At 39.1% G+C, this 263,544-nt stretch overlaps 3 protein-coding genes and 2 long non-coding RNA genes across 18 annotated transcripts; 2 read left to right on the top strand and 3 right to left on the bottom strand.

Annotated features, from left to right (window-relative positions):
* Positions 1 to 4,288: 4,288 nt before the first annotated feature.
* LOC308056910 lies at positions 4,289 to 9,091 on the bottom strand. The gene is made up of 2 exons (XR_013925017.1): positions 5,323 to 9,091; positions 4,289 to 5,103 (listed from the first exon to the last, which is right to left on the bottom strand). It is a non-coding gene; the product is annotated as an uncharacterized lncRNA (long non-coding RNA).
* Positions 9,092 to 9,370: 279 nt separating this feature from the next.
* ERBIN (erbb2 interacting protein) lies at positions 9,371 to 131,762 on the top strand. 11 transcript variants are annotated; one of them, XM_080372802.1, is made up of 29 exons: positions 9,696 to 9,933; positions 10,088 to 10,360; positions 33,345 to 33,457; positions 55,100 to 55,156; positions 63,585 to 63,782; positions 68,042 to 68,159; positions 81,561 to 81,639; positions 82,407 to 82,496; positions 89,049 to 89,105; positions 95,074 to 95,137; positions 97,528 to 97,602; positions 98,946 to 99,090; positions 99,527 to 99,599; positions 100,657 to 100,786; positions 101,137 to 101,252; positions 102,252 to 102,321; positions 103,329 to 103,428; positions 105,416 to 105,537; positions 106,135 to 106,305; positions 107,059 to 107,241; positions 110,037 to 110,154; positions 111,749 to 111,932; positions 112,738 to 114,256; positions 120,576 to 120,719; positions 121,559 to 121,690; positions 123,428 to 123,637; positions 124,824 to 124,916; positions 125,535 to 125,609; positions 128,532 to 131,762. In XM_080372802.1, the coding sequence occupies exons 5-29, from the start codon at positions 63,594 to 63,596 to the stop codon at positions 128,637 to 128,639; spliced, it is 4,365 nt and encodes a 1,454-aa protein (XP_080228928.1). In that variant the 5' UTR covers positions 9,696 to 9,933; positions 10,088 to 10,360; positions 33,345 to 33,457; positions 55,100 to 55,156; positions 63,585 to 63,593; the 3' UTR covers positions 128,640 to 131,762. The 11 variants fall into 11 exon arrangements, with proteins under 11 accessions (XP_080228931.1, XP_080228934.1, XP_080228933.1 ...); XM_080372807.1 differs by lacking the exon at positions 33,345 to 33,457 and having other exon boundaries at positions 9,684 to 9,933; positions 106,135 to 106,299; XM_080372798.1 differs by lacking the exon at positions 33,345 to 33,457.
* A 5,530-nt stretch (positions 131,763 to 137,292) lies between these two features.
* Positions 137,293 to 155,619, bottom strand: LOC308056909. Its single transcript, XR_013925016.1, has 2 exons — positions 155,083 to 155,619; positions 137,293 to 145,100 (listed from the first exon to the last, which is right to left on the bottom strand). It is a non-coding gene; the product is annotated as an uncharacterized lncRNA (long non-coding RNA).
* Positions 155,620 to 155,880: 261 nt separating this feature from the next.
* Positions 155,881 to 195,929, top strand: SREK1 (splicing regulatory glutamic acid and lysine rich protein 1). Of its 4 annotated transcripts, XM_080372826.1 has the most exons (13): positions 166,335 to 166,468; positions 169,177 to 170,277; positions 173,772 to 173,895; positions 174,186 to 174,301; positions 175,684 to 175,848; positions 176,844 to 177,022; positions 177,621 to 177,751; positions 179,215 to 179,329; positions 181,907 to 182,026; positions 184,346 to 184,879; positions 189,225 to 189,320; positions 189,803 to 189,938; positions 191,010 to 195,929. In XM_080372826.1, exons 4-13 carry the CDS (start codon positions 174,239 to 174,241, stop codon positions 191,160 to 191,162), a joined length of 1,692 nt encoding a protein of 563 aa, XP_080228952.1. In that variant the 5' UTR covers positions 166,335 to 166,468; positions 169,177 to 170,277; positions 173,772 to 173,895; positions 174,186 to 174,238; the 3' UTR covers positions 191,163 to 195,929. The 4 variants fall into 4 exon arrangements, 3 of the variants coding, with proteins under 3 accessions (XP_080228951.1, XP_080228952.1, XP_080228953.1); XM_080372825.1 differs by lacking the exons at positions 169,177 to 170,277; positions 173,772 to 173,895 and adding an exon at positions 155,881 to 156,224; XM_080372827.1 differs by lacking the exon at positions 169,177 to 170,277.
* Positions 195,930 to 205,954: 10,025 nt separating this feature from the next.
* On the bottom strand, positions 205,955 to 235,832 carry LOC308056893 (interleukin-6 receptor subunit beta-like). The gene is made up of 15 exons (XM_080372830.1): positions 235,755 to 235,832; positions 235,509 to 235,559; positions 231,449 to 231,560; positions 228,045 to 228,211; positions 226,816 to 226,955; positions 224,261 to 224,402; positions 224,022 to 224,104; positions 221,286 to 221,496; positions 218,934 to 219,092; positions 217,784 to 217,906; positions 217,127 to 217,279; positions 215,673 to 215,816; positions 213,343 to 213,439; positions 210,746 to 210,809; positions 205,955 to 207,356 (listed from the first exon to the last, which is right to left on the bottom strand). The coding sequence occupies exons 1-15, from the start codon at positions 235,795 to 235,797 to the stop codon at positions 206,871 to 206,873; spliced, it is 2,175 nt and encodes a 724-aa protein (XP_080228956.1). The 5' UTR covers positions 235,798 to 235,832; the 3' UTR covers positions 205,955 to 206,870.
* Between the last annotated feature and the right edge of the window lie 27,712 nt (positions 235,833 to 263,544).

Consider the following 263,544-nt stretch of genomic DNA (forward strand, 5'->3'; position numbering starts at 1 on the left):
GTCCTCACTGAACACACTAGTGTCAACACTGTCTGCAGCAAACTGGCTTCAATATGTCTTCCCATGACAAAATCCAGTCAAGCTTTTCCTAACATATGCAGGTGGAAGGAGGATTGCTGGTTATCTACTTTTCGTTCTCCTGCAGTGGAATAGGATACTTCATTTGGCATGGAGAAGTGTAGCTAGCTGTCTATGGCAGTCAGAGATGGATGTGGTCCTCATTTCAGCAAGGTCTGAGCTCCTTCCACACTGCACTGAACAAGGGCAGAGTTTGTCACGAGGGTCAGTAAGTGCTGTCTGAAGCTCTGTATCTGATTTTTGCTGAGCAAGCAGGTGGAAAGAGCTTGAAGTTCTGTATTGTGAGTCTCTGATGTTATAATGAGGCAACAGAACTCAGGTGCAAATAGGGACTTTCGTACCTTCCTAACCCCTCCAGCATATTGTCAGCTTGGGATGGGTGGAAAGGTGAGTAGCTCAGTAAAACATTACACATGTCACATTTTGTAAGCTTCAAATGGGTATATAGGCTTTCTGTTATCTCAACAGCTAGTACGTACTAAAACTGCATCACATGAAATTAAGGTGTGTCAATCAAGTAGATTTAGTGTACTTTTCTGATTCAATGTAAACAAACCCTTAGGTCACAGATCTAGACTGAGGTGCACAACTCCATTTCTATTAGCAATCATAGTGAAGTCAATAAGCTTACTCATATGAAAAGTATATCTGCATTTGAAAAAGCAGATCTTTACATTTTAAATCTCTGTGGTGGTAGCATGTCTGTTGAATTACTTAAATTTCTGGCCATCATTCATATTTTCCAAACTTATGTGTAATTCACATAGCTTTCATGTCCATACATTTTTATTGACATTTATTTGCCTTAAAATTAAAGAGTAATTAAACTTATGCCGTAGGCATTTTACAGTATAAGGGTGAATGCTTACCACTTAAATACTTGTGCACATATATATATATACACCACATATATGATTTATATACATACATGTCCTACATATCGTATGTCAGCTTTAGGCTTTAGCAGGTTAATGTGTGTGTGTTTATCTCCAGAATTCTATTTATTAGCAGGTGTATTGAAACATAAGTAGCTCATGTAGTAAAAATGGATATGTGATGGAAAAGAACGCAACCATACCTTGGCAATTTCCTGTTTCTTCAGAGCTGGCATAAGAAAGTATTTGTGCAGATCTAAAACACTGAACAGGCTGACAAGGACAGTGTCATTTAACATATGAATGAATGTCTTAAAAAGCAGTTTATGAGTATTCACATCTTTGAGGATTTCTCTCCCCAAAGCCTCTTGGTTTCACAGTGGCTTAATTCAAGACGGTTTCTGTCAAAGGTAAAGAAAGAACTGAAAAAGAGTACACTTGTTTCTCTCGTTTGAAACAATGCTGATACACCTAAATCAATGGTTTTCAGATGAAGGTAGCTGCTACTTGCAAAGAATTGTGCAGATCAGTAGGGTGGGGCAAGCAAAGTCAGAAAATATTTTAAACCCTGTCCCTCATGCCAGTAACAGCAGCGTGTTCATGAACTGCTCACGGGAAGGTGCTTGAGAGAACTGTGCCACCAAACTTACTCTGTATCTGAAAGATACACATTTTTATCACCTCAGCCGCTCCCCTGATTTCCACTGCTAATTTGGTATTTACTGCCCTTCCCATATTAGAATATGAACATCACCTTTCTAGATCACATGGCTGACAAACAGTGACAATACAAATTACCCTGTGGAGGAAACCACAATAAACAAACTCTTCAGAAAGTCAGTCACCATGCAAAACACAATAGGAAAAATGGAACTGCCCTGCAAGGAGCAGGCTCTGTGATTGAAATAACCACGCAAATACACCTATGAACCTAATAATGCAAAAAGGAACCCTCAATGACAGCATCTTCCTTTCTATTACATACTACTTGATGCTGGTATATATACAGAAAACCATTAAATAAATACAGCGTCTACTAAAACACACGCTTGAGGGTTCTTCCTGGAGCTCTTTTCCACCTCTTTTTAAGTAACAGTTCTAGTATTAAACTCACAATCCAGAGCAGATTTCTCCTGTACTAACAAGCACTCATTAGAACCAAACCTTGCTGGCACAGCAAATGCAAAATTCATGAATACTGACATATTTAACATAATTGATGTCAACACCCAAAAGAACTACTAATTTCCATGAGTCTTCCTCATAAACTTTAAAAATTTGATGTATTACACTAAACACAACACATACTCTCATGAGAATTTTGTGCATGAAACCAATCAACCATTATTCACTACAATGAACTCACATAAATAACTGATCAAGAACAAAACACAGCAATGGATAGAATATTTTTTCCATAAAGAGAATATTCCATCTCTTGCATAGTCCATGTGCTCACAGGGGACCTACAAGTCATGTTTAAAAAATAATCCTGGGAACTAAATTTTTAAATTCGGTGGATAAACGAATTGTGGTCTCAGTAGTGACATTGTTTTTAAAGCTTACGGTTTTCTTGCTGATTCATCTTTGTACATTCCTGTTAGCTACAGTTTTCTCTCCAGTGATTTAATTGATTAAGATAATTTTATTATACTAAGAACAATCATGTCCCACTTGTATTTAGTTTGGATTTTGCTACTTGTCAGATCTGATTAATGAATGTCAGTCAAGTCAAAATGTCTGTTTGTTTTCTCTAGTTCCATCAGTTGATCTAATTAAAGATATTGCCTCTTCTACAAATCTTGTCTCATTTGTATCACACTGTAATAGACATGGCATCATAACTGTACTCTCAAAATGCACAGAAGTGAGATAATACTTTAATTGAAACACTTCTATCCCACTTTTACAGCAAACAGAATGGGTATGGGTGGAGGAGGGAAATAATACAATAAATTTTAACTTCAGGTAAAGACAGACCACTACATGAAGGTTGGAAAGCAGTGCCCTGAAGGCTCTGAACAGTAACTGTGTTTTACTCTGAACATTTTTGCATTAGTTGATAGGTTTATGTGCCACCTGCATTTAGGTTATATGTGGGTTTGTCTCACCAACAGCAAAGAATGAGGTTATGTTTTTCCTTCATGAAATCTTTTCTGTGCAAATCCAAAGGGAGTCTTTCTAGCCAGAGTTGTGTGTCTGTTTAGTCTGAATGTATGCCAATACAGTACTTTGAAATGTGTTCATGAAAAACTGTTGACTTGATGCTGTCATGATGCTCAGTTGTAAACGCTGCTATGTTGCTAACAGCATGGTTAATCAGAATCTATGCATTTTTGCAACCTTAGTTTAACAAAGTAAAAAATTTTCAGTATTTTACTTGTAGAAATCATAATAAAGAGTAATTACAGGTCTAAAGTGTACTTCTTAAAGCTTTGGTAAAGCCACCTTCTCTCTTGAGAGCTTTTGTTTGTTTGCAGGCATGGAAATGAGTTAACACACAACTTTTTAACATTTCTGGCCCAGAAAGTCACTATTTCCTTACTGATATAGCATAATACTCATACCTGCAATGTAAGGCTTTTGATGGAGAAAACAATAAAAATATTAGTTTTACTGTTTGCAACTAACATGCCTTAGAACTTAAGACAGATATAAATGAAAAAATGTCTATTTTAGATTTTAAAAAGCTACTCTGAAAACATTCTTTCCAAAGTGAAATTAAAAATGTCTATAATGGTTTTCAGTTATGCTAGTCATACAAGTGCCATCTTTTGTATTTTGCTTGTTCAAAGAAGAAGGGATAAAATACTTAAAAGAGGAGACTATTTCTTATCACTTGAAGGAGAATATTTCTTAGCACCTAGAACTATGTCTTTTATGTTTGTCAGGTGGGGAGAAGAAAGGGAAGAAATAACTAAAAGAACTGAAGACTTCATAAAGAAGAGAAATGGAGAAGACAAGCTGATTCTTGTTTAACTGCACTTGAACTTCTTATATGATGAAAAAAATGGGCAACTGTTTTAACAGATGCTGAAAAAGTAATTATTTGCCCCAAACTAATCTTTTATCATGAACCCTAACTGCAGATGGAGGACAATCAAAAGGACTGTTTTTTGAACTCTCTTGAAAATGTTCCACAGTAGCTTTTCTACGAATCGAAGAGTCTTTGCTTAAGGTGCAATCTGTTAGTGTAACAGGCCTGGAGACAGGATAGTTGATCTCACTGGACTGTCTGGATCTCCTTGCTTCAAAATGGTTTCACCTGTGGTTCCAAACATGATGGTCCCTGAGAAAATCAGCTTCTAATATTGAGACAACACTGAAGCCAGGAAGTCACATAGCTTTAGTCTTTATTTTTACATGACTGACATTATTCACAGAAAATGACAAGGAAAAAGTAAGGAATTTGTTAACTGTGCACATATACGACAGTGCTGCTAAAATCTCCTAAGAGATTGGTATTAACAGCATAACAACCTTCTAATAAAACTTAATGGCCAGAACAGAGATGTAAAATAAAAGTGATTCATCCTACAATTAGAGAAATCTGGATTTATTTAATGGTTAGCATAACTGATATCATCATAAATGTGCCTATAGAGAATAATTTTGGAATGATATTTGTGGTAACATTTACAGTGTCTACACATGACCTGCTCACCAGCTTGTTATGCCAGAACACATTCTGTCTGGTTTTCACTAGATTAAAAAACCCACCATAACCAATTTTAAACAAAGTTGCCACAGAAATTCGTCTTTCCTACCAGTGGAGAGAGAGTGAGGAGTGATGGTTTTCCTGCAGGGTGCAGCACTAATTATTAACCTTAGCAAAGCAATATAACCAGTAGAGAGCTACTATAGAGCTAGCATGACTGATTTTCTATAGGAAAGCTATGCCAGATCTGATTAGAAGCTGTACAGTGTTCTTTTATGGTTGGTTTCCAGACACAAGTATCCTCAGCTGCACTCACTGTTACCCTTTTTGGATCCAAGAACCTTATCAAAGGCAGTCCAAACCCACTGTCGGTACATAGGCAAAATACTGAGTGCATGGCTTGTTTTAGGCAACTTCATAGTTGGCTCTTTCTGCAAACTTCATGTTTAACTCTTTGTTAACTCAGTGTGGCCAGAAGGAGATCTGCAGGACCTGGTGAGCAAAGGATTGATGGTTACAATCCGCAGATGTCTGTTTCCTCACATGGCATGGCTTCATTTTCATTCCTTTCAGTTTGTTTTGACCAGCACAAGATTTATGTGGGGGCATCAGATGTCAAAACAGACTCTTAGGCTAAGAGGCAGCTGCATAGCTTAAAGTCAGGAGCAAAGCAGTCCAAATCAGGCAAGAATAAAGGTGCCTTAATATTACCTTTTTGTCTTTTCTCCTCCATGTGAAAGGTTCAGCCAAATGTTCCTCAGAGTCCAGGAGCTCACCCATGGTAACCAAGGAAAAGAAATACAAACAAAAAGACACAATAAAATGTTTAAAAATAACTCTAAAACATTCCTAATAATTTCTAGAACACAGCATATACAAAATACGTTGTGGTGTTACAAAGGTTTTCTATTGGTACTTGCATAATACTCCAAAACTTAGTCACACAACAGATTTACTTTCATTACTTCTGTTTACTGTTTGAAAAATAAGACAACCAAATACAGGAAAAAACTTCTTCATATGGTGTAATGCAACATTTAACCAGTGTAAATTTGGGATTGTATCACAGTTAGACCAAGCAGAGGTTGTTTACTTAGCTTGTCTTTAAGTGTACCAGATAGGCATTATGCATTTAGGAATTCATAACAATATACTTCTAAGACTTAATTGCCACTGAATGAAATCAGTTTTGTGTTGATTTCACCAGCGTAAATGTAGTGTAATCCAGCTGTGAATCAGATCAATTCAGACAATGTTACAGTAAGACATTCTGGACAGATCATGTGCAAATTTAAATTATGGAGTATCTAAAATAAACTCCAATATATACTTGTTAAAGGAAAGATTACTTATTGTCTCTTTATGTCTTTCAGGTAGCTATTACTTTCAGTAATTATTATTTAATATTTATATTGTAATGGTGTCCAGAAGTCCCAATTCAAATCAAGATACAATCCACCATTCAAGTCACTACTTGAGCATTTAATAAGCAGAAGCGCTTAGCCTGGGGGCCTTTCAGTCTAGCTCTTGGAAAAGTGGAAATGCACAAATGTAATGAACAACAGTATTAACAGGGAAAAGCATCAATTAAACCCTGTTACTGTGAAAAACTGTGTATACTTTGTTTAGACCACTGAACTCCTGAAAGGGACAAACAGAGGTGGCTGGTTCACCGACTGTTCTTTCAGTTTAGCTGCATGTTGTTGCAGTATTTACAAGCATTCCTGTTCAAATATAAAAATAGAAGTTTGAACGAGAGGAGTTTGGACTTGGTGTCTGCTGTGAAATCATGGTTTAAATTTTCAGTGGGATCAGTTGCATGGCCTCACTTGAAAGACTCATTATCTAACTCTGTGTTTTTTACTTTGTGCACTTAATCTGTAATTATTTGGTAACTGGGATACCAACACTGGGAATTAACGTTGCTGGGGACTCTGTTGAAGCTGTAATCGAAATACTTTCTTGATATTTATAGCACTTTTAAATCCCTGGGATAACTCCTGGTATTTTCTTAATTTGTATAGATAGTTGTATCTTGTCTGTATAACATCTTCAGGAGCTGTGTTCTAGCTAGCTAGCTAAAGTTTCAGTAGTCTTTGACTAGGCTTTGATTTTTGATGGCTAAAACGGTAAGTGAAATAGTATCTCAGACTGAAACTAACATTACTACCGTAGATTAACCATGGGAGCAACAGTTGCTATAAATTTCCCACACCCATCTATCACCCTGCTGCATTAACAAATGCATTGGGCAATCTGCAGTAAACATTGCCACAGAACATTTTCATGTTTAAAAAATTGTGATAATTCATGCATAAAAGAGGTGCCTGGAAGAGTTCATGATGGAAGACATCAGTCACAGACAGCCATTCGCATTAATTATGGTAAGGATACATTACTGCGTATTAGGAACGATCAATTGTTCGCATGAGATAAAAAAATCAGTAATTTTATTATAGCACCAGTGTAGTGCACTACAGTGAGAAATTAAAAATCTGTTGTGAGTGGGGGTGAAGTTCTCATATTGGCCTTAGTCCAACGCTGACTCATTTGAAGAAAAATGGCTTACCTGAATGGGAAGAAATGGAAGTGATTTAATGTTTTGGGAAATACATATACATATATAATTTTGTTTTACAAACTCTGATGGTTGCATTTAATTTAGTTTAATTATTTAATCCTAGGCATAGATGTAGTCTCCAAAGAAGGCTGTATGTGAAAATGGAGAGATTTGTAGAAAAGTAAAGAAACAATGAGCAAGTATTATTACCCTAGTAAAAATGCATGCTTATTTTCTGTATCTGCATACAAATTGGATACTTGAACACACAATTCCCATACACAGATAAGAAGTTTTAAATAAAGAACAGTATTGTTAAATGTAGTGGACTTTTACAAATGTGATCAACAGTATGTTTTGCTGCTAAAGATCAAAGCTTCTTCATCCAAAGCCCTGTAAGAAACTGGATGAAGTAAATGATGGTCCTGAACAGGAAATATCAACTGGAGTTACTTTCAGGGACTGGTTAGAGTTTAAAGGACTTTTCACATCTAGTTGTATGCTAAAATCAGTGGCAGGTCATCACTAACCTGACATAACATTTTCCTTTGCTGTTCAATGGCTCATGTAAAATGGCATTTTTTAGCATTTTGTTCATCTCTCAGTAAACAGATTACCATAATAAAATGATATCATAATAACTATCCCACCTGAGCTGGTGGCAGTCCCAGCAGAGGAGCCAGGGATTAAACAGGCATGAAGATAAAACTACCTCTGTTTTAGACGTTGTCTCTGTGGAACACAATTAAGGAGCATAAGGTGAGCAGCATGTAGAAATCCACCCTGCTGTCAGCTTTGTGTGCCGTTTTGTGGCTGAGCAGAACTCCAGGCTCCAGGACTGTTAAAATGGCATATTGTGTACACAATAGGTTATCAAATACTCATTTCAAACAATCAAGGAAATTAAACAGAAAAACATTTCCATCAACATACTGTCATGATCCAACAAACACCAATACCCAAGTCGTGTGACCTACAGTAAACCCACTGTCTGCTTTTCAAACGTATTTGCGCGTGACTGTGTTACAGCTAACAGCATTTTCGGTACCATCGTCTTGTACCGAGGGTGCTGAAATACTCGGAGAGGAAACACAGCCGTATGCCGGGGTTTCTGTGAAACGGTGTGACCATGTATGCGGCACTGTTTTACTTGTTGTTTGGATCGCCATTTAATATCACGTATCATAATATCAGTTAATATCATCATGTCTGGGTGGAGGTTGTTAGTTTTCCCCGCGATGTGCTCGTTTCCGCAGATCCCGATAACCGAAACGCCGGGAGCGCCAGGTGCAGCCCGGCAGCGCCCAGGGTGGCCGCGGACACCGGGCAGCCGACAGCCGTGCCGTGCCAAGCGCAGTGGCCCATCGTTCGGGGCCGAATGCGCCCAGGCAGCCAACGCGCCCCTGCAGAAGGCAAGCTGCGCCAACACCGCGCGGGAAAACCAGCGACGCCCGCTCCCTGCTGCGTTACCGGGCCGGGAAGGGCCTCCCCAGCCGCGCCGGCCCCATCCCAGTTCCCGGAGTGGGCCGCACGTCAGGCGGAGGCGCGAGGTCCCGTTCTGCGGCCGCTGGACGCGTCCCCGCCGCAGCGCCCCCGCCCCGGCCCCCGCTCGGCTCGGCCCCGCCTCAGCGCCCCCGGCCGCCCCGCGCCCTCACTGCCCCGGCCCCGCCCTGCAGTCCCGGCCCCAGCCCCCGGCCCCACCGCGCCCCATTCCTCCACAACCCCCTCCCGCCCCCTGCCGAGCCCGATTGGACGCGGCGGCCCGTCTCTCATGACGCCCCTGGCTCGCGATTGGCTGCGGCGCGGCATCCCGCTCTCAGCCCCACACCGGTGGCGGGGGAGGGGAGGCCCGCGGGAGCCGGCGGCGGCGGCGGCGTAGCCCGCCCGTCCCCTTCCCCCTCCCGCCGCGGCCTGTGGGGGCGCGGGCGCCGCGCCTCCTGGTCCCGCTCCCGCCTCCACCCGGTCCCGACCCAGCTCCCGCTCCGCCCGCCGCCGCTGCGGTGCCTCCCCCGGCCTGGGCGGCAGTGCGCGGCGCCGGCAGCCGCAGGGGCGCGGCGTCGTCCCCCCGGTTACGCCCCTCTGCTCCCCATCGCGCGTCCCCGCCGGGGCATTCCCCTCGCCACAGCTCCGCCGCCTCCCCGGACCCCCCGCTGCCCAGGCCGGGGAGGGGGGGCGGGAGGCTGAAGCGGCGGGAGAAGAGGGAAGTGTGCGAAAGGAGGCGGGGAGAGAGGGCGGCGGCGGCGGCGGGCGGGCAGGTGAGGCTGGCAGCCATCCCGCTCCCCTCCTGCCCTTGGCGGCGGCGGGGGCGTGCGGGGCGGCGGCCGCGCTCGGTCGGCGCGGCCGGGGGTGAGGAGCTGGCGGCGGAGCGGCGGCGCCGGGGACGCAGGCCGGCGGGCGAGGCCGCGCCGCCGGGGCCGGCCGGGTGGCGCGGGGCGCTGCGGTCTCGCCGCCGGGCGTCGTTCCTGCCGGGCGGGGCCGGCGCGGCTGGGGGCCGCCCGCGGGGCAGAGCGGGGCGTGGCCGGCGGTGCGGGAGGGGCCCGGCGCCGCCGCCGCCCTCCCCACGCGCGCACGCACGTCGCACGCGCCGCGCCCGCCCCCGTGCCCGGTGAAAGCTGTTGCATTTCTCCCCCCGCCCGGCGCTCGCCGCACTCCTCTGCCCCTTCCCCCTCGAACGGGAGGAAACTCGGTGGGCTCTAGCGCGTCCCCGCGGGGCCGGAGGAAGCCCCGCCTGCCGGAGCGGCGCGGGGCGCCCGACAGACAAGGTAAATCGAACGGGGACGGCTCGGGGAGCAGCGGCGGCAGCCACGGCAAAACCCTCCCTCTGCTGAAGGGGGTGGGGAAGGAGGAAGGAGTTCACGCTTCATCTCGATATCCTGTTTTTGGCCTTTATATTTCTGTGTTTTCCGCCTCGCGTAGGGCAGCTGCCCTTTGTGTTTCCCCCTCTCTGGTCGAAATGCCGTGGGCATGAGCGGGGCCGCTGGTCGCGTGGAGGCTGAGGAAGGCGTCGGGGGGGACCGAAAGTTCTTGAGTTCCTCGGGCACAGAAGTTTCTTTGTTCGGCTGGAGAAGGTACTGAACTGAAGCTGCTCGACACCGTGATTCTGCCGCTTCAGCTCCTTCCTCCCCGAAATGATTGCTGGCCCTGCGAGTGTAATCTAACTTCTCGGGAAATAAGAAAGTCCTAGAGGAGGTAGTAATCTTTTATTTAATCGAAAGATCTCGAGGCTTGGTGCTGCCCGTGTCTGCCTTTGCTTGTCTGTCACCTTGTTTACTGGAATGTCGGTTAACGTCTGGCCGGGCTTCTGGAAGATAGCTGTTAAATTGCTGTATAAAAACGTGCCCTCGTAGTCCTCTGTAATTGCTTGTGTCAGTTTTTCCCCTCGACTGCTGCCGCCACCTCTTCCTCCCCTCCGCCCCCTCTCTGTCCTCAAGATGACGAATTGGACTGCATATTTTTCAGCTTGTATAGCAGAGGTCTGTATTGCGTCTTGATCCTTGAAAAGTTTATGTTAAGAACCTCAGGGTTGTTTTTTTTTTTAAAAAGTCTGACTTTTTAAAAGTGTGTGCAGTTGAACCTACAAGCTTATGTAGCCTTGTTCGGTTTTGATGACTACTTTCTCCTTTATTGTTTTTGAAAGGAGTCCCGTTTGAAGCTGTTGGAGGGAAAACAAAATGTGAAGTTTTGGTGTAAGGTTTTGTACTGCTGGTGTCTGTTAAGTTATGCCAACTAACTAGTTGCATGTAGTGAAAGCAGTATTGCTCACCACCAGATGCATTTCACATACCTCAAAGAGGCAGTTATTGCTTAGTTCTTTCATGAAGGCAAGGAATTTCTCGTAGTATGAATGTTCAAAATGAGCTAGAAGCCATAGCTCTGTACTGGCTTATCTAAATTTTTGTTCCTGTTTGTCCAACTGGGAAGGAGCATGCTGGTCAGATAGGATGTGTGCGCTTCGGTCTCTCAGGTGTCTGAGATGTGTTGGTATTTGTGAGGCTTGGACAAAGTAATTTCTGCACAAAATTTAAAATACTCCAACTATATAGTTCTTTAACAGCATCAAGTCATGTAGTGTTTGAGGAAAAAGTTACTAATCCAACTCCATCTGTTTTGGTATGCCGTGAGGAAAAATGTTAACATTTAGCTGACCTGAAGTGGCTTTTATGACAGATCACAAGGAAATGTTTTGGCTTGGAATTTATAGACCTACCTTTCCAGGCGGCAGTAAGGGTTATTCTTGGGCATCAGAAAGCGCTGAACAAAATAAATGGCAGTGAACTTTGGTTTCCTTATATGGCTGATGCTTGGCAGAAAAGCAATGAGGTCTAAATAGAGTAATCCTTTTACAAAGAGCCATCACTTCCCAAAGCAGTGTTTCAGCCCCAATAATGACTTAAGATTCTTGGGGGGGGGGGGCGGGGGGCAGGGGCAGGGGTTGTAGCAGTGCATGACAAATTTAGTTGTAAACCACTGTGTTGGTAATGCATGCAATTTTGTTTCTTTTCAGACCTTTTGTGTTTCTCATGATGCACTTGATATTTTTCAATGCCATGTCGAAGAATAGATCCTTGTAGTGGAGCCACAACTTTTTACGTTGGTGTTTTGTCACCATGGTAGCTATAGATAAGGCCCTTTTTAATGAGGAAAGTGTAATTCAGTACAGCTTATAGTTAATCATTATATCGTAGAATGCCGTTCATATTGTTAACATAGTTTAGGAGTTATCAAGAAGTGTTTTCTTTCTTGAGATCATCAGTCTCAACTAAAAATCAGTCTGACACTGATAATTCATGTTGTGAGTTATGTAAGTATACACATGGTAGCTCATGTTGCTTGACACAACACTTTCATAGGTATGTGTCGATGGCTTGGGGAAACATTATTTTGGCCTGGCTGTGTTTTGCTTAGGCATTAAATTAAAATGAAGTAAACATCAGTCATTTTAGGTTGGTATGCTTACAGTCAGAGAGCTGTAAGTTACAGCATACGTCATACAATGGAATGTGATTTTCATTAGGATAATTATCATATTAGTAAAAATATGAATAGATTTGTCTGATGAATAAGCTGCCCAGTAGATAATGTTTGGTATAAATGTAGTGCTCTTATAGGGCACATCACATTTGTATGGAATTGAGGGGGCTCTGCAGAGAATTTATTATTAATTGAAAGTTGCATAGTGTGTTAAGCTGGTGGTGTAAGAAAACAGTGTTACAAATTGTCATCAGTGAAATTCTTTCTGAGTCTGTAGTCCCAAGGATAAAGAGCCATGGTTGGAACATCAAAGCGAAGGAGAGGCTTGCACAGATGTAACATACATTATACGTAGCATGTTAGCAGTAGTTTCTAGAAATAGAAGGGGATGGGAGCAAATTCCTCAACTCAGCTTTCCTGTAGGGGTGTAATGAATCAATCACTGGCAGTCCGCTTTGTTTTCTTGTTTTGTTTTTGTCCTTCCTGCTCCCCAGCAAAAGGAAAATCTTCTAGGGAAAATGTTACGTAAAGATCAAATGGTTGAGATGTCATCTCTTCAGCAGATCTCCCTATAGAATAACCTGATCTGCTAAAGGATGGTCTGGCATTTACTACACATAGAGGAATTACAAATCTAACCTTTTCCGAATGCATAACTAGTTGAGTTGACAGAAAAGCTACTGTTATGGATATGAAAAAAGTAGACACTATTCCTATGTAAGCATGCAAATGTTGATGGTGACAGTTGGTGTAGGTGGTTAAATGTGAAAAATGTGGAAAACAAAGATTTAGAAACATCACCGTTTTGCCTTGTGAGCTTTTGAGTAAGTAAAATGATGTCAGAAAACACTTCAAATTGGAATGAAAACATTGCAGGTACAATATTTATCAGTTTCTGTAGTAAGTAATCTATAGATACACCCTACACACCCCTCCGTTCAGAAGGTGCAGTGTCTTTTGGTAACCTTTTACGTTGCTAGCTTAGTGTCTTGGAACAGCTGTGCAGGCCAATGCACGCTTGTGAGGTATAGGTTATGTCTTCTATAACTTCCAAAAGTGTAATTGACTTTGGGAGTTTTGCATAATGTTTTGAATGCATAGGGGTTATCTTTTTGTTCGTGCTGTGGGTAACTTGTGAACAATTCTGTGGTGAGTCACATGACAGACTCTGGTCCATTTCTGGACAAGAAGTACTTCTTTGGTGGGATGAGGGCTTGTGAAAGCGTGTAATACGGATTTCATGCAGTCCTTACAGTTCTCTTCATCTCTTGGGGAGCAGCTGCAGTGTACCACTGCAGTTTCCAGCTGTGAAGGTGACATGCAGAACCCACTGTATCAGCACAGCTGGCATGCTTGTCTCCTGCTGAGTAAATATTGGTAAAAATTAGTGGGCCTAAACAACACTGCCTAGTGCACTTTAGCAATAATTAATTGTTAAGCAGTTCTGTTGAGTTTTAAGATTATAAGAGGACAGGTAATCGAGAGATAAACTCGACTGCTTTAATGACAGGCTGGGTATAGTTGTTTTTGAAGGATTGTTTTAAAAATTACTTTATTGAACTACTTCTTTATTTCTAATTAATACAGTATTCATGTATTGTGAGTAAAACCTTATAAATGTTAAGGTTTGAAAGTAAGGATGCTGATTTAGGAGAGATCTATAAATCTCATCTGCCTAAGAAAAATGAAAATGTGAAGATTGCTATGCTGGAATTGGTAGTATTTATATTATATAGTAGCCTTTGGATAACTCTACTTGTCCTGCTGTGTAACCTCATTAGTTACTAGTTCTTTTAAAGATACTTGTTTCTCTGATGCCCAAATTTCAATATGGCTATTTGGCTTATTGCTCTGTTTAGTTACACCTGTACTTCCCCTGAAGGTAATGCAGAAGCATGATGTTGCAACACTAATTGCACCTTCCACCTTTTAAAATACATCCTGACTTTGTATAAGAGAGAAATAAAGTTAAACAAACCTCTTCATTGTGTCTGAATTAGACCAGACTAAAGTGTACTTACACTGGAGAACATCAGCATTGTGACTAGCTTCTCTAGGGTAGTTTAAGTCAAAAAGTAGGCTAGTTCTTTCGGTATCTGGAACTAATTTGTAGATGACTTGATACCAAGCGATCATTATACATAGGAACAAAAAGTGATGATTGAGCGGAGTCTGAGGACAATGTGAGTGATCATGGCTGCTGTGGCTGTCCTGGAGGTTGTAATAAGATCAGAAGGTAGCTAAGCCTTCGGAGATTCTTTCATTTGAAGGCTTGATCTTATTAGATAAGATATTACGTACTCTTCTCCCCTTTTTGTCCACTTCAGTAGCAATGAATGGGATGGTCGTACTGTTCTATTTTTTGGCATGGCCAGGAAAACATTAGATAACAAGATTTGTACATAAATTTGATTAGGAAGGTGGGGGAATGCTTTGTGCCTTGATTACTTATGATAGTAAGGACAACTGCTGTCCCTGTAAGAGAAAACTTATCAGAAAGAGGGTAAGTGATTCCAAAATGCGTGACTTTTTTCACAGCTCTCATTTTTTAAATAGCGAATATTATACACTCTTGCATCTTTTGTAAATAAAGTATGGTTTCTCAAACTTCTGTTTCACACTTCTGTAATTTAATTCTGCAAGCATAAGGCTATATTATGTATGCAAAGTAAAACAACTGCTAAAAACAAACATTCTTTTAAGATTCCCTTGCTTAGATGCACATTGTGAGAATAGTAACTGCTAGAAACTGTAGGTCAGTATCTTCAGAGTGATCAGTTTGGAATTCACTGGGTGCATGAGCTCCTTTTCAAAAAAAAAAAAAAAAAGTCTAAGTGCACTGAATTCTCCAAGTTTGTATAGTCCAATACATACAGTGCTGTGCTTCATGTCTCGTAGACCCTGTCATGAAGTTGGCTGGGGAGGAATAAACATAGATAGATAGGTATGGTCCAAGTAGTGAATTTTCTGACTATTCTGGACTATCACACCCTTCCAGTGGGAGAGACTGCACCTGTTGGAGTAGGTATTTCCTTTCTAGGAACGAACAGGTAGGGAGGAAATACTTGTTCTAGGAGTGCTGAGTTTTATGTTCTCTTGAACTTAAAATTGCACTTGTGAAGTAGATGGTTGGGGGTATAATTGTCTTCCTGTGAGCTCCTAGCACTCCGTGGCTACTTCTTGTGTCAGTTGTCTGGGGCTATCTTTCGGAGCAGAAGCAGCTTTAAAGTGGTTTGAAGTGTTAGTAAAAGTTACAAATACTGGAAATAAAACACTTGTAATTTTACCCTTAATTTGGAAAGGGTGATATCTCCCTGTGAGGTAGCCAGGGCCTTATTCTCCTTGGTGGGGAAAGCTCCAGTGTTAATAATTAAATCAAAAATATCTGAAATTCGGTTAGTATTTTACAGGTAGCAGCAGAACAGTGTTCTTGGTGTCCGAAGGTGCTGTGCTTTGAGTTTCACTGCTGCCTTAGGAGCCTTCTCATCAGCTTTCAACTTGAGTTGGCATGAGAAGTTCCTGAAGTAGCTGCACAGGGGGCCCTGTCTTCCCAGGTGGTTCTGGAAGAAAAAAATTCATGTTCTTCCATAGTCTGCTGTCCCATAATGCGGGTTTTAAGTTTAGTGTAGTTGCAGAAATTTCTTCATCCTTCCTTGTTACTCAAAATCATAACAAAGAAGACTCTCTAAACCAAATGATAGTTTAAAAAGCCGACATTGGTTTACTGCAGCACTGGGTGATGGAGGATTTTTTCCTCCTAATATACACACCAAGCTACTCTAGGGTACACATTATACACCACAGAGTATTTGCATATTCATAGTACATAGCGTGTTCATTGTCATTCACACACAGGATTGGTTACAAGTTTCTGGTTTCTAGTGTAAATCGGTACGCATCCTCAGACAGCACCACTGAAGCTTTTTGTGAACTAGTGTAGTCCCCAAATGGGGTGTTGCCCTCTGTCAGGGGACTATTTGAGTCGGAGGTCCTGACTTCCCACTGCTACAACCACAATTACTTCTGTCGTACTTTAAACTAATTTTCTGTTGTTTGTGGATTGCAACGCTATCAGCTGGTCTCCTCTTAGGGCCAGAACTTCCTCACTTGAAGGCTTCTTTTGCATAACACAGGTGTTCTTTTCACCATCTTTTTTTTTTTGTTTTCCAACCTCGTGACATCAGCAAAAGGTGTGTGTGTGTATACGTGGGGGCTTGTTTCCTCTAAGTAAATTGCTTAAGTCTTTGGTATCAGGTTCAGCCATCCAAAATAACTGTGGATGTCATCTTAAGTGTTTGGGTGGTGGAAAGTGTTTCTAGGCTTGTCTGGAAAACTTCTGGTAGGCTGCTTAGGAACTTTTTGAAAACTTGTGGCTTTTCTCCCCACATGTGACTGTAGTCATCCTGGCATTACCTTCCTTGAGGGGAAAAAATGATTGTTTAGAAGAACAACTCAGTTGTCGGCAATTTGATCCAATTACTGCAGGTCTTCCGTCTTTACTTTACAGGTAACCCTGAGGATAAGATGGAGGTTTATATTTGAAACTGGATATTAGAGAACTCTTAAATAATGATGCTAATGCAAATTATAGGGGTTTTTCCCCTCTGTGGAAGCATTATGCTTAATATTCTGTGCTTATGCACGCTTGTGGCGAAAACAAAAAAACTCATCTGCAGAAGTATTTACAATGTTGAGGTCTGCATTTTCTTTAAAAATAAACCAAAAAGTATGGTAGTGTAGTGGTCTAAATGTTTCGTGACTTAAATGCTGTGTAAATACTTGCTTTCCGTGCTCATGCTACAGAGTATAATATGGAGGTGTTGAACTTATTTATTTTCCACTGTGGCCTGCAAGGTGGGTGTACCTGAAGGAGTACGTGTATGTGAGGGAGGAGATGAATGTGCAGGCAGCTGTTGATGTGCACTTGATAATCCTGCTGCTGGTACGTTTGCTTGCTGTGGCAAGTTAGTCTCTGGTGACCTGGAATGTCAGCTTGATAGTTAGCTCCTTTTAGGAGAACATGCTCATTTTGGGTTACTTCTGGTCACATAATCATATGTGATGTTAACCCTGAAGCTGCAGATCATTTAATTTCTGAGGTATTCTATATTTTTGGGGGGTTGACAAACTTTATCACTGAGGGAGAAAAATCTCAGAAGTTCACAACTTTCTGATTCATAGCTATCCAGCCTTTATACCATTTGTTTCAGTTGTGCTTTATTAAGCTTATCCAAGGTGATTTATTGTAAGTAATTAATGAATTCTTTAGTAGATCTCTTTCTGGGAGGAATTACAGGTGGAGTGTAGAATGCTAGAAAATAGTATTTGGAGCAAGCCTAGAATTTTACTTGTAAGGTCACTTTTGTTGGTTCACATATGGGTGTAGGCAAACTATTAAAAACAAGGTAACAATTAAGTAAGGACTCTACCAAGAGGAGAAAAAGATGATTAAACTTGTGTGTTTCCATCTTTGCTGGGAATGTGACAGGAAGGGAAAATAAATTTGAACTCTGAATTTGGCAAGCTGTCTGGCTCTGATTCTGATGGATAAGATCAGAAATGTTGATACGGGGGAGGGAGAAACTATGAGAGCATTACTGTTATACTATACTATTGTTTAACTATGGTGCATCTTATTTGTGTCTTTTAGGAGACTTCTTTTTTCTGAACAACATTTTGTGAGGGAGGGAGATTTCTGTGGGTATTAGGAAATAGTGTGCTTCCAGTGCATTATTCTTTCTTAATCTAGACATTAATGCTTTGGATCCAGTACCAGAGATGACATCTAAATAAGTGAAAATATAAACAGTACAAGTACTAGAAAAGCAAGATAGACTTAACATGGATTTTAATAGACTTGGGTTAGAATAATTTACTCATCTTAGTCATCTGGGTAGGCTCCTCTGTTTTTCAGGAGCACTTATTTTAAATGTCTTGCTTTACTGAAGCAAAGCAGGAAGTGCTGAGGATCATGGCATTCCTGTGTGTTTTTTGCATTGCTACTTCCTAGAGAAAGACAGTGGAACAGACAGACATTTCTGTGGGATTTTCCTGTGGGAAATCTGTGGGATCCGTGGGAGAGATACTGTCAAATTTTCAAATGTCCTGTAGTCTTTCATGACGTTAGTGCTACTGAATTGGTTTTGCAAGCAGTAGGCTGTGATGCTGCGAAGGAAAGAGTGTGGCCCTGTCAATGGAGCAGATTAAAAGAAGTTGTTAGATGGAAGATGAAGAGATGTGTCTTTACTCAATTTTTTTTTCCTCAGCCTCTTTCTTACTTCTCTTCTCCCTCTACATAAAGCAACTAATCAAGAACCAACAAATTGCTCCTTAAACTTTAAAAAATTGTGTTTGCTTTCTCTCATCTGCCCCAGATGGAGTGCCAATTTCCACTGAATTCAAATACATATTTGCTCATTTTAGATCCATAGATCACCATCATTCCGTTTTGTTAAGTCCTGTGAAAGTTTTAAATTTCCACTTCAAGAGGATGAAATATCTACAGGGGAATAACCTTCACTCAAAATCAGATTGTTACTCATTTTCCCCAAATGTGTATTAACTTGCTTTTAATTTTTGAAAAGTCTGAAGGGAAGTATGCATTGGACAATTCAAATTATTTGAAATCACAGTTATGAAATTTTCTGAAATTCTAACATTGAGCTATTCAATTCTGTTTTCCTATTCTGAGAAAGAGGCTGACATGTTAATAGCAAATCAGCACAGCACTGTCCCACTTTTAACTTCAATAGTGTCAAAGTAGTATTGTATGTCTCTCTTTTTTTTTTTTTTTTTTTTTTTCCCTTGCTAGAAAGGATGTCAGGAGTTAACTAACACTTTAAGCTATTATTAAATCAACTTTGAATTCAGTTTTGAGACTATAATTTGCACTGTGATGGGAGGGAAGAATCTTAGTTCTACTTAAATATTCTGTCAGGTGAAAAACTTATTTTTTACTTTAGATAGTGAATTATCATCTATGGAGATGTCACAAAAGGAGCAGTTAGGTCAGGTCACCTAAAGAATTGCCACCAAGGAGTTTAAGTGAAGCAGGTTTAATATGAAGTTGTGGAAATGTGACTGCACAAGATTCAGTGGTAAGGGTCACTCTGTTACTTATTACATGGAGTAAATACAGAGAGAAATTAAGTTGACATCATAGAATCATTTAGGTTGGTAAAGACCTCTGAGATCACCAAGTCCAGCTGTTAACCCAGGACTGCCAAGTCCATCACCAAACCATGTCACTAAGCACCACATCTGCATGCTTTTTAAATACCTGCAGGGATGGTGATTCCAGCACCTCCCTGGGCAGCCTGTTCCAATGCTTGACCACCCTTTCAGTAAAGATTTTTTTCCTACTACCCAACCTAAACCTGCCATGGCACAATTTGAGGCCATTGTCTCTTGTCCTGTTGCTTGTGATCTGGGAGAAGAGACTGACCCCCACCTGCCTACAGCCTCCTCTCAGGCAGTAGTAGAGAGTGATAGGGTCCCCCATGAGCCTCCTTTTCTCCAGTCTAAGCAATTCCAGTTGCCCTCAGCCGCTTCTGGTAAGACTTATTGTGTAGACCTTTCAGCAACTTTGTGGCTGGACATGCTTCATCACCTCTGCATCCCTCCTGTAGTGAGGGGCCGCCAAATAAAGTCAGAATACAGTTGGAAACAGTTTATAGAGATCAAAGGTATAAAAGGGTAAAGGAGATCCTCCCGTTGACTCACAAGGTTCAGAGTAGATCCCCTGGCTTTCTAAAATCTCGTAGAACCTAGGTGCAGCTGGATCTATTCCTAGGCTCAGACTTGGACAATGGCTTAGATTAAAGGGGAGAGTGAGAGAAAGAGAAAGCTTGTTCATAGTTCAAGATTATTACTAAGATTTTAGCAGCAAATCAATAAAATCTGTTTTAAATCACAAAAGTTACATAATAAACCTTCTTCAAGGTTTATCGAGCTTCAAGCTTGCAATACATATTACAGCAAAGGTGTATTTACTACAAGTTTGCCCTTGAGTTCAGTGAAATACTCAGGGTTTTAGGGGTTTGCATTCCTCAACAGCCAGAGGAGTTGAGCCTTGAGGAGCAGGAGTATCAGCCCAGGCCCCATCATCACTTTTCCGTGATGGCCCCCCTAGTATTGCAAACTTAGCAGTTTGTGAGCTCTGAGCAGTGTCCTCCTGCTCAGAGGGAGATGCTGGTTACAGCCCACAGTGGTCCAGGAGAGCTCAGAAGGGTCTCACTTTGGGAGTACTGTTTATAACGTTGTGAGATGGTTGGCTTTAGTCATCAGCAAATTTCCTTCACACCTGCAACCTGGATTGGTAATTTTCTCAAAAATTCTAGGAACAATATATAATTCTACTTGGTTACAACTCAGGCTGTGATCTGGCAGGAGCATTATGAGGTTGTTAGGGAGTAACTGGTTATTTTCATTCTTCTTCCCTCCTTGTACCAGTCAACAGGAGTTCCAGTACAGACGGTGCCATTCTCTGCCTGAGCAGAGTAGGAGTAACTGGTACAGTCAAGGGGTGCTTAACCACCCAACTCATTACTCAAGGCATGGCGGCCTAACCGGTACCTCCTGGGGTCATAGGATAGCCCAGAGAAGGGGGAGTAGTGCACCACTGCAGGTGGTAACAGCATTTTAAGAGAAACTGTACTTCAATATAATTGTCTAAATTTGAAGTAATTATTAAAAATTTTACTGTAAGCAGTAAACTGTCATTCTTCCCTATCTAAAAGGGCAAAAATACTTTGGAAGCCATTCAAGAATAACCTTCTGTTAATTTTGTTACAACAGTTGCTTATCTGATCTCCAAAATGACTGATGTGGTAAAATAAAAATGACATAACAGCTCTTCTTTTTTTTTTTCTGTAATCATCATCTGTTGGCTTAGAGAAACACAACACTAAAGAGAAAAATAATTTAATACAAAAAACATTAGCTTAAATGTTTCATTACTGTGTTGGGAGTGAAAAGAGATTGTAAGGTGGCAAAAATCAGATGTGCATTGTGAGAACAAAGCTAAGTAAACAGAGGATAATGTTTGGCTGCATGGGAGATGTGAAGAGTCTCATAGTTAGAACCACAGGTAATGCACAGGAGAACAATACTTGTGCATTGCAATTGCAAGCAACTAATCGGAGTGGATAGAGATTGTGTTACAGTTGTAAAATACATGTAGAAGGAAACAATAGACAGAGGTACAATTCAGGGATTCCTTCATTTGCCCAGGGTAGTAACTCTTAAAACTGCTGAGAATAATGTTGAGCTAATATGTGTCATAATTGTTATATAAACTAGACAGAGAAAATGCTTAGAATCTAGAAAATAGTGGTGTTGGGTTTTTTTAATTTTGCTCGTTATAGAAATAATGGCTACTCTTTACCACAGCAGTGAAAAAAGTGTATTACAGTAAAACTCTTTAAAGCTGCATTATAAATAAAAGCTTACTGGTTTTAGTACTACATTTGATGCTAAACAAATGTAAAAGTGAAAAACAAACCAGCTTGTTGAGGTGGGTAACACAAAACAGAGATAGAAATGTTCTTTAAGGAGGGGAAGTATTCTAGAGTAAATTGGAAGTCCAGTTCTGTGTGCTATTTCTTGCAGTAGTGACTTTCATTAGGGCACTACATAGTGTTTTTACATGTTAGAGTGCATCATTGTGTGTGTGTTTTCGTAGGATATTTTGTCTTTAAAATGTAACGATCCCAAAATGGGCGATGAATGCACATAAGTACATGCACTCCTCTTTTTTTGAACTCTGATCTATGAATGTGTTTCCACTTGTGTTCCTGTTACCACCGACTGTATTGTGTAACCTGTCTAGTTTTAGTGCAGCAGTTTATCACGTCTTATTAGCTGCAGTTTTGGCTGGTTCCTCCTCCTTCCATGTACGTCAGCTGTTGCTTGCTTTGAATCACTAAGTCTCATGTTGTTTCGGGCCTGCTGGGTTCTTCTGACCTCTGTTGTTTGATCCGTTCTAGTTGTAGCTAAGAATTCTGGCAGTTGCTTTTTTGGTGGGAGTGCATGTGAATCGGAGTGTCAGGGTCTGTTTTAATATATGGACCGCAGAATTTATAAAACAAAAGAATTAGAGCAACCAGAGTTACTCTGGTAGGAAATAGTTTCATTCCTGCACAGTGCCCCTCCCACCCCTTTCTGGTGTGTGTGTTTGGTTTTTTGGGGTTTTTTTTGGTGCTGAACTACTAGGTGTTGCAGATTGCCTGAATTTATCTGCAAGCAGTCAGATGGAGAGTCTCGTTAATAGATGAGAACTTGTGTATTGAAGTACTACGTATTTAGAGCAGTGCAGCTTGCTTGTTTAAAAACCTTTGGTATCTGCTGCAGATGGCTGCATAGTCTAAGGAGTGGCTTCCTGGCTGCATTGTACATGAAGTGCCAAACACCATGAGAGCAGTTTTGTCCTGGAATGCCAAAATGCATTGAATCCGTTCAGGAAGCAACATATGTCAAATGAATAAAAATATCACACTCATGTAAAACAGAATGTGATAGTTGTGTTTTCCAAATCTGGTCTCTTTCCTGAATTAAGGGGTTAAAAAGGACTTTTTGTACTGAAGGTAGTATTAAGTGCCATTAGCTCACAATTGCTGCTGTTCCCCACCGTTGGTTTCCCCATACCCTATTTTTTCTTTTGATTAACATATCCCATAGATGGAAATTGAAGCAAGAAGGGTATCAGTAGGGGTGTTGTATAGGAAAGACAGTATTGTTTTCCTTCTTGAGTATTTAGGCCTGTGCGCAGTATACAGGGGTTTTGGTAGTTGTTTTTTCTGTGAGTATTGGGTGTTGGTTTTGTCTTGCCTTTTTTTTTTTTTTAATAAGACTTGCAGTTTATGTGTTTCTTTACATCCCTACGAGAGTTCTATGTAACTGTCTGATACTTCAGGTAGAAAGCCAGGGTTGATGAAAATAAAAATGGGCAGTGAAGGTTGTTGCTTCTGCCCCACCTCTTAATTCCAGCAGGTTCTCAAGACAGATAGTGGGAACACTTACAACTAACAGCTCCAAATACTGCAGGATTTTATTATGATAAAGAAACAAGCCCAGGGCAGAGTGGGTTTTGTTTTGTATTGTTCCTTGTTTGCAAAGGATTCCCCCTAGTTGGAAGGCAAAGATACTAAAAATTGCATTGACAAAAAAATCCATGTCTTTCTAGAAGCTGTATTTCCATCTGGTCAGTTTCTAACTAATATTTTGCATGATTTTTCTTATCTGAAATAATTTGAAAGCATTGATTTTATAGCTTTCTTAAACTCAGAAGAATGAATTATGTATCTTTAAAGCAATTCTTCTTGTCCTTTCTGAATGTTGTTCTTTTTTTCTTTTCCATCAGTATGATTAGGCATACAGTTAAAAATTAACTTCAGTGAATTGTTAATGTGATGTCCTTATTGTTCTGTCTTGTGTAAGGAGTGGTAAGTCTCTGAAAGAGGAGAGAGACAAGCATTTTCTTTTTGTAGCTGTGGAAGGCATGGATGAAATGCTTAATAAAGAAGCTTCATCTGGAGCCTGGCTGTAACAGAGGCAACACTACCATCATTTCTATGCGCTTTTTTTTTGGTGATAGTAAGAGCTCAGTTGTGAAGCAAAGGTAGAAGCTTGATACGCTTCTGTCACCTGGATTGAAAGAGGAGACGCTGGTGTTTCTTTTTTTTGTTCTAAATTCTACCTTTCCAGCTCTCTGAAATTTTTAGCTGTCCCATGGTAATGATACTACCAGCTAAGGATGTGCTCATCTGCTGAGAAATGAGGCATACAGTCCAATACAACTACTGGTTGTTTCTCTCTAGATCTGCATCAGATGGGTTCTCATGTGCTTTTGTGTTTGTTCTGGCTGTCCACCTGTCTTGCCTGATTGTGATGTGTGTTGGCTTGTTTGGTTTCAGCCTTCTTTGAGATGTGAGAAAATCCGTAGAAACATGTTCAGGTATACAAGCACTTTCGTCCTTCTCAGCTTTTATTCTTCTGCGAGGTGAGGTGTTTATCTTCACAACTTATTCCAGTGTTTCTACTCATCTCCCAGATAATTGGTGGCTACAGCACTGCTCTGTAGCTATTGAATTGTAGGAAGTACCAGAAATAGTAGTGCGAAGAAATGTTCCATCAGGCCTGTGTTTTCATTCCGTCGTTTTGCGTTTTTAAAGTGTAGTTCTAGTGTGCTATAGCAAGTATCTGTGTGTGTCCCCCTCCTCCCCACGCTTAGAGGTATCTGCTATTTCTCTAGAGTCTGGCCTGGTTTGCTGTCATTTTCATTGTGAAATAGCAAGTTAAAAACTTATTCCTAGTTCAGTTCTTGTCATCACTAGTAACAAGCATTCATTTTTACATGGACTTGGAAATCAGTTCACACGTAGGTGTTCAGGTTGCGCTTGCTGTTATTGTGTTAATGCAGTTCCACAAAACCCTGAACACAAGGTTGGGTTTTGCTGCTCAGAACCTGTAAATGATGACAAATTGCAGTATACTTGCAACAGTTATAATATGTTGTCTTTTCTCACTGTTTGACCAGCTTTAACTGTCATCAAGGCTGTTGCCATTTCTAGTTTTAATAGACAAGGAAGGCTATGGAGTCTGCTGATTGATTTTTTATTTTTTTTTTTTATTTTTTTTTTTTTTTTTTTCTCTTTGGAGTTCATTCCAAATTTTCTGCTAACATATTTCTGTGGTGTTGATAGCATTGTAGAACCAACTTTATGGATTTACACAGTATAACTTCTGTTACCTGTCCTTTAAACAGTTATATTGATTTTTTTTAAGGTGTTTTGCAACTTAATTCTACTCTGTGATTTAATTAATATACATGGCATATATCTGTTGTGACTTAGAAAAGCATATTGGTTGTTACACTTTGTGTAATCCTTGTGTTTTTTCCCTGAACGTGCCCTTTCTCCTTGGGCTCCCCAAGACATTGATAATGTTGACTTGGGAGCAGACCAGAAGACAGCATCCATGGAAGGATTTTTTTTTATTAAAAAAAAGCTCTTTCCATTTCTTCCTATCAGGATTTACTGTTAAGTGTGATTTTCAGGTACGTGATGTGGGTGGGTCTTAGTTAATCAGTTAATAGGAGAGGCAGTAGAATAGGAATTTGGATGAGAAGCTTGTGTGCATGCAGAGATTGGTTTTTTCCATATCAGTTATTAGTTTTGCTTTAAATCCAGACAGCTACAGCATGACACAAACTGTCTGGCTACGTGGACTTCATGTGGGAGAAAATTGTCTTTCTTGTTAAGATTGGAAGTAGGGTACATTCTGATCTTAAGTATTGGGCATCACCTGCTGTAAAGTGGCAGCTTCTGATGCCATAGGAGGCTTGAGGTGCATCTTGTGTGTCTTCAGTTGCTTTTTAAGAGCACTGGGGCAGGTAAAAGTTGCATCTGGGAGATCAGTGGCACTGTTGTGTATTTCAAATCTCAATTTTTCTTTTTACGAATCTGTTCAGTATTCAGGGTTCGAATTACAGGTTGATATTCACTGTAATATTAAAGTTAAAAAAAACTGTAGAAAAATACTCAATTAGCCCCAGCTGAACAAATAAAAGTCTTTATCATGAGCACTTCTTGACAGGGGCACCTTCTTGTATTGGTGACTTCGTAATTTAAGAGGGGTTTTCCTTTGGTTAAAAGAAAGTAAGTGTAAGTAAATTTTTAACTTATGTTGGGGATGGTGGTCTGTTTTGTATACTTTAGTTTCATTCCCTCAAGCCTTTTATAAATGTAAAGCATTGCTTTGTAGGCAAGTAGTTGACTTTTTATTGTAAAAAGTATGCAACACTTGTTTGTGGAAGGGTGTCTTGCAGTTAAAAAGACCACATCCTGTAAACACTTCTTTCAGTTCTGAACTCAGAGTGTAGAACATGATCTGCTAATATAGTCACTCTCTGGAACAGGCGTCCTCAAACTGTTTAACCAGGGGGCCGGCGCGCGGATGCAGTGGCAGGCAGTCATCTGCGGCTGCTTGGTTCCCCCCCGACCCCCAGTGGGGGGGGCAGGGGGGTCTGTAAATACCGGGGGCTGGATTGAGGACCCTGGGGGGCCGTATCCAGCCCGTGGGCTGTAGTTTGAGGACCCCTGGTCTGGACTATAACTATTTACTGACGTGACTGACTGTTGTTACTTCTTGGTTGCCTGTTGATTTTGACATGGTAATTTTTCTTTTTTAAGTTACTCCCCCTTGTCCCCTCCCTGAACTGCTTGTCTTCACTGGTTGATTCTGTCAGGAAAAAACCCACCAAAATGATGAATCCAAGGCAGACTGAATTATAAAATGGGACCCACATGAATGAATGCTCACAACAGCACATGCTGGTAGCAAAATTCAAATATGCTTGCGTTAACGTTTCTTGATACATCTTTTTCATGTTAAGAAAAATACTGGTAATAATGAAGTTACCACCTTCACTTTAAAGGAGTCTTAATTTAGAAAGCCTGTACTGAATGTATAGTCTTACATTCTGCTGCATCTCCTCTGACAGTAGGCAGTACGCTTCCTCTTTCCTTCCTGTGCGGGTCCTTTGCTTCGTATGTGAAGAGGTGGTATTGAAGGTCAGTAGTTGATGAGCAAGCTTATCTAATTAGAAAAAAATTCCCCTGATACCTTGCAGGTTTAGGCTTTTTGGGTCTGTTACTAATTGGACTCATGGCATGGTTATGCAAATCCTAGACATAATAAAAGGCAGGTATGATGGGAAAGCAGGGCTTACTCTTAGCAGTCTGTAGTTTGAATTAAGCACAATGGGAATTCACTTGTCTTTTGATTTCCAGTTGCTGGTTTGGAATAGTCTTTCACTTGGTCATGGTAAATGTAAATGTTGGTCTTCATCATCACTGATTTGATCCTCAATAATCCTTCCTTAAAAGTCAGAAGTGTGTTAAAATCTGGAATACTTGCTCAGTTATATCTCTTTTGGGGCAGATTTAGTCTACCATGTCCTATCTTTCCTGCTTTTTTGCCATATGCCGGTTGACTTTCTAGACCAGGGGTCCTCAAACTACGGCCCGTGGGCTGGATATGGCCCTCCAGGGTCCTCAATTGGGCCCCCAGTATTTACAGACCCCCCTGCCCCCCCCCCCCCCCCCCCCCCAGCCCCTTCCGCTGGGGGTTGGGGGGAAACCAAGCAGCCGCAGATGACTGCCTGCCACTGCGTCCGCGCGCCGGCCCCCTGGTTAAACAGTTTGAGGACCCCTGGTCTAGACTTTGGTCAGTAGGCTGGGAACTTCATGCCTGTCTGTAACATGGTTGGTAATTGCTGCAGGGGTGGAGAGTAACTTAACAGCAGTAAGAACTGAAATTGTAAAAGGAGAAGCAGCAATGAAGGTCTTATGAAAGCTACTTTGCAGAGGACTTACTCTTGAGACTAGAAATTTCTGGTGGCTGTTTTTCGTTGTCTGGAGGGATCTCCTGATTGACATGTGTAGGTTAACAGTATTTTATTGTGGGATGCTCTGCTTTCAAATTAGGCCCCAAGGCTAGTGTTGTTATCAAAATCTCGGAATGAAGAACTTACTGACACCAATGTGATGTAGGTAAGCAGACATTTCTTCATTAACGGTCAGGTGCGTGAGTGAGTTTTCTCACGATCAACGCACACCAAGTTTCAAAATCAGACACCATATGTAGAACTTATTCATGCATATTCATTAAGTATTCATGCATAATCATGCTATTTCCCCAAAATCATTAACATATTCTCCTCCCATATCCGATTCTGCACAGTAAAGGTTAGAAAGGTCCAGAAATGGGTCTGGGGTATGATTTGGGTAGGTGGTATATGAGTCGGTGGTCGCAATCTCCCCCTGCCGGAATTACCTTTTACTAAAGTTCACGGTTTCTTGGCAGGTGACTACAAGCTGTTCCAGTCGACTCTTCCCAGTTCCCATTAATCCTACATTCTGACATTTCAGTACACTTTCTACATACGGAAGACTAGTTAACTACAAAGAAACCTTTCAAACCCTAAATTTATTACCTAAGTTTTAAACACTGATTCTAGCCCATTCTTCTGGCCTTGGTACGAGACTCTACAAAGGATTTCATAACAGCTTTTACTGTGCAACTATAAGTTTCATTAAAATATATTTCTTATCCCTCTATATTTCTATTAAAAATTATTTTATAAAACCAAATAAAGTCATTAATCTTAACTTATTAACAAATCTGTAACAGTGTGAGTGGACAACTAACAGGTGATGGGCAGTCAGTACGATTAGTAAACAAGTTCATATGTATTATCACTGGTAGAATGATGGACTCGGAAATGCCTGTCACTGGTAGTGTGGGATGCCATTACTGTATTTTACTTTTTTTCTCAGATGGGCGATGTAGAGGAATTAAAAGTGCAGCATAATTTAGGGAAAGAATAGAAAGCATTTGGCTTCATCATTCTAAAACCTTGTGGGAATTTGCCACCCAGGTGTGAAGGTGCTGTGTGACCATAGTGTGGGGCCATGTATAGTAGTCTCACTTGGCTGTCCTGCACTCATGCAGCGCAGGCAGCAAAGCTTCTGATATTTCTCTCCTTTCTCTCAGAAGAGCCAAGCCCATACAGTAGGGAGGAGGTGACATTGACGGGATTGAGGTAAACAGAAACACATTTTTCCTGTGTTGGTGCCAGCTTTTTAAGAGACACTGATACTGTGCTTATCTCTGCTTCTCTGGAGAGGCTAGAGCGGAGTGATGTGGGAAAGCACTCATGAGCTTTTGTCCCTTTTCTAACAGAAGGCGGGAAAAGTATCCTAGTTCCTGTTGTCCCACATAAAATTAGTTTCCTGATATCTGACTTTTTAATGTTGTTCCCTGCAACACATTTCTTAGAGCCACTACATGAGAAACATTTAGGTTCATTTTTGTGGACTTTCTCCTTCTTCAGTCAGGCTGACGTTAGCAACAATTACTTCTGCAAGAGAGCTTAGCTGGATGTTGTTTGCTTACTGGAACAGTAACATGTCTGGTGGATAGTTTTGAAAATATCCTTAAGCAGATAAGATATTTTTTTATGCCAGTAGATGTCTGTTTGTATGTCCTGCTATTTAATCTGCAAAATAACTATGTATCTTCTGATTGATAAGTATTTCCTATAGCACATCAGAGAAAACACTGATTGCTGGAAGGTAATTTCTTTTGCTAGGATGGAAACAAAGCTCAGCAGAATATATGAAGTCCCAAAATATTTTGAAAGTTATGTTTGAGATAACTTACGTGTTATTTTTTCTTTCAAATTATGTAGTAACAAGGATTAACCTGTGCAGGATTTGGAGATAGTGAATTCTTTCCTTTATGTAGTTTCAGAATGGTTGTCTTCTGCACACTTGAGAGGAACTACTGTAATGATACTAAATTCCCTGGGACTGAAATTTTGTCTTGGGAAAGTAAGATTTCGTTTTCCAAGACAAAATGTGCTGCAGAGTCTTTTTCTTTTTCCTTCCCCTACCACTCGGATTCAAAATATACTAGGACTTTTCTTCAAAAATGCATTCACAGTCTAGTTAGGAAATACAAAATGAAATGTCTGTTGACCTTGCAAATGAGCATGAAAAAATTTTACATTCTTTCATGTTTCCTTCATGGGTCTACTTCATTTGTGAGAGTCTACATGTAATAGGAATTTAGAGCATTGCAAATAGGAGTTGGCTCTGAAGCTGAGGGTGTGTATATCTTTTTTTGGCATAACTTCATATTTGTGTTCATCCCTCCCCATCTGAGTGAGTATGTGATTGAAATATCATGATCTGTATTAACTTTTTCTGTTTTTAAAGGTCTTTCTGCTGTGTTTTTCCCACTTAAATAATGAAGTAGTGTTTGTTTGTTTGGGTTTTTTTGATACTCTAGTCATGTCTGTTTTGGAAGTCAGTCCCATTTGAGGGACTGGAGTCTAGTTTCAGTGCATCTGTCATGTCTTAAAACACTGGGCAGAAAAGGTTCATGAAAGATAACTGTAGATATTTTTGAATTTTTTTATTCTGCTGTATGATTAGAATACAAATTGGACACTGCTGTTGGGGTATATGTGTATCTATTTATATCTATGTATCTTGAAATGGAAAAATAGATATTTTAAGGTCCCTTAATTTTAAGAAACAAAATAGAAATTGCTCTCTTTGCTAAGATGATACATTTTTTGGTATCAAACCTGATACTTGGATATGAACTGTGAGTCTTGCATGCTAAAATTTCAGGCTGGGCTTGCTGAGATTAACATACACAGCTAAAGTGTGTTCCTTTCTTCCGCTCCCCTCAAGTCATTCATCTGGAGAAGAATTTAGGATCCAGTGTCAAATTCATGTGTTCAAGTTGTGTAAAAACAAGTCCAGCTACAAAATGGAAAGTACTTAAGCTCACAAAATACCTGCAAGTTGATGCTCTCTCCTGTCAATCACCTTGCTTCCAGCAATCTTCCAGCAAAATTTCATATAGCTAGGTAGACCCTAACCTTTCGTGTCATAGGGTTATTGAAAAAGAAGGAACAACAGTTACAGAGGCCTAGAAACCAGAGTACAATGAGAAAATGTTCTTCTGGATTTTAATTCACAACTTTTTTTGAAAGGCAACATGATTTTCTCAGGTGTGGTAGTAAAGTAAAATCCTAGTTGATTGTTCTCATAATTGTCTTTGCAGCCACAAAAATACTGTCAGATGTTGGCTGCAAGGGAAGATTTTGTGCAACAAAAAATCAACAGCACAAATTGTCTAGTTCTGAAAAGTCCTGGTTGTTCACAATTCTCTGAAATGAATTTATAACTCAAATGTAATATGGGTGCTTTTTCATACAATGACCTGCTCATCAGGGGTTTGAGTTGGAATGGGTTCTTGATGTTAATTAGGTAACACGTGTTTTAATTAAAAAATTAGGAGTATGTGATAATGAAAAAGCTAGAAGTAGACCGTAGCCTTAGTTATACTTAATTTCCAAGTTATCATGTTGTGGGGAGAACTTGTGTTAGGGGAAGAAGTGCCAGAGCAAGTGATCTTTCTTTTAAAGATGAGTAAAATGCTTATTTTCGTGTTCCTCCTCAACTCTTTAACTTTTGGGTCTAGCTTAACACTGAGCACATGTAGCATGTATGCCAGGGTAGTCAATCTTTTATTAGTGGAAAAAAATTACTAAATTTTTTACTTAGTACCAAGAAGGTGGTTAATGTTCTTGGGAAATGCATTGCAGTTGCCAGTGGAGTAAACGGTCTTTGTAACTTTTGTAACAACATCTTGTCAACAGTGGCAGAGAACAGAGAATGAAGGAGTGTTCCAGTCCTCTTTCTCAGTCCTTAGATAATGCATAGGTAATGATCTTTTATGTAATGATAAGTACAATTGTCCATTGTTTGTATAGCCCTACAGTTACTGTATTCTTTCTCTTGCTACCTGGGATAGAGTGGAAGGGTCAGTGATTGAAGCAGTAATGGAGGGTGCTGCAGAACTCAAGACTCGATCTATCGAGTTGTCGTAGACCTGAACACATAATCTGAAGGAGTCGGTATGTTCAATAGTCCACCGTCTATCTGTAAGGATGCCCCTTACGTCTCAAATTGAACTGAAAATTCACCCTGTGGGAGACGGCAGGGTAAGGGAGAGGGAAGGGAGAGCTTTTCTTAGTTAGGAGCCGGGAAAGCTTTTGCAGTCTATGTTTACATCATAGAACAGCAGTTCCTAAGTGGGGTGTGTATAAAGGGAGTTGCTGGCCAGAAACATGATTTAATAGAATACTTATATTTATATATTTTTAGTCATGCAAAAATTTTGGCTGTAGGTGGGAAAGCAGTAGGAGAATTGCAGAAGGAAGGTTCCAGAGCCACCACTATAAGGGACAGCAACCCAATTTTTTTATTCCTGAGCAAGCCAGGAAAGTAGCAATACAATCATCAACCCTGGCATCCTTCAGAGTTTCTAGCTGTGCTGGCCATTGCACCATGGGGAGCGAATATTAGCAATGTTTTGGAAAAGGTAGCTGAGATCTGTTGAACAGTTGTATTAGTATGGAGGTTTTAGAGTTTGTTAAATCTCAGAGTGTTCAGGAAGTGGCAAAACCAGTTATTTTAATGATGATTCTGTTGCTGCTATCTTAGAAACTTTAGGAATCATGAAACACCATTTTGCAAATGTATATTGAATGCTTTATGAAAACCAGTATGTTAATCAGGATCTGATATCCTGAAGAATCTATCTTTCAGAAAAGATTCTAGTTTTCAGCTTAGAAACCTAGATGTATTAGACATTTATATATATATCCCACTAAAATATATATATATATATTTGCTGTGTAAAAGCAGATGACAAGGCCATTTTTCTGTCATTTATCATCTTGTTTCTTACGTATTTTGGCACCTTATTTGAACTGGCTTCAACAAATTTTGTCAAGATGAGGCTATGGGTGTGCTCCATGTGCATCTTGGACTTACTGCATTATTCCGGCCTACTAGCCAGGACCACATAATAAAACTTTGTATCCTGAACATTCAGAGTATATGGCAGTACTCTACAAAAGCTCATCAGACAGAACAAGCTTCTCGGTAATAGATCCAACTACTTGTAAGCAACTGTCTCTGTTCTTGCCAATGGCTGTGGCTGCAGACTTTCAGTAAAAACTAAATGAAAGGCAGCTGGCAGGTCCAATTAAAATAATTACAGCTTTTTTAAAGCCTCATCTATTGCAAGGAGATGTATTTCCCCATGAGGGCTGTGGAAGTATTAGTGGCAGTGTGGGTGGTACAGATTCTCTTTCAGAGAATGTGCTTGAGACTCAGCGGAACAGCAGTGTTTGATGAGGAAGTGGAGGTCCTGCACCTGACTTCTTATTAGTTTTGGTTACATTTTGTTAACCTGATAACTGCATGAAAACTCCATTCATACAAGTCAACAAGAAAGGGAGCTGTTTTGAGCTCAGGCTTGCTAGCAATGCATATGTTTTGGTTTTGCCTGCCGTGGAAGGAGATTATAATAATTTCTACCTTTTTTGTGTTTTGGCACACTGCTTTCTCTGTTTGCATGACTTTGAGACTTGGCAGAGGACAAAAATGAGTAATGGCAGAATGGTGGTTGTGGTGTTAAGTTACAAGTTACCACTTCTGTGTCTTGTGTTTAACTGGTGTAAAACAAAGTTGGTGTGTGGATTTGAAACTTAGTTTTTCTGCAAGACCCCTTTATACCTGTCATCTTGAAAACACTCCTTAATTCTTTTTCACAGATGCATGTGGATGGTTTAGTAAACTGTTCTGCATTTTGGTGAATCTGTGGCCCAAGCTGAGAAACTGATTCAGACTCCCTACAGTGTGAATCGGCAGTAGTGGAGTGTTTCGGGTAGGTGATTGTCCAGATATGTTGAAGGAGATAAGGGAAAGAAATATTTTCGGTGAACTTCCGTTTCAGTTACTCGACAACGTATTTCTTCACACTCATAGGTGTAAGGACGAAAACCTTCTGTTTTACCTGCTGAATTTGTATTACCATAGCTTGTAGGGAAGATGAGTAAGAACTGTGAATTGTGGTTGTGTTGGGTCAGTAAGTGCTAGTGGCTGGTCACTGCAGTGGCATGGTCTGTCATGCTTGGGCCACAGAACATGCTCTGTGTGTGTCTGTAGCCGCACCATGTTGATACAGCTCTGTGAGCATTTGTGGAGAGGCAAACCTGGCTTCCTTGCTTCTGCTATAATTTTCTGCATTATTTGTTTGAGTGCTACATAAGGTATGCAAGGTAGTAACCGGTTTTATGGTGATGTATTCAGGTAGCTCTGTGCAAAAAATAAAAGCAGTTTCAAACACGCACTTCTGCCCCAAGTAGTAACTTAAATGCTATTATCCTATGTAGAGAAAGGTCAATATGATAATTGATAATTGATACATGATAAATGAAAATAAAGGGGTTTTTTATTATGGTGGGTTTTTGTTTGTTTGTGCTGGGGGGGGTGGCTTTGAGGTTTTTTTTCAGTTGCAAACCCCTAGTCTTTGTGTTCTGTATGCTTGTTACATTGTTAGTGGTATGTTTTGGGGTAGGTGAGAAGGAAGGGTGTGTGTTTTGTTGTGTGTGGGGTTTTTTTGTGTGTGTTTTTGTTTAAAATTGGTTTTAATCCTGTAACTCACCAGTAAATACAAGTAGTTCCTTGTAAAAAAATACAGCTACAATATAACCAGAATAATGTACCATTTATTTTGGTAAGTATATACCATATTGAAGTGCCATAAAAATCTTCAGTAGAACACTGTATGTTTCAATCTTAATATACTGAAGCAGGATCTCCGGTAGGGTAGGTTTGAGGTTAATACACTGTCTTAATCCTAATTGGGACCATTGAGCAAACATGTTTTTCACTCTGTTCTCTCCATCTTTTGCTGTGATTCAAGAATGTAGGTAGAATACACTTGCAAGTATCTGTAACTACCCACAAAAAATGTTTGACTTCTGAGAGGGGAAATATTTTAATAGCAAAAGTACTGTTTTAAATGCTTAAGGGTGTTGTAGAAATGATGTGCTTGGAAATGCAGGTGTCTTAACCAAATTTAAATTAGGAGCCATTATGAAAAGGTAGTATAAGTATTGGAACTTCTGCTTAAAAAATAATTTGCAGGGAAAGAGTGGATTTTTATAAAAAAGGTTAGTAAAGAGAACAGGCGAAACTATTTTGAGGAGCAGTTTGGTTTTTTGAGAGGAAAATCCTAATTTTATTTGAAGTGCTGAATATTCTGTGTGAGGGCTTCAGAATTATTTTTTCTGTAAATTCTTGGTTACAGAAAATGGTATAAAGTGCCGTTTTTCTCTGTTAAACTTCCGAGATGTCTTTCACAGTTATCTGACAAGCGAGTTATACTGTAAAGAAATCATCACAAAAGAGGAACAATTTTACCATGTGAATAGGCGGAGACTTCTAATAAGCTATTACTGTCTTGTTTACTGCCAAGCTAACAATAACAAAGCAGGGAGTTCAGGCAACAGTGCACAGCTTGGATTTAGAAGAGGTCCTTTCCTTTGTTATGCTATTTATATTGTTCAATAACATTCCCTATATGTGTAAGGGAACAGGCTTATCCAAGTTTGAATGTTAAGAATAATTTTGTGCTGAATTAGAATCTTGTATTCTAGTTTCACTGTGGATCTGCTTGAATCTGCTTGTTTTCATATTGAAATGTTGTAAGTCTTACTGAGATAATTCAAATGGAATGATTAATCCAAAGTTTATTTTTTGTTGCTGTGCAGTTGTTTGTTCTTATTTTATGTCTAGTCCCCTTTTCACTCCTAACTGTTGGTTCATTAGCAGACTTGATTAATGAGCCTTTATTGGGAGAAGGTCTTTACTAGCTAGGAATAGCAGGATTGGGAAGCGAATTCTGGCTTTGCAATAGGCTTGTGGCTGCAGGCAGATCTTAAATAGTTGAATTGTAAAGCATGCTATGATGAAGTATTTACTAGTTCTCTTGTGATACGTACTGTAACTGTTCCTGGTATTTTGTGATCCTCTTAGAGGCTTCTTAATGCCAATTGAGTCTGTGTTCTACAGCTTATCAAAGTTTTGTAATGAGTAAAGTTTCTGGAAAAGGTGCTGTAATTTGTCAGGCTGCTAAATCCATGAGTGCACTGCTAAATGCTTAGGTCAAATGTGAAGGTGTGTATCGATGTGTATTTGCAGGTACTGAAATACATGGTTAACATACAGACCATAAATGAGTTCTTACTTGTGTATAGCTGACATACACGAAAAAGTTAAGACCAGAGGTTAAACATGAAAATTTGTCAGATTTTTCCTTTTTTTTTTTCCTTTTGTAATCCAGAGTCCACCTAATAGATGAATTTGACAGCTCCCTAAAATCTTCACTTATACAGAATGTTGCACCTTCTTTTGAAATGGAGTATATTTGATCTTCTGACTATGCTATAAGGATGTAGTTCTGAAGCTGTGTGTAATAGAAATTAGTTAAGGAAAGTCCTGTTTCATTGTCTTGCCATCAAGACTTCCATCTCAATAAAGAAATCAACATTAGTCAGAGAGGGCCCCCTGTATCCCATCCCTTCAGTATTCTTGTGGTTCCATTATTTCAATAGGTTTTGGACATACTCCAGGCTTCTTACGTAAGCTTTGGTTTGCATATTTACTCAGTGAACCCTCATAACTTGCTGATTCATTTCTCCTTGTAGCAATAAATGCTGGTCCAAATCTCCCCTCTATTGACAAGTTCTGGCATGAAGTGCCTGCTTAAACATATCTCAGGTGGTTCAGATTTGAAGGTTAATCCAGTCAGCAGCAGATCTGTGTTTATCTTGGCAATGCAATTCGGGAACTCCATTCTGTCAGCCTGGTGTTCCCTGTAATGCAGAAGAGGTATGGACAAGCTGTCTTGATAGGTGAAATGATTCTCAGGCCCATGGCCATTTCAACATTAAAATATCTTAGATTGCTCTGCTGAATGTTATTTTAGTTTAAGAATTTATGAAGGGTAGTAGTTTGTAACTTAATGTGTGCACTGCAAGTCTGTCTGAAAACAAGGTTAGATTATCAGAAGGCTGGCTTGTATGGTAAACTTCCTGGTTGTCACATGGCCAGAATTGGATATTCTAAGGAAAACAGTGTTTACCCTCACTGCATCTAGGCAAATCTGTTTAATACTATGCAAAGGCTGGGTGTTGGGAAACTCCCTCTTTAATTGCATAAGCAGCTCCTGAATCCTATTTGTCAATTCAGCAACTAGGAAATAAAAAAAATTATTACACAGTACCATAAATGTATGTGGTGGTTTCAGAGGAAATGCATGTGGAGAATACTTATTTAAATAGCATGGTGCATTCTGCCTTCCTCTTCCTCTTTCCTTTCTTGTGTTGTTTTCCAGCTACATTGTTCAATCAATACAGAATTAAATGCTAACTAATGTGTGCAAGCAAACTTCCTTTTGACAGTTGTCCTTGAAGGTCTTGGCCAATGCAGTTTGCTGGTTCAAGAATGTCAGTGTCTCTTCCTTCAGTTAAGATATGGCTTCCCTGTCACTCACAGACCTCACTGTTTCCTCCTTTTCTTTTGTTTGTTGTTTCCTCCCCCCCCCCCCCCCCCCCCCCCCCCCGCCCCCAGATGTTTTCCCTAATGATGTAGTTGTGTCCATTATAATATGAAACTGTTTTCCTAGTGATGAGAAGAAATGATGACAAGGCAGAAATGCCTAGTAAAATGCTTTACTTCCAGTGATGCCTTAAGCAGAACTGGGGAGAAGCTGTAGTGGATATGCCATAGTTTGTTTTTCTGCCAAAATACTTTCTTTTCTATGAAGAACAAATTGTATACATTTACAAATTAAATTGCGCAAGTTTATATGGAGTACAGATTTCTTCCAGTACTGTTACTGTCTCTGGAGGACCATATAACAATGGTGTGGAGAGCTGCACAAGTAGAAGTCTACAACAGTATGAGGAAATACTGGCTGTCACTAAAGAGCGGAAAATGGAGCAGGCTAGTTTGCAGCTAGCCAGCCTGCAGCAAGCTCAGGCCAAAGAAGCCTTGTACACAGAAAGCAAAAAGAATGAATTGCTTTTGATTTGTAGTGAAGGGGTAGTATGGGATGAGTGCTGTGTATTTAGGAATATCCAATTGCCATCAAATTGTTATCCTGCAGATTTCATGTCCATAGAGTTCTTTAGCCAATCCAAATTCTCATTCTGGGGGAATTTACACCAGAACAGTTGGAAGACAATAACGTATGAATGGTCCACAGTGTTTCTGGAGATCCCGGTGGTTTGACAGTTCTCCTGCTGCAGAGCCAATGAGTACAAAAGCAGATGGTAAGAGTGAACTTGCTGACTAGGTAAATGGTACAAAAGGGGTGAGGTTTCTTATTATGAAGCAGTAGCTTTTTTTTAGGGCAAAAAGACATGAGAGATTTTTCTCCAAAGAAACTGACTTGAAGTGATTATCACTTATGAAGGAGAGGCAAATAGAATAGCTAATAAAACATGCAGAAAGAGGAAAACCTTTATTCTAATACAAAACTAAGATATTGAAAATACCACTCACCAAGGACTGATGAAAAATATGGAACTTCTTTATAAAGAAGTGTTAGATACTCACTTTGGAGGAGGAAAAAAAGCTTATGGTTGGTCTGTTTAGTATCACTGGCCCTTGGTAGGAATGGTTTGATGGTTAAAATAGCTGCCTGTAATATAGGAAGGGCAAAGTGAGGGAAAATGATAGTGCTATTTTGATTGCTAGCTTTACCTATTTACCTATTTTTGACATGTGACAACTGAAAAACCCTAATGCTTATTAACTGGTATTCACTTTGGTAAGCTACAGCATAAATAGCTTGCTATAGACCATCAAATTGCATTCACGCGCAAGATGACTAACTCCTTAAGTACAGGAAAATTAATTGAGGTGGTCTCGTGCTGCTAATATTGAAATGTTCATTAAAAAAGGTGATGGATGCAATATTCTTAGAAGCCAGTGTAGAAGGAGGATTTGGAGTTGCACCTGACATTAAAAGGTGCACAGTAACTCTATCATGTATTTCAAACCTCTTTGTTTTTGATAAAGTATAAATTACTATGAATTTATTTTGGTTGTATGTTGTATGTAATAAATACAAACTTTTTATGTCATATAAATTTAATATACATATATTATTTATGTAAAGCAGAATTTGTCTGTTTTTCAAAAAAACACTTGGAAGCCATTCACAGAAACACAGAATGGCCAGGGATGGAAGGGACCTCTGGAGATCATCTAGTGCAACCCCCTGCTACAGCAGGCTCACCTAGAGCAGGTCACACAGGATCACATCCAGGCAGGGTTTGAGTGTGTCCAGAGAAGGAGACTCCACAGCCTCTCTGGGAGGCCTGTTCCAGGGCACGGTCACCCTCAAGGTAAGGACGTTCTGCCTCATATTCAGGTGGAACTTCCTGTGTTGCAGTTTGTGCCCGTTGCCCCTTGTCCTGTCACTGGGCACCACTGAAAAGAGCCTGGCCCCAGCCTCTTCACACTCACCCTTAAGGTATTTGTAGACATTGATAAGATCCCCTCCCAGTCTTCTTTTCTCCAGGCGAAGCAGGCCCAGCTCCCTCAGCCTTTCCTCAGAAGGGAGATGGCTCCAGCCACCTCACCATCTCTGTAGCCCTCACTGGACCCTCTCCAGTAGTTCCCTGTCTCTCTTGAACTGGGGAGCCCAGAACTGGACACAGCACTCCAGATGCAGCCTCACCAGGGCAGAGCAGAGGGGGAGGATCACCTCCCTCGACCTGCTGGCCATGCTCCTCCTGATCCCCCCAGGATCCCACTGGCCGCCTTGGCCACCAGGGCACACTGCTGGCTCATGGGCACCTTGCTGTGCTCCAGCACTCCCAGGCCCTTCTCTGCAGAGCTGCCTTCCAGCAGGTCAGCCCCAGCCTGTGCTGGTGTGTGGGGTTGTCCCTCCCCAGGTGCAGGACCCTACACTTGCCTCTGCTGAACTTCATCAGGTTCCTCCTCACCCAACTCTCCAGCCTATCTAGGTCTCGCTGAATGGCAGTGCAGCCTGCTGGGGTTATCATTCAGCCAAATCATCTGTATAGAAATTCTTTTTCTACTTCAGTTGTAAAGGGAAAATTAGTTAAAGGATGTTTTACCAGATGCTTGGAAAACAAGAGATCTAGAACAGAATAATGTCATAGTGGTGAAATGTCCACCTGTTTATTAAATGAAGAGAAAAAAGCTACAGCGATGAACTAAGTGTTAGAAGCCGAAGACCGCAAAAAGTGGGGGATGCAGGAGGTCCACTTAAATGTATTGGATGCTAATGTTAAGACCACTAAGGTGCTTGAGATAAAGTGTAGCAACCATTTGTTTCTAATATACTGAAGAGATGTTTCAGTTGCTTGGCAAAATAGGAGAATTTCATGATTGAGAGAACTAATTAGTTGGTGATCAAACGGACTCCTTTGTAGGCTTGTTCAACAGACAAGTGGCTCACACTTTAGATTTCTTGATCACTCAGGAAATTATTGGATTATGCTCCTGTAATTAATTTGGTTTAATCTGGTTTTAGTTTGGAAGACTCGTATCTTCTCCAGTGTATCATGTGAAATGATATTTTATTCTTATGCTCCCTTACTCTCCCCCTTGAACTAGTTGCATATGTGAGAATGGAATACTCTTTATCTTTTGCATGTAGATGTTGGTGTTTGAGGATGTGAAACTGCTCGATCTGCCTGTCATTCTTGGCGGGATGAAGAAGCATCTGTGGTCTTTTTGCTAGTACCGGGCCATTCTTTTGCTCAACGTAGGTGCTTATGTGGTTGCTCGTGGTCCTTCATTCCTTCCCTACCTTTTGTGTTAAAATGCAGACTTCAAGTAAAAAGTATTTTGACTTATTCTAAATCTTTTTTCACAGTTACAAATGTGTTTGTTTATTTAGGAGCTGAAAGACCTCCCTTCTAATCCAGAGGAGGAGCTCTGATAGTATAAACCTGCTCGAGTGGTCCAGATTAGGGCCATGAAGGGGGTCAGGGGGCTGGAGCACCTCTCCTGTGAGAGCAGCCTGAGAGAGCTGGGGTTGTTCTGCCTGGAGAACAGAAGGCTCTGAAGAGCCGCCATAGCAACTGTCCAGTACTTAAAAGGTGCCTGCAGGAAGGATGGGGAGGGACTCTTATCAGGGAGTGTCGTGAGGGGTAATGATACTGAACTGAAAGAAGGTAGATTTATATAGATATTAGGAAGAAACTATTTACTGTGAGGGTGGTGAGATGTTGAAACAGGTTGTCCAGAGAAGTTGTGGATGCCCCCTCCTAGACTGGATGTAGCTTGGAGCAACCTGGTCTGGTGGAAGCTGTCCCTGCCCATGGCAGGGGTGTTGGGACTAGATCATCTTTAGGGAGTTGGAACTAGGTGATACTTACAGTCCCTTCCAACCCAAACCATTTTGCAATGAGGCATGAAGGTAGTTTCTACAGCTGTAATGAGCTAATGAGAACACAAAGGGGGGAAAAAACACCTTCTGTCAGATATCAAGGAAATTGCTTGAAAACTGCCTTATTTTGTTGCTTTTAGCACATATAAAAGCAGAATTGCGGTCAGATTCCTGCAGTTCATTCTTCTCCTGGTTATACTGGAAGACAGTCAGGACTTAGTGTATTTCTCCTCCTGGATTTTATGTTCTTTCTACACTTCATGTTTATTTTTGCTTGCTGCTATTTGGGACAGTAAAGAATTTTATATATCTGTGTGGGGATGCTGTCAAATGTTGTTTTGAAAAGTGGATGGTGGTGATAGAAGCTAACATTTATTGACTGAATACGAGTCTTCGTGTTGATTTTGAATAAGTAGCTTGGAAAAATAAGCGAGAGTAAGCTGCTTATCTAATAGAAAAGGGGGAGAACAGGGGTACTTAAACCAGCAACATTAGCACTATCCTAGAAATTATTTTTGTAGTAAGTGGTGTAAGTTTGTGTGGTTAAGGTTTTGTTTTGGGTGTTTGGGGAGCGGGGAGAGGTGTGACTACAGGAACTCAAGGCAGAAACAACTGCTGAGTTGTGGGTCAGAGTAATGGGCAGGATACTGGTGATTTCCATAGAAGTGATCAAAACAAGTGACAATAACAGTTGTTGCTGGTGTTTAAGTTCTGGTTTTATATGTACTGAATTTAAGTAGTCCGTGCCCAGAGGTGCTCATCATGTGGAGCTTTCCTGTGAGATGGAAGAATGTCAGGGATATTGTAGTGTTAGACAGGTGGGGGAAGCAACTCAGGGTGGGAAAGAACATTCTGAAAAAGAGGAATAAGCACAAGAGCGGGGAGGAATGAGCTAACCGACAGCACAAGAAATCACAGTGGAATGAATGAGGCAGCAACAGGGATGACTCTTCAGGAGCTGTCACCATTATTGAGGGCTTGCACTGGAGGGATCACCTGTAGAACAGTACCAGGTCTCTGAGAAACCTTGAACTGATAGGAGATGTTAACGCCCAACCAAGATTTTTTTTTTTTTCACTTTTTTGTATGTCTATCTGTATCTTCCTTTTTATTCCCATACCTCTTTAAGAGAGGAAATTTTGATCGAGAGTAAAGGCTTCTCCTTTTTTAAATTTCCCTCCTTTTGAAGCATGTCAGCTTTAGTTTTCTTTCATGTGCGTTTAAAGCAAACAATAATCAATTTGGAGATATAGATGAGGTTCCTATAGGGAGCGATTACCCAGGCATTCTTAAATCGAGCAGGATTTATGTTTCAGAGTCGGTCTTAAACTAGTGGGTATCAAATAAATTGGTTAACCTCTATCTCGGTGTATGGTCGTTTGGGTTTAGATACTGGCCTGCCAGGTCTGTCTGAGGCTGGTGAGAATGTTTCTTTTTAACTGAAGTGCTAATAGTGCTACTACTGTCTAACTGCTAGCTCTCATTATGTTCTCTATTTTTATAGATCATGCTGTTAAAATTTATTCTCATCCCAATCTCTTATTGGTGTGTACACCAGACAACTATTAACTTCAAATGTGTTATATTCTAGATTTGTGTAGTTGTATGGGAAAACTGGGCTCTGTTTGTTGCCATAGAGCGCATGCATTAGAACTGTGTTGAATGATTTTATCCGTGACATTATCAGACTGTCTCAGTTCTGATCCCTTAAGGGTATTAAAATGAAAGCTGGTATCTAGAATGGAATTAGTCCATTAATCTCACTACTGATCTTTGCTACTGAGATTTTTCCACAGTAAGAAAAATCTTAGTGCTTTTTCAGCTGTAAATAAAGATGACATGTTAAAAGTCAACATGTTGGAAAAGGTTGATTTTTATTTTTATTTTTTTAGTTTCAATGTCTTACTGCTAGATAGATTATTACAGAGATGTCATATAATGCAGTTTAGTAAATGTCCATTTTTCCTCACTTAAGAATTTAGAATTCAGTTATGTAAGGTAAACAGGTGATTTGCTTTATTGCTATGAAAGCTTTAAATATAGAGTTGATTGTTTTGTCAGGGTCTTACATTGTTCCAGAAGATCTGGAAGGTCTAGAAGAATTTATTTTAGATTAGATTAAACAGATATCAGGTTGTTTTTAGGGCTCACATCTAATTGTTTCCTTCTTCACTCAGATGTGAGAATGGAGCTGTATCTAAAAACCAAAAACATTCAGTTCTTGGCTATAAGATTGAATAAAGCATTTCACGTTACTGGAAGATACTGTGAACAGGAATGGACAACTTCAGTAAAAAAGATTTTGGAAGATGGATACATACAATCTTCAAAATGCATTTTGAGGCATACAATTTGGTAGCATTTCTATCAATATATGAAGGGCATGTTCCTTCAGGTAGTATATTTCTCCAAGACAACCCTTCAAAGAATGAGAAATTAGGATTGAAGAGAAACCTACCGGTGATTTGCAGACTACTCACAGTTGTATGTGTATGTTACACTTACGCTCTGTTAGTTTAGATTGTTTAATAAAAAGCCATTAAGAACTGAGGCAAAACAACCCTTGCTATAACCTCATTATCAGAGGGAACACAGCAAACTTGTATCCCATCCTTTTCCAGACACTGCCTGTCTTCTACCCAGGGTTTTGAACAAATGTGTTCTTGTGTTTTCAGATTCAGATGCTACCTCTGCATTGGTTGCTTCAAGTTCCCTCTGCAGCGGGTTTTTGTTTAGACAGAAAAAAACAGGAATGTTTTCCAATCAGTTTAATTTGGCATATTAGTTTCCTTAAATTTTCTTGTGAGCTAGGGATTAATTACCTTGCAGCTCTGTGATTTCAAATGACAAAATCTTATTAACTTAATGAACTGTTTGCCTTCTAGTTCAGGTAGTTTATGATCCTGGATTATTTTTGTGTTAGGATTGTTATCCTGTTACATGTGAGATCCCCCCCTGGATTTTTACTAGCTTCATTCCATCCATGAAACAAATCACTCCTAGAATAGTGTTTATGGATGTCAGTTAGCTTGCAACGGGGGTTTTGTTAGCTTTAAGTTTTATGGTAAAAAGTGTCAATCTGCTCCTTCGTCATTGATCCTCATAGTGAGGAGATCTGACAGAAAGCCAAGGCTTAGTGTTTAGAAATTGGCTCAAACTATGAGATTAAGCAGCAACATTAGTCTTTTCAGGAGTAATGTGATAATGTCATGGAGAAGCGGATCATACTTCAGTGGCAGATGGCGCATGCCTGTGTGAAGTGTAATAGAGTAAAAATACATTTTGGTTTGATGTTGTATGTGTTTAGTCACAATCAGTAGCTGTTGTGGTTAGTTACGAATTTAGTATCGATTCAAACAGGAAACTTCAATTTCCAGTAAGACACCTGTTCAATTGTTCATAGCTTACCAAAAAGTTTTAATACCGGACACTTGAGACACTTAGTACTTGCCTTGAGTATGTCACTGTTTCAGATCAGTGCATTTTTAAAAACTGGCAACTAATTCTGCTTTGTTCCTCTTCCACGCTATCTAATTCCTGATTATTTCCTCTAATATCTTCCTTTGTTATTGGTTATAAAGAACATTCAAGACATTCAAGAATTGATCTTTATAATGTGTGTATGGGGTGAGTTAATGATACAGTGTTATGACAGTTGATGTACACAATGATCGGCAGTTGAAACTATAAAAAGTACTGAGTTCTTTTTTTTTTTTTCTTTAAATGCATTCAAACGATCAATAACACCCTAATATTTTGTGTCTTTTGGTATGTTAAGAGCATAGCTGAGGTTAATTTCATTCGTAGCTGTGAATGTTTAGCAATTTCACAAGCAAATTCTCAGATTGCTAATTGTATCTGTAATCAAACTGGTCAGTGATGTCTCCTAATTCAACTCTGTATAGCAGTGAGGAACAAAATAAATGCAGAAGGAAGTAAAAAGTTCATAATAACAATTGTTAATTAGAAAGTTATGCCTGTACACATGTTGGGGGAAAATGACAACTAAAAACAGATTTAAGCATTGCTTGACTAGCACTGCTTACCCTTGCCCTGGAAGGAAAGGGAACTCAAGAGTTTACATACCTTAACAATGACTTGGCTGGTAGAATGAGATCTATAATTAAGTATACAATTATAGCAATTGTTTGCTGTTAGTTTCTGCTGTTTTTGAAACAATTTTAATTTGAACTCTCCATTGTGTTATAAAATTGTGTTTCTAAAATATGGGAAATCTGGAAGATTCGTCCAGTTCCTAATACCAATTTTCTAGCCTATTTCAGACAACTACTAGGTGTTTACTGGTTCTAACAATTTAGTATTTTATGTATAATTTGTTTAATTCAAATATAAAACTTCAGCTGGTTAGCAGCTCAGACTGTTGTTGCAGAATCTCTTGAACTAGTCAGTAGCAATAAAAAGCCACAGACACAAGACAAATCCATGCATTCAGAGTGCCGCAAACATTCACAGAATCTCCAGAATTTGCACTCAGAATGATTTCTGTCTGTGCCTAGGTTTCTGCTGCAGCATGTATCCACAGCTTTCTGTATTTTAATAATGTGATGCAGCTCTAGGATTCAGTTTTGTGCATAAGCTGTGGCATAACTGACAAAATGTCTGCCATGGTGTATCAGGAGTGTATCTGCCTGCCTAGGTTTTAAATGGAGAGAAGATACCACCTTTATTGTTCTTATTAATGGGATATAAGTAATAGGCTGTTCATCTGGAGTGTTGGAAACCTATACTTAATGTTGTCCAAGAGGACTTGAATATCAGGTCATTTGTATTTTAGGACCGGAGTCCACACTCTGTGACAATCTTGGGGTTTTTCAGATGGGTGACTCATCCTGGGACTTGTCCGATAAAGTTTCACAAATTGCTATTTGAAAATTCAGTATACAGTTAAATATTGTGCCCAAAATCTTTGCCAAAGGTTCTTATTTCCTGTGCTTTCTCTTTCTTTCATGCTTGGTAGTCATACTTACTTCAGTATGTAGATCACTTCTGTCTTCCTCATACTAAGTAGTTAAGGGTTTATCAGTATTGGTGAGTCGACATCTATTTAATGCAACATTTAGCCGGGCACTCCTTGCTTACAGAAGTGTGGGTGTTGGGTGCCACCAGCATTTTATACACGCCTATGGTCCCTGTAAGACATGATGCCATATTTTTTAAGTACCGTGCAAATACAATTGGGTATGTCCCTCCCTGAAGTATTTCAATGTCTAAAAAAAGAAGTGGGTGTGATGAAGTAGAGGAGGGAAAATGGTTGAAGTGACAAATGGCAGTAGGGAAAAGGACATAAGGGTCATGACAATAGCATCACACAAGTTAACCACCTATTTAATTTAGTCAAATGTGTCCTTTCTAGAAATGGGGCTATATATTCTGGTGTGCTTTTTTGTGTGTGACTGTTTCATGATTTTAATTACAAACCTTACTACTGGTTAAATTGGTATATTCCATCTCTTAAGTATTCTTATTCTCTTAGTCATTTGTTTCCCAAACCTTTCACATTCCTCCTCTTTCCCATCATCAGTCTGTCTTGTGCTTCTGTGAAAGAAGGCTGAGGTCTGAGTACATTTGCTGTGACTAACAATAATAGGCCTGAAAAAGTTCTGACCATTAGTTACTCTAGGATCCATGTGCTGATGGGAAACTCTTTAAGGATGGATGGGGGGGAAAAGGGTAAAAAGGAACAGGGTTGCATAGGAGCAAAGGGTGAGCACACCAGATCTAAATAGTTTTATAATGGGTTTGCTGTCTTGTTATCCTGAGTGCTCATATCACATTGTTTATGGTGCTAATTGGCCTCCTGATGTGACACAGGTATTTCCAGTCAGTCCCCTCTGAAGTTGTGAATTCTGTAGCAGCAGTGGGAATCTTAGAAATGGCTGAAGCTTGGATGAGAGTTGTCATAACTTACAAATAATAGGGGAGTTATTTGCTTTTTCTTTTTAATTCCTTGATTGAGTCAAGTTGGATTCTTTGTGTTACCGCTAACAACAAAGCTTCCCCATGGTTAACTAGACCTTGGTGTGTAGCTTGGCACAGCTACTCAGTTCTGGTCAGTGAGTCAGCACAAACATATCTGAGAGAAAGGTAACTAGGTAAGATATTGTGACAGTGCATGGAATGCAGACTGTTGCTGTGCCGAGGTGTCCTGGTTTGGTGGTCCAGGAAGCCATGTCTCCTTGACTGAAGACCTCGGGTAGTTTTCTGTTCTGCATGGTGTTAAAGTTCAGATGCTGCTGTACTGTGTATTTCAGAGACAAGAAACAGATCACTAAACGTGCTTGTTCAACGATGTGTTCAAGGATGCCGGGTATATTAGTATTTCAAATACTTGGTTTTAAAACCTTCCTAAAATTCTTAATTTCTAGGGTTGGTTAAGTTTGGAGTATAAAATCATTATTGTGTTTTGCTTTTCTACGTTTTCATTCCTGGCTTGGTCTCTGGTTATTTGAGCTTACGCAATGGCATCACAGTAACAGAGCCAGTGAACATAAAAGTCTTAAGCAGAATTATTAGCAACAGTATACAGTAACTATTTAATCCTCATCTTTACTGTTCTGCAAAGCAACATTGGTTTTAAAAACTTAATAATTTGCAAGTCTGTGGACACTGGAACTACTTTAGTGAATGTATTTGTTACCTCCTGTAAAATAGAAATAAATTCCAATTAAACAGTGATTTCTCTAGTTTAATTTCTGTCCATTGCTATAAGCCATCTTGGTTCTATAAATGGATTTTCCTGATACTTTTATTTTCACAGTAGGAAAGGATACTGGGAATACTGCGAGATGAAGCATTGTATATCATGAATTCATGAATGATTGAATCAATGTTGGATTGTTCAGCTGCTTTAGTAAGACTTGGAAAAAGAATACCTCAAATAGCAATTATGTAGACTAGATAATTTTGCTAGAGCAGAGGCACAGAAACAAGTTATCTCCATCATTCATGAAGAGCACTAAATTTCAACTTTCTCCCCTGGAAATGTTTCCAAATAAGCCAACTGACATGCTTCCTTTTGCACATACTGACATTGACCTTAACTGAAAAGTAGCTTTTGACTTTGTTGGGTCTAATGTTGAAGTTTGGTTGAAGGCCCTAATTTGGTAGTGGTGTTGGTGGGTTGGACCATATGACCTGGAGAGTCATTCCAACCACCATCATTCTGCAGTCCTAATCACTTGGGGCAGACAGTGGAAAATAATGTATCTTGCTGCTTTTAGGGGGAATATTTGGTTTAAAGATAATTAAAAGTAGTGGCATGATTGCTTATCTGCAACAGCTGGGTCTTCTGATGGTGTTGTAGATAAAATTGTTTATGCTTAATAGCAACCCTATAGTTCATTCTTATTACAGAAGAACTTTTCAGAGCATATGTGCTGAGGCTGATGCTTTTGAGAAACAAGGCATCTCGATTCATAAATGACTCCTTGCAGTTTTAAGAGTTGAGAAACTCCTCCCATCTGATGCCTGTGCATTATAGCCATTTTCCACTGATGAAATCAAACTCAGCCTTATTGGTCACTTCTGCACTAGTTGCACTACTGTAAAGGAGGATGTTGTAGCCCAGGCAGCTTTTCTAAATTTAGGTATGTTTATTTTGTTGCAAAACTGCACTTTGCACTCAGAACACTTACGCAGTGATAGTTTTTGCAGCTATATCCACACAGGTGAGAGAAATAATATGGAAATAGTTTCTTTTAAAAAATAGAGGTAAAATTTGAAATCTTCATTTATGTCTTGGAGATCCTTCTTTGACCAGCTTCCCTGAGGGAAAGCAGTCGACAACAAAATTCAGCAGCTCTGATTTATCTGCATATGTGCAGGTATTAATGTATTTCCTTAACTCTCTTGTCCAAAAGTGCTGTTACGGTATTGAAAATAATGAACAAGATTTCATTTCACTGGACATTTCATTCAATTTTAAGATAATTAGAAATATCTCCAATAGAATAGTAGATCCTCTGGCAAAACAATGCAACTCTTGCTATACAAATTATATTTTGATACTAAGTTAGCCAGTCAGAGACTTGTAACAGTGCCTTTTCCATTCCAGTGTTGCTGATAGGCATACCCATATCCCTTGGCAGAACACTTTGCAACTGTGTGTCCTCTGCAGTATATCAACAGTGTTGCCAAATACAGGCTATTCTGGGGCATGCTGGAAGTGAATGTGAATCTTCCATGTGCTCACTGGGAATGCTCCATCAGCTGTCCTCTTCCTGTGTTGAAGGGTTCTGGTTGTCAGCAGCTGTAACAGCATTGGCACTAGGAGGTACAAATCCTCAAGTAGGTCAGTCTCATGCCACTTAAGGTCGTGTATCATAATTGACATTTTAGACTTGTCCACCCAAGATCAGTGTAAAGATAGTGCTGCTCCTGAAACTTGTCAGGTTTTTGTCAGTGAGACAATCCACGCAGCAGAGATTGTTTCTTTTCTTCACTCTAAATGTCTGACTTTGGTTTTTCATTCAGACACCGAACTAATGAGTGACTAAACTGAGACAGGGTGACAGGATCTGCTTCCAGGGAAAACAAAATGCATTCTTGCTTGAGAATGGTCTCTGAATCCTCTGTATCTCCCTGGTCCTCCCCTCCCACCCCTCCCGGTTCCCCAGTGTGGGAATCCAAGCTTGATTAAACTTTCTGTGGTCTGCAGACCTTCCTACTTTGTGCAGAATGTCTGTTTGATTTCAAAAGGTAGGCTATCTAAAGATAAATATTTTTCCAGCTGTGTTTATCTTTCATTTGCTTAATCAAAATCATATGTTACTTTTTTTCAAATCTAGCTTACTGTAAGGCAAGCATTTCTCACCTATGTGGCAGGCTGTGATTGAGAAAGAATCGTGCGAATAATCACTGACAGTAAACTTCTTTATTATTGTTGTGTGTGAAATGATTATGTGCGTCTGTATACACCTCCCTGACACCCATAAACAGAATATTTTTATTAAGTATCATTGTGCAGGCAAAACCTGCTTCATTTGAGGACAGTGATACTGATTGTGCATTACAGTTGCACTTCCTTGGTTTGCTTCAGAACCCCTCATCTTCCTGGTCTCCATTTCAAAAATAAAAAAATATAACTAATCTCATTGCCCTAAAATCATTCTTGCTTTTACAAGATGGGTTTTAGTGCTGCAGCATGGGATCTCTTTCTGCTTAATGTGTGTCTCTGCTATGGGCAATCTCGATAATTCTGAAGTCTTTTTAGGAAAACATAGTTTCTCACTGAATGTGAGTGGATGTTTAAGGGCAAGCATAAGTAACACAGCTTCTGCAATGCTTTCCTGGAATTACATAAAGAATTCACTGTATGGAGGTTGTTATAGGCAGAGGGCTGCCTGAAATGTCTCTGAAGCAAGCAATTTTTAGGATACTGATTTCCAACATAAAAAGTATAAGTATTGTGATTCCCTCATCCTCCTTTTTCTTTCCTTTTTTGATTTTTTTTTTTTTTTTTTAAAAAAAAAAAAAACAGACCAGGGAAAGTAAGAAATGCTTGGAGGTTCTTCATTGTCACTTCAGTAAGATGAATATAATCGTATTTCCTGATCTGTTGTGTGAAACTTTGCCACTAGTGTTCTGGGTGCGTCAATATCTGTTCGAAGTCCTCCAATAATCATTGAAAAAATGACAAGGACTTGAGGTGAAATGTATTTGTGTGAAAATTCTAGTAAGAAAGGTGTTTGAGTCGATTGTAGGCCTCACTCATTGAAAATCATATGGTTGTCATAGAATGGTTTGGGTTGGAAGGGACCTTAAAGATCATCTAGTTCCAACGCCCTGCCATGGGCAGGGACACCTTCCATGAGACCAGGTTGCTCCAAGCCCCATCCAGCCTGGCCTCGAACACTTCCAGGGATGGGGCATCCACAGCTTCTCTGGGAAGTCTGTTCCAGTGTCTCGCCATCCTCACAGTAACGAATGTCTTCCTAACATCTAATCTAAATTTACTCTCTTTCAGTTTAGAACCATTACCCCTTGTCCCATCAGCACATGCTCTAATAAAAAATCCCTCTCCGGCTTTCTTGTAGGCCCCCTTTAGGTGCTGGAGGGCTGCTATAAGTTTTTCTTGGAGCCTTCTCTTCTCCAGGCTGAGCAACTCCAACTCGCTCAGCCTGTGGTCATAGGAGGAGGGCTCCAGCCCTCTGATCATCTTTGTGGTCCTCCTCTGGACTTGCTACAACAGATCTGTGCCTTTCTTATGTTGGGGACCCCAGAGCTGAACGCAGTGTTCCAGGTGGGGTCTCACAAGAGTAAAGTGGCACGATCACCTCCCTTAACCTGCTGGCCATGCTTCTTTTGATGATGCGCATTGTTGGGCCATGTTGAGCTTTTCATCCACCAGCACCCCCAAGTCTTTCTCCTCAGGGCTGCTCTCAACCTGTTCTTTGCCCAGCCTGTATTTGTGCTTGGGATTGCCCCAACACATGTACCAGACCTTGTAGTTGGCCTTGTTGAACTCTATGAGATTTGCTTGGGGCCACCTCTCAAGCCTGTCAAGGTCCATTTGGATGGCATCCCTTCCATCCAGCATGTTGGCTGCACCACACAGCTTGATGTCATTAGCAAACTTGCTGAGGGTGCACCCAGTCCCACTCTGTGTCACAAATATGTTGAACAGTGTCAGTGCCAGTATGGACCCCTGAGGGATGCCACTTGTCACCAGCCAACACTTGACATTGAGCCATTGACCACAACTCTTTGAGTGTGACCATACAGCCAATTTCTTTTCCACCGAGTGGTCCATCCATCAAATCCGTGTCTTTCCAGTTTAGAGACAAGGATGTCACGTGGGACAGCGTCAAAAGCTTTGCACAAGTCTAGGTAGATGACATAATTTGTTCCTTCCTCATCCACCAACACTGTAGCCCCATCATAGAAAGCAACCAGATTCCAGATTTGTCAGGCACAACCTGCCCTTAGTCAAGCCATGTTGGCTGTACCCAGTCGCCTTGTTATTTTCCATGTGCCTTAGCACAGTTTCCAGGAGGATCTGCTCCTGATCTTGCCAGTTCCCTGGATTTTCCTTTTTTCCATTCTTTTATAAATGAGGGGTTTGTTTCCCCTTTTCCAGTCACTAAGAACTTCACCACATTGCCATGGCTTTTCAATTGTGGTGGAGAGTGGCTTAGCCACTTCATCTGCCACTTCCCTTAGGACCTGCAGATATATCTCATCAGGCTCCATGGACTTGTGCACCTTCAGCTTCCTTAGATGGTCTCAGACTTGATCATTTCCTGCAGTGTGTGGTTCTTCATTCTCCCAGTCCCTGCCGTAGCCTTCTGCAACTTGCGTGGTATGGCTGGAGCACTTGCAAATGAAGGCTGGGGCAAAAAAATCATTGAGAACCTCAGTCTGCTTCCTATTGCAGGTAACCAGATCTCCAATTTCCTTCCAGAGAGGGCCCACATTTTCCTCAGTCCTCCTTTTATCAACAGCGTACCTGTAGAAGCGTTTCTTGTTGCCCTTGAGGTCCCTGGCCAGACTTAATTCTGTCAGGGCTTTAGTTTTCCTAACCTGATCCCTGGCTGCTTGGACTATTTCTCTGTGTTCTTCTGAGGCTACCTGTCCTTGCTTCCACCTGCTGTAGGCTAAAACCAGTAAGCTGGAACTGAAGTACTGGGAGATGTGAGCAGCCTCCAGGGCACAGCGAAGTGATCAGAACAGCAGTACTGGAGCAGACTGGCAGTCCGTCTGGCAAGCATTTTCTAGCAGCAGTTGGTTATACCCAAGGAAGAGTAAGAACAGGATGAGCACACATAATAGTTTGCCCCAAGTACTCCCCGTACTTCAAGCTGAGTGCTAGGAGTCTTCTGCTGTGCCTTTTTGGTTGGAGGAACCTGACAGATATGGAGACTCAGTCTGACATGTTTGATAGCATGTGCTAGAGTGGGGTAAATGAGATTTTCATTAGGTATTTTTACCCTGAGGGTAATTTATCACTAGTCATCTAAAGCACCTGTTACCCTTTCTGCAAAACAAGTGGAAAGTGGTGATCCAAGCTAGTCGAGGTCCTGGTGCCTGGTTACCTTGAGCTCCTCCAAATACCCACGTCTGTTTTCTTTGAGAGTTTGTTGTGCTTTCATGCAAACTGGACCTGGCAGTATGATGGATGTGTGGCAGCCTGGGGGGTTCACACTATTGGAGACTCATCAGTGCTTACAGTTGTAGTTGGAGCATATTCTTGGCTGTTCTCTTCCGATACAGGTTAAGATTAGTGTCACAGTTTTGGGTGACGTTAAGGTAATATTGGTTGCAGTGAGTCCATTGTTGTTGTCTGATTCTGTAACTGCTGTCTGTTGTTCAATGTACAGCTGTTTAATCTCCGAAGCAGAGTGACCTGCAGTATCCAGGTGGTGGTGTGTATTCCTGCCCCCATGCGCACACATCCCACCTGCTGTATTACCTCCTTTGGATGATTTGGATCACATAAGTTCCTTGTGCTTCATTTGGAAGTCTGCAAACAGTTCATTATTTTGTAGTGGCTCCCTACCACTGGATTTTATTCTTTTGGGCATTTCAACAGAGGCAGCCTAAGAGGTGTCAGGAAATGATGCAAGAGTAATCCCTTTTTGTTCATTGTTTTTGTGATGATTGTGGGGCTAGCTGTGTCTTTGATCATTTTTCTAGTCTGAATACTCTGCCTCCTAAGTCTGGACCTTACGCCTTTTTCTTTCAGAGGCACAGTCATCTGGCTGTCCTGTCGTCAGATCTAGCCTTGTGCTATCGTGTTCTCTAGATTAATTCTGTTTATCCTAGCAGAGCTGTTGCAAACCTGCATTTCTTCTGTTCGGGAGCTTGTGTACAGTGCCTCTGAATAGCTTTTGTAAAAACTAAATAGTTTAGAAGTGCTATGGGAAAGGAAAGAAGCATGCAGCCATGGCAGTTTGACAGACTGTATCTTAAGACCCCAGGTTTCAGAATCTGGTTTGATCCTTGCTGTCTTGATTTTTGTCTTTTCAGTTATCTTGAGCACTGCTGGTTTGTATTTCTGAGGCTGACTATAAACTGAGAAGAGTCTCTTTTTCAGTAGGAAGCTTGAAAGACCTGGGGCTTTAATGTTACCTTTAGCTATATTACTTCCCCGTGCTGTTCACATGCCCATGTTGTCCTTCTGTTGAGAATAAATGAACAGATTTATGCAGGTTAGTGCATTGGAGTCTGTTTGGTACAAATGCAGAAGCTAGCACCAGTGACTCCTGAATGAGGAAACATAACATGTAGCATGTGAAAGGTGGTTGTAGCCCAGTCCTGGTGTGGCAATCCTGACTGCCGAAGGAGGTCATTGTTCTGTAATTGTACTGCTGCTTGTTTCTTGCCCCAAACCAAGGGGTTTTCATTCCTCCTGGAACAATTTTCACAGACTCAGCTGTTCTACATGACTTCATACTCGGTTAGATGATCTGTCTGACCATAGTAATGTTTAATCCCTCTGAAGATATGTTCTGTTTCTGTCTTTGTTGGAGACAAGATTTATCCTTTCTGTAGATCCAGCCGGTAACTCTGAATGCGTTCAATTGAATGCGCTGGATGTTTTTGTTTGTTTCAAATTTTTCTACTTCAGTGAAGATGGCGTCAGTGATCTCATAATGCTGTATTAAATGTGTTGCAACTTTCTAAAAAAGTCCTAAAGTTAATAAAACAGAAGCATGCTCTTTCCATGTTCTGTTAATTTCAGATGCATTTTTTCTTTTCTTCAGAATTGCATGTAAGAGATGTCCAATACAAGAGATTTAATACAGCAATTAAAAATGGAGTAGAAGTGAAATAACTTTGTAGACAGAATGCTATAAAATTTAAATCAGGATGAAAGCAATGTTTTGTACTATGTTATGTGCACAGAACAATCTCCCCCAAAAGTATATATCCAAGTTCTACTGTCTTAAGTCTTGCAAGTTCTCTGATATCTTCATACCCATGTACAAACATATTTGTTTTCTCCGTTTAAAAAACAAACCCAAAACTCTGAAAGCAAAATAAATATCCAATACAATGAAATATCGATTTGTTATTACCTAGTAGGGACAGTGTTGACTAAAACTTTTGTACCTTTGTCTTAAACAGAATGTTGGCTTTGAAAGCTCAGGGAAGAAGCAGCAGGGAGAAAAAAGTAACACAGTGGTAAGTACGTTATTTTCTTTCCTCTGGATCAGATGCACAATATATTAAAATAGAAATTATCTTCTTTGTTCATATGTTGTAATAATCACCTCCAAAGCACTAGAATTTTATTCTGCATCATCTTTGTGTTATTCTGAAGGCAGTTATTTTTAGTTATAAATATCTGTTGAAGTGGCAAATGAATGGAAGAGCCAAATGAATGATATGTATTTATATAGCATTGTGTGCATATATAGAAAGGGTAATATGTGGAAAACTAAGTTGCAGGAAAATAATTCTGTTTTATGTCTTGATGTCCATTATTAAATGTTTTAGCTTGTGAAGCTTTAGCTTTTATACTGTTTTTATAAATTATTTTTTTTAGTTCTCTGGAAAGATAAGCATGTTTAGAAAAGCCTGGAGAAAAAAGATGCTTGAAAAAATGCTTTGAATGCTTGTTGGGCCTCTTGCTGTCTGTCTTTCTGGTTTGCTGATCCTAAAGCCTAGGTGAACATCGCATCATCATTTCTCTTACTGGTGTACCAACTTCCTTTAGCTAGAGACCATACTTAAGAACATGAAGCTTAGTAAAGTTCAATTTTCTATTCAAAGCTTTATGGAAAAGCAATACATGTTGAGAATCAGCTTTTTTCTTTATTAAATGATGCCAGTGCAGATGGCACTGAGTTGCTTTTGCCTCGTATTGTAAGGATTTCTAGAAGCATGTATTGCTCATGAATAGAAAGAATGTCAAATAGAATATTTTGTCTTCAGAACTTCTCTCTGAATTTCTGTGGAGGAGTCGTTATTGTGTATCCCCTCCACAAAAAACCACCACCCAACAACATATGACAGCCGCTTCCATCTGTTCTGATTTTATTGTGTTGCTCTGATTGTGGAAATGCTAATAAATATGAACACTCGAGTGACTGTAATTTAGAGACTTGATATAAAATATCAGTTTAAAACATACAAAATCTTCTGCGTATTTTATCTGGTATTGCTATAAAGAACAGAGAAGCATGTGCACACGTTCGCATTTTCCAGCCTTTTGTGTAGCCTGGAAGGCTGTGGGCTCTGTGTGCTTTCACATTCTCCACTGAGCAAGGAAACTGCTGTTGCAGCACTGCCTCAGCTGTGCTTGCTGCTCCTTCAGGTTTGTTGCTTGCTATAGGCCAGTGACTAGTGATGCCTCCTCCCTTCACTTTCCCAATGCTGGTTCATCTCTTTTGACTATGTTGTTTTAACTGGAAGAATTAAGACAGTATCTCTTCCTTTCTGCTTCAGTAATGTTGACAGTATGTGATACAGAGCGTTTACTCATACAGTAGATCCAGACATAATCCCTCACAGGACTAAAGCTGAAGCATAAGCAGTTTAATATGGTTTTATATCTCTTCCAGAGGCTTACCATCTCTTAGTCTGGTGCTCTGTGTATTTAATTTTCATTGTTTTCTTTGAATAGAAAGTCAGGAACTTGTCCTGTTTGTTTTGATGGATCTTTTTCACAGCAACAGTGAAAGAAAATGGAGTTATTTAATGTATAAATTAGTGGATTCTGGAAACAAAGCAGTTCTGAAGTAGCTTGGTACAGCTAGCTGTACCAAATAGCTGTGATTGTACCCCATTTTTTTTTTTGGGGGTGGAGGGTGGGGGAAGAGGGCAGGATGCAATGGATAGTGGGGGGTGGAATTCACTTCAGTGTCCTATTGGGATAAATATTTCATATTCCTCGCTATGTATTAACTTAAAAGTGACAGACACACAAACTCAAACTTATCGGTCCTAGAATGGAAAGGAATTCTTCAGCCATTTGAAAGCATCAGTGTTGAAATACAGAAATATCATCATGGCTTTTTTTTAAAAAAAAGCTGGTTTTAAAATATTCCATGAATGTTTGAGGGGCTTCTGCAATTTCCTTCAAAATTCCATTTGTCATAGTAAATATCCTTGAATAATGTATGTGGCTTTTTCTGATTTGAGGAGGAGAGTCTCAAGCACAGTGATTTTAAAACTCAATTTATTCCTCTTAATGTTTTCTTAGTAACACTACAAATACGTATCCAAAGAATATGCAATCAAGTTGAACATCAGAAGCGAAGCTCGGATCTAATGGTAATCTCGGCAGCATTGTTAATGGTATACAATTAGAAACCATTCTGCAGATGAAATGTTATAGTGGCACTTACTTGGATAGACTGGCTGTCCAGATGGAAGTTAGTTTCTAGGGCTGCCTCAGTAAAACAGCGAGAGGAAATGTATGAGATTGAAGTTGCAACTATTGGGGCTATGGTTGTGTAATGATGGGAGGTGTGTGTATTAAAGTCAATATAAATATTTTAAATAAGCGAAAATTATGATATTTTCTTTTGTATAGACATCTTAAAATTTATTTTTTACCATAAATGTTACCTGTAATTTTTTTTTCATTCTTTTTTTTTAAGGATGTTTCTATAATGAGTTTTGCCTTAAATTATAGATCTACTGTCATACACCTGTGCCTTACTGCCCTGGTCTAGGATTATTAGAATGTTAACGATTACTGCATTTCATTTAAAGGCTACACTTGAAGTAGAATATTTTGTTTTGTAGGTATTTTCCAAGAGGGTTTTTTTGCTGCTTTTCTCTGTTTAAAAATACTTTATTGTTTTGGCAAAATCAGTCTGGTTTGGCATGATAAGGCCAAGTACTGACTGCTTTGCTGTATTGGTGCTTTTTTACAGTTACAGAAATGAATAGAAATAAATATTCCAAATATTGCTTTTGATACACTTACGGGTTGGGGGGTGTGTGTTTACTTGTCATAATAACTCTTCAGGATTGTTTTAACATAGGCAGTTTAGCTAAATTTCTAAGCTGGAAAATAACTTGCAACAAATATCTGGTTAGATAGTATGTAGTTTCAGTAAAGCAGGAGAATGCTGTGTTGAGCCAAGAATATGTTATTAATACCATCAACACCATTAGAACTAAGTAAAGAGGCTTTATAAAATAAGTTGATGAAGAACTTCAGATCTTAATTGTGTAAAGGATTTCTGAATATTTTAACGCAAAACAAAATAGAAGTAGTGATTTGAAATCTGCTTGGTATTTACTTCATAGAATACAAAACCCAGGTAATTTAACCAAACACCTCCAGAATTCATACCTGGCATTGCTCTTCTGGAAGCTGTGTGAAATTATTGTGCTGCTTTGGTCCTTGGGGGTGTGTGCACTTTTGTTTCTTTGTGGGTTTTGTAAACAGGCATCAAGAGCTTAGAAAGTAGTTTAACCTGGAGAGAAGCTTTGAGTTTTGTTACCAGCTTTGAGTTTTGTATTTCAGCAGGCTTAGGAATAGAGTATCACTGGTTTTGCTTATATCCTAGCAGCTGTTGAATCACTAAAAGCAAAATGGATTTCTTTCTCAAAAGATGTGTCAAGCATCCTTCGTATTTTTGCATTTAACAACTGTTTATTATTTACTGTATTTACTAACATATTCCTCCTCCTGTTGTTACCATTCACCATTGTTGTTTCATGAGTAATGCCTTTTATTTCTTTTGATCTGAATGTTGTATGTGAGCAAGTACAGCGTGTTTTTCAGTGTTCCCGGTCTGCATGAGGACATCCAGCCATGGATGCAGTTGAGCATTGTTTTTGTATTGGGAGTGGGAAGGCTCAGACTATAGCTTCACATTTAAAATGGTGAAATGGTTCCAAAATCCCCTGTTATTTCCTACCACTTGTTGTCTCCCCCAGAGTGCGGCACTGCGGTTCATTGGTTTGTACTGACCTGAGTGTCTGCCAGTCTCATTCAGTAAAATGAATGACATAACCGATCCAGTTTTGCGAATTTTTTTTTTTTCTAGAAGAGAAATAGCTTGGATGAGAGGGAGGAGGAGGTGATAATACCTTAACTTGGCATTGTCGCCCAACGAGGTTTCCACACCTCAACCAGACAATACCATGGCACTTAAGAGGCAGTCTCTTCACAGTATGTGCTGTCTTTTCGTGCTTCAGCTCCTTGTCAGTGCCCATCAGGTTTGAGTCACGCTTTCCTCTCCTAAAACCACAAGGAAAAGAATTGCAGAGAAACAAAGTTCCAAGTTGGGATTTGCAAGGTGCTGGTTGCTGTCTGTTAAATTAAGACCTTGCCATGTCCCATCCAAGAAGATTGGATTGATTTTAGAAGCCTGAAACAGCCCTTACCACTGCCCGCCAGCTTCTTTACGTGATCTGTTGATGAGCAAGAGGTGCCAAGTCATTTCTGAGATTAAAGAATGAAGGATAATGGTGTTCTTACTTTACTGTAAGAGCTGAGGATGTTGTGCATTCCCTGAACTACTAAGATGTTTACAGTTTCCCCAAATTCTTGAGGAGTAGTGCTGCTGTTAGCCAAAAGAGATTAATATAAATTGTGCTGTGAGTTTTCACAATACAGCATCTTGCATGAGCAAGCCAAATAGCCTGTGTCTTGCAGTGCATGTTGCTGCTATAGGAATAGAAAACTGTTTAACATCTCCAAAGGCAGACTGGTTCATGTTTTCATGTCCAGTGTAATACGCTTAATTTCCTACTGATTTTTTTAATGTAGAGGAAGTAATCAACTCTACTGTGCTTTGGTTTTTTTAGTGGATTAAGTAACATTCATAATGAATATTTTTTTCTTTTTCTCCCCCTATTATTCATTGTTTTAACAGGAGTGTGTTGGGACTTCTGTCAGCCTTGTTCTGTTTGTCAGGTTACATATTAGGTATGTGCTTCCTGACCCAGTATTTCCCTTTCTTGTGTTTACATGTCCTCAGCTCCATAGTTCTGCACTTCTTCATAGACAGTGGAGAGCCTGAGCAGATACTTCTGTGCCTAGTTGTTCATGCCTTTCTGTATAAACATCTCATAGCTGGTTTCATTTTCAGCTTTGCTGCTGATGTAACTGGTAAACACCCTTTTGAAAGCCTTGGGGGGATGGGGGGGAAGTGCTTTCACCAGCTTAGAGCATGAGCAGTCACATCCTGTTAGCATCAGACAGGAAATTTAAGGGACTAATGGTATAGTGAAACGATTGCTTTTAGCACAAGTTAACAGAGATTAGGAACGAAATACTATGAACTTAAATTCTACTTGCAACAAGCCTGAGTTCAGAGTTTTCAGAGAAATGTGATACTTGGGGGCTGTGTTTTAACATTGTGGTGAGGGGTTTTTTTGGTGTTTTGGTTTATTTTTTAATGCTCATTGAAACGTGGGTAGACATGTGGTTAAACAAAAGTGTCCCATGGGGTTCTGGCAGATCTGCAGGTGCTTTTGGGCTGTCAGAAGCTTGGATGATGGGGTTGTGCAGGGAATCAGCAGAGTTCCAGGAAGGAGTGATGGTTCACTGGGTGATGCTGTTTCCTCTGGATTAATACTTAGTGTGTATCCAGGCTTGCTGCTGATCTTACTTTCATTGGTCATGGTGTTTCAAACGAATGCTTTGCTTTTCTGCTTCCAGTAATGTTATTCAGTAAAAATGTTTCGCCATTTATAGATTGGATTGGGTGTAGTGGTAAGGTTTTGGTACTGGGGGGCCTGCAGGTATGCAGTCTGTGAGGAGCTGCCAGAAGCTGCCCCTGTGTCAGATGGAGCCAGTTCCAGCCAGCTGTGAGATGGACCCACTACTGGCCAAAGCTGTCAGTCAGCGATCTTGATAGTACCTCTGTGATAACATATTTAAGAAAAGAGTAAAAAACTGCTGCACTACAACATCCAGGAAAGAGGAGTGAGACTGTGTGAGAGCAACAACCCTGCAGACCCCCAGGGCAGTGCAGAAGGAGGGCAGGAGGTGCTCCAGGCGCCAGAGCCGAGATTCCCCTGCAGCCCATGGGGAAGCCCATGGTGAGGCAGGCTGTGCCCCTGCAGCCTTTATCCATGTTTAAGTGCTGTGAATGCATGCAATCTTTTAAAAAGACCTTCCTCCCTACTGTCTCCCAAAAACTCAAGATCTCTCTTACAAAGTAAAGGAGTAAGTTAGCAAAAGTGGATATGGGTGTTTTGCATTGTTAGGCCTCATGAGTGTTGTTGCTCCAGAAACTTCTGAGACTTGAGCAAGTAAGACTAGATGTGAAGAGAACAGCCACATATTTCACGTTTTTGTGAAAAAGAGGGAACAAACAATGTAATAACGTATGCTCTTTTTAAGGGTTTTGAATGAAAAACAGTACCTTACTTTGTTATTTATATGAACCATGTAGTGAACTTTTTAATATTCTGGAAACTGAAGTGTAATTGTCAGAAGATGAAATGACTGGACGAAGTGAACTTGCTTATGGCTGTAGCTAGTCTTACGTAGGTGTGCCTTCCCCTGCCAGATGTGTGGCAATCAGCTCACAGGTACAATCTTTGCTTACAGTCCCTGTTGTTCCCAAGGCATACGTTCTTCTGTTTATGCTCCTGTTTGAAGAGACTGCTGTTGGTGCTTCTTTCTGAAGTTGCGTGTCTTTCCACAGCTCTGCGGATCTCTGAAACAGTAACAAAGTGAGGCACTAATTAGTTTTGCAAAAGGCTTTTTCGTTGGTTAATGTTGGCTGTGGAATTCCTCTTGTGTCTTCACGTGTGGCCTCTGAGGCTTGGAGAAGGTGTGGGTAGCTCTGACCCAGTGAGCATATCAGCTTCCATGGCATCTTTGGCATCTGACTGTGGGTGGCAAGAGGATGTCATGCTGGAGCCTGTCCCTGTGGAAGAAGCAGGAGGTTATGCTGTCTCTTTTGCGGACTTTCCCATTCTGTGGAAATCCCCGGTGTGGAATTTGAAGTTTCTAAACTCTTTGCATTGCAACACAGTTAAATATTTTTATTTTTAGATCACTTTTTAAGTAACTTGGCTGTAGTTTTATGGGAAGCGTGAAGTGTTCTGATAGTCAACATTGTAACAAAATCCTAGCAACATGGAAGCACTATTAAAAAAGGAAGTCTTGACATCCCACTATTCTAATGTAGGTTATTTCTGTCTTTTTAATAAATAGATGTAGAATCTGTTTAGTGAAAACATTAATGTATGGCAGTCCCTTGACCTGTTGTGTAAATTAAACATACTGTGAAGTACTTGGCAAGCTAGCTGTTCATAGAAGAAAATCTAAGTACGTGAATTTTTTTTTTTAGTTAGAAGAGGGGTTGTGCAGCCTGTGACTTCATGTAGTGTAGTGACCATGGTATTTTATTTTCTTCCTGTATTACTAACATACTGTCTGAAAGTTGAAGTGCAGTCTGCTGAATGTGTCTGAAGGACTTTTTTGGCCTTTGGAAAAGAAAGTTTCCTGTCACAAATCCAGAAGTTGAAATACAATTTCTGCAATTCCAAAACAAATGCAGATTAAAAAAAAGCCTATTTTAATTTGGTGTGTTGGCAGTTTGATTGAGAAAATAAATACACAGTGCTGTTTTGGAAAAGTGTGTATTTTTAGACCAATTTCCTGAGGAAATGAAGCTTGCACGATAGTGTTGTCTGTCTGCGCATGTTGGTCCTTCCTGAAAAATTGTTTAAGACTGTCATCTGATTCCAGCCAAACTTGAAACTTGAGGTGACATTTTGAAGATCTTTTTTTCTGAATTTTGTGAAAAATCATTGCTAGTTAGAGGAAAGAACCCTAAACTTGTGCTTTTGCTGAGAAGAGAGGCAGAACATGGCTGGTGTATGCCATCAGCTAGTCAGTTTGCACCATTTAGGTTTGCTGTCTCCTGCTGAGCAGCGATCCATCGAGAGCAGAGGGAATTGTTGTAGTGATGATTGAGTTTAAAGGGAGAAAGGTGAGTTTCCATAGCAAGGTGGAGTTTCCTTAGTTTCAGTGTGCACAGCAAAATATGCTGAAGTTTTCCAAACTGGAGTTGCCAAAAGAAGTCACTTCTTCATCTGTGCACTTGGAAACCTTTCCTTTTAAACTGTAGATAGGACAGCTGGTAGAAACAATGCTGGTTCTTTCTGTCGTGTTCTGTCTTCTAATTTCAAATCCCTCATTTAGGTACACTAAATTTAATCTCATGCATCACCAAAAAAAATATTTAGCTTTCCTATAGCTACATTTTATTGCTCTGTAGAGGGTGGATTTTATTATATTTAGCAAAATATCATCTCAGTAACCTTTGTAAAAGTAGGGATAAGCTATGTTGTAAAAACTCAATTGACACTTCATAACTGCTGCTTCAATATTCTCTGCTTGTCTGCAATGTAAGGTTGTGTTAGCAGTGACAAATTACAGGCTAAATTTTGGCTTCGTCTTCTGGGATCTGTAGGTGTTCTAACCACATTTAATGCTGCTACGGATCTGTTGAGTTTAAAAGAGATACTTTTTCCTGCCTCTCTCTCATACATGTGTATACACACACATGCAGATATGTAGACACATCTTTCAAGTACATAGCAGGCAGTGGAAGTTTGAGAAGCTGCCCAGTGAGTAGTTAAGTTGTCTTGGTTTTTCAGTTGACCAGTTTCTGTTTTGCAGTGCCTGAAAATGACAACAAAGCGGAATTTGTTTGTGCGGCTGGTGCCATGCCGCTGTCTGCGTGGAGAGGAGGAAACAGTCACTACGCTTGATTATTCTCACTGCAGCCTGGAACAGGTGCCTAAGGAGATTTTTACTTTTGAAAAGACCTTGGAAGAACTCTATTTAGATGCTAATCAGATTGAAGAGCTTCCAAAGGTATGTTGGGTCGTTTTCTTTTAACTCTGTTACTTCATTAGCATTGCAGAAGCTGATGGTGTCTAGCTTCCCGATCCAGCTTTTAGGCTGCAGTTTGCCAAATATTTTAAAGTAAATGTTGGTCCGAGAAGAAGCAGCCCTGGTAGAAGGAATGTTCCTGCATTCCAGTTTGACTTGTTTGCTATATGAATTGGGATGAAACTGCTTAAGCAGCTGATCCAGCCCAAGTGAGGTACATAGTAGAAGAGGCTGGCTACATTATTTCTGTGGTGGTATCCGTTCAAACTGACTTAACTGTATTCAATGAACTGCGGCATTATTTTGAATCTGTGATAACACAGGAATATTAGAAGAAGCAAGATTAACGTCTTCAGATCTTGTGCCCGTGAAAGGTAGCTACAATCCAAAGTATATATTCACTTGAAGTCCTGCTTTCTTCTTCAGTATGTGACTCAAGACTTTCTGAAGTGCTTCAGATTACTTAAATTCAAAAACTAAAGAGCTGGTATGCCACTTTGATTAGATCTTTTTTATAGAAATTAATATTCGTTGTTTGTTCTGAAATCTGAAGACAAACTGCATGCTGAATTAGCCATATATTAGAGAAAAGTGAAAATTTTTGCCAGTGAGACTTTTGAGAAGTAGAAAGTGGTCATTGCAATAAACTTGTTTCCATTACTAGATTTTATTGTGGTGCTATTAAAAACTTAGTAGTTAATGACAGATGTAATATTTAAAATTGTTTTGTCACAATTGTGTGCAAATCTTTACTGTCAGGCAGGACAACTGTAGAATGCTCTTGTTAGATTTTTTGGAAAGTTTGCTATAACCGCTTTGGGTTTTGCTGGTTAGATTTTTTTGAAAGATAAATGAAACCACTAAGGAAATAACTGCCAAGTTACTGTCCTGAAATTGTTTTATCAGAAGCCCTGAATTCCAGTAAAGCTGACTTAAACCAGCTGAGTGGTTTTGAAAATCTGAACTTAAATGCTCCTGAGAAGCCATCAATGAAAATTTCTATGTAGATGTTGAACAGAACTAGTTATGTGTAACTTAAAACTAGACATTTTGTCAAAGTTGGTTATCTTTTAGAACTTGCACTATTTTATTTTTGTCCCTTCCCAAGCAGATATTTCTTTATTCTAGAGTTGGTTACTTTAGGTTTTAGTAGTTTGCATTAAAAGACTTTGTGTAAGCCATTGAGGGTTTTTTCAGATGATTTCAGAACTTAATTACTCTCATTTTTTATTGGAGAAGAGTAAAATAAAATGCTTAAGAAACCAGAATAAATCACTTTTCTTAGGGGAAAAAAAAAGACATTTTCTGCACTCTTCTTCCATTAAATTCCTATTTCCCAAATCATAAGGACTAAGCCTTTCTCTTTCTCTCTAAAAAATCCCTTTTAGTAGTATTAAAAGAATAAGAAAGACTGTACTGAAGTGATGAATGGATGCATGTTGATGTTTTAGACTGTTTAGGCGATTAGGTCATTTTGTCTTACTTTTTTGTTACATGCCATTTGATTTCATTAGCCAGTTACTATATGAAATCGAGTTTTAATACATAGGTAAGTTGAGGTGGGCAGTCTACCGCTTGCCTTGGTCTAGTCAAAGATTAAATTATCCATGCAATTAAAAAGACTGCTTGAACATTAGTTTTCCTTTTTGCTTTTCTTCGCTGAACTGCAGGGACCTGTAATAGTCTACGCTTGTTTCATGTTAATGTGTTTGTACATTATAATAAGTCATCCTTATAGGCATATTTTTGAGAAACTAAGCATTTTTTTCACCTTTTAAGTTATTTTGGTCATCATTTTTTACAACCCTTTCCATTTTCAAAACAACCCCCACACACATATAAACTCAAATACTGTAAAGGAAACAAGCAGAGAGATCTGGGAGTAGTGAAGACATAGTAAAAGTGTTTCACGTAATCATTTGACAGAAATTGTAATCTTAAAACTATCCAGAGTACCTATAAGGGAAGGCCTGTAACATTTGAAGTGATACTAGTCCATTTGGAGCCAGGGTTTCAAGCTGAGTATGCCTTCTCCCTCACCCAAGCTTTTTAGTCCTTTAACTGAAAAAGGCTTCTAATTAAGCCATCTCAGATGAAGGGTGCGGTACTTATTAGGCTGTCTCCAGCTTTCTGAAGCCTGGTTAAGACATTCCCAATCTTCCCCTCTCTTTTTTTGTCCCTGGTGGTGTGCTTTTATCCCTGTTTTACCGTCTGCTGCCCTTTGTATGCCACAACACTACTGGTTTGGGGATGTCTTGTCAGCCTCGTCGCTCGAATAGCCTGTCAGTGTGTGTGGCTTTTTTTTTTTTTTTCTCTCCTTAATTGCCTCCAATCTTCTCAGAATTCCAGCACACTTCAAGAATCAGTTCTTATAGTATAGCTCCTTAATTTAGTTAACTGGACAAGGGCACAGCATGAGCAAACTGCAGTGGAGAGAAAGATGGTGGTAGAGAAGGACTTTGCTTTACACAAAGTGCTGTGTGTAAGGTATGTAATCCCAGTTTTTCAAAAGTGACAAGGCATTTGAAATGCTTTTATCTTGTGTGCTAAATCACATTGGAAAAGGTACCCTGTTTATCCCAGCTGCCACGGTGTTCATTTGAGCTGAAAAGTAGAAACTGTAGCAGTTGTAGTTTTCCTTCTCACTTTGCTGTACAGGAGAAACTGAAGTTCTGCAGTAAAATAGTCCTTAATTATATGACTTCTGGTGTTTACTAACAGTAATGATGGCCTACTGAATCACTGAATATGCAAACATTAAAAAAGAACAACAACAAAAGGAACATCTACAAAGTCAACACCATGTAAAACTCCCCTCCTCCCCATTTTCCTTTAGGGACTTGGCAATTATTTGTGCTGCATTTGTTTTTGCCTGCCTGATCTGTGAAATTTCTAATGATTCCAAGAGTCCAAGATTAATGTTTTCAGGGACGAGTTTTAAGTATATATTCTTGCTTGAAGTACTGAAATAAGGGAATGGCTCCAAAACATATGGGCTCATCAAAGTTCTCCTTTGCTTATAGTATGCTAAGTAACTTCTAACTCTTCAAAGCCTTAATGGTATCAACTAGTTCTAACAGGTGCACGTTTCTGAGGAATTGAAAACATCAGTAGGCAAGTTAAAGCTCGTTCCTTGAACTGTCAATCTTGCTGATTTATGTCTACTTTTGTTCTGGGGTGGTATATGAAAACGTTATGTGAATGGGGCTTATTCCAGCAGTCTGTGGCTGAAGTAATGGCCTCATAATTGAGAAAGAACCAAGGCATTTTGAATGAACTAAGCCCATTCCTATGATGTTGATCGGGATAAATGTTTTTAGTCATAGAATGCTTCCTGGGTTTGTATGATCTTTTCTCGGAATTCCAAAAAAAAGAACACTAATCCAGGTATTTATGAATGATCTTATCCAAAATGTTTGGGAAAGGAGTATTTGTCATAAATTTGTTCAGATGAACCTTTTCAACCATTTTTCTTAGAGATATGTTTTGTACTACCTATAAGCTTTCTACATATAATTTGAGGAGTTTTCTTCCATCACACTAGTACTACTCACCCTATTTTGTCAATTTGTAAAGTTTTTGGGTAAGAACCTTAAGGTACGTTGTATGTAGGAAGAGATCTGGCTCTGAGCTTTATATTCGATACAAATTATAATGCATGTATACAGAAGAGATATACAGTTTTCTGTGTCCTTAGATCAGACTGTCCTAGTTTTCATCATAATTTTGTTGGATTTTTGTGTACTTGAGCTAGGAAACATAGAAAGGAAAAAAATATTGTAGGATATAACAATGAAATTTAAACATTGATAGAGAGTATCAATACCTACTCAAATACTGTTACAGAATTATTTGACTTTAAAAAATGCATCTATGAATTTATTATTTTTTGAAGAAAATTGAATTACCAGTGGGGTATCACATGGCACATCTATTATGGAAAATATTTTGTGATGTTTCTGGGACTACAGGTCACAATTTCTGAGGTACTGGAAGGAATTTGTAGGAAGTGTTAAGCATAGCTGCTGGCTTGTTGTGGCAGCTGGTAGTGTTCTGCTTTCCTGAGCATTGTAAACTTAGTCAATTTTGAACAAAACTAGTTAATTTTTTTTTTGTAATCAAAGACTCTAAATAGTCCGGCCTTCAAGCTGTGAGGTCAGAGGTTTGTAGGGTTTAAACCCAAAAGTGATACAGAGGAAACTAAGAGAAAATCGCATTCACTTTTTTCTTTGTTTCAACAGCAACTTTTTAACTGCCAGTCTCTGCACAAGCTGAGTTTGCCAGACAATGATCTAACCACATTGCCAGCATCCATTGCAAATCTCATTAATCTCAGGGAACTGGATGTCAGCAAGAATGGTAAGTCATTTCACTTATATTGGGGTAACTAAAAGGCAAACCACCATTGACTGTACAAAGACACTAGTGAAAGTATAATTTCTGCAAGCTACACAGCTTGTAAATTTAAAATTATTACTCTAAATCACTAGTTAACATAAAATATGTTCTTTTATGGTCTGGTTGTGGTATTTAATTATCTCTCAAATTGATTGGTTTGCACTTTGAGATTAATTACTGAAAACTGATATTGTGAAGTATTTCATATTCTCTCAAAATACATATGTTAAAATTTATTACGTTTAGTGGCTTTCCTCATGTTTCACTATATTGAAGAGTTTGCACATGAATTTGTAAAATTTTGCTGGATTCTATTGCTATACTTTGTTTCATAGGAAATTGTTTTCAGTTTATTTCAATGAGCTGTCTGAAAATTGTAGTAGGACTTGGCAGCTGTGCTGTCCTCTGTGGGGGATGGTAACCTCTGTCACATGGGGGAAAGTATCTATGGACAATGACTGTTTCACTTGTCTGACTTGTTAAAAATCCATCATTCTGTGTGAGTCAGCCTTTTATAAATTATGAAGCACTGTCAGCCAAGTATTATATATGTGGCATTTTATTAATGGTGCTGCTTTGGCAAGCTGGCAGATGTGTGCAACTGTGAGAAAATTGAAATAACTTGTATTGTCATCAGACTTAGTTGTGTGGCTTATTTGAGAGAGGAAAAAAAGTTCATTCATGCTAATTGATGAGAATATAGTAGTCTTACCAATTCAAAGTGAAGTAAGAGGACCTCTCCTTGAAATCGTATGTGAAAATAAGAATTACATAAATATGTCAAAGATTTTATCATACTAAATTCACTGTTTTATTTGGACAGCTAGCTAATTATGATTCCACAAAGTTAAGTTCTGCTTTATTAAGGAAGTATTCTAGTTGTTTAGGTTATGGTATTCTCCTTCATTATCCAATGTAGCCCTATCTGTACTTAAACTGTTACTTTATTATTTCTGCCTAATGAGTGCAGCATTGAGTGTGATAAATTGACCTGATTGTCACTGCTGTGTTCCTGGTACAAGTGGATTTATAGTTTTTCTTAAAAAAACGCTGGCCTTAAACTTCATAGTGACAAACAACAGAGAAAGAATCATCTTTTTGTTCTAGGCTGAACTGTTGAAAGGATTAACTGTTTCCAACACAAGTTCTCAATGCAGAAGACTTAAAGGCAGCAAAAGGGCATTTGAGTTCTAGTACTGGCAAATTCCTTAGCTTATGTACCTCAGTAGGCAGCTGGTCACTTACCAGCTAGAGAGTTACTTGAATGTTCAAAATGACATAACCTTTAGCTAAGCCTTCGGAGAGCTGCTGAAAGAGCACTTGTTGCTCTGAGGCTTATAGGGAATTTAATGAGGCAATAGCTGAACGATGTGCTAGCCAAGTAAACTGGTGTTTTTAAAGCTCTGTTTTCTAGAGGTTGTTGTGTTTTGTTTTAACACCTTTAGAGAAATGACAGGGCACGAGCTTAGTTAACTATTCTCATGTGCCTGTTCTCGATCTTATCACAGTTTGGATAGCTTCTCTGCCTACTGTTGCACACCAAAAATAGTACTTAGGTCACACTCTTGTTTACTTGGGACATCTTGTCTCCAGCTATTACTGAAAGCTCTGTAAAATTCAAAAAACCAAATCACAGTCGCTGTTTGTCCCTGTTGGGTGAGTCAAGAAATAGTGCCGTTTATTCGATAATAAATTTGGTATTATTTGAGACTTCAGTTTGTTGGCTTAAGTGCTTTTCCCTTTCTGTTTCCCTGTCTGCTGTTGCATCCATGGAACATTTTTCTCTTGATAACTGCGAGTCTATTCTCTTCCCTTGTGCTTGCTTTTCTCTTGGTAAGAATTCACTGCTAAGTTTCCCACTGCCCACAATTGTTACAATGTATATCTATAATAGAGCAAATTTAGTTTTCCAAGACTAGCAAAACCGATCAAAATCTCTGATTCTTCCTTTTTCTTTGTTAGATATTGAAAGAATACAGTGTTGAAGCAGTGGATTTTGTGGGAAGCACAGGGTTTGCTTTCCCTTAATAAAATAAAAATAAAATTACTGGAGATAATCACCAATCTTAGTGCAGGATGATGAGAGATACCAAGTTCTAAAATAACTCTGCTTTTCACATTCCTGTGCTTATGGCAAATGAAGGTGGAAGTTCCTGTATTTTTCTTGTAGTATAGATATATGGTGTTTTCTTCTGGTATGGATGTATCTAAATCATGGAGTGCAGATGCCTTTAGATCAAATATGCATTTAGTTTTAGAGGCTGCATTTTAGAAGGGTACGTAGTTACACTCTAGTTTTCAAATACCAACATACATGAAATATGTTAGGATTTTCATGTAAGATAGTTGACTTGTTTGTGGCATAAGCATAATTGAATGCATTGACCAAAGAGGCTTTTAGTTTTCTAAAGAGCTGATTAAAAAAAAAATGAAGAATGTAGCTTCACTTTTAAAATGTGTTCAAGTTACCTCATGAATTGTGGAGTCTGGCTCACAGAGGGAGACCTGTTGCACAGGAGAGCATCCAGCTTTCCAAGTAGTACCATATACATATATATGTGTATGCATAATATTTGATGTTTAGATGAAAGGTCAAAACTGCAGAAATTCTTCAAGGTTGCAGATTTGTTACATAAAATATGTTAGTCCAAGAAAGCAATCTTTGCATGTTTTAATAGCTTGTAAAATATCTAGCCTTTTCAATTTCAGATTTAAGTGTGTCTCATTTCATACATACAGTACAGAAAACTGTGTAACAGAGACACGGCAGATGTGCAAATGCAGATACTTATGAATGTTTACAAATATTTAATGAGAATAAGAATTAATCTAGTCTAGTGACCAAATGCAGAAGCCTCGGGAAGATTTAGTAAAGTACAGGAAGTCAGGAGGCGCACGTGTTTCCCTGTATGTTGCCAGTGTCCAGTGCCTTTTGTTATTGGACCTTCTTGAGCCAGACAGCATGGGGTTTTTATTTAGGAGTCTTCACTTGACTCCTCTGTCAATATATCTAATCTTTGCATGAAGTGATGTACGTTTCAAGGCATGTACTGAGATACGGAGTACAAGCCTTTAATGGTTGTGTATTATGGAGCGTACAGAAGCCTTTGTAGAAGCGTTTGGTTTGGAATATATTCTTTGTGACTGCTGAAGAGGTCATGGAATAGACTTGGCCTAAAATATCAAACTGCTGCTGTATGTGCAGCAAGCATGGAATAGAATTAGTTTTAACTCTAACTTTAGTCTTGGTAGCAGTAGGCAATAAATTCTGATTTTTTTTTTGGTGTGGCTACATCAGTTGTCCTTTTACGGCATTGTAGCCTGATTCCCAAGGTTATTATGAATCTTTAATATCAAAGGTATTCCATTGCTTCTTTCCAGGTATGCTTGAGCTTTGTAACTTTTACCTGAAGCTTGGTGCTGTCCTAGTCACAAAGATGAAATGGTACTTGAATAAACGGTACAATAAATAAACTGCATTTCTATACTGGAAATTACATCCTGCTCTGTAGAAAGCATCAAGAGATGACCTTTTCTCCCAGTCCTGCTGGGTTACACCCTAAAGAGAAGTTGTAGCGTACAGGATGTGAGACCTACCTAGAAATATGAGTGTTTAATTTATGAAGCTGAAGGAAAATTTAAAATTTTTAATCCTCTATGGCCAAATTATTTATGTATTGACAGTTGTAAAGGAAAAAAAAAAACCCCACCCACCAAAAAAATCCACACCACCACTCTTCACCCCTAAATCTGTCTCTGTCAATGTCTATTAACGTTTAGGGGATGATCATTTATTTCCTCTGGCTCCAGGATGCCAGTCTTAACCTGCATCTAGAACAATGTGGAAGGCTATCACGGAAATATTTTTACCTATTCTTTGAAGAACAGGAAAGCATTCACGTACAGTGAGTGTATGATGACACGTGTATATAAATGGACAGAAGGGTTAGCTTTACAAGTTCAAGTGATTTGAACGGCCAGAGCTGTGATGAGGTGACTGCCAGGGAAGTCAGGCTTTCCTGAAGCCTGGGAAGTGGGCTTGGAATCACTTGTGCCTGTGGAGTTATCGTAGTGGGAAACTATGAGAGTACTTGTGAGAGGAAAAAGATTGAAATTTTAAGTTCTGTATAATTCAGGCTTTTGGAGAATTAAATATCGAGATTAGACAAGTAACTAGCAAGAACAAAAGAAACAGGGTGTTTTGGAAATAAGAGTATCTTAGCAGTAGTAGTCTCTTAGATGTTAAGGAGTGGTTCTCTTTCACTGTGGTGTTAACAGTGAATTGAAATGTGTCAGTTTTTTAGTCTACATTGCAAGGGATCTTCATGGAAAAATGCACAAACTAAGCCCAAGAAAACAAACACACACACATGCCTCCAGGCATATTGGCCTTTAGAGTTATTTTAAATAACTTTAAATTATTTTGTTAACAGATGCAAATGTAGATCAAATATGTTTTCTTCAGTGTTCTAAAATCATCTGCTGATTTGGCAAACTAGCTTTAGTAAACTGTGTGCCAGAAGTTGGGGAGTTGGGACAGTGGGATTTCAGGAGTGTATCTAGTCTTCTATTGTCCCCCTGGTGCATTTAGGAATATGTTTTTTCAAGGAATAGAGAATTATTTGTAGTTAATAGGGGAAGGTGGATCCAAATTTTACTTTCTGCAGGGAGAAGTAAGAGAGAAAGATCTTGACTACAAAAATAACTTGCTGTAAATTTGCTATCTCTCTGCTTGTACTTGAGGAGGACAGGGCAGATGGGAGCAGGGTCTTATATCATCTATGATAGTGAAATAGAAGAGAATTTAACTGCTGCTGACTTGACTGCTGAGCATGTAGGTTTACTATAAATTACCATCATATAGAGGTCATAAATTTATCCTGAATGTTGGCATCTATTCTATTTGGCATTCTCTAGTCAAGTGTTTTTTCTTAAATACGTTGTCTCTGTTAGTAAAGGTACCAAATAGGATCTGTCTCTGCAGAACAGAACAATCTCTGTGTTGAAGAGGATGGGAACAGAGTGAAAATTTCAGTGCAGTTAAGGTCTTGAATGTGGAATTTGAGTGTACATATCTCAAATTCTGAAATAAGTTAAATACAAATATCTTCCTGCACCCAAAGAAGTCTTTGTAACACAGAAAAGGCACTGCAGAAATAATTAAGGGGTTTTTTTAGATGTGGTTTTGCAGGTAAAGGCAGAATGTACCTTCATTTTTGTAAAGGGATGTTCTTTGAGTAACAGTCATCATGTATTAACCAAAAATGACTGGACAGATGACACTGAATTTGCAGCTCAGGGTGGTAGGGGATGGGGGGAAAAAAACCAAGCAGCTTTACCTGTTTACGTTATGCTTTGATTTTAGGTTACTCTGGGGGCTTGACAACATTCTAGCCATGAATTAGATACAGTTGAAAACCACCTGAGCCTTGGTAATTGTCCAAGACAGTGTTATGAACAGAACTGCTGCCCATAACCTTCTTAATGTTCCACATTTTTTAATTTTACCCTGCCCTGGAATGTTTATGTAAATTAGTGTGTCAGGCATGTCTTCAAGAAACAACATTATTGGCTATCTTTTTTTTTTCCAGAGAAAAGGCATTTAGGAACCTGTCTTGCTGCGCACACTCCTTCTCTTTTACATTGCATAAGGATCGTGGCTAGAGCAATCCTAGAGATACCTTACTCTAAAAATTAAGTTCTTCCAAACAGTTTGAGGATGAATGATTGGAATAGTCTAGTGGGCTTGCTGGGGTATCCTGGCTGTACCAGTACATGTGTATAAAAGGAATAAAACCCCAAAACCCACAAAAAAACCCACTAAACAATTTTCTTGTTTGCACTGCCTGTATTAGCTCTGGTAATTTTGCTTTTCAAGTTGTTATTGGCAAAAGTGATGGGGAGGCATTATCCATTTAAACAGATCAAGAGGCTGACATACAGTGTAGAATAGTATTCATTACTGTCTGGACCTCACAGAACTGGTGTGAGTTCTTAGCTTTCAGATTAAAAACTTAAAATTTTGAATTTCACGGTCTTAAACCAAAATTTTGGAACTACTAAACCTGACTCAGACTTATAATGGGTTCAAAGCTATAAAAAAGCAGTTTACATCTTAATGCTGCTGCTTTTTCCACATGTGGACACTTACTCTGCCAAAGAGCCTTTTGTCTTAATTGTGAATATTTTATTACTATATAAATGTATGTAGTTAAGTACCCACTTCATTAACAAAATGAGCAGCAAATACATTGCCAATATTGTATTTTATTGGAAATCTAATTATATTATAATAGTTATCACAACCAATAAGAGTACATTTTTCTTTAAAACTCACTAGAAAAGCTTAAAAATCTCCCTATGGAAGTATTTAATGTGGCTGGGTTTTTTCTTTTTCATTTTTTAAAAATGAAAACACTGTTAAACATGTGTTCCTGTTGGATTGGTAGCTTGACTGACATTTTTGCATTAATTATTATGTGGACTGTACAGATGTTACCTACTTCCCCTTACAAGGAACCACCAAACATACATTCAACTTCAGTTTTTCATTGTGTAAACTTAAGGAAGAACCTCCCCCCCAGCACAGTCGTAGCATACAACCCTGCAAGTGACAGTTGGTAAAGGTGAGGACAAATGGGAAAGGAAACTTTAAAACTTTCAGAGTGTGTAGAACTGGAGGAAAGGACTTTGTGAAATTAAGATGGAGAGGTGAATCAGCTTACTAAACTATAGGTAGATATATGTCAAGCAAAATCACTTCAATGAAAAATCAAGAAATCCAATGGAGTTTCTTTTCAGAATTTTGTCATGATTTTGTATGACTTTTAGATTAGTAATTTCCTTGATAAAAGTTTTTCTCAGAAGTGAACTTTTCTGCATAAACAAAGTGGAGAGAGTGGAGAATGAAAAGCTTATATAACTGTGTTTAAATTGGTGTTTTATTAAATCTGTAATAAGTTTAACGATGAAAGGTTAAACCTATTACAGATTGATTTTTTGAGTTTTACTTCTTGAGAAGTGTAGGTCTCTTCCATAGGTCTCCAAGCTTATATATTTTTGCTTTTAGCAAGGCTTCTGTAAAGCTCGTATACAAGGAAAACCAAGCTGCAAAGAATTTTACAGTTCTGACACTGGGAGTGCAGGGCAACTGATGTGACATATAGGAGATTTCAAAAGCTTTGGGATGTCTGTTTGCAGAGCTAGACTAATGCATATTTGCCACAGTTCCTCCTTTTTCTTGAAAAGATGGATTTTTTGGGGATAGGTTTTCACTAAATAAGCCAGAGGCTTCTAAGCTGCTTGGCAACAACTAGAGTGCTGAGTACCACCTTATGCACAGGTACACGGATGCTAACCTTGTGCTGAGCTGCAACTTCAGCTCTGAGCAGGCAGGTGTTATAGCAGGCCTGGCCTTGGAAACCTGAGATCCTGGTTAATCTGAAGTCAGCTGCGGCAAGGGATCCTCTAAGAATGTTCGAAAGAGGAATGAACGTTCAAAAGGAAGGATGGATAGGTTAGCATTGTGCAGTGGATTGACTGGGCTCTAACACTCTGCTTCGAATAATGAAAAGTGCTGCTTTTAATTCAGAAGGTATGCAGAAATCCCAAATTTAAACAAATTATATAAATATGTAAGAATACAGACTGTAACTGATAGTTTAAGCTTTCAGCTTGAAATTTCAGTTTTTGCAAACAAATTTTACGTAATCTTTGGGAGAGTTATGGTGTATATTCTTGAGTTGTGAAAATATTTTGATTGGCAAGTTCGATCTGTATTGGCTGGAAGGACAGTTGTAGCAGAGGCCTGAGTGGAACAATAAACTAAAGGTACGCTTTTTGTGATAGTGGAGCTGCTTTCCGGCAGGTCTTAATAGCTGCTTGTCCAGAAGTTGAGACCAGGATGAATGAGAGAAGAGCGTATGTAATTAATATTGCATTCGTATTCATGCAAACTGAGCCTATATATTTGCCTCTGTCTTCTATACTTGTAAGGGTCCAGAGTGGGATGGGAGCGCAGTGGGCTGTACTTTCTATTACTTTGCAAGGGCTTTTTGGTTTGCCTGTTTGGAGAGAATTTTTTTTTTTCTCACATTTCCCACAAACTGAGAGATCTAGCTGTAAACAAACTCATTCCTTTAGGAACATCACCCGTAGGGCTTCCACAGGTCCTTGTGTATGCATTAGTGATTTTTCTATGCTTTTTAGGAACTGAAAGGAATTGAACCAATACTCTTCCCCCCAACCCCCCAGCCCCATTTAAAACATTTCTGTATGAGAAGAGGTGGAACTTGATTTGGAGGCACTGCTACTGTCATGTAGCAGTAATCATTTCAGTAACTGAAGCCTGAGCATATTAGTTTAATTTAAGCATTTGATTGTGAAGAGAGATATAACCACATGACTGGAGTACAGAGAGCAGAGCAAGCCCCCATCTGCAGTGGGGCTGGAACAGGAGCATATGGGCATTTCAGCTCAGGGATCCACTGCAGTGAAGGATTCTGACAGCAGCAGATGTGATCTGCACAATTTTCTGTAAATCCAGAACTTCCAGAATTTCTGAGTGAAAAAGTGTTATCCAATAGAGAGAGAGAAAGTCAGCCTAGTTTTCTGTTCTGCTCAGCAAGTTGTGCTGACCCTGGTGATAGGAAAGGATTATGTTATGTATGGGAGGAGTTGGGTGGAACTCAACATGGTGAGTAGGACCCCAGTTATACTTACAGTTGCCTTAATCCAGTCTAAACAGAGGGACATTTGTGCACATTTGCTCTGACAAGCTGTGCCAAAACAATCATTGCTCTCTGGGGAGTTGGAGATCAGGCAAAATTCCATATATATATCAGTCATGTTATGTGATCCAAAACTGAAGCTGATTACCTTCAGATTTGTGGCCATTGACCCGAAATGCCTATATGACCTTTTTGGTATGCCCTTTGGGCATGTGCCACAGTTGGACTTGGACTGTGTTTAAACACCACTTTCTAGGTTAGGCTGGTAAAGCTGGTGAGTTTTTGCAAAGTGGAGTTCTGAATGATGAGTGCTTTCTGCTTTTGGCTTAGTCCAGACAAGAATTTTATATTACTTATATTCCTTTTCATTACCTTACTGCCAAATTTTTCTTAACAATCTTCCAGTCCTGCCTGCCCTCTCTCTCTCTTTTTTTTTTTTTCCCTTTTCTTTTCCAATAAGTGTTGGTTCTAGTAGAAACTGGCCAGTGAGTTTAAAAGTGCCTGAACTTTGGGAAAACAGGGAGGAAGGAACACAGAAGTAAATACTAAAAGCTGTTATGTAAATCTCACTTCTGTGGAAAACTACACTACCAGAAGAACTTTGCTCTCAATTCAGTTTGGGTCTGGTGGTTAGAATTAAAGATTACCAACAAACTGTATCTTCTCCTGTTGTGCTCTGCAAATGGTCATAGTCCACAAGTGCAATGGTTTGTGTGTTTTTGGAGAACAGTAAGTGTCATCTGTAAATCAGTTAACAGCACTGAAATGGGTTGGGGATGACAAGTGGTTATCATGTAAATAGGAAGCATTGGGAGAAAAAACCTGTCCATATGATGCTTTTCAAGGAAAGTGGGATAAGGTTGCAACAGACTAGGTAACCCCCAAGTAATCTGTTCCAGTGTCTTCTATAATCTTTTGCTATCAGTGTATAAAGGAAGCAGTAAAAAATTCAGAAGAAAAATGAGATTTAGAAAGCAATGTGGATCTCACTTGCAGTGCGCGTTTGATCAGATGCTCATGGAGGGTGGGGTTGGCTATCAAATGGATTAATTAGCACAGTGTTACAGAAGGAGTGTGGAAGGATGTTATCATGGAGACCCTCGAGGTTTGCTGATCTTCCTTAATGGGCAAGAAGATTCATGACACTAATATAGCTAGAAAGCAAAGAAACAGATCCTCTTTAAAAGTGTTCTTTACAGTCCTTTATCCTTCTCTCCTATCTTTTTCTGGTGTTTCTCTGCCTTCTTACTCCTGTTTCTTACTTGCTTTTTGAATTTGCTTTCTTGATGGGACAACTGGAAGAATACTAACCCAACAGTAACTGCATGTTTCTAGCATGCAGGAGGAGTATAGCTGAGGAAAAGCGAGTGAATGTGGTTGTATAGACAGTTAGTAAGCAGCTTCCTATCACATGGTAGAGGGGAGCAGTCTCCTGGTTTTTTTCTGTCTTCTGAATGTGTGCTACAAACATTAGGTATATTTCACGCAGTCATTCCCAATTTACTGCTCTTTTGTATGATGGCTACCATTTACCCATACTAAAGTGTTGAGTGAGGCTGATCAAGATGGTGTGTACCATAACGGTACTGGCTCTCAGCAAAATTAATTTCAGGGGCTCCTTCACTGTTAGTTTTCCCCTATCAGTTGAATTCCTGTTGTTGCCCAAGGCATAGTTAAGCAGGAGACTACTGTAGAGTCCTCGGATTATGTACAAAAGCATGCTGATCTAACATGCCTGTATTTGGATAGCTAATATTTTATTTGGCTGTTCTTGGGAGAGTAAGTTTACATTGACATTCTCTTCTCTAGCAGATGTGCTGTGTGTTTTGTTTTCTAGGTGGTTATCACAGATTTAAGTCTTCTGTGCTTCACTGAATTCTTGACACAGGCAGTGGAAACTAATACTAATATTAAAAACATGAGGTTTAATATGTTGAACCAGAGCAGTCTTTCATCCGAGGACCAAGCCAAGGCCAGTAGTATGACCGTCTTTCAGAAAAACTAAGTTTAGGGAATCTGTGTGATTCAAACAGCAACACTAATGGCACAGAGTGAGTCTGAAACATAATTCTGCCTTGAAGGAAGAGCTTAGTGGTGGTTTACTCTGGTTAATGCAAACACTTATTTTAAGAAGGTAAAGCTGTATCATCAGAGTAAAGAGGTCCTGATGTGGTTTTTAGACAGTAGATCACTTCATGCAAGTCATCCATAACTTCATCTGTACGGGCCTCTTATGTGTTAGGTATTTGTTTGTCTGCCATGGCCTAGGATACTGTGTCATGTTAGATACTTTCCATCTGTATGTTTGGACATTCTTGTTTGGTGGAAGAGGTTTCTTGCTACAACTGGAAGAACATGTGTATTTACATTTTTTGGAAGTGTGTTTCTCTTAATACAAAGATTATATGACAGCAATATATTAATAGTCTTTCTATGTTAGTTTTCTAATCTTTCTTTAAACCTATCTTTGTACTTGAAAATACCACTGCTGCTTTCCAGAAATAAAGCTTTGTTACATTATGTATTACCTTTTTAGTTTTATTTTTTAACTGTGGGAATGATAAAGTGAATTGAATCAGTATGCCCTGCTGTCATTTTCTGCTTCGAGTCCATTCACCACCCCAGTAAACTTCACATGGCTGAAGCCATATATACGTAATGGTATATTTTTATTTACATGTGTGCATATACGTGAACACACACAGTAAACCAGAAGTGTCAGAAATCTTTGTCTGTATTACAGTTGATGGTTCAATTCTTCCTGGTCCCCTCTGCTTCTGTATGTTATTGTTCTGGAGTTCAACAAGGTATTTCCCAAAAGGATCCATGATACTCCAGAGGTATTTAAACACCTGGTTTAACTTTGTGGCTTAGTGTGCTTTTCTTGCCTTTCACCTCTCCGTAACAGAGTACAACTCATGGTATGAGTTAAAAGAAACAGTTTCAACCATTTAGTATGACAAGTTCCTGTCAAGAAAGACCTAAAAGTCTACTTTGACAGAAATGGTGTTTGTACTTAAGTTGAATTTGTGGAACAATCAGCATGGTGACTTGGCCACTCAACATCACCAGTTAACTTGATGTGAAAGTATGTGTTTTGTGACTGCTTTCCTTGTCAGGTGATACTGCCATCTCTTAAGTCCTAATACACTGGCTCAATCTTGTTACTACACAAACATAGAAAAAAACAACTCTAAGCTAGCATCAGAAATTTTGTGATTTCTTATGTAAGTAAAAACATGACTTAGCAGTTGATGCTCTGCCATGTATTTTCTGCTTCGTTTCTGCTCCAGTATTCTCAGAACAGATATATGGAGAGACATAACCAAGTACCACCTGCCAATCTGAATGAGAAGGCATACTGTCCTTGTCTTTCCCTCTGCAGCTGAACTGTAAGAGAGTTATGTTGCTTGGAGCAGCATGAAATTTCACACTTTCACTAGCCTAAAAGCAAGCATCCACAGAGTACAGTTCCTTCTTAATGGTTCATTTTTTGAATGGAACATTATTCCCTGGGTTCAGGCTGCTGTCTCCACACACCTGATAAAGCACTCTAGAAGAGACACAATTACATGCATTAATTAAAAGACAAAGAGCTGAGATTTCTGTTACCTGAAAAAACCCAGTTCTTTTAAACTAACTTTATTTTACTAGCATATGAATTTTTCTTGAAAAAATAATGTGTTTTTAATCCAAGTAGAAGGATTGCAGTATGAATCATTGCTATACTTGGGACAAGTTTATTTAAAATAAAAACACCTGTCCCGGGCTATAAGAAGAATGTAGTGATACACTGCAAATGCAACTGCAGTTGTGATAACTGTGGTTTTATTTGGTTTTATGGTGTAGTAAAGACTGAGGAGAAAGTCTTGGGCAGTAGAATGATTCACTACTATTTTCCTGTTGATGTAGTGGATACCTGTCTTTTTTTTTTTTTTTTTTTTTTTTTTTTTTTTTTTTTTTTTTTTCCAAGGCCTGTTTTATCAGTTTCTGACAAATATGAATTTGGCAGATACGTGGGTTGGAAGTATACTCTGGTGTTTCTGGAGTCCATCTTGTAAAAAGAGGAGGCTCATTATTTTTACAGTTTTCAGACATGAGTGTGTCTGCAGCAGTTTTGTCCTTCTCTGAATAATCTGAAGCTAACAGCAAACATGTGTCACGTTTTGGGATATCTGTTCAGAACCATGAATGCTGTAAACATACTTCAAGATTTGAAGGCTAACCATTTTGCCTGGATGTCATAAAAGCCACACATCTGACAAACTGATCCTGTTGGAAACTTTGTTCTACCATGTGTATGAATGTGACTGAGGGCCTGATCTTAAGTACATTGCAAAGTACAGGTACTTTAATATTTGGTAATGTAAAGTGAAATGTGGAATCTGAGTGGAAATTGTTCGTTTACTGTGTCTCTGTTACGCTGCTTGGTGAGCTGCCTGCTAAGCTGCAGTATGAAATGCTTTAGGAATTGAGAGCTGTATCTGAAATTAAATATGAGAGAAACAGTCCACTGGTTGCTAAATGAATTAAAGTTTTTATGGCTAGTAATTTTCATGTGTATCATTTTTATGCCTGTGATGGAGTCTAATAATTTAAGACTTATTTCCCTACTTCTCCCTGTATCTTGCAGGCATACAGGAGTTTCCAGAAAATATAAAAAACTGTAAAGTCTTGACAGTTGTTGAGGCCAGCGTAAATCCAATTTCAAAGTAAGTTTGTAAATTTTTTTTGATGTTTTATATTTTGTGCAAACACTGCTGAGTATCCGGTTTGCCCCAGACATGTGCCAGCCTTTGAAGGCAAGGAACAGAGTTACCCGAGAAGTATCTTCATTAATTTCATTGCACTGTGATAAAGTATAGCTATGTCATTATAGTATTTTTCCCAAGTTAATAGGCTGTGTGAGCAGTCCTGCATTGTACCATGTAGCTTTCAGCTTTAAGCTCGTCACTTCTCTGTGAATGTAGAGAAGGATGCAAAAAAGTTTTTTTTCTTAATAACAGAATTAATTTTACGCTAAAGCCTGTACCATTGTTTTTCAAGCTTAGCTTATATATTTCCCTGTCACCTTCTATAGTGACAAAATTTGCCCCAAGTAGCACTGCCAGAGATACAAACTTTGTACATTGTAACTCTTTTTTCCCCCAAAAGGTGTTGGATAGGTTTTTATCTGATTTATTGTCTCTGAATAAATACCTCCTCCATGTTAGGTGCCAGGAGATCACAAATACTTAGCAAGACTACATGTGGTGTTTGTAATTTTTATTGCTTGTAGATATCGTTCTCAATACTTAAAAATAATTTTGAAACTAATCTTACAGAGAACAAGTATCTAGTACAATTTTGTAGAAATTCTAGTGCCACCTTAATGTTATCAATATGTAGGACTTAAATGCTATACTGTTCTTTAAGAAAATACGATATAATGCACTGACTACAACTGAAACAAGCGCCACGTTATTTTACTTCTGTATAGGCTTCCAGATGGATTTTCCCAACTGTTAAACCTAACGCAGCTGTACCTGAATGATGCTTTTCTTGAGTTTTTGCCAGCCAATTTTGGCAGGTAAGTTAAATTTGAAACTTGGTATGTACGTTTAGTTTTAAATTCACGCAGAGCAGTTTCTGCTGCTTCTCAAGCAAAGTATGAACTGGAGGAAGGGAAGAAGTGCACGTTACCAATCAATATATGGGACATATTAGTTATAGTAAAAACCCCTGAATCTTTATCACCATTTTTCAACTGGGCTTTTGAAGGACAGACAGAATGATTATGAAATATCAAGAAATAACTCATGTAAACACTTGCTTCTTTTACAATGCAGTTCTGGTAAGTACAGCAGACTAGTTTTTCTGAAGTACAGGTTTGTCACTTAGTAATTGGAGTGAAGCAAATAATGGCGTCTGTAATGCCACTAGTCCTTTCCTGGATGCACTGACGGTCCTCTCCTTCGTGCATGTCTGTAATTCTCAAGTGCCTTGTTGTTAGGAATCTTTCTGAAGGACTTAGCGTATTTACAGTGTGCTGACTAAGCAAGATTGTTCCACATAGTAACTTACATACAAGAAAAATACTAAACCCTTACCTCTTTAAAAAGGATTAAATCTTGGGAGCAAAAGTGAAAGGATAATATTTTTAAAAGGAAGAGTCCTAGATTAGGATAGTTCATCCTGTTTTCCTTATCATGCTGATTTAGCCATTTTTGCTTTTTCCTCCCTCTCATCACTCTTATTTTATGCTAGCTTCCTAGATTGTCACTGTCCTGCCCCATCCCATGTCCAGCAATCCTCTCTTTCTGGGCTGTTAGTTAACCATGCACATTGCTGTGTGAAAGCAGTTGCCTTAAGCTGTGTGGTTATAGTAGGGTCAGCACAGTTCATAAGAGATTAGAAAAGCCCCCAAATACAGTGCTGCAGAATTTTGGCAGATTAGGAGATTTACAATGAAAGAATGAGCAAAGATGCAGTTTTTAGTGACCATTAGTTTTAGTCATCTGTGATGGGAGCTGTTGGCCTGTTCTTCTCTGTCCAATTATTAGTCCTTCCCTGATGAACGATTAAAAGCACCCGATCTGTTACACACTCAGCTAACAAAAAAGCTGCTTATGATGCAGGAGCATTAATTATTGTGCTTGCTTCTTGTACACAAAGTTTGCATTTCAAAAGCCCTCATTAAAGTTGAAGAAGAAATATCTGGAAGATGTGTAGTCTTTGCTTGTTGGCATTTTCATGATTGCCTATACATTTTTCTGTACTGCTTTTTAATAGTGTAATGAAATGGCAAGATTTTCTTAGTAAAAAGATAAGCACTATGGATGAAACTGAGGACTTCAGGTTGATGCAGTTGGTCTTACAAGTAGTTAATCTTACACATAACATAGCTTTAGAAAGCCTAATTATAATTCTTTCTTCGTCACTATCTACTTCTATAATGCTTAATGGTTACGGAAATAGTGAAGTCATTAATTACTAACAACATAAGAATAAATCAGTTACTGAAGGCAGCTTGAAAGCCAGTTCTCCAGTGTAGTGTTTATCTTAATAGCTATGAAGGATTCTGCCTTGGTTTTTAAAATATAGTGACTTGCAGCATCCTAGCTTGTAGCTAGGAGAATGAAACTGAAGTTAAGACTTTTCGCATCAGCTGTAGTTAAAATTAATTCAAAATATTCATATGAGTTTGCCTGCTGATGTATTGCACAGAATAAATACTATTCTCTAAGAAGTTACTGTTTAGATCAAATAAACTAGAAAACAGTGAATTAGTATAATATTTAGAAGTAAGGTTCAGACCCCTTTGACGTTTAGTGCTTCTGTGAGTAATGAGACTGCTCTGCCACTCCGGAACTTTACAACTAGGTATAAACCAGGGGTCCTCAAACTGTTTAACCAGGGGGCCGGCGCGCGGATGCAGTGGCAGGCAGTCATCTGCGTCTGCTTGGTTTCCCCCCCAAACCCCCGGCGGGGGGGGCAGGGGGGTCTGTAAATACCGGGGCCGGATTGAGGACCCTGGGGGGCCATGTCCAGCCTGCGGGCCGTAGTTCGAGGACCCCTGCCGCAAACACTTGCTAGTGCAGATGGTCTTTTAACTTGTACTTCGCAATATGGGAATACTTATTTTAAAAACAAACAAACAAAAAAGCTCTGGTAGAATCTTTTGGAATATTTAGAGCATTGTTGGTTATTCCCATAAAGGACAAGCCTTCAGCTTCCTACAGTTTGGTGCATTAATTGTTTTGTGTATGGCTTATAGCTGCTAGTTTTTGTTACATGAGAACACATGAAGTAACTTGAGTTTTGTTGCCTGCCTTATTGACAACTATAGGCTATAATGTCTCTTAAAAACAGAACCAATGCTGTGTTAAAGCTGACATGGTTTTTATGTTCCATGTGTCAGGGTCTCTGTTCCAGCAGTTCAGGTTAGAAAAGTAGTTTCAGTTTCTGACTGTTCATATTGATTTGTTCCACAGTTTAATTGCTATCATGTCTCATGAGAGTTGTCCCCCGTTCTCTCACTTGCTGCTATTATAGTGTTCTCACATCTCTTTTTTAGTTTGTTAGACTAAACAAAATTCTTTTTCCCTCTGGCATGGCAGGTTTTCCTTTATGCCTGATTATATTAATATATCTTGGAACGAGCTTCAGTTTGAATTAATTTTCTTTTTGACAGGGAATGATGATATATAGCTATATTTAGATTTCAAATGAGGTCTCTTCATGGCTTGTACAGTGTCATGATTATTTTCTTGTTTTCTTCTTGTAAATGTCTGTGGTTATGCTCTAGTGTTCTACTAGCCCTTTTTGGCAGCCGCCAAGTGTTGTTTCCCACATGATCGACTAATGCATTGGACAGCTCAGAAATGGTTGATGACTCTACAAGGAAATCATGAGTGCTTGGCTTGGTGCTATGGCGTGTTGTCACTTGTCTATTTTTTTTCAGTCCTTAAGGTTGTACAGGTTTTTTTCCCCCTACAGTGTCCTAATAATTCCTTGTATTGTCTGTGACTATCTTTTGTGGCATCAAACAACTTAAACTTTTTTCCTATCATTTAAGATTGCTGTTAAAAAGCATTAAAGAGGATAGTCCCAAAATGGGTCTTTGAGCACCTCTGTCAGTAACATTAAGCCTGATGCTTAGCAAAGAAAACCTTGTGTAATGCAAGCTACTTTTAATATATCCATGCAGCATTTCATTAAGTTTACTTCCATGCATTGTTCTCACCTTCAAAATTTGTGCTAAAGCTTTGCATGCTATTGAGGCCAAGATTATCCAATCTTTGAGTGTTACATACTCGGTGTCCTTCAAAGATGTTGTACCAGCCCAGCCTGTTAGGCTTATTAAAAGTCACCAGACTTTTGGCAAAATGTGCCAGTTTCTTTGGAATTCTGAGGTGAGAAAATGAGGGTTTTTTCTCCACTCCCGAATTCTGATTTGAATTATATCAGTGCATCAATATTGGCACAGATCCTGGAGTTAGCCTTTATGCCTGTGCACAGAAGTCTTGAGAATTGCTTACGTTTACTGAAGAAAACCATCTGTTGTATCTAAATACATCAAGTATATTTACATTTAAATATACATAATGCAAAACACCATCAAAAAACACATAAGCAAAGCATTCTAAACTTGAAGCTCACTACATGCTAATTTTTAGACTGGGCTTTAAAAGGGTGATGTTATTTACTGATAGGTGTTTAAGATAATCAAGGTGTTGCTCTTCTATAGAAAAATATTCTACATTTTTATATCTATATATATAGATATAGATCTATATAAGATAGAATGACATCTTACCCATGGCATTCAAAAAATTCTGAGAATGTCATCTAGGATGGGATATTGCTTCCAGAGGCTGTGATGTTGCAATTAATTTACTTCTAATCTTCTTTCTCAACAACTTGCCAGTAGTATTTGCAGTAGTAGATATTTTTAGTAGTATCCACTTTCGGATAATTTTTTAAATAAATGTACAAGGATAATTGAATTTGGGACTTAACTGAGTTACATATTTGCAATTTTGCTGAAACTTTTGCAAATGCAGCCTGCTATAGGATACGAATATTAGTTCTCTTGCCTTTGTATTTTAGTTACAATTAAAAACAAATAATTCTGCACTAGCAAAACTGCAAAGGGGGTGAAAAATAAAGAGCATCTCTCTATGAAATATTTCTAGTTTTCCAAGATGACTGCTGTTGAACAGCAAGTTTGTAAGCATACCTGCTATGTATTTCTTTTACATTTTTTACAGATTGTATAGTTCAAGAAATCAGATTTAGGAAGAATATTGATCTTATCCTAGCAAGAGATATATTTTTTAAAAAAAATTATTTAAAAGTTGGGCTGCACTTTAAAAGCAAGCTAAGTTGGTGACATTCAATAACAATACTGCAACAACAATTTTGTTGAGACTATTCCACCAGGTACGCTTAAAGTTGAATAATGCTCTGTTACACTGTTGTGTTTAGGTGATGTGTCAATATTTCTGTGGGTACGGGTTTTTCAAGTCGAGAAATAAAATATTTCCACAGGAGTGTGATAGATCTTTGTGACAGAATGGCACAGGAAATCATATATTTCTGCCGCTGTGACTTCTGTTTTTTTCTTTAGTATGGGTGGACTAGTTCTCTGTATTTCTTCTCCAGATTAAACGCGTCTTTCTGTTCCATTGTAGCAGTTGAGATGCTTAGCATGGGTGTTTACACCAGCAATTTAAAGAGCAGCTAGGCTGACTGATACGTATTTTTACATTAAGCTTGAATTAACCCTTCCAGTCATAATAGAAGAAGTGACAACTGCTTCAGTCCAGTATTTCACACCAACTACTGCAGTAAAGTTACTAGTTTAGAAACAGCCTAAATCCCCCAGCCAGTAGAGGCTGAAAATATTTCCAGAGTAGCCCCTGTGTAGCTCTACATGTAAGAAATTTGGTATTCTTATCTCCCAGTTTCTCAGGGTCAGCTGAAGAAAGAGTAGAATGTGAAACAAGGTCACACAAAGCTATGAACCTTTCTATCACTAAAGGCAGTCTTTAACTTCACAGAATTAGCTTCTTAGAAGTGCAGTACAGTCAGTTCTGGCTAAAATCAACAGTGTGGGTGTGCATATGTATAGTTTAGCATATGAATGGAGATTTGCTTCTACTGCATTCAACTGAGAAATTTGACTGCATACACATAAGAAAAGCTACAAACGGCGTAGCTCTTTTGACTATCATCAAAGCAAAATACCAACTGGAGCCTGATGCAGTGTTTGATTGTTCTAGAGTTCAGAAGTCCAAGCCCAAAATGGCCATTCAAATCTGAAGGTGCTTAAACAAGCAAGTTCTGTTTTGTCACAGACGGGTATCTTAGGATGCAGGTAGGGTAAGAAGGCTAGGAAGTCATTTGCAAGTTGTGCGCTAGATCGACAGCAGTGATATTGCTGTGAACTGGATTTTTTATTAGGGTATTCTTTCAGTACTGTTAGAGTGTTGGTTTTTCTTTGAGTAGCTGGGGGGAGAGGGTTCCCCTCCAGCAGCTGCTGCCAGATGTCAAGTACTGCTTGCAGTGCTGGGCTTTGTTGGCCTCTGCTCTGTTCCAAGGTGACTGCTGTATTCTTAGGCTATTCATAGGCGTGGCAGATTGCTACTTTCAAATTCATCCAAAAATGAGCAAATGTCTAGAGGAAAAATAAGTACTGTTTTCAGCTTTCTGTTTTTACTTTTAGTTCTTACTACTTAATTTCCATTAAGGTTTTTGTCTCTGTCCTTACAGCATACTCAGTTAAACACCTTCAGGAAAGACCAGTCACTAAGCTCCTTTTTGATTCAGGGAGCTTAATAACCCTATTTTGTGTTGTGTAAAGGCCGTTCATGCGTCACGTGTAGAACTCTTGCCTTTACAATCGTGTCTGTATTCTGCATTTCATTTAACAAAGAGATAGTCCTGGTGCTGCTGTCCTGATGCAGAAAATTCCACTGGGGATGGTAATTGCTTGAATGTCGAGACTGCTTTGAACTTAACTTGGCCAAGCAGTTGAGCTTGGGATTTAGAGGTTATTTATCTATCTTGCAACCAAGGATATCCTGAAAGAAAGGTCAAACTGCCTTCTAACAGAAATATCAAAATGGATTAAGCAGCTGACTAGAAAGAGAATATGGGAGGAAATACAAGATTAATGTAAAGGTTGTTTTTACCATGTGGAAGACCACAGGTATTCCTGTGATGAGGCTTTTTATATGAAATGGTTTGATACATTGCCAGTATTAGAAATTCAGCATCGTAGCTCGTGTGGACTGATACTACTTTTCTTCTATTACTTCCTGTGTATTTCTGTATATGTTGATAACATGTACCCATAATGAATCCAATGAAGTGCTTTAAAATCTTTGGGAGGAAGGAAAACAAATGTGTTCAAACAGGCACAGAAAAGCAGGCAAGAGCTTGTTTGCTGCTTTACCAAAACCAAACACCAATGAATAAATGAATTTAAAAAAACATGCATATTTTTCCACAAAACATGTTTGTATTCTTACAAAAAATATTTTAAACTTGTAGATTTCTTTGAGATTCAGCAATGTAATAAGTTCAGATTATAAAATACAGTATTTTGTGATAAATTCTTTTGCTTTTGTTACAGATTAACTAAACTCCAGATATTGGAACTTAGAGAAAACCAGTTAAAAATATTGCCAAAGTAAGTATAGATGACATTTATATAAAACTATTTTGGAGAGGATTTTTTCTGTAGTTATACTAATAATGTAGTGCTTATTGAAAAGTAGATCACAGCTTAAAACGTTAAGTAACTGGACTAAGTTGTCACAAGAAACTTTCCCTTCATACAGGTGAAATTGTGTCTCCTTTCAAACTGCCTGGTCTGCCTATTCAAAGATATGCATATGCAGAGATATTTATTTTTTTTTCACTTCTTCTGTCCCTTTCCAGCTCTGTGGATTTCTGATCCACCTGTTGAGCTTTTCAGTCAGCATGGGCACCTCAGGATGATTTCTGAGATGTCTGATGCTTCTTGCTTACAGTATTATATGGCTACCCAGATGCCTGTCTGGGTACAGTTCTGATGGCTGTGTATCTGAAGCTTAGGATTGGTAATTAAAGATGATTATTTCTAAATCAAATGTGGAGTTTGAAATGTGTATTCAGAATGACTGAAGGAATGCAATTCACACGACTTGGACTCTTTTTTTTTTTTTTTTTTTTTTTTTACTTCAGTATAGTTCAGGGCTGAAGAAAATAACTCATTACTGTGCTGCATGGAATCTGTTATGCCATACCTATTTCACAACGCAATAGGCTTGTTTAATATAGTGGCAGCATATTCCTTAGATGTGTTTTCTGTAATAGTAAAATAGTTCTGGAAATTCTTACAGCATTTGTTCTAACAACAAATCTGATCCTCTCTCTTAAAATCTAGCATCTTTCTAAACCCTGCCTTGCAATTCTCACTCATTTCATCAAACAAGCCCAGGCTGATGATGATGCAGTTCCTGCTGTTTCTATGAGCTAGAGCAACGCACTGAATTTTCTGACTTGGACCCTGGAGGTCTTAAGTGGGTTAACAGAGGTATAAAAGGTCCATAAAGTGGGAAACAGAGTTCCCAAAGATGGGATATGAATAAGCAGCTGTGAAGTCCTGAACTCGTTGCAAGGTAGCATAAAATGGGTCCCCCTCTGGCAGCAGAAACTGTTAAGGAGAGGTACTGGTTTTGGTGGATGTAAGATGTTTTCCTGGAGGAGGAGCTAACAATTGAATATTCACTCTGTCCAGCTCATATGCTAGCAGAGACTTGCATGCAGTAGGCTGAAGTGTGAATTGCAAGCCCTTCAAGTACAACAGCCGGTTTTCCTAGTGACTGGAGCTAATAATATGCCTAAGACATGGTCAAGGGGTACGTTCGATTGGGATTGCCTTGTTGTATGCCTAGATGCTGTGCTGTGGTCTGTTGTACAAAAATGCCAGAGCTCGTATATGGAATGAAATCTGTAGCATCAGAAACTGTGAATTTAAATTTTTTAATTTATAAAATTTAATGAATTAATTTAATTTTTCCAAAGCATTTTATTCATTCATATCATACAGATACTGTCTCTCCTCCTTTGTTCTTTGTGCTATTATTGATTTTCAGTGGGAAAGAAGCAGAGGACATGTAATTTGGGGTAGTAGCTCTGCAAATTAAGTTACTACCAACTGAGGAACAGTAGCTATAATGAAACTTATAGCTAATATAGCTTTTGTTTATGAAATTACCCTGACCTTAATTGCCATAATTAACACTAATAGCATGAATTACATGCAATATTTTAAAAAGCATAGTTTACAGCGGTCTCTTGTAGTGATAAGAGACATTTAAACAAATGCTGTAATACACTTCAGCCAAATACAACTTCTGCTGAAGTTGCTGGGAATTTTTTTTGTTGTTGTTGTTAACTTTCATGTTTTCAGGGTTTCACCCTTGCTGGAAAACTAAACAGCCACTGTCATCAGGGTATCCTCTGCAGAACCTCCATAATGATCTACAGTACATGCTAAGCTGCCACCTTTATTTCTTCTGGTGATCTTGTAGTTCAATTAAGGAAGATTAAAGCTATTGAGACTACTTATTTTTTTAATTTAAGAACATTTAATAGGCATTTTGCTACAGTGAGACACTAGAAACATACATTGTTATGTATGATGTACACTGGAGAGAAAAAGTTCATTATGATGTCCATAGTATGCAAGAGGTGAATCTGCCTTTCATGACAATGCAATCATGCAGCCGTGGACCTGGTCAACAAAGGCGTCCATGGCCTGGTTTTAACTATTATGTTAGAACAGAAGTTGAAGTGGAATTTGAACTTACAGTTTTCCAAACCTAAGTATGTGTTTGAAAAGGAACATGCTATATACAGCTTTAAACAGTGTAGAAAACCCAAAGGGGTTTTTATGAAGCTAATAAGATGTAGCAATACATGCTAATAATTTTGCTATAGGATACAACTATCTTTTCATGTTTCCCTGTCAGTCCCACCTTTTTAATATTTTCATACTTACAGTGAATTCTTTTCTATTTGTAATGATAAATGTATTTGGTTAAATTCCTACAAAATCAGCTAGCCCACCTGCTGAATTGAACATGCACATATTTTTTTAACACTAAATCATGAAGCACTTGAAAGCCAGTTAAGCAAAATGGGTAATTAATGCCAACACACTAAATCAACTTTGCTTTGTGCCAAATGGATCATTTTGCTTGGAGCTTGTCTGTAGCCAGAGACTGCAAAAGAGGCAGTATTATAATGCAAAACAGCTCAGTGAAAATAATTCTGTTGAAAGGAAAGCAAAACCATGATGACTGTTGCAGAGGCATTTATCTGATAGGTAAGTTGGGAAAATGGTCCAGTGGAAATATAAAAAAATTATTTACTTTTTTTTAAGCTTGTCTGTTGCCTAATTGTCAATAAAAAGAGTAAACTCTTTAGAAAGAAGCAAGTTATTTGAGAGTGTAATTACAATGATTGAGGGCCCAATCTTGCTGTCACACATACCTCTTGATTTTTATGCTACTTGAAGTAACCTGTAGTGTTAACCTTAGTGAAACTGACTATTGACAGCATTGGAATCTGAGGCATATTTTAGACTACCTGATCCCTTAGTGTTGGATGGATTTGACAGCAAGTTCAATAATACGCATTATGAAACAGATTTTTTCAGTTTGTGGGAGAGGATTACACAGTGCCATGGCAAAGACAGAAGTAGATCTAACTCAGTGATATTGTTTTTCAGTCCTATATTCTTCTTTCTTTAGCATTGAATTTTCCTGTTACTTTAACATTATTGGAAACTTCGTTGGTATACCTTCAGACAACATGCAATACAGAAAAGCAAGAGATGTTAGTCGTAGAGTAGCTGAACGTGCTATGGATGAGGTGGGGGATGGGAGGGAGAGGGGAATGTGGGATGTGGTGCGGATAGATAACTTGAAGCCCTGGTCTTGCAGATACATTTGTGTCTGCTTTACAGTTGTGGGTACATTTGCTAGATTAAAAGAAATTTCACAAGATAAAAAAAAAAGGGCCCCAAATCAGTGAAGTTACTTTGTTTTATACGGTCAGAGTTGCCTAACATTAATTTTGCAGATACTTGAGAGAGGTTTTCAGATATTTGCTCTGGTTCCAAATGGTAATGCCAAGACCCTTGATGAAAAACTGTAACAGCATTTTTATTTTACTTTATTTTTAGTAAAACAGTAAAGATTAAAGGAACTTTGGGTTGCCTTAGAACCATTAAGGGTGTAGCACTAGCAGGATGGGAAAGGAGCACCTAGATGTTGGGTTGGAGTGAAATTTGTGTATCTAGTGTAACTTAGCAATGAGGAGAAGAGGAGCTTTATTGCTTAGATTTTGTGAATCTGGTGCTAGCTCTGTAAACATTTTGGCCTCAGAGCTGAATGGTGTACAGGGGGAAGAGGGGGTGAAAATCACTTGGACCTTGGAATGTAGTGGTCTGGAGACTGTTTTGTTTTTACCATTAAAATAAGAGTTCACGTTGAACTAAAAGACCAAATTCATCTCAAACCACAGTAAAAACTATGTGTGTCAATTCAGCCTCATCAAAAATTCACTTAAATGAGTTTGAGCTTTTTTCATTTTGTAGGTATTACCTCTTTTTTTCCTTCATTCTTAAAATTTGTGTTTCTTTCTAAGCTGAAAATTCAGTTCAAATAAAAATCAAGGCACTGTCTCAAAGACTCTTGAAAGGACTATAAAAATATTAAAATAAGCCATTTTTGTCAAATAACTTATTGATGTTATCTTCATTATTTTTATTATTTAATTTATTATTGAAACTAATCAAAATCAATTCTACATAGCTGTGATCTCCCATAGTCTACTTATTGAAGCTGAAATTTAGGTCATCGTTGGGGTTCTGGACTGCTCTTTAGTAACCCACACTCTAGCTAACATAGCTTGAAAACGGGAGAAATCTAAAACCTTTTTAAATTGAAACCATTGGTAGGAGTACAGTGTGGTGTTGCCCATGAAGTTTTGAAAGCTGCTGAATGATATACTAGATCCTCTGAGTCTTCAGCTGCGGGAGATGCACTGGGGCAAATTTTTTAGTAACATACAGCAAGATTTTTATTGCCATGATCTCATAAGAGCTTTGAGAAATTCAGGTTACTCAGTATTTCAGAAAGACTTAAATAATTTGTTAGAATTGGAAAATGAATTCTAGCAGTTGTCTAACTGATAATCATCTTGTTCATTAGCTTCCAGAAATGAAGGGGAAATGTTTCTCAGGTTATTCTGGAAGTAGCTTTTTCTTTTTCTTCTTTGAGACAGTGGGAATGTGAGTTAAAGGCTTTCCCCTAAAACTTGTACATACTATCTTGCAGTGCAAAAAATGGTTCTGCTTTTGTTTTGATCATGTCTTTACCTGCTTATGCTAAATTCGTAGTTTGTCCCCCATACTTACTATAATAAAAATCAAATCTATAGACAGAATTTGAGTGTAATTATCTTTGGAGATTATTTAATGAATAATATTAATAATCACATTATCAATAAAGAAGGCATTTTTCAATAGAATGTAATTTTTGAATTGTATATTCGGAATTACTAGCAGTGTATTTGAAGAACAACTGAAACTTTGAATAGCTGCATAGAGCATCTTGTGCTCATGAAGGTGTTTAAGTATACTAGTGTTCATAAAAATATTCTGGTAATACGAAAGACTACCATTTGGAAGCTCTTGTATTTGTTTTTTCCAGAATTTTGGAGTATGTACACACATAAGGTTTATGTGTCAAAGTTTTAGATGTTGTTAATTGCTCTGTGGAAATCTAATACTAAATAAATATAGAACATAATTCCATGTGAGAGATTTGCAGCCCCTTTGAAAATATTTTTAGGTAGTACTGCCGTTGACTGGAGTACTGGTTGCGTAGACCACCTCGTACAGTGGTAGGTAATCTCTGTGGGGTCCCCAAAGTAAGCTTAAATAGAGGAAAAATGTTGCCAAAACACAGCTTGAAAAAACAGATTTTACTTTATTTCAGTCATTGATTTAATCTTTGCCATAAGTTGGCTTAAGGAGTATTGATATGTCACAAAATCCAATTTAAGAATCTGATTTGTTGTAGGACTAGAGAAATAATTAGGATACCATATCCTATGGAAGACACTTTTTCAGCAGCCTGGAGGGGGGAGAAAGGTGTTGTTGGTTTCTGTGATTGAACAGTGGTCTTCCCAGATTTAGGTGATCATTAGGCAATGGTCTGTCTGTCTTTGAGAGGAGAACAGGTAGTTGACCAGTCTTTGGCTGCTGAGAAGACTTAATGTGACTGTAGGTGAAAAGGAAGTGCTCAGAAGAAGAGTAATGTCACTGAGTTACTCAAAGATTACTCTAGTAGTCTTTAGTTGTTCTAAACTAACGTGTAGGTGAGTTGCTTTGTAGATGTAGATGAGTACTTTGTGTGACTGATCATTAGCATGTGCCTGTTTAAACAGCACATGAAAATTTGACCTTATTTAGGTGTAATTCAGTTACAGAACAGCATCACTACTTAATACTGATTAAAATATTTGTTTGAATACAGGAATATTGGATGTAACTGGTATTTTCTTAAATCTAATTCCTTATTAATCCCCTTCCTGTGCAGAACCATGTCCAGACTGACTCAGCTGGAGAGACTGGACTTGGGAAGTAATGAATTCACAGAAGTGGTGAGTTTTGCATTAGTAACAGAGCTTGGTACCTTTTATAAATTTCTTTATCCTTTAATCTGTTAATAGTCAATATGAAAATGTAAACATCAGCTTGAGAGTTCTGCTGCTGAGCAAATATTAGGTGTACCTTACACTACTTTATGGAGCCTGTTATAAAAATTATGTGCATATTCTGATGAATATGAGTACATTTTTCCTCAACTTGAAAATAGCACTCTGTGGTATAGTGTGGTTACTGTACTGTTAAAAAATTAACAGTAGCGTGTTTGAATTATAAACATAATTGTTTGCTTATAATAAATTCCAAACACTTACTGGTTATCATGTATTTAATGTTGCAAGTTCTGTATAAGCTGTGCGTAACCTGCTTTTATTGTCTACAAACCCTTTAGATCCAAGGGAAACTGTATTAATTTTAAGTTTGAATGTTGTTCAAAGCAGTATTTATGGTCAAGGTGCTCAGATTTTTCTTTCGGCATGGATCAACTTGTTTTCTGTTCATGATCTCACAAATACATCTTACATCTACAATCACTTCACGTATCTCTGCTTCTACAGATATTTGCCTGGATAAAGGAATTGGAATAGAAGTATAGTGGGACATGCTGACCTGCTATATAATAAAATCAAGCCTTTGTGTGCCACCAGCAGGTTGTGCAGAGCTGAACACTTGCCTAGTTGTATGGCAGATAGGGATGTGTATTTTAGGAATTGTTCATTAGTTTAAGGCTCTGATACTAATATCTACATTGTGATGAGAATATGGCAGTAAAGGTAATGGCTAGAGGTGTAATAACACTAATGTGCCCAGGCCCATGTTAAGCCATAACAACCAGGAGCTAAGTACAGGCTGCAAAATTACCTGTTTGGGTCTGGGTTTGGCCATTTGCTTCATCTCTCCCAGCCTTTTAGCTACAATGGTCAACTACCGGTAATTTCCCTGATTAAGATGTTTTGGTAAAAGCCCAGAAAGGTTTGACTCTGCTTTTTTGGATAAAGATCTGTCTGAAAGGTAGTCTTCAGTTAAGATTTTTTTCTTGGAAAATGAATTATTGGGAGGCAGGACTTCAATTTATGTGGGAATTCTACATATTTACGGTGTCACAAAATTGAGTTTTGAATTTTAACTTAACTTAGTTGTAGCTGTTAAGGTGCTGTAGCACCTGTTTTGTATTATTTTCTTAAGAGAGAAGTTTAAATAGGAAGCATATGCAATGTCAATGTTTACCAAGAAGTGGTCTTTCCCTGATATGTAAGATACTTTTAAAGTAAGTTGTAATGGAAGCACAATCCTGCACTTCAGTTTATGGGTGGAGTGGTTTGTTCATATCATGCAGATGCACCCTTTGCTGCCAGAAAATAAGAAATTGTTTTCCTTTTTCCCCAAACCACAAAGTCATTGTGGTTTTTGACAAACAGATCCTCTCAGTTGATGGAATTTGTTATTAGATATCATCCATGGAGGAGGAAATTACACATGTAACACGTATTTGTTTGTTCCCTTTGAGGAAAAAAAAATACTTTTTATAAAAAATTCTGAAATGATTACTTAGTGCTGTGATCAAGTTTTTAAAAGATTTTTGTATACCTAGTATATATTCACATTTCAAAAAGTGAATGTCATGTTTTCACTCCAGCCAGCAGCTAAGTACCACACAGCTGCTTGCTCACTCCCACCCCCCGTGGGATGGGGAGAAGAATCAGAAAAAGGTAAAACTCACGGGTTGAGGCAAGAACAGTTTAATAACTGAAATAAAGTAAATAAATAATGACAATGATAATTGTAATAAACAGGAGAGGGAGAGAGAGGAATAACACCCAAGAGGAAAAAAAAAATCACCAAAAAATCAAGTGATGCACAATATAACTGCTCACCACCTGTTACTGACACCCAGCCAATCCCTGAGCAGTGATAGAGGTCTCCTAGCCAGCTCCCCCCAGTTTATATACTGAGCATGACAATCTATGGTATGGAATACCCCTTTGGCTAGTTAGGATCAGCTGTCCTGGCTCTGCTCCCTCCCAGCTTCTCATGTGCCTGCTTGCTGGCAGAGCACAGGAGCATCCTTGGTTTGGAGTAAGCACTACTTAGCAACAGCGAAATGTGTGTTATCAAGTATGTTATCGATTTATCAAGTGTTAACATAATTTTCATACTAAATCCAAAACACAGCACTGTATCAGCTACTAAGAAGAAAATTAACTCTGTCCCAGCCGAAATCAGGACAGTGAATGATCTGGATTTTCATTGATGACCCAATGAAAGAAGTGTATGCAACAGCTATAACAAGACACTGCTTAAAGTTGCAGTAGATGGATCGCTGGAGTTGTGCTTGCCTTTCACTGTTTTTTATATGAAGTTTTTAACAAATGGCTTCCCTTTACAGCCTGAAGTACTTGAACAACTGAGTGGGTTAAAGGAATTTTGGATGGATGGTAATAGACTAACACTTATTCCAGGGGTAAGTTCTTTTACTGTGTTAAACATTTAGTATTTTAATTTACAGTAGTATTTGCTTTGTCAGTCATCATACATGTTAAAAGTCACTACTTTTATGTTTAGTTTTGTATTAACATTAATTGTTAATACAAACAATTTTTTTGTTTGTATTTTTACTTAAAGTCAAAAGGCTAAATGCCACTTAAATGCTTAACTAGTCCACTTAAGAATTGTCACTGATTGGGTGAGCTGGGTATACAGCTTTTCTTCCATTGGAAGTTGTATACTTCTCATCTAAAAATTATGTTCTGGTTCAGAAAAGAGTAAAAATCCTAGATCAAATCCTGGATCAAATTTAGGGTTGAGTAGCCCTTCCAAAAAGGGATTATTTTGTGTTAGAAAGCAGGAATTTACAGGATAAATATTGTGTGAATTTTTAATGGTCATGGCTATAAAACAAGCAGTGCCTGTTCAGGTGCTGCATATCCAGGGGGCATAGCCAGTTCCCGAGAAAATGTTCTGTTAACTTTATCTGGGTTCCTGACATCTCTCAGAATTACATGGGGTCCAAGCTGCCCTCTTGTTGGTAGTACTTGTGAACCTGTACTTGTAGTAAGCTAGTAAATGAGTATTTGAAACTTGGGAAGCAGCTGGTCTGTTTTCAGACTTAAACTCACTAAGCAGTCTTCTGACATGAGGCTTTCTTGCCCGATCAGTAGTCTTCTCTACTGTCTTTCCTCACTTCAGCTAATTATTCCTTGAATTGTTGAGTGGGTGTATTAACTTTACAGTAAAAGTAAAAATTTGTGAAAGTGACTGCATCTTCCCTCTGAAGATTTTAGTACAGTATTGTGCAGAAATCTTCAAGCTTATTCTTGGTTTGTATGGAGAGGTAATACAAGCTTGTATTTTGGCTTGTTTCTTTAGTTTAGTGCAATTAGGCATTCATTGTTGTTGGTTTTGAGGTTCAGTAGGATAGAGTTTTACACAAAAGGCAAAAATAAGCATTAAAAGACTTTCACTGGAGCCTTATGATGTCCTTACATTACCTACCTCTGAAGTCTGTTCGAAAGTTTGTTACTTGATTTATAGTAATTGATCAAACCATTGAATTTGCAGACTGATTTTAGAGACCTGCAGAATTACTGTGGTGTATCTGTGTGTGTGGAAAAGCATCAATTGTGGATCCACACAAAATATTTCAATATAAAGCTTGAATATTGTGCTTGAAATTGTATGTCAGCACTATAAATAAGTTTTCTCCTTTCCTCTAGCATTACACTTGAGAGACAGTTTGTCAAATCTGCTGGATATTTTGTTTAGAACTTGCACTTTCAAAAATGTCTTATTTTCTCTTGCTTATAGTTCATAGGCACTTTGAAACAACTGACCTACTTGGATGTTTCTAAAAACAACATTGAAGTAGTTGAAGAAGGTATTTCTGGTTGTGAAAGCCTGCAAGACCTACTGTTATCCAGTAATTCACTTCAGCAGCTGCCAGAATCTATTGGTTTGTATTTTCAATTAATTCATGTTCTTTAAAAGCTTACAGTTTAGACACAGAACACTTGAAAATACACAAATGGCATTTTAGATCTAAGTTGCAGTTGATTAAAAGCACAGTTTCGGATAAAGCTGTAATGCGTAACTGAATAATAAAACTTGTATTTGTTTTGGAGCGTTCTTGACTTTATACAGTGGTTTGTAAATGGATGAGAAACCGTTGACTATAACAAAGTAAAAACATTATTCCCCCCTCCTTTTGCTAGCAAGCAAGTTCTGTAAGCTTGTCTGCTTATTTCCTTAGGTATATAGCACTGTAAGCGTACCAGGGAATACAGATGTGGTTACTTACAGAGTTTTTTGTGCCCCCTTAATTTAAAATTAAAATTAAGCTTAATGAACTCAAAGTGTCCTTTTTGATTTTCTTGTTCACTTTGTTACAGGTTCCCTGAAGAAGGTAACAACACTTAAAATTGATGAAAACCAGTTAATTTATTTGCCAGATTCTATAGGAGGGTAGGTATTTCACCAGAATAAAAGGTTGAATTGCCTTTCTGTGTGCTTTTCTGCAACAGTGGCTCCACTATTGAATGTTTTTACACCGGCTTGATTTGATTTCTTCTACATGTTAATGTCATAATAGAATTGAAAGCATTTTCTTATCTTCTAGTTTGCAGCATATATGTTCTTCATGTATTATTTAATATAAAAACATACATGTTCCTAGTGTATTAATGCAGCCACCAATCTGTAAAAGAGAAATTGAATGTGGGAGAAAACAAGATGTTTAAAAAGGCAGTCAGCTGCCTGAAACTGTTTTTTGGCAATAACATAGCTGTGGCTGTGGTAGATACTGGAAATGATTGAACCTTTATCAAAAAGCTTGTGAAAAAGTGAATCTGAACACACATGTTTACCTTTTTTTATGTTACAAGCAGAATTTTCACCTGTTCTTCAGCAGGTTTTTTTAATGTAGAACTTGGTGTTCAGCAGTTTAGTTTAAAACTCACAAATGACAGCAAAAATAATTGGTTCAGAATCAAGTTCTGTACAAATGAAGGGTATTTGTTTCAATTTGTTTTCTCCTATTATAATTAATGTAGGTTATCTTTTGTTGTTGTCAGAATTTAGAAAATACTACTTCACTGCCAGATGCTTAGGTTCACTCTCTCTAACTCTTGAAATTCTTTTCTTGTTCAGAAACTGCACTCAGCTCCTGTTTGGCTATGATCTGTCCCATTCTGAATATTTTCAGTGCCTTGTACTAGCACTTTTTCATGTTGCTGACTCCCCTATTTTCACTGAATGTTCTCTTAGAAAGAAAGTATAAAGAAGATTTAAAAAAAAATAAAACCAAAACCCCCACAACCAACCAACAAAAAAAACCCCAAAATATTTTAGGCTATTAGTAAGGGATTTTTTTGGATTTGAATTCCCGTGGATCTCACAGTTCTACTTTGAATTAAATTTCAGATTTGTAATTAGTAGAGTTAATAACTTCATTTAACTTAGTGTGCAATTATAGTTGGATTAATTAACCTTTGTAGAGAAGTAATTTGGGGTTTTTTTGCAGGTTAATATCTGTAGAAGAACTGGACTGTAGTTTCAATGAGATTGAAACATTGCCTTCATCTGTTGGGCAGCTCTCTAATATAAGGACATTTGCTGCAGATCATAACTTTTTAACAGAGCTGCCATCAGAGGTATGTATTTAATTACAAAACTGTAAAGTGAATTTTTTAGTGTATTTTAAACTGTTTGTACAACTTTGGGATAACAAATCAGCAATTCTTGAGTATGTTGTCTTTCTGTATGTTTTTAAAGGAGGATATACACAAATACACAAGTTTCCAAATAATGAAGTTCTGAATTTTTTAAGCAAGAAGCAGAGATTTTTTGCTAGTGTATTGAAACTAGGAAGTTTTAATATGTAAGAATAAATCTAATTATACTTTACAGGCAACAATAACTGTAATATTAATTGTTTTAAAACACTACAAATTTGCATATTTAGAGTTGTGAAGATGAATTAATTCTTTGGGTTTTTTTTCAGATTGGAAACTGGAAGCATGTAACAGTGTTGTTTCTGCATTCTAATAAGCTTGAATTTCTCCCTGAAGAAATGGGTGATATGCAGAAATTAAAAGTCATCAATCTGAGTGACAATAGGTTTGTGAAGGCATTTATTCAAGTGGAAGTTGTATAAAATGCAACAATAATGTAGAGGTGTTGTTACAAATATGCTATCTTTCCTTATTTCACACCCGGCTTAGAAGCTGACTGAGATGCATGTATTTAATGTTTTTGTTGTGTTCTGGATCTTGCAGTTCTGTTCTGCTAAGCTGTTTTTATTTTAATGACTTGGCATGTGCATTGAAGCACGACTTCAATACATTCATGATTGTTAGCATGTATTTTTCTAGAGAATTAGTTTGGTTCCTTACATAAAACTCTTGATTCTTTCTTAAAAGTTAATAGCTAGCTTCCTGTATTGCATATGGAGGAAATGAAACAGCATCACAGTGTAGTGTAAAACAACCGAGTGTTCTGGGGAAGGGGGCAAAGAGGGTTGTGTTTTATTAGAGCTGGTCATTAAAAATGGACAAAACATTTCTCTTTTGGGAATTGCCAATCTGGAGAATTGAAATATATTGGGAGAGATAAGTTTGAGCTTTCCCTCCTGTCCTGCCAGTCCAGCTTCTCTGTACTCCGTCTGTATCTTGATTTATCCATTAATGCCAGAGCTTCCGTTATCCGGGGCAGCCACTTTCCCAACATGTATCTTGGAAAAAAACAGTTTTCAGGTGTAGCATTTTTTTCTTAATTGGCTGGCATGTATCTTGAAAGATAAAATGCTGAGGATTCAGATTAATTAATTCAGGCTAATTGTCTTCAAAATTGTATTAAAGTCATTGAACTGAGTTAAATTCAAGTTACATTGTCACTTTTTTTTAAGCTGCTTGCTAATCTGGGGAGAAACGCGGGTTTTTGTTTTTCCAGATATAGCTTTGAATTAATATAAATGCTGTTGCTTTTCAAATGTCCATAGTTATTAACTAGATCTGTAAATGTCCTTTTAAAACATTTTTACAGGCTAATGCAGGATTGATTCTTAACAAGCTTAACAGTATTGATAAATGTTCTGACATAAACTCTTGTACTTTACAGACTGAAGAATTTGCCATTTACCTTTACAAAACTGCAACAGCTCACTGCTATGTGGCTATCGGACAACCAGGTGAACTTTTTAAAAATTAAAAATAGAAGATGGTTGACTTTATTCCTAATGGAATTGACACGAATAGGGCCATCTGTTAAATAGTGAGACCTGGTATACATCGGTGCTTCCTTGACGCTACTATGTTGGTTCTTCTGAAATAAACAACACTGAGCCTACCTGTCTTTGGACACTTTCATACTTCTAGCAAAGTTCTGTACTGTTAGGAAATGCAATTTAACAGATGTCAGGGTTTTTTTGGTTTTGTTTGTCTTAATTCAGACTTGGTTATACTGGAGAGTTACTGCTTGCTAAGCTAGTACTTGAATGTGTAGCATGTAGTTTCTTCCACAGCTAAACTATTGGGGAAACTTAACATGCCTGGTTTTTTTGAGCTAGATTTCTTGTCACACCTTTGAACTTTGTGACTGTCCAAGTTCCAAGCTATGAAGCAGAAACTCATGCACTTGTAGCTTGTATTTTTGCTGTGTATTGAAGCCATCTGTAGATTTCCTGAATGGCATTAAGGAGTACAGGGCTGCCCAAAATACAGTCCCAGAAGTGGTATAATGAAAGCACTTTTACTAATACAGTAATTTCAAGAAATCCCTTCTCTTTTTTGTAAGCGGTGAACAATATTCAATGTGGTGACAATATAAAAAACAGTATGAGCTTTTTCTCTTTACATGATTGAGGTTTGAAAGGCCAGATGTGTCTGTGTATTCCAGATCAGCCTGCTTCGGGATAGTAATAAGTCCTAGCAAGAAACTGGGTTATTATTTTTAACGTGCAGTGTTTGCCTTTCTCTTAAAGCTATTACTGAACTTCAGTTCTTGGTCAAAGCCAGTTGTCAAAGACAGGCATGTTAGTAACTTCATTTTGTGAAAATTATACAGAGGAGAAATGGTTTGATACAAGACAGAGAGTAGTCTTCAAAGTAATGGGACAGGTGTGCTCTGTGATATGTAGATCATATTACTTTTTCATATGTTTTCTCATAACATGTGCTTCTTTCATTTGCTTCCTAGTCTAAACCGCTTATTCCTCTTCAAAAAGAAGCTGACCCTGACACACAGAAAACAGTGCTTACTAATTACATGTTCCCCCAGCAACCAAGGGCTGAGGATGGTAAGAATTTCTGAAATACCCTGTCAGAATGCTCACTTTTGAAAATAATAATAGGAAGACTGTCCAGCTAAAATGATTTTCACTAGCTAATACTTAATATAAATATAAAAATACAAGTTTGAAGTAAACTTCTAAGTGGTGAAGAGCTACATCTGAAGAATGAGAACAGTAACTTAATGTGGTCTACATATTGATGAATTCTAGGTAAAACTGTTTCACCGAGTGAGGTTAAGAATGAACCAGCGAGATCACATTCTGCGATGGTTACCACTTTACAGTGTGACACCCTATGTCATTCTGACAGAGCTTAATGGCTTGGGGTGAAATTCTCCCTAGCAGATGTCTGCTTCAGGCTGACAGAATGTTAGACAAAATTTTTCCTCTTACCAAGTATATATTTTTTGAAAAGTACATAGCATTCTGTGTTTTATTTTAAAAGAAAAGAAACTGGTCCAGAAAAATCCATATTGTTCATATTTAGTTTGAACTGCTATATAAAAGGTTAGGCCCAAGATATTAAGACCTTGCCAGAAAATTATTTCTGCACAGTTATAAGTAGCATTCCATGAGTAACCCCATGAGGAGTTAGGGAAAGAGAGTTAAATCTCTTTTATTTTTCTACCTTCTTTCCCCTGAGGGCAAAAGGAGGATGGTTGTGCTGCTTTAACAGAAATGGGGGCTGGGGGTGTGGGTGCACTTATCAATGGAAATAATTGAAAACTGACAAGAGGCAACATTTGCTGTTCCCTAGCACAAGTGTATAGTACACTGAGGGAAGTGTGATCAAAAATACCAGCAAAACCAATAAATTGTGCATCACTTTTAGTGCCTTCTGATGCAGATAATGTATCTGCAATACCTCTGATAGAATGTGAGAATTATAAAATTATTTGGAGATTCAGTGAAGTTGAAGATTGTTCCTGAAAGCGTTCCCATTTGAACTTTTTCACCCAGATGCTGGGGTTCCTTTTTGTAGATAAGGAAAGGGCTGCTTGCTTGGCTGTAGTTGACAGAATACATGCCTCTGAGGCTGTCATTCCAAACAGAAGATTTAAAGTTCAATAGGTAGTAGTTTTAAGAGTTAAAAAATTTAAAATTCTATGATCAAGTTCTTTTTTTGGTCAGGAACAGTTTTGGGGATATCAAGGTCTAATAGACTTCACATGTATCAAAATCCTAAGTTTAACCAAAAAGTGCAGAGTAACAAATATTCCTATGCACTTGTTGAGCCCTATAATTAAGTATTTTTCTCTGTCTGCTGTAGAAGTAGTTAATATGAACAGTCTTGGCATTGCTAGAGGATATACATTTTGGTGAGGTGGTGGTGACGGATTTGTTAGACTGTTTGGCATACTGAAGTACAGCCTGGCTGATGTAACACAAGGAGATATGCTGCAATAAGGGACAGTGGGTACCCAAAACATTTTTTTTATCCCTTGTTAAATCAAACGAGAAACACTTTGTGAAAATTCATGTGTTTGCTTTGTTTTAGATGTTTTAGGTTTATTACAGGATTAGCAATAATGCAGGCTTTTGTCACTAAGTAGTTCTTATTCTTGATTTTCAAATTTTCATTACATGAAATCAGGTGAATGCTGTTATGTGCTTAATGAGACCTCACTGAAGTCAGGCTATATAAATCTATATAAGTAAATCTACATTTATATATATACAAACACATACTTTTGTATTTATACATATATATGAATGAAAATACTTCACAGCAGAATTCTGAAAATTTTCAAGTGTGTTAAACTTACTGTACAGCTGTGTCTATGAAGTTTTTTAACTTTACAGATAGGGATTTTACTATTATGAAAAAATGGCCAAGTTTATAAAGCAATGGCAGTGCAGCTAGTCTTCAATTAATGGTGCTGCTAATCTCTTCTCTTTCAAGAATGCATAAAATCCCATCCAGGAGAAAGAAAATGAGGATTTTTATTTTTCATAATGTATCCTAGTCTTACGACAGTCTCTCTTTTTTTAGTTATGTTCATATCTGATAATGAAAGTTTCAATCCATCTCTGTGGGAGGAACAGCGGAAACAGCGTGCTCAGGTGGCATTTGAGTGTGATGAAGACAAAGATGAGAGAGAGGCACCACCTCGGGTTAGTATTGAATTCATTTTTTAATACTTGGTGCTTCCTTTCCTCTTATCCCCACACCTGAATCCCACCCTTTTACTTGCTTTGTCTGTCAGTTTCACTCTGCTGAGGAAATTGAGTCTTCAGTTATTAAGAGTATCTAACAGGGTGAAACACTGTAATTTGGGGCACTTCGTTTTGTGTTTTTTTTTATTTTCTTTCTGGCCCTATCATTTCAAGTGGAGCACAAGGGAAAAACACTCAGCAGATGAAAGGTAATGTGGGGCATAATTAGGAGACTACCTGACTGGTGATGACATGGAGAAGTATAGTGGCAAAACAATGATTAATCCTATTTTTTTCTTTAAGTAAACTACAATTGTCATAATTCTTCTTGCTTGCAATGAATGGACACATTTGGGGGGTGGGAAGGTGGAGAGGGCTGTGATTCATAATCCTGTTGGGTCTTGTAAGTCTGCATCAGTGGAGGTAGACTAGAACAGCAAAGTGGAGATGCTGGATTATTTGGTGTTTTGTCCTAATTCATTGTCTGTTTTAAAGCTGATATTTTAATCATGGCATTTAATAAAATGTAGAACACTATTGCTTTTTGTTACACAGGAAGGCAACCTAAAGAGATACCCAACTCCATATCCTGATGAACTGAAGAATATGGTCAAAACAGTCCAGACAATTGTACATAGGCTAAAGGATGAAGAATCTACTGAAGATACTGCCAAGGAGTCAAAACGAGAAGGCCAGACAGTTTCTGTAAAAGATGTGGGGGTAAAGGTTAGAGATAATATACTCTTCTGACTTTGCAAGAACTTCCAAAGATCTAGAGTGCCATTGATTCCTTTTAATTCTCTTCTTCGTCCCCACTAATGCTTTAGCAAGAAAAATTTTTAGATTAAAGAAGAGAACTTACCTCTTCACTGGCTAAAGAAGTCTGTAATAAAAGTCTGGTTCGCAGTAGCAGTTTACTTCTGACAGAACAAGGAAAGTGATTTGATTCTCAGGCAAATACAAGCTATGGGTTGAAGATCTGGCTTCTTCAGTTTCTGGAGGATGGCATCTTTGTCATCCTCTGATCTTTATCTGTGAGACTTCACAATGAAATTCAGGGTAATCTCTAAGAATTTTATTGCTCCCTTGTGACTAGAGGTTTTACATGAGAAGCTGGAAAGAGAATCATAGCAAGTTAGCATAGGAGTCAGTCTTAACATGATGATGATGGGCAGTAGGACTGCTGTTTGGTGCTGACATGTCTCATTGTAGGTATTCTTGGGCTTTTTTTTTTTTTTAATGTAACTGGAAATTTAATGGTACAGATTTACCCCAATAAGGAGGAGAGTCAAACAATGGGTAGGGACTGTACCTCTGTAATCTGCAGAGATTTCATACCTCCTGCATTTCATACTTCATAATTTCAAAGCTGAGATTTTCCGTTCCATAGCTTCCCAAAATATAAAATGCCAACTCTAAATACCACGTTACTGAAAACGTTTCAGGATGTTTTTTCTGCTAATGTTCTTAATCCTGTAGACTTCAGAAATTGCTTCAATAAAGAACAAAGGAGATGAGAGAAAGCAATATTCAGCAGGAGGCTCTCTGCAGAAGCCTGCTGAACCAGAAGCTGAGCACAGCACCGCAAATTCACAGATGACTGCACTTGTTAAAACCTTGCAGAACACGAAAACAATTGTCAACCACCAAGACATGCTTGAGGTATAACATTGTGATGAACATTGTAGCAGTCAAAGAATTGTGCTGGTGTTGTATTGAATTTGTAACTCGGGGAAATGAAAATTTACATTGACAATAGCATAAAATTGCCATTCACAAGCATTTAAATACAGATGGTTTGCAATGCCATTTTTTTTTCACTTCAGATTATACTAAGTAAAAGTTAAAATAGCTAATAAAAGGCTCATAATGAAAGATGTATGCATTTAAAGAAAAACAAAGCAAGCTGAGTGAAAAGTGGACCTAAGTATCAAACTTTGAAAAGACTCAGTTTCCAGGTTTTGCTTGATTGTCAGTTATTCCTTAAATAATCAATTTTAATTGTCACTGAAACGATGAACTATCTGATTAGTGGCAGCAATCAAAAACTTGTATATCCCAGTGACTATGCACATTCATTTAAATTGAAAAGTGAAAGGTGGGTTTAAAAATATTATTCCTCTGTTTATTAGTGAGCTGTTACGAATATGATTCGGTTTATATTTACCTCTTATAAAGAATCACAGATTTTAAATGTCTGAACTCTTTGTACATCTCTGACAAACACCATGCATTCATTTATGTAGAATGTTTCAGACTTAACAACAAATTTTGGAATTTGTCACTTACCAGTTGCCAGTCACAACCTGTAAAATGCTTTTCTCGTAGTTTCAGAAGCAAATTATTTTTGCCTGTGTTGTGTAAGCAGTGGAACATGCATATATCATACTTTTGCTGAACAGGTTTTGTGACACGCAGTTGTAGCTGCATTGACATTATCCTTTAGTTTAAAAATACAGTTGCAGAAAATTGTGTTAGTTGTCTAACAACAGTGACAGCGATTCTTTGTAGCTGGCTGTATGCCAGTAAGTAAATGGAGGCAGCAGTGTGTGGTCCGTCGGCGATAGTGAATTCCTTCCATGTAATAACCTGCTGGTAGCTCTTGCAGTTGAATACAGATATCTAAGCTTTGCATGTGTGCAAGTTTTTCATTTAAACATTGATTTACACTTGTATGTCACGTCCAAGAGGGAAGGCCAGTGTGATAGAAGCAGCGAAAAGGTTGTCTGTTCCAATTACAGAGAAAAACAGCTGGATTTTTATTTTTAATTAAGACTATTATAGCTTGTTTATTAACATCTTGGTCAGGTTTGTCCTCCCTGCAGTCGAAGAACTGGCCAGGTAGTTAGTGTCATGGGAAAGGTGGTGTTCCAGTAGGTTGCACACATTAAACCTTCTGAAAGTTGTAAGAAATGAACATTGACAGAGTATTTTTGCAATCTGCAACATGGATTTTATAGCATTTGTAGCATGTTCATTAGAAAGAAATTTCCACTTTAGGGAAGGAAGGTTTTCTCCCCTTCAAAATATTACTGGAAACAATTGTTTTTTGAAGATGATGGGAATATAGGGTTGGCATTAGGATACTGAATCAGCCATGTGGCTGCTTTTGCAGCACTTTATCAGTTTGTTGTCCTGTAGACAGGCTTATTAGCCAGTGCCGTTTCACACACTTAGTCAAGGTATTTCTATTCTTTTATTCTAGTTTGCTGAAAGTAGGGAGCTGGGTGGCCACCCACAAATGCCTAGTTCTCCAATTGTCAGAACTTTACACTATTTCATATTACAGTTCAGCAAGCAAAAAGTATCAGCCTTCATGGGTTACAAGTTGCATAATTCCTTCATTACTTAGTATTAATTTTCCTATTTGTCAAGTAATTCTCTTGCTTCTCATGTTAGTTAGTTCACATGCTCAGTCTCTAGTTTTTGTATCTGGGGGGTTTCTTCAGTCGGTGGTCAATGAGTCAGTGAGTCGGTGGTCGCTATCTCCCCCTGCCGGAATTACCTTTCCCCTGTTTAGTGAAACTTCCAGTCAGCTCATTCATCTTGTGGTGGTACTTCCCTGGTTTAAACAAAGAGTTTGCTGGTGCTTAATGAAGCCCTTAGTAGTACGTACAAAAATGTTTCTATCTTAACTTAACCATTAATATTTCATTTGTTAGGATTGTCTTAAAGTCAAACCTTGAACGGTACATTTGATTTTTTTAATCAATCCCTTGATCATTTGATGTCAGGTTAATTTTCATAAGTGCACTGAGTTATGATAACTGAGTTCTATGTTATGGTTAGGAACTAGAAATTTCTAGCTTAAATGTCTTCAGCATTGCTTTATTCCTCTGCCATTGTTTTTGAAGTTAAATAACTTTACTTCCTTTTTGGAATTTACGCCCTGTGTAAATTTAAGGATACAAACCCAAGCTACACTTGCTCATTTTTTGCTAGACTAGACAAGCCAACCACATTCAGTCTTTTCTCACAGCGTAGCTCTCCATTCCTAAGATTATCTTGGTCATCTTACTCTATAGCTGTTCTAGTTTGAGCTCTTTTCTGTAAAACCAATACCCAGCTAATCAGTCAGGGGTGTTTGCTGGTTCAGTGATAACTTTCTGACTTGAACTCAGCTGGAGGTTCTCTCCAGTGGTGGAACAGAGGCTGCAGCTGCTTCCTCCAAGTAGGTTTTTGCAACTAAAGTTACTGGTTTGAGTGTCATTCCCATGGAGTTCATCAGTGACTATTGAAGTCTGCATGTGCTGCTTGTTAAAGATAATTGTGGCAAATATTACTAAGTTCAGTTGAGTTGCAGTACAAATGCACAGAACAGTTGTCATGTTATGCCTGTGTTATGTTGCTTGTCTATTTTTTCCCCTTTATTGTTCAGTGGGTGACAATTTGGATAGCATTTACTTAATCTTTAAGCAGTTCTTTAAAATGCACAGCATAAAGCTGTTTTTCTTTAGCAGGAGTCAGAAGAACTCTCCTCTGATGAAGAGATGAAAATGGCAGAAATGCGACCACCGCTGATAGAAACCTCCATAAACCAACCAAAAGTGGTAGCTCTTAGCAGTAACAAAAAAGGTTAGACACCATAAAAAGCAATAGAAGTGTTGTGTAATTCTGATTATTTCTTCTCTCAAAGTGGCTAATTTTCAAATTACATTATGTAAAATTAGATTTAATTTGTATGTTTTTAAAGCAAGATGATCAATTCTCTAGTTAAGTAATGAAAGCAGAAAAAAATTCTGGAATATCTTGAGTGTGGCAGAGAAAGCTGTGTTGACATCCTGATTTTTCTTGATGCTTGTCATCAGTTGAAAAGTGGAGAGGAGAAGCTAATGCATGTGGATGTTTAAGAAAAGCATTGCAGAAAGTGATATTTGGCTTGGAAATACTCCATATTTCCTCCCTCCCCCAGATTTTCTGGATTAATGCTGCTATAGGCAGCAACATCACTTGTTTAAATTTCTTAGAGGAGCTGTGCTGTCTTCCAAAGGTTTAAGAATAAACTTCTCATGTGGCAACTCTTTCTTCCTTTCTGCTAACAGGAAACTTCAGAACATTGTTTTTTGTTACCTAAGTTTTATATTCTCTGAACGATAATTTTGGTCTGAGTAACCATTTCCTTAAGAGTAAGGAATAACCTAGGATTCAGAGAAAACATAATTTAGAAGTTGGAGAGCAAATTGTGTTTTGCTGCATATGATGTCCTAGTCCTGTACTTTCCAGGACAAAGGGCTTTCCCAGAAAGGGTGAGATTTAGTGGGGATGAAGGAAAACCACGTGGAGGTAGCGGAAAGAGTCTGCTGAATATCACATGCAGGTGAAAAGACTGAGGTCTGTCACTGCTGTCTTTGCGGTGTTGTGCCTGACTAAAGTATTTTCTTGACTCTAGAGACAGACATTAATTTCACAAAATTTATGCTTTTGGGACCTATAACTATGTCTTGAAGCAAAAATTTAAATGTATTTGTTCATACACTTAAAATCATAGCTGGCTTCAAGTCCCACAGAAATTATTTTTGTATGGTTATAGTATGTAAGTATGCATACATTATGCAAGAATCAATGTGCACAGGTGTAAATTACTCTGAAAACGTTGTCCTAAGTTTTCTGCAAAGCATGGGAATGCATTGAATTCCAACTCTGTAGAAAAACATTTCTCTTTGCTGTTTTTTTACACCTGTTTAACTGTATAGAGCTATCCAGTGATCTAGCTCTTTCCAGAGTGCTTGATCTAATAAATACCTCTTTAACAGCGATACAATGTTTGAAATCAGGATCTGTGAAACATGTGAACTTCATTTTCATAGAAGCTAACAGAGCATGTAATGCAAAACTTTGAAATCATTCCAAAAAACAGAAGTATGATTTGATGGATATTTTGGGGAAGTATTTTATAATGTAGTACTAGCTTATACCAAGGAAACTTGGAATAAAGCAACAAGTTACATTTCATTAACTGGTGAGGGCTGTTTACATTGAGCTGAAAAATAGGAACTGTTGCCAGCAGTCTGTTGTAACTTCAAGTGTCCAAAGGTGTTAGCTTACATTTTAGTTTCCAGTAGTAAGAATTACTGAAGAACAATAAACAGTTTCTAAGTACTGTAACATAAACACATTTAATGGCTGTTAAACAGATACATGTGTCTAAGTTGGCAAATTTTTATTTCAGATGATTCAAAAGATGCTGATTCCTTATCAGATGAAGCTACCCACAACAGCAATCAAAATAACAGTAACTGTTCCTCTCCTTCTCGAATGTCAGATTCTGTTTCCTTAAATACTGATAGTAGCCAAGATATTTCCCTCTGTTCTCCAGACAAAGAAACACATGCTGCTGTTTTATCCAAGATCAGGTTTGTAAGATAGTCTACCACTGAGCAAATACAATAGAAAAATGGTACTTAATCTTTCATATTATGTCTCCATTCTTTTAATTCATTAATTTATCATTCATGAAATTTACCTTTTAATGTTTTAAATTAAGGTTAGATAATGGAATAGCTCTCTTTGAATTTTATTGCCCTCGTGGTTTTTTTTTTAGAGGCTAATTTTCATATACAAGAGATGGTTTCCATCTGTTTTAATAACAGGATATAATAACTTCATCCTTATAATTTTTTTATTCCTGCAAAACAGTTCAATACACCATTTTACAAGCATCTGCATCACTTTGAAGGTAAAATTGATTACTAACGTTACTATAAAAGGCTTTTAGAAACTTACAAAGAATGGACTTATACGTTGCTGCTTTTCTTGAGGTTTTAGTTAGAAGGTGCCATTTTTTAAAGAGATTTTCCTTACCTTACATTGGACAAGAATTTGTTCAAAATTGTCATGGAACTTGCAAGTATTTGATTTTAAAAATTAAGTTGTTATCACTTCGTAATTTTGACATCTTTAAACTGTCTTTAATAATTCCTGTTGAATTTAAACAAGCTTCTGAACTCAGATGACACAAATATTGCCAAAATGAGCCCTCCCTATATTTCTGTAACGGTGAGACAGCAAGTCACAAATCTGGTTGTATATTGGTCTTTGTCCTGTTTTCTGTGCACAGTATGGCAGTGTTGCATGTTAATGATTCTCTTCTAAAACAGTTCTTAAAAGAGTATGTTGGTTCCTTTTGGAATTTATTTTAAGAGCCATCTTTTTTTCCAGGCGAGAAGATGAAAATCTGAATAATCTTTTGCACAATGGAGGTGAATTGAGCCTTACAGTAGAAGGAAAAATAAATGTGCAAGACAAGGTTGCAGATTTGTCTGAATATGAATTAAGCATTGAAGAAAGATTATGCCTCGTAGGAAAAAGTGTTGATCTAAGCACTTCTACAGAGGAGTCTCACAAATTAGACCAAATAAACATGAATATCAATAAACTGGCTAGGGAGGAGGCACTGCCAGTTCCTGTAGAAGGGTTACAAACAGAGGAAATAATTTCAGTAAAGGGCTTTTTGAATAAAAACATGAAAGAAGAAAGTGAGTGCTTGGAAAATGGAAATAAATACCCTATAAATAAAGTAAATGGACATCCTGAGGGCGCAGTACAATCTCCCAGTAAAGACAAACTAGCAAGAAGCGCTACAGTTGATGGTGATTCTGCTGAGCTGCCTGTTTCGAGGAGTACTGAAGATTTGTCCCCACAGAGAAGTGGTCCTGTGATGAAATCTCACAGCGTCACCAGTATGGACACTGGTGGTCTGAAAATCTGTGATAGTGTAAATGAGAATGGATCTCAACAGTCAAACTCAGTAGTAAAATCAGCATCTGATAGTGCAGATGGAAAAAACATAGTCCGAAGTAAATCTGCTACTCTTCTGTATGATCGACCTTTGCAGGTTTTTCCTGGGTCGTCGTCATCATCTGATTTAATTTCTGCAAAAACTGTGTTCAAGTTTGACTCAAATCACAATCCTGAAGGCACTAATGTAGCGAGAGGATCGGTGACAAGTGGTGCGCAGGTGTTCTGCACTCCCCAGTATAATATTCAGTACAGTAGCAGTGCAATGGCGAAAGACACCTTGTGGCCACAGAAACAAAACACCCAGGTAGAACAAGGCAGCTTACCTCCTTCACGTCTGCATAGGTCTGACAGTACAGAAGCCCCCAGCTATGTAAAGCATTCTGCCAATATGAATTTCTCCAATCATAACAACGTCCGAGCCAGTGCTGTGTATAACACTCATCAACGGATGGCTGGGAGACACACAGATTTGTGGGCTGTTCCACCAAATGATAGACTGCTCCCAGGAGCAACCAGACATACTCTTCAAAGGCAGAGCAGCGTGTCTTCTACAGCTTCTATAAATGTTGGGGATACTGGACCTTCAAGGTGGACCCAGGGTCCTGAAGGGGACTACTTAACGTACAGAGATTTGCATTCAATGGGAAGAGTTTCACAATTAATGTCTGGGCAACAGAGACCTCTTTCTGCCAGGACTTACAGCATTGATGGTCCAAATGTACCCCGACCACAGAGTGCTCGGCCATTGGTGAATGAAATACCAGAAAGAACTATGTCAGTTAGTGACTTCAATTACTCGCGGACTAGCCCTTCAAAGAGATCAAACCCAAGAGTGAACTCTGAGCACTCTTTATTAGATCCTCCAGGAAAAAGTAAAGTCCCTCATGACTGGAGGGAACAGGTGCTGCGACATATTGAGGCTAAAAAGCTAGAAAAGGTAAAAATAATAATTTAAAAACTCCTCTACCTTTCTGTTACCTGGATATGGAATAAGTTAAAACACTCTGCATTTTGAACCGCTTTTAATTACCAGTGAAAATGTACTTCTGATACTGCCTTAAAAAGGGTGAATGTGTTTGTGATGAATATTGGAGAAACAGTCAAGTGGTAGACTGTAAATGAATTTTTCCCCCAAAGAAAAAAGTCCACGTAGTTTTTACATCATACTTCCCAGCTTAGTCCAGTTTCTTTAGAATACATTAATGTCACATTGACCTGCTGGAATGCAAGGCCAGCTCTTTTAGGCCAGGTAATTTTTATTGTAGCGTCCTATTTGTATTATACCGAAATATTCCCTTATACTTCTCTTATCCCTTCTGTTCTGCCTTTTTTCCCCTATTTATTCTCTTTAAGAACAAGGAAAAGAAAACCAGTAAAATCCGTTTGGAAGTATAGGTCTACAGCTTCAGTTGCTGAAGAATTCAAAAGCCATAATTAGCATGTATTTGCCTCCAAGCCAGTTGTCTTTTGAAGTTGGATATCCAACAGATTGTTGAATGAATATTTATCACTGTGAGATGAGAACACTTAAAAATGTTGTTCAATTCAGGAAATCACAGGAGGTTTTGATATAACTGGAGATGATGAACAAGATTACGTACTGTAAATGCTATCAAGAATTTGAGCTGATATGTAGAGCTGAACAATTATGTCTTCAAAAAATTTGCGCAGAGACTGGAGGAGTGTAGTCTATGCTGTCCAGCTAAACCAGATTAAAATATCATCACTAAATAATGGGTAGAATGTCATTAGCCTGATCCTGTTTCCTTGGAGGGGAAGTGATTAAAGCAGCCAAAATACATTCCAATTATGCCAGCTAGATGGATCTTCTTTTCTAATTTCTCTTGAAAGAACATAGTTTGGTTTGTGGTTATTGTGCTAAATACTTCAATATCCATGATAGCTAAAGAAATTTAATTGGAGATGGTTGAAAAAATTACTTTTAACTATAATTTTTCTTTGAAAATCCAAGTGTTTGGAGGGATGGGTTTGTTTTTCTTTGTTTTAAGTTGAATAACTTCTGGTGATAGAAAGGGATGGGGTCTGTTTGTTTTGTAAAGAAGCCTGCACAACAGCTGCACCTGTTCTTCTGATCCAGTTTGTCATGTACAATATAAAATATTTTAAGGCTTTCACAGTACTGTGCTATACCATGGGGACCTTTTGTCCCACAAGACAGTCACAAACCACACCATGTTCCAATCCTAATAAAAGGTGTATTCTCTGATCTTCTGTTCTCCTGGATGCATATATCAAATCTTACATGAAACAACAGTGAAGCAAAAACCCAGCAATCCCTGAATGCAAAGGGAAACAAAACTTCAGAGCACTGATGATGCAGTTATTCTAGCTCATTCTTGTCATCTACATTTGAAATGTTAGGAATAACGTTTAATACACCAGTGATACCTGTTCAGGTACCATGGCAGTTTAGTCACCTCTACTGAAATGAAATTGATTGCCTGGCTTGATTCCCTGTATATGTGCCCATGCTTTCTGTCATGCTTAATTTTTGTTTCCTACTACAGCGACGTGGGATAGCAGCTATTGAGATCTTAGCTGTGCATCCAATTTAACAGATTTAGAAGTCTGTTTTGTATGTGCGTGTTTCTTTTGTTCTGGCCTTGAACCATTTTAAAGAAGCTTTTATTTAGCAATCTGAGACTTATTTATGGGTTTAAAAGTGAATGTGTATAATTTTCTACTTTATGTTCTCTAGGATACAGCTAACTTAAAAAGAAAAATCTGAACTGTGAAACATGTAGATATGATCCTCTATGGCAGCTGGCAAATATGATAATGTGGAAATTCTAGAAATTTACTGGGTATTTCTTCTTTTAAAGTAATGTTTTTGGTATTTCTGTTTGTAATTAAAAAATAGGTGGGCAGGTTGGGTCTTAATCTATAAAATAGACTTCTGAAATGTTTTGAAGTCTGCAAAAAACCTCAGTAATTACAGAACTCATTTAAGGAACAAGTTCAATTACAGAGTTCATGTAAGGAACATTTATTGGAAATTGCTTTGACAAAACTTTCATGGATTTAAAATAGTATTTGATTTTTTAAAGCATAAGACACAATACTGACAAAACCAGGTATACACAATTAAGCCTTATGATGAATATTTAATGCCTGTGGTTATACGCAACAGTATGGGTTAATATTATTACTTTTGCTGTGACTCTTCTGAGTCTGTTAATGAATTTAATCATGTTTACTATTTCTATCCTGTGCTTATTAGGAAAGAGAGTGCAGTGGGGTTTGGGGGGTTGGTTTTGTTGGGGGGCTGGTTTGTTGGTTTTTTACTTTTTTGCTAAGGTCCTGAAGTACTTATTTTGTTTCTATAAGATTTAGTAACTGGAGGGAGAGAGAGGGGGGAGAGTGAACCCATTTAAATAGTGTCTGCTTGTTGGACAAATGGGAGAAGCTAGTTCTTGTTTTGTTAGCCTTTTTTACCTGATATAGGTAGGAAAAAAAACTTAAAAGAGTTTAATTTGCGTGGGGAGAGATAGAGGATTGCTTTAAGTCCAGCAAAAATGATTAACAATGGATTCTAGCCAAGTAACCAGCATTTCTAATCCCTTTGACAAGTTGTCAGGGGCATGCACTGTTCAACTAAAATTGTCCATCTGGTTGAAGGAAGGTGAAAACAGTTCATGAGGCCACTTGTAAACAGAAATTTTGCATATATTCAGGAGAAACAGTTTGCTCACCTGATACAAAGCATATTTTAGTGTGGGATAAAGAAAAGAACTTAATTAAATGCCAAGCTGCTCTCTAGTGGTTATATATGTAAGCAGTTGGAAAGCATGTAGGCAGTTCTGCCCCACCCCCAACCTCACACACTTAGTGCACAGGTGACTTTTTAAGAACAGTAATGTTTTTCAGTGTATTTTCCTTTTTGATTGTGACCTGCCAGTTTTACTACTGGATATGTCACAGTAGTCTCCTATAGTAGTCTTGTTGAAAGTTTTCATTTAGGAATTTAAAATACTGCCTCTGTAAAAACACTAGTCTCACACATTTGAATCTGTGGTAAAGGAATTTCTTATCCATAAACTGCAATAATAAATACTGCAACAGTTATCTGCAAATACCTATTATATGTATATGTGCTGAGTAGGCAGAAACAGTTACTGGGCCTGATTCTGTCCTTTCCTTATGGATGTATATTTTCTTTTTTTGTTATGGATCTCTTGGGAGTTCATCAGGTGCATGTTTCCTTTCAATTCTAATTTCATCTGGAATTAAGTCCTCTGGGTTTTATCTACTTAATCTACTATTTAAGTAAAACAGCAGAGCATCAGAGAAGAAGTCACAAACTTTGATTCCTACTTTCTAATTCAGAAATCAGAATAAGTGGTTTATTCTTGAAGTTGCCAGTGTAATGTCCAAGTGTTACAGTATTGTTACAGAATTGCAGTTTTGGTCAGTTTGATTTCATTTTTTATGCTACATACATAACATGCAAAAATATTTTAATTGATGTGGCTTCAGGTTTTCTCCAAGTTAAAACTTGCTTCAATATGTCAAGGAACATAAGTTCAGTGGGTCTGTGCACACATAAAATTAAGTGCTTCAATGTTTATAAGATCATAGCCTGAAGAATATGTTGACACTGAAAAATTAAAGGAATGCTATCCATTTGTTAATTTTTTTTATTTTAGTTTGATGTTTTTCTCCGTTTTGAATGACCTACAGAAACATTAATGTGTGACAGTATTTTGTGGAGTACAGAAGCCGATATATCACACTTTAAAAGGAGTAAAATTCTTGTGCATTTGGAATGTAAACAACAAAAGTTCTGACCCTGCAAACATTTTATGACAGTATAACTTAAATTTAATGTAATTTTCCATAGGTAACGCTTCAATAGGAATGCTGTCATATACAGAAGATACTCCACCCACCCCCCAAAAAAACCCAAACACCCACATACCTAAATTCATGCCTTTTTTTTTTTCCCCCTTTTCATGACTGAAGAATAGTTTCGTAATGTTTAAGGTCACACTCTAAACGCCTCAGTTTCTCTCTTCCCAGCCCAAAACAGAGGAAAAATACCTCCTAGATTTGCCACTAGCCATCTCCACTTGTGTTAGTCTAAAGCTTTCTTACAACTCCAGGTAATTTTAAATAGTGTTTGTACTTGTAGGTTCCATTTAATTTAGTGTTGATACACTGTGCCCAATGTAGAGAGGGAGAAAAATGGTGTTTGCAGTACTTCTTCTGTCTTTGCTACATCAATTGCACAATCATCTTTTGTACTTCAGAAAGGAGATTTTGTAAACCCTTGAGTAAAACTACTCTCAGGCTGTGTAATCACCTTGAAAGCTCACTAAACCGAGTTAACTGAAATCTTAATTCCTGATGGACAAGTTCATGCCTCGACAATTTTTAGGAAAGTTCCACCTCCTATTGCAGATCTATCTTAGACTGTAAATACAAATCTGGATTTAGATTGTCACTATTTATTGACTATCTGTTTGGGCCCTTCTAAGAGAAGAGGGAATCTTGTGGATCTAGGGATCTTTATAAGTAAGACAGTCTGCTAGAGGCACTTTAAGAAGATAACTTATTAGTCTCATCATGCGTTCCTTCTATTTTTATCTGTCTTTTTGCTACCTATAGAAGATGGAGAGATACAGGAACCTCTGAGATAAGCTTCCTGTAAGGAGACTTCAGGGAGTTGCCTGTACAAGTGGGGGAAGGCCACCTGGCTAATTAAAGAGGCTATTTTGGAGAAGAGTTGTAAGAAGATTCTTTGAGGTGCTAAGGAAAACTGGCTTTGGCAGTTTTGTCTGGGTGTTTGGCCTGAAACTTAGAGGAGCAGTAAGCTCACGTCAAGGGTTTAGTAAGGAGAGTTGAATGCAAAGTAGATTCTTCCCCTCCCAAGCAGGGAAGGCTTCTGGAGACTTGTCTGGAAGCCTGAAAAATCCGTTGACTAGAGAACAGTGTAGGTGTAGAAGAGGAGCATGAAGAAAGCTCACTATGCCATTGAGAGCTTATCCAAGAGCCTTGGCCAAGAAGAGCCAAGTATTATCAGTAAATACTGTTTTCCAAGGGAGTTTACAGTGACTGTGCTACCAGAGCATCTGGGAGCAAGGCATATGACTTTGATTATTAAACTAGTTTTAGTTTCACAAGATAAACCTAGTAGAAAGAGCAATTGTCTGCTTGAGGACTAGTGACTATTTTGAAAATTAGGTTAGTATATGTAGTCAACAGGCAAACACCAAAATGTATATATTTACTAATCTAAGAGTTGTTGCAGTATCTTAATCAAATGATACATGTCTTGAACTTTTTTTTTACTTGGAAAAATTAGAAACTTCATGAAAATCCAGCAACTGTTAATTTGCTGGGTTTTGATACTTTGTGGTATATCTTACATGATCAAATTTTTTTATGGGTCTTTGTCACTTTTTCAAGATGGGTTTGTTTCATTTCATCATGAGTCATGGAGGATTCTTCTTTTCTTTTATGCAGTCTTTTTATTTTGTTCTTGAAACTACCAAAAAAAAACCCCTCCATGGTGGCAAGACAGTAATGTCTACTGTTTTCTTTCTGTTATCCTTGCCAATATTGTAGAGGTCAGGTTTTGTAAGGTCATGAAGCCCAAAACCAAACCACTATCACTTCTGTCTTAGAGCTCGTGGTTTTTGTTTGATTACCTATGGTAACACAGGGGTGGACTCCAAGGTTCCTTTCAAACCTCTTTTTCTTTAAATGAGGCTTGGTCGCATTTCTTGAATGAAGTGATATTAGAATGCATTTTGGATCACTGCAAAAACCAGAAAACCCAGTCAAACAGTCAAACCTCTGTCTCTGTGTAACTTTTTATTTGTACTGTGCCAGTAAGAGGGGGGGGAATGAGACAAAACAACTGGTAATTAAATGGGTTTCCACAGGTGTTTATCTTAACTGCCAGCTTCTCTTCCTACAACATAACTGATAAAACTAGAAGTTTTTATAAGCTGTGCACCTTTGTTGTTTTTCCAGGCACATAAACATTTTAATGACTTTATTTACCTGTAATTCTGCATGTTAACTGCTGATTGCATGCTGATTTACGGTAAATAAAGGTAAATAGGGGTCACTGAGTTGTGCTTTATACACCACAGTGGTATGAACATTCTTGCATGGTTTTTATCTTGCATGACAATGGAATATGTTTGTATTAGTCTATGTATAACATGTCTTGTGGTTTATGCATGCTGCACTAATCTCTGTGTTAAATCTGTCCCCTCTTTATTCAGAGCATGCTGTCTAGGTCCTTTAATTCCAATTATGCTGCAGTTAGCAGCTTTCACTATGGCAGCTCTAGGGATCTGCATGGCAGCCAGGGTAGTGTTGCCTTGAGTGTTGCAGACGGAAGAGGTTCTGGTGTGCACATTGTCCGAGTGAGTACCTACAGGAGGCTATTGCAATATAGCAATATATAGAGGGGGAGAGAAAAAACTGAAAGGCATCCTTAAATTGATAGTTATCCTTTTTACATATAGACAATGCTTTCAATAAAAAAGAATATAATTTACATGCTGGAATCTTTTTATAGGCATTAAATCAAATACTTTGCCTTCACTTCATGTGCTTTAAACTTATTGCAAGGCTTTTCAATTTAATGTCATGAAGTTGAGTTTTCTAATTGGCTTTTATAGACGGTTGAACATAAGTAAAACTGTCTGGGTTTTTTTGTACTTGTGTGAACAAGAGATTACCATTCTGAATTTAACCTAGGTTGATAAATAAAAAACCAAAATCTCATCATGATTTTTCCTCTCCCAAACAATTCTGATGATTTAAACTGTACTGTAAGATACTGTAGGCATTCAAGAAAATGAATATTTTAGTTTGTAAGGAAATGTGAGGAAATTAACTCTGAGCATATTGAATAATGTTATGGTATTCATACTGAGCAGAATAAAGCCAACAGAAGACTTCTTTAACCAAATGGATCCTTGAATAGGCAATTTAGTACAATTAGTATTTGTTGACTTTTCTTACCAGTTTATTGTGATCAAAGACACCTCTGCAGTTGCTAGTTTTTGTAAATACCTATCAATATTTTGTGGGTGTGGTGTCTTGGCTAGTAAGATTTTCTACGTAAACAATGTAGTAGTTAATCAAAGAAGATAAAGAACAATAAAGCCCTTAAAATGTTATTCTTGGCTTCTTATGAGAATTTTTTAGTTTGAATTGTGTGAAGACAGTCATCTTTACTGCTGCGTTCTATTTAAAGCATCCCCAGGCTTCTACTCCAGCAGACCAATGCCAGGATGAAGTACTCATTTCAGGACAGCAGAATTACTCAACTGCCACACTTTGTCTCAAAGATGTTCCTCCGGATAGCATGAAGAAAATAGCTGTGCAGGTAATTATCTACATGACACCTTTGATCGGATATATTTATTGTTATTTGTAAGGATATGGGGGGGTTTATTAGCAGTAGAAACAGATGTTGGGATAGCAATTTTGAACTGTGGCTTCTTTAAAATGTAATACCCAGGTATCAAAGGTGGCATAAATGAAATGGTATCTTCTTTTTGGAAGACAGAATAGTTGACTATATGAAGAGGGGTAGTTCTTATTTTTCTTCAGCAGGGACTCTAAAAGAAGAAATTGGCAGCAGAAGGCATAATTGCAAGTGAAAATTGGAATACAGCAGATGATTTCAGGAAAGCAATTTGAAGCTGATTAAACCTTCTAAAGAACAAACTTGAATTCTGTTGTGATGAAATTGTGATGATAAACTAGAATTTTGAGGAGATGTTCTGTATACATCTCTAAGGGCCTTCTATACGGACAGAACTTACTACAATGAAACTGAATGAGTGCTCATAAATTACTACATGCAGCAATTGATTTTCTTTTTATAACTTAAGTAATTTCAGTTGCATTTCTATAGACACGTGGTATTGGGAATTTCCATAACTGTTGATACATGTTGCCTATGTAAACTCTACCTCTGGCAGTACAACAAAAAATAATTTTCCTGTCATGCTTTAGGCTTTCAGAAGAGGCAGTGGAAAATCGTGTAAATTGAATACATCTCATCTGTAAATAAGCTAAAAAATGTTTGTATATACACACATTAACATTTCTCAGAATCACTTCAAAATAAAAAACTCACCTTAACAGAGTAGATTCTGATACATGTCCATTCACATAGCATGTTTAAAGTTTGGAATTTGCACGCTGCAGTTATTTATAATAGAGAGAATTTTAATACCTTCATATCCTATAACTAATGAGATAATGGTGACACGCAGAAAAAATCTGTAACTCAAGCCTGTAGCTTTTTTGGCATGTGGGAATCGTATAAACAGATGAGTGACTACCTAAGCTGAGTAAGAGCGTGTGGGCAAGGAGGGACAAGGCTTCCTATCTCAGTGCAGAGCTGAACAGTAACTGAGGCTTCAGTAAGAAACATCTCCAGCATCATTCCTAGGGACATGGTTTGAATGCAGTATATGTTTTGACAGTTGTGTACTTTGCTGCTGTTTGTCATCATTATACCTATCAAATCAGTGACAGATGTGTTAACAAAAGAGTACCATTTATTGGAAATATCATTACAGTTTTGATATCAAAATCTTGAGCTTGTGTGTGAATTTGCTCAAAAGGTTTTTATAATAAAGTGGTCACCAAAGATGGTCGGAGAGTATCTAACTTCTGTTTGCTAGCTGTGTGGGATTTTTATTTTGTGTATGATTTACTGGGAATTGTTACAAAATCTCTGAATTTTATGCAATAAAAGTGCAAGCTATAATGATGTCAACCAAGTGCCAATACTGTCAGTTGCACTGCTAGAAAATAACAGTTGGGAAAACTCCATTAATCAAGTGTTAAAAGCAAAGATGTCTGTCTAATCTGTTCTAGTAGATTAGCATTCAAAATAAGTTTTTTGTTTTCAGGTTTGTTCTCAGTAGGCCAAAGCTGATGACTATAAAGAAAATAGAGTATAATTCTGCATGACCCGGAAAAGTAGTTTCAGTAACGTTCCTGCAATTAAAAGTGGTCAAGTATGAGAAATATTGAAATAATAAAGAAAGAATTGAGGATTGCTGCTTATAAAATGTATGATATTGAGTATTCATGTTTTATTCAGATACCTTTGACAAATGGGCAGATGTGCCAGCCTCAAAGACCTCAGGCAAACTACAGCCAAGTCCATCATCTCCCTCCTCAATCATCAGTAGCAAGACATCCATCTAGAGAACAATTAATTGATTACCTGATGTTGAAAGTTGCTCACCAGCCTCCCTATACCCAGTCCCAGTGTTCTTCCAGACAAAGCCATGAACTGGCAAAGCAAGAGGTAAGAATAAAATCTAACTTTACAATCTGACATCTGTCTGTCAGTGGTGGTGAATTGTTAGATTGTTTTTACTACCATTTCTCTGTAGGTGATGGCAGAAACCATATAGGAAGTTATCTCCAGCAGAAGACAGCGTTACCTTAGTGCAGTTCTACTACTGAAATCACACATCCCTTCTGGTTTTGAGCTCTTTTTACTTTTTATGTGAACAGGTTAAGAGAGAAATGTGGTAGACTTTTAACGGAATGTACCAGAAACTTAAACTTGCATCACTTTTACTGATCTAGAAATTTATCCTCAACTACGCTTACTAAGATCACCAACTCATTATTTATCTAGTAACTGAAAAAATATGAAGTAGCAGTACAACTTAAAGTACTTTGCATCTATTCATTGCTATCCAGAACGGTTTAAAGACCTGCAAATGTAGAAATGTGTACCAATAAACAAAAGCCAGGATAAAAAAAAATGTGAGCATCTGGTGCATGCCTTATAATTATCTGTTTTATTTATGATAGATGAGGTTAAGACATTCTCACACAATGTTGCAGCTTTTTTAATTGTGGCAACCTTCTTTCTGCTCTTGGACATAAGATGTTTACTCTGTATTGTTTTGGGATTTGGGGGAAAATACAGAGAATGATGTTTTAATTCTGTACTAGAATAAGAATATCCATTTCTTGTATAAAATAAGTTTTCTAGTCAACTGTTCTGGCAAAAGAAAGGGAATGCAGTTTGGGCTACACAGAACTTAGAGTGAAAGTAGGAATGAGGTTTGATTTTTTTTTTTTATTATTATTTTTTTTTTATTTTTTTAATTCAGGTGGAGGTAGCAAAGAAATAGGAGGAACAGGTTCTTTCATAGGAACATGTATGTTTGCTGGGGGCATTAAATTCATTTACATAATACCAAAATACCTCTGAATTTAAAGCCACATGAACTATAATTATAATAATAGTGGTACTGGAGTAAAACTTACGTACAATGATGTGTGATGCTGTTGTATTGGAATCTTGTTCTGAATTAATATTATGAGATATAAACCCCTTGACCTATGATAAATGCTTTTTTTGAATTGTTTGGGTTTTTTTTTTTAAAGCTTTTGTTCACCTGAATTCCTTAGTAATAATTTCATTACTGTAGCTTTGAATGCCAGTTCATCTAACTTTGGTTGTAACTAATTAGATTCGAGTGAGAATTGACAAGGATCCAGAACTTGGATTTAGTATCTCGGGAGGAGTTGGTGGCAGAGGGAATCCTTTTAGACCTGAAGATGATGTGAGTATTTTATACTACTGCATCTTAAAATCATTCTGATTAATGATGTAATTGATTAGTGTGTAGGAAAGGTGGGGGGAGGGGGGAAAGGTGTATATATACTCCCCTCTAGTCTTGGAGTTTAGTGGTTTGGGTTAAAAATTGGGGACAAATGATAAGGAAAATCAAAGTGGTAGGTGACCACAGTGGTCACATGACAACAGAGGATTTAGTCTAGCTGAGTGGTTCTTGCACAGTTCCAGATATCAGTCAACAGATTTGAGATAGTGAATTTTTACACTTATATTTACAATTAGGAAGCCTCTTAAAAAAGATGATTATTTAGTCTACAGCCTTTTTTCTGGTGGTTGAGCATTCATCTTGACATATACATCTGCCAAATTAAACAAAGGCAAATTCTGATCTACCCTTCACTACTCCTTTAAAGACAATTCTCCTGGATTTAACATCAGAAAAGGAAGGCAGTCACGAAAGCCAGTAGATCTAGAAAATAATATTGCATTCTTTTCTACTTAGGGTAGAAAATTGAAAACATATTTTGAATTACATCTGTTTCATGCTATCCCATTATTCATGAAACAAGTTGTCAAAAATGTTTTCCATCTCTGTTTTTTCAAGGGTATATTTGTAACCAGAGTGCAACCAGAAGGACCAGCATCTAAGTTGTTGCAGCCTGGAGATAAAATAATTCAGGTACTGTGATCATCTAATTAGCTAGTATATATAATATAACAGTTCATTTTTAGTTTGCATCTTTTCTAAGAGCAGAATGTTTAGTTTTTAGATCAATTACCAGTGTCTTTTCCAGAAGTTTTCCAGAAGCATTCTTATATTCTGAGATGATGCTTTTGGTTGTGTTCCATCTAACATTAGGATAGGTGATACAGGCTGAAGCATTAATCAGTTGGATCGTTTTATCAAACTCTGAACATTTTTCACACTTTTAAAAACAAAAAAACAGGCCTAATGTCATTCAGAATGAAATGTGAGCATTTCATTAGGCTTTACTATCATCCAGTTATTTAACTTGCAGTCATTCACATGCAGTGTTCTGAATAATGTGTTGTCTGAACACCAGCAGTTGCTCCTCATGGCCCCTCTCCACAGCTGCACATTGCTGTTACATCCCTTTCCACCCTACAGCCACTGCCAGTCTTTGCGTCCTCTCCCCTGGCTGGCAGGCTGGACATGCACAAGTGTGAGCAGAAGCTGCCCCGTGGCTGGCTTGATACCAGGCTGGTCACAGCACCTACCTCCTGGCTGCCCCATCTGCTGCAGGGCGAGCCACGTAGGTTGCTTCAGGAACCATGGCTTCTGGACTGCTGGTGTGCAGTTCTTTTTTGCAGGAAGTGAGTACCTTTCAGACCTCTTCTGTATCAGATTTGTTGGAAGTTGTCTAATGAGCTCATAAGCTGAGGAGGCGTCCGGCAATATGGGCAATGGGATTATATAGGCCTTACTTTCTTAGGGAAATGGGATAACAGGGCATTTGAACAGTGTTTTAGCCACCCTTAAAGTTGCAAAGCTTGTTAGAAATTATTGATTATTCGCCACATTACTGATTTGAAAATATTGATAGAGTTGACTCTGCTGCATTTCAGTTTTCTAAAAACAAACAAACAAAAAACCTGTTAGTGTCTCAATTAAACCACAACATCCTGTTTTCTAAAACAAAACCAAACTAAAAACACAGCCTAATGCTTTGAATAAAGCCAAAAAGCACACAAGAAAACTAAACTGAGATCAAGTTGTTCCAACTTAAAGATGGCTTGGTTTTGAGCATGGTGAATAATTCTGTGCTGCTGCCTCTTCCTCACTGGGGTGAGAAAGGTCCTAGTTCTCTTCCTGATGTAGGCAACTTTAAGGAATTGGAGTAACCTTCCAACACACCATACAGGAGCAAGAAGCATGTTAAGCCTTTGAAAATACAGGTAGCGTATTTGTTAGGTTTTGATAGTGGACCATGTGTGACAGGTGACTTTTGTTTTAATGGTTTGCTCTTGTCTTTATGGAATTTAATTTGTCTGCGTGACATTTATAATGAAGTTACCCTTTGTCGTGTTGGCACTGCTTGGGATTTGCTTTTTGTTTAGTGAGGAATTCACAGTTTAAAAGAGCTGAAAGAGAAGTTGCATTTGCATGCTTAGGCCGTTACAGACTGTTTCATTTCTCATAACTAAGAATATTTTTTTTTGTGTAACAGCACATTCTTTATACCTGTAATAATCCCAGCGATGATGTAATGACAGTCCCACTCTCTCTTGTGGCTGCTTAGACAACTTTGCAGTTGTTGACTGAATATCATAATTCCCAAAATGACTTTGCTATGTTTTTGATTTTTCAGTGTTCTTCAAATCATGCATCAGGCAGACATATGTCTAATCCAAATATTCTACATGACCAGAGACTAGATAAGTGCACATCAGTCCTAAGATACTGTTGCATATTAGGTTAGGGCTAGAATATTCTGTGTGGATGATGATTTGGAAAGTTTATTGCCTCTTTGGCTCTCTGAACAGTCTATATGTAAATCTCTCTGCAACCCTAGACAGATTTAAAAACCACTGCCTTTACAACAAAGGATTCAGCTGGTAGCAAGCCACAAGTGTTTGTTGATGGGGTAAGGAAATGCAACTCCAAAATGGCACAGCTAGGGCTCAGAGCATGCTACCAGTTCTCTCTCTCACCATGTAAAGGGCAGTAGCTCAGGGAGAAAGGTGGGATGCACAGCTGGAAGCAGTAAGAGTTTAAACTGGCTGAGTCTGTCATTCTGCAATATTTTACCACCCAGACTGAGCATGAATTTGCAGTAGTGTGATCTGAGAAGTTGAACAGTAGCCGTTTTCCCCCCGTCTTCTGTCGGCCACTTAGGCCTGCCTCTGTTTGCCAAGCCAAACCTGTCCCAAGAATGACAGTGTTTAGAGTCATAGGAAGATGCAAGCAGGGGGTGACCTCAGGAGGTCTCACACCCTAAAATGGCTCCCAGTGCCATTAATGTTTTTTGCTAAAGGCTTCAACAGTTTTAATTTATGACAAATGCCATTTCTAATCTGATATTTATACCGGAACATCTCATTTGTACTGTATTTGGAGGTTTTGGTGTGGCTATATTAATGCTGATGAATTACATGTCTGATGTTAATAGTTAAAGGTTCAGTTTTCTCTTTTGGTTGTTTGGGGTCCTGTCCTGTAGCTGTTTATTGCCTTTATTTTTATTCACCAGAAGTTAATGGATTATGCTGAAACCACTTCTGTAGATATGGACAGCAGATAACGAAATGTTGGCTTTGCTGTGTGCACATTGTATAGATGAATGGGTAGATGGAAGGTGGTGCTGGTTGGGCAGAATAAAAGTCAAGTGAGACAACTGTGAAACAACACCTTTGGAGCAAAATTCTTCTAAGGCTACCACAGTACTTTAATTTCTTGTAGCGTACAGGTACATGTTGAGTTCACAACAACATAATCTGCAAATTTGCAGTGCTTTGTCTGCGTTCATGTAGAATATGGCTATTTTAAACCTTAAAGCTTAAATAAACTAACATGAAATAGGAGATGTGTTGACTAACTTGGCATATGAGACTGTCATTTTTAATTTTAAATATTTCTTTTTAGGCTAATGGATACAGCTTCATCAATATTGATCATGGACAAGCAGTATCTTTGCTAAAAACTTTTCAGAATGCAGTAGAACTCATCATTGTGCGAGAAGTTTCTTCATAAATACTGTGGATTAGGGGAAAAGTCAGCAGGATTCATTAAAGGACTTATGGGAAACTGAATATTTTGCCTATTTTTATACATGAAAGGAACTCAAAAAGAATTATCATCAAAATTTGTACAGGAAATACTGAACTTGTGGTTAAAGGGGGAAAAACCACTGTATAGAACGTACAGGAAATAATTTTGGAAATGCATATGGTGAATAAACTTGTTTTTAAGCATTATAGCAATCTAAGGATCATTCCTCCAAGAACAAACCTGTGTTGTTTTTTTGTACAGATGGTAGGTTTATTTTTGGATAATTCATATACATTACTAAACCTTTTGCAAGGCTTTGCGAAGCCTCAGTTGTAGCCAATGGACAGATGGCAGGGCTGTCTGTCCTGTAGCTGTTTATTGCCTTTATTTTTATTCACCAGAAATTAATGGGTTATACTGAAACCACTTCTGTAGATATGGACAGCAGATAACGAAATGTTGGCTTTGCTATGTGCACATTGTATAGATGAATGGGTAGATGGAGGGTGGTGCTGGTTGGGCAGAATAAAGGTCAGGTGAAACAACTATCTGCTATCTAAATCTGGAATCAGGAAGGAAGAAAAAGTGTTTAGTTCTGGAGTGTACGTCTACCAATAGAAAATGCAATAAAAGCTTATGGTGTTTTTTAGGAAGACTAACTACAAATCTGTGATATCCTACAGGATTTATTCTTAATGTAGTCATTGAATATTCATTTGCCACAAATGATTCATGTTTGGTTGGGTTTTCTTGCATACATAGTTTTTTTTCAATTGTACTGTGGAAATGTGCCCAGAGGTTTTTCTCTGCTGTGGAAATCCTCGATTTTGTGCAAAAGGTGATACTTCTATCTTTATAAAAAATATTCCATTATAACCTTACAGATTTTAAAAATGAAACTGAAATGGCCAGTTTTTAAGGTTGTTGCCTGTAATATACATTTAAACACACACAAAGTAAATGATGCAGAAGGGTTATGAAAGACATCTCAATTTGGTTTGGCCTTTGCATTGCCTTGTTAATCAAAACGGAAACCATACGCATGGAGCTAGCTAACCAAAGCAAGTTTGTGAAACTTTGAACAGTGATGGAGAATTGCTGTGGTGAGATGGAGAGCAAAGGGAGGGAGGGTGTACTTACAACCCACCAGTTCGTACTGACGGTTGTTAAAGGGCTGTTCCTACAGGTAACATTAAATGTGAACTAGACACTTCAGAGTCATTAAAGGGTTTCTAACTATATTAATGTAATAGTGATTTACCACAGACTGCCTTTGTTCCTTATTACTGTATAAAATATTCAATTATGCTTCTATTAATTTTGTTTAACAGAAACATTAACTTTATTTTTCTCTTTCTGCTTTGTAATTGAATAGAGACTGCATAATCTGCAGTGATAATTAATACACGGTTGTTGTGGACCAGGGAAAAGTGCCATAGAAGACCAATAACTGTTTTTAATTGGGGATAATGGTTAGCCTGTCGTTGGAGCAATATTCAGTTACTGCAATTCATTTTCAATTACATGTAAGTTGGTAGCATGAGACAGGTATAAGTTGCTTTTTTCAACGCATGTGTACAAAAGCAAATGCTTTTAATAAAGCTAGCAAAAACACCAGCCTCCTTTAGTTTCAAGACAGTTAGCCAGAAGAGAGAGGAATTATACATAGCTAGTAGTAATAAACAGGCAGTACTTTTTGAATAAGTGAACTCCAATATTATTGCACTTCTTTCAAAGATGTTAACTATTGCTTATCGTACTGTGTATAGTTCTAATAACTTTAATTGAAACCCTTTAACAACTCTTTGTATATTTTTTTTTTTAGTTTATTTTCAGTAATATTTACATAGTAAATGATTTTTTTGATATATTAGCAGAAATGTGCTGTATTTTGATAAAATTCACTTATTTTCTGTGTGCTGTTGATCTTCAAAGAAAAGAATGAGAAACATAGCTATATAATGGCAGGCTTCAGTGTTCCCCTTTTAAGATGTGTTTTGTTGTTTAGTTTCTGGTTTGTTATTGAAAATGCAAAATGTTCACATCACATGTTCATTTCTTTTAATCATGTTATTTTTATCGCACCCTGCCTTATAAAGGGAATGCATAGAGACAAGTCCTTGGTCTTCTACATAACCTGTATCTTTGAGAAGGGAAAAGTCCAAAAAGCAGAACTGATTCTTTACTGATCTTGGACTGACTTTGTATACATTTTGCAGTACATTTAAATATGTCACTGAGGAATTGTACTGTATTGTATTTTGCTTTAATGGTAACAGAAGTTTTAAATGTTGTTGTGTCACATAATTTTCAGATTTATGTATCACAGGAAAATTCTACCAAAAACTGTTTGGCTGTGGTAGAACTATAGAAGTAGAAGTTTATAGCAAGAAGTTTAGTACTTCTTGTGTAAATGCTTGGCCAAAGCTTGTCTTCAGTAAATTTAGCCAATTAATCATCTAATAAAACATGGATTATGCTGATTTTACTCAGTAAATGTTGGAGTTTTCAGTGGCTTGAAATGTGTTTGTTCCTTCAGTGTCTGTGTGCAAAGGTAAACACATGTCAAACTAGATGATTTTGTAGACAGTGGGAGAAAGATGTCTCCTGAACTCGTCCAGCCAGGATTCAGCAGGAGAAGAGACAGTATCAGCACTCTTCATTTTGAATGCATCTTAAACTACATTTTGAATAGAATAAAATGCATCAGCAGCTGAAGTTACTCAGCATGGCAATGAGTTGATGCAAACTCTGTTAGTTTTTTTCTGTTCTTAATAGTTCATTAAAGAATCAGTTCAACTGATGTAATGAAAAGATGAGTTCTCCCACATATTTATTATGTAAATATTTTTTAGTTTCTTTGACTGGAGTTAAAAAAAAATGTGTATATACTTGAAAGCATTCTATGAACACAAACATAGCAATAAGCAACACACAATCAAACCTTTATGATTATTTCGCTTTTGTTTAGAAATATTCCCTTGTCAACAGCTAAGAAATGTTTTTATTGATCAACATTTATTCAACATTCCAAATTTTTGTATATAATTAGACTGTTTCTGAGGTAACACATGGAGAATAGATAATAAACTAATGCTCTTTAAAGCTGTGTGTAATTGACTTATTTAAGTTCTAGGAAATTCTCCATAATACTATTTTATTCTTCTTATTATTTCTGTAGACCTTAGTATGCTATCACTATACATCAGTAAAGTCTTACTTGTGTTTGTATCTCTCTGCATCTTACTGCCTAGAGGTCTGTTGTGGGTGATTTCGTTGCAAAAGTAGGTTATTCACAGTAACTACTTAGTGAATAACCCAGTCTTGCAATGAAATCAGCTAGGGCAGCCAGTGGCTTCTAAAGAAATGAATGGTCTTTATCTGATGCAAACCAAGTAGTTTCAATAGCAAAGAGGGTGACTAAATCAAGGACCAATGTTAAAATTTGAAAGTGTTCTGAGTGTGCTCTGAGATGCACAAGGATTATGTGTTAAAGAGTGTGAAGAACTAGGCACAGAATTCCACAGGAGACATAAATGCAGGTTTACATCCAGTTTTTTGGAAACCACCTGACAATGCAGTAACACAAACTGTTTAGTCCTTTTTCCTGTATATGTGGATCTGGCATATCAATATCCTTTACTGCTTGACTTCCCACCTCCTGTACACAGAAAACAGATTCTAACTATAACAGGTTACAGCCCTCATGACCCTGGCATATTGGGCCCCTCATTATTTAAGGTCTTCTGTGTCTGCTTCCCTACTTTGGACTTTGGACTTTTTCCACCCCTTCATTTTTTCATTATGAGCTCTCTTTGTGAAGACTTTTTTGTTGTCTTTTCTGCCTTTTATGCATCAGAATTCACATTTATTCTTTCCCATTTAACAGTTATTATTTGTTCGGTATGTGTCATTCCTGTGCCACTGAGACTTTGGTCTTCTGCTTTATTTAATAACTCAACAGTTTACTTTTTCATCAAGCACCTGAGAATTCTGGGTCCAACTTGTGCTCTTCTCACTGGGGGCACTGTTTCAGAGAGGAAGTGTGGTTTTGGTGTGTTAACTTCTGTTGCCATGGTTTAAATTCAGTTTTGGAATGTGTCAAGATCCTGTTGCAGCATGTATGAGACTACCTCGAAATTGGGGTTCCACTCCACCAAACGCTACAACTGCACTATAAGATTGCCCCTGTCTAAAAGAGTTGTTAGATGAAAAACTGATATAGCCAAAGTAAGAGAAGCGAAAATTTCTGCTTAAGACCATACACTGATCAACTGAAGTCAGCAGAAAAAATCTCAGACTCAGTGATTGTCACTCCCTTAGGCAATATGCTACCTGTGGTCTTGCAGCATGGATGAATTCTTGGCTGGCGTGTATACAGTTTGACTAGAAATTGATTGTTTTCTATAGCATCTGAATCTTCCTTGGCCATTTTTGTATGATTCTGTGACTTCTCACAGTCTGTAATCAGAACCATATTATATCATGAACAAGGACACTATTTCAGTAAGTTTTCCCTATGACATTATCAGAAAACAAAACAAAAAGATCGAATAGTAGAAGAGACATCTTTCTCAAAATCTTCCTTCATCCAATTTTTGCTACTCAGTTGGGTACAAGCTGATTTTAGAAAACATTCTTTGAGTTACGGTATGAAATCATAGAATCATGTAGGTTGGAAAAGACCTTTGAGATCACCGTGTCCAACCATTAACCCAGGACTGCCAAGTCCATCACTAAACCATGTCCCTAAGTGCCACATCTATGTGCTTTTTAAATACCCCCAGGGATGATGATTCCACCACCTCCCTGGGCAGCCTGTCATACCTGCTGTTCTGCCATCAAGAATTATCTTTCCCAGAGGCCCACCTGAATAAGTTAATTTAAAACATTTTTTAGTGTCTCAGAGCAGATCACTTGTTCTGAATGGTCTTATATAGAAAATTAAAGAACTACTAGGCCATTCTCTATAGTTTTCATTTTAAAAGACAAATCTGCATCTGCCCTCTGAAAATGGATGTTGGAATGTGTTCCAGCCAGAACAAGTATAGTTTCTGAAGTAAAACTTCACTTTTATTAAGGAAACTAGACTTGTTTTAGAGGATTGTTTTGGGTCAGAGGCTTCCTCGTGAACAGCTGATACTGCACATTTTTTTAAAAAAGCCTATCGTTAGTTACGGGCTTCGGTTCTTTCCTTGGAAAACCGTGAGCCTAAGAACCTATCCTGTAAGATAAAAAAAAGAGAAACCATAATTTGAATAACTGATGTATATAGATAGCTCTATGTGAATAACTTCTGGTTTTATTCCTTTATTGTTCTTTAAGTTTGGGCCCTGACTTCGCAGGGAGAGTAAGCTTTTTTAATGATGAGCTAAGAAAAAAAGCCACTGGAAACTGATAAAAATCATATCATATTTCACATCATACTTCTGTCTTGGTTTTTTTTTTTTTATTTATTTTAGAAATTAAGCTTTCTACACCTATCCGTGCTATTCATTCAGTAGCTGGGGCTTTCAGGTTACTCAGGGGAGATGCACACACAGTTTCTGTATAAATGTATGTTCTGGTAGTGAAAATATTTTTAATTTCTAGACTTGACACATCTTTGAAAGTGATATCTAGAGCTGACATGATTACTTAACTATGTGAATCTTAAGGGTTAAAGGGTTACTACATCCCCACTACTCCTTAGTGAGGTGGATCCCATCTCTCCAAGCTGGCATTTGTTCTCAGAGAGGTTCCCGTGGTGACAGAAACCAAATCGCTGTTCCAACCCCAGCTCTGCACCCAATTGTTGGTGCTCAGGCCCAGTTCCCCCCTCCTTGTGCCCTCACCCCTGACAAGCAGGACCAAGGAGAAGAGCACTTGGGACTGCACACCTCTGATTGTCCCCCCAGAGACTGATTGCCCCTGGAGGTATTGCTGGTGCCCACGTGGGAGAAGGGCAGGGATTCAGAGGAGCTTTGCCAGTCTCTCCACAGCATGCTGGACCTGGGTTCCCAGCAGGCAGCAAACCCGTGCAGCCGGCGGGTGCCCGTGTGCCCTGCCGCGGAGAGCTGCCCACCGCACTGCTTGCTGCTTCCTCCGCGAGGCCTGGCGCTGCGCACGGCCAGTCTGTACAGATGCTTTGCTTGAAAGCACCCTCGGGTCCTCCTCAGCTCTCAGGAGGGTGAACCTCAGGTGGAGCAGAAAACTTACACACGGTGTTGGAAGACGGCAGCTTCCAGCCGTTGCCTTCATCTGATAACACTGCTTGCCATTCCGCTGGTGACGGACTCTGCCCAGGTCTGCACTGCAGTGGGGTCCAGGGCTCTGGAAGCTGTGGGGTCTCTGAGATCCCGTCTACCGGGTGCTGCGCAGCCTGCTGAGCTCTGCACCACCTCTGTTTGGCAATCAGCTCTCCAACAGCAAGGCACCTCCTGGGGAAGGTGCCGGAGGGGCCCTGGGCACCCCTGTGGAGCTCTGACAGGGGCCTCCCCCTGGCATCAGCTAGAAGGGCGGCAGCATCACTGTCCCAAAGCAGGGCTGCTGCCACGAAGGCTCTGTGCACTCTGTGTCGAGAGCTGCTGACCACCCTTGCCAGAAGCTGCAAGAGCTTCCCCAGGCCTGCAGCCCCATGGCTGCCTCTGCCATGCACCTGCCATCAGCAGGCACCCTCAGGTTTCTCAGAGGGTTCCCAGGAGTCCCCCTCTTCCACTGTCCAAGGCTTTCTAAGAGCCCCGTTTCAAGCACAGCATCACCCCTTCTTGCAGTCCAGCCCCGCCCCATCACACTCCCCAGTTTCCAGCTCTCTGCCTTCCTGTGTTTGCTTTTCCTGGTACTGTCTGCGAGAACATGACTTGTATTTCTGTACTGCGAGATCTGAAACACTGCTTTGTATTAAGGATAAGAGTTACATGTGGAAAAAGAAGCAGCTGTTCGGCCTAAAGGAAGATAAAGTAGGAAATAAGCATTACAACCTACATGTTTTAGACTACATCAGAAATACTCTGCACAGAGTTTTATGTATTTCAAAAGTAGGTTGCAATTATCCCACTTAAGGGAATAATCTTTTAAGTAGCTATGGATAAACGTTACTGAGCTGTGAAGGATTCACTGAACATGTAGCTTGTAATGGCTGAGTGAGGACATTTTCAGCCACTCACATTTATACGAATACCTGACTAAAAGTTCTAGAGGTGTAATAAGAAGGTGCGACAGAACAAGTATCATGACTGGGCTGACAAGGTTCCCAAGACAGCTGAGAACAGTTCCCCATGAAAGGTCACACTGCTGAAATGCCATAGCTTTTCTGCATGGCCTGAGCTTTTGAGCATCAGGAAACCCACCATCTATTTTTACAGCCGCATAACACAAAGGGGAATGTGGTTCTGCACTGCATGCACTTCATGAGGTATGGTTGGATGTCGCAAATTGCTGAACTCTTCCTGTTTCAACATTGTCCAAATTAATGAGAAAACTGTAAAGAATATTCACTCTTGTTTGTCAGACCTGTGAAATTATTGATTTGGACAAACATCTCAAGGACTCTGTCTTAATAAGAAACCAGCAGCAGATGAACCAGATGCTCTGCAGCAAAATCCACATTCAATTGCTAATGTCAATGATTTGTGAAGGAAACTTTGGAGGAAAAACCCAAACCAACAAAAAGGGGGAAAAGCTTTCTGCTGAATTATAAGTATGCACTGGCAAAATACACGATTTGAAAGTATTGTGCCAAGGCTCCTAACATCATAATGTTTCAGCATATTTGATTGATTTTTTTCTGCAACAACTTCCACTCATAATAGAATAATCAACAACTGGTTTTGAATATGGAGAAGGTATTTTTGCTAGAATATTTCTGTCAGAAGTACTTCAGCTCAAAGCCATGGTTCCTCTACTGAGAAAATGAGTTTTACTAATAAATATTGAAATAGATACTAACATCTTGTTAGCTGACTTAATACTAAGTCCTGTGAAAAAATAATGAAAAATTGTCTCATTTGCTAACGGTAATGAGAAATGGCTGATGAGGTTGGAGCCGATGCATACAAGGGTCAGAGATCATGCTGAAAAGTCTCCAAACAAATAAAACCCCCAAACAACTTATTTCCTGCTGCTTTTTAATTTAAAAAGCTATGAAAATACACTTACTGATTTGAATAATGGGACTGACTCTCCAGTTAAGTGATATATGGGGTTTTTTTCGTTGTAGATTATAATTATTCTATTATAGCATTAACCATGATGTGCTGTCATGAATGAGTGGTTTAGATGAAGTTGCTTAAAGAATCACTATCAAAGGTATGAGCAAAGTACTTTTTATAGGAATTTGTGGGGGTGCGACTTCACAAAGTGGTGGCGAGGTTCACTCTATTACTACATAGTTAAATCATGCAGAGGAATAAAATTTAAAATTAAGCTGGAATGATTTACACAGAGCCTAAAGATGTAAAACGGTAAGGTAGACACACACACCACCACCCCCACACCACCCCCCATTGAGCGATGAGGTTGAGTGGACCCCCTTGCTTTCTAAATTCTTAATAGAGCTTAGGTGAGGCTAGATCCAACCTTAGTCTCAGACTTGGTCAACGGGTTCTATCTAAACAACATCTAAGGTTTGTTCAGAGTTCAAGGTTGACCACAGGACTCTAGCAGCACTTAATCATTGCCAATTTATTATTTGAAAAGTGAGTCAAACAAGATTTACTACAATCACAATAGTAAATTATGAATCTGAGATGTGATCAGCTTTCAGCAGCAGTCCCCCAGTACTGCAGGCTTATGAGTTCACGAGCTCTGAGAGGCATCCTACTCAGAGGGAGATGCTGTTTACAGTCTGCTGCAGTCAGAAGAGTTCAAAGTGTCTAACTTAGAATGCTTCTTTATTGGGTTAGAGATGATTGGCTTTAGTCATCAGTAATTTTCCATACTGCCCCAATCCAGGTTGATAATTAGTGAAATTTTTCAAAATTCCAGTGATGGTGATACCAGTGATACGCAGTTTAATGTATAACCCTAGTATATATAAAGCCTTAGTATAATTATTAGATTGAGACCAAGAAGTCCTTGTATCAGTATAATTATTAGATTGTGATCAAGAAGACCTGATATTGTATGGATGAGATTTATGATCTAACTTGAAAGGAACATCTAGGATGAAAGGAAAGAACTGATTGAATCTTATGAAAACCTACCAGGTTTTGCCAAAAAAACACTGTGAGAAGACTGAGATGACCAGGTCAAGAAGTATCTAGAAATGGATTTGGGTTGGTGGTCACAAAAGCAGCACTTCGACTCAATTCAGATGAAAGCTACACATGTGCAAAGGAGGAAGGGACTAATGTAAATGAATTCCAGGAAATAATTGAATAGGTGTGGATTTGGGGGGGGAAATGCATATGTATGATTATACAGAATATAAGGAACATGTATTCAAGGATAAGGTGGGCTTGTTAAGAGGAGATATCCCCCACTCCCCAGCACTGTAATAAAGAATACCTGCTTCATAAACTTCAGAGCAAGCCTTAGAAAGTTTCTTCAACTGATTTTTCAGTAACAACGGTAGTACCATACCACTTGGATTCAGATAGTGTTCCCAGACTTGTTATGGTTCAGATAAGGAATGTCCCAAAGCTGTCAGGTGTTGGTTTGGTTCATCTAAGGAATGTTTCTGGTACAGCCAGTGCAGTTTCCCACCTCAGCTGTGCGAGAGTTGCTGGTACTGTCAAGGGATGCTTAGACACCCAACTCATTACACAGACGCTAAGGCCTAATGGGGATTCCTGATTGTAGAGTGGCCCAGGGGAGATGATGAGATGCACCACCACATGTGCTTTTATTTTAAGACATCTTAGGATACCAAAAAGAATTTTCAGTCTTAGTACTCATTGAACTAAACTCGTTTTGCAATAATGCCTATTTTATGCCACTTTAAAATAAAAGTTATAAATAAAATGTCAATGTTTATTTGCATTGTATTACACTCCAGTATGTTTTCAAACTTCACAATTTTAAAGGTTCTAATCCTTTTACTGCCAGTGGAAGTCTGTATTCTGATGCCATGAAGGAGGCTAGGAACTAGAAGTACTGGCAAAGGGTGACCAGCCCAGACCAAATCATCTTGTCATGCAGCAGGACACATGGTTAGATTTTTAAGTGTGCAACTTACTATTATTCATATAATTTTCTGTGTTGCAGGTAAGAAGAATTTGGTTGACTGATATGAACAAAGCTGGTATCATTTTTCCAACTTAAGGCGAAAGAATTATACTTAGAAATTCAGCATGTGAGAGCAAATGAAAGCAGTCACTTTGGCTGCAACACCACCTGGACTGTCATCCTTCAAAACAGTATCTCCAAACCAAAAACTCAGTACTGTTCTGATTTTTTCAGTTCTGATACCAAAAAATCAGATATAAAACTCTCTAATACTCATTTTTACAAAGCAGGCATTCTTTATTTTTGGCACTGGACGCACAGGGGATAAGTTCCACCCAAATTGCATGCTGATTTCACTGTTTGTCTGTGGCCGTTCTATACATATTAATGACATTTCTGAGAAAATATTAGCGTACTCATTACAATTCCAAGAACTACTTACCATATCTACACACTTACTATGCATGTGTAGTCTAATGGGTTGGGGGTCCTCTGGTGGTCATTTGGGCCATCTTCATCCTCTTCTTCATTATCTTCCTCTTCTTCTCAACCTTCTCATGACCTTCTCTTCTTCTGGCTGTGTTTCAGCACTCTTGGCTTATGTCTTGGTTTCAGACCGGTTCTTGTCTACTAGTAGCTAAAGTACACAATGCAGTGTTGTACAGCTCAGCAATGTTGTAGATAGCTTAGCTGCAACATTTACAGTTAAGCACACTGGTAAAATTCCTCTGGTATCAATCCCTCCTTTTCTTTTGATGATTTGTATAAAACAAATTATCATCTCTTTGACAATTACTCTATTTTAAACTACTCAATTATATCTGTACCTCCAACACAATTCTGTCATATAATTACAGCGTTGAATCACAACACAAGAGAAACAGCAGATTCCCAGTATTAGAATAATTAGGATGAACAAATTCTTTAACCAGGACAAATTAGGTAGCCATGAGATGAGTCTGTTCCAAATATCTTTGAATCCCCAATCAGTGTCATCTTTACTTGTTTCACATAAAATTTTATTTTGTTCCCAAACGTTCTGTAAATTAGTATAAATTCTGCCATTCTGATCCATATACATATAACAACTTGTATTAATAACTGTACAAACACCTCCCTGTGAGGCTAACAATAAATCAAGAGTCATTCGGTTCTGTAGAGCCACCTTTGATAAACTGGATACTTTGACTTTAATGCCTGTATTGCATCCATGGTCCTGTCTTCAATATTTTCTATTACCGCTGGTTTATTCACTATTTTCTTCTGTAGTTCACCTAGGTTCTCAACTGCTAACCATGGAAGAAACCATCTAGCAAAGCTATGGAAGGCTGTGGGTTTGTCTGCAATAGCATTTTGGCTTCTTGTCATTCATTTGAAAAAGGTTCTGACCCAATTATCTTGGGTATATAGTGGATCTACTGTTGTGAGATTAGGAGCTAAGGCTCCCAGGGTACATGCTCCTTGCCAGTTGAGGGATAATGTTTTATGAGCTGTATCTCCACATAGCCAGTAGCAACCACTTCCTGCTGGGACTGAGAGACCAAAATAATTTGTTCTGTCCACGTGGCTTAATGTAGGTCTCCAAAATTACCTGGTTCTATCACACCCGGGGAAGCTATCTATAAAGGTTTTGTAGTTTCTGTTATTTGTATGATTACCACACTTGTCATCCCCAAATTTTAATTCACTAGCACTTACAGAATCATTGCCTGGTCCGAATAGACAAAGGGCCATCTAGCAACATTGTAACTTGTATTTCCCTATTGTCTTTCTTTTGAAAGTTATTCAGCCACCATGGTTTCTTAGGGTGTCCTTTGCCATATTTTGGATTGTTAATTTGAGGTTCATTGACTGGTATGGGCACCCCTATTAAAGGCAGGTCTTGCCCCCTCCCTGAAGTTGGCAGTTGGGTACTCTAACTCTTAACAGAGCATTCAGTAAGGCCTGAACCCATACATCATTTCAAAGGGGCTTATTTTAATTTTTCCTCTGGGCTGTACTCTAAATCTTAACAGAGCATTCAGTAAGGCCTGAACCCAATTTAAATCTATTTCTTGACATATTTTTCCAAGTTGTAGTTGTAGTGTATAATTCATTCTTTCTACCATTCCACTCGATTGTGGGTGGTATAGGACATGAAGTTCCCAAGTAGTTCTTAAAAATTTGGTTACTTGCTCTACAATTTTTGCAACATGGTGTGGTCCCCTGTCTGATGATAAGCTTTGCGGGTCTCCAAATCAAGGAACAATTTCTTTTAATAATACTTTAACTACTAGCCTAGCTTTACTGGTGCAACTGGGAAAGGCTTCTGGCCACCCAGAAAAGGTATCCACTAAAACCAGTGGATGCCTGTAATTTTCCTTTCAGGGTAGCACAGTAAAATTGATTTACCAGCAGTCCCCAGGAGAATGTCCTTGCCTGGTAACTCCAAATTGAATTCAGTTTTCTGTCTTTGGTTTGTTTCTTTGGCATATTTCACATAGTTTGGTGATTGACGTCAAGACGTTCCACACATTTTTACTCAAAACTGATCTTGGTAAATATTTAACTAAATTTTCAGTTCCCCAGTGTGTCTGTAAGTCTTTTCTCCAGGTCAATTCAGTCATTATTGGTTGTGGAAGAACAATTCTATTATCTTCATTAATGGCCCACCTATTTTCTTTTATTGTGGCCCTTAGGGTCATTGTGGAGATTTTAAGGGAACCAAGACTATCAAGGATGGATTACTTTCTTCTTCTGCAGACTGTGCTGCTAGGTCTGTCTGCTTTCTGATTTCCCCTGTCTATCATGTTGAACATAAACCGTGATTCTTTGTCCCAAAGTAAATTTTTGATCTGTCTGGATAATCAGAACAGTGGCAGTCATGGCTTTCAAACATCCAGGCCAGCCTTTGCTCATGTTGTCCTGTTATTTAGAAAAACATCCCGCAGGCCTCTTGAAGAAGCCCAATCTCTGCATCCATACCCCCATTGCAAAGGCTTTTCTCTCATAAACAAACAAGTCAAAAGGTTTCTCTAGGTCTGGAAGCCCAAGAGCCAGAGTCTTCATGAGGGACTGTTTAGCTGCTTCGAAGGCTGCCCTTTCTTCTGCATTCCACTCCAAATGTGATCCCATTGAGCTGTTCAAGAGTCCACATAAAGGTTTTACTAATAGCCCATAGTCAGTCATCCATAATCAGCACCATTCCAGCATTCCCAGAAACAGTGTCAGTTCATGAGCAGTCTGTGGTTCTGGGAGTTGGCAAACTGCTTCTTTTCACCTGACATTGAGAGCTTGTTGTCCTTGGGAAATACGAAACCCCAGGTACTTCTTGATCCACTTTTCAACCTGGGCTTTGTTTCTTGACACTCAATACCCGGCTAGCCTGGCTTGGCCTGGTCTCTCTCCAGCCCAGACCAGGGAATCACTGCATCCTCCACTTCTGTTAGGATCTCCCCTTTCTCTTTTTTCTCTTTTCCATCCTCCTGTAAAGACAGTACTAGCACACAGACATAGTTACCTTCAGGAATCATCATTTTAACATCTTCACCCTCAAGTTCAGCTGTTGCTTGTAAAGGTCTGGGGGCTCCTGGCAAATACAAAACCTGACGAGGTACCCATTGTTTCCCTATTATAGATGATACTGGTTTGAAAAACAAGGCTTCTTCGGCTTTCCCTGTTGCACCAACAATTCCAATACTATTGTTTACTGAATACATTGCCCTGGTATCCACCAAAAACTCAATTATTCCCTGATCTTCCCCCAGCCTATATACTCAGCATGACGTCATATGGTATGGAACATCCCTTTGGCTAGTTCAGGCCAGCTGTCCTGGCTGTGTCCCCTCCCAGTTTCCTGTTCCCCTCCAGCATTCTTGCTGGCAGGGCCCGAGAAACTGAGAAGTCCCTGACTTTATATCATCATCACTGTTCTCACACCAAATCCTAAAATCAATTATATTCCAGCTGAAACTAGGACAGCATGCCCCCCTTATTCCATACCATCTATGTCATGCTACACTTTCCAATACAACCTCATTAACCAGCACCACCATTCCCATCCTTTGATATAACACACAGATGTCATTCCCCTGGTCTGTGGAACACCCCTGTAAAAACATCTATCTACAGATGTCATTTAGTCAATGATTTTGGGCTCCATCTGTGATGGTGGTCAATCAGAAGTGGAGAGGTGGTGCGTTGTATGGGGTTACTGGGCACCAAAGCCAACTCAGGTTGGGTCACCGCTACACTGGCACTGCTTCTGGTAAGGCTTGTCCTCCACTGGTTCAGGTGGTTCCTGTCACACTGGAGTTCCAGCCTGTCCAGTCCAGCAGCACAGACACAGCAGCGATGCCCTGGCCATCTGCCAGCACAGGCATGTCACCATGGCTGTTATCAGAATGTTGCCGGGCACTGCACAGTGAGGTGATAAGTGGTACAGCAAGCAGCTAAAGCAAAAAGCAGCCACTAACGAGTGCTAAGCCTCTGCAGCAAGCGAGCCCCATGGCAAGCACAGAAGCCACACAGAAACCTGATGATTAAAGCAAAAGAACAGTAACAGCTATAAAATTCAAACTAGCACATTCCATTCAAATCTGTCGTTATCTCAAACCCTTTGTGCCCCTCGCCGGGCTACAAAAATGACTGTCATGGTTTAATCCCAGCTGGCGAGTAAGCACCACGCAGCCACTCCTCACTCCCCCTGCAACGGGATGGGGAGAGGACTGGAAAAGAAAAAGTAAGAAAACTCGTGGGTTGAGATAAATACAGTTTATTAGGTAAAGCAAAAGCCACATGTGAAAGCAAAGCAAAACAAGGAATTCACTCACCACTTCCCATGGACAGGCAGGTTCTCGGCCATCCCCAGGGAAGCCGGGCTCCATCACGCATGACGGTTACTTGGGAAGGGAAACGCCATAATGTTGAATCTCCCCCCCTTTCTTTTCTCCCCCTGGTTTTCAATTCTAAACACCTCCATCATATATCACAAGATGAACAACACCTCATTGGAGGTCTCTCGTTCTGACAAATTTTCTCATCCTCTCTAATGACCGCACTAAAGGATCACTGGTGCCAAATTAATTCCACACTCTTTCTGCCACCCAGGATGATTCCGTAAGGTGAAAAACATATTCAGTGTATATCACCTCGCCCCATTTTCCTTCCCTTCTTAAAAATAACATCAATTATAACAAAGTATCATAATCTAAAGTTCCATTATTTGTCTACCTGCAGCTGTTTTTTAACTTATGAAGTGGCCACCACTGATTATCATATTTAATCAAGTCCACTCACCAGGCACTATCTCCCAGTGGTCCTGCAGTTGTTCTCCATTGTTGTATGATACACTCCAAAGGGGTTTTCCTTACTATATCATTCTCTACCTTAGACACGTTGGATCCCATTCTATCTTAGACTATTATGTCCAACCCAGATTCACAAATACGGATATCACAAATAACAACACAACAGCCAAGTAACACAAATGCAAGATAAGTAACAGAATGCAGGCACAGACTCAGACCAAGACTGTAATACAAGTACCTGTGTCACTCACCCAAACGCAGGCACCGACTCAAACAGACAACAGTCTAATTCAAGTGCACGTCACAAATGAGAGTCTAATTCGGGTACCAGTGTCACGCAATCACAGGCACAGACTCTACTGAATTCAGAGATGCATCTAAACCACCCCATGAGATGTCTTACGACACCAGGAATGCATCTTGACTTATAAGTAGGACGTCAAATCAAAATTCAAAATCAAAAGAATGCCTTTATCTTACTAGTGAAGTTCTGCTCATGAGACCAGTGGAACCAGGATGGGGGTGTCCCCAGGAAATCCTTACAGTGCCAGCCAGCTGTCCCTTGATCCCATACTTGGTCTGAGCTCAGAAGCAGGATCCCATCCTCACAGCCAATTTGATACTGAAAAATCTGTAATACGCATTTTTGAGTTTCAGAAAGCAGGCATTCTTTATTTTTGGTGTCAGATGGGCGGGGGATAAGTTCCACCCAACTTGCATGCCAACTTTTTTCACTGTCTTTATATGGCCGATCTATACATATTAATGACATTTCTGAGAAATTATTAGCATACTCATTACAATTCCAAGAACTACTTATATCTACACGCTTACTATGCATATGTGGTCTAATGGGTTGGGGGTCCTCTGGTGGTCATTTGGGCCATCTTCATCCTCTTCTTCATCATCTTCCTCTTCTTCTCAACCTTCTCATGACCTTCTCTTCTGGCTCTGTTTCAGCACTCTTGGCTTACGTCTTGGTTTTGGACTGGTTCTTGTCTACTAGTAGCTAAAGTACACAATGCAGCGTTGTACAGCTCAGCAATGTTGTGGATACATATACTGCAACATTTACAATTAAGCACACTGGTAACCCCCCCCCAGCATCAGTTCCAGGTGATACTATCCAGCTGAAGATGATACTCTATGAACTCCAGTTTATCAGATCAATACGTACGATGATGGCAATTCAACTACTGTATGAGAAAAGAAAATTTCACATCTAATGGGTAGAATGGAGTTGTGTTTGTGCCTCAGAGTCAGGCACTAAAACAGAAAGGTCCATTTCTGCAGTTTCTCCGTTACATGTGAAATTATTTGGCTTTAGAGGAATGAAACTTTTGTGTCCTGAATGTATTCAATTTGCTTGCCCTGCTTCTACAAACTTTGGCAGGAAGGCAGTGGAAACTCTTCCCAGTGAATTAATGAATTTTCTATCCAGTGCCTATGAACTATCTTCTTCAGACAGGTATTTTAGAGATTTAAAAACATCTTCCCTTTACGTAGAGCTACATGCTGTGACTCACAGCAGGATGGACCTCAAAGCATAGAAAAAATATGGGTTTTTTTCTCTAGAAATACCAGGGACCTACCTGAACAGTTCCAGTAGTATGTCCTGCCAGAAAAATAGCAAGTAGCAGGTCTCTTAGCAGACAAATAAATAAATAAATAAATAAGCTGAATTTTACCATTTTGATTTCCTTCTCCTCCACATACTTATTCATATATACTGATATTAAAAGTGTATCATAGATTTTTAGTTTAATATAAACTTACAAAATTGATATGTAAAATTTTATACAGTTTTCTAAAAATCCCTTTTGAAGAAGAAATACTTCCGTAATCCAATGTTGTCTGGAAAACAGATACTATTTTTCATAAGTGACTGAAAAAATGCTGCCCTGAAATGACAACTGGATGCAGAATCTGTTCTCAGATCTCTTTCTTACCGCTTTGGTGCTTTTTCCCAGTCTGCAAATGGTGGTGATAATCTTCCTTTGTTAATATACACTTGAAGATTCCAAGATAAAAATACTATCTAGACACTACTGGTTGTCAGCTAAGTCCCTCGTCTTATTTCAGAGTAAGTTTAAAAAGAATTGAAATTGAATGAATCCAGAGGGACCTTGAGAGGTTGAGAGGGGAACCTCATGAAGTCCAACAAGGCCAAGTGCAAGGTCCTGCATGTGGGTTGGGGCAATCCCCAGTATCAATACAAGCTGGGTGGAGAATGGATCGAGAGTCACTCTAAGGAGAAGGACTTGAGGGTACTAGTGGGTGAAAAGCTCAGCATGGCCCAACAATGAGCTCTTGCAGCCCAGAAAGCCAGCTGAATCCTGAGCTGCATCAAAAGAAGCGTGGCCAGCGCATCGAGGGAGGTGATTCTGCCCCTCTACTCTGCTCTGGTGAGACTCCACCTGGAGTGCTGTGTCCAGCTCTGGAGTCCACAGTGCAGCAAAGACGTGGACCTGTTGGGGTGGGACCAGAGAAGGGCCACAAAAATGATCAGGGGATGGAACACCTCTCTTAGGAGGAATGGCTGAGAGAGTTGGGGTGGTTCAGCACAGAGAAGAGAAGGCTCCAGGAAGACCTTACTGTGGCCTTTCAATACTTAAAGGGGGCTTATAGGAAAGATGGGGACCAGCTTTTTAGTAGGGCCTGTAGTGATAGGACAAGGCGTAATGGTTTAAACTAAAAGATGGTAGATTTAGGTTAGTTATAAAGAAGAAATTCTTCACTATGAGGGTGGTTAGACACTGGAACAGGTTGCCCAGAGAAGTTGTGGATGCCCCATCCCTGGAAGCGTTCAAGAACAGGCTGCTCTGAACAACCTGGTCTAGTGGAAGGTGTCCCTGCCCATGGCAGGGAGGTTGGAACTGGATGACCTTTAATGGTCCCTTCCAATCCAAAGCATTCTATATGATTCTATGAAAGCAGAGAAAAACTATCCCATCTTTGATTTAATCAATTTTAAGGGGAGAAGGGAAACTTCATTATAAAACACTCATATAGTTGCTAATATGACTCTTCCAACTAATACTGCTATGCTAAATACAATAACCCTAACTTTTTTCATGTGCTTGCTATAATACAGATAAAAAGCAGATGCAGAAATCTCACAGCTGTTTCAGTTTAGCCATGCCAGTTTATACAGACAAATGCCATCCAGAGGCAGGAAGTTTGAAAGGGTTTCAGCTGCTTACATGGACTATGTAGAGTACATCTCTTAATCTCAATAGGTAGGATTTTAAGATTTCTAGATCAAGTTTCATCTGTGTAAAACAACTACTACTAGGGAAATTTTATGCTACAAAAATATTTTTATAATTTTCTGGGTAGGGGTATAAAACTGGTCTCATGCTTTGTGAAAAACAGATCTTGGTAAATGTATTTTACATAATTTTTGAGATTACCGATGTAGTGCATTAGGGATTACTGCATAGAATTAAGTTTGTTTTCTATAAGATCGTCTTAAAAAAACAGTCGTCTTAAAAAAACCCCAAGCAAATTCTAAGACATACACAAAAAAGAGAGCAGCTACCTGATAAATCCGAATGGAATGATGACGGAAAAGGGGTGAAACCAATCTCTAGCTTTTGGGAAGAACTGTGGATTTGTCAGAGTTTAAATGAAGTCTATGAAATGCTACAAAGTTAACATTTTCCAATTTGTATTTGAAAGGTAGTTCAAGTTAAACTAAGGTGTGAATCTGAATTGTATTAGATATTTCAAAAATCCTCCTTCCATGTGCAGTTTTATTCCAAAATAAGATGTGCTGAAATAACTGTAGACGTAGGCAAAAAATACACTCTTGCTTTCAGATTTCATTTTAATCACCTACTCTGATGAGAAACAGTTCTCAGAACTGAGATTTTGGCCACATGCAGAACTTGGAAAGCCTCTCTGCATGAATTCCTACAATGAGTAAAATTCCTACCATTATGAGAACCAGAAAAATATCCTGACCTGGAGCACAGATCTGGGCAAAACCTGAGAAAATAAGAGTATTATCAGCAGTCAGCCTGAACAGGCAGTCTACTGTGAGTAGTAGTAGAAGACTGGCATTTAAAGATTATGCCTTTTGATTAATTCACAAGAGGAAGAATAGTCATGTTGGAAAAGACACATTTGTTTCCTGTTTCCTGCATCACCCATCTATACAAAACATTGGAATTTTGATCGTACAGTAGTGCACATGTAGTTATCATGTACGGAAACAACCTTATGCAGCAAAAGCTATACAAATATACTGGGTTTTAGTGGCATTCTAGTACTGCATGTGAAAGAACATTCAGAAGAAAAATGCTTTATTTCTATTTGGATCTCTTCACCAGATCGACACATGCCTTTTCATCACTCATATACTGAAAAATTACGTTAAACATAGAAATTCACCATCTTAAATGAATAAAAAGTAGCATACTGAACATAACTTGAATGCTTTGATGAGAACCAAAGGTGCTAATTATGGTTAAATGATGGCAGTATTTTAAACATTTGTACCATTCACTTTTCTCAAAGTCTCATAAAGATGTCAGAAGTTCCCTAAATTCAAACTGCATTATACGATGATTATTTGAATTTTGGACATTTTTTTTCCCTAAAGACTGCTAGGTTTTTTATTTTGAGATCAGTACATAATTGCAGAATTATGAAAGCCTGACTTAAAAAAAAAGAACAAAGACTGTGTTGCTTAGCATCCTCCAAATGCATTAATGCATGAGTTGGTATGCAAGTAGCCTACACTGAAACATCTAGTCATTTGACAACCAAACTCAGCTGAGAGATGTCCACTGAAAAGAGTATCACTGGACCATACGGCCATCCTGCCACCACATGGGAGGTTCTTCCCTGAACAATGTACCAATCAGTCATTCTTCATTTAAGACTGTTGAGCAAGTCAGGTGAGTAACAGTTACAACACCACATAAGGAATAACTGGCAACTGAGAAAAATATTCTGACAAGTGAGAAAAGCAGTTTGAGATACAGACAAATAGTATGACAGATATAAACCTCTGAGATTAGCTGATTTTGCTGGCAGTGATGTGAATTCATTGAGATTTTCATGTGCCCATAGAAGGTTTCTCAGGCAAAGCTTTTTGTAGACTATCTTAGTTGTAATTAGGTTGGTAATAATATATGTGATATTCTATGTGCTGTTTGGCCAATACAAAGTTGGCCAAAATTCATATGATCTACTGAGCAATTCCAGACATTGTTTGCTACAGCATTTACTGAGAAATTGGCAGCTAGGCTTTCCTGGCAGAAAAGCAGTTTGTTCTTAATTGCATCTTGGTAGAAGTCAAGCATTGTTCCTTTCTATTAAAAAGGAATAGAAAAACAAAGACATTTTTCATGCTTGTTCTCCTGTTTGAATTAGTAATGCTAGTCTCACTCTTTAATCACATTCCACCCAATCCTGTCCAGTGTATTTGTAACTGAGCAAAGCATTGCTGGTTCCCTCTAATCATCAGGTTTGGCAATGACAGGAAGAAAGTCTGTTAGGTACTTTCCCTTTGAAGAAGATACATGATTATGGAAACCATCAGTGAAGTAGCTCAAAGATACTGTAATATACATAAAAAATAATCACAGAACAATGATTCCACCAACCGTAGACCTGCACTAACTACAGATATTCTGAGCAAGGCAGCAGTGATGTAATGGACATTCAAAGACATCCTGCAGTTACTAAAGAATAACTCCATTATTACAGAAAGGTAACAAAAAGTATTCTTCCAAGCTTTTTACCAATTAAGAATGATTAACTCAGTTCAGGAAAGCACCTTTCATTCTCACAGAATTACTGAGTTCCTGAGGCTGGAAGGGCTCTCTGGAGATCACCCCGTGCAACTCCAACCCACCCAAACAAGGTCAACTACAGCAGGTTACTCAAGCCATGTTTTGAACATAGCCAAGAACAGAGACTCCACAACTTCTCTGGGCAACCAATTCCAGGAGTCAACCACCCTCACAGTAAAACAAAGGGGTTTTTTCTTAGGACTAAATGAAATTTCATGTGTTTCAATTTGTGCCCATTGTCTCTTGTCCTGTCACTGGACACCATCGAGAAGAGTCTGGCTGTCTTGTTTATACTCTGCCATCTGGTACTTATTCACATTGATAATAAGACTCCCGAGCTGGGGAGCCCAGCACTGGACACAGCATTCCAGATGTGGCCTCACCAGTGCTGATCAGAGAGGGCAAAGATCACCTTCCTCAACCTGTTGATGATGCTCTTGCTAGTGCAGCTCAGGGGGCTGTTGGCCGCCTTCTAGCAAGGGCACATTGCTTGTCCATGTTAAACCTGCTAAACAAGATCCCCAGGTTCTCTTCTGCCAGCCAGCTTTCCAGCGCAGTTGGCCTCCAGCACGTACTTGTGCATGGTGTTATTCCTGCCCAGGTGCAGAACTTTGCACTTCCCTTTGCCCAACAGTATGAGATGCCTGTCAGTCCATTTCTCCAGTCTTTTGAGGTCACTCTCTGCATCACAGCACATACACTCTAAGGTATCAGCCAGTCCTCAGAGTTCTTTATCATCTGCAAACTTGCTGAAGTTGCCCAACATTCCACTGTCCAGGTCACTAATGAAAATATAATGACAATGTAACAGAACTGGACCCGATACTGACCCTGGGGTACTATGGACTCATTGCCAGCTGGATTTTGTGCCACTGATTCCGGCCCTTTCAGCAGGGCAGTTCAACCAGCTTCCAATGCACCTGATTGCCCACTCATCTAACCTGTACTTCATCAGTTGGTCTATGAGGATGTTACGGTACACACTCACAAAAGCCATGCTAAAGCCAAAATAAACGCTATTTAGCTGCTCTTTCCCTTGTTCGTGGAGCCAGTCATTTCATTGCAGAAGGCCATCAGGTGCTCAGGCATAACTTTCTCTATCTAACTATATCTCTATCTAACTAACAAATCCACACCCACAGCTCCTAATCAGCTTCTTGTCCTTAAAATGTTTAAAAACAGCTTCCAGGATGACATGTGCTGTCACTTTCCCTGGGATTGTGGTGAGGCTGACTGGCCTGTAGTTTTACAGATGCTCCTTCTGGCCCATCTGGAATCTAGGGGTGATACTCACCTCCTTCAAACACTACAACCTTTCAAAGATAGCTAATGATGGTCTCACAGTGGCTAGATTCCTCAACACTCAGGAGCATCCCATAAGTCCCATGGACCTGTGTGTGTACATTTTGTTTAACCTGATTATCCTCTACCAATCCTTGCTTCAGAATTTCTCACTGGTCTCAGGGGCTTGGGATTTTCAGAGGCAAGTTTTACCACTGCCCAAGGAGTAGCTGAATCTGAAGTTATTTTTTTCTTTTCACAAATTTCTTAAAACTTAGAAATATTTGATTTTCTATCAGATAGGTGTGCCCTGCTTTTACCTTACCTCATTTGATTTCTATTCCCCACCCCTGGAAGCATAGCAAGCATCACGCTGATGTCCACCTCTGACAAACCACCCACTGTGTACTCTGAAGTTGACTTCTTTTAAGGAAAAATATTTTTCTCCTGATCATCTAAAACAGGGTTTACTGTAACTTCCTTCTGAACGGACAGTATTTTGCTACTGACATTTGCAATTAACATTTCCCAGTAAATGCTTTTCAAACCTTGCAGAAAGATCTGGAAACAGTCTTAGACAAAATGTTAATAGTTGCTTTTGTTTAAAGACTTTATGTAGGTAACATGGAATTTAAGTTTCATGATGTCTGCAAGTGCAACGTACTGCTGTTATTTTTCAGAATCTAAAAAGAAAAGGGAACAATGCAGTTTTAAGGGAGGCTTATTTTCTAAACACAGGAGAAACTCAGCTGATTAATGAAACAGAAAAAGTACGTTGTTGTAAGGGCAAGCAAATGCTCCGTATTCTGAGATTTGTCCTGTACCTCCAAAACCCCCACTTCTTGTTTTCAGAAAGGTTTGCTTATTTGCCCTCACGAACACATATTATTGATGGATGGATAGTTTATCATTTGCCTTCACAGTATCTGAAAACTGTGCTCACCAGGGGACCCCTATGAATTGCAAAGTTCCATGACTGCCTGATTTCTGGAGCAACTTTGAGAGAAATGAAAATAATTTTGACTACACAATGGGTGCTGATAAATCAGCTATCTTCCAAGTACAGTTTCCATCTTTTTACACATTAAGAATACAGTTTTTTAAGTAGTAATTCTCCTCTTCCAGAAAGGTGTTAATGCATATTTTTGAGAATTTAATGCAATGACTGTAGAGCTGTTCTCCCAAGCACCCAATCAACTCTGGATAACTCTGCAACTGCAAATCTTTCTGAAATCATGGTTAGAGCACCAGGTCTGGAGCTCAGTCAAAATCTCTTGTGTGGACTTTCAGGAGACTGATGTTGAGATACCCAGCTGAGAGAAGCTGAAGGTTTTCTGCACTGCAGCTATGGAATGCCTTGGTCTTTGCTAGTTAATGTGACATCATTGTCATACAAGCAAGGTAAAGGTACAATGAAAGTATTTACTGAATGTAAGTGCACTGATACAGTTACTGTAAAGTTTAAAAACAGGTGAGCAAAATTGGAAAGAACCTCCTACATGTTTTAATCCACCTTGGTCAAAGCTAAGTATTTCTTTTGGCCTACAGCAACCTGTAAGATGTTAATGGAGTTCTGTTAAACATTGATTAGAATGAAGATAATGTTTGGTCACTTGTTCATCAATTCCCTTTTCTGCATGTCTACCCATTCTATTTAACTTTTTTTTTTCCCCAATAGCTCTGTTTTTTATTATAGGAGAGGGAGTGGCTCATACATAGTTTTAAATTTTGAACAGTTCAGCTAAAATAGAGTCATTGTTTGCTTCTGGCATTTTAATGGCAGCTAGTGTGAACCAAGGCTTTCAGCATTTTGTGCATTTTGTTGCTATTCTTCTGATATCCAAGTTTATTTATTTATTCGGATTACTTTCCAAGTGAGTTTTGTACTGTTGCAGGGACTGAGAATTACTCAATTTAAACAGTGTTTTGCTTCTGTTTTGTGTTTGGGAAGCAGACCAGTGTTGGAAGAACGGTTCGCCGGAGTCAAGAAGACGCTCAATATGAGTTATGCATCTTGCTCAACTTTATCAGTTTCTAACACTACTTGTATAGAACCGATACACATGCATATTCGTAAAGCAGAAATATAATTGGTTAGTGGTCTCTAAACGCGCGCGGTTCTCACACCCCTAATGATCATGACTAAAATAAGCATTCTATCCATGTAGCTAATTGTGTTGCTGTGCTGCAGCCTTGTAGTTTGTTACTCCCTATTTTCCCATACTGGTCCCCATCTTTCTTGGCCCTGCACCTGCTTTCCCAGCAGCTGTAGCTTGTTACAGCCACGGCCTGTTGGCACAACATAATTACTTGGTCTCAGGACTCAAGAATAGCTCAGGGCTACCTTTCTTGTTAACTTCAGCACAGCAGCTTCAGTACAATTCTGATTACAGGCCTGTTCTAATACCAGGCCAGGACTGTGCAGATCTTCAGAGATTCTAAGGCCACGCTTCTGCAGCCATTCTTCTGCAGACCAGTAGTTCGGAATATCATATGTACTATTAAAGGCTTTACCTGTAGGAGGATATCCCAGTCAGTTGTGACATTACAGAACTTCTGTATTTCAAATTCTAGAGCTCATTTTTCTGGTAACCTCCACTGAGAGATGCAAAAAGAAAGGAGAAGAATATTCAAAGCAGTAACAACTTCTGCATCTCTGCTATCTGTCTTTGGATGAGATGTACTAGTCAAAACACAGGAAAACCTTACGTAAGTTCTTATAAATAGAATAATTTTACCAGAGTTTAATGTTGCACAATATATAACAAAAGGTCTTGAATTCTGCAGTTAAACTTCTCTGAAGTTAGGCTAACTAAAAGCTACCACGATTGCTGAAAGGATTTAAGGTTGATCTTAAATCTTGTACTTTTGGAACATGGATTAAATTTTGAAAAAGAATAAGAGTGCATTGATTATAATTTTGAAATAAGCAGTACCTGAAACACACGCATAGGCGTTTTAAATTAATCTCTGACAATTGCTTGGAATACTTAAAATTCTGTAACATATTAAGCACTAATGAAAGAAGCACTATCCAGACTTATCTATGGAGATTCCATAACAACTGACCTACTTGCTCAGGGAAGTATCACAAATTTGCAATCTTTTTCAGCCCAGATAGCAGATAAGCCAGTCCTTTCTCAGTTCAGGTTTGGGGTATGGAAAGTCTTAAAAACTGAAATATTAATGTCTGAAACGTTCAATCTTTCAGTGCCAAGATATGGAGTTCTTTACCATCTAAGAAAGACTGCAGTTAGATCCTTAACAGTGATCATCCACATGCATAGTGCTCAGTCTCGTTTTCTCCAGTCAATTTAAAAAGAACTTGAACTGTAACTCCAGGTACAATCAATTTGATCAGGAGATTCCCAGTCAAGTTATAACAAAACCGTTCACAACTTAGCCTACTACAGTCCTTTTCTGCTATCAAATTTCGTAACCAGAATACATGGACATGTGGTTTTGTTGAACAATCTGCACATATTTCTGAGAAACAGAATGCACGCATTATTTTGACTCAGGGTGTCCCATGCAAAGAGCTATCACAGATGATTAACTGAAGGAATTGCTGCTTAGGATGAGGCAACTTGGAAGGACAATTACATGCTGGAAGGCTGGCAACAGAAGACTCTTGCAATCAAGATATTTCTGATGCTTGTTGGACAAGAAGCCAAAGATGTGTCCTCAGGCAAACTACCTCCATTATTAACACCAAAATCACACCCTTAACACCCCAGCCCACAAAGAGACCCTTCCTCAATGAACACGTGTAGTTAATCAGTAAGACTGCACAACCATTATGTAGATTACCATCCAGTCAACGTTAAGAGGGTTGGAACTTAAATTAATATTCACGCGGTCATGTACAAATCTGCCTGTGGACACCGCCAAGGTGTGCCAGCCCACCTGGTGCCCACGCCTGCACAGCTTCGTAGCGAAGGCCCTGTCTCCTGCTCTTAACGACTCGGCCTTCGATTCTGCACACTGGGTAACGAACTCATTTTTGAGACAATTCTTGTTTCAACACAGGGTGCCGTTCCCTAGGGTAATCAAACTGCTTCTTATTAAACTCGGCTACCAAAAGAGCACTTAAACGGGAAATCTATTTTTTCTCTTCCGTTTCTGGTGGGCGTGCCGCGATTTGCAGGCAGAACACACGGCGGACTGCATGCCGAACCAGCCACCGGACCCAGCCTGCCCCGGCACGGGGGCATGTGCCCGGACCTTGGCACTCGGGTGTCAGCTGCGACCCCCGCCGCTCAGCTGCGGGAGCGGGAAGCGGGGCTCGAGGGGCGCGGGCCGCCCCGCCCCGCGCGCGGTGGCGCCCCCCGACCGACCGCCGCCGCCGCCGTCCCCGCGGCGGGGCCTGCCTGCGGCGCCCGGGCCTGCCCCCTGCCCTGCCCCGTCACTACAGGCGGGCACCGGGCCCGCTGCCCCCGCAGGGCTCGCCCCCCGCCGGCCCCCGGCACCCCCCCCCGGCAGCCCGGCAGGGCGGGCACGCGGCCCTCCACGGCCTGGCCGCGCGCGCGGCCCCGCGCCCCCTTTTCTAGGCGGGGCCGATGCCCCGCGCTGGTCCCGCCCCCGCCACAGCGGCCCGGCCGGCTCCTCAAGGAGCGGGGCGCTTCCCCTCGCGGCCGAGCCGGGAGCGCGGCCGGCGGAGGCGGGCCTGCACGGGGCGGGGACGCCCTCTCTCCCGGGAGTCGCAGCCCGCGGCGGCCCAACGGCGGCCAGCCCAGAGACTCCTCCAGGGAGCAGTGGAGTTCGCCCCTAGAGCGCCCGCGCGGTAGGACGCTCTGGCAGGCGCCGCGCGCTTCTCTCTGTCGTCAGGCCCGCCTCTCCGGCTGTGTGTGGCACTGCCGGGAGCGGAGCGCTCGAGCAGGCTCCGCCATGATGAACAGCGGAGGGATCGGGGTGCCGCTGGGCTTCCCCTTGGGCCCCACGTCTGTCATCCAGGTCACGAACCTGTCCTCGGCAGTGACCAGCGAGCAGATGCGGACTCTCTTCGGCTTCCTAGGAGATATCGAGGAGCTGCGCCTCTATCCCCCGGAGTAAGTGGGGCCTGCGCCGACCTCTGGAGCGATAGAGACTTGGGAGGAGGAGGAGGCCTAGAGGGGCCGGGAGGGTGGAGGGACGAGGCAGAAGGCCCTACGTGCCATTTTGAGTGTGGGCACCGGAGCCTTCCGCACGGGGAGCGGTTCACGTTGTCCCACCCCTTTGTGAGGCAGGAGCGGCCGGGAAAGGAGCTTCACCCGCACTTAAGATGGCGGCCGCAGCTCGGAGGGGGGAGGCAGCCGCGATATCTCCGGAGCGGCGGGTTTTAGTGTTCTCGTGGCGGCGGCCGGGGTTGCGGCCGCCCGCTGTAGGCTGCGGGCACTGAGCCACCGCCAGAGGCCTGGCGAGAAGCGTGCGGCTAGGCTGCCCCGGAGCGCTCCCCCGGCGCGGATCGCCCCCGCCCCCCCCCCCCCCCCCCCTTTTTCCTGCAAACCCTCTTTCTGATGCCCGCCTTTCTCTTCGCTCGGACCGAGCTGGGGGGTGCGTGTGTGCTGGGCTAGAGAGCCCCAGGCCCGGCCCCCGCCCCCGCCCGGCTGGCTGCCAGGGCGCTGCGTGCCGGCGGGACCAGCTTCCCCCCCTCCCCCGCTCGAAGGGCGCTGTTCTCCGGGAAGGGCCCGCGCGAAGAGAAGCCAAAATAGCTTTTTACAGAGGGACGGCACCTGCCCTGCCTTGTGCTCAGAAATGCCCTTGATAAGACGTGTGCAGTAAATGAGAGTTAGTAACGGACGTGACACGTTTCTCTAAACCGTAGCCCGTCTCATTATGTCAGCTGCACGGTGCACTCACATGGGAGATACTGAGGTTTGCAAAATAACAGTATTTTTTTTCCCCAAGCAGAAAACCATCAACACAACAGGGGAGAAGAATAATTTTTTCTTAATGCATCTGTTTTACTAGGAAATGAATGGCAGACGTTTCCTTTCAAACCATTTATCTTTTCTTTTTTCTCATGAAAATTAAGTAGAAATAGCAGAAAGGGGCAGGAGTCATTCGCATCCAGATACTTAATTTTAATACAAAGAAGTCATTCAGATGAATAAAATTTAATTTAAAAAAATAGCAATAAAGTTGGTATTTATCCTTTTTTTGTTACTGCGTTACATCTGAGTAAGTTTCAATGATGACCATTCAGAAAAATCAAATACGATTTATTAGGTAATTAAAAGTATATGTAATAGGCATCCATTCATTTAGAGATATGTTTAAAACAGCCTTACTGAGTTTTAAAGACTCTTTAATAGATTTATGGTGATTTTTATACATTTTTCTGGGGGTTTACTTTGGACTGGTTCCACACTTGCTGCTTAATACACTTAAGTGTTCTCCTGACCGAATATTTTTTTTGTTGTAGCTGTTGCTCTCATTTTTCACTGTTACATAATAGATGTTAAAGCAGATAGATACTTTTTTGACACTCGTATGCAAATAACATTTGTGCCTAAGTATAAATTTTTGCCAGTGTCCATATACACATATAATACTAAAATCCAGTGCCATAGTAGGGTTTGACTTGGAAATGTCAAGGTTATAATGTGGTAAACATCCATTCTATATTGTTAGTTTAGTTTTCAGAGATAAGACACAGGATTGCGATTACTCATTTTACTCTTGTTTTATTTACAGTTTCTATGCAATAACTTCTAAGAAATATGGATTTCCATGTCTAATAGTTATAGACATTTGACCTGGCTTTCAAATTATTATCTTGAAAAATAATTTTTTACTTTAATGCCCTTCTTGTGAAACAGAAGAAGACAGGCTTCCTATTGACTATATTTCCTGTATACTTACTATATTTATTGAAAATAAATGTATTTGAATAATATTTCGATAAAATCAGAGAGTAGCGTTTCGTTGGTGAGTGCATGGGAAGCAAAGGTGTCGCAAGCAAAAACATGTTATAATAGATGTCTGCAATTGGTTAACATTATTTTCTACTACTGTTTTTTCCTTAAGTATTTAATGATTTAATGCCTAGATGTTTTTAAAAACAATTCTCTTAATTAAAAGGGAAATTTGCTTTTTACATTAGAGTCAACATCAGATAAAAAATCATGTCATTTCAGTTCTAGCTTTAAAAATAATTCCAAGAAATCCAAACTTTTGATGTATTGTACAGCATGAATTCTGTTACCTTTGTGCAACAGTGGAAACTCACTTTTCAGTCCAGTTTCTACGTGAACAATATAATTCAGTAAGTTGAATTAGTGGACTACAGGTCTCATGGATGTTGACTACTGAATAATAAATATTAGTATGCTTTTTGTAAGTGATTTCATGTTGAGGATTAAGAGGAAGTGACATAGTAGCTTTCAGTCATCTGAGTGTGTGTTACTAAATTAAGTAAAAGCTTTCACTGTGACCGGGACCCCATTTGCTAGCCTTTGTTCAGAAATTACAGAAATGGATAAAAAATTAAAGCAAATATTTCTTGTTTCAAGAATAATATGTGGTGTAATACTAAAAGAGTATTATCCTGACTTTTTAATAGATTAAGCAATGAGGTGAAATAGTTACATGTTGCATTGTGTAGAATTGCAACCTGTTTTCTCTCTAATTTTGTATTGCAAATATTCAGCTTACAAAATACTTCTGATTAGCCAAGCATGAGTTTGTAGAGAAGAGTGATGTTGTGTTCTTTTCTGTATGCATCATTTAATGTATTAAAAATATAGGCATTCATGTTAAGAAATTTACTATAATATTTGTATATCTATTGCCTTTGCTGGGCATAGATTGTATTTCTAATAGATGTGAACTTCCAGTTCTTTTGGTAATGCACAGCAGCAACAAAATATAGATGCAGATGTATGCATACACACACGCTTTTTAAAGCACATAGACTCCATTTTCTCTATGATCTTTCTAAGTTAAAGCATAAGTTATCCTTCATCTCTTCCAAGTCAGTCATGTCTGTCAGCCTTCTACTTTCTCCCTTAATCTGCTGAAGTCTAATTCATAAAATCTGATTATTAAAAAAATTTGACTATTTAATACAATGAAACTACTTTTGTTAATTAAAAGGAAATAGAATCATTAGTTTCAAGGACGACCTGAAACTAAACGATATGACCTTGGACTCTTGACAGGCTTGATGGTGTTACTGCTTCTCTGGGGAGCCTGCCCCAGTGACTGACCACCATCACAGTGAAGAACCTTTTCCTGATCTCCAGTCTGAACTTCCCCTGATGCAGCTTCATTCCATCTCCTCGTGTCCTATCGCTGGTCACCAGGGAGAGGAGATCGGCACCTCCCCTCCTCTGCCCCCCTTGAGGAAGTTGCAGGCTGTGATGAGGTCACCCCTCAGCCTTCTCTTCCCCAAGCTGAGCAAACCAAGTGACCTCAGCCACTCCTAAGTCATGCCCTTGAGACCTTTCACCATCTTGGTTGCTGTCCTCCAGATGAGCTCTTAACAGTTTGATATCCTTCTTGTACTGCGCTGCCCCGAACTGCACACAGTACTTGAGGTGGGGCCACACCAGTGCAGTGTAGAGTGGGACAGTCACCTCCCTGGACTGGTTGGCCGTGCTGTGCTTCATGCACCCCAGGACATGGTTGGCCCTTCTGGCTGCCGGGACACACTGATGACTCATGTTGAACTTGCCATCAACCCAACTCCCCAGATCTCTTTCTGTGGGGCTGCTCTCCAGCCTCTCATCCCCCAGTGTGTATGTATAGCCAGGATTACGCCGTCCCAGGTGGAGAATCTGGTTCTTGTTAAATTTCATACTGTTGGTGATGTTGGCCCACCCAGCTCTCTAGTTTATCTAAATCTCTTTGTGAGGTCTGTCTACCCTTGAGGGAGTCCGCAGCTCCTCCTAGTTTAGTATTATCATCAGACTTACTTAACGTACATTTCACTCCTGTGCTCAGATTATTTATTAATGGATGCTTTTTTCCTAATTCTCTGATATTTTGCTCTCAGAGCAATCCAAGAGGATTGTAGAAGTGGTGAATGGGATCAGGTGACCATTTCCATCTTACAAGAAATTCCTTTGCTAGCACTGTTCCACTCTAATTAATCGTGCAGCATCCTACCACTGACTTTAGGGAGTAAGGATTTCAGCTCTGGCATCTATAGGTTTTGTGCTTCAGTGATTATGTGCGGCGAATGAAGAGACGGGATGCAGCTTGATGCAAACAAATGTCAATTTATTGTACAGAAGCACGAGTTTATATACACTTTCAGAAGCTGCGCGTTTTAAACAGATTGGTTCTTGAAGCTAAGCCTTGCATACTAGGCAATCCCCGATTGGTGGTTAACTGCCAGCAATTAACAGCAAGGTGTTACCTTTCCTCGGCGCCATCCGTCCCTCACTCCCCTGTGCTCTGTATCATGTCAATTGTTGTCTAGACAAGCTCGAGCACATTCCCCTCAGCTAACTGATTGCCACGCATGGTCCTAGTTTCCAGCCCGCTCCTACAAAGTACAAAAAATTGTGGAGCAAAGTACAAGAATATGCTATGGTTGTCTGAGCTAACATTATTAGAGAAGAGAGTTCCTTTTTACCCATTTTCTGTGTTTTTCCTGTCATTAGCATGTACCTCAGTTTTATAGGGTGCCACAGAGAATTTCCTTCAAAAGCTAAAAGGAAGTCTCAGATTTTAGTAATTATATTAAATAGAAGGCACATTAATGTTACAGTAGTTTACTTAAGTTCTTGTAAGCTTGCAAATGTGGACAGGAAGAGAGAAACCAGTTCAGTTTTTAAACGCATTAAATGAAATGCAGGCTCTTTAAGATTACTCTTCAGTATTCCCATCAACCTTTGTGAACCTAGTGACATTTCCCAGCAATTAGTATGTTAAGACTATTGTCCTGACGTAGCAGTTTCTGTTAGGGTCCTTCATTTTATGTCTCAAATTGATTGGGAAAGCTTTCTTTATGAGTGTTAGGTCATGCTATGTTTTATAGTAACTTTTTCAATTCATGTTTTCCCATCATTGATCAAAGCCCTTCAGTTTCTTCAGTCACTGCTAATCAGACATCCCTTTAAGTAGGATAGGTTTCATAGCTGCCATGTTCCTGAAAGGCTGGTTCTCTGGGGGCGAGTTTCTGTCTTGTATATTAGAGGCTTTCACACTTTATGCAGATGGCAGTGAATGCTACTTTGTTATTACTGTTATGTTCCTAAGGTATGTGAACTGCAAGTAGTCCACCCTCGGATTCAGTGTTGAGGGCTTTGGAAACGCTTGGCACCGAAGAAGTTTCCATACAGTCATCATCCCAATTTTAGCTACTGGTCAGTGAGAGACACTTCATTGGCACTGAAAGCAGTATTTCTTTTAATGAAAAAAACATTAACTTGAATCATCTTTCAGTGGGTCACAAATGATTGTTACTGGTGGCTGCTGTTAGTATTTACTTTTTTTCATACAAGAAAATTGCAAATTTGACTTGATTGTACAGCTATTTATTGTTTTGCTCTCTGGAAGGCTTTCTTTTGAAAATTTAAAAATTGAAAGCAACTATTTGTGGACCTTGAATATTATCAGTTAAACCAGTGTAAGTTATGTGGCGATGTTGGTTTTTTTTTTAATCCACTCACTTCACCCTTAATTTGTGTTTGATTATCAGATTTTAAAAAGAGCAGCAGAATTTCTCTCTTATCATGCTGCATCTGTCTATTGTTGGTTTAACCTTGTTGGTCACTGGTATCAAAAATATGCACAAGAGACTTGGACTTCATGAGACTTTTTTAACCCTTTCCTTGTAAGACTTGTCTCTTAAAGAGCACCGTAAGTGGTTTTCAGTGCTCAAAGACTCCTGTTATTCCACTTTATTACCAAATATTTTGGTCATTTCTTCTTCCCTGTCTCATAAACACAGCTTTAACCTTGAGAAGGTGGCTATTCAGAGACCCTTTGAGAATGCTTTCCCTGCCCGCCCAGCCCAACTCTATACGAAAAATGCTCAGAAATGAAAGTAAGGGATGGTTGCAAAATTCTTTCAGAAAATCTGATGTCTGTGTTGTGTGTTTTCGTACTTACTGTTATCTTATTTTCCCTTTCACTTCCATCTTGAGGAAAGCAAGGATGACTGAATTGCATGTTTCTGATTTTACCAAGTGAGTTCTGGTTTCTTCCTGAAGCTAAAAACTTAAATATTGTAACAGAAACTTATGTGTGTATGAAAGTTACTTGGAAAATTATGGTTAAATAGGATGAAAATATTAACAAGAAAAGAAAGTAATGTTACAGCCATAGCTGTGTGAGAGTATTAGTTTGGGTACTAGGAATTGTTACTACACCAGAGTCTCCATGTGGATTTGCCACTTCTGTGTAGAAGAGGGTGACTGTAGTGGGGCTTCACTGTCAGCTACAGTGATAATTTGTCACAAAGCCTGAGGAAAAACTCCTCTTAAGTTTTGAATACCTGTGTATGATCTTTATATCAGAGGAATATCGGAGATCTCAATTCCCATGTTGGGAGTGGAGAATTGCTGTCACTGTTTAACAAGAGCTCCTCAGTTTGACATTTGCAGAACTTCTGGTGCTTCCTGAATTTGCTCAAGTGGCAATACATGGAGGCTGTTACGGAGGTAGGAAGGAGACCTCTTTCCTTTAAGCCTGCGTGTGCAAAAGGTCTCTGAGAAACCACACTTGGATGATGATGCCGACATTTGAATATGCAAGAGTATGAGAGGGTATGCAGTGTTCCCTGCTCTGCAGAAGAATATTCCCTTAAACTTTTGTCTCTTTGTTGTGTGTTTCTTGTAAAAGCTTTGAGTTACTTACATTTAAATTTAGAAGGTGTGTTGTTCAAGAAAGTATTGAATTGGTACCTTTCTGTTGGCTGTTTAAATTGGCTTTTGTGAGAAGGTGAAGTATGCCTTGTTTCTCTCAGTTACTAACAAGACCAAGACCAGTTTTTATAGATCACTTTCAGTTTGCAGTACAGTTGAAATCTGAAGCTGGTTTGCAGGGTGTGACAGGTCCTTTGCCTTGGGTATGTACTCTGGTATGCCAGCCACTCATACAGATTAGAGTTGGTTTTCAGTTTACTAGGAGACCAGTGACATCTGTAATCAGATTCTTAGTCTCAGTCATGCTTTTGTGTTATGCTTGTCGCCCAGTTGAAGTCTGTGTTTCAGAGAAGCCTTCAAAATTGCATTTGTAGTGATAAACCTTCAAATGTGGCTGTAGGAGGATTTTTGAGCAGTTAAATACTGGTACGTTTTACTGAGCAACAATTGGATTTTTGCAGAATTAGTCGCTTGGAAGCAGAGAGGCACAAACTGTCTACATTAGGTGTTGAAAGCCCTGCTGTCTAATACCGATTGCTTCTAGATGGTCTGAAGTTTTCTTGGAGGCTAGAACACAAGTGGTTCTTAGATATTAGACTGCAGTGTAGATTAGGCCTTTCAAGTAAAACACACAAAAACTTATTAAAATGTGATCTGCACAATTATTTCATAACATCTTCTTTTGTTAAGTTATTGATTTCTGTTGTGTCTTCCACCACCACCCTGAGAAAAAACAGACCCTTAGAGGAATGTTTTCTAGCCCTTTATTTGGTTTTTTTCTGAATAGGTCATTCTTACAAAGTGTTTTTGGTTGTTACTCTGTTGGGGGGACAGATGTTACTGTCTCCCTGCAAAGGAAAACAAAAATGGCAGAAACATCTGAATACTATTTAGATATTAATTTCCTTTTTGAGCTTTCTTGTCTTCCTAAAGAAACAGTATTGTAGTAACCTTGAGTCAGTGATGTAGGAGTTGCTTTTTTGTATTGGTACTTTGTAACCTTGGGAAGAGGATTACGACTTTACCTCAATTCAGCCTCAGGAAAGGTTAGCAGAAAAAAATGGAACAAAGATTTAGAACAGGACTTTTCTGTTTTAAGAAAGACTTCTTCAGAAGCCTGCTGGGGGAGGTTTAGGAAGCCCACTTCGTAGAAAGAGAGGACTCCATCACTGTGAAACCTTCTAGAAATTTAGATCTTTTGGATCTTAATCATCTCCCTTGATGCAGATGCAGCATTGATGTGTTTTCAGCAGAGGTGATCTACTTATATAGAAAATTTATCCTCCATAACCTTCAGAAAGCACTTTGTACCAAGACTTTTTTTTAGACCCGTGTTTTGCAGCAGTTTTCTGATGTTAGTATTTTTGAACATACTTTCCATGTAGCTTTTGTGTTTGGAATCCAGGAAGTACAAGGGGAAGAATATTATAAAAAATACAGTTGTCAGAGCTGGTTCTATAGGTGTCAGAATTTATAAGGATTATTTATGGGGTCTGAAACTGCATTTTGAGTTAGGAATGAAAACAAAAAAGGAAAAGAACAGGTGATATTGGGAGTCTTCAACAGTATGGACCACAGAATCTTCAGTGGAGGCTTCACCCATTTGGGTTGTAACACTGGCATGTATATTTAAAGACAAACAAACCCCAAAGAACAACAACAAAATGAAAACCCTCTCCTCCCAGCCTACACATACAGCCCCCCATCCACCCTCTCTCCAACAAACCAAAACCAACAAAAACCCCTATAGCCATAAACAAAAATTTGCAGTTTGCAGTGAGCAGAGTCTGGCTTTTCAGAGTATGTAAGATCAAAAGTTGTATGCAAACATTTCTGCAGAGTTCTGAGAAAGTCATAGCTTGCTGTCACCTCTGGAAATGTTCTGAACCAAGACCTTACAGTTGGCTCAGAAACCATTCTGTACAATTATTTCCTTCCTGAATGTGGAAATTTGAAACTGAAAATGTTTGTCACTACAAGCAAAATAAATGGGCAGAAGTGTAGTGATTTTACAGTGTTTTTCTAAATTATGTAAGGCCAACTTTCATATTTATGTCTTGCCTTTCCCTTTATTTTTGCCTCCTCAGTGTATCTGTTTTCACAGAATTTTCCATGATAAGTGTTTCTGAATGCCATTCTGAAGTTGGCCAGCTCACTATAGATATTTTACCTAGGTGTTATCTTTCTAGTAACTAGAACCATACCAGTCTGCCTGCCTCAGACTTACTTATTGGGTCTTTTATGCAACTAATATAATTAAATAGTGTGTCTAAACCATCTGAGCTGATATTTATATATTAAGGTCTAATTAAGTCCATGCAACAACTTTGTGAGTACCTGCTTGGAATTTGAGGGACTACAAGATGGGTTGGGCTGAACTTGATGTGCTTCTGGTACTTTTAGAAAGTTGACAAGTGTTTCTGTTTCAGTTGAGGGACAGTTTATGCAGCATATTTTCCATGAGTTACTGCTTTGCTAGAAGACAGATGGTCCTTTCAAATGGAAATTGCTGATGCTCCAGCAATATCCTATTGGATTCTCGTTGAAGATTTCACCTTGACTTCCTTCATACGAAGAAATAAACTGGTGGTATAAAGGTTACAAGCCTTGACTAGGGACTACATTTTTTAAAGCAAAATTCTTTGATTTTGATTGAGATTACAATGTTTATGTGTTGTGCTTTCTGACATCTCTGGTGTTATACTTCCTAATGGAAAGTAAATTACAGATTTTCTTCAGTCTTCTAGCTGAATAGTGTGTTCCTTTTCCTCCAGTGTTATCCCATACTATACTATGCTAAACTAAGGCAGACGATAAAAATTTTTGTTACATTAGTGAACCAAGGCCTAACATTTGAAAGAACTTTCAAGAACTGCTTTTATCTTCAGAAAAATGAACAAAGCTGCTTTTGTGAAGACCTAAGAAAGAGTATCAGTTATTATGGGCTAATATCTGAAGGACCCACTGAAAAATTACTGGGTTTATTGTTTGACTTTCCTAAACAAGGATTATTTGGAGGAATAAAGACAAACTATGAACTATTTACTTGACAGATGTGTCAAATAAATATGCTACTTACAATAATAATTTGGAATGTACTGGTCAGTGTTGTTAAGCAAGAACATCAAATCAAACATATTAATTTGGGATTTTGGCTTCAAGTTTCCAATGATGAGGAAGAAAAAGCTACGCCTTTGTGACATAGTAAGCAAGCAAATTAGTAAATTTGTATACTCTTGCCTTTTGGCTAGCTTTTCCAGGAAGTCTAAAACCTATTTTTTAATGAAGAAGTAACAGTTAAAAGTACATGCAAATAATTACTTAATGTGACGGATTTTTTTTTCCCCTTTTATCTTGCAGCAACGCACCTCTTGCTTTTTCCTCCAAAGTATGTTATATTAAGTTTCGTGAAGCATCGAGTGTTGGTGTGGCCCAGCATCTAACTAACACGGTTTTTATTGACAGAGCTTTGATAGTTGTGCCCTGCGCAGAAGGTTGGTATTTTAGACATTCCTCTGTAATGTTCGTCTTTGTCATGTCTGCTAATTGTTTCAAGCTTTCCATGTAAGAAGGTGGTGCTCTGTATTTTTATTTTATTTTACTGCTTTTTGAAAAAAAAGTCTTGAAACAAAACTGAAAATTTAATCATCAAGAAACCCAATTATATAGATTGAATTGAAATTCAGCATTAGGAAAAAGATAGTTGATTTAAATTGGGATAATTGGATTTTCCATTGTTATTACTTATGTTGAGGGAAAAGAAGGTAAAATAATTCCCTTCAATATGATTTTCGTTGGCAAGCTTACTCTCACACAGAGTTCTCACTGAAGTCAATGGAGCTCTGAAAAGATTAGGCAATTTCCTGGCATTGATAGCACTGCAGTTTGGATCTTTATGTATCACCTTTGGTGTGGTGGTTTGTTTGCTTTTTCTTAAAGATGCTGTTATTTTTCCTTTTTTTTAGACTGAATTCCAGTTTTGTCTTGTAGACATGATGTATGCATGTGGCCATTGAAATTAATCTAATCTAAAATACTTAACATTTGTGGTGATAATTACTGTTTGAATATGAATGTTTACCTGCTAGTTCAGTTAAAAAAATTGTGGTTTTCCTTTCTTGTTACTGTGGAAGATACTACTTTGTGTCCTGTAATAAGGCTTTGTTATGTATATTGGTACTCCTTTTTGGTTTTATAATTCCTTTCTCTTTAAAACACAGCGATCTATACAGAATGCTACCAGCATAAAATATTTTTTAAACGCATAATAAAATAAAATAAAATGCTCGGTGAATACTAAATTTACAAGTGTTACTTTAAGTAGCTTTGAGGCCATACATTTACAGAGGTGTTGAATACAAGGTATTTGGTATTGTTAGTATAATATGCCAGATCTGAATACAGTTATATGAAGCATGGCCTTACAGTAGGCATATTGCTGGAGTTAGGCAAAACCCCATTGACTTCATTGGGATCATTGTGGAACTGAGCATCTGCACATTTAGTTCTGGACTTTTTGCCTCTTTGGAGTGGAAACATTCCAGCTGTTGGAGTGAACCTAACTTCACTTTGAACATGGTAGCTGTTCTGCCATGAACAACAGTATTTAGAATGATTGAACCATAAACTGCAACAAGTCCAGAAATAACTTCTATTAACATAACTTTTCTAACTGCAAGAGACAGGCTTTGGTTCAGAAAATGCTGTTGACTTCTTGGAGTTTGTTAACAGTCATCCCAGAGTACCATTTTTTGGCACATTTGCCACATTGCAATCTGGATAGTATGAGATTAGTGCTGCAGGAACAATGGTCTGGGATGTTCCTAACAAACTCGTGACAGGTCTCCAGAATTTCAGAGACTTTATAAGTACTTTCCCTAAAGGCTATATTGACTTACAATATATGCCTGTTCTTGTAGCCTTCTTAATAGGGGCATATGGCACATATATTGTGTTTGTGAAGCCTAGATTTTTACTTGTGCCTTGCTTTGAGGGCTTTTTAGTTTTATTTTTTGAACTTGTTCTTAAATCACAAATTGGATATTGCTGTATCCACTTGTAGAGGCTAATGGGACCAGAATCCTTATTGCTGAAAAATTGCCCCTAAATAATTGACTAAAAATTATTCAGAATCTTAGTTTTATGTTTCATTAAAAAGACCTTAACTGGTTCGGTACTGTCAGAGAGGGAAGACTGCTGCCTAATGAATGAACAACACTTCTGGTGTTTTTCTTGAGATGGTATCACTGATGTGATAAGGCAACAGGTAAAGCTGCATTTTCCTATGTCTTTTGATGATTGGAAGGAGAATAAAACCGAATTTCTGACAAATCTTGTTCCAACCTCATTTGTAGCTGACTTATTAGGCATTTCTGAGAAAACACGTTACAGAAAAATTGTACTGTTCAAAATCATTCCGGATTTTGAAAATCCAGACAGACAGGTTTTGAAAAACCAACAGAGATTTTTGCATAATTTGGTGAACAAATGAGTGAGTTGTGAGGTCAGGGTTTTTTTAATGTCAGAATGTTGTTTCCATGTAACTTTCTAAGAGAATCACTAATTTTAATTTATAAAAATGTGAAGCAATATAGGTTTAACTTTCTGAGGAATTTATTGTGTGGAGTAAGTACGGCTTTGGACACCACAGTACAAAAATTTTGATTCACTGTGTATCATATGATGCATTGTTAATGGAGTCAGTGGAGTGTATCACGGGCTTTCAAAGTAGTGAGGCTATATACTACTGGGAGGTAAAATTAAATCGTTGGCCAGCGGTGCCAGTAATAAAGCATTACATGCGCTATATTGAACGTAGAGGAGAGGTAAAATGGAACTCTGAAAACCTGGTTTCAAAAGACAGAATAAAATCTGAAATTTGGAGTGTATTTAAACTGGTAAACCAAGGGAGCATGAGAGAATGACAACACAATGAAAACAATGTTAATATTGTGACATTTAGTAATTTAACAAAAACGTAATTGTAAGTGAAGTAACATCATTAAACTGCCAAAATATGACTTGTGTGTGTGTCAGTAAGTTTTTCTTTAAACATTACACTTTGAGAACACAAAGCTTGAAAGATAAACAAAGATGCCACCCTAATCATTCTAAATTTTATGTCCACATTATCTGGTAGATGGATTTTGACTATTAATTTGGTTTTGTATGTTTTCTCTGTGTGATATTTGTGCATTATTAGATGACTAGACTGGCCAAGGCAGACCTGTTACACTTGCCTGAGTTAGGCATTGTTTGCCATGCCACTAAACCTGCCGCCAAGTGAAACCTTCATGGGGGAAATGAGATCGAAGTCTGGCCTGCTGAAGATGGACGCCCTGTCTCTGTTTTTATTTTGCTTTCTTTCCTTTGTTTCTTTTATTTTTATTTTATTTTGTCCCTTTTTTTGTTTTGTTCTGTTAAATCTCTTTCCCTTGTACTTGTGAACTGGTACTTCAGTTCTGTAAAAATGGTGTTTTGTAAAGGGTTCACAGTGTTTCATTTTGAAGTTGACCTGATGCTGCTTATGAATGGTGGATGGTGTACACAGAATTTAGTATATGATTAATTTTTGTGCTGTGAATTATGGATAAATTTGATTTGGAATATGTTTAAGCATCTAAATTCAACAGATGAGCACACTGTGTCAGAGGACAAGAATAGTGAAAAATACATCAGTTCTAAGATAACATTCTTTCATATGTTGTGCTTTATGAGTTTATCTTGGAAAAAGATAGTTGAAACTTACTTCTGGAGAAAATAACTTTACAAAGTACAGTCATGATCCTTCTCTGCTAGTTTTCGTCTTCTCAGCAGAGTAGTTTTAGGTTGCACGGTGTGTTTAAAAGAAGGCATACTATTTATGTCTAATGTGAAGAGTTAAAAATAGCTATTTCTGAAATTGAAGTTTCATGAATATTGAATGTCATGAAATTCTTGTTTGCTTCTGATGAAACCTTGCTCCAGTGAGGTCAGTGGCAGTAAGATTTCATCCTTTTGTTTGTGTAATTTTCAGAAAAAACTGTTTACCACTCATAAGTACAAATGCAGCCTGAAGTTTTGGTTGGAATGTGTTGTGTGAGGCACATTGTCTTTTAACACTGTTATTTGTGGGAAGATTGAATCAGTTCTGTGTGCGTGTGTGTGTATGTATGTGTATATTGCACTTTGACATGCTCCTGTGGTGGTTATTTCAAGAAGATTTTTTTTTTTAAAAGAAGAAAATAAAGAGAAAAAAAAGTGTCTTCTCAGTCATCTTACAATCTCAGAAGCCCTGTCAGTTCATGCTGGAGTGATTGAGAAGGTTTGCATCCCTAAGTGATATTCTTAACTTCTTGTGAAATGGAAGCCTGAAGCAGAAGTGGTGGACCAGGTGGTGTGTCTGGTCCTCAGGCAATGCTCTTCCCAGCTACCAGCACTGGGAGCAATTGGATTCACTCTGATAATGCACCAGGCTATGCACTGCAGCTGGGAAGAGCTTTGCTTTGTGATCTCTTGGGTTTAGCTGTGGCAGTTGAGGTAATTGCCAGTAGGTGTAATCTCTTTAATCACTGCTGCTAAATCAAATAAGAACCATGAATTGGACCACACAAATTATTTTATTTGTAGTGTGCATTTTCCAGTGATTTAAAAGAGCAGGAAAATAACAATTCCTTTAATTATGTTTAGAGTAGATGTGAGCTGTTAGTATTTTTAAAATAACTAAACTTACTTATTGCAGAAGCAGTTTTAGAGGAGGAGGATTAACTATGTAGTTTCAGTACAAAGAGTATGAAATTAATTGCTTCTGGGCATGGGAGAGGGATAAAAATACTGCGATGATTAGTACTTGCTTAACACAGATACTTCTGTTCGGCATTTAGCAAAATGGTGTCTGGTGTGGACTGGGTTGACTAGGGCTCTTAAGCACTTTCATGATACAAAAAAGTAACGATGATAGCTTATATGTAGGACAACGGTACATTTCCTGAAAGCATATCTCTATGTCTCTAGGTAATGCAGAGCTAATCTACATCTGCTTCCAGATTCTTTTGCAAAGTGAAGAATCAATAAATAAATGATCATAGGATCTGTAATTTACTAAATACAACAGCTTCTAAGAAATCTTTCTAAGGATGTGGTACAGATGTGGCATATTTATTTTGTCTCTTTCCCTCATTAGAAACTTAAGTATCTTTACCTCATTTCCATTCAGGTTTTAAATACCTTGAGTTTAAAAACCAGAACAGTTATTCTTAAAGTGTCCTGATCTGTTGTGTCATTACCCACATTTCATTGTATCTTTGTGGGTTTCTATTCTTTTTCTGAATAAATTCATGGAGATAAAACTCCAAAACTTAAACCCTGTAACTCGTGAAGTTATTTGGCCTCACATTAATTTTGTTTTTCAAAATTTGAAAGATACTTCAGATTTTCTTTTTTTCCCTATAACAGTTTGTTTTCTATAGAATTTTTAAAAAGTTGTATCTGGTCTTAAAAACTGGAGAAGTAGTTTTGAATATACAGGCAATTTTGGGGGGTTCTATCTGTAGAGATAGACCCTTTCTCATTCTTGAATAAAATAAATGAATCTTTGTGGCATGGAACTGACCAAAGAGATTTTATATTTAAAATAAAACATTACATTGTTGAAGGGCCAAAGTATTCTGGAAATAATGCTGCTAACTTCACAATTTAGATAACGCATGTTACTCATTCTTTGAACTGCTGTAACAGTGCACTTAACTGAAAATGTTCAGTGGATTCCTTGAGGAACATTTGATAAAATGAAATAATTCTAATTATTACAGTAAGATGACCCATATACTTAAAGTTTAGGCTTGTATTTAAGTACCTTTCTGAACTCGACTCGTCATCTGTTCAGTTATGTCCCTAACTCTATTCCTATTTAAAATGGCTAAGTGCCTAATCATCTTTTAAGTTTAACTGGTTAAGTGTGTATTGAATTGGCTGTATGTAGGCGCATACTTAAATTAGGCATATACTTATGTACGTTGCTGACCAGGGATCTGGTCATAAATTAGACCATAAATTAGAATGCAGGCACACTATTTTAGGAACCACTTCTGCCACTAGCATATCTGTTGATCCTGTAGAAACCTGCATGAGTGTCCAGTTAATTGCAAGATGCTCGCTGTTTAGAATAAGGTCTGGTACATTAGTTATTTGAAAACACTGAAGTATCTAGATTTTCAGAAGAACTGGTACATAATTCTATGCCTAATTTGCATGCACAGCTGCTGGAACTGTGTATTCGAAAGCCTGTTAGTTAGCTACATATTAGGCGGGATGTGCAGCCCAGTACCTGATACTCATGAGCAGTCAGGCAAATCAGGTACGCTTCTCATTGCATGCCTGATTAAAATTCGGATCTGTAAAGAGTGCTGAACATTGTGATGGTGGCTCAGATTTATGCATGTTTTTAAAAAAGCCCTGGAAGTCATTATTGCACAGTTAATTCTTAAGTGCTAATAATTTTCCTATTTTTCTCCTTTAGATAGCAAAATCAAGTGGTTGTTACATGTTAAGGAGCAAGGTGCCTCAAAATTTAACATAAAATAAATGTAAATAGGAAGCATGAGGAAAAAAAATGGGTACTGTTATTTTATCTTTTCTGTTCCACCCATGCTACATATAAATTAAGTTTCATTTAGATTTGTTTTGTCCTTTGGTCATACCCAACTGTAACCCAGTCCTTGCTGCAGATCTGTAGAACAGGTTTGCAACACATTGTTTCTTTTTCTTTTTTTAATGTATGTTTCCTCTGGGGTCTATTGAAACTCGTATAGCTAAAACTGCACAGTGTTTTGAAACTTAACTCATATTTTGCTTTTTGATAATAGTATTTACTTACTGATTTTTAAATCCTGAATCTAAGAGGTTTTATGGTTAAAACATATACAGTTTAAACCGAAGCAGTAAAAGCCACTGGCGCAGTATTTGTATATACCTTGACTTATAAAGCAATATTTAAATAAAAGCATTTACTTTATCATAAAGTGCATGCAGTAATACCAATGGGCTCAGTTGGATAGCATATATACAACTATGCCAGTAATTTTGAATAGATCATATATACCTAGTATAATTAGAACTTTTCCATAGTTTCTCAGTTTAGTGTTTAATGTTTGTACCAGTTTAAATCCCTTTGCATTTCAAATGTATTACGTACGTTTAATTGCAATCGTAATTATTTTAACTATTAACTCTTGATTTTTAAAGATTGGGGGGGGGGGTTATTTAGTGGTCTGATTTTGATTAACGTTAAATGAAACCTGCATTTAATTCAGATTAGATATTAAACTTTTAGCATGACAGGGGAAATATAATCTGGTTTAAATAGTAGGAAATACATACTTGGGGAAAATATAGCTTGCTTAGCTGATCAGTTATGATTTTCTTCAGTCTCAGTAAATTTAAAGGTAATTTGTCAGAGTTTCAGGAGAACTGAGGTAGCCTAGTATGTGACGCAGTACAGATCTGTATTTTTTCTGCCCTCCCTTCTTCCACCTCCAACTTCACTTGTAGTATGTATTGCGTGGAGTCACAGAGTTCACTAGTTTTTATTTTATTTTCATTTATTTTTACATCCCAAGTAGGTAGCACCAGAGGAATTTAAAAAAAAGCACAAATTTCAGTTAGCTCATACTTTGGGGTTTTGGGGTTTTTTTTTGGTGTTTTTTTTTGTTTGGTTTCTTTTTCTTTTTTCTTTTACTGATTTGGTTATTTGCCATTTCTGGGGATTAAACTTTAAAAAATGTTCTTCTTTTCTGTATCTGATGTTCTGTGTGCTATTAGTGATGCAGCCAACACGAACGGTTGTCATGTGTAAAACAACTTTCGATCACCACGAAAACACCGCCCTGGGAAAGCGTCCATGCTTGATATCGTTTGGTTCATGAACATTAAGTTTCCAGTACAGGTGACACATAGCTCAAAGTGTATAATAATTGTCTACATTATTCAGTTTTTTAAATAATAATCCATTAATGAGATTGCTAGTCTTTGAAGTTTTGCTCACTTTTGTTTTTCCTAGTAGAGCAGGGTAAAAGGAAAAACTTAAGTTCTTACTTGTTTCTTTGTAAGGATCTGGTAGATAGATTCATTGTTATTTATTACATTTTTAACTGCAAGGGTAATTGTAAAGTCATAGAAAGAGTAACATTTGTGTGATGTTTCAATTCTGTGTAACGCTTCCATTTGCTTCTTCAGGTAAAATCCCAGATGAAGCCAAAGCCCTTTCTCTGTTGGCGCCTGCTCCTACTATGACAAGTCTGATGCCTGGTGCAGGGTTGCTTCCTATACCTACACCAACCCCTTTGACTACAGTAAGTAAAATTCAGTTGCTGCTTGATTTCTGGCTTCCTCTATACTCAGTAGTCTTTTCTGTGTTCAGAGAACAAGAACTATCTGATCCATGGATGTTGTCCTCTTCTATGCTGGATCAGTGAGGGTTTAGCTGTGGTGCCTATTTAGAGGGTAGATCACAATGTGTCTGTGCACTAGCTTTTCTGGGTTCTTACCTCAGATTATTATTTTGCAAAATAGTGGGTAAATACTGATTCTGGTTGTGTCCATTTTAATTACTGGCTTTCCCTAGCATTAATTTGGTCCAGTGGCAGTGCTATCCTCCTCCTCAAATTTTGTTAAAATATAATTAGTTACATTGACACAGTTATTTGGAGTAGTAAAATGCTGCATTAAGGTGTTTTTACTTGGTATCTCTACAACAGGGCTTTTGAGTGTTTGCCTAACAATGTTTTCACTACAAAAAGCATAGGGAAGCTAGCTGCTGCTACTTCTGCTCAGTTTCCTTTTGCCTCTGTAAGCCTTTCTTGACATCAGCAGGCTGCTGTTACCTATTCAGGGAGAATTTCAAGTTAAAATAGAGTAGTTTTCTCTTTTGTTACATAAAAAAGATTACTCGTGGCTTGTTAAGGATTTCTCACACTTGTTAGGAAAATAATTTGCTGGAAAGGCAGTTGCTTTTTGGGTGGAAAAAGTAAAAATCAAACCAGGAACTCAGCAGACCAATTTAGTAGTGATTTTTAAGTGACTTTCTTTATAACATTCCCCAGGAGAGATTTAAATTCCCAGTTCAAAAAATGAGAGATGTGTTGTCCTCATTCTCTAGGAAATGACTGTGTTTATAGGGAAAGAACTTAGACTTAGGCTTAGTATCCTTCGCATATCGACTGTAATTAATCTTGCCTTATGTGATGTGTTTGTCTGTAAAGTACTTTATCTGTCCCTTTGATGGACTGATATGTATTACAGAACAAACTGGTGCTGGGCACTGCAAATTCCCATCTTCTCTTGCTGGGAAGGGTTCAGCAGTTCCTCATCTACTCCCAATACTTCTTCTAGCAAAAACAAAAGTATTAGCAGTGTCTGAAGGCATCTTACTTGATTGACTGTGAGCATTAGAAATTCAAGCCTATGTTTTCTGATTGATACGTTGCATACTCTTTGATAAAGTGTTAACTGATAGCCCATAGAAAATTTTAACTGTAACCTTAAAGAAGGTTATTTATGGGTAGATTTTTATTCTTTCAAAAAAGTGCTCAGCTTGGACCTTAAAGTTCAAAGTATTGCATGTATTCCTTAGGTTTATTTTTACAGAAATGCACAAGGCAGACAAGTATTAACAAGTAAAATATCTCCTACCAATGGTTCTTGGCAAAGTATATTCTGTTTTTGTGTCTTCCAGCTTGGTGTTTCACTTGGCACTTTGGGGGCTATACCAGCAGCAGCATTGGACCCTAACATTACAGCACTGGGAGAAATACCACAACCGCCTATTATGGGGAATGTGGATCCATCCAAAATTGATGAAATCAGGAGAACAGTCTATGTTGGAAACTTGAATTCCCAGGTAGCTTTTTTTTGTGTAATGGAAATATTAATGGAAGGTGTAGAATTGTAATTTATGAATTCTAATCGTAGATGTTAAAGAGGTTTGGTTAGTTGATGACAACAGGAATTTAAACAAAAAATTCTTTCTGGTTACTAGTGATATTTCAGACTTTGAATGCTCCTATGCCCATCAGGTCAGACCAGGCTGTGGAACTCATTCTGGCAGGATAGCAGAGAAATCACATTGCAGCTGAATTCAAGAAACATAATGTCCAGCTGTGTTGTGTTAAGTGAGCAATGCCTCAGAAGTTGTAAGATCATGGTAGCTGTCCCCCACACCACTGTGCTGTTGCTCAAGTACAGTAAGATGGAATGATGTGTCCTAGTGGATGCTGCAGAATTAGCATAAATACCCTTGTGTTTCTATGACAGTAGTTAGGTCTGTCAGAAACTTGTTTTTTCAGCAGTTGGTTAAATTAATTGAAGTACTATTTTCTTTTGACTGATGACAATACAAGTATTTTATTTGCAGTTTTTTGACTGCCAGTGTAGCTACTGGAGTGTAAAAGTACTGTTGATTGCACTAAAATAAGACAAGATGGAAGCTAGTAGAAAAACAGGAAAAATTGAAGTCTTGTAATAATGTTTGGGTTTTTATTTTTCTTATTTGATTCACAGTCAATAGCTTGGACACAGGTGTATAAGGAAATTCCTCATCAGTTATTTCAAATGAGTTGCCTGAAAGGTGCAAAATCCTGTGCAAGCGCTTTTTTAGCCTAAATGTAGGACTTCCAAACCTGTGATTGCACTATTTTAAATTACATTATATTCTTTAGATTAATGGAAGAAAAAACACCAGTCTTTCTTAAAGTGTAACATTATGAAATCCATGTCACCTATGTAATAATGGTGAGATATCTTTACAAAATCTGTGCCTCTTAGACTACCTGATATATTGGATAAGTGGTTTTCATTATATATTTTACTTCAGCTGAGTTCTTCGACTCTTTCTAGACTACAACAGCAGATCAACTGCTTGAATTCTTTAAGCAAGTTGGAGAAGTCAAATTTGTGCGAATGGCAGGTGATGAGACGCAACCAACACGATTTGCTTTTGTGGAATTTGCAGACCAAAATTCTGTACCTCGAGCTCTTGCCTTTAATGGAGTTATGTTTGGAGACAGGCCACTGAAGTAAGAAATTAATTATCCATATGACTGTTGAATGAGAGATTTCTTTGTATCCTGATACATTATGACTCCGATGTTCAGGAAACTGCTGTGAGGAATATTTTTTCAATGTAAGGACCTATTGTTAGCAAACCTGAACATTTTTATGAACATCCAGGTTGGGTGTAACTGTCTCTGAAAAGTGTATGGATGGCATTGAGTGAAATATGTTCATATTTAATCTTGAGGTAGTGTAAGCCATAATAGTGACAGAATCTGCAAAATCCTTGGTACTAATTAAGCTTTCTATATGATGTGTATGTAATTAGTAGGCCTTAACATAAAGATTTGATGTGAAATAGAGAAATAGATTCTTAGACTTCTACTAGAAAATATTTTTAACACAGAGGTAGGGTGCTGCATTTATTTAAAAGTGGTTAGATTTTAAAGCAATGCAAGACATTTCACATACTTAAATGACTGTTAGGGCAAATTGTAGTTTTGCTGAACTTTGAAGGTTTTAGTTGTATATGGAAGTTGAGGTGTTTTCCTTTCTTAGTTGTTTTTCATTTTCCCTTCTCAAATGTTTGGGAGTTAAGGGGTTCATTTTTATTTAATTTAGAATAAATCACTCCAATAATGCAATAGTGAAGCCTCCTGAAATGACACCACAAGCTGCTGCCAAGGAACTGGAAGAGGTGATGAAGAGAGTAAGAGAAGCCCAGTCTTTCATATCTGCTGCAATTGAGCCAGGTAAGTGTATTAGATACATTACCTAAAGTGTTCTGAGTGTACTTTGGCATGTGCTTTTAAAAGCATTTTCAAACACAGGAAAAGGGTACTTAAAGGCAAACAGTATGTGGTGGAAAATAAAGAAAATAATCAAAATTGTATTGGTGCAACAAAGCAGTGGAACAAAGCTGACACTTTATTTCAACATGTTTTACTTTCAGATATATGCTCACTGAATGTTTTCAAAAAACTAAAGTTAATTTGGTACTTTTTATGTTCAAAGTACGTGCAAACTTCTAAAAGAAAATGCTTTATGTTTTGTTTTGTTCTGCTCTAGCATCCATTAATGCCATAGTTTCATAATTAGAGGGAGCTATCATGGTTCTGAAATCAGTAATAGTATGCTTTTATTATCTTCATTGGGTTAATGTTGGCCCTGTGCTATGCTGGTTTTCGTGCTGGCTCAAGATTGTGTGCATCTTCATAGCAAATGGGATCAGAGAATGAGTCTGGGATAAAACTTAACATATTTTAAAGGACTTTTTTTTTATCCAGATTGGTTCCCTGATCCTTGTTAACACTGAGATGGCTGGTCAAGGAAGGAGGTGTTGGGTTGAGAAGTTGGACAGACATTTTAGTGCTGATTTATGCTGACTTAAGCTGATTGCAAAAAAAGACTTAAGCACAGCATAAAAAAATTGTTAAACTTGCAGTTGAGATCCTCCTTTTTCTTTTCATTAGCAAGATTTTGTCGTCAATCTTAGTAACAAGACCAAATGTTGTCTTATGTAGCTTAGATAGTGCAGAGTCTTGGGAATTTTTTTGGGGTGTGTGGGGCAATATTTTCTGATGTTTTTTACAGGTCTAACATTTCCTCAGTGTTAAGTAACAGAATAAAAATCTTCCAGAATCTGAACCAAAGCCTGGTGAAGTCACTGTTAAGGTTTTTGTTGACTTCCTGGCCTTTGAATCAGACTTTTTTACCCTGTTCTCTCTATTCCTTCCTCCCACAAAACAGTGTTTGAGGAATAAAACTTCAGTATATTTACAGTAGTTGAAATATCTGAAAGTATAGAAAGTACTAATTATTATTTGCATTTTATGCTTGTTTATAAAATTATGTCCTCTAAATTTATGATATTTTTCTCAGGCTATTTAAAAAAAAATAGTAGTTATATTAAATAATAGACCAAGAGGAGAACGTGTTGTGAACTTGTGCATTGTGGCAGCAACATAAATCCCATTCCTGATAGATCTAGCTGTTTATAATTATCTGATTTATGTGTACTGCTGCAGGATGGCTGCACTCAACGAGTATATGCAATGACTTACTTGGATGTTTCTGAAGGATATTTGCAAAGAAGGAAGATGTGCAAAGAGTAGGCCCCTTGCACTATGTGTGGTACATTCCACTTGTGCCAGATTGTTAACTGGGATCTTTAAATGTTCTGAGCTTACACTGCAAAGTCGTTTTTTCCTCTCAGAGTCTGGAAAGAGCAGTGAAAGAAAAGGCGGTCGATCTCGTTCCCATTCTCGTTCAGAATCCAGGTCTAGTTCAAAATCCCGGTCTAGAAGGAAAAGATCACACTCAAAACACAGGTAGGTATGGTTTTTAGCTCTAAGAGATCTAAGAGGCCATACTGGGTTTTTTTGCATGGTGGTGTTTACTGAAATTTCTTACTGAGTTGTAAGACAAGTATCCCAGTAGAAAGGTTACTAACTCACTGAGCAGATCAGAGTAACCAGGAACTTTGTCTCTGAACAAATACTCTTTCCCTTTAAATCCTAAATGCTTTCAGAATTATTTTCAGTTAAAACACACTAGAATATACTTTTTGTGCCATGTAACATAACCATTTCTATGGTTTCATGGTATGTTTTGTGCTGTTTAGCATAATACCATTTTGTGATCGAACATGTAATTCACGGTGAACACCCTGAGCAGACAGACTGGCTAGTTTTGCTTGTAGAAAGTTCCAGATGTACCGAACTTCTAAACATCAAGTTAAAAAACGCAGTATACTTATTTACTGTAAAGTAAATGTAATGTACTCTAATATACTGTAAATGTAAAGCTGTAGTTTTTAAAAGCAGGATAAAAAGGCTTTAGGGGCATTTTTTCATTCTTCAGATTTTGTTTTTCCTTTGCTGATTTTATTCAGTTCTGAAATAAGCTTTGGAATATGGGAGGAAATAAAATTACGAGATCACCCTTAAAGCATACCCATTAAGATTTTTCCCAAGAATGAGACAGTCTTGCTATGTGAGACTTACAAACACTTCCTACAGTGGTTCATATTATTTAAATATCAGGAATGTCTTCTGAGCATTTATGTAATCAATTTAAAGATGTTTGGCTAACATGAAGTATCACAGAAAAAAGAAAAAAAAAAAAGAAATTCAGAAATGTGGTTTTAATAGCTTATACTCTAAAAAGGTGTTGTCAGTGTGCAGCAACAGCTCTGTTGCATTGTTCCGTGCATTGTCTTTTAACAAAGCAGCTAGAATTCTTTTAGATACAGAAAAGCTGTCCAAACACTACCAAACAAATGTCATATAAGTGCAGTTTTGAGTTTTGCAATGGTGAGACATCACAGTACGTGTTACTTAATGACATCAAAATGTCAGGTGCCTTTCTAATGCAAGAAGAATCATTTGGTCACTTCCTTATTGCTTGCTTCTCTGCCGTTTCTCTAACGCAGGACATAACTGAAAAACAGTCTTTGTTTTGTATAACGCTATAGTAATCTCAGTACTATTTTATATTGACCCAAACCAAATTGATTTCTAGAAGATAAAATTGCATTTTTTTACTTGGGGAAAACTTGTGCTTTAAACAACTGTTGATGGTTATCTTTTGTTGTTGGGGTTTTTTTAATCATTTACCACTGCTACTGTCAGTTTTGAGAACATGCTGAAAAAAGGCCAGTCTTGATCTGTTGAGGCAACTTCATCCCTAAAAATAAACAATCAGTTCCCTAAGAATAAACTCGTTACCACTTCCCTGTTTTACTGTTCCATAAAACACTTAAATTTTTTTCATCTCTAGGTTAAGGTCTTATTTTGATTCAATTACCATTAATTTGCCCTGTAGTTAGTTTGTATTTCTGCAGAGATAAGCAGAGGAAAGCTGTAGGTAAAAAATGGTTGCGCCTCTTCTCCTCTTGGTGCATATTACTCTATGTGTCTTGAGCTACAGAAGACAGGTGGAGCTGCATATTTTTATACCTCCTTGTTCTTCAGTATTTATTAACTAATATAAATGGCATTTCTGTCTTTGGTAAGTTAAACTTCATGGTACCTTAGTCTCTCAGGCAAAGTATCCAATGATGTGGTTTTTTGAAACTTAATGTTCAAATTCAGCTTTTTATTTTTGCTTTACTAGGGATTATGATCTTCCAAAAATAGGAAATATTTTGGAAAAAAAGAACGTAGTGATTTTTCGGAGTCTTATTTTATTCATCAATTTGTGACTATACTATATATCTTTATCAGAAGACTTCAATTGGATTTTTATCAGAGTATCTGCAGATTATTTGTCTTCCTTATTTATCATGTAATAAATACTCATTCCTTTCCTTGGGAATTCTTATGATTGAAATCCATGCTAACAAATCCTTCCAGCTGAAAAGGTAACAACTAAATGCTGAACCACAAATGGTGGGGATTTTCTGTTTCTTTTGGTTTGTTTGTGTAAAGTTCATTTAAATTAGAAGGGTGGGGAACAAAGCAAAAAGACACCAATTAAAGCCATCTTTCTCCAGTGACCAAGACTGCAGTAAGTGACTGGGCCTGGAAAGGAAAAAAATGTAACTAATTATTTTATAACCTGCTAGAAATTGTCTATAGTAGATTTACATGCTGTAATTTACAAAGGACAGCTATCCTAATATGATACAAATTTATATTTTCCAGAATGTTAGTGGAGGTTATTATGAAATATGGGTATTACTTAAATGGTGCATTGTTTCAAAGGAGGAGGGCATGTGCACCTGGTGAAAAATAAAGTATCCATATTTGCAAACATGTTGGTTAGGCAATGTATTACTGAGGTGTAACTCTTGATATAATTTTGTGTAGTGAGACAAGAATTGCGTTTTTTTTCCTTTGTTGTTTGACCTGATTTTTATGGAGTTCCAATATTAAAGTATTTTTCTTCTGGTATTGTTCATATAGAAGTAGATCTGGCAACAGATCACTCTCAAGACACAAGGATAGACGCAGATCCAGAAGTCCCCTGAAAAAACGGTCTAGATCTAGGGAAAGGCAGAAATCAAGAAGTCGCTCTCATTCTCGGTAAGTTCCGTTCCTAAGAAGTGAATTATTCTTAGCACACAGTACACAGTTTTTAAAAAAAATCTTAACAAACCTTTTAGGTGATGTTAAAGGGTGGAATCTCTAAATGCTTTAGCCTGTCCCTAGGCTTTGTCTTTGGGACAAAATAATAGAAAGCAAATTTTAATGCTGAATATACTGGTTTTGGCTGGGATGGAGTTGATTTTCTTCATAGTAGCTTATACGGTGCCTATGGGGGTTAACCACCACATTGAAGTACGTAGATTTTGATAGCCTAGTCTACATTTATACCAACGTGCAAGCTGACTGAAAACAGATAATTTTAATTGCCAGGTGTTAACCAGTAGATCAGGAATAGTCTGTGTAGTTTGTGCAGCCCACAAAAAAGCAGATGATTCTTGATTATTCTATATCTGTTGAGGAGGCTGGATTTAAGCTGAACTTGATCCTGCTTTCTGAAAACATATACAGTTTTTGTGCATGAACTTGTCTTATCACGTTTGCCATGCTCCTATTTGCCATAACTGCTGTGGGCACAAATACATGTGTCTGTTGCATGGCATATGTGCATTTCAGGTCTTAATACATCTATATTTACCTACTCAATTTTAAGTCTGGTCATCTAATTATTGAACTGTGCATTTGCAACAAGATAATAACATAATTTTCTGAAGGATGAAGTAGTGAATATTCACAAAAGAAAAGTACCTACGAAGGTAGCTTCATGAGTAGAAGTCTTGGTACTTTTCTTTTTTTCATGTCTTACTCCTCTGATTCATTTAAGGGGAGCTTCCTACTTAGGTTGTGCAGTTGCCTCTTGGTTTTGAGGGGAAGTTTTGTGGGAAAGAGAACTGTAGAGATCTGTGGACCTCAGTGGAAACAGAATAGGCTACATAGCTAGCTGGGCTTTGTTGATGGATCCTTTTGGTTCTTGGTTGCTGTTGGCTGTGGCTTCTTGAGATACCTGCTTACTGGAAAGTGCAAGTCCAATGAAATCTCTGTGATAAATTGACTGGAAGGCACTTCTTGGGTCATTGTGAGACTCTTCGCTATTGCAGGGACTGCGTGCTGTTTCATCATCTTTATTTTATATTCCTTCTTTGAGACTTCTAAAGAATTATTTGCCAAAACCTGATGAGAACTAAAGTTGTCCAGTCACAGAACATGCAACAGCCTACTATTTATTAGCAGTTGAGAGGATACAGCCAAACACTTCTTCCATTGAAGAAAGGGGGGGGCCTGTGCTTTAGGACTCTTCATGTGTGAAGGAGTCTCTTTGAGAATCTTTAAAAATCCTGGAATGGGTACCAATACCAGTAGACACAGCAGCTTCTGTCATCTGGTTCTCTTGTACATGTAAAGGCCTGCTAATCAACTTCCTTTCCTGTACTTTCTCCTGTTTCTCTCTCTGAACAGTTGTTCATTTTCCTATGTCTTAAAGGCAGGTCTAGGAGTCCCGTGTCTGTACAATCGAAAGAAAAGATGGAATCTCACACTTCCAAATAATTCTATATGAAAATGTAATCTTCCAGCCAAAGCTGTGAGCTAATCAGTTTTTGTTTGGCTTGAACAACTAGAACATCAGTTGTAATTTTCCTCACCCTTCTTTTTATGAACATGTATAATTCTGCCTGTCCCAAAGAAGCTGACTTGTTATCCTTGCTTCTGTTTATACTGCATTAACAATTTTTCAATAAGTTTTGAATTCCTAATGACATTACAGATGATTGTGTTGTCTTGATTGAGTTTTGAACTTACATTTGTCTTTTGAGGGGATTTGTTTAGTGAAATTTTACCCTTGTTTTTTTATTTCTGTATATTAATTGTTGTTGGACTTCCAAGCAGTTCCAGGTTATCTGTGTCAGGGAACATTGTAAAGACTTCTGTCAGTTGGCTGTCATTGTTCATGTGGGGGGTGGTGAATCTGCAGTCCATTTTATGTGGACACACCTGTAGTAAAGAGTGGGTTTATGATTGCAGAGTTTGCCTTACTCCTGAAAAAAAATGTAAAGAATTTATGTATGTACAATAACATAAAGAGAATGTGGTGAATGGGGTGAAGAGACTTACTCTTTCAAAGTGTAATAACATCGCTCTGAAGATTTTAGCCTCCCCTTCTCCGATTTGGTTTCCAAATTTTTCCTAGCTATATAACCTTTCCCTCAGGGTGAACAGGGGTGGAAGATTAAAATTTTGAATATAATTTTTCAGCAGATGCATACTTTATCTTGAGCAATTAATGTATGCAAAAGAGTTAGTTGTAATTTTAATTGGAAAGTTCAAAGGTGAAATGATGGATTTGTGTTTGGCTTTTCACAGGGACAAGAAAAGAGACAAAGAAAAGGTCAAGGAAAAAGAAAAGGCCAAAGAAAAGGAGAAAGAGAGAGACCGAGACAAGGAGAAAGAGAGAGATCGAGACAAAGACAGGGACAGAGAGCGAGAGAAAGAGAGAAACAGGGAGAAAGACAGGGAGAGAGATAAGGAGAGAAACAAAGATCGAGAGAGAGTCAAAGACAGGGATAGGGACAGGGACAAGGAGAAGGACAAAGACAAGGACAGGGAAAAGGAGAAAGATAAGGAGAAGGAAAAAGACAGGGAAGAGGTAGACCAGAACAAGGAAAAAGAAGGTATTGAGAAAGAGGGAGAAAAGGACAGAGAGAAGATAAAGGACAAGGAGGGAGATAAGGACAAAGGAGGGGACAAAGAGAAGGACAGAGACAAAGAAAAGGAAAAAGATGGGGATAAGGAGAGGGAGAGAGAAAAAGAGAGAGATGATAAAAAGAAGAAAGAGAAGAGATCCAGGACACCCCCAAGAAGCTATAGCTCTTCAAGAAGATCTCGTAGCTCCAGCAGGTTTGTTTAGAATCTTTTCATGCTTTTTTTGACTTGTCAGTTAAGTGAGGCACCATCCTAGTTTTTATATATCAATATCACCATGTCTCTCACTAATTAAATATGTGTTATTTTTTTTTCTGTAGATTTTCTAAAAAGTAAAATCTATTACAAAGAACTCTGTATGATGCCTGATAGATCATGGTTTCTTGTTAGGCTGCTGGTGCTTGCCTTTCACATAACCATATAGTATAGTCCTTGAGGACAGTAAGTAGACGGTTCTTGTGCCGTTTCTCTGCACTGGCTGCATCCAAAAGTTCTGATAAAGCAACATCACACATATCTTTGTCCAGATGAAAGTCTGAGTCCCTCTTTACATAGTTCCTTACTTACTTACATACTATGCAGTATTGGTTTGTAGATCTTACGAACAGTTCGGTGATAGTACTTGCCACTCTTCAGCTGGATGGATGAACAGCAGAAAGCAAGCGTGTCACTTGGCTGGCTAGGCATTCAGAAGGTGAATGTATCTCAGATGGAAGGCAAGGATACCTTGTTTAGCTGATTAGATGGACAGGTGTAAGTAAAAAGTAACATTCCTTAATGATGCTGACAGTAAACAGGAAAATGTTCAAGTTAATGTAGCTGTTACTTTTGCATCCAAGGGAGGCTACGCTGTGTGGAAGCCTGGTTAAATCCAGTTCAGCAAAAGGAGACTGTGAGACTAATTATAAGCTCTGTAAGTAAGTGGACAAGCTCAGGTTCATTCTGAAAGCGTTGCAGCTGGCTTAAGTTCAGAAGCTTTGGTGGAAAAAGTCCTTTCTGAATAGGAAACAAGGAGTTCAGTAGTACCACATGTCAAATTTAAATACCAAATTTATCTGTTACCTTGAGAGACTGAAATGCTTCATGAATTGGGAAAGGTTCTATGTACTATAATAATTATACCGGAAAAAAGAAAAATTTTCACAGTCCTCAAAATTCAGGAGTTCATGGTTCATACAAGGCAGAAAGGAATGTAATCGTTTCTAAACATTCTGTTTGTGTTGTGTGAAATGTCCATGTTGTTTTGGTGATTTATGGGCAAAATACTACGGCTGCTTTAATCATATGCATCTTCCTGTTGTAACGTATTTTTAACATTATTTCATGGGTTGAAGACCTACACAGAGTAGAGGTAGTTCTGCCAGCTCTGAAAACAAAACATTTTTTGTCTGTAGGCCTCAGGAGTGTTGAATTAGATAAGTGGAGAAAAAAGATTTAAAATTTTGACAATATGTACCTTATATAAGAACCTTGGTGGAAGACCCAATTCTTCAAATAAAAAGTGTGGTTACTTGGATGTTACCAAAAATTCATACTCTAGTTTGCAACAATTATGCTTTGCTTTAAGGATCTTGCTATATAAGAAAGTGCCATGGAAGGCCCAAATGCCGTGTACATGGGCAAGGATTCTAGTGAAAATTAGTGCATCTCTTCTAGTGGTCTCACAGTACAAAACCCTACTTTGATATGAAGTTAATTCTTTTTATACAGATGTTACTAAACAAGGAGAGTGTACTTTTGAAGATGGAGGATGAGAGAAATGCAGGTGTTCACATGCATTTACAATTCTTTCTTCAGATATAGCATTATCCTTGAAGTATCAATACTGGGGCCAGTACTGTTGAACGTCTTCATCAGTGTCCTAGACAGTGGGACAGAGTGCACCTTTGGCAAGTTTGCAGACAACACAGAACTGGCCGTAGAGGCTGGTACACCAGAGGACTGTGCTGCTGTTCAGAGAAACCTTGACAGACAGGAAAATGAGCTGACAGGCATCTCATGGAATTGAACAAAGAGAAATACCAAGTCATGCACGGGCAGGAATAACTCTGTTGCAGCAGTACAGCATGGGGACTCTCTGGTGGGATGGATGGCTGGCAGAAAAGTACGTAGAGCTCCTTGCAGCCAAGGAGGCCAGCAGTATGTTGAGCTGCATTAGGCAGTCTGGTGAACATGCCAAGGAAGGTGATTCTTTCCCACTCCTTGTCACTGGTGAGGCAACATCTGAAATCCTGTGCCCAGATCTGGGCTCCCCTTTACAAGAGACACACAGACATATTGGAGTGAGTCCAGTGAAGGGCCACAAAACTGACAAAAGGGCTTGGAGCATCTGTCATACAAGGAGAGCCTGAGGGAGCTGCAACTGTTTAGCCTGGAGGTGAGAAGGCTGAGGGGGCATCTTACCAGTGCGTATGAATACTTGATGGGAAAGTGTGAAGAAGACAAAGCTGGACTTCTCATTGTGGGCCAGTGACAGACTAAGAGGCAGTAGGCATCTAGTGACGTACAGGAAGTAAAGGCTTTTTTGTAATGTTTAAATTATGTTTTTTCTGGGCAAACTGGAACCATTTACCCTGAGAGACTGTGCAGTTTCCATCTGTGGAGACATGAAAAATGTGACTGGATGTGGCCCTGAGTAATCTGCTCTAGTTAGCACTGTTTTAAGGTGGGGGAGGCTGAGGTTGGACTAGGTCTCCAGAGGGCTCTTTCAACCTCAGTAATTGTGTTATTTTCTGAAAATCAGTTGTGAATAGTTAGGGCTACAGTGTCCCCATTAGCTTGCAGTTAGGGGTATCTGTTTACTTTGGTGGCTGACTTAGCCAAGTTGAAGTGCTTACAGACCTTTCTAGAGAAGATGACCCAACAAACTGGCATTTCAGCTGCCAGTTTTACAGTGCAGCACTGAGTTGGAACTGCTGATCCTTTTCCTGATGAGTGTAAAATATTGGACAAATAGTCATCTTTTTGGAGAAGGGATGAAGGTGGAATAGGACATACAGGACCTTCTAAGAATTAGGTGGCAACTGACCTTGCTTTACTGACAGACAGCATGCAAGTGCTGGAGATCAGATGGCTATTGTGATTCCTAGCTGAAGGAAGAGACACAGACCAGAGGAAGAGGAGGATGTGGCTCCTTTTTCAACGGGCATCTACAGGCTAGCAGAGGAGATAGGTACGGAGTGTTAGTTCCGTGTATGAATTAGAAATACAGGATCACTACCAAAGTATTCAGCCTTTTTTTCCCTCTTAATTTTTGCTGTATTAGTATTACTTAAGAGCATTAAAAATCAGGTACACAAAAAACTTTATATAGACTAATGTAATGGAGATGGGAACAAACTGTCAGACACAGTTGTAGCTTTTCAACTTGAAGGACAAAAAGCAGAAACTGAAAATCAGATTTTATGAATAAACAGTTTCTAGTTTGAACACAATTACTAAGGCACTTGGTTACTCACTGATACGTATGCTAGAAAGCAAAATAAAGTAGGGATGTGCTCACTGTAGGCCAAGTGGGAGCACTGTCAGAATAATATATCAGTTTCCAGTATCCTCATTGGAAAAAAGGTAGTGATAAATTTGAAGATGTTAAAAAAAGAGATGCATACTAACTAGTGTGCAGCTGATCAGTGATTCTGTTATTTTCTGCGTGATTTTGAGGCCACTTTATATTTTTGTTTACCAAAGATTGAATCAGGCTTAAGAGCTAGCCGCAAAATAGTTAAGAAATTTTGTCCTATGCAGCTTCAGGAGGTCACGGGCAGAGTATCAATCCAGATAGTGGTAACTAGGCATATCTTACTATATCCTTTTGTAATTTATCTAATAACAGGGGATTTCTTGGTCTTTCTAAATATTGAAGATAGAGATACTCACACCTAATGGTGTGAATTGCAAAAGCTGTTATGCCTAAGTGTAGCTTTTATGCCATGTCTTGAAGTGCCCTCTGAATTAGTTTTTAACTTCCCTGTTTTTCTTTGGCCATTCTTCCTGTCCACTTTTCCTGCTCTGTGAAGAGGTGATAGGAGAAAATTACCTGACTTTGACAGAGATAGGTTCTACATTTATGTTGAATGAAGCTTTACTGGCTCATTTTTTGCTTTATTCTAACATGTGCCTCATACATTTGCAGCCAGTTATTTAATGTTTTGTTCTATTTGGGATCAGACTCCATAATAGTAACTTCAGCAAACTCCACATATCTGTGTAAAACAGTTGTTTTGTAAAATAATATGCGCTCTTCAGTGTGTTGCAACATCTAGAAGTACAAGCATGTAAGGATAAACAAAACACTAAAATCTGAAAGTGTACAACTTTTTTTTTTACCCACTTCCAGCCTCCTCTTCCCCACAAAACTGAAACATACAAATTTTTTTTTTTTGCTTTGTACATATATTGCTGGTGATACGTAATGTTAAATTAATGATACTAATGATACTTAGTTGTTGTGTCAGATCATTTTAAGAGCTTTCTGGTTTTATCCAGTTCCTGAGTTTATTATTTTAATCCTTCGATGGTCTTGAATTTCTTGGTCCTGTAGAGAAAGGCGTAAAAGGAAGAGTAGAAGTCCCTCCAAGTCTCCTAAAACATCAAAAACAACAAAAAGAAAGTCTTCACGAACTCCTTCTCCAAGAAGGTCAGTTTTATGTAAACATAAAAGTTAATGAGCAGTAAAGGAGGAATCATTAATAGCGTCTTCATTGTTTTGCTGCCTTTGTGCTAATCATCTCACATGGTTTCAGCTGCTTAGTACAATTAACTTTTAACTTAAAACCAAACCAAGCCAAACCAAAAACCTCCATGGATATGAGCCTTGGTATGCTTTCAGCTGGAGAGTTTCGAATCTGTTAACAATGCAAATTCACTTCAAATCAATAAAAGCCCTTCATCAGATAGAGATTAGTTTGGATTTTCTCTTCACAAATACCTTGCATACTTGAACACATGCATTCTTTAGCTCTCTTCAGTCAAAAATCTCATTGTCTTTATGCAGGTTTTTTGTTAATATTTTGGGTTTTTTGGAAAACCCACAGATGAAAGTTGAGTTTGGAGTTAAATGGTTTGAAGGTTGTTGCTGTTGGATAAAATTCTGATTTGAGTAAAAAATGTCTTAAACAGAAACAAGAAAGAAAAAAAAAGAGACAGAGATACAAACAATGAAAGAAGAGAAAGAGAACGCTCCACCTCCAAGAAAAAAAGTAGTAAAGAAAAAGAGGGGAAGGAGAAATCTGACAAAAGCACCAGTACTTTGAAGGTAAGCAGTGTGACCAAGTGATATGCAGAGTGAAGTGGTGCTAGTTGAGCCATTGTTGAAATTCCCTCCCTTATTTTCTTTTTTTTTCCTCTTCCCTTTTTTTTCTCCCATTTTCCTTATGAAATTACTACCATTTGGGTTTTGTCAGTTGGAGACTTGCAGTTGGTGTTAGTGGGCCAGTTTGATAAGCCCCTGTGTTTAAACATTCTTGTATCTATAGGATACAAAATAGGTGTGTGAATAGGTTATGGAAACACTTTGTTTTGGTTTCTTTTTCCCGTTCTGTGTCATACGCTAGGACTTTACAGACAGCAAATTGTGTAACTAAGGAGCAGAGTTCAGGGACAGCTTAGTTGTCAAGCTGAAAAGATTATTTTTAAAATGAACTTTCACTGCAGTTCAGCCTCTCCCTGGTTGCTTTAGTTCTGGTCTGCCTATTGGATGCAGAAGAATGGCTGCAGAAGCGTGGCCTTAGAATCTCTGAAGATCTGCACAGTCCTGGCCTGGTATTAGAACAGGCCTGTAATCAGAATTGTACTGAAGCTGCTGTGCTGAAGTTAACAAGAAAGGTAGCCCTGAGCTATTCTTGAGTCCTGAGACCAAGTAATTATGTTGTGCCAACAGGCCGTGGCTGTAACAAGCTACAGCTGCTGGCAAAGCAGGTGCAGGGCCAAGAAAGGTGGGGACCGGTATGGGAAAATAGGGAGTAACAAACTACAAGGCTGCAGCACAGCAACACAATTAGCTACATGGATAGAATGCTCATTTTAGTCATGATCATTAGGGGTGTGAGAACCGCGTGCATTTAGAGACTACTAACCAATTATATTTCTGCTTTACGAATATGCATGTGTATCGGTTCTATACAAGTAGTGTTAGAAACTGATAAAGTTGAGCAAGATGCATAACTCATATTGAGCGTCTTCTTGACTCCGGTGAACCCTTCTTCCAACAATTGGACTCTACAGGGGTAAAGTTGAAGAGTTGGGGAAGAGTGGTATGGACCAAGATAATCGTACTCTATAATGCTAAGAATATGATTTTTTTGTAAAATTATTTTATCTTTGGTAGGACAAAGATCACACTAAAGAGGATCAGAATTCAGAAACTGACAAGGAAGTAGACAACAGAGGTACACAAAGGACAGATGAAGTCAAACTACAACAGAATGGAAACTGTCAACCAAATGAAGAAAACCTCTCAATTAAAATGCAAGTGGTTTAAAGCAAAGAATGGACCTCTGATTCAACTAAGGAATGAAATCCAAAGCTTTTTATTTCCCAGAATGAGGAAGGAAATGTCAAAGCAATCAACCTGAACATGTTGATAATACTAGTAGCTCTTCCAATTCTTGTGATAGCTTTGTTGTCTTCTTGCTGTAAAGCGAGAGAGCACGGACCAGTAGTTATACCATGAAAAGGCAGATGCCATCAGAACTATTCATCTCTGAAAACCCATGCATTTCCATGATGGCTGTACTTAATTTGTAAAATGATTTGTGTTAAGTTCTGCCATAAGCTGTTACAAATAAGTAGAAACTGAAAGATGTAAACCTGTACTACCCCAAAAAAAGCTGAAGATATGCATTGAAGGTTGTTTCAAATACTGCTTGTTGATGAATTTTGTTTTGTTTTACATTGTGGTTAAAAATCCACAAAAATCTTCAATGTGTACTGTTTGATGTGCTTGGAAATGGTGCATAAATATACACACTTTTGTTCGTTGTAAATGACAGTTCTAAGGAAAGTTAAGTTCTTAAACGTAAACACAGTTTTATGGTTCTTGCGTTAAATACCCACTGGCTAGTATTTTTTTTTATTTGCTCAATGCTTGAGATTCTTGGGGTTTATTATTTTAAAAAAATCCTTACTAATACCCCTAAAATTAATATTTCTTTTTAAGTATTTGAACAATGCATGCTACTTTTCTGTTCCTAAAAGGAATATTGCCATGTTTTGGATAATAGTTTAGCTTAGTGGGTTATTTTAGGGCTGTTTTGTTTTGTTGTTTTCTTTTGTCCTTCCAGAAGTGAGCATATCTGTATGATATTATCAGAACTTACATCTTGGTTTTAAGCCGTACTGCAGTGTGTCTGTTCAGCTGCAAATAGTACAGGTGCCGTTATGAAAACAATTGTTTTTTTAATTTGTTTAAAAGAATATGGGAGCACAAGCAGAAGCTTTAGTGCCTTCTTAAAATGTGGTATTTTCTAGAAATATCTGTGCTATTACTCATTTTCAGCTAGATCTTACATGACCTCTGTTGCTATTTTGCCATCAACATACTGTAGACAAGAATGCAAGTGATTTGTCAGAACAGTTGTTTGATTCACTTGTTAAAATACTGAAGTTTCATTTTTACTTTTTATTTTTAGGAGAGATTTATAGGAAAAAGCAAAGATGCAATTTGGGGACCACTACTGTACGAAAGTAGTAGCTGAATACAAAGCATTTCTGATCACCTACATCAAAGACAGCCCTTTAGACATTTAATCTACATTTGGATGGCCTTAATTGTTACCTCTTCATCATCATCTCTGATACCTGTTGGGTGATATAAAAGGAATTGTATGCAAAGAAGGGGGATAAATAATTTGGGGTAAAAAGTTCTAATTTACACAGGAATTATATGGTAGAGATTCTTTTTTCATTCTCTGGGGAGAAAGCATGTAAGAAGAGAGTGACAAAGCAAATATTTTTGTCAAGGTAAAACACGGCTTGTGTTCTCTGAATGAATTTAGTTGGTTACATGATATTTCTTAAGAGTCATACGTTTAACACTTACTTATACCTAAAATTGAGTAGATTATTTTTAATACAACTTAATACAATCAAATGACTTAATTGCCTTACCTCATGGGAAGAGTTATTTCTTTCAGTTAAAAAAAAAGAAGCAAACAATAGCATATTGGCTATTTGCTTTCAGTTTGTTTTTCTTTTCCTTTGCATAGTTAATTCTTAAAAAAAAAAAAAAAAAAAAAAAGCCTGTTACAGGGGATAAAAAATTTGCCCAATTCCTAAGGTAATGAAACCCAGTTTGATTGTGAAGCTGCTTAATTACTCTTCATTTTCAATAGGATTTAATGTTCTTGCCACTGTGTACATTTAAGACTATAGGAAATGCTTTACCATGTAAAGTATAGACAGTCATTTTTGTGATGTTTAAGCCACATGCTGTGGGCTGGTAAACAGCTTATTCTGATAAAAGAATGACAAATCTGTATGCTTACAGGAAGACTGTGAAGGATTGTGTCTCGCAACAACAGCTGTCTTATTTATGATGTGTAAGTAGCATAGAGCAAAGAGATTGTTTGTATACTTGTTATCTTTGGTACCATTTCACTAATAAAATTAAGTATTTTAGAGGGAAGTTTCTGCTGGTACATACTTATTAAAGGAATATTTTTAGTTGATTTGGTCTTATTCACGCAGCTTCTTTGATTTGAAATGTGGATACCAGTGAAAATATACATGTATTATTTCTTTGAAAAACGTTAGTTTCTCCTTTGAGAGGAGTTAGAATTCTTGCAGTGTATCATGTTTCAGCTGAAACTAGTTTGATTTCTGGAGTTCTGTTTTCCTGAAATTGCATGGCTCTATTATGTCAGTTACTGAATATGTAAAGGGTTGTGTACAGTTAGCTAAGAAGCATGCCTTTGGAGATTTAGGTAAGGATGGCAGCCGTACCAGCTAACTTATCACAAGTGTAAATCCATATGCAGCACCTTGTTATGTTGTGTGTAAATTAATGGTTCCCTTACAAAAAGTTTTGTTTCTTTTTTAAGAAGGCAAAAAAACCCCAAACAACAAACCCATCAAACACACACTTCTCCCCACCTTTAGTCATATTTTCTTAGAAATGCTGTATTTTCTGGTTTTGCTTTGTAAATACTGTGCAGGTCTGTGAGGTACTTAAGTTCTGTCTATTCATATTAGGTGTTTTACAGTTCCCCTCTTCCTAAAAAGCCACTCCTAGGGATCTACTATTCTGTAAAATCCCTGTCTCTTCAGAGGGTAGCTCATTTTTAAGCTGGTGGTGTAGCACAGTAATGAAGTTCCTGCTTCCTCCAACAGGATTGTGTACATCATCTGTTAAATGTGTCCATCTTCCACCGGATGTCTATTGCCTTCATCGTTAACATGTTTGTGTGCTAAGCTGCCACATCAGATTATTTGGGTTTGCACTTTGAGATTCAGCTGAGTGGAGGTTTTGAGAACAGTGTAGTTTGTGATTGCTCTATTGTTTTAAATATAATTTTGAGTCAGCTTTTGTTTGAAAATGTTGTGACTTGTAATTGCTAAGAAAAGTGATGATATAGTGCCACTTTGCTCAGACCATGTGAAGCACATATGTGCAGGCTTCCATTAGTGACCAGTTATTTCACAACATTGTTTCTGGATAACAGATAGGATTTTTCTTTGGATTTTGAAAGAAGGTAGCAGAAGACAGCTGCTAGCAGATGAAGCAGGATTCCAAGCTTAAAACAGAGGTGATTGTGACATCAGTTCATCAAAGTCAATAGCTTTACACAGGTGTGAGGGGTGAAATTTTGTTTGCATAGAGTGATAAGTGTGGTATGTAAAAAAATACTGGTTTTCATATTTCAGAATTAGAAATGAGAGGGAAAAAGCACTTCAGTTGGAAACTAGAAACATCTGAAGAATACCTGAGAAATCGGTGAGATGTGGGTTCTGCCTACTTATTAGTCACTTGCTCATTTTTTTGATGGTGATTTCGGATGGGTTCACCTGAACTAGCTTTACATTAGCTGGGTAACAACAGCAACCGATGCACAGCTTGGTTTCTGAAATGAGCTGTGGCCGCTTGAGTGTGTTTATTCTTCTGGAAAGTAGGTAAATTCTGTAGTTTAGCATGCTTTGCATTGCTTGCTAGTGTTCTCTGGCCCAGTTAGGTCTAAGGCAATACCTGAAATTACTTTGAAACACTGCAAATCTGTTTGTTACATGGTAGTTTCTCTGTGTTCCCCTTAGCTCGTCCTGATACTTTGTAAGTTAGCAGATTTAGGGATTTCTGTGATTTTCTTTTGGTCAAAAGCTATCCCTTCCTTAGTAAAGGCTGCTTTGTATGATACAAGTTACTGTATACTTCATACCTGTCCTTGTAGCTGCGTTACCTTTTTCATTCATGTGTGACTGTTGCAAGCAGTAATGCCATAATGATGTATGTATCTTCAACTTTTAGGTCTGAAGCATCTCTGCATCACTGTCTTTTTGTTAGTTTGTAATGAAACAAATTTAGAGTTCATGTATTTCAATTTTGGTAGCCATTCACTTGATGAAAAAAAAAGATAAAAGATAAAAACCAGCTTGAGTTTTGTAAATGTTAGCATGAAAATTGCATTATAATGGTAAAACAAAAAATCTTAAGGATATGAATTCTGAACAAGGACTTGCAAACTGGAGCGTATTATGCTTCCTGCCTGCCACTTGGTGGTACTTTCAGTTTTGTAGCAGTCTGTTATGCCTTTGGTGTTGTCATAATTTTAGAAGTGAGAATTGGGCTTAGTGGCACAAATGCTGGGATCTGTAAATGGCTGAAATAATGTAAATCAGTAGGCAGTTAGTTCAGGGAGATGTTTTTTTTTCACCAGAGATTGGAGTGTGGACAGTTGAAGTTTGTAGGTACCATTATTACCTAAAGAGAATCTAAAACTTAATTTTATTTGCTAATATGTAAACAGAAAAAGAGTTTTCAGCCTGTATGTTAGGTTTATTTTTATATGTTGAAAAGTATAATTAAAATAATAAAAACACTGTACAAAAGGGAAATTTTTTTATGTACGAGAAATACACTTTCAATTGTGTTCAATTTTAAACTTTTAAAAAATGTCTTTGCATGCAGTGTTTATTTCAAATTCAAGAGTGTTTCATTTGTAGGCAAGTCCTATTGCTGGATCTGAGCACATTAATATGGGGATTTCTTCTGTATTCTTTTCAATATAAAACAGCATAATAAACTTGTCTGACAATACATGGAGCAGCTCCTTTCCGCCTTATTTGAGGAGACACAACTCAAACAATACAGAACTGAAGTGTTAAAGTAAATACTACAGTTGAGGAGCTATCTGTGAACTTTATTTTTCAATTATTTGTTTTTTTTTTTAAAATTAGTGACACTTTGAGTGTTAAGCTTTATACAGGAGAACATGGACAGCAAAAATTAGCTGTTTATATATTTTCTTCTGGAAATACAGTGCCAACTTTGACACAAGATAAGGGATTTTTGGTGTACAAAGTATGCTCCATACTAATCTCGTTAATGAAATTATTGTTCTCCCATTGAAAAGGTTACATTTGTCTTTTTTGACCTGAAAGACTTACCAGCAATGGGAAAAGAATAATTTAATCTTCCTTTCATTCAGTCCTTGATGTCATTAATGAGGCTGCCAGTTAAGTAGCTTTCTTAAAAGTAGTTGTTGCTCTACTCAATAAAACTGTTCTTAGTGCAAAGATTCAGAACTACTGCTGTGTTGATGAGTAAGTCATGGGCCACTTAGAAAATGGTACATCATAAATACATGATTTTCATAAGGAATGAGTGATCTGCTCTGGAAACATCAAGAGAGAATGTGACATGCCCTGTTTAGGTGGTGTTTCAGCAGATCCTTTCTGGTATTTTTCCCCTAGTACAAGAGCTATGACTAATCTGTTCTATAGAGTGTCTAGCACAGTTTGGGTTCAGATATACTTGGGGAACCTAAGCACTGTAGGAGCAAAAATATTATTTCTCTTCTCTAAATTAGATACTTCTGGTAATAAAGTATGTATTCTCAGTTTAGTGAACAGTTAACCAGACTTGTTCCATGTTGATGGAGTATATTTTTGCATTAATGAAGCAACTATGAAATGGTACAAGTAAAGAAATGTCAGGTGCTATTATGTTGTTATTGTTGTAAATCAACAATGTCCCAAAGTTCTAATGGTGTCATAAACTCACTTCCACTAAATTTGAATGACATACAGCAAAAAGGAGTGTGAAGCTTTTTTTAAAAAAAAACAAAACAACACTACCTCTGCCCCAGAGAGTCAGATGCTTTGTGACTAAGTTTGTTGCCTGCTACTGACAAGAACATTGCAGGAAGGGTGCTAAGGGGTTAAGTAATTGACTGTATCATCACAGCTCAGTTGCAAAAAAGGTTTCCCAGTCCCCTGGCTGAGCAGGGGATTTTCTTCTCCAGAGAGAACTACCATAGTTCCACCAGGGAGAGCTTGTCACTTCCAGTGAGTTAGTAAATGTGGCTGTATAGAAGTGTATGTCAAAGTTCCTTGTTGGTGGGGTGGAGTTTGGTTGGGTTTTTTTGTTTGGTTTTCTTTTTTACATAGGATCTGGAGTTCATGCAGAGCTTCTGACATTAATGGTATATGTCAATTTATCGTCATGGAGATTTTCATATTAAAAGTCACTGTTTTCAGTGCTTAAGCTTCTCTATTGCTTTGTTTAATGTGTAAGAATATAGATAAACAGCGATGATTAAGGGGTAAAAGTTTGAGATGTACTTCCCAACAGACCTCACCTAGCTCAGTAGGGATCCTGTGAATTTTGAGAGCAGTCATGTCTGATGAGGATTGTGGCTGGGTCAGCTGTTACTGATCAGCCCATGTGTGGTCTGTATAACTGCATTTCACTGTGCTACTCCTCTGAATGTGAATGCAGGGAAAAACAGATTTGAGAAATATATTGAGATGTCTTAGCAATAGTTCAAAATAATATATTACCTATTTGTATTATGTACTACCTAATTTCCTTAAGTAATTACTCATTAAAAATAAATTCTTTTTAGAGGAGGAGACTGAAAACTGAGTTAAAAAGTGACGGTCTTAAAATCAAGGTTTTTTGTGTGCGTGGTTTGTTCTGCCTACTTGTTTTAAGGCAACAGGCAAACATGTGGTAGTACTAGTCTTTTGTTAGGTGTGCTGCTTTAGTATCAAACCTGGGGAAGGCTGTGCTGTTCCTGTTTTTCTCCCCAAAAAACTTTTTAAAGACAAAACCTAAAAAAAAACTTTAATTTTTACTGAAGTGTAATGTTTTAAAGGGTTGATTCAAATTACTGGATTTAGAAGTTCAAAGCATTGGTCCATGAAAAGTAAACATTAAACAAATTTATAATCACCTGTTTTCATCAGATTTGTGTCTTACTGTGGTGAGGTGACCTTTTCCACAATTGTTCCTCTGCTTTGTTCAGTTTTAAGGGGATACTCATTTTACTGTGACTCCTTTAATAAGTCTTAATACTTTTCTTTCTGCTAGCTCAGTGTTTTCTTCACAAGTATTCAACTCATGCATCCCAGTCATCCTGCCTGGCCTTGTCAAGGCTAGGTATCTAGTAAGGACTAGACTTGCCTGAACTGTGCTGTAGGTCATCTGAACCTGTGTTACATATCAGCCTCAAGCTAAGGGATCAGTATTTCTGAATGGACTGTAATACACAATATATCGACAGGTGTTAGGAGATGGTATATATTAACCAGGAACAAACATGAGGTGCTTTTTGGTTTGTTTTGGTGTGCCCAGTTAAATTCTCCTCTAGCCAGGGGAGATTTGGGGTAGATACATTATTAAAGAGTTTATTGGGATGCAGAGAAGAGGGGCCGGTGTCTACAACAGTTATAGACTGGATATTTATGATGTTAATTAGAAGGTCTTATTTCATCCATCCCAAGTTTAATTTGTAACAGCAAGAAGATCCTTTGATCTGCTAAAGATCCTTAGAGTTGTGATGTTTATTCTGTTGCTTAATCTCCAAAGAGGATGGAAAGATGACAGCTGTACACCGATGGTGTGAACCTGGGAAAGCTGGAGACGGCTTTATAGCGCCATTTCTCAGGTGACGTGAGGCATGCAGTAAGACACTAAAATACTCTGCTCTTCACTCTGCTAATTTTATAATGGGCCTTACAATAGTTGCTTTGTTCAAGTGTGGCAATGCTGAGTTTATTAGTTTAAAGTATACTTCAGAATCTTTTGATGGAAGAAAGTGCTAGACCTTGGTCATTGCATTGCACTGAATTCATTAGAAACAGGCATTTACCGTGCTGTTATGGCAAAGTGAGAGATGGTAGCCAAGTATTACGTAAGTTAATTCACTCTAACAAATCAGATTCCCTTTGATCATTTTTACCTGGGGTAATTTATAGTTTCTAAGGACTGTAGTAATTCAGTAGGTGATAATAAAACACAGAAATCCTGCTTCTTTTATTGAAAAACTTGCTTTTCTTCTGTCAGGTGTGTAAGTATTGCATTAGTAGCTCATAACTGCATTTGGAAAGAGTAGTACATCCCTTTGGAAGTGATCATGTTTCATGGCTTTTGTGTCATCCTCTGCCTGTAAGATAAATTGCCTTTATGCTCTTCATCGATAGGGATGAATAGAGAGCTATCAAGAGCATAAAGGCAAAAAATATTATTTCAGAGGCTGCATCAGCCTTCCAGTGTTGGGGTCTGCAGTGGGTCTGCAGACAAGTCAGTTGACCTCAAAGACTTAGCCGTGTACCTTTAAGACAGCCACAAATTGTCAGGTATGTAAACAGGATGAGAAGAACCAGAACTTAGAACCGCAGCACACGGGCACCTACAGCAACAGCAAATAGCAAGCCAGAAGAAGGACACAAAAACCTGTCAGGGTCTGACATCTGCACTGTCTAAGATATACAAATAGTTTGTATAAACAATAAAGGCCATTTTGTCCGAACCCAGCCACGCAGACACAGTGTTTTTTTCAGTCCACCTCGACTTGTGTCACCACATTCCAGATCATAGTTCTTAAGAACTTTTATAAAGTCAGTCAAGCATCATTCCTGTTCACTGCCTCCCCCAAGTTCAGAAAAGCATGAAGAGGTGAATAACAGTCCGAGCGTGCCAGCTCCACTGTTCTTCATCTTTTGACATCCAGGCACACACAAAAGATGTGAAATGCCTAACATTAGTGGTCAAACATATCTGGCTGTGATAATATGATTACTTATACCATGTAAACTGTTGCTGTTGCTTGGTGGTTAGCTGACTGCAAGCTGTGACAACATTTGGGTGGAGGGGGGGCTTTGGGCTTGGGGGTGGGGGCTGACAACTGTGTACGATGCATCTCCCCATTCCTTTTTGTGTTAGGAGAGTGTGAACTTGTGTGCGATGAACTATGGGTTGCTGTAACTTTGAGATGGAGTGGAAGACCAGATGTGTGAATCGTGAAGGATGAATGTCTGCACCGGTTGAAGAGTACTGCGTGCGCGGAAGCAGGTTTGCTGCAATGTGAGGCAGAGGGGTGGAAGTAGTTTGCAACGGGGCCCTGCTGTTAGATGGGCACTAGGGCAGGATGCTGATTTTGGCCTTATACAGAAACTTTACCACTGTGATTTGATAACCTTTAACACCAGCTTTCTAGATGGTTTGTGCTGTTCTTGCTTTTGGATCAATGTGCTACTGTTGACAATACACCCTTTCCAGCGCAACACTTTGAATCAGTACCTGGAAACCTTCCTTTTTTTAATGTCATTCTGTGTATCACTTACCAAGACTGCAAATTGCAGTCTGGGATTTGCTATAGCAATATCTCATTCTGAAAGCGATGCCCTTTATTGCTGAGAGCACAGGCTGGTTATATGTCCTGAGAGAAAAATCTCCGAGAAACGTCAGGCTCCTTAAGGCTTGCTGAAGGAATTATAGCAGAGAAATGGAAACGTTCCAACCAGAATCTGCCATGGAATTTCAAAAAGTCCAAGTGTGATAACTGGTGTAGGAAGAGCATCTTCTTCCAGAAGTTCCACTGTGCTGCACTGCAGAATGACACTCGGTGCTGCAGCAGCCCCTGTCGCAGTAGCCTTTCAGGTACTGTTTGAAACACTGCATATTTAGCGTGCTGCTGGCTTCGTTACATGCCTACTGCAAAGCACTGCTATTTTTAGTGCCTTATCACTGCTATTTTAGTACCCTAATGCAGTAGGAATCTGCTAAAAGGCACTGGAATGTGATGTACCTATTAATATATAAGGAGATGCTCTGTGTATGGGCTACAGGCCCTTTTTAGTCATCCCTGAAACAGTTTCATTTTGACTTTGAGGGCATGCCCAGTTCATTCCCTGGTGCCTTAGACCAACGCTAAAGCCGATGTGTGTTGGAGGTTTGCATTTAATGACATGCAGCTAATCAGCTGACAACATGTATTTGACCCGTTTCTTTTGGGTGGGAAAAGGTAACTGAAAATGCTTGGGAGCAGGAAGGTGTTTTTATTTAAACTAAATCAAGAGAAAATTAACTCAGTCCAAACTCTGTAGTCCGTACTCAGTCTATGACTGCAAGGAGAGTTTTGCCAGCACAGAAAAGAGGTGGGACCTGTAAGGTTGGGTGTTGACGATACGGCACTGGGCAGAGCACCATGGTGCTGGTGGGCAGTACTGGGCTGCTTCCAGGTCCAAGCTGTACCGTGACTGCTAGAAAGACAGACTATTCAAGTGTAAGGGTGTAAGGAAAAAATAAATATCTTCCATTTTGTTCCTAGTGCCTGGAACTCTGTCAGTCAACTTGTTCTTTTCATCCAAACCTTCCCTTTTGTTCCTGTAAGCTTTCCATAACCAAACCAGTACTAAAATGAAACCCCCAAAACCAAACCAAAACACAGCTGTCCTTAGAAGTTGAAAACTTACTATTCTGTTACTCTAGTAACTGGTTCTGCAGTGTTGCTTCTCCATGGGCTAGGATTAGCACACGTTTTCATCAGATCTGGAGAGCTGAAACTGAGTCACTTACAGTATTACAAACAAAATAGACTATTTGCCAATAAAGTATTTGATGGACACAGGATTTGAAGTTTGCTGCAACCCTGCAACTTCAATTACACAAATACAGAAACAGAGAGGAGAAACTGGTGTTCAAAGAAATGTGAGAGTAAGAAACTGTCTTACAGCAAATAGCATCAAAGCAATTGTATAATGTGTTTATGAACACACATACAATCCTTTTTAGAATTGAAGGCTCCTTAATAATTCCAACAGAGATATGGCTTATATATGGTGAATTTAAACATACTGTCATAATTTGCTTTTCTTATGTACATTTTACAAAATCCCGAGAGTCTTCTGACCAAAGTTGAATGAATACTGAAACAGGGTGAACAGGTTCATGCACCATTGGATTGCACTTCAACTGATGTTGGAGCCAGGGCTTTTCTCAGCATCTGCAAAATCTCTTTTGTTAGTAGTGGAAATTTTTATCTTTCCCTAGCATGCTTTACTAGCATGCTAATTTTCATTGAGCCAGTGTATACCGTTTAAATTTTTTCCTACCTTTTACATTAATGCTCTATAGCATTGGAAGGACATTTGTATGATCCAGCATAACCGGAGAAAACAAATTAGAACTTCACTGTGACTGTGTGCTATTTCCTTTTTAGCTGTGAGGTACTAACCCATGTGGTGTTGAGAAGCTACAATACAGTCTGTGGCCTGGATAAGCAGCTCAGTTGTGTACGTTGTATGGGCCTTGGCAATTACAACTGGTTTGACATAGCTACGATAACCAAAAATCGCAGAATCACAGGCAGCCTCCTTTCCAGAAGTGAGTATGTAGCACTGGAATGTAACGCACAGAAGTCAAAGTGGCGACATTCATTTCAGGATGGATGTAACTCACCAAAGCCACCCAGATACCGAACACACAGCTGGAGGTGTTGTACCAGAAGGGGATTACTGAGCCTTATGGATCCTAATCCTGGTGACACCCAGTAACTACACGCTTGAAATGAATGCCAGAATGGTTATCTAATTACAAGTCACAAGAAAGGTGAAGGTTGGTGCTGATAGCTGAGTACCTGGACATGAATCACTGCCAGCAAAATTCAACAGTAGCAGTTACTGCTTGGGAAAGGTCAGAGAATACCCATAAGAGCTTTATGGTTCTGCTACCCATTTCCATACTAGCAACCTACCAAAAACTGGCTGCAGCCTACAATTTTTCAGGTAGAGTAGCATGTCTAGTACTCTCCAGCCTGCCTAGGCTCCAGTGCCTCCAGTAAGGACTTGAGCCCATTTCATCAGGAGTCCCCTGGCGGCACCGGCTGCTGCTGTACCTGTCATTCCTCAGGATTGTCCTCTGTCCTGCCTGTGTCTGCCACTTCAAAAAATCCAGATTTCTGCCCTGGACCAGAGAAGGCTTCGTGCGAGGAAGTTAGAGCACAAGTCTTGTGAGAGGCAGCTGAGGGAACTGGGGCTGTTCAGCCTGGAGAGGAGGAGGCTCAGGGGGGACCTTATCGCTCCCTACAGCTGCCTGAGAGGGAGTTGGGAGTTGTAGTGAGGTGAGTCTCTGTTTCTTCCCACACATACAAGTGATAGGATGAGAGGAAATGGCCTCAAGTTGCACCAGTGGAGGATTAGGTTGGATGTTAGGAAAAATTTCTTCTCTGAAAGGGTGGTGAAGCATTGGAAGAGGCTGCTCAGGGAGGTGGTGGAACCACCATCCCTGCAGGTATTTAGATTATGTGTAGATGTGGCATCTTCCGGACATGGTTTGGTGATGGACTTGGCAGTGTTATGTCTGTGGTTGGACTCAATGGTCTGAAAGGTCTTTTCCAACCTAAACAATACTGTGATTCTATTTTATGATTCTATAAAGAACTGAAGGGATCTCTGAGGATGGACGATGTGAACAACTATTTCTAGCACGGCAGGTTGTTTTCAGTTTTATTAATCAAACTGGTGCTTCTGCTGCAGAAACCAAATAGATGTGGGGATAATATTATTCCCTTGCATTGGCATGGAGAGATTTGTCTTACCAGAACACAGTTAACATCATTCGGGCAGCAGTCACAGGGTGCCATCAAGACAGAGAGATACAGGAAAACCAAGAGCCTGTGCCACAGAGTCAAGTGCTCTGACACAATGACCTTCTGCAGTTAGAAGGCTTTATGAAGTGCTTCATTATTTTTCAATTTTTGTAGCAGTAACTGGGGTTGACTCAGATTGACAGGATGTCCCTATGCTCTCAGCTTTCAAGAAGACTCTGCTCAAATGCAGGTGCCATTGTCCTATAAAGGTGGCTTTTAAGGTTGCCAAAGTACCTGAAAGGTGTAGGTTTTTAAGGGATTTGTAGATACTCTGTAGTTACTATTATTCTATTTGGTAGTGAAAAAAACTTCTGGAATATTGTGGTCGCTGCAGTCTCCTGTTCCAGGCTGAGTAGCTGTTTTTCTTGTCTCTGAAACACTGTGATAATTTTCAGTGCTATCTAGCTACTGCACTGTAGTCTGACCTTAAGTGTAAAGAGAAAAAAAAGTGTAAAAGCCCCATGTTTCTGTGTCCATACTACAATAAAGTATGCAAGAAAAAATATCTACTGTGGGTACCAGAAAAAAAGAGGTATCTACTAACTGCTTTATGCATGTTTTTAGAGGCCATGTTAGAGACTGATTATTACTGTCTCTGTAAATATAAAGTACTAAAACACTGTAATCCTGCAGTATAATACTGCATACTATAAATCACTATGCTTATGTGCCTCCAGGCCTACAGTTAAGTGTCTAAGCTTTTACAATGTCTAAATTGTCATAATGCTAACAGTCATCATCTAGACCTATGCTGACTGGGAAAAGAAAAGGAAAAAAATATTAAAAAATGCTTTGGCTTATATGGTCCTGAGCCTTCATATTTGCAATTTCACTGCTAATATAACATATATCAAATCAAAATCAGGAATACTGAAGATAAGAACACTACTGAAACCACTTGAACAGTACTATAGCACATGAAATATCTTACATGTTTATTAGTAGAGGTAGGCTTCTGCAATCATTATACATCTGTATAAGTGCACAGTTTTTCAAACTGCCTGAAGAGGTCAGTTGTAGGTCCCTTTCAACTGAAGTAAAAATCCCCCAAAAAGAACCAAACAAAACCCAAGCAACCAAGCCACAAAACCCTAGTTGTCCCTAATCCGAAGACCTGAGCACTACGCATCTCCTAGGTCCATGGCCCTGAGTGGGTACATTATTCCACCAAAGCCTCATCCTTGTCTAGGTGAAACTATCTAGCAAATGTACTCTTTTTCACTCCACATAAAATTTTCTTTCTTTGCTCTCAAAGGATACACCATGATGGATGAGTTCTTCATTTATATTTAATCTTCATACCAGGGTTTTCTATGTATCTCTCCTTCTCCCAAATGTACAGTTTCTAGCCGTTATACAAATAGTGAGTATAGTATTGCTCTAATGAGATCAACTAAGAATTAATTATACTGTGAGCTTTATAACTGAAAGTGGAGTATATACATCCCTTCTATTTGAGGCAAATAGGCCCATGTATACTTTTAGGGAAATTCTTCTGGCCTGATAAGTGGTTTTTCTTTAGCAAAATGTCAGGCAATGGCTAACATCATGAGAGCAATCCTCACCGGGTCAAAAGCCCAAAACTGTCTTTTGAGTTTCGCATTTGAAGGCTGCTTCATACACTGAAATTACTCACAAGCTATTGGTTTGAGTCTACGTGTTTACTTTATACTTTATATGTAACATAATAATATGTACTGGTTTGGGAGGCACAGAGTAAGAAAAAAATAATTCAATGTTTACAGGGATGAGTAAGTTATTGAAGGTACCAACTGCACCAGTAAAATAAGTTGCTCTGACCAGAAATGGAAGAAATACTGTAAGTAAGAAGCATGGATATTTCTCATATTTTCGAAATGGACAAATTAGGCTGTGTTCACATGACTGCTTGATAATGATTTTATAACATTTGAGGACCTCATCGTCCATAACAGGTTTTCATTTCAACCCCTCTACTAGACATTGCAAGTAGCAACAGCTCCGCTAATAGTGGGATCATTTGTGTTCTCCCAAATTCAAATCAGGCAAAGTCACCTGATCAAAGTTATAAAAACAAAGAAAGAGATTTAAAAGACTGCTTAGACCTTTGAGGTGGTATGGAGAGTTGCTCCTATTACCTCTTCTTTCAATGAGCAGATGTAACAAGGGTGAGTGGTAGGTAATGTGTACATTGCTTTGTGGCAAAACATTTTAATGAAATGCCCCTTCAACTAGAGACAACCACAATAAACTGGGTTGTCTACAATAACTGCAAACCATTAATGCCTACAGAGTTCATGGGTGAGAAGCTGCTGCAAGCTGGAAAACCAGTTCAGACTCCTTGCACCATGGAGATACATAATGGAGTAACAGAGAAAGCATATTATGGAAGACCCTTTTATGCCCTGCATTCCAATGACTCCTCCTCTGTGCAAGCTTTGCATAGATAAATGTAGGAAGAAATAGCCTTATTTTAATGCAAGTAAAAAAACCACCCCGGTGCTAGTAACGATACTTACTACGATCTTAATTTACACAGCACTATTCGTCTATGATGAATAAAGGTGTAAATATCTAAGACATAAAGCACTTAATGGTGCTTTACGTATATGGAGAAGCATAATTTTCTATTCCTAAATGCAAGGCTTTTCACTCTTTTGTTAGGCCAGCTTTGACCAGCTGAAAAGCTTCTTTGGAGTGATAGACGCTTTTGCTGGAATTTCTACTGAAGAACTTATCAGATCTGAAAATCAGGTCTTAAACTGACCACAGTGATTAGAGAACTCCCCTGATGACCAGAACAACATTGTACTTAGAGCAGAAGCCTTGAACTGGCTTCCTGAGCGCCTTGGGACTAAGCACCTAGCAGGTAGTACCCTACCAGAAGGTTTTCCATACAGTTCCCTGAAAGTTTTGCCTGTGTGAGGACAGTAGGTCTTTACAGAGAACGACTGTAGTGAAATAGCTAACGTAATTATACCATTGATCTAGTCCACCAAGGAACCTTATTGAGTACAGACTAACTATTGTCACAAGCTCACTGTCCTATATGGTCCAAATGGCTCCATTTAAGCATCAGGGGTTTTGGAACTTGCTTTTATGGTATGGGCAATTACAAAGATGCTTCAGTTTGAATTCACTTGTCCCATGACAGCTGGTCCAGATGGCAAAAGCACTACCTGGCTTTGCTTGAGATAGTCTTGGGGAGCAAACAAAACCTGATGCACAGTTTGTGCTGGCTTACTGCCTAGCTCCATTTCCAGATTGGGATGAGCAGGCTTTGCAGGCACCTTCACTGTCAGACTCATCAGGGCTTTCTGGCTGAACTCCATGCTGGTGTAGTCACTCAAAAGTGGTACTGTAATGGAAATGATTCCTTCTTCTTCACTTGTAACTGCTTCTTCAGGGATTTCTTCATGCCTTAGGCTTATGTCTGTGTTATTGCTAGGTTCTTCTGACTGGCAAGTGTCACACTTGCTGTCTTCTCCACCACCTGTGAAGAGGTCTAGCTTCAAAGAAGCCTTTGACTCATGCTCTATGACATAAAGGCTGGTGGTATCATTGTCTGACAGGGCCTGAAGCAGCGACTTTGAAACAGGTTTCCAGCTAGTCTGCAAGACAAAAATAAGGAGAAAGAATAATTTTAGCACCATACCTCTGCTAATTGCACTCAGCAATTTACTGACATACAGAACAAAAGACTAAAACTAGGAGACAGGCAACCTGGTCCTGCCTATATAATAATGCTAACTAATGCATTTCATCTCATCTTATTTAAAAAAAAAAAAACAGGGAAGAAAATACTTATTTCCTTAATTCAGAGGCTCATCTTCTCCTCTCCCATACTATTTAAGCAAAGGTTTTCTTGTTTTTATGTGTGCTTGGGACAAAATGTAGTGGTGATATAATGTAAGCTTAGTGATGTGCCGTTCCGAGACCCACAGCTTTCAAAAAGTTTAACAAATGTGTTAATACAAAAAGGCAGCAGCTTGAGTTGAACAGCAGCCAACTAAGCTTCGGGTATCAGCTGCTGCAAGCAGTTTGTTATTCAACTTAATGCCATGTTGTGATCTAAGCGTATCTTGGGTTATCAGCTTTTGCAAATTCTGGATGATTAAATGGAGAATAGTTTGCAACACCAAGCACCCTTCTTTTCTATTTAGATTGTTCTGCTGCATTTGCCCACTTTTGCCATAATTTTTTAAAAATTATGGACAGGGTGATAAAACTGTTAGCTTCCTCCCCACCTTTTTCCTCCTCCCCCCTCTTCAGTTGCTCTGAATTTGTTTCACACATTATGGTTGTTGGGGGTTTTTTTGTTGCAATAAATAAATAAGTATAAATTGTTTTTTATTTTCTTTCTTGTGGTCTGGCTTGGAAAGGAGTATGTTGTTCTTTGGAATCTCAGCAATCCCAGGTAAAATATCTCAATTTTTCTTTGATAATGGGATGAGTTGACACCTCTAGATGGTCAGCTTTTGCCTTGTTTTGAATGAAGACCTGTGTGATACGTATCTCCATTATCATATTTATTATGAATGGGAGCCTGAACTCTACACCTACCAAATCTAAAATCAGTTCTGTGTAAGCTTCTGTCTGAAAGAGGCACTAATAGGTGAAGAAGGAGAATATCTGAAGAATCTTGTCTAAACATGAAGAACAGGACACTGATGGGGTGGCTGGCTGGCCACATTCGTTTCCATAGTTCATTCTCCTGGCCTCTGTGTTCTGACTGAATTGAGAGTGTCCTCACTTGCGCCTGCTGCTCTGTACCATGGGATGTTTCATTGCCTTAGACTGCAGTAGAGAATGCTCTGTCTGGATTTAAAGTACAAATTCTCTTGGCACCTATCTGGACTGTATGTGTGTTTCTGTCAAGAGTTGCTACATTGCTCAACTAACCTGATGGGGTTCAGTTGAAACAACCTACAAATAGAATAAAAACACACAATACACTAAGATTTACTCCTTGGTTCTGTTTTACAGGGAATACCTTTCTCTACATTTCATCATCAAGTAACATCAAATTACTTCTAGACAACATATCTGGTAACTGCTTTATTGTCCTGTCTCCTCACACAGAGCTTTTTCTGTTCTCCCCAAAACCCTTATCTGATGTGTTAGTTCTGTTCCTGCCATGTTATCAACATTATAGTATTTGTCTACCAGACTCGGCTAATACAGTCGTTATTTCCCTTTATAATCGCTTTGCCTTTGCAGGCACAGTTAAATGCATTTTAAATAGGTAATATTTTGCTTTAATGTATTTATGTCGAAGTGGTACTCTGGTTCATAAAACCCATTTGTCCTTTCTATAACATGCAACTTCAATGTTTTTTACCTGCACCGCTTCACAATGACAAATTATTCTTTGAACCTGTTAGGTTATTTTGGCTGGTAGTTACTCCTTTCTTGCTGAACTTCTATCCTGCAATTCAACTTCACCCAAGATTATTACATTGAAACAGCTTCAGGTCTTGCACTTTCTTTAAGGCTGAATTTCCCCAAATGCTGAATATACTGGATTCCTTATTTTTTTTGCCTTTGAGAAGTTTTACTTCAAACAAGTATTGAATCTGCAGGTCTCCCGCTTTCTAAATGCATGGTGGAGAAGAAGTAAGAGGATTAGGTGGATTTATTTTTGATGGAGTGGTCAGTGAGGGACATCTGGATCCCAGCACTGAGAACTGGAAGTTGCTTGGTGCTCATAAACAGATCAGTTTCTTTAACTGAACAAAACAGTGAAACTGCAATCTTCTAACAGCATCGCTGACTTTGTACAGCTGTACATTTGTACATCTGATCCTCCTTTGTTCGGCATTATCTGGCTTTAGCAAAATGACTATCTGATACTACCTCTGAGCTCATCACTTCTTTATCTACATTTAGGTGGAAGAAAGAAAGAAAGCAAGCAAGGAAGTCCTTGAAAGTTCATACTTGTTCTGTTGAAGGAGGCAACGCTGATGTTCAGCAGAACCTTTGATTATTAGTAGCTTGTCATGTTGCTGATGATTTCACACTGTGTCCTAGATTTGGCCATTTTCTAGCTTGTAGATACCTCCCAGCTTCTGCCTGATCTTTGACTAAATAGATAGAAGCCTGCTTTGTTAAAGCTCACAAGCTGGCTTGAGAAACTAGATCTATGAGTGCCAGATTAAGTTCAGATCTGCCAGAAAAAAACAAAGACATTTTAAAAGGAAAGTAGTGTAAGTTCCTGCTCCAAAAACATAATGGTTAGTGGTCTGTGACTGGGCAGATAAACTGAGGTGCCCTAGGGGAAGGACTGAGTATCTGGTGTCAGCAAAACTAAAGCAGAAACTTGTTTAAAAGGGAGGAGATAAGGAAAGGAAGATTCAAGTAAGTCCACTAATAGGCAAAAGTGAATAACATGGTCCCCAGCAGCCTCCTCTAACAGCTGATTTCTAGGCAGTTCTTCAGTCCTGAAATTTAGGTATCCTTAACAAAGCATATGGGAAAGCTGTGGGCAAGATTTTAACACATGCTGGCTGAACCCTGGTGCCTGCTGACTAGTAGGTGCCCCCCAGCCAGCTACCAGCTGACCAGTTAGAACCCGGGGTTGCTCTGAAGGCAAGTAGTCTTTCCCTGACACTTCTGTGGAAATAGGCCACAATGAGTTGTATTTTGTATAACTTGTACTTAATAATCAGTTGCAGTTGTTGAAAACTGAATTTCTCTGTTTAGACTCTATCTTCCCCTATCCAAATTTGCTTTGTTCTTTTAACAGCCCATACCTTTAAGTATGTTCTATAATGTTCTCAAAAAGTCTGAGAACCTTTATTAAAATAAAAAGTGCAATGGACTATGCCTAAACAACAACCCTCCCCCATGCTATATTTCTAATATTACCTTAGCTTCCCAACTGTTGATATTAGACATTTACTAGGGTGAAGTGTGAAAAGACTAATAACTAGCATTACTGATTAATCAGTAGAAAAGATCTCCCTTGTGTATTTTTTCACACCATCAGAAGAGTACTTGCCATATCTTGGAGTGCATTGCTATTTCTTGGACTTGGTACACTGGGCCAGCATGACATTTTCAGCCTGAAAAAAATTTCTTATTTTATTGTCAGGTTAAATGACTGATATTTCCTATGGATTTAAATTAACTACCATTTATATGTAACATTTTATTGCTATTTTCATGACCATCAAACAAGACATTCTACGATGACTATTAAGCACGATGTCAATTAAAAGCTGAAGACCAAGCTTGGTAGTCTACACTGAAATGCTGAATTAGTGACGATTAGCATCTTTGTTTAAGGACAAAGGAGCTGTGACAGGAGCTGGTAATGTTGTCTTTTTCTATACCTTTAATCATGGTATATTCCTATTTTGCTATCATTTCAACAAAACCTCCATCTTCCCTGAGGACTCTGGAACATGTAGGATGAAGTTTGATTTAGTATTTGCTCCTGGGCTTATATTTAGAAGTTTACTTTCCCTCAAACAAAGAGCAAGCTATTGCAGTTTTTAGCTTCTGTACCACGGCACTGGCAGCCTGCAAGAGGCTCTGCCTGGGACCTGCAGATGAGAACAGGGGGGACACTACAGGTCATGCTCTTTCCTGATTGTTTTGAGTCTGGCTCTTTCTGAGAGCTATTACATACAGTATGTCACTGTCTCCCCTGACACAAACCTAAACATGCCTTTACTAAAAGCTCACACCTGCTGCTTCTGCTGTAGAGGAAGGGGTGTGTAAGGCAGAGCTGAGTTTGCCCATTGAGCTGTTCAAATGTGTTTAAGCTGGCTGCTTGTCCACAGACCTCTCATCATAGTCCTTTTTTCAAGCTCCTTCCAGGCTTCTATGATCTCCAGCATCCCTGGGCCACCATGGGCACCACCCTGTCAGGCATTGCCCTCCCTGGCCCTTCCAGACAGGGTGGGCTGTAGTGGTGACCTGCCCATCACTCCTGACATCCCTGGGATGCTGGTGCTGGCCCCAGGCTAGCAGGGGCCAGCTGTGATTTCCCTTCGGACGGGCAGCAGTGGACCAGAATGAGAATTTCAAAAGGAGTTTCTGCAGAGCTGACTGATCCCATTAGCATCAGTCACTCTTGATTGTTCATCATCAGCTCCTGTGGGAGCGGAGTGAGCACACCTCTTGGCACCCCCCTGTGAGCTTTGGGCAATGACTCACTTCCATAGGAACCTGCCCTGGTGGTGACTTCAGTGTTAGGTTTTCAAATCAAATGTGTACTTTATTAGCTGTAAGTTATTTGCCCCTGTTTAGGCTGTGTTCTGAGGTGAAGCCTGAGGCTGTAGAATTACTGGATCTCCTTGCTGATCCTATGAAGTTGAGTGTTTGGCTGGCCGGTCAGTCTTTTTTCTACAAATCAAGCAGGCAATTGAGATGAGGGGATCTTGGGACCCTTTGCCTCAGTTCCAACTGTTCAATACTACTACATATTTAATTGCAATTTTGTAGCGTTACGTTGGGCTTCTGTGTGCTGTTTTTCTATTTGCCAAAAATTCTTTCCTAATGGGCCTAGACAATGAAGTGTGATCTTATATTTAACACAATGAAGTTTGCCGTAAGTCAAAACGTCTGTGTAGGTCTCAGAAGTTCTTGTTAAAAATACTGGATTAGTTATAGAGCAACTTAAATTAAAATCTGAAAAAGAAAGTGCACAGGAGACTGAATGTGGAGTGTGGTCTGTTTCCCAATGGCAAGGGCAGTTTAGCCTGATGCATAAGCTGAAGAGAGCTATGTAATGATGTATGGCTTTAAAGCCATGGATTGTACTGTCTGTCTGTTCTGCCCTTTAGCAGTTGTGCTTTCAGCTTCTGAGGCTGATGCTTTGTAAAAAGGAGAAAAAGAAAGGGCAGTGTTCCAGGACATCAAGATAGTAATATGAACTGTTGTACACAACTAGGTTTATCAGAAAATTAATATTAGAATCCATTACTATGCAAGCCATTTTTCTTTTAGTGGTAGTGTATGCCCCTAATATTGTATCTCAGATAAATTTGAGGGTGGTGTACTTTATTAATGCAGAGAAGAATTTCTCCTAAAATAGGAGGACCTCATCCATATCTTACAGGGACCCTTATTATTCTGTCTTCTTCCTACTCATCCATCCATTACTCCCTCTCATTATGCACTTATGTGCATAATTTATACAGTTAACATCCAAGTGTGCTTGCAGGAAACTGCTTAGATAGCAACATCAATTTGTGTATGCTGCTGGAATTTATTTTGGTTTTTCAATAGAAGGGACATGATTATCAGCTGGGAATGAAAGAGCAAATAATTAAATGCATGGGTTTTCCATATATGTAACCTATTTTCCACTGTGAGAAATAGTCCTTGCTCTTTTCTAGGGTGTTTGAGACAGGAGGTAGTCAGGTAGCTGTACCAAAGCCAAAAGATAACAGGTATTTTACAAACTATTTTAACCAGCTTATAGTGCTTTATAACTGCTCTCCCTGTGTAAATGAGTGTGTATCTTTTGTGTTGTGTGCTTTTTACATTCTATTGCTTTTAATGACAAAAATGGTCCAGTGCTATGAAACTCAGGGTTAAGCAAAATGGAAGCACTGCTAAGAACTTCAGCCAATATTCCCTCCTTACCTTTTAAGCAGCAGGGAAAAAGCAAGAGGTGCAGAAACAAGAATGAACATGATGCCAAAGGAAAGGCCAGTCACAAAACCTTCAAATTCTCCTTTATCTGATGGGAAATGAAAAGAATGAATCAGACTTACAATATTAGCATAGAAAGGCTATATTGCCTTGGCAAAAGAAGTATTTCAAACTGAAGTCAAGTCAAACTTTATGCATGTTCTGGGTTTTCTGTAAGTGAAATCTGGTTAAAACAAGGCCTGGAATTTCTGGGGGGTCTGAGGCTTTCAGGTTTGTAATTTTGAGATACATAGATGTATGGGCTGATTCTTAAATCCATCAACTAAATTAAACACTTTATAGTAAGATTACTTTACCTACTTCACCTGCTATTACATGAACGTGAGCTGTAGCTTGTTTAATGGGTCAGGGCCCTGATGCATCTGACTTCATAAGGAACTATGTAAATGAAAGTGGCTTTTAATCTCTTCCAGGTTCTACTAGTAGGGTTTGAGATTTTTTGGTGAGATCCCACCTGGTCCTGATGATAATAACATGATTTGTTTGGTTAGGTACCTGTTAGGAACATTAAGGCAATTTTATTTGCAGTCAGCCATTTGTCAACCCTTGCTGTGAACCTACATCTATTGTGTTAATACTTGCTTGAGATGCTTCCTCGCACCACCCCACCCGATTGAAGGAGATTAAGTGCTTGAAAGGTTAAGGAAGGTTGATAAAGTGCTCAGGCAGCCAGAGCAGTGCTTCTAACACAGGAACAAAAGCAGCCTTCTGTGTGAAGAGTGGGTTGGGGTTGAGGTGTTCTTTACAGATCGCTAAATCAGAAGCTTCAAAATAGCACCAGGAAAGCATGGTCAGCTTGTGATGGTGTTGCTGATACTGACAAACCGCATCTGTAGGAAGGCTGCTTGCTTTTCATTTTCCTACCACTGGCCAACAATTTTTTAAAAAAAAAAAAATCAAACAGCTGCTTGATTTTGCTTAAGAAAGTATTTGAAAAGCTGCAAATTATCATAAAAGCCTTTTTCATCGACAAAGTAAAGAAACCTGAGGTTCTTCTAAAGGATTAAGTAACCTATGAAATGTTGGGGAGGTGGGGAAATGGCAAATGTAATGTTAAATGCAATGTAATAACCTGCATTTTTAAAATGTTGCATTAAATTAAGTCTGCATTTTTGTTACTTTCCTCAAAAATTGAATCCTATCCAACTACATCTTTGGTAAGATGTGTGGAATAAAGTTCTGCAGAAAAGCTCCAATGGAGGCACTTGAATTTCTTGTTTCAACAGGAGAAAGGATTTTGGTGGGGGTGAGGACAGGGCAGAAGCCCTGTTTGATTTCAAGGAAGGTTTTTAATTTCTTTCCTTTTTCTTTCTGCTTCACACTCTTGACTATTCAGTTGTTTGTGTGTATACCTCCTTCACATAATACAAAAAAGCTGTAGTAGCGAGAAGCTGTTTGCATACTTCTGTCTCTGAAATTCACAGGTTATATTTCCTGTGGCTGGTACCATCTTAGTCTACTTTTTTTTATTATTATTATTATTTTTTGTTTATTTAGAAAGCTTCAACTGAATGAAGCTGTGGTCAAACTACAAAGGGTCTATTGCAGTGCTAGATTTAGCTTAACTGCTAAGGTGTTATGAATGTTTGAGAGACCATAGTTAGCCAGCCCTGTATGATTACAATTTATGAGACATTATAGATGTAACTATATTGATCTTAGCTTATCCTGGTACCTTTGAAAAATGCAGACTTTCCCCAGCCAACTACAGGACTTATGTAAAATGTACCTCGATTGTTAGGAAACAAAAAATATTTTGATTAGCTGTCACCCACAACAGGAACAATTGAGACTTTACGTATTTATTATTAGTGTTACCGGTTCAGTGGTCTAACTGGAAACCAGTTTTACATGATTGCTTAGGATGTGCCAAGAGCAAAGGCTACTGAACTTAACTAGTTACAGGCAGAATATTTAAACTGCTGAACTGCATGGCAGGAATGGGCCGTAAATAAAGCTATGTGCATACAGCTGGCATAAAAAGGTCAGAAAAAGTTTCAGAGATGCAGAACCCCAGTTAAGTGTTGCCTGTGTGTTAGTTAATGCAATACAGGCAGAGCTGTGTAATGCATAGTTTACCTCTAGCAAAGGAATAACTTTTCGTGTTTCCTATCATTAACTAAGGACTGACTAATAAATCTTGCGCATGAGCACTTTGTTGCTCCTTGAAAAGCTGGAAAGGGTAGAGAATAATGGTATGTATAGTACATAAAGCAAGGATTGATGCTGGGTAGCACAGGTGCGTAGAGCCCCCACAGTACCATATTTTGGAGTGCTGAATGGTTGTGAAAGAGTTGGGGGTCCTTCACCAGCATTAGTGAATCCTGAAATCTGCACACGGTAGACTGTTTTTTCCTTCAGTCCGGTAAGATGGTAACTTGTGGTAGAAGAATTGAGAGTAACAGCTGAAACAAGAGGGGTTGGGGAAGGAGACAATTAGATGAACTCTGATGGCTGAGTCTGTATCAATGTAGCTGACTGTGGAAAAGACAGAATTTCTGTGCCCACATCCACACCTGGAAGAAGCTACCCTGTGCAAATGTTCTTCAGATGGGTACAAGGTTTCTCCATAATACTTACGTGCATTTTAAATCCAGAGGTAAAAAGGGAGCTTTTAACACACCACGGATGTTTAGGTGGTAAGTGCAGAAGGCTGTGTGTACTATGTGACAGGAAAACAGACCTGAGACGCTGAACAGTGGTTTTCATGTTGGCTGTAACTGTTAACACAAGGGCTAGACTCAGTCACATGCCTTACCCTGACTACAGTAGTCAGTGGTAATTCACCTCAGTTAATATCACTGCTACTACTCATGATTCAGTACAGAAAAGGGGCTGTGCATTCTGCCTCACCTACTTTGTAGGGCTTTGAACTCCATCTTTTATTTCTGATGGTGCAATGACTTCTGCCCTGGTCAGAATAATGCAATAAATTATGCTGTTGTATGCCTTTTGCAGGACAGAAATTACTTTTCAAGTTTGTCACTGTGAATTTTAGATCTTCGTAGAAGTGGAAATGGTGCTGTAGCTTCTAGGGTTCCTTCCCCAAAATTCTTCAATAAAATTATTCTCCCTGCCTGGAAAAACATAGTAATTGGGTATTGTCTCACTGATGTATTGACTGATTAGGGCAGAGGAAAAAAAATAAAATTAAGTGCAGTCCTTGACACTGCTTTCTGTCTCCTTTTGTTTCATCTTCTTTAGTTAAACACAAAAGTCATCAATTTAAGAAAATGTTTCTAAAAACTAAATTAATAATAGTGTCTCTGAAGACAGGTAAGAAATATGAATTGTATTCCCTGCTAATTGAGTTCAGAAGAGAAATACAGAATTTCTTAAGTCCTATAGAAAGGCTTAGAGCCAAGCTTAGCTAAGTTGCAATGAAACATAAAAGTATTGTGTCCAAACTCTTTACACCTCAGAAACACTGAAAGCATACATCTTCCTTCCAATGTTACTAGAGAATTCAGCAGCAGTCTTAGAGCTGTAATTTTTAAGGAAGTATTTTCTTACCGATGTTTGAGATGTATCTAGAAAACTCTAGGTATTCATAGGAGCATTAAAACTCCAACCAGGAGCTGATCTTTAAGAACACCCAATCCACACGGAAATCTAAGTAACTCAGTAGTGTGCTGTGATAGCACTTAGTGATCTGTACGAAGCTTTTCTGTCCTGGCTCTGAGCTGCTGCTTTGTTCTGAGCCTCGGTGACTTACCCAGAGACTTTTTCCTTGATGAATCTGTGTAGCTGATCCTGTAACCCTGGAGAAAGCCCAAACAGTCCTCGGCAGCTATTTCAGTCCACTTCACAAGTGCAGAATGCTTTGTGATATTCAGAATTGTCACATTAGCAGGACCTGTCCTAGGAACTTAAAAATCAGACAATAATTTAAGTTCTGCATCAATACTTGTTCAATAGATATACAAGACAGAAACCTAGCAGCTTCCTAGAGTGCTCCTTGCCTGATTCTAGTTGTCATAACATTAAGGGTGGATGAGAAAGGAGAAATCCCATAAAATAGAACTTGTGACTCATAGCCACAGCCACATTTGCTTTAACTTGCAATATAAGACATTACCAAATTGAGATTGGAAAATCTAACTTTGGCCACACTTAAATTTGAGCTACTCTGAGACCCTCTTTCTGTTATTTTGGTAATGTCATGTGTAATAATATTTCTGTGGACCTGTCAGTAAGGAACAACATCCAGGTCTTTCACTGCCAGTGCTTGACTGCTAGGACCAAAAAAAATGTTAACAGAAGGATGCTGTTAAATCACCTGGAAAGGAAACTTTGTATAGGATTACTTATTGCTGCAGATAGGAAGAGAGAAGAAATATAAAGAACGAGTTTATATAAAGGGGAGGAATACCTCCTTCAACTGAATAAAAGTGGGTCACTCCAAAAGTCTTTTCATGTCTTGTGAAATTTTCACACTGACACACATCAGATGCATGTACCATTATTTTGTACAACTTATATGGCTGAAAATTGTCTGGAAAACAAATAAAGATACATCAAGGTTTACTGCAAAGTTATAAATGATAAAGAAGGGAAGGAGAGAAAACAACTTTATAACTTTTGTGTATAATTCTTACTTTCTGAGACTCAAAGCACAGTATAAGTTTACAGTGTTTTACACTGAGTACAAAATATATACATCCTTCTTCATTGTCTCTAGAAGATTAATACAAACTATTTTAAAAGCAAAACAAGACGTAACATGGGTTTTCTCTTAAAACATGCCAGATCTGCTTATAGTCTCCTTCTGGAAGGCCTCAGCTGCTGAAAGAGAAGTAGGGAACTAAAATGGCAGTAGATATCTTAGTTTAAGGACAGTATTTCTCCCTCAGCTAGCATAAAAGAACTAGATGTAATGTGGCAGTGCAGATGTTGCAGAAGGACCAAGAAAAACAGTGCATTCATTTATAGAACTCTGAAGCTAAATGTTCTCTACTGTACTTAAAAGCCAGTCCTAAATGCCAAGAGTTACCTACATGATTTTAATCAACATTTTCAATGACTGTTCCATAAAGTTGTCCCTGGATGCAGATCATCACACCTAGCTTGGTAAACAGAATACTGGAGTTGAGAACTTAGGTTTTGACAAAGGCAAACACTGGGATAAAAACAAAATAATCTGAGGGAGACTGTAACAGAGCAGTGTATATTTAAAGTTAAGTTTACCTATGCACAAGAGAAACTTTTTTTAAAGCCAGTAGTGTATAGGTCTGCCTGGAGTGTGGACAAGGAGAAACGTTATATCAGCAACAGTAGCTGAGCTGCATTTTTTGTACAACTGTGACCAGAAGAATTCTGCTGAAGACTCTGCTTTTTATCTGCCTTGGTGTTGCTAAAAATAAGATGATGTCTCAGCACCAGACAAAGATAAGAGTTGTACTTATCTTTGCTCTTTTATCCATTGGCTCACAAAAATAGGATGAAAATCCTACCCTCCCCAACCAAAAACAACCAGTAAATGAAATGGTGCCTCCGTAAGTATGTACGGCGGTTGCTGTTACCTAGTGTGAAATTCCCAGTAGCTGTAGTTACTATTTTCATGCGCATATCCTCTTTACCAGTGCCCCAGTCAACCACAAAACATTTCGGCATGTATTCTGGAGTCCAGGTGACAACTGCATTAGTTCCCTGGTGTTTGACATGGATTCGGCCAGGCAAGTCTGTGAAGAAATATACTGTCAAAGTTCAATAAACAGGAAAGCTTTTTTTTCCTTCCTTCCTTTTTCTCTTTTGCTCTTTTTTCAAAGCTTATTCATTAAGTTGTTATCATTGCAGGTGATCAATGTATAGTAAGGTTTACACTAGTATGTCAGTACAGGCAACTTAGCAACTAGTACTTTGCAATGATGTCTGGGATCTCCAGTGCTAATTGCTGTTCATGACCTTTAACTTCCCACAGTTGGAAAAGGGGAAACAGCTGTTCCAAGCCTCGGCCAGAAGAAGCCTGACATGGTTAAATAACCTCCTGAGAGCCACTATTAACTGCTACACATAGGGCAACTGTGAGATAGTGCTTATCTGGGGGAGGAAGAGAAGGGGCTCATTATGGATTATAGCTATATGATTTCATATTCCTTGCATTTTTTGCAAGGATCTTAAATATTTTGAGATTTTTAAAGACAGATTATCCAACTAGGAAAGACCATCTGACTGAACCTAAGGGAGAAGAAGAGCAACCTGTCATTTTGGGGTAAGAAGTGGATCTTGTGGCAGACAAACAAAATTCTCCATTTCATCTCCTGTCTGAAAACAAATATAATGAAGTAAAATTAAAGAAAATAGCTGAGGAAAAGTTGCGCATGCTGAGAAGGAATTTATCTTGGGAACACACTTAATGTAGGTATCTTCCTCATAATTCATGACAGAGACAGAGAACCTGCATAGAATTACAACCAAATATGAAACAGGTATCTGGAGAGAGCCATGAAACAAAAGCTGAGCAGTTCAGTAAACAAATAGCTGTCAGTCAAAAGATGGCTTGAAGTGGTGGCACATATTTCATCAGAATAAAGTTAAAGCAGTCAAATTTAAGGCAAAACCAAAGTGTAAAGTCTTTGCAGGGCAAAGGAGAACAGAATGAGCGGAGTGCATTAGAAAATCCTGGTTAAATCAATTAATTCCATCTGTCTGGATGTCAACAAGGGTCCTTGTACACTTTTTACTAGCTCATGAGAGAGCTTAATTAAAAAAACAAACAAACAAACAAAACTCAAAAAACAAAAAACTTGGAAGAGAGGGTTTTTTCTTATGTTGTACTAACTATACCTCAAGATTGTAACAAGTGAAACTAGCTTATATTCTAAGAAAAATATTATATTGTTTAAATGAAAAACCCTATGCATTTAGGATCAGAAAAGCTCACATCTTCATTGGAATATGACATATACACCCTATCTATTCCTCCTCCCATGTGCCAGTAGGGGTAACACTGAAATGAAGGACAGTAGCAGGTCTCTTAAGTTACTTAGCTCAAACACCTTAGATTTGCACATAATTCTGAGCTTTGTTTAAACTGCTGGCATCTAATTAACTTTGAATACACTCCATGAGTCCTTTTTGATAGGTAGATCTAACACATAGTTCATAGAATCACAGAATCAGGTTGGAAAAGACCTTTAAGATCACAAAGTCCAACCGCTAACCCAGGACTGCCAAGTCCATCACTAAACCATGTCCCTAAGCACTGCATCTACATGTTTTTTGAGTGTCTTCAGGGGTGGTGATTCCACCATGTCCCTGGGCAGCCTGTTCCAATGCTTCAGCACCCTCTCAGTTAATTTTTTTTCCCTAATATCCAATATGGACACCCCCTGGCATAACCTGAGGCCATTGCCTTTTGTCCTGTCGCTAGTTACCTGGAAGAAGAGACTGACCCCCACCTGCCTACAGCCTCCTGTCAGGTGGTTGTAGAGGGCAATAAGATCACCCCAAGTCTTCTCTTCTCCAGGCTAAACACCCAGTTCCCTCAGCTGCTCCTCACAAGCCTTGTGCTCCAGACCCTTCCCCAGCCCCTTGCCCTTCCCTGGACACGCTGCAGCCCCTCTACGTCCCTCCTGCAGTGAGGGGCCCAAACCTGAACACAGGGTTCGAGGTGCAGCCTCACAGTGCTGCTAGTTATTTTTCTAGCCTGAGAAAACAAGAAGTGCTAAACAGAACATCAAATTGCTTAGTCTGTTAGTTAACGTCGATCAAATTCCTTTCTTAAGAAACAGTACTGACTCCTACTGTGCAAAATATCAGTCTGATGAATATTCAAGAGAATGCTTAACCCGATTCCAAAGACTGTCAAAAGGTAGCCTAGAGATGGCTCATAAAACTCCACTGCTCTAGCGGATGACTTACAAGGTAAGTACCTGATGCAGAGACATTTGGGACAATGTAGGTGGCTTGTGGAGATTCTCCTGCTTTGTTATACGCAGAAATATTAACTCTGTAATAAGCCATGGAGAGATTTAGAAGAACTTCTCTATTCTTTAGACAGATGCGATTTGGTGAATTCCTGCAACTGTTGGGTATTCTTTCCACATTAATGTAATATCCAAGGATGTTCTCGCTTTGTGTTACCTAGTAAGAGGAAAAAGATTATTATTCTATAAATGTTATTACATCCTGTGCAGAAAATCAAGAGGAATTAAATTGTATAAACAAAATGTTACCTTTAATGATAGGGATAAAATCATACTGTTTTAATTAGGCTATTAGGAATCAATGAAGAAAAGCATTTCCTTAAAATTAAAAGCATGCTTAAACTGAGAGGATTAAGGACAGGATTAAGTGTCTTGCTTAATTGAGATCTTAGCTATGTGTATCCAATTAGTAATAACAGCAGTGAAGCAGCTGTGATGTTCTCTACATTTCACTGGAACATACCCCTCATAATTAGGAACGTGAAAGTTAATGAGAGGTGTTTAATTGCAATTTATGCCTCTGGGAGCCTTCATTTACTAGGTTCTGTTAGGCATCTGGTCTCTTTGAGGATAAATGCTAGTAATTATACGACAACTTTGGAACACGTTATATATCCATTGATACAAATTTTTAGGTGTTGATGGTTCACTTGTTATTTTACCGCACTAATCTTCATGACAGATTGGAAAATGAGTGCACAGAAATGGAAATACTGCAATCTAGATAGAAACTGAACTTGATACGTGAAGGCCTGTGAATCCTGCAAGGATTATTTCTGATATCAAGCTTCTCTGTTATTTCTTGGCGCAAAACTAATAGTGTGAAGACATAAAGCTGGGAGATTGGATTATCTTAATGAAATAATTGGACACTTTTGGAGTAACAGACAAGGTGACATTCAGTAATTTAAAAGGCAGAGACACATGTGTTAAGAATAACTTCTGGTAAAGTTGGAAGCTCTTAAAATGGAAGCAGGTGTTTTTCCCAGGATAGGGAAGGAAGAATTGTTGCTGTTACTTGGAGCTCAGGTAAAGCTACCGGAGGAATAGTGTTATAGTTCTCTCACCAGGCTTTGAAACTGGAAAAACTTTCTGCGTAGGAGAAATAATTCCTAGGATATGTGAAATATGAGGTCTATCACACAAGAAGAAACTAGCAGAATTTAGCTTTCTTAGCTCAGCAAAATGAGACTGGAAAAGGCTAGCATTGCTCTGTCTTGTGCAGTCCTGCAGGGGGTCCTGTGTTATTTGCAGCCATGAAAGCAGTGTGTGTTGCCTGGTTCGGTGTTCAGAGCTGAAGCCAGTTATCTTGTTCCTGTTGATCCAGACTCTGTAGAGGCTACTCATTTAACGTTAGCAAAAGTGGAGAACTATGTCTAGCCTTTATCACCTTCAAGCTGTTTTTTTTTGTTTCAGGTCCGAACACAGCCAAAGATTTATTTTTTTTTCTTTACATTTAACATGTTAATTATTGAGTGCACTCCTTCCCTCAATGTTATTTGAAGGCATCTGAACTTGAACCTTATGTCATATAATAGACTAAGTGTTATCCTGAATGAAGGTCCTAGCCTTGCTACTATATTTAATATTACCTTTTTTAACTAAAGCATTTAGATAGAGGAAAATTTATCTTAGCTTTACATTTAAATTGGCACATGTGGTCTTTTGCTTTAGCACAAAATGAATCATTTACTCTTCAGCTTTACCTTCATCTCAGGAGATAAGGGAAAAAGGGGATCTCTCATCCTTATCAGGAGATGAGGTGTCCATTTCCTCTGATGTCTTTTCTTAACAAAAATGCAAAGGGTAACTACAAAATTTCATTCACCCTCTGTATTTCAAGACTCTGCCAGTCTCTGTCCATTCTGCCGGGGATGTCCCCTGTGTCAAACTTCTTGGAGTTTGTAGACATTCTTGATCTCAGAATCTAGATAGAATTGGTTGGTTCCCACGCAAACACCTCTACGAACACCTTGCTTACTTGAAATGGCCTGTGGAACCTTCAACTATATATTCAAGACTGTCAGTTTTCCATTTCTTACCAAGATGACTTCAGATGGTAAAACTGACTGATCTGCTGTAGTCAGTCAGTTGATAGATAATGATTCCTGCTGCAGAAGAGGGGATGCTTCTGACATGTAGGTTTGAACTTTAGATGTCATCATGGGAAGCGTGCAGTTAGATGCTGTTCTTGTAAGCCAGAGGCTCTTTCTCTATCCTGATTATAATGTAGTTGCACTTCTGAATTAGTAAGTCAGTAGATTTAGCAAGCTTTTCTAAAAGGTTTTGGTCTCTCTAGAATATGAATGGTCCTTAGGAACACATGAAACACAAGGTGTGTCATTTGTATGCACTAAAAACTTAGGAGGAGCTTTCAAGAGACAAACTTGAGGCACAGCAATTTTTTAGGTAAGCTGCTAAGAATCTTTATTCTAGTCAATGACTTTAAGCGCAGTGCTGTTTTAATAACTTTTAAGGTTTATAAATTGGTGCTATTTTTCCTTGCTAGTTTCTAGCACCTAAACCACCACCATACAAATGCAGTGAATCCTGAAGCAAAAGTACAATATTCAATGCCTTTTGCTTATACAGTGTAGTCTCAATACAATCAGTTTTCCTATAAAGCAATAAATTAATAGCATGGACATAATAGAAGGTACCCAGACTCAAACTGAACATTACCTCCCACTTCAGAAGAACACTTCTTCTGCCTGGAGAGATTTCTGTAGTATCATTATATATTATTCTTGGTTTGTTTGTGAGCTCTGGTAAACATGGAAAAAGATGGAGAGGAGCTCATATGAATTAGTTTGTTCTTCATATTTGCAAAATTATCTGACTATGCTATTTCATATGATACAACACTTCAAAAGGCTTTTACATCATGTTTATTCCCACTAGGACAAAACTATTTCACTTACTGCGAGGGACCAAAATCTCTTCACTCCAAATGCAAACACAGTGGAGACCATCCTTGGCTTTGCATCTGAGCTGAACAATGTATGAAGACATAGCATTTAAATTCGAAATGGTGACATTGGCAGCATTGCTTTCTACAGGCACCTAAAACCAAATGATGTTTAATTTATGTGGCAGCAATAAAACATAACCTTGTGTTAACTGTTTTCTCAGCCAAGGACCAGTCTTCTAACTACAGCTGAAAGTAGGGGTTCCTATCATCGAAGAGGAATTACTATGCATTTTAGCCAATATCTTTTCATTCTTTCAAGGCAATACCTTCCTGTTCATGAGCTTGTTCTGCTCAGTCAGGACATGTAAGCAACAGTTTAGGTCTAAATATTGATTTTAAAAACAATTAGGCATTATACAAATACTGAAAAACTACCACTTAGCTCCAAGCCTTGTTGGCATTCTGAAGAACAAGATGTCAAAATCAAATTAAGTATTAAAAAAAAATTAAATCCCTTTATTCTCAAATGTTATAGTATATTTAAATTGATCTACATGACTGATGCGGTAAGGAGCATGGTTGGACTGAACTTATGACTGTCCATGCCTCAGTACCACAGAAGTTATGTGCATCTGCAGCTGATGATGGCACTGGAGCTCCAGTGACTGTACAGGGAAGGAGATTGTCTTGAAACAAAGACACCACCTGTGTCTAAGGAAATCCTTGAGCTGAAAACTGTAGGAGAATACATGATAGCAAATTCTTGCTATATGCTTGAACTATTTTATAGTCTTGCCCAGATATCCATTGGTGGGTGCTATTGGATCATAGTATCCTGCATTAAATGGACCTTTGTTCTGAACAGTTACAGGTGTTATGATGTTTTTGGTAGAAGTGTTACTGCAGATTGAAATAATTGTTTTAGCGTTTGTCTGTTGTGAAGTTTTGTTTTCTTAATTATATGAACTTCTACAAAAAAAACCCAACAACCACAAAACCCAAACCAAAACCATCAGAATTCTGCTCAAATTCCCCACTATTAGGTGACCAGCTCTTCTTTTTGGTTTTCTGCAGTGCTTTTCTTTTTTTTATTAGAGTTAATTAACTGGCTTCATATACTTTTGCTAACAAAACTAGCTTTGTCACAACCCCCCCCACAGTACACAATATTACAGAAAACCTCAAAATATGCTACAGAACAACAGGGAAGTGAAACGGATTGAAGACCCAAGTGTTATATTATATTACAGGTGTATTGATGCTACTCTTGATAAACACTATTTCTTAGCTAGCTTTATGTATCTTCTGTGCTTGTATGCCCACCCTCACCCTTCCCCTCTAGTTCCATCTGTAAATGCAGCTTACGTTCACGTGATTATGCAGAGATTATAGCCTAAGTTCAGAGGATCATCTGGGACATGGGAGATAATGAGTATTTATGACCTGTAGTCTTTCAGTACTCTGTCATTCTCATCAAGCAGTGTGGCTGTCCCTACTAGTCCTTCACATTCCTAACTTGAATTTTCTGTCTCCCCTGCCTCCAAACCTTGTAGGATATGCATTTTTACTGCTCTTAAACTCTCTGTTCTTCCACATGCTGTGTACCAGACTGTCTGCACATGGTTATCTATATGTCACGCTACTGGGTGGAGAATGCTTGGGTATCTGACTGTCATAGAATGGTCTAGAACTTGCATATCAATGAATATGGGAACTCTTCCAAGACTTGCACTTTGTCTGTAGGAAGGTGAAATCTTTCTTACACATATTCTTCATCCAACTACAGAGAATAGCTTGAAAAACACAGTTTCAGGGACTCAGTGATATATATATATGCATGCCTGTTGGCAAAGCCTTCGCATCAAGTGCTCATAACAAGGGGCAGGAAAAGCAACCATTGCTGCTGCATGCCAATCTCACTGAAATTATGACTTTTTTCACCTCTTTCTTTGTCCCTTTAGTTTTAGGTGTCGTCTTGTTGCACCATATTCTCACTGTTGTATGTGCTAAAATGCATCTGCAACTGATCTTGTATTACAGAGAAGTTATTTCCCTTGTTGTCAAAGAAGGAAATGTGTAAAACCAAAGCAAAAACCAAGTGTGTAAGGTATGAATTACCTTAAAAATCACAGCAACCTGATCTCTAATCAGTTTGAAAATTTAATGATGTCAGCAGAAAGACTAATATTGCCCGTCACTTAAACTGTAATCAGGATTTGAGTTTGCATGGCATTTCTGATATCCTTTTCAGCTTTTGCATTGCTGATGACTGTAGTGTCTCATTGATGGGTTAATGAACCAGCTGACATGTCGTTCTGGTTTTTTTTTTTTTCCTGTATAAAACTATTAATCTTTCTTTCCCAAACAGCTCAGGATCTGTTAGAACAGAATTAAGGGACCTTTGTGAGATTTGCCTACAAATCGGCTGCATGCTGTGCTTCCTTGCTCCCCTTGTTGTGTGTGATCTTCAGCTGCATCCTGTTGATGTCCTGCCGTGTGTGCTATGTACTGCTGAGCTGACAGTGAGGCACCTCATGTTCTTGGTTGTCATCTGGAAGTACTTACCACTGTCCACCGAGCGGATTCTGTGAGTGCCTCTCTGTATCTCAGCTCATACAGTGTAGGAGTTGCAGGCAGGTCCCATTGTATTATCAATTGGTTTGTGATCTGGTGAGCATTTATGATAGATAGTGTTGAGCACTTCCCTAAAATGGGGAACATGCAACTGTTATAAATGCAAGAGATGCAGGAAAGCTTTGATAATTTTGTCTTTCAGGCGTCATTTATAAAAAATAAAAGACTTGACAGAGAATATTGAACACTTAAAGATTTTTAAGAAGACTGGAAATAAAAAATTACTATTACTATATCTTCCTGGTATGAAAAAAATAGGGTTGTTCCTTTTGCCTTTCTTTTGTAAATGCTTCTACTGATTTCAGGAAGACCCTTTTTCTAAGCAGGTGAATCTGCAAAAGCAAAATCAAAATGTCAAGAGTACCTATAATCATGAATTCTATAAAAACTTTTCAGAATGTCTTCAGCAACTGTGTTTAGCTATATAATTGTAAGTGCAACTTACAAAAGTTTTTGTCTTTCTCTCTAAAAGCCACAAGGTGGCCAAGAGCCTCCAGAGGAGGTCACGGTGAATATTCCAGTTGTACTGGTAGTGCCCCCCCAGCAGAGAGGAGCACTGTTTTTTTCTTGGACCATGATTACTCTGAGAGGTGAAGTTTCGAGAAGCTCTCAAAGTTATCTCAGTAATCAGATACTGTAGGGAATCTTTAAATAAACTTCTAAAGCACATAGTTGATAGGATTCCTTTTTTCGTAACTCCCCTGCAGCACCCTGCAATGGGTAACCAGCCTTTGAAAAGAGCTGAACTTTGAAAAGGTTTCTCAAAATGCTAATACTCTATAACAAGGATTCCTTAGGCGCATGGTACTGAGTCAACCTGCTCTTTGTAAACCAATGAAGAAGTTCAGATGAAGAAGTTCAGACAACCATTAAAGAGAGCACAGGAAGCTGGTTAAGTACTGTACACAAATACTGCTATATATTTTCCTGGATGTGACTATTTTATAGTCTAGCAAATTATTTAAAGTAAAACCCTTCTGTAAAAGCTGATAGCTGCTATTGACTTCTAAAGATTTCATCCAAGGAAGCCAAACTGCAGTTTAGCTCTCTGAATCAGTAAAAATAATAAGCCTATATTGTAAGTCACAATTTTGGAAATAATCTTTAAGAAAACACCTCAGCTGGGCACTGCAGTAAAACGACTCATGAAGATGCTGTACCTGCTTCACTCGGTATGACTGAGATCTTCTTTCCTTTCACGCAGCTGTCATGGGCATAGTTCACTGCTATCCAAATAGATGCAGATCGCTTCATGTAAAGATTCCTTCGTTCTATCGTAATGGAAGATGACGATGTGTTTCGTTGAAAAAGTTTTGGTATTCTGTCCCTTTGGAGAGAAGGAAGCAGAATGAAAAATAAACATTTTATCGGATTACTCTTTCCTCCCCCTGTCTCAGAAAGTAACATTACAGCAATTAATAGTTTTCCAGCTACTTATATACAAAATTCAGCAGCTTGAAATCTTGAAGGTGGGGCCTGAGCCACTTCAAACAGCAAATGTAATTACAGTACCCTAGGAACTCTAGCAAAATTAAACATGCAAATCCATGTTGGTGGTGGAGAACTGTTAAATTCTTTAAACTTGTAAGGCACAACACAGTCCCAGAGAAAATCTGTATGGCTACCTTCTGTACTTACAGTGGGATATGAAGAGCATTTAGAAGGTATAAAATCAAGTTATAAATTACTTCATAAAGTGAAATTGCCACCTACCATAGAAGCACCTAAATTCCTTTTGCACAGCAAAATTTCCCAGTTGCCTGAATCTAAATTACCACATAGGTATGAAAACCCTTTTGTCAGTTATATGCCTGTCTTCTGACTTGTTCCTGCAATAAAAAAAGAGTCTGACAGAGATGTCTAAATGCCACCTCAGTCCTCAGCCCTGTAGACTTCCCCTGGTGTACCTAACACACACAGCACAGAAAGTCCGAGAGGTTTAAGGCCTTACATATGAGGCTATTTCTGTTCTGCCTAGGTTCGACCCTTGCCACCCACCCACATCTCTCTCTCTCTTATTTACTTTCTGCTGCACACAGGAGAGATTTTTTTCAAGGTTAAAGCTCTGCCAGTTCAAAGTTCTTAAAGAAATGGGCTGGCATACTAATTTGCCCACCTAAATATTAAATGTGCTGCTGATGATACAATATTTAATAACTGAACACTTGAAGGTTCCCCTGTCTTCTGTTTCGGACTAGTTGTGAATCAGCAATTAATATTTCCAAGTACAATTTTGAATGCTTGGTTAGAACTTCTCTGTGGGAGTGTTTTTTGTTAATCCTTTCCTTTGTGACAACTAAATCCTAAGGAGCAAGGATAATTGCAGTGTCAAACTGATGTTACTTGCAGAAAGGGGTAATGTCCTTTTCTAGGCAAGGAAAAAGCCCTTTCAAGCATTTTTTATTTTCCTTTTAACCCAATAAAAAAGAAGAAAGGAAGTTTTTCTTTTAGACCACTGGATTGAAGCCTAGGAGACTGAGGTGCAAGTTGTGGCTCTGGCTTGGGACATTCAACACCTCTGTGAAGCAACTGGGTCCCTCCTTCCCCATCCACCTCTCTTTCACTGTTTTCACTGCAATGTGCAGAAGATGACCCTGGGGAATTTCCCAGCGTAGTGACGTTTCCTTAGCTTTAGGAGTTGCTCCTAACCACAGATTTTTTTAATGCAGAATGGTGGCTTATGTGGCAAAATAATCAGCAATAAGTATCAGAATTTGCCAATGGCGTACAATGTTGTACCTGGTGGACCCCATGACACGGTCTCATGGCAAAGATCATCTCGTCAGATCTCACTTATGTATTGCTAAGTGTACCCTTAATCTCATGGGAGATCCAAATATGTAGATATAAAATGAGGAAAATCCATTTTGTACTACAGATACTGAAACAGAAGTCTGCATTTTTTTTAATTATTTTTTTTTTTACCAAACCAGTGACCAGATACTGGTTTAATATGCCTATCCATGTTGTACCTGGCTTCTTTGGTTTAGCTTTTTCAAAAAAGGCAGAACTGAAGATACGCATATTTCAAGGTAATCAGTTTAAGATTAACCCTACAAGTTCATTCAATCTATTAAACCAATTCAGAATTGCAAAAAATTTCCTAAAATTCTGTTTTTATAATGTGCCACAGCTGACATCTCCTTGGAAACACGGTATAACAAAATATATCATGTATAATAAAATCCAGCTTAGTATTTGTTGTTTGGGTTTTTTTTGTTTGGGTTGTTTGGGGTTTTTTTAACACATTAGTATTGAATATTCAGTGCAAGTCAATATATGCAAATAAACGTGATCTTCGGCAATAGTGTTTCAGAGAGTGTGTTGGAGGCATGGAAAGATGTATAGTGACTCTTTCTATTGGGTTTGTGTGGCAAGATTCTGGTAGCATGGGAGCTACAGGGGTGTCTTCTGTGAGAAGATGCCAGAAGCTTCTCCTGTGTCTGACAGAGCCAGTGCCAGCCAGCTCCAAGAGGGACATGTAGCTGGCCAAGGCTGAGCCCATCAGCAACAGTGGTGCCCCTGGGATAACTTATTTAAGAAGGGGTAAAGAAAACCTGCACAACTGCAGCCAGAGAAAGGAGTGAGACTATGTGAAAGCAACAACTCTGCCGACCCCCAGGTCAGTGCAGAAGGGCAGGAGGTGCTCCAGGCACCAGGGCAGAGGTTCCCCTGCAGCCCGTGTTCCCCACGGAGAACTGGCAGGCTGTCCCCTGCAGCCCACTGAGTCCATGGTGGAGCAGATACCCACCTGCAGCCCATGGAGGCCCCCACGCCACAGCAGCTGGACGCCCGAAGGAGGCTGTGACCCCAGGGAAGCCCACACTGGACCAGGGTCCTGGCAGGACTGTGGCCCCATGGAGACAGCAGCCCATGCTGGAGCAGGTTTGCTGGCAGGACTGTGACCCTGTGGGGGACCCAGGCTGGGGCAGTCTGTGCCTCAAGGGCTGCACCCCATGGGAGGGACCCACGCTGGAGCAGGGAAGAGTGTGAGGAGTCCCCTTCCCCGGAGCAGGAAGGAGCACAGAGACAGTGTGTGATGAGCTGACCATAGCCTCCATTCCCTGACACCCAGCACTGCTTTTGCAGGAGAAGGTAGAGAAAACTACCTGGGACTAAAGACCAGGAAGAAGAGAGGGGTGGGGGGAAGGGGTTTTCAAGATTTGGTTTCATTTCTCATTGTCCTACTCAATGAGTAATTATTTTTTTCCCCAAGATGAGTCTGTTTTGCCTGTGACGGTGGTAATTAGTGAGCAATCTCTCCCTGTCCTTATCTTGACCCACAAGCCTTTTGTTCTATTTTGTCTCCCCTGTCCTGCTGAGGAGGGGAATGACAGACTGGCTTGGTGGGCATCTGGTGTCCAGCCAGGGTCAACCCACCACACTCTTACCAAGCTCTTCCCAAATCAATAGGTAGCAATAGGGTGTGAAGAAAGGTTTTGACCGGTATTGTGTAACAATCTACAATGTGATAAAATACACTGGAGCAAAACTCAGGCAGGTAGTAATGATGCCGATCAGGAATGACAGTTTTTTGGGTTTTGAAATGACTTTTTAGACTTACCATTTTAAGAACACAGTATAATTAATTGTATTTGGAGCACTGGGTACTGACAGCCAGGTACAGGTTAGATCCTCACTTAATTCTTTGTAGCATACCAATTCATTGTCCCAGTCTGCAAGATGAAAACACATGGACTGGAAAAGACCCATCACAGGCAATTATTTACCATCAACCAGTGCGAGGTGACTATGAGAAGCAAAACTAAACACAAAGCAGGCTATACCCTTTTGTGCAACAAAATAAGAACCAGCTGTGTGAGTCCTTATGCCATGTTTACTCTCAAGGCAAGCAGTTCACCAGTTTTAGAACAAGTGACAGAGACATGTCAAAAGATTAAACCTTATCAGTCCTAATGATTCCAAGTAAAACCTAGTTTTCCTACATGAAGGTAGAAAAGGATAATTCTTCCTGTGTTTTATGCATGCCATGGTGTTTCCTACAGCTTTGGTATTGTTAACACCTTTGAATTGTGTTTCTCTCTTATAATAGTGACATCCTGCTTGCCTCTCCGCTTATTTAAGTCTTAATTTAAAAAAATAATATTTTTTCCAATTCTGAATGAAATATCTTTTAGACTTCTGGAAACACTTCTGCATTCTTTGTCACAAAAATTACAGAAACAAATTGCATATATTCAAGGACACATTACTAGCTTTTGGCCCTCTGCTTCAAGGAAAGCTATTGCAAGGTAATTTCCTTAAACCAAATGATAAAGCTACTGTGAGCCTCTGCCCTAAGAGACTCTAGATATTTATCTCCCAGCTGTGTTCTTGTTTCACACCATTCTCATCTGACAGACAGTGCCTGTCCTGACACTGTGTTTCTGGAAGTGCTCAATTGTTTGCTGAAACCTGTAACAAAGCATTGGCTCCTGGTGGGTTACTCTGGGTCTGGGGAGTAAGCCCCTTCCCTGGGGGAATCGCTGTGACTTGGGAACCCTGGAGAAGCAGGAGCATCTGCCTTGCGTGGGAGTGAGGCTCTGTTCACCTGCAGGATTGTAAACTGGAGTTGGCAACAGCTCTGCCTGGAGCAGCTTATTGACTGTTAAACATATTTATAGGCATTTTGGGAAGAATGGGCCAGAACTGACTGCATGCACCCTTGTGGAAAATCTTAGAAATTAATGTTATGCAATTAAGCTGGGGTACAAATGAAGAGAGGGACTGCATTTTAGTGAGTACCACCAAGGGCCAATGTGATGTTTGCATAATTTCCAACTGGCAAGAATTGCTGTGGAGTTTCTTGCAAAGCCATATACAATGCAACACAGGGCTAATTATCCACAGTAGAACTGATTGACTAGACTTCAGAATTACTCCAAACCCATCAGTCACCTCTGCCTGGAGTTCAGAATAATGCACTATTGCTAGAGAAAAACAATATGCTGCTTATACTACTAGCTTCATAATGATCATATTATAAAAGAGGAGGAACCAAATTTTATGTACAAAATTACTTGTGCTTAATTTTTGGAAGCAAATATATAAGCATTTTTTTCTTCAACTGAACATATACATTTTTCAGCTGAAGGGAAATTAAACACTGATGATATTCTTAAAGGAACTCATTTTCAGTCTCTAGTGGTTAAGCTTATTTCAGTATTTCAAAAATCTCTTACCAGAAATGGTAGTGATAAAATATGACTGTTCTTTTGCTTTGTGTCTTACTGTCTGAACTATTAGTTCAGAAGAATCAGCCATGATGTCTCAAAGTACCACCCACACTATTAAAAAAAGACCCAGATTTTTTTTTTTTTCCCCTCTTCAGAAAAGTAGATAGGGATCTCAACAGGTACAGGATACTTAAGTTGATAAAAGTGAATTTTTCCTGATAAGTAGAAACACATGACCTTTTTTTTAATCTGTCAGGTTTAATGCAGGGGTCCTCAAACTACGGCCCGTGGGCTGGATACGTCCCCCAGGGTCCTCGATCCGGCCCCTGGTATTTACAGACCCCCCTGCCCACCTCCCCACCCACCCCCCCCAGCCGGGGGTTGGGGGGGGGGAAATCAAGCATCCGCAGATGACTGCCTGCCACTGCATCCACGCGCCGGCCCCCTGGCTAAACAGTTTGAGGACCCCTGGTTTAATGAGTTGCCAATAGGCCTATCAATCTTGAATGAGACCTGGAGATGGTGTTACAGCATGCTTGTAGTATCTCAGAACCTAGGTTAGGAGATAAAAGATCAGCCCTCCTGTTTTCCTGGTTCAGGGCAATTTCTTCCTACAGCCCGAGTTACAGAGTATCCTCAGTATTCATTTCACCATTCAGGTGGTAGCTGTATATTTAAGTTAAAAGTTAACTTGGACCAAAATCTGTCAAATTAATACAGCTCAGAATTTAATACCCTCACTTTATGATGCTTCCTTTTTCTTACTAAAAGGAATGTGCTAATAAAGTTATGCTGCACCAGCTTAGGTATGTACAGCTTCCTTTCAGGAAGGTGGAGGTCAGATCTTCCTTGTTTCTACAGCAATTTGAATAATTTTTGAATTCTTTACTTTCCTAGTCTGACCACCATACGAAATCTTGGCTACCACACCACAGACATGGTGCTCTAACTGTGGAAAGCAGCAAGTGCTCTCTCATTCTTCTCCCCTTTTGCTCTGAATTCAGCCTTTAATTTACTTGGTGTTTCATATTTGTGGATTTTGTTGTTTTAAAGCAACACTGGTGCTGTAACACTTCATGTCAATATGTTTGTACCATACTGCTCCTGAAACTATTGGAAAAAACAGTTCTGGAGAGAGTGACGGAAAGGAAACATTTTCACTCTTCTACTAAATTTCTACCAATTTATTCCCAAATAACTTCTATTAACTGAGATCCAAGTGGTGACCATAGTGTTGCAGACCTGTCTCTGCTTACAAAAGCACAGGGTGTTGTATTATTCCTTATGCTCTCAGTCTTACAAAAAACCTCTGGCTTTCTCTAGGAGATGATGGTATTAGAACAAAGAAAAAATAGTAGATTTTTCATTTGGAAATAGTAAATTATCTCAACTAACATCCCATCGCACTACCCGCTGCTGATATACTGAAGCTCTATGCTACTTTCTCCAGATGAACATAACAAATGTTACACACCATTTTTTTCCCCCTTGTCCAATTATTTGAGGACATTAGTGACCACATGTGCATTCAGCTTTATCCTAGTGCTTTTTTGCTTTAGCGTACTGCTTCCCCTTAAAGAATATGCATATTATTAGTTCTTCTCAGCCCTAGAACAGCACTACCCCTGTACCAGAGCTGTGCTCCAAGAGCTAGGCAAAGAAAGATTTTCTTTTCTTTGCTCTAAAGACATCAAAATCCACTTTCTTCTTAAAAAAGAAAAAACTTAGTTTATTTACTCTAGAAATTTTTGGTTTTCTTCTTAGTTTATCTGGCGTTCTCAGTAAAGCTTTGGCAGAATTGGGTGTGACGGGCTACAAGCAAGGGCTAGAAAGCTACCCGTGGCTGATGTCAGGGCAACCCGCCCTGCTGGCGATGCCGCGCCCAGTGCCACCGCGCACTCACACCCTGATGTGGCCCTGGGCAAGCGGCATGTTCCTGCCTGCAGCCAACTCGCCGTCAAGCCCGTCAGGCGGCCACCAGCTGCTGCGTGACAGCCCCGGTGGAAATGCGACGGCCCGGCCCGTGTTGCCATTAGCAGTCGCTCATCCCGAGCAACCGTCGCGCACGAAACGTTACCGATTCTGCCCTTCTGATGTCACCCCAGTCTACCCGGGTGCTACGCGCGAGCCAGGCTTTACTCGCAGCGCCGGCTTTTCCCCTCCGCAAGACGCGGGCGTTTGCGGCAGCCCCGCTCCCGCAGCCCCCGCAATAGAGCGGTGTGGCGCAGGGCGGCCGCCAGGCGGCGCCCGTGCACCGGGCGGGGCGGTGGCGCGTGCTCCGGGGACGGGGCGGGTCGGGGCGGGGCGGGGCCGGACCCTGCCCGTGGCGCGCGCCGCGGCGCCGCGCGCCGCCGGTGGGCACCGAGGTCGTTGGGGGTGGCCGGTGTCCTTCAGCAGTAACGTTCGGCTCTCGACCGAGTAGGTGTTACGTGGTGAACGCTCACCCACCTGGGAGCTGCTGGCAAAACGGAAAATCCCCCTTTGCGCAGTTGCAGGAATCTGGGAAATAGAAAGGAATTGTTTAACAAGACGACTGTGAAAGAAACAGGAAAAAAATGTTACCAGTTGCTGTTCCTCCTACGCACAGAACTTAATTCCGTCATGATTTTGGTCGTACAGCCTTGCCTTTGAGTAACGCCAGGAGTTTATACTGTTTACAAAGGGTAGTAAGTTATGCAGCAAATGGAAACTCACCCATTGCAAATAAAAAGATAGCTGCGAGCAGCGGGTTCTTCATCTCCTCTGTAAAGAAGCAAAGTGATTACCATCAACACTACACTGTCTTCAGTTTGTTTTTCACACTTCCTCCTCAAACTTCCTATTCATTCCACTACCTCTGCTGCTACTGGCTGCACACGAGTAATGGGTTTATTAATGGCAACGTGAGGGGTGCTTGAGCTCTGAGCTCTGAATTATACTCGTGAAATCCTAGCAACCCTTCTGAAAAACAGAAACTTCCCCCCTTGGCATTTGCAAGAAGCCACAGATTCTTAACGGTGTCTGAGAGATCAGCGGTGCAAACCGAATTAAGTTTATACGGGTACTCCAAACTCCTTTGAAAATCCCAGCCTAAATGCCAATGCGAATGAGAGGTACCGGTATCAATAAAAGGTAAGTCAGGGTGTTCAACTCACACTAACGTGAATGGTTGGGCAGTGCAGCAGCAGCCCCTGCCTGTCTTCACTTTCCGGCTTCTTCCCCCGTTCAATGCAATCTCACCACCGCAAAAGCACTGTGTCTACGTTGTTGATACCGACACCAGGAGCCCTAAGGTAGACAAAAATCACCATAGCTGTAAACCAGGTGTGACTGTTAAGTCCGTGCCCGTTAAGTCTGGTCAGAGAACATTTAAAATAACTCTGGGCACAGAAGCCACCAAAGCCACAACAACTGCTACTGCTGAAGCAGTAAAGGGAAATTTTCAGAAAGTTTCACTTCTGTGGGAAATTTCCCTTCTGGGCTTAGATAGCCACTATCAAAAGTTGGATTCAGACCTGCCTGGTGATAGGCAAATTATTAACTTATCTTGGCAACCATGGTATATTTCAGGTTGAGTGTTGAATAGCAAAAAAATTCTGTTTAAAATGAATCACTTTCTTAAAGAGATAGACTTACGGGCATGCTTCTGAGCCTGGTCTACAGTAAGAGTGGGTGACTAATGCACCAACTATATCTTATCAGATTTTTCTGAGGGGCATAGCCATGAAATGCAAGTGAACAAGGAATTCTACTGACTGTTACAGGGAGTTTCCGAGCGATGGAATCATTCGGGCTTGGGAGTAAGCTTCAAAATGCTGAAGGGTGGTGGACACAGTATATGCGTGCAGGTTCAAACCCCCTCTTATCTGAGTGACCCAAAAATCAGCCTTGATGATGCTTCTTACAAAGAATAGCCAAGGGCATAGCATTATTTTATGAGCAGTAAGGAAAAACTGACAAGGAGAAAAAGCAAGTCATATGTGAGAGAGATTTTGACAGTGGAGCTTGAAGAGTTAGAGACTCAGAGCAGCACGGAAGTCAAGAGATGGAGAAAACTCTATGACCTATTGATTTGATGTGATCAGGATAATCACATTTGGGATAAATAAAAACCATGTAAGTAACTCAGTGCAAGAGCAGGAAACTGGATTCAGAGTGCACAGAATTCCAACAGAACATACTGGAGAGAAATAAGCTCAGTGAGGCAAGCCCATATTATCTTTACTGGAGGTCTAGGTCTCAGTATGAATGTTCCTGTCCTTTTAAGAAAAAAGCCACTTTAAACAAGTACAGAAAATACATTGCCAATCAAAATAGCAGAGGGGATAGAATCTTCAGAACTGGACTCTGTCATAGCAGTAGGAATCCATTTTTAATTACAGCTCAGCTATCAAGTTGCCACAGTAACATTTTAATGTATAAAAAAAGCTGAATTATTATATTTGAGGTAAACTTTGGATAGAACCACTTCTTCAAATGTTTAATATTTCACCCTTTTCACTACTATGGACTTGTGTCAGAGTTTTAAATGTGTTACTTTTCTCTGTTACTCATGAGGATAGATTATGCCACCTTCTATGATAAGCTCAAAAGTGCAGAACGACTAGTGGATGTCACCAACTCTGCTTCATTTGTGACCTGAATGGTTTCTCAGACCTAGGTGTTTGATCATTTCAGATGTGGTTTTCTCTGAACACTTTTCCATCTCACTTGCTTATTTAAGTTCTGCAGTAAAAGGCATGGCAAGCTCTCGGTCTCCCTAGAATGCAATCTTGAAATAAATGAACTTTTTTATTTAGACTGGATTACATCTGTGAATTAATAGAAAAACCACAGCATCCTTCTCTGTTCTTGCCCCAAATTTATCTGTTAACTGTTACGCTTCAAAGGAAAAATAATCTCTGAAGGCAGGTGGGCATAGCAAGGAATGTGCTGCCGGCCCCTCATCCTGCTCCATTCCTGTGGAGCTCCATCTCTTGTAGCCTTGCACAGCACAGGTGGACTGGTCTGGCCATGAGCTTATGAGTACATTTTTTGCAGGCATCGCTTGTGCCCATGAATGCTAACAAAACAGAAGAGGTCTGAAATCCTCTTTGCTCAGAGTCCTAAACATGTCCCAAGACAGTCTGGGTTATGTGCAACCAGCAGCCTCGTTAAAGCAGACTCAGAACTCAGTGGGCAGCTGAAGCAGAATGTCGATTGCAGAGACACCGCATCAGGAAAGGAATATTGCATTTCTGTTTGAAGTCTTACCTTGTCTGAAGTACAAATTAGCGAGGTCTTCATTTTCCTCTGGTTGAATCTGTGTGTGTTTTTGATAGCATGCTGTTTCACTGGTGAAAAGTTCGGTTCCGATTGACTACAGTTGATCTCTTTCAGGGATGTTGTAACAAATTTTGTAGCAAATTCAAATTCAGTTTTGGCCTATTAGTAGTAGATACTTAAGTCCCATATCTTTCCTCTATGGATCTAAAGTAGAGCTACACTGTTTTTCACAGGTTATTTCTCATATAACTCTGCTTCCAATAAGCAGACCTCTAGCTCTGTAAAAGATCTGACAAATACTTACAGGGTGCTTTTTTTGCCAGAGAAATACATGACTACCTGAATTCAAAGAGCAACTCTCATACGGTCTTTGGAAAATAAAAAAAAAATAAATAAAAAAAATCCCACTCAGCCCTCAGCCACCCCCCTGGGGGAAATTTGCTGTGATAAGGAAAGTACACCACACACTCTTTCATCCTTTCTGAGTTCAAGTTGCATCGTGAAGCAGCTTATCATTCAAACAGTTCTATGCTATCTTAATGAAAATCACAATCTTCATCCTAACACATCGGCTGAGCAGACACCATCAAAAAAGTTTATATATGAGATCTGCCCTGGAGGTTTAAAAAAATGCAAGTACAGATAAAACAGAAATGTCACTGAATAAATCTGACAGCCAACACAGAATACAGAAGAATGAGAGAGTTTATATTTGGGTGAAGATTTCTGTGAAGAAAAAAAATAATGGAGGAAACTAAATTGATTTCATTAAGACCAAATGTGGACTAAATTCTCCTTATACTAGAGTAGATCTGGTGTCTATCCACTGACAGTGATGTGATGGTAGATCTCCCCAAGTGTGGATGCAGAGTTTTGCTTAGTGTGTCAGCTAGAATATTTGTAAGAGTTGAGGCAGTCTGATTAGATGAGACCAGTAACTTGTCTTTGCTGCAGCACCACAGTCAGCACTACAGGCTTGTTTATGGGATAATGGGAGGAAATTCTCTCTGGGGGAGCTCAGACCAGTGGTTTGAAAACAATAGTTCAACAGACACACACACTTTGGCTGAGCTGTGTGCAGGACCAGAGTCACGTATTGTGATTTGAATTGGAAACAGGATCTTTACCTCTGGTAGAGATCACCTTTGAGCACATCTTACTTGAGTTTTACTAAGTTGTAGTCTCTAAGTGCTCTGAAAATCTGATCGAAGCATCTGCTCAGATTTGTGTTCATTATGTCTTCCTGTGTAGCCAAGAGAAGAATCAACGATCACCCTTAACTTTCTCCTAAGGCTTTATTAAAGGGAACTTGGTGCTTTTACTACACAGGCAGATGAGCAAGAAAATAAGCCTTGTTCCTTGCCATCCTGTTTGGCTTACCCAGTGGGCCTGCATCTGCTACAGGGTGTTATTTTGGGATATGTGGTGTGGAAAAAAAGAGAATTTGACAAAAGCTTCTCTGTGCTGTACTTATACACACTTGCAAAAGTAAGCTTTACATTTGTGAAGTCTACAGGAAAGGTTGGCTTTTTTTAATTGCTTTTTTTTTTTTTTTAAATGCCTGATTTCTTTATCCCTGAGGCAAGTGAAAAGAGATATTAATATCCAAGCCACCTGTTTTTTCCCTTCGCTCCCCCCTGCCCTGTGATTGCTCCTGGACAAAGGAATGCTTTCTGGAGAAACACAGCTATTGTAGAAAGCATGTTTGGAGAAAGCACAAGAAAGCAGTATGAAGATGCTTGCTTAGTACAAGGCAGAAAGTGAACTTTTTAACATATTGTTCTGTGTTCACGGTATATTATCTTGCCCTTTCCACTTCAGTAATAGTGCACATATTTGTGTTGTTGTAACTGTTGTGTTGTGTGACTGTTTCACATTGAACTTTTCTCCATGGTAATTTTTCTCTCAGAATTTTATCCAGTGTAACTGAGCTGCCAAGTCATTACCTTTTCTTAATTTAAATATGTTCAGCCATCTTTCCGGTCTTGGAACAGTGATTTAAAAATAGTAATTAAGGTTAACTGAGTCATGAGGGTTTGTATATATGCTCAGTTGTGGCTTTTTTGCTCTGGGCCATTTACTTTTCCCTTCCCCTATTATGACCCAGTAGATAACCTGGGGGAAATAGTTTTTTGAGAGATCATTTAATTAGCTTTATCCAAAGTCTTCAGTCATCTTAAAATTATTCACAGATAGGTCTTTGCTATTCCTGTGTAGAATAGAAAGCCAGGGAGGGGGCTAGATTTCTCAAACTGGAGTAAGTGTCATGATTTTCATTACCCCCTGTATCTTTCAGAGGTCAGTGATTGGAGCAATTGATCAGAAGTAGGATCAGTTAAATTTACTTCGACTGCATCAGGGGTTTGCATATGGGACTAACCACTGTGCTTTAAGATGTCTTGGCACGGCCTGTTTTGAATCTCCCCTTCAAGATTATTCTGCTTTATATCAATAATAATTAATGAAAAATCCCTTGAGCAAGGACTAGAATTTAGTGAGTCACATCCCATTTAAGCATTTTGTTAACCTAGAACATCATATAGTAAGAGTGATTGAAGAGTGCCCCTATCCAAAACACCTAGCTACCTTAGTAGTTAGGGTGTGCTGACAGCCAAGAAATTCAGATTTCTTGTATGCCTGGATAAGAATACAGATCTGAATCATTTTTGCAACTTTTGTTCTTTGGTCAACTGCCAATAAATTACTTGCACAGCCCTGATCATGGCCTCTTTGAAGAAAAAGCCTATCTGTACATAAACCCTGTGAACTTGTGGATTTCTTGGCTTTTTTATAACACATCATACTCACTCTTAGCCTTCAGCTTAGGTTTGCTACTAAAAAACCAGAAGTACCAGGGGTGTAGTGGCTGCCTGAAGTTTCTGCTCTGCTATCACGGATATCAACTTCTTGCAGTTTCTGTTGTGAACTGAACTAGTTCTATCATAAGAGTAGTGGGGGTTTTTGTCCTCATCCCTCAGGAGGCTTCTCCTGAATTTAGCAATCAGTGGTTAGACTTCCTTCTAGTTTCCAGCTTTATATTTATTCCTGGATGGATTACATTTCTAAGGTTTTGTGCCTGATTTAAATATTTTCTGTCATCCTCCATAGTGATTATCAGCCTGTGTTTTTCTGGGTTTAAACAAATCATTCTTTTTTAGTCTATTATTGCATGAAGAATATTCCATTCTCCCAGTTATCTCATTAGTCATTCTCCTCAGAGTCTGGTTTTCTGATATTTTGCTGATAATGGAATAGTACCAAAGAAAAAACACTTCCTTAGGCTATTGCTGCTGTTCCCCCTATACCATCTTCCTTTTGCTAGGGGTGCTGTTGGGGTGCAGTCTCTTCCTGCTGATCACAAAGGGTTATGTTTTCATTTCTGACTTGGTGAAGTGTGGTTTAGTGGTCAGCCAAGGAGTGTGACAGCCTGGGTCTGAACTGGCAGGGGTGTTTTATTTTAAAAATTTTATGACATCCCACCACAAAGTGGCTGATATGGATGCTGGTGAGTGCAATGGCACAAAAAGGACATCGTTAGGGCTTGTCTGCAAGTGCATGGCAAGGACCCGGGGAGGAGAGAGGGACTGCATGGGCGTGGGACGTTTTGGACCATAAGTGTCCTCCCCTTGAAAGCTGAAAGTGTAGAGCAACACAATGCATCTCTGGCACGGTTGCAGAAAGAACCCTAACAAAGCAGTGCAGGCATGGCCCTGCTGTTCAACCAGTGTAGATAAAACACACTGTGATTACAAAAATAAGAAACATAATGATAAAAATCTTAACAGATAGCTTTAGTAAAAAAGAAACATGAATTTCAAGCAAAGCTACTGATGGTTACTTATGATACAGCAATGCCAAAACTGCCCTCTGCAAATTTCTCTCTTCTGTTTTGAAGAATGGAAAACCTACTTAGCTCTCTCCAGTTAAAAAAGTGTACTTAAAATTTTTTCATGTAATTTCTTCTGTTTCCTGAAGCAAAAAGGATGAATTTCAATCTTGAAAATGATTGTGGGTTTACTCAATAAGTTCTCAGCAAGAGCCTTGAAGCAATGTGATAGGAGACATGAGGTGAAAGTGACTGCATGAGACAGTGAAAGTCTGCATAACTACCATAAGTGTAAGCTTCTTTTTCCATAAAGGGAAAGGAAGGCCATAGAGGGAGCATGACAGGTAAAGAGAAATCATATGAAGAGTGAAATGACATGCCAAAGGGTAAAACTGAACTGAAAAGGGTATAAGCAACCCTGAAATTGGGGAAGTTTGGAGCTAATCTTTGTGGCTTTTTCTCATTTACATAACAAATCAACACCAATGGTTTAGCACTCAGTTTCCTCCTCAGGCACTGGTTCTTGGCAGCAAAACAGTATCTGGTCAATATGTTGACTCCAGCACTCAGCTGAGAAGGGTATGAGAAATACGTAAAGGCTAGTCCTTCCAGGTTACGGAAGGTGTTGCTGCAAGATGGGTTGGAACTGCACTAGAGAAAATGATTAATCATAGTCTGAAACTCCTGAACATGGACTATCAGCAAAGTAAGAGCTAGAGCCAGTGGTGAGCTAGGCTGCCTGTGGGTCTCTTACTTGATCTTTCCATTCTTTCTGAATGCTTAAGATGTAGATGGATGTAAAACACAAAGTCTAAGCACTTAGAAAAGACATATATTTCCCCTGTAAAACAATACAAGTATTAAAGGATCCAATTCTCGACTGTGTATGGGTATATACACAGGCAAAGCAAGTGCTGCCACCCTGGGATAATACACTTTGCAGTGGTTCAGGGCAAGGGACAATCAGACTCAAGAGGTATTTGTTTGAGAGTTTTGCTTTGGGTTTGTGGTTATGAGGATGTGAGTGCAATCTGGTATCTCTATATACCACTCTGTTTTTCAGAAAAGCAGGGCCTGGATGAACAGGGGAGTGTGCCTGATAGCTGGGAAAAGCAATTGCTGACCATCAGTTGTCACTGTGTCATGTAAACAGCCTTCTGGTGTCCTGCCCCATGAAACACAGGAGCTTACACTGCCATGGGAAGGAAACAATGAATGGTGGAAAGCGAGAGACGGTTTATGAAAGCTACTTTGCTTTGTTTCTAAAAGAGAGAAGCTCTGATCTGGCTTGTTTGACCCAGCTTGCTGTGAGCATCACTTCAGTAGTAAAAGAAGCTGGAGAACTAATTCCATACTTAGCCATAAATTCAGCCATCTAGAGGCGAAACAAAGTCAAAAAGCTCTCTTGTACAGGAGGCGACAACACTGCAACAAACAGAGAACAATTTTATTTCACTTATCCCTTCTGCCTTAGGCTTGTAAATGAAAGAAGGGTGCTTCTGATTCATGAGGACTGGAGTTGTTGAAGGCATTTGCAGCCAGCTTGCTTGTAAATTGTTCAGGCTCCAAATTAAAATTGGTTGTTTCTGATTCCTGTTACTCCTTATGGAAAGCTATTCCAGAACTGTAAATCTCTGAGATTTTTTTTGGGAGAAAGCACCTGTCTTGTTTGTCTGTCTAGGAGGCAGAATTATAAAGGAATTCTACAAATCACTTTTCCATCTTCCTTTCTAGTATTCATTAGCGGGGAATACAATCTTGTGAGACACTGCTATGTTTTAAACCCTGTCTTTAGAGTCACTGGCCCTCTATAGAGGGCCATTGCCCTTTAGAGTCACTGGCTTTCTATTTCCATGTTTAATGGCAGCTCAGAGGTTACCAGTATTGTCTCCAAACACAACAGACTCTCTGTATGACAAAAATAACTTGAAGCATCCTTTGATGCAATCATTCTGTCACACACCTCAATAAAGATCTGGATTTCTTTAATTTTATTATACTACATTACAAGTGGCATCAGAAATGCATTGGCCAAGAGGCATTCACAATTCAGTAAGCCTGACTAGGTGCAATGCTCTTTAATGATGTCTCTCAGTCAGTAAGCCTAGATAGGTAGTAAGATGCAAAACCTGATGTCCATACCAGTGTTTGATGGCTCTTTGTTCACTGTTTTCCTCAGTACCTCACAATCTGTGGTTATTGAAGTACCAAGAATTTTCCTCTGACTGGGAAATCAGTAGCATTAAAACTAAACATGACTCAAGCAATCCCTGTTTAAGCCACAGTGAATGGGACAGAGTACTGTCAGTTGGGTCTAAAAGGCCATGCTCCAGGCACCACACATGGGCTAGTTGTAGAGCTGGGGCTGTTGCTGACAGGCCAAGGGCCAAATAATAATGTGGCTGTCAGCCCTTCTGCAGTGATCCCCCCTTGGGTGGAAAGTAGAAGATCTTATCCTTCTAGCTTCCTTTTCACTGATGTTTTCCATACAAAACCTGGCTATGAGTTCTGTGAAGACTGCTTAAACTTGGCAGTGCCTCATGGTGACACAAATCCAGTAATGCCTTTTTTCTTAACTGAGTTTCTGAATTATGAAGAGTAAGAAAAAAATAACACATCACAGATCTGAAACTTTGATAAGTTTCTGAGTAGTGTTGTGTAGGCTTTGTACATCTTTGTACATCAAGTTCTCACTCATGGTACTGGATAAGATTAACACAAGAAAAGAAGCAGTTAATAGAGGGAAAAATCCAAGAAAGGTCATATTTCTTTATGTTACTTCCTTACAACTTATTTAAAGGAGAGTGCTTTTTCATTAAAAGCAATTTTAAAAGTGAAGATTATAGTGCAGGCCAGAAGCAATTCATGTGCATCCTGTACTAGTTAATCTGCTCAACTCAAGGAAGTCTATCTTCAGAGATCAAAAGACAAAAGTCAGACTCAGAAATATGTTCTCCCACGTCACCTTCCATGCTTTAAAGAGCAAAACTTAAAGTTGAAGGAGATTCTGATGCCTGTGTTGAAACACCCCTTCAGGCACTCTAGGGAGTTTGATGGAGCCAGCATTTTCCTTGTGAAAGTAGAGGCACAGGCTACAAGAGTTTAAATTCACTGTAGCTTCAAATATGCAAACCATACCACGAAAGTTTTCCTATTTGTTATTAACCCATTACAAAAGGGCAAAATCTGCTGAGGCATTTCTGAGTTACTGAAAACCCCCAGAAATCTATTGTTTTTCAGAGAGTACTGTGTAATGAAGTTGTGTGATTTCAACTGCTGCTAGTAAATAAAGGCACTTGACTCCCATTGCATGCAAATAGGCCATAATTCAAGGTAGAAATGATAGGAACCAGTAGTGTTTTGATCTATCAAGTTATGGTTCAAACACCTTGTGCTGATCTGAAATTGTTTTATCTGCAAAAGTCTTATTTGTGTAACCTTTATGTCCACATAATGCTGTCATTCTGAACAGACTGTGGAGGCTGAATTGGTGTTTGAAAGTAGTTCTTACTTGACAGAAAAAATTACATTAAGTTTCTCTTTCCATAACATCTACTAGAACAAGATTTCTTGAAATAGAACTAAAAAAGCCCCTAGACTTTTCTAACACATAATTCCTTAAATCAAGACTTATTTGCTCTTTAAGTAGAGACGAACAGGAGATTATTTATATTCATAGAAATGTTCTCATTTCTTTTATAACCAGTACAAAACAAGGAGTATTTGAAAGGTCTTACAAAAAACTTAAAATGAGAGAACACTGCAGCCCAGAGAAGCTTTATGGTCCTGGCACACTGAAAAGCAACAGCCAAGAGCTGTCAAGTGTGGTTTGGAATAGAACGCCCATCACACAGAACCCAGCACAATGTCCCTCTCATTAGCTTTTGGACACTCTTAGTTTTTGCGCTCCTGTCCTCCTTCATTCCCATCTTAAGGAAGGGTAGGCAAAGCTGGTACAGTTCCACAAAACGTTCTTACGTATTAACACTTCTCAGAGAAAAAGTGCTGTCACAAACTCCTTATCCATTTCTACATCTAAGTCTACTTGTGGTTTACAGTGTATAACAATAATGTAATAATTTACATAATTGAATTGCTTGCAAAAGCTATTATGACTGAATTTCCCAGACACAGAGATACTGAACTGTTACAACAGCAAAAACATAAAACCACTACAGAGATTAATAAAGCTATCAAACCTGAGCCAGTGCTCTGCAGCCAAACAAATTTTTCAATTAGGCCACAACAGAACACAAAATTATGCTGACATTTTCAGATCTGCCTTCCTGACCCCCTGCACCAGGCCCTTAGGCAGGCAGCCATGCTGCCATGGCCCTGAGCGACTTACTGCTTCAGAAGACCAGCCCGGCGGTCGTCAGGGTCAGGACTCTGTGACAGTGCAGAAGCCCAAGGGTGTAAACGTAGGCTCTGCTGCTGAAGCCTGCAAGAATCCATCTTGCGTAGGGCTTCAGGTGTTTCACACTCAAAAGTGCTTCACTGCTGATGAATTCGGTGTGAATGGAGGAGCCCGCTGGCAGGTGGGGACATGGCACAGGTGAGGCCTCCTCCGCCAGGTGCCGGAAAGGCCTGTGGCCGCCCCTTCCCAGACACTTTTTTGTCAGCCTGTAGTGCGTGCACCAGCTCCTCACCCTGAGGGTGCTAAGCCATGGGCCTGTCACCCTGCTGGGCCAGCGCCGTCCCGCATCCCACCCGGCTCCCCTCACCGCTGGCTTTTGTGCTGGTTACCTCTCGGTGACAATTGCTGCAGAACCTTCACTTAGGCAGGAAAGATTTATTTTTAGCATGAAACATTGACGAGGTGCCAGAAACGGGACATTCTGTGTGGCTAGGATCACAGAAAAGACTAGTGCAAGTGAAAAATACCAGAGGCATGTTAAAACACTTTGTGAGAGCCACTGCACCTCCATGAAGCAGCCTGTGGTGCATTCCTAAGGACACACAATGATTGACCACACTTTTACATCCGACCTCTGGCACCACCTGGGTCCCAGAGCAGCCCTCCTTCTCTGCACAGGGGTTTCTAGGGATGCCGGTGTCCTCTCCCAGACGTCTGCGGGAGAAGGGGTTCTGATCTATGGGTGGAATAACCGTTTTCCTCCCGTTCACACATTTTATGAAACTGTTCTTTCATGTATAAAGTACGTAGTTCTCAATGGCAGCCTTTCACGACTTCCTCGGCCCCCCTTGGGATTCCGAGGAGAGGCGGGGAGGGGACCTGCGGCAGGGCACTGGGAGCAGCCGCTCCTGCAGCATCGGCGTCCGACTTCACCGCTAAACGGACTTTCCCTGCCGCAAGGAAATAAAACGCCGCCAGGTGTCACCCAACGCCAGCGATGGTCGCTGCTCGGCTCAGGACGCCCACGAAAGCCGCAGCACCGCTCGTGTTTCGTCGATGCACCGGGTTTGTAACGATGGCTTTTTGCAATGACCGAAGTCTGAGGTCATTTGGCTTTTAGCAAGATTTGCATTTTTCGGGAGAAATACGTCCGGCTTGCACGTAGTACAGATAAACACTCGGCTTTCTAATTTTAATGAAAATACCTTCTTTTGTGTACAAGGTGGGTGAAATAATCCTGGTCTGTAGACACTGTTAATTTACGCGTTTGCATTTGAAAGGAGCTACTTTGGTGTCAGAATTAAAATAACGGTGACATTTCACAGGTGTTTTTCCTGCCATGTGTATTCAGTGAGGTTGTACTCAGTGGAACTCTCCTCATCTCATGTAGATCAAGTAAAAGCTGACCCAACTGTATTTGCTTTTAGAGTAATTTTTGTGCATGCACGTTCAGCGCACATAAAAGCTTTAGAACTGAGGCTGGCAATGAAGATTCAACCACAGTTTTTTCCAACCATCCTTTAATTTTTAGAGCAAACATCGTGTGGACCATTGTTTTTCAAGTGTGGTTTCTGCATCAGACTGAGTCACCTTTTCCTTTGGGGGTGTGGTAGGGCACAGAGAGGAAGGTGGTTTTGAGTACTCTGGCTGAGCTGATTTTGAGAGGTGTATGAGAGGTCTTCCAGCAACCTTTTAAAGCAAACTCTGCTCCCTTTCCTGCCCCAGTGTCTGGTCTTTCTTCAGAAAGGAAGGATGAAGAGTTGAGATGCAGTCTTGCACAATCAGAGAGCAGGCCTAAGGGTTAGTAGAGATGCAGTCTTGCACAAACAGAGCAGGCCTAAGGGTTGCTCTGTGCTGCAGCATAGGTACAGGTGCAGAATATGTAGCTCCCTCTGCCTCTGGCATCTGGGAAGTGTCTCAGGTAACAAGGGTCCGTGCTGGAGCTACTGATGCTGGGCTCTGACGCCGTGGTCTCAGGTGTAGCCCTGTGAGGTACAGATTCCTTGAACTGGCAGGGCTGAGGACCTCCTGGGAAAACCCCTGAAGATACTTGTATTTCTTCAGTCGAATATTTGTCACCAAAGGCAGGATGGAAGTGTGTGGTGGAGAAGGAAATAACAAAGTGAATACTCAATAACCATTCCTTCTACTGAAGGAACAGAAGCTCTGTAGAATAAAAAGTAGTGTTTATGCCTGCTGGTAATGACTGCTTCATAATGCATGCAAGGAAACTGTGCTGAGAATACCTGCTCAAGTCTTGTTCTTTATCACATGACAGAACTATTTTCTGAATTTTTCTTTTGCTACATGTACACACCTTTTGATAGTTCTTTCAATATATATTCAGCTCAGCCTCTCCTCCTCTGAGGAAAAAAAAAATCTCCCCACTAGCACCCCAGATTTTATAATTACAGTTTTCACTGACAGGGGATAATAAGAATAAGCCTCTCATTGCTCTGATTGTTTAGCTTGCCTATACTTTTCTTCCCCACTCAGACAAACTGTTGCTAATTTTGATCTTTGATGTAGTCTTCTCATGCACAGAGCAGTAAAATTCTCTCTGGCACAGTTTTTTCCACATAGAAAATGAAGATGTCCTTATCTTATGTACCTCATGAGAATGTTTCAAGGTTTAATACATGCATGTTTGCAGAGCATATTGAAGATGAAAAGCAATATATGATAAACATTACTTTATACTACTTTGATCATAAAAGGCACATTAGTGCTTTTCCTCATCTCTCAAGCAACAATTCTGTCCTTTCCTAGACATCCATCAAAAAATATCTATAAAACAGGAAGAAAAATAATTATAAGATAAGGAAGATAAAGAATTATAAATAAACAAATATAGAAGTAGTTTATTTTAAGATGACAATTGGAATCTCCCTCACTTGGTTCTTTTGATCTCCTTGAGGCTCATTAAATTGTGGATGGCAGACCCTGCTTCCACATTTGAGAAGGAAACTAGAGTGCTGCTTAAGCACAAGCAAAAGTTTCAAAGGTAATGAGGCTTGGGACCTATGGACCAGAAAGTATAGGTTGATTTGCATGCGTTTTCTATCTCCCCTGCTGCTTATTTGCATTGTTCTTCATTTTCCAGCCAGCTCAGAAATCCTCAGCTGATTTGTTAATATTTGCACAGTGCCCATAAGCATTGCTGATACTTTTCAGGTAGGCAGGGAGGAAAAGCACGGCTCCAGTGAGCTTCCAATCAGATGACTTGAGTTGTGACACTCTCACTTTCATCTGCTACCTACCCTGGAGGAGCATCAAGGATTTCCTATAGCAACTGTGAACAATAAATTCATAAAAATGGATTCAAAATTGAAAGCCTGTAATTGAAAGGAAGAGGTGAAAAAACATTTTCTTGAGTTCCACCTGTAAGGGATGTAGGCATCCTCTATTTTTCTGTTTATACACCATTTTAATTTTCTTTCTGTTGGTTTTGTTGTTGTGGCTGTTTTTTCCTTATATTCCTGTGCTGGTTAGGGTTGAGGTACACTGTAAAACAGACATCTGCCTAAGGAGTGGTATGGAACTGTCTCAGCAGAGATGCTAAAAGCAAAATAGCTCTTTGCCTCCTGATTGACTGCCTTTGCCTTGTGTCACACGCTGTGCTAGGTGTGGGACAGTGCTGCATGTAAGCACAGAGGGAAGTAAGACCCTCTGTGCCTGGGATGGACTCCCATGGCAGGGAGGGCTTACAAACTTGAGCCCTGTATTTGGACAAGAAGTAGTGTCCTAATGCCCTACAAAAACAATGAAAGTGCAGCATCATAAAAGAGGAAGAAAAGAGTTTCAAGCATCTCACGTAAGATAAACCAGACAAATTCTAAACTCATAAAGAGCCTACATTGCAACCAAGTTTATTACTGACGTGCTCTGTAATAGGTTCTTTCCTGCCTAACAGTTCTCTTTTTCCATGCCAGCTGATTCAGACAAGGATACCCCAGAACAGCACGCTGAGCTGTCCAAAATGTTACAAAGTACTTGAAAGACAGGAAGAGCTATAAAAGCATTCCTGTACACCTACTGATTGCTACTGCATGTCTGCGACGTCTGCAAGCACACAGTGTGTGAACTTGCTACTGCAGTGAGTAGCTGTGCCCATGTCAGCCTGCTCTGCTGCATGGCATCAGGACGGCTCATTGCTCCCAGGTACATGGCAAGAGCCTCTGCATACTGCAACCTAACACAGACACTACTTTGTTACTTTAGCACAGGAAAGAGATCAAGAAATGTGGCAATGGAATGAATTTAGTGCTTCTTTTTGTGGTGAGTGGCCTTTCACGTGCTGTTGAAAGTCTCTGAAAGGACTTTGAAAAACAGAGGGTTACAGCAAGACAGAAAAGAGCAAAGATAGCAGTTCACCCCTACATGGTAATAGTAGTGTGGAAGCTTTTTGTGTAAACTGCATCATCTCTTTGTATATAAGCCCCTGCTGAGACTGAATCCTAACTGGGATGAAAGCACAGCATAAGGAAGCTGATGTTGTTTAAATATGCACTAGGTTACGTTGTCCCTCTTTCCTGTATGGCTAAAGGAGTGAACAGCAAGCATCATGTTCCCAGTATACAGCACTTTTATAATGCAACCAGAATTTCCTTAAAAACTACAAAGGAGCTCCTGAGCATATGTTGTTAACAACAAACATTTTGACAATAGACAAGAATAAAAATAGAAAATACATTTTTGGGTAGCACTCCTACAGGTTCCTTGAAGGTTGATCATAAAACTAGACTACCTTTTATTAAGGCAAATCACAAAGAAACCATGAAATCAAAGACACAGCTATGAAACACATAATAAGCTGTTAAAATAGAAAAAGTATATTGTGCTCAGAGAAAAACATTTTCCACTATAAACCAGCAGCTACAAATAAGGAAGCAAAAAGGCATTCTCTTCAGTTTCCAAACAATACTTGTGCACAGGGGCCTAGAATCTGGAAAGATTTACAGCTTCCCTTCCTATGCCAAAAGTACTGTGTTTTGACGCAAAGTACAGATTAAAAATAGTGTGCGGATAATGGCTGGAAGATTTTACAAGTGAGATGTTGTGACCACTTCCTAACGTCCTTGACAGTAGCTGTAGCTGGAGAGGAGTGTGTGGTTTGTTGAATGACATTGTGGGATGTCAGCTCGTTTTGTCTTCAGTGTTAGCCCCCTCAGTGATGAGCCAGGGCAATAAGAAACCTGTTTGAAGAGAGGAAAAGAATATCAAAAGGCAGATTGGAATTGGTATTCAAATGAATAATGTGAAATCTCAAAGTGAGATTACCAGGGTAATGATAACACAGTCATCTCAAAAAGAAGGCTGTTATTTTAAGAAATGGAATTTCACCAAACAAGAGAAAAGAGAATAAAGAGATCAGCACCACTGAAACTGTGACTGTCAGATGAAAGGTAAATCTTTAATATGAAACATTTCTTTACCTACTGTCATGACATTGGTAAATATGTTTATATTACAGATTTTTATCTTTACTCAAACTATAATATGCTAAAATAATCACAATAACAGTTTTTCTGGTTTGCCCACAATCTGAGATAAAGACGCCAAAGGGAATTTTTTGATTAATAATGTTACTTAGGATAATTTTTAGATTTATCCTTGTGAATATAGGAGACAAGAAGCATGTACTGAAATTAAGCAAGATGGTTGGTTTACCATCTTTGTTATTTGGTTATAAAAAGATTTGAGTACTTATTTGTATTTATTTTGAGTAAGATGCTCTCTATTCTTCTGTAGTTTGCAACAAAGGCTAAGTGGCTTTGGAGGGAGAGTGGGAGGACAAACACAAGAGGCATTATTGCCTAATGCAATGTGTCTGAGGCTTCTCAGGCACTATGAAAGTGACCAGAACAGAAGGACATGTATGGAACTAAAACATATGGAACTAATGTGCAATATTCCATTGCCACAATGTTGGTACCATGCTGTTTTATAGTCAAAAGTGATGAGCCAACAAGATTGTTAGCTTTTGTATAGGTCTCTGTAATTTCACCTTTCTTGCACACAATCTAAGTATGCTTTTAGCTTTCTTCAATATATTTTTGTTGATAGATGCCTAACTTTGAAAATACCTTTGTCCATCAATTTTAGATTTTGATGGAAAATTGGAGACTGCTTTTGAATACTCAGTGATGAGTGAACCCCAATTAATTCCTCAAATTCTGGGAGAGAGCTTGGCATTGACTATACTTGCCAGTAGGCACAGTCACATGTCTGCTGCATGGGAATATATGTATGCAGTGTTAATTTTCTGTTTTTCATCCAAAAAAAAAAAGCTGAATTTTGTGATGCCTTGTATGAGTGTGTGAGTCTATGGACTACAGCTCTCGATTAATACTGTCTTAGAGATTGCTAGGAGTCAGAACAGTGGGATAGTGAAAAAAGAATTTATTTGTTTGTTTCTTCATCTCAAATATTGTATATTCTATTAGGTGACACTCAATAAATGTTTTTATGTATTGAAGTAAAATCAGCCCCAGAAAGAGCTAGTGACGAGTTGCAGGCAGGTTGTGGAGTTTATTGCAGAAGGAATCCCCCTGCTCACTCTACTGCTCCCTGCCCCATTCTGTTTGAACAAACCAGCTTGGGCACACACTCCTGCTCTCAGAGCCAGACACACAGTCACCTTTTGCTAAACCCAGAGAAATGTAGTATTCCAGCAGGTTTCTTTGTTTTTCTAAGCATCACCTGGTTGTCAGTGTTCTCTCTGTAGTGGAAAACAGCCCTTTTTTCTGTTCTAACCAGTTTCTTTTATTGAAACAAAACAAAACAATAAAAAGACTAACATTTTTTCTCCTTTTGAAGTTACCCTCAGAGCAAACTGCCATTTCCTTTTTCATAAGCAGAACATCTGACAAGCTTCCCCCATTGATGTTAGTGCGGAAAGCACATCCCAGTGACCTGATGAGCTGTTTCAGACTGACATGTGTTTCTGCCTTTGCCTGTGACTTATCCCATTTATCCAGATGGATATTCCATATCAACACCAATGCCTTTTGTTGTTCACATGGTACCTTCCTGCTCAAAACAAAGACATCTCTGCTGTAGCACTCCACTCCTGACAGGTGACACACCTGCCGAAGAACCTGACCCATCAGACTGCTGTATGCCAGAACTGTGCAAATTCCAAGGCTAGATAAGGTATGAGTAAGATCCTAATTTATTCTAACAAAGGAAATTTTTGTGTCCCTTGTGCTGGAAGTCCCTCTATTTTTTCATGCCTCAGATGTTGCTTGTCCTCTCTCCACTGCGTACATCCTACCCACATCCTACCTTCCCGAACAACATGGCATATTGCAAACAAAATGCAGGACTGGCAGGATGATTTCTGTGCACAAGAGAAAGAGCTGAATGTCTGCCCTTGCCTTTCTCTGCAAGAAGGAAACATTTTCTGTGGGAATTCTCCAGCCCTCATAGACTAACTTGTGTAGCATTTGGTAGATGAGAAAGAGGAAAGAAAGGTAAACGAAAGGACACTAGTTACAAAACTTAATGATTTCATTATTTTAATTGCAAACATCTTGATGAGGTGCTGAAAGAATTCAGGAATTGGTTCTTCACATGTTTACCAGCAGATTGTTGGAAACCAGCTAACTGCACGGGAATCTCTATGTTTTGGGGTTTTCTTCTATACCAAAGTGTGCAGCTGTGTATCCCCTGACCTGCTGCTGGAGGGTAGCAATCCACAGGTCGTGGGCTGACCAGCACAGCGAACAACACAGCTCAGACTGATGTGAACTTGAGAAAGTGCTGAGTCTGTGTGCATTTCTGTGCTCAATGACTCACTTGTACAAATAGGTGGAATACTTTTAATTTGTATCTCAGTTTCCATTATCTTGCTGTCTGTGGATTATTGCTGTGGATGTGACCAGTGTCTTTTGTATCTTTGCATATTTGCATGCCAGCAAGCTCCTGGACCTTAGCAAATACAGATTAAAAGAAAGTGTTGCAAGCAGGTAAAAAAGCCTTCATATATCACTGCTATTGACAGTTCTGTTCAATGTACAAAATTATTGTGCAAAATCTGCATTCTGAAAAACACTGTCAAGGAAGTACCCTGACACAATGATTTGAATGGATCAGCTCTGCTTGCTCCTGAAAGCTGATCCAGCTGACACAAGCAAATGAACTGAAAACCCAACTTTGCAACATAGCCAGGATATCGACGATTGCCTGAATAAAACAAGAGAGATTCAGCAATCATTAGACTTCTAGAAAGATGCAGCTAATTTGCATCACAGTTACTGAATATTAGTCTTGTCTTCTTCATGTAGTATTAAATCAACAGCTTGCTCAGAAATAATAGCTGAGACAGGGAATGAGTATGTCCCTTGTGTGCACCCAGTGCTGCTTACCTGAGTCATGGTTAGGCTAATGCATATCTCATGGTACAGAACATTTTACCTTCTTTTGCAGAAGACAAACAAGTATGTTCATCTTAATCCTTTGGGGTCATAGGTTCTTTTGCCTGACTTCCATCCAGTCAGAGAAGTATGGTTAATAGTCAGACTTACAAATTTGATTCAGATTAATTGGATTAATAACTTGCTAACTGCTCTATATTTTGTAAAGACCTTGGTTATTTTTGTAGTGCAAACAGTCCTGGAGGGTCACTTTTCCTTATGTAACTTCTGCTGTAACTTCCACAAAACTTGCTTTGTCATGTAAATAAATAAATGCTATTAGACTTCTCTGACTGCATTTGCTTTTAAAAACCACCATGTCTTTGCAAATCACAACTGTATGATAAATTATCCTGATAAAGTGCTACACCTGTTTTGGAAATTTTAAAATGTATCTTTGATCTGCTGTGACTAATTCATGTAACATTCACAGAGTACCTGGCAACAGAGCAAAGCAATTTTTAATACGGAAATACTGCAATATTAGTACAGAGACCCATATGAGAAAAACATCATAAAGCATGTAAGCTTCAGTCATTAATTCTTAATTGCTATCTGGGGGAAAAAAAATCAAATTTTTTGTAAAGTTTCAGCAAACCTGCAGTGTAACATGTATTTAAGTTAAATAAGTTGCACAGGCAAGTGAGTGCACCAGAAATACTGATGATTTTAAATCCTTCTGTACTGCCTGTAATAAGAAGAATGAGTGCTGAAATGTACTGCACTCACCATCTTAGAAAAGATTTAGCTTTGCTGAGCCAGCCTCCCAAGAAGACAGTCCTGCAGCTCTAATCTCGTGGTGGTACCTCAACAGTGAGACTTCCTCAGGTAAACAAGTATTGCCAGCTGGGCTTGCAGTCATTGCTGTGCTGTACTCTGCCATTGGAGTTGTCACATGCTCTGAGCCAAATTCTGTGGACTTGACATGATCAGAAATGGGAGGGCTGGCTACAGCTCAGGAGAAACATGAGTCCTTCTGAAGTCAGTGAAGTCCCAATGCATGTTAAAATGCTTTGCAGAAGAGGTATGGAATTAGTTCTGTATTTAAAGTTAATTACGAAATTATTAAAAGGAGCCTCCATCAGCAGACTGTTTACCCAAAGTGGAAGCTGAGGTAGCCTTGACAGCAAAACTTGCATAGGGATGATTCTGCTAATGATCCACATAGAACCAATGCAGAGCTCCATGCAACCACAACTAAGTTGATTTTGGTACCTGACACAGCTACTACCACACCTTTGCAGAGAAACAGAATCATAACCAAAGAATCATAGAATCGTAGGATAGTTTGCGTTGGAAGGGATGATTAAAAGTCATCTAGTCCAGCCCCCCTTCAGCAAGCAGGGACATCTTCAACAAGATCAGGTTGCTCAGAGCCCCATCCAACCTGCCCTTCAATGCTTCCAGGGATGTGGCACCTACCACCTCTCTGGGCAACCTGTTCCAGGGATTCACCACCCTCATCATGAAGAATGTCTTCCTCACTTCTAGTCTGAATCTACCCTCTTTTAGTTTAAAACCATTACGCCTTGTCCTATCGCAACAGGCCCTGTTCAGAGGTCTGTCTCCATCTTTCTTACAAGCCCCCTTTGAGTACTCAAAGTCCGCAGTAAGGTCTCCCTGGAGCCTTCTCTTCTCCAGGCTGAACAACCCCAACTCTACCAGCCTGTCTTCATAGGAGAGGTGCTCCAGCCTTCTGATCATCTTTGTGCCCCTCCTCTTGCACCACCGCAACAGGTCCATGTCTTTGCTGTGCTGCAGACTCTGGAGCTGGACACAGCACTCCATGTGGGGTCTCATGAGAGCACAGTAGAGGGACAGAACCACCTCCCTCGACCTGCTGGCCACGCTTCTTTTCATGCAGCCCAGGATACAGTTTGGCTTCCTGGGCTGTGAGTGCACACTGCCGGCTCGTGTGCAGCTTTTCATCCATCAGCACCCCCAAGTCCTTCTCTGCAGGGCTGCTCCCAATCCCTTCATCCTCCAGCTGGTACTGATACCAGGGGTTGCTCCAACCCATGTGCGCAATCTTGTGCTTGGCCTTGTTGAACCTCCTGAGGTTCACATAGGCCCACTTCTCAAGCTTGTTGAGGACCCTGTGAATGGTGTCCTGTCATTCAGGCGTGTCAGCCGCACCACTCAGCCTGGTGTTGTCTGCAGATTTTTCCAGGAAGCAGTTGATCCCACTGTCTATGTCATTGATGAAGATATTAAACAGTACTGGTCCCAGTATGGACCCCTGAGGGACACCACTTGTCACCCTCTGGACATTGAGCCATTGACCACTACCCTCTGGATGTGAACATCCAAGCAATTCCTCATCAACTCTATCGCAGAAGGCCACTAGGTTGGTCATGCAAAACTGGCCCTTTAGTTAAACCACGCTGGCTGTCTTGACTCACCTCTCTATCCTCCGTGTGCCTTAGCATAGTTTCTAGGAGGATCTGTTCCATGATCTTCCCAGGCACAGAGGTGAGGCTGGCAGGTTGGTAGTTCCCAGGGTCCTCCTTTCTACCCTTTTGAAAATTGGTGTGAGTTTTCAATTTTTTCCAGTTTCTGGGGACGTCACCTGACCATCACAACTTTTCAAATATCATGTACAGTGGCTTGGCAACTACATCAGCCAGTTCTCTCAGGACTCTGGGATGCATCTTGTCAGGTCCCATAGAAGATTTTATGTTCAGGTTCCTCAGGTGGTCATGAAACTGATCTTCTCTTGCAGTGCGAGGGACTTTGCTCTCCTAGTCCCTGTCTTGTGGCCCATGCACTTGAGAGGTGGGGGAAGACAGGTTGCCAGTGAGGACTGAGGTAAAAAAGTTAAGTACCTTGGCTGTCTTCTTGTCCATTGTTTCCAGTTTGCCAGTCTTTCTCATCAGGGCAGGGGGAGTACGCATTCTTGGACCTTCCTTTTCTGGCTGACATACCTGTAGAAACCCTTCTTATTATTCTCTGCATCCCTTGCCAAGTTCAGTTCCAGCCATGCCTTGGCCTTCCTGACCCCATTCCTACACAACTGGATAGTATGTCTATACTCCTCCCAGGACACCTGTTCCCACTTCGCTGCCTGTGCACTTCCTTCTTGCTCTTTGGTTTGTCCAGCAGGCCTTAATTTCTCCATGCTGGTTTCTTGCCTTCCTTTCCTGATTTCTTATACCTGGGGATTAAGAACCTCTTGCACTCTATGGAAAGCACCCTTAAATATCTGCCAGCTCTGTTCTGCTCCCTTATTCCTGAGGGCAGTTTCCTAGAGGGTCCCATTGACCAGCTCCTTGAACAGCTGACAGTTTGCTTTCCTAAAATTCAGGGTCTTGACTTTACCTTTCACCTGACCCATATCCCTCAGGACTGTGAAATCTAGCAGTGCATGATCGCTGCAGCCCAGGCTGCCTCCAGTCTTGACATTACCAGTGAGCTCACTTGTGTTGGTGACCAACAGGTTCAGTAAAACATCCCCTTTGGTAGTTCTGTCTATTACCTAGCTTAAGAAGTTATCCTCAATGCACTCCAGGAGTCTCCTGGATTGCCTACAGTTCACCGTGCTACTTTTCCAGCAGATGTTGGAGGGTTGAAGTCCCCCAGCAGGACAAGAACCTACAAGCATGATGCCTCCTGTAGCTGGAATAAGAAGGCTTTGTCAATAGACTCCCCCTGATCAGGTGGCCTCTAGTAGACACCAAGCACAATGTTCTCTTTGTTGCCTTGGTCTTTAATTCTTACCCATAAGCTTTCAACCTGCTCATGGCTATTCTTCAGAGACAGCTCTTCAGACTCTATTCATTTCTTGATGTAAAGGGCAACACCCCTGCTCCCTTCCTTTCTCACCTGTCCCCTCTGCACAGCCTGTAGCCATTGATAGCCACACTCCAGTCATGGGATTTGTCCCATCAAGTTTCAGTAATGGCAACTATCTTCAGGGTGTATTAAAAAATTAAACTAACAAAACATAGCATCAGACAGAAGCATTCAGTGCAATCAAAATGCTTCTTTCTGATTTTGACCTTTCAAAATCTGTTTGGAATCAATATTATTCAATATTTTTGCCTGATAATTTCCACCAATTACCAAGTGAGGAAGGAAATACATCCACAAGATCTTATTTTTATTTTTGGTCTGATGCTTGTTAACGTCACTCCTTGCTCTGCATTTCTCCAATACATTTTCTCTATTTCAACAAAGACAAACTATTTGCCTTTATCTTCAAGGCCCCTTATGGATAATCACAACCCTATTACCATTCTGTGTTGAGGAATTGGCCCCCATTACCAAATGGACGACATTGTCCTCTGTGTTTTTAAATGTTTTCTTTTTTCTCTTTTTATGTTCCTTGTATTTGATAAGAGTTCACTGGACACATTTGCAGAAGTACCAAATCATTCTCATTCAGATTCCTTCTTCAAACTTGGTGGAAAACTTTCAAAGAATGAAAGAATTTTTGGCTTTTTTGGTGTTGATATTGCTGGCTATCAATCTGACTAATATTCATTTATTCAGTAAATGAATATTTAAAATTTAATTTAAAAACTTAACATTTAAAAAAAAAAAGACAGTAAAATTCATTACTGTTCTTTTTACCCCTTCATCTGGCTGCATTCATATACAGTTTTGATGTAATTATTTCTAGGCCACCCAGAATAGTTCCTGTCTTTTTTCTTTTGTCTGGGCCATACCTAACAAAATGAAGTCCAAATCCATGTAGGGGTCCCCATGTAAAATTTGTAAAGACAGAATGAAAGAAAACTCCTAACTGTAATCCAGCAGCACTGCACTTACTGAATGGAATATTTTGAAATACCAGCTACACCATTTAACTAATCCAGTATGTCTATAAATTTTCTATGGATTTCTTTAGGATTTACCCTGAGGCATTAAAAAGAAATTTACATGGATTGACTACAACTAACTGTTAATAATAATTCTTTACTTTTAGTTAACTTTTGTGTGTTGGACACTGTAAACTCATTGTAGTATTAAGGTTAAAATTTTGTAATAAAAAGATTTGAAAGGGCTACCTGCTGAACTATGAGATTGTGCAGCCAGGGAAACAAATTATATTCTAGTCCACATCCCTCTGTAAAATAGATGTCATTTAGAAGAAGCTCTTAAAAAGAGATTTCTTAATTGGAAAAACATCCTTTTCAGTCACAAGTGGCTGAGCTGAAGTGTGCCCTCAGAATATCAATATAAGCTGAAGCTATTAAAATGTCATAGTTAACCTTTTTAAAAAGCTTAATTTAATTAGAAAATAATAATTAGAGTATTCTTATCAGTAAGAAATGCCTGCCTCAAATGAACATCCTGTAAGGTCTCAATTTCAATGGATAACACTCTACTGGAAAAGATTCAGCATACGAACAATGAAATTGAGTTTGCAAATACTGTGATTAACTTACTGGTTTTTTCTAATGGAAGTAATTGCTGGACCACGCTGGAGGGCAGGGACAATTTACTTCCTGATCACACCAAGTAAAATGTTTTTGCATGTCAGCAGCTCTTAAATATACTACAAATAAAAAAGAAGAAATCATTAGACCAATCAATGTTCATATGCACAGTATAGTTTCCTTGCTTTTTCTGAAATCAATGAGAGCAGGGACCTCATGAACTTAAAGAAAAAGGCAGCATAGCACCCTGCAGAGTATTTCTTTATTTAAACCTGCTTGAGTTAGGGCCTCACTCTAGCTAGCATTTTGCAGATACATTTTCATCCAGATGAAAATATTACATCCCTTGTCAGGGCTGGAGAGATGCTGCTTTTTAGTGCAGGGGCTGCTGGAATAAAAGCAGTCATATTAAATGGAACTAGGTCATCTGAGGCAAACTGTGGGTCTAGGATATAACTACAGTGGCAGCCTAACCTGCACGGTATTTGGAGACAGCTGATGTAATTTCTTGGAACGAGTGCTCAACGGCTTCCATATTTAGAGATAAATATCCAAAAAAATGTCACTGGATGTGGGACTGGAGAATCACTGTTTAGGAAAAAACAGGAGTGCTGCAATGGAACATTTAGGACCAACAGTTTTAAAAGACACTTTTAAGACACTGAAGGACAGTTCTACTTGTGTTTGCTAGCCAGGGCTAGTGAGATCACCAAAGATAGTCTGCATGGGTTGGTATCAGGCTATAGTAGTGGTTAATTTATTTGAAAAGTGTCTGTTGTCCACATTCAGGCTGTTTTTAATTGTATTGATTTATGGTTGTGGAGTTATCCTGACTGGACGTCACCTGTCAAGTCATGGTGGGTGGCCAGAGGTGCCCCTTTCAGTAATGACCATTTTGGCTCTTCAAATTCCCTGACAGAGGACTTGGCCTTTATTACGTAATTCATACTCAGCCTTGGTGGGAGAAGAGACATGGGAAAACATATCACACTCAACCCTTTTCCCCCAGGAACTCAGTCTCTTACTACAAATGTTTCATGGGTTTTCACCAGGATGGGAGTCATTAGAAGAACCAAAAAATTTACACCCCAGAGATCTGGATCCTGCTCCAAAACCCTGTGAGTACCAGCCACACCAGCTCTGTTGTGGAGGATAGTGTCATGCATTGCATTACAAAACAAGGAGGTCAGGAAAGGCATGGACTGGGTTGTCCTAATCTAAGTATGGCAGAGGTAAGAGTTTCTCTCCGCCTGAATGTCACTGACCTCCCTTCAAACAACACAGCTGGTCTAGGAATTTTTTCAGCGAATTTCTCTGTACTGTGAAATCCCATGGGCATTGCTTGTTTTTGTCAAACAGCTCCTTCCTGGGTTACTCTTGGCTTGCTGCCCTTTCTCACTTCAGAGGCTCCACACAACTACAAAATGCTGGCACCAGATGGGTTAAAAAATAAAATGCAATCAGATCTTTATACCCCGACATAGGGGTAATGCACATTGTGCATTTTGCCTTCAGGTAGAGAAAGCTATAAAAGGCTGATAGAAAAGATACTCTAACTTACAGCTTTGAAAGCACACTCAACATTCCCTAAAGTTGAGATTTCAAGAAATAAATGGCTCAAATCAGACTATGGAGACATAGGAGAAATCAAGACTCTTTTAAGGCATGATTGTGTACTCACCTCTGTAACAATCGCTACAGAATGCAACTAATTTTCAGCTCTCTTTATGCTGATTTGTAAGTATTATATGACAGAACCTGAGCAAAAAGAGGGTTTTAATTCTCACCTGAACTTGTATAGCAAAGCAACATACTCAGGACTCCCATGGTGGCTGATATTTCCTTCTCTTCCTATGCCACTTGAGAAGACTCCGAATGGTATCACTGCACATCCCCTAGCTCAACCCCTGTCTTTTTCAACAGGCCACTTCTGCAGCTTGGTGACCATTTACAACCTGCCCAGGCATACAGGTGCTGCCCCTTGCCTCCTGTGTGCTCTGCCAGCCACCCAGCATGGAAAGCAATGTCGACATGGGACCCTGCAGCCAGCCAGCCTGTGGGAACAGGGGTTTCCTCACCTGATCCAGCTGGGAAAAGCGAAGGGTTGACTAGTGAGCCCAACTGGCATTTGACTATGTTGTTGGGTATCTGAAACAGCTTCCATGTCACAAACGAGTGGTTTAGGTCATGTAAAGAATTATCATCAAAGGTATTAGTGAAATAGATTTAAAAGGAATTTGTGGGAGTACAGCTTCACAAGGTTCGATGGTGAGATTCACTCTATTACTTACCACATAGATAAATCACACAAAGGAGAATCAGATTTAAAATTAAGCTGAAATAATTTACACAGAGACTAAAAACGTAAAAGGGTAAGGGAGACCATCCCATTGAGCAATGAGGTTCAGAGTGGACCCCCTTGCTTTCTACACTCTTAATAGAGCTTAGGTGAGGCTAGATCCAACCTTAGTCTCAGACTTGGCCAATGGTTTCTATTTAAAGGATGTCTAAGGTTTGTTCAGAGTTCAAGGTTGCTCATAGGATTCTAGCAGCACTTAATCATTGACTAATTTATCATTTACAAAGTGAATCAAACAGGATTTACTACAACCACAGTAGCAACTACATGACGGATCTCAGACGGTAATACTTATACTATACTTATTATGAGGTACCTAAATCAATTCACACACACATGTATACAAGCACAAAAGATAGATGTATAGGGGTATATGTACAAATGTACGAAGGTATATACCTATCAGAAGTGCCCCTTGAGTTCAGTGAGATACTCGTCAAATGCCTTCACACTTCTCAATGGGCGAAGGGTTGAGCTGCAAGGAGTGGGGATATCAGCCCAAACTCCATGGTCTGCTTATGGCGACGGTCCTCCTAACTTTGCAGACTTGGGAGTTTTTGAGCTCTGCGAGGTGTTCCACTCAGATGGAGATGCTGTTTGTAGCCCACTGTGGTCCAGGAGAGCTCAAAGGGCCTCACTTAGGACCACTGATTATTGGGTCAGAGATGATTGGCTTTAGTCACCAGTAAACTTCCATCCTGAACAAAATCCAAGCCTGTAATTACTGAAATTTTTCAAAATTTCAGTGATGGTGGTACTGTATCACTTGGATTCAGATGAAGAGTGTTCCCAGGCTTGTTAGGGGATGTTATGATTCAGATAAGGAATGTCCCAAAGCTGTCAGGTGTTGGTTTGGTTCATCTAAGGAATGCTTCTGGTACAGCCAGTGCAGTTTCCCAC

The sequence above is a fragment of the Falco punctatus genome (assembly GCF_963210335.1).
Source record: "Falco punctatus genome assembly, chromosome: Z".
Taxonomy (NCBI): domain Eukaryota; kingdom Metazoa; phylum Chordata; class Aves; order Falconiformes; family Falconidae; genus Falco; species Falco punctatus.

Bases quoted from the DNA above. Each gene is read 5' to 3' on its own strand.
- ERBIN (XM_080372805.1), top strand. From the start codon at position 63,594: ATGACAACAAAGCGGAATTTGTTTGTGCGGCTGGTGCCATGCCGCTGT. The intron at 81,640-82,406 runs GTAAGTTTGTAA...ACTTCTGTATAG, and splicing joins AGCGTAAATCCAATTTCAAA to GCTTCCAGATGGATTTTCCC. The intron at 110,155-111,748 runs GTTAGACACCAT...TTTTTATTTCAG, and splicing joins TCTTAGCAGTAACAAAAAAG to ATGATTCAAAAGATGCTGAT.
- SREK1 (XM_080372825.1), top strand. From the start codon at position 156,064: ATGATGAACAGCGGAGGGATCGGGGTGCCGCTGGGCTTCCCCTTGGGC. The intron at 174,302-175,683 runs GTAAGTAAAATT...TGTGTCTTCCAG, and splicing joins CACCAACCCCTTTGACTACA to CTTGGTGTTTCACTTGGCAC. The intron at 189,939-191,009 runs GTAAGCAGTGTG...TATCTTTGGTAG, and splicing joins AAAGCACCAGTACTTTGAAG to GACAAAGATCACACTAAAGA.
- LOC308056893 (XM_080372830.1), bottom strand. From the start codon at position 235,797: ATGAAGAACCCGCTGCTCGCAGCTATCTTTTTATTTGCAATGG. The intron at 221,497-224,021 runs GTAATGTTCAGT...TCCTCTTACTAG, and splicing joins GTGTTCTTCTGAAGTGGGAG to GTAACACAAAGCGAGAACAT. The intron at 215,817-217,126 runs GTAAGTCACCGA...CTCTTGTTTCAG, and splicing joins ATCAAGGAAAAAGTCTCTGG to CTGTTACTCTCAATTCTTCT.